Raw genomic sequence first — 288,358 nt, forward strand, 5'->3', positions numbered from 1 at the left:
AGAACCGCCACAAGAGTCGATGCTTGGAACTGTGCTATGCCTTGAACGCCAGAGAGGGACTAAGAGTTTTTTTTTTATATAACCCTATTCAACATTTCCCGTGCAGGCCTTGAAAGTATACTCTCTCTGCCTGAACATGTAGGCCGCACTAGAGAACCGTCGAAAACTGTACCTTTGAATACAAAGCGAGCATAACCAAGCAAGTCATTCCTGCTTTATACCTTCATCTTCATCAACCGTATAAGGTAATTCATGGTGTCATGCTTATGTGTACTGCACCTCTCAATTTAAAACAGTCCGACCAAGTTCGAGAGCATAATATATAACTTGTGAAAAACATGCAGTAAAAGAAAGGTGCGCCTACTTTACCCTCATTTTATAAAAGAGCAATAAAATATCTGCGCTTCAATAGCCTTAGCTACGGATATATTAAGGGAATCGCGAAGTAAATAAACTCTGCGGAACTTTCCTTCGGTTTCCGAGGCGAGGATATCCCAATGATAGATGAGCTTTTAACGAAGTACTCAAAGTTAAACCGCTTGTTAGCTCAACGGTAAGCTGTTCTGAACGTTCAGATCAGAAAGCTATCCTGGCGGTACAGGTTGTGAGTCGTCAGACTGAACTTTCGACTTAATAACATGATTGTAAATTTTTTTTATACATTCGATACTAGAAATAAGTCTTGAAAATAAATAAATAAGATCGAGGGAAACAGAGTGCTTGCTGTGCTGGTAGCGCGAAAAACGGATATGTCATGACTGCATGTTTTCCGAAAAAAAAAAGAAACTAAAAACGAAGAGCGAAGTTATTCTAATCCCATTCTCAGACTCCTCAGTAATGAGAAAAATTTCCTGATTCTCTGCTAACGAAAACAAATTAAAGGAGATAGTGCCAAAGGGCAAAAAAGCAGCCGGTGGTAAAATGGATGCTGTTGAGTCATGTGTGCTCGGCAAACACGGTACATTAATTGGTTTCGTATCAGCATGCTGCTCAGCTCGAAACCGCACCTGAACGCCAAAGAAACTGAGAATCATCCGTGCGGTTTTCGTCCTACTACCCGCTTCTGCGTCGTCTATCAAGGGTGTCATTTGTGCCAGAGAGTCTGTGCAGAGAGTTGAAAGCGCCTTCTTCGTGCGCTTATCCGACGTCTTGTTTCGCTCGTGCTTGGTGAGGCGCGCTGTTCCAGTCAGTATTTCGGTGGAATTACGGAGCTTGCTCCAATCTTTGTTTTACTGCCTTGTGGACAACGAAACTTATTTCCTTGCGACCCTACGTAAGTAGATCCACCCGTCTGTATGCTTAAGTGAAAACCTTATCGCCAAAAGAAGCCGCTTGAAACTTCGTCATTGCTTGAGTGCATAGGGTGCCTTGCCAAGGGAATCAACGTACATCCTTAATTTTAGGCGACGTAGCTTCTGGTGTGTTCAAACGCTGCTGTCAAACGGAATAAATACACTAAGAGATTCTTCTGGCCCAGTGGCTAACTATTAGTGGGAAGGCGTTAAGCCGATGGGTAAACCCCAAGCAAAATTTTGCGATGCTTGGTGGTTTGTGCCTAGAGCATAGCAACCGTAGCGTGATAGGAACGCAGCTTTGAGGCAGCTATTGAATATTGTCATCATCATCATCATCAGCCTGACTACGCCCACTGCAGGGTAAAGGCCTCTCCCATGTCTCTCCAATTAACTCTGTCCCTCGCCAGTTGCGGCTACCATACTGCCGCAAACTTCGCAATCTCATCCGCCCACCTAACTTCCTGCCGCCCCCTGCTACGATTGCATTCCCTTGGAATCCACTCCGTTACCCTTAAGGACCAACGGTTATCTTGCCTTCGCATTACATGCCCTGCCCAAGCCCACTTCTTCCCCTTGATTTTGACTAGAATGTCATTAACTCTCGTTTGTTCCCTCACCCGCTCCGCCCGCTTCCGATCTCTTAACGTTACACCCATCATTTTTCTTTCCAAAGCTCGCTGCGTTCTCCTTAACTTAAGCTGAACCCTCTTTGTTAGCCTCCAGGTTTCTGTCCCATAGGTGAGTACCGGTAAGATACAGCTGTTGCGTACTTTTCTCTTGAGGGATATTAGTCAGCTGCCATTCATGATGTGACCGAACCTGCCATATGTGCTCCCCCCCCCCCCCCCCCCCCCCCCCCAATTCTTATTCTTCTAGTTATTTCCCACTCATGATCCGGATCAGCTGTCACTGCCTGCCCATAATAAACATATTCTCTCACTACTTCTAGCACCTCGCCGTCAATTGCGATCTGCTGTTCTTTTGCGAGATTGTTGCATATTAGTTTGGCTTTCTGCATGTTAATTTTTAGCCGCACTGTTCTGCTCTGCCTGTCTAACTCACTGATCATGCTTTGCAGTTCATGTCCTGTGTGACTTAGCAAGGCAATGTCATCAGCGAATCACAGATTACTTAGGCATTCTCCATTAACTTTTATCCCCAACTGTTCCCGTTTCAGGCCCCGGAATACCTCATGGAAACAGGCGGTCAATAGCATAGGCGAGATCGTGTCTCCCTGCCTGACACCTTTCCTTATTAGAATTTTATTGCTGACTTTATGGAGAACTATGGTATCTGTACAATCGTTATAAATACCTTCCAGTATTTTCACGTAACACTCTTCTACACCCTGATTCCGAAATGCCTGCATGACTGCTGAGGTTTCTGCTGAGTCGAATGCTTTCTCGCAATCAATGAACGCTCTATATAGAGGCTGGTTGTATTCTGCACATTGAATATTGTAATGTACTCTTATGTAAATATTAAAGGCAAGTCCATTCTTGCAGTCAAGACTGCCATCGAACCAATGAGGAACGTTTTTCAGGAAAGGAAAAACGGTAACAGCAAGAAAAGCCAAGCCTGTCGAGAGGAGATCTGCAGACGTATTTATTTATTTATTTATTTATTTATTTATTTTGGTGCGATGTTACGATATATGAAAAAATCGCGTTCATAAAAAATCTCCTATTGAAAAATGGACTTTTCCAGAATCTCAGAGTGTGAACACGGCTCGTGTATCGACTCTAATTAATTATTACTTTGGTCATTCTTTTTGCGATAGCGTATCTGCATTTCTACGAAGGATCCTGACAGCAACTAGCATGTTAGTATAGGTATTTCTTACCTCTTGCGTTTAAAAAAAATTCATGCACCACGTACGACTTCAAAGTAATATGTTTACGGCCTCTGAAAACAAGTTCCGATCAGACCTGGTGCAGGATATAGAAGAAAATGATTAGAAATTATAGAGACCAAATATTAGCAAGTTCATCAATCTAGTTCGCCGCTGAGCCTTCAAGCATGGTAAGACCCTGTGTAAAGCAACGGCACTCCAGGTAATGACTAAGCAAGCCTCTTAAAAATTTATTCTGTGGTTGAAGGATCTGGGAAAGGAATTGCCGCTTCGCTGAGCTACATTAAAGGCTACCTTGGTACGCCCGGTTTGAGAGTCAACCTTCTTGCGCATGACCGAGCGGTTGTGAAGGGGTGTTAATTTGGAGAGCAAGCCGTACTCATTAACCTCGGTAAACAATGTGTTGCAAGCGGAGTACCTTTTGAATGGGTCTCGGAAGATTGGAACTTTCTCAAGATCTTTACGTACACCCCGGCTGAAATTATTTCAGGAGAATTATTCGCCGCGTTTGAGTGATTTGGCGACATGAGATTATATACAAAAGAGTGCGTCATTTATGATAGCATCGGTGAGTGGATAAGAAAGATCAGAGCACGTCACTGCATAGAGGCTAAGCAGGAACTTTTTCTAGAGTGGAGAAAAAGACGGAATAAGAAGCCACTAGGCCACCCATCGTATCGCAGCCTCTCTTCCTCTTCTCTCTGTATCACTTTTACTAAAAGTAACCAGAGGAATTCCTCTCTCCACTCATCTTCGTGCCAACCAAGGCAGCTGGCAGATGGAAGTTGGCGCTGGCGATGCCCAAGTTGCAAAATTGACGAATGGGCTACAAAGAGCTAACGCTCTACAGTACAGCGCTATTACCTCAGTTGAAAAGCGGGCATGAGAAGACGGGCGCTGTCATGTCTGTCTGTGTGCTTGTCTGAAATAAGTAGCGCTGAAGTACTCTTCTTTAAACAATATAACCCCACCTAGCCCCTCAATGTGTTTTATTAGGCGTATCTTCCATTTGCTCTATGCTGCCCTGTCTTAAAGACTTGTAGGAATTGCCTCTAGGCCATTATTTGTTTAACGTCAACAACGCTGCCAATGTTCTGGGTAGTGGCTTGCTTGTTCTTGTGGGATAAAATTTTCCCACCGGACACCCACACAAATTCCATGCTCTCATTCATTCTTTGCGGAAGCTGCACCCTATGGTAGCTCGGAGCTACCAAAATGCTTTTAAACTCCAAGAGATCGCCGGAATGAGGTAAATACGAGCAGCCAACTCCTAAGCATTTTACGACTTTAGGAAAAATTCCTGAGCAGATTTGAAGATCAAGAACAGAATGCTCAAAAAGGTGCTGAAATACGCATAAGTTCAGATAGATTGTGATCTCTGTTTTTTTTTCTGGGTGAAAACGTAGAGCACTAAACCGTATGAGAGATTAGCATAGTGAAAGTGATAACGAGTGCGGCTCATAAATTGTGGCGCGCCATGGCGACGATCAAGCGGGAGTCTTGGCAGACCATGGATCTACCATTTGTGCGCTCCTTTGAAGACATTCCTAAATGCGCATGCTGTACTTAGCAGGATAAACACTACCACAACAAAACTGCGAAAAATATTAACTTTCGTGACTTGTTTTCTCACTTCATGAGCATAGTGAGGACCTCGAGCAATTTCATGAGTTCATAAAATAATTCTTCAATATAAAAAAATTAACACAAGGGTAAATTAGTCATTTTTCCGGCAGTCTTGTTCTTACGATGAGGACTGAAGTTTTTTCGCCGGGATGCGTCAGTTCCACGTAACCGGAACTCATGGTTCCGGTTACGTGGGATGCTTTGTACTCGACCTAGTTTCCTGAAAAGACGCGATGAAAAGCCTTTACGTTGGCACAGTAATTTAACAACTGTAGGATAAAAAATAACGCTGTGCTATCTTGGCACCATGAATAAGCGAGGGCCTTCGTGTTTGAAATGCGCAAAGAAAGTAGGGCGAGGTATTCACTTACCATGCCGCACGCTCAGCAGCGGCCAGGAAGTGTGTTCTGGATGCCCAAGGGTCATATTCTACCCGAAACGCAGATACAAACATGGCCAGGATAAAGGAGAAGCTCTTTGTGTTCCTTTCTTACATTACACCAGCCTAAGGCCTGAAAAGCGCAAGCTTTTCGAGTTCCTTCTCTCTTTTTTGGAGTTTTCGCAGTCATTAGAAGATGTTTTATTTTTGCCCGTCAGCAATTTAACACGCCGTCCATTTAAGAATTCAAACCTGAAGGATCCTTTTCGTTATTTCAAGCACAGCTAAAAGGCTGTGTGAGAACGAGCGTTGACGGCTGGCTTCTTTCTTGTTTGCCAGTATGGCCTATAAACGCAGCAGGAACTTTTCAGAGCCATCGTCAAAAAAGAACTAGAACGGAAATTGTTATCTTTACGCGACCCAGGGAAAACTGAAACCGAACCTTGGGTTTGGAGCCCAACCGCAATTTCCATAACAGTGAGCGAAAGTGCGGCTTAAAAATTTCTCGACAAAGAGGACGAGGTACGAGGCTGACAGGGGGCTGCCGGTCGGGTGCGAGTCGTGCATACCACAAAAGTGGCTAGGTTTAATGTAAAGTATGATGTGAAAGAAGCGTACGATGAGATGTACTGAGTTAAGCAAGCTGCTTTTGATTAGGAGCACAAACATCACATTGTAATGCTAATCACAAACACCAGCACTGCGTACTAGGAGGCCAGCTGACGCCACTGCCACGCCTGCGGAAGGACTGCTACCCGCGGAAATATGGAAACAAGGAGTGCGACAGGAGCGTGGCACTGTTTGAGCTAAGGCTTAAATGATTCATGGAACTTTTAAGAAGATATGGCGGCCATACGAGACTTCGCTCAGGGCTCGAGATAGTGCGTTGTAGATCAACAGGACGGTTCGAGCGACACTTAAAGTATACTGCCTTGCCTGAAATATATGATTTTTTGAGAAAAAGGAGAAAATTAATAAGATAATTTTCTTTATCGCAGTACTGCTTTACCTGATGCGCTACCGCAAGGCCATCGCTATATAGCACAAGGAGGATTTGGAGCTGCGATGCATCGAGTACCAATATGGAAGTTTGTGCTTGTTGGTTTGTCATGACGGCAGCGTACAGTGCACTAAAGTACGAGGACACAAGAAAGAAGACACATTGGCCACACGAGTGCTGCAAAAAGGAAGACACATAGCGAGCACGAGCGCTGCAAGGAAGGAAGACATATGTGAGACACACGAGCGTTCGTGTGTCCCATGCGTATTCCTTTCTGGCAGCGCTCACGCTATCCATGTGTCCTCCTTTCATGTGTCCAAGTCCCCTAGTGCACTGTTCGCTTCCGTCATGAGAAGCCAACAAGCCCAAACTGCCACGTTTGTCCTTGATGCGTAGCAGGTCTAAATGCGACACACGAGCATGGCAAGAAAGGAAGACACATTGGACACACGAGCGCTCATGTGTCCCTTGTGTTTTCCTTCTTGTGTCCTTGTCCCTTATGGAGCTATACGCTTTCATCAGAGACCAGTCTAAGAATTAAAAACACTTTTGCTAAGCATTTAAACCCTTAAAAGCCGAGCAACAGACCGGGAGAAAACTTGTACCCACTCACACTCAACAATTCTGGACAAATGCCTTTTTCAACGGTAAAGAATTTATGAAAGCAATTTTTGATGTATTGTAAGATTTCACTATAACGAAAGCTTTATTAAACGAGAAAGAATTTATGAGCGCAATTTTTTTCATATATTTCAAGATTTCTTTATAACATTCAATATAGCCGGGGATCTCCCGCCGGCAGGCTGGCATTTTTTGCTGCTACCGTTTTGCTATCATCAAAAGCGTTCTCCATCAGTTTCGTAGGAGAGCCTCAGCTGCCCGATGCGGCCGATTGAAACACTATAAAAGATTTTGCTACATACTGCAGGAATAAACCGTTACCTTCAATACTTTCATACCAGCACCCTTCAGTTTTTCAATATTCAAAATTTTGGTCCAGAAATGTTGCACATGAACCGATCGGTACCCAGCGACAGTGATAATCGAACCCCCCAGCTCCGTCAAGCGATAAGGCAGCTCAATTCACGAGACTATGACACCATGACGCCCATTGTTTTTGTCTCCTCGGCTGGCTGCTCAGTCCTCAATTTATTTTAGAGCGTTTTTCGCTTACCGCCAAATTTCTGTTGCGTACCCGAGTGCTGCTATGATACAACTATTTTATACGTTTTTCTTGAGGGATATTGGAAAGCTGACAAATGCAGTCCAACCATTTCTTCGATTCTGATGAACGCTAGTTAGCTTTTGCATTGTGCACGTTTCGTTTTGTAATGCCACCGTGTTTGATGAGAGAAAGAATTATAAATTTCACCCTGAAATGCAGCTTCCTCTTTTTTTTTTTCTGCTAGGTTTCTCTTCACCGCCTAATCAACAAAGAAAAACAAAGGAATAATACTTAACTAAGGTGGCCTTTATCTGCATTCAATTTTGTTTATAGACATTTTATTGAAATTGTGCTCTCATTAATCTCTGTGCGATGCAGGATTATACAAGATGACCTCGCGATCATTTCGCCTACGTATCATTTAACTATCGCTTCACTATCGCCTAGTGATGCCGACACTATGTGTTTTTCAAAAGATCCATTGAGTCTGATTGCTGAGGCGTAAACACGTTTCAATATAGACGGTATGACAGCGCTTCTGAGGTAAAAAATAAATAAACTAAAGAATTCGGAAGGTTGGGATAAACGGGGAACAGTTTTGTGCCCACTCCTCAACTAGGTGTTGGTAGCTCCAGCAATCCATTCATTTTTTACGGTAATAATATCATAAACATTAACAGTGTCGATGCTGACACCAGTACAATTTATTTTCCAGGAAAACAAGACGAGAACAATTTCTTGGAAAAACAAAGCACCGCCGCAAAAAGTAACTTGACGCACATAACTTGAGACAAAGTCTAAATATACTCTCAGAATGAACTAGACTGGTTCGTTGGAGCAGCAAGTATTGCATTTATTCTGCTTGGAAATTATGAATCCAGCAAATGGTCTTACACTATGGAAAGTGGTCACGACTAACTGCTCGTTTATTCCGGCAGTATTTTCGGAATATTGAGCTCGCGTATAAATTTTCGCCCCCACGTATTCTTCGTTCCATTTTCTCTCCTTATGGACTTCAAGAAATGCGTAGAATGTAGGATGATAAAGGCAAAATAAGTACCTGGCGTACTTCAACTGCTTTCCAGACTCAGCGCTGGGCCATAAAAAGGTAAGAAAGACAAAAATGAGATGACCCTGGCCACCTCAAAGGAACGAACGAGAAATCCAAATTTATCCGCACGAGAATCGGCGACCACGACCGTGATACCTTTCTGCCACCTAGCGTCCTCAGTGAATAATGAGGCACCGGAAAGGCCACTCAGATTAAGGACCAAAGTCATCGAATCTAACCTGCTACGATTCTTCTCTACGCCGAATGGAGGGTGAGGAACGCGCAAATAAGGAGGCAAATACCGAAAAGAATCAGTGCAGTAAGGCGGCGATAATGCCAAGCTGTGAGGAGACGACTTGCTTGCGTTTGTACAAATTCAGTTATAAACATTCCAAGCTTTGAAAATATTCATAGCGTCTCCATCTGCTAGCGCTAGGAACGATGGTGTTGACCGGAAGGACACAAATTTTCTTTTGTTTGCTTAGTAGTGTCCTTTTGGGCCCGAACTTGCCTGTCAAAGGTATGGCGGCGTCCGGGTTCCCAGAGCAACGACGCAGAGTACCACTTTATTGGAACATCTGATTGCGTCTTCTTACACCCCGATAAGCCCACTGTGCAGCACACACAATAGCGCAGAGACTTTATTATAGCGTAGTGTAGCAGCCGCGCTCGCTCACTATGGGGAACAGTGTGGGTGAAAAATGACGACGGTTCAGAGGCTTGAAGCTCGCTCGCAGCCCGAACGTTTGCCTGGACCTTTGCTGGACGTTCGAAGGCGACCTAGGTCCTACTCAGCCACAACCCCCTCTTACAATAGATATATTGTTAGGCTGGTGAGTTTTTGTGACAGACCAAACAAGAGTGCGCAAAAGACCAACGGAAGGATGAAAAACGGAAGGCATGGACCGCATCTTGGGCAGTATTGGCCAACGCTAGCCATTTCATCACACTGTGATCTTGGAGGTCTGTAATGCGCATTGAGCGCAAAAGCGAAATTTCCCTCATAGCGCAAACCGCTTGCATAAGCAACGGTGTGATATAAGCAAATAGTGCAGGAACGTCGCAGAGAAATCTGATTTCATGGTGTTATTGAGGTGCCAAAAATACAAGTAATGAAGAGCGCAGCGCTGGAAACCGTGTATAAGTAAATGACGACGGTTCAGAGAGAGTTAGTCATTTTTAATGTCAACCATGTTGGTAAGGTCAACGCTGGCCTGTTGATTACGCTGTTAATACGTTCACTGGATCTTGATACTTAGAGACCGGACAGATATCATAATACTTGGCTAAGTTTTAGAGCTGAGGGGAAGGCGATGAGCTGAATCACGATAGGCCTCCTTACTTCTGAGGGATGGTCTCAGCTGCCCCCAGAAAAAGTTGCGCTTGAACAAGTCAGGTGAATATTTTCTAGGTGCGAGGGCCACAGAGCTTCATACTTGCGCGGCAAGTTTGCGAGAAAAAAAAAACAATCTGGATCTGAATACGCCGTTTGTGGGCAGTTGAATGCGTCGGGCTCACCCGAAACAAAAGTGATAATGTTGCACTTCGCCGTTCTACCTGATTAAAATCTGTGCGTCTGTCTTGTCCAGTTCATTGTTTACTTTAAAAAGAGGACTATATCGTCACACGCGGTTGCGGACATGTCCGTTTACACTACGCGTCTGTGGTCATAAGGTTAAAAGATGAACTTTTTTCTTAGAGTGCAAGGCATTAATCTTCGGCCTTTTCAATGCCTCCATGATTGTCATTTTATGAGGGTATGATGCTCATAGCCCTGCGTTGCATCTTGAAAAGCTCCGAGTAAAGGCGAGTGCGTAGCCATCCAAGCCTTTAGAGAGCCTGCGTACATTTTCATTCGTTGGCATATAATCACATCCTGTGAGCCGCCGGACTGTCGAGCTCCTTAATACACATAACGCGTTGGTGCACTTCTGAAGAAAGGAGGCTTCGTGACCCGCGGAAATAAAGACAGTGGAGGTCCCAAAATGCCTAGTCGAGAAGAGCCTCCTACCGCGTGAAGGCAATCCTATTTCCTGGAGGCACAGGAAGTGAGTCTTCGGCGAAGCCTTCGCGTGCTGTCTGGCACCATTGGTCACCGGCGGTCACTCTCGGCACCTCTATGTGTGCTGCGAAGGAAGCCGAAGTGTAGAGACTTCCGGGATAGTTTCGACCAGTCACTGTTTTTCGTCAAGCGTTCACATCTCACAACCCATGGGCGGCTTCGCATTTCGCAGCGAAAGAAAAAAAAATATGCGGCCGCCGAGGCCGAGATTCGATGTTGCGATATTGGGCTCAGCAGCCGGATTAAAAAATATTGAGCCAAAGAGTTGAGAAAGAACACCTAGGACTCCTCTGAAGCCCACACAGTAGAGATATTATCATTCTGCATTAAGGCGCTTAAAGTTAGCGTGGGAACTTAAGAAACATATTGCCTGAAGTGCGAAGGTATTCCAATTCTATTTTGAGTCTTTTGCAATTCTATTACATTTCAATTCTGATTGTAATGAATTCCTTTCCATTTCGCGGAATGTTAAGTGATAGCAGTGACTATTCTGGTTCAAATTTTCTATTTTCAGCCCTTTTATGACGTCTAATCTTTTCAACTAAGCCCTAATTTAGGGACGTCGCCACTTTTTGGGCAAGCCGGATTTTTATGCCGAAGAACCTTGTACTACTTCGCATTAATAAAGCATATCAGCTTCATGCGAACACAACCTCATCATTATGTTTTAAGACCTGTAGAGAAAGTAAACGTAAATGCGCTTTCCGTCAAATCAAACGCGAACCGAATTGAAACTCAAACAAGTAAAACACGAAATGATTTTAGCTGAGGGAGAGCCAGTACCACAGAAGGGATTTCCCTTCCATAGCTCGAAGGTGGTTTCGTGGAAGTGTTAATGGGCTCTGCGTGTATTTCTTCTTCAGGAGCTAATATTTTTGTGTAACGTTTTTAGTTTACAGTTAGCCTGTTCGCACCTCATTTGTTGCTTATAGTACACCATCCGTTTTATCAGAGGCTGCTAAGTACCATTTCTCGCTCTCGTCACTGCTATGGTGGTGGCTTGCAAGCCACCTAAAGAGGTTAATCGAACACCGCTTCGTTCCTGCGCTCTACGTCGACGCTTTCATTGCTATCCTACCGTCCCAGAGCCCGTAGTTTCCGGGTGGACGTCGCGGGTGATCGACGGGAGCCGTTTTGTGCTGACACGTGTGCGGCTGGGCACGGCCAAGGGCAATTTACCCGCGGGTAGGCCGTCAGCGCTGGTCGAGGTTAAGGCGAGACGGCAGGAGGGAGCGACACTGCATTCGTCAACGCTGCTTCGCCGCCGACGACAAATTACGCGCCTTGGCGAACGACATCTCATCCCTCGCGCGTTGACGACGCGCGCGAGTCATGACAGCGAGGGGGGTGGGACGGGGGGCAATGCGTCTGGCATGCTCCCTGTCCAGTCTCTGTCCATTGCCCCATACCGCCTTTGTCACCGCTTCTTCTGTTGGCAAGAAGACAGCTCCGTGAAGGATCATCATACTAGGATTAGATAACTAACGTGCGCTTTTTTGTCTTTCATAAAGGAACTACAGTCAAACATCCAAGATAAAAGAAGAGGACAGCGAAGGTTGTTTAAGGACGTAATTCCAGTGGAAACAGAAACCCTTCCTAGCTGCGGTCTCTTCGGGCCAACTAACCTTGATGTCCATAAGCATAAGCCAGGAGAACATGGTAACTAAAAGTTCCGGTTGCCTCAGAATTTCTGTCTTAAAACAGGTGGGGGCGTCACCATTGCCGGCCTGACATGCATGCATCCAGGATGCTGTTTACTGCTGTGCGTCCTAATGAGAAGCGGACTTATCGAAATGAACAAAAACGTAAGCAATGCAACCAAATCGAGCACTGTTAATGCTAGTGCGAGATATTAATTTCTAGGTTCTCAAATGGGACTTAGAAACTGCTATGAGAGCCACCTTGCACAGGCAAACGGCAAGAAATCGAAGTTTGATGAAGATGAACCGAGAAAATTGATGAAAATGCAGAACGGCGTCATTTCGGCGAATTGAAAAGCATTGTGGGGCCTCTTCTGCAATTGCAACCACTACCACCGCGTACTCGTAGGCTTCAAGGTACTTAAAACATCGACACTGGTTCCAAAAGGGACGCATGCACCTCGTTTTTTGAAGTACGGCAGAGAAAAACACTCGGCATAAATTTATGACCGATGTGTTCTAAGCAAAATAAAGACACATTAAATATTTAGAATAATAGCTGCGTTTCGCTTTTGGCTTTTAATAGCTAGGCATTGTAAGCCAGGGGTGCCGAACATGTAGGGGGTCATTAAATAACCTCCAACACGCTGCGGTTGCACACAGTTTTTACCTCTGAAAAAGAAAGCAAGTCAGAAAAGTCCGCCCTTTGACTCATATCCTCTCCACACAGCAATGCGTTGAAAATCAGATGAAGTATTTTAGCATGCTTTTTTTCTGTGTCGACAGGAAATAAAAAATTATACAGCGATTAAAAAGTTGAATGAGAAATTTACGAAATGTCAGAATAGGTATTTCCTGAGAACCTATATAGAGGCCGTAAGTATAAAACCTCATAATGATAAACGAAAGGTGGAACCACATCTCGACGGGGTTCTACTTATTAATCTACGCCGCACTGAAAATCATCACTTTGGCTTTGAATTCAGAAGAGAAGCTCAAAACGCATAGAAAAATTTTACGTTGGAAGCATGACTCTCCCACCCCTTGCATTTTTATTTCCCCAAGAACATTGGTCACTACTCACGACACGTGGCATGAATAGATATTTGCTAAGGTTTGATCAGATATATAGCATGCAGTTTTAAAACGAAAAGGCACGAAAAGACAGCAAAGAGATGCTCAACAAAACTGTTAAAAGCAGTCAAGGATTAAATGGGAAAATGAAAAGAAATTGTTTAAATCAATAACAACGCAAAGTACACAGAAAATTAGCACGGCATAAAAGAATTACAAAAGTTTTGATTCCATTACAAATCAAAAATGGAAAAAACTTATCTGGTACTATAAAACCGTAATGTAAATTTTTATTCAGGAATACGTTTAGTAGCTATCTTTTTTATCCATCCACTTAACTAGATCTGTTTAAAACTCGCCAAAACAAACGGCACTGGTAAGAAGTGTAGGCTAAAGTGGAACTATATCGTACACCTAATCATGGTGACAAATGTATTAGCTCATCATCTGTGTTACTTCTGATTTGAATACGCCTTCACAGACAGATACGTATGACTTGAGCATCGTGTCTTCCTTGTTTTACCCATGGCACCGTATTTTGATTTATATTTTTCGGTGGTACGACACGACTTCCGTCTCGTTCAGATGTTATTTTCGTGACTCTGCTTTGCTACAACACCTTCTTCCTTGACGAAATAGCTTGAAGGGCAAATGCACCACTTCCTGAAAATTCCGCGTTATTCAAGGATTCAGATCTATATAGTCTCTAGGTAAAGCGTGGCGAATGCTTTAGCACCAGCATCTAATGTATTAACGTAACCGACGATTGAATTTAGGGCTTCTCCCAAAGCACCAAAGGAGTGCGGAAAAGTTCAGTGTGACGTCATGGCAGGTATGATTTCACATTACCGCTGCTGACCCCCGCACCCTGCCGTATCTCGTTGGATGCTGCTGAACAACGTTCGGCGGGCCTTGCCTTTGGTGGCGTTGGTTCTTTTTCCTTCAAAGCACGCGTTTGTTGGTTGGAAATGTGCAGGTATCTTCGATGACTTCATCATGCGCCCCCTACTTCGTGCTGTGCGCTGCGGAGAAGCTTGAAGGTCATTGTGTTTTTTATTCGGCGATTGCGTCGCCACTTCAAAAACTAGCCCAAAAGGCCTTCGCATGCTTTACGTGAACTTTTCAAACCTCCGACCGTATTAAGCTCGCCGGTTTCTAAAACCTAGGCACTTCACCTTTAAAGGATTCATAAAATAACCAGTGAAAAGTTTTTACGCTTTACTTACTTGAAGCTGCTTTTACTACGGTTAGATTTTAATTCCTCTTATTAACACCGCTTTTATAGTTGCTCCTTGCTTACACCACTTAACTACGAAATTATGTAAAACACTCTTCAAAGTTCCGCTTTTCGCTGAAAATAGCAGGTGATCCATTTTCTTGCCTTCACACCAACTTTGGCAGTGGTGTTGTCGGTTTGAATCTGAAGTGCGCAAATTCGCAGTGCTTTGGTTTCTTAAATTCGTACTTTACTGATGAATTTTACATTCCCTTTTGGCAAATAGTGAACGTTCCCGCTTGTATTATTCATGACTGCTCTCTGAGAAATCAGAGTGCGGAAGTTGCGCACTGTACGTACATGAGCTATATGCTAGTCGTTTGTCTGCCTCTTTTTTTTCCAAAGCAAGTGCATACTTTGAATGAAAACCAGTTGGTTGGTCAAGTACTGGAAGCGCTGATTTAGGTTGCCTCCCTTACTGCATGCACTAGCCACAGTTTAGCGTATTCAAGTGGGCTTTGTGGGAGCTTTGTAAGTTGTTCCTTGGAGCGCCAGTGACTTTAGTCAAGGCGTTTTCTTCCGGGCATCACGGTATCTTTAATACAGAAGAGCATTTAAAAGCTACTCGTTCGCCTCATGTTGGGCATAATTTCTTGCCCCAACGCCTTTCGGTCCTAACAGGAACGTCTGTCTGTCCGTCGAAGAAGCACGCCACGCATTTCTGCCGGCTGCTCGACTATACAGTAACGCCTTCATCGCAGAAAAGCAGCGTTCAGAAACTATAAACGCAGCAAAGACACAAACGTAGTGAGCGAAAAGAACTGATGATATACAGCAGCGTTTGCAGCATGAAGGTGAAGCAAAGGCTTGAAGGCCTTGAACATTGGGTGGGGAAGGACTCTTTACCGGTGCACGATTTATTGCTTGAAGGCGACTATAGATTACTTGTTCGGTGGCGTGGGAGACGACACGAAATACGAGCACAACAAAGAGGGCAATGAATTCTTGTTTGCTTACAACGCTGGGCGTCTCAGCATGGCAGCAAAGCACGGCGCTGTACGCACGCATTCTTCCAGTGAAGTTGTCTGGGTGTGGCAGAGACTAGACCAAAAGATTTTTATGTATATCTGCTCATCTCATCAATTGGATAATAGTTCTTTTCACAGGTGTGATTCAGGTGATCGCTCGCTACAGGCTGTACTAGAACCAGACCATTGCTGATTTTTTATAGCCCCTACCCAAACCCGAACAAAGCGTTCGAGGTGCGTCTCCATCCGTTTGACGGTGTCCTTCAACCCCGCATCCCGCTTGATGACAATCACTGTGATGAAGGTCTCAAATTCCGTACTCTTTTTTTCGAGATTATATCAGTTTTTTTTTCAGCTCGCTATTAGGAGTTTCTTCAGTTTGTGATGTTCTCGCGGGATTCACAATCTTATCTGCATCTTTTGCTCCGTGTCCTTCATTCAGTACGTTTCTATATTTACTTTTGTGTTACTTTCGAGTTTTCGATAGTCATTTTTTTCTTCCCGATAGACAGCCACTCCTACCAAGCCTAGCGCGACCCCGTGCAAAAGCTCCAAGTGCAAGATGACTTGGGTAATGCTTTCTTAAATTCATTACAGAGCGGCATTAGTAGGACGAAAAGTACAGAAAGGGAAAGCACAGTTTGTTGACGTTACCTTTAAACCTTCCTACCATACAAAGTCGAGCCAGACTACTGCGCCTCAAGTTTCTTTTCCTTCTTTTTAATGGCTGCATGAAAATCGATACAAGTAAGTACTTACTGGAATCAAATACACGTAGCACCAGAACAAAAATGCTAAACATTTAACTGAACACAGATTCCACAACGAAATATTCCGATACTCATTTTTCCCACAATCGATCCGTGAGTGGAACAGCTTGGCTAGCGATGCTGTCAATTGCGCATCACTCGAAACTTTCATCGCTTACATATCAAGCAATGCTGTATAGTAGACGCATGCGCGTTATGTTGCTTCTTGATTTCGTTGTCTGTTTGTTTGATATTTGTCAAAAGGTGACTTCTTGAATATGTACCCACTTTTTAGCTTTTTGTTTCTGTTTTCGTGTGCTAAATATTCTAACCTATCATTTACTCCTCTTATTGCAATTTTTAGCGTTTGTATAAACCAAGATAGAATGCATATCTCAAATTGCTTATCACCGTGCCTACTTCAAGTTTGTTGCTTTCAGTGTGTAATGTGTCCCTTTCCTGCAACGGCCTCAAATGTGAGGCTAGCAGTATGTTCAAATAAATAAATAAATAAATAAATAAATAAATAAATAAATAAATAAATAAATAAATAAATAAATAAATAAATAAATAAATAAATAAATAAATAAATAAATAAATAAATAAATAAATAAATAAATAAATAAATAAATAAATAAATAAATAAATAAATAAATAAATAAATAAATAAATAAATAAATAAATAAATAAATAAATAAATAAATAAAACAGACTCACTGCGGCCATTGAAAAAAAAAGAAGGCTTTCTTATGCGCTTCATTTGTGATTTTTTTTAATCAACGATGCAGCATACTTGAAACTAACCGAGTCGGACACTGTACTGAAACATCTCAACCTGGCGCTCATTGTTAAAGAGATAGTCCAAAAGAAAAGGCTAACAGATAAAAAATGTATTTTCGCTACAAAGGCATAAAACGTGAGGGTAATAGAGTTTGCGGTATAACGCACTTGATATTTTCTGTGAAATTCAGCTCAGAAGCTTTGTTATCTCGCCGAACACCATGACGCTCAGTTTTTGCAATGCATTGAAGTATGTGAAGGCATACGGAAAATAATGAGAAATGAACAACGAAGCGACCGATAAAACATTAAAGAGACTTTGTAGTCAACCGAATCCAGTTATTGTTTTCACTAAAAATTTATTCTTCAGCTCTTTTCGGCTATGTTAACGCTTGCCCTGCAGCAAAAGACGCATTTCTTGCGGAGAGAATGAGGTCAAAAAATCTTCCCGCCAGGCTATTCGAACCGGTGGCTGCCTAAGAGAAAAGGACCAGCAGACACTGTATTGGATTGAATGGCGCTGTATCTTAGCCTCCGAAATTAACCTCGCATGTGGCAGGTGCGGTTTTCGATCCTTAGCGCAGCCGATCATCCACCTGCTTTCCAATGCCTACAAGACCTCCCCCGGCCTGGCACTCTCCTCCTCTGCGGCGAAGTACTTAAAAAAAAAGGCTTTGGGATACGCCCGCCGTTCACACGTCGAAGTGCCAAATCTGCAGGAACAGTGTGTTCCTGAAAAGGTATTTTCCTATTTAGCCAACCCTATTTGTAAAAATTTTAGTGCTCGCCAGAAGAACTGGTACTTTGCATTGTTATTGCATACAGAGCGCTAAGGCTACAGACGAATTGCCACTTTACCATTCTTCTTGGTCTTCTTGTCGTTCTTTTTCTTTACATGGTTTTATACTTGTGCAGAAGTAAGAAACATGTATGCTAGCAGTAACTGATGGTCACGTAGTGCGATGTTTCCTTTAAAGCCCATGTGGGCGATGAGAACAAAAAGTAGACCTCAAATTCCAATCACACACACAGAATCTATATTTCAATCTCCACAATCCAAATGTTGCTTTGCCTACGATGCTTCAGGACAGACAGGTTTATGAGCGGTGTAATGACGAATTTTCATGTATAAGTGGTGAAATGAGGAAAGGAACGATCAGAGCAAATGTATTATGTGGTGCACCATGAAACGTGATTTCCAGACATTGATGAGGCTGATGATGATGGCTATGAATTTCTTGCGCAAGGACAGCCTTTGACCAAAAAGGAGGAAAATTTCTGAGCACAATGTGCGGTAGAAGACATATTTCGCCATATTCGAAATGAATTCAGGGTAAATGAGAAAAGGCTGCATCCGCTACAACATATGGTGGTGACCGGCGACATCGGGGTTCGAACGTCGCATGTCCAGAATGATTTCTGGCTTCTATTATGAGCGTATTTTATTTAGCGGCAGACTCCTGAGGCGCAAGAATTGTAGCAAACTCGTTACAAGCTGAAAGCAAACTGGTAGTTGGAATTTAAAAAAAAAAATTCTAACTTATCTACTCATCTTCTGGTAACCTACATGTAGAAAGCTGCCGTTTCATTGCCTTCGTTTCAACGAAGGCTTCTCGATAAATACTCATTCATAAATAATTACGTCTAATCATAAAAAATTGTGTACTGAACAAAAAAGCTAAGCTAAAAAAGTTGCACACCACCATTTATATACTGCACAAAACCCTACTGCGCGCGGCGTTTACACGAGGCTGGCGTTCTTGTGTGTGCACTCTCACTTGTAAGACTGCTTTAAAGCCTGCCAAGAAGTTCGCTTCAAACAGCAAAAGCAGGAATAAAATGAAAAAAGCAAAAGGAATAAAATGAGGCATCTTCTTTTTTGCTGTGATCGAAATGCCTAGACACGCTGACGTTCTTAAACGTGGATCACGTGCAAGTCAGCCTTGCTGTGAATACTTATAGAATCATTCACAGTATTGCAAAAGCCATATCCCAGAGGTTTAGAGGTAATCAGCGCATATCATTTGTTACCTTCGTTTGCCTTTCAACTAGTTGTTCTTTCATCAAAGTGCCACGTTGCATAGTTTTCACTGTGTGCTTGCCGACTACTAGGCTGTGAGTTCATCCATTAGCGACGCTGTTTAATTAGATGCACACAATGCTGAACTAACACCATGGTCGGTTAAAAAAAAAGAAAAAACATGACACCTAATGGCGGCATTAGCTTAATGAAGCACCCAGTGGGTCAGGCTTTGCATTCAAATCACCTTCAAGCCGTTTAAGCAATTAGGAAGTGCACTTTGTTAGCTTCTCTACCTTACTGTAGCGACTAGTAGTTTTTCGTTCGAGAAGGTTGCGAGTAGCAAGGCTTCCTTCTAATCTGGTATGCATTCTTGCCTGCGGTGCCTGTGTGTCTTACCCGGAACAGCTAAGAGCCAGATTTTGTTAGCTCAACTTTCAGGTAAACTCAAAACGATTTAGGATGAGAATGACGACACTGTGTCATGCTACATTAAATAAGAAAACTTGGGACCTTCTTAAACACATTCTTAAAGAAACTTCGGTAGCATATATGCAAGTTCACCTACACATATTATTGGAAAGATCGCCCCCCCCCCTCCCCTACCCCTCAAATTTTGGAAGCAGGTGCATCCAAGAAAATAAATTAAGGCGGATTTGCCGGTGGATTAAGGTGAGTGGGTGGGGATTAGTGGGTTAATTATTGTGGTTCAGCCCATGTTAGTGCGTGGATTAAGGTGGAAGAGAGCGTCAGGCTAGCATAATCTCATATGATAATCCAGTGGAAGGCACTCTACGATTTTAGTCCTCAGATTGTCAAATTGATGATGCTGAAGACGTCACCACCCTCTCGGCCAATCACAGAATTTCGTTACGGAGAACTGAGGTGGTTTGTGCAAGACATGAACCTAAATGCTATCCCATTAAAAAATACAATATGGACTCATTATATGAATTAGGAAATCGTGAAAAGTATAATAAAACGGGGGGTAAACAAACTGCCGCTTTCTTAGGCCTCACAGCCACTCTCGTTCTAACGAGCAGCATACACTTATCAACTACAAAAACAATAAAAAACCCGATAAAGCTAACACTTTCGAATTCACCACCATGAAAGCTGAACAACCCAGAATGAACCTGCACTCAGTGTGCTCTGTTTCCTTTCATTCTAGAATGACACGCAGACTGCGGCGTACGGCTGCCGAAATCCAACTCCTCGAGCACTTAGCGTGTAAAATGTATAGCCGAGACTTCACGGAACTTTATCCTCACGAGACATGTAGGAAGGATTTCTGGCAATTTCAGTACGAAATATGAGCTGCGGACCCTTTATCTCTCTTATCATTATACCAAGAATCGGCTGCCTTTCTGGCGGAAAGTTGCAGGAACGATAGCGAAGAAAGGCCGCGTTCTCGTCTCTGCGCATCGTTCCTTCGAGGCGGAGAAGAACTCAACAGCAAGTAAGAGACGGATGCGGGGAATTGGAGCACAAGAACGTCGGCCAAAATATGCCTTTGGCCTGAGGACAAAAGCAACCAGAATACCCGAGCATATCTCAACAGATTCTCAGCTCCTGCTGTACGTTCACGGTTCTCTTCGTGTCGCTGGGAAACCATGCGACAACAACAGAAAAAGAAACGGTGGGCAAGAACAGGATGATCAGGAACGGTCAAAAGGAAATCAGTGAAGCAATAGCGCGTCAGCTCAAGGTGCGGGAGTTCACGGTCAGTGATAAGACGTTGCATCATATTTCTCGAAAGTGCATGCGCACTCACAAGACGGTTCACTCGAGCGACCTTTCGGTTGCCGATGAGAAGTATAGATTTGTGCTCTGCCTTCCATGCACATCAAAAAATGTATAAGCACCTAGAACAAGTATTTATTTTTTTTGCTGCCGAACAAGTGATATGGGTGAACGAAGCGTCACTGCAACATTTGTTTTGTTTTGCATGTCCAGTCCGATTTTGTTCCCGTTCTAAAAAAAGGTAGGCAAACGATTTGAGCACTTACTAGGCCTACAGAACAGAGTAGAAGCACGTGCATCACGATGTTTCATTAGGGCGTGTCCGCTGCGGTGGCTCAGTGGTCATGGTGCTCATCTGCTGTCCGGAAGCGGTGGTTCGATTTCGGCCCAGGAGTTCGCATTTTGATGTAGGCGAAATGCTAGAGACCCGTGTACTGCGCGATTGTCAGTGCACAATGAAAAACCCCAGAGGTTGAAAAAACCCGGTGCCCTCGACTACGGCATCCTTCATAGCCTGAGCAACTTCGGGACGTTAAACCTCATGAGCTCAACAAAACAAAACCTGAGAAGGGCGGAGGCACAATTTTGCGCATTCTTATCTCAAGGCGGAAGTCTTTTCTTTGCTTCATCAGAAGGCAGCAGCTTTTTTCGCCCATTATTACTTCTCAGACAGATTGTAAATAAAGGCAGCAGCTTCTACCTACACCCAAACTACCCTTATGTAACAAGCACCATATCCTTCCAGCCGGCATGCCGACTGCCTGCTTTCGCGAACAGCTCCTCAGAGCGCCTTGGTTTGAGTATCGTGCGTCAGCTGTTGAAATAACCATTCCGCTCTCTCGCGGGTTGCTGCATCGCATTAAGGAGTAAGCTGTTCCAGCTGTATACAGATAACCTTCAACGCCTGTTGTGGCCTTTGCTGCCTCGCTTTGGCTCTAGGAAAATTGTTCCTTCTCTACTTCATTCGCTTGAAAATATCTGCAGAGGCTTCCCAGTGGCAACGCAAACAACTGAGAAGAAATAAAAGCCGACACATTATTGTCTTGCGGGCTCCCACAGAGAAACAGAACCGCCGACCATATACTGCGGAAGCAAAAGGCCAAGAGTGCACCCGTGCTGAAAGAAGCTAAAACATTAAGCTGTCTGCCGACTACAGATAAGAGCGATGCCCTTCTGTGCACGGCCGCGCACGCATCGACACAAACACTCGGAAGTAAGCACACAAAGAAAATCTAGTTATTAGGATAAATCGTTCCTGGAAGCGGTGATAAAGGTTCTCCTGATAAAGATGTGCATCCCGCAAAGTAAACAGCGCCTGCCCTTAAACAGCCAGTGCAAGGATTCCACGTGACCGAGCGCAGAGGTAAAGAAGAAACACATGTTGACTAAGGTCAGACTTGAAGTTACTGGATAACTTATTCAGTTACTGTCATCAGGCTATAATGACGTCAGACGTGTGTCTATTTCGGCGGGTCGCTGTCATTGGCCACCAGCCTGGCTATCATCTTGGCCAAATCAGGCGCGGATGCTGGGCAGCTATCAATGTTCGTGCAGAGATGTGATCAACATGAGGTGAATTAGCTCCAATGTCGCGCAAATATTCTAAGGGTGTGGAGGATTTGTCCTGGAATAGGTACGAATACGTGTTGACGTGAAAACCGAAAATTTTGCGCATTGCAGTGCCCTACCGGTTCTCCATGTTATTTTCGGCGCCCTTAGTCTTGACGATACGGAGAAACTAAAAGAAAATATACGCTTGTCACATCGTACACACGCAAACAAGAAAGGGGCCAGGTATGCCCAAATACATACCCAACAATTCGTGACAAAAGTATTCTTGAGGGGGAAACCGTTTATAAACGCAATTTTTTCATATAATGTCAGATTTCACTATAACAATCAGTATATCCGCAGATCACTCGACGGCAGTCTTGCAATTTTTTCTATTCACGGTTTTTGCTATCGTCAAAAGTGTTCCCCATTGGTTTTCTATGGCAGTCTTAACAATCCGATGCGATCAATAAACACTTTAAAAGAAATATTTTGCTACAGATCAAAAGAATGGACCATTACCTTCAATATTTTCATCACAGTATCTTACAATTCTCCAATTTTCGAAATTTTTGCCAGAGAAAGGTTGACATGATTGGGCACATGTTTCAGAATATATAAGCACTTTTCAGCTTATGTATATCATAGAATGCGTACAGTAGTGCCTGCTTGAATTCCTATTCTTTTTTCTTTAAAGCTACAGCTGCTAAGCGGCTTTTGCTTGGTTTCCTGTCCGTGCAGTAGCAGAAATACTCGTGTAACCGTTGGGTGCATTGCCATAGAAACCACTCGGAGGGTAGTTGCCGTAGAAGGAGGAGGGCATTACGAGAGCACAGAAATGAGCTACCGTAGGTGGGCCTAATGTGACCGACTGAAGAGAAACGCTAGTCGAAGTACGAGTATGTGCGAAAACTAAAAATAGCGCTCTACTACCATGCTGTGAAAATTGCGTTACACAGTGGTAACCATGCTGTGAGTTTTATTTCAACACAATACACCTATTTCACCTATTTCCTTAAGGTTGCGGACTGGAAGCCACAAAATCGGCTTGGCAGGATGCACGACCCCTAATAATTCACCCAGGCTGACAATACAACAATCTTAGAGTTCTTGAATTCACCCACCCTGCGTATACTTTTGCGGTACGGAGAAAACCTCAAAAAAGAAAAATTATCCGCATAGACATAATACTTACGCGAGAAAATGGTCTTATAGCGCCCGGCGACGCTATAAAGCGCCGGCGCTAAGATCGGCGTTACAGCGCGCGCTAGAGGAAAATAAAGACGGACAGCGCGTGCTCGTGGCGCACGCCCGGCACGGGCAGTTCGGAACTAGAAGCCTGCCACGCTGGTCGTCTCTCTCTGGTGCTCCGCTGCGACCCCGCTAATACCTCAACAGTGGTGACTCCGGCCTAAGACATGACCGACCCCAGCAACCTACCGCCCTCAGGCGGCCTTCCGCCTGACGCTACCTTGCGCCCACGGGACGTCGCAGCTCTCCAGCTCAGCCTACCAACATTCTGGCCCAAGTGTCCGCAGACCTGGTTCGCCCAAGTGGAAGCCGTCTTCCATCTGCACCACGTCACCTCGGAGGCATCTCGGTATCGTCATTTACTTTCCAACCTGCCTTCTGAGGTGGCTCAACAGGTAGCGGACATCATCGCTGCACCCTTGGGCGATACCCCGTACCAGCGACTAAAGCAGGGCATCCTGGACCGCACCACGGCGTCAGAGAGTGCGCGCCTCCAGCAGCTGCTCACCTACGAAGAGCTTGGAGACCGCCGCCCCTCCCAGTTACTCAATAGTATGCGGCAGCTCCTGGGAGCAACCAATGCAGACCCGAATGGCGCACTGTTGCGGCAGCTCTTCCTACAACGCTTGCCGCAGTCGACCCGCATCGTCTTGGCTGCTGCGGGCGACTTGACCCTTGACCGCCTCGCCCAGCTCGCTGATCGAGTCCACGACGCGACTTCTCCTTCCGTCGCCGCCCTCTCTTCTCCACCGGAGACCGCCGTCATTTCACGGTTAGAGACCCGGATCGATCAGCTGGTCGCTTCTATCGATGCCCTTCGGACGTCCTCTCATGCCCCGCACGGTTTATCCTCAACACCTCGCCGCCGTTCGTCTTCCCCGAGTGGTCCGCACTCGTCCAGTCCTCGCCGTCCGCGTCTCTGCTGGTATCACCGAACTTTCCAGCACAACGCTCGCCGCTGCACTCCACCATGCAACTGGTCGGGAAACGCGCAGCGAGATCACTGACGGCGGCGTGTGACCTCGCTCTTCAACCTGGCCGCCTTTTCGTCGTCATGGATCGCATTTCTGGCCTGCGCTTCCTCATCGACACTGGTGCCGAAGTCAGCGTACTGCCGGCCTCCAAAGCAGACCGTGCTTCCAAGTCACATGGATCTACTCTTCGTGCGGCCAACTCAACCTCCATCGCAACGTATGGTCTCCGATCCCTCACTCTGGACATTGGCCTACGGCGCACGTTTCGATGGGTCTTCATCGTCGCCGACGTACATCAACCCATCCTCGGTTCCGACTTCCTGACGCATTTTGATCTGGACGTCAGCATGCGTCACCATCGTCTCATCGACAGCAAGACGCGCCTTTCCATCACTGGCGTTATATCAGCTGTCGCTTCCACTGGAATCCGAACTCTGCTTCCGTCATGCCCGTATGCTCAAGTCCTCGCAGACTTTCCCGAGGTCACGAAGCCTTGTAATTTACATCAGCCACCCAAGCACGGTATCACCCACCACATTGTCACGCGTGGTCCACCTGTCGCAGCTCGCCCGCGCCGCCTCTTCGGTGAGCGTCTGGCTATTGCAAAACGGGAATTCGACCACATGCTCCAGTTGGGTATTATTCGCCCTTCATCCAGTAGTTGGGCCTCACCACTCCATCTGGTGCCCAAGAAAGAACCGGGTGACTGGCGTCCGTGTGGCGACTACCGGGCTCTCAACGCTCACACGGTCCACGACAGCTATCCCCTTCCCCACATCCAAGACTTCACTGGACATCTGGATGGCTGCAAGATCTTTAGTAAAGTGGACCTTGTCAAGGCGTACCACCAAATCCCTGTTGAGCCGGCCGATATTCCGAAGACGGCCATCACTACACCCTTCGGACTGTTTGAGTACGTGCGCATGCCTTTTGGGCTACGCAACGCAGCTCAAACTTTCCAAAGATTCATCGCTGAAGTGACGCGTGGTCTCCCGGCGGTATTCGCCTACATCGATGACATCCTCGTCGCGAGTCGTACTCCACAGGACCACGAGCGTCACCTCCGGGAACTCTTTCAACGCCTCCAAGAGTTTGGCTTGGTCGTCAATGCCCAGAAATGTGTCTTCGGCTCTTCTGAGCTCGAGTTCTTGGGCCACCACATCTCGGCGCTGGGAATTCGTCCATTGCCTTCTCACGTCCAGGCCGTTAAGGACTTCCCAGCACCAACTACCCTACGCAAGCTCCGTGAGTTCCTGGGCCTCGTGAATTTTTCACGGCGCTTTATCCCACACTGCGCCGAGCTTCTTCACCCCTTGACTGACCTTCTCCGCACCACGAAGTCCTCATCCTCTGCGATTTCCTGGTCTCCCGAAGCTCAGGCCGCTTTCACGGCTGCCAAACAAGCCCTCGCCGATTCAGTCGTCCTCATCCACCCTAGGACTTCCGCGCCCACTCGCATCATGGTGGATGCTTCCAGCGTGGCCATTGGCGCGGTGCTCCAGCAGAAGATTGACTCCGAGTGGCACCCACTGGGTTTCTTCTCTCGGAAGCTCCAGCCTGCTGAGACTCGCTACAGCGTATTTGGCCGTGAGCTGCTTGCTATCTACTCCACCATCCAGCACTATCGCCACTTCTTGGAGGGCCAGCCTTTTTACGTTCTCACGGACCATAAGCCTCTGGTGTATGTGTTCCGTACGAACTCTTCGAAGTACGTCTCCCGTGAACTTCGTCAGCTGGCCTACATATCGGAGTTCACAACCGATATTCGACATATCAAAGGCACCGACAACGAGGCAGCTGATGCACTTTCACGCATTTCCACCATCGGCGTGTCTCCACCTGCTGTGGACTGGCCCTCCCTGGCGCGGGCACAGCTTGAAGACCCTGAGCTGCACGCCCTGCGTGACCACCCTCGCGCACTCCGTCTGCAGCTCGTGCCTCATCCGTTTGTGCCCGGATCACTCTGGTGCGACATATCATCGCCTCTACCGCGACCGTTCATCCCGGAGGCCTTTCGTCGTGCCATTTTCCATTCCCTTCACGACATCTGCCATCCTAGCATTCGGGCCACGCAGCGCCTCGTTACCCAGCGGTACGTCTGGCCGAACATTAACACCGACGTTCGCCAGTGGGCCCGCTCGTGCCTTGCTTGCCAGTCCACCAAAGTGACACGCCATACCAAGACTCCCCCTCAGTCTTTCCTGCCGCCTGGATCACGCTTTGACCATATTCATATCGACCTGGTTGGACCGCTTCCCCCTTCTCAGGGCTACAAGTACATTCTGACGATGGTCGACCGCTTCACCCGTTGGCCCGAAGCCGTGCCCATTCCGGACATTACTGCGGAAACAGTTGCCAGAACCTTCGTTTCGACGTGGGTTTCCCGCTTCGGCTGCCCCGGCATTGTTACCACGGATCGCGGCCGCCAGTTCGAATGCGCCCTCTTCACTTCGCTCACCCGGCTACTCGGCACTAAACACTGCCGCACCACATCGTACCATCCCTGTGCCAACGGCATGGTCGAGCGGTTCCATCGCCAGCTCAAGGCTGCCCTTACTGCGCGCCGGGATCGCGAGCACTGGGTCGATCACCTCCCTATGGTGCTCCTAGGCCTTCGCGCCGTCCTTCGTCGTGACCTTGGCTGTTCGGCGGCCGAACTCGTCTTCGGTACCTCCCTGCGGCTTCCCGGAGACTTGTTCGTACCTTCGGCTCCCTCGTCCCAACCCCTTCAATACCTTCAACGCCTACAGGACTGTCTCCAGCACCTGCGCCCAGTGCCGCCTCGCTCAACTGCCCATCAAGTCTTTGTGCACCCGGACCTTGCTTCCTCGACGCACGTTTTTCTCAGGCGAGACGCTGTAAAGGCGCCTCTTACCCCTTCCTACGATGGCCCGTACCGCGTCCTCACCCGGACGACAAAGTCAGCGACAATCCTGCTTGATGGTCGTCAAGAGGTCGTCTCCCTCGACCGACTCAAACCAGCGTACCTCGAGACACCTCCCCAGGAGCTCCCCTCAGATGTTGCCGGCCCACCTGCAGACCTGCTTGCCGCTGTGGCTACTCCATCTCTGCCCCGTCGGCGCGTACATTTCGCCGTTCCGTCTAGGCGGGGGGCCCTATAGCGCCCGGCGACGCTATAAAGCGCCGGCGCTAAGATCGGCGTTACAGCGCGCGCTAGAGGAAAATAAAGACGGACAGCGCGTGCTCGTGGCGCACGCCCGGCACGGGCAGTTCGGAACTAGAAGCCTGCCACGCTGGTCGTCTCTCTCTGGTGCTCCGCTGCGACCCCGCTAATACCTCAACAGTCTCACGCAGCAATACCGACATAAAACGGTGGAATTCAGAATTCGGCGCACATACCTTTCCTGTCCACAAGATTGAATGTGCATTTGTGTGCACGCTGCGATGAAGACGAGAACCCTGAATGTAGGATTAGCATGCCCCCAAGGCGCGTGCTGAGTGAACAGCAGGAATGTCTGCCTAAGTGAAGACTCGATGCGTTGTAGTGTGCGCCGCAGGTTGCACGCACGGTCAAGGGAAAAAGTTGACGGGATTCGGAATCTCTCCCAAAACTTAGCTCTGTTCATTCTGTTTATTTCTGCCCTACCGTATAGAAAAGAAGGGCGACGTAGGTGCGCAGATATCTGCTGGAATGAATACTAGCTCACAGGCTAGCGAGGGAACGCAGAAAAATAGTTTTTTTGTAGTGTGTTACCGTTAGGTGCCTCACTGGGAAGAAAGCCGAGCCTAACAGATTGCTGGCTGAGCGGATTGCTGAGTGCTCGCAGAAGGCTGCGTGAACGGCCAAATAATGTGAGAATAAGCAATCGCAAAATGGCTATGCTGCTCGCCTACGCCTGGTCGCTAGCAATGCAGTGTACAAGGCCGGTGGTGAAGCGCTGCCCGTGAGACGGGCCGCGCCGTTGGAAGAAGTTTGGCAGCGAGTATTGCAAACTGCACGAGAAGTGCGGAGCGCCAGTGGCACATTGCCCCATCCCCCCCCCCCCCCCCCCTTCCAAAGCGTCGGGGTTGACTGCACCGTCTGTCTACACAGCCAATGCCAATAGTGCAGACAGGATGGTGGTTGGGAGTACAGGCAGGGCTCGAGGATCCATGCGTAGAAAAAAATGTTCGGTCATTGCGGTTGGCTGGCTAGGATGAGAGATGGTGACGACTACTATAACAATTTTTAGAGATTTTGCCTATAAAACACCGCTTTTAGTAAGAGTAATACTGTTGGTACTCGATTGCAGTAATCAATCCATCGATACTGGATAACATTAACTTGTCCCCAGTTGCGCATTATAGGCAAGCCCGGCTGTTAATTATCCTCGCAATAATCTATTCCACCGCGAAGTATGACTTAAGCATGCCTCCTTAGTCTCGCTACCCGGAACAGGGACTCTTCTTCAGTTTGCTCTCTATGTCACTAGGTAAGCTATTCCAGGAAGCTGTTTCGGAAATAACAGCTGCATGCCTATGATATTTCATTCCACCTGCATTGTTAATTCTGAGAAGGCTTTGTTTCTTAACTCCAAATATGAAGTTGTTAGTTTTATTGATATTACTACTATTATTAGAAGTAGCAGTATAGTAGAAGTGGTGCTGATTAGCAGAAGTAGTAGTAATTGTAGTAGTAGTAGTAGTAGTAGTAGTAGTAGTAGTAGTAGTAGTAGTAGTAGTAGTAGTAGTAGTAGTAGTAGTAGTAGTAGTAGTAGTAGTAGTAGTAGTAGTAGTAGTAGTAGTAGTAGTAGTAGTAATAGTAGTAGTAATTCTTAGCATGAATGTAATTCCGGCATACTGAGCGTGCCATTTAAGCTTTGGCCAGTAAAGCAAGTTCCGCGTCCTCTGCAGGAAGCAGGGGGCTTTTGCGGCCACATTTAATCTGGCGGAATGGTATGAGACTTGTGCCGGTCGTTTGTTTACCCTTATGTCACCCATTCGCTGCCGTATATATAAACCGAAGAGCCGTTTGTACACCCTGGAAGCACCATAAACGCGATCTTCCGCAAGCCACTGTGCGCGGGCTTGCCCAGCTGAGCTAGCAGATATTCGCTCCCTTTTCCCTGGTTCTTTATTGCCCTTCTATTCTGCTCGACGCTCCCCTGTTCACCGTTCCTGCTCCCCTCCCCTTTACGGTCATTAAACGTGGACGGATAACAATAATGCTTGTGTAAGCCCTGTATCACTATTGCTCCTGTGGGCCCTGGGAAAGAGCGGTTTGTTTCCTAATCGCACGGGAACCATCCGGTTGGACGACCAACAGCAACAGCATGGCTGGTAGTACAGATAGCTTGCACTTAACGCATTGCGCTCTCTTGGTCTGGTTGACCGAAGGGCGCGTTAAATGGCGTCGTAAGGGAGGACGCTGCACGGCACGAGTGGGAAATCTCAGCGTGAACGCCCGAAACTGATCAGCTCTGAGAAAAGAAAAGAGTGAGGAAGCTAGGCTTCGAAGGTTGTCTGCATTGGCGAGAGGTTGGAAGGACCGCTAATTAAAGGTCATTACTTTTCTTACTAGTCTCGAACAGAAATTAATCCATGAGTTCCTATATTTAGTTTTTAAAAGGTGGCCGCACGGCTACACTCGGAAGTTATTTGCTGGATTTCAATCTGCAGCGAAGAATATTAACGTGTTCCTTGTACACTGAATAAGTTCCGCGGCCTGGCTTTTAGACGGCACAAGTTATTTTCAGTTCATCAAAGTTGTAAAGTACTGTGCAAGAGCAGAAAGATGCTGAGTAAAGGCGCTGCTTTAGAGAAGTTTATATTCCGATTTAATTTAACCTCGCGTTTTGAGAAGCATTGACAATTCCTGGAAAAATTTGACAAACGGCATTTATACCCCGAAAACCTTCATACGTTACAATTTGTTGCAGGCTCTATTTCCATGCAATTGCAAGCCGCACGTATTCTTATTTTTCTGTTGCGTGGGATTGAGAGCAGTGACCTTTTCCAAGTGCCCGCGCGCAACTCCTCAAGGCCCTCTTGGGACTTCTGGCTGTCCCTCCCTTTCCCGATTAACAGCTTCTGTTGGTTATCCATGTGCGGAAAAATTGCGCAGCACTAAGTGGCCCTTCCACGACAGCATCAACTCTTTTTTTTTCCTCTTCATAAAGTTTCCTCTCTCCATCTTCCTGAAACCTTTTTGGCTGAAACTTCATTCTTCTTTCAATCTGTATCACTCGGATGCACCCGCTGCTTTTTGTTTCTGTGAAGATGTAGCTTTTGCTGTTCACTTTTTTTCCGACAGAAATTTTTTCTGGTTTTCGCTCCTTGAAATTCTGCAACCAAGCAGCAGTGATTTTTATCGCAGACCTCTTGCCGTATCACCTCTGTTTTTTCGTCGTCGTCGTTTCGCGCTGCTTAAAGAGGAGTAGGATGAAGTTTCAGGATGAGTGACAACGCAAATATATTAATCAGTATCCAAAGCTAGAACAATCTTGCTCGCATAGTGTATATAGTAAAGTCTTGTTTTCATGCATTAAAGTTGCCGATGCTGGCTTACGAAGTAGTTGTGAAAATAATGGTATAGGCGCTTGTGGAACTTTTACGAATCATGATATTCTTTAAAATACACTCCTGCGTGATTTGCTTATTTAGGAACAGCCTGGATCTTGTGCGTTCGACTCCTAGAAGGCATTCATGGGAAAGCAAATGTCGCGTGGGCATGTTCCTTATGCTGACCACAGCCTGTAGAAATTGCCGAATATAGGGTCAAAAAAGGGTTGAAGGGCACTGTGACAGGCTCACTTCTTTTTTGCAACAAAAGCAGCAAAGCCGCCGGTGTATCTGAGTTACCAATGACAGAGGAGCGGACGGTGGCGAAATGGCAATTTCAAAATTGTCACTTTATAGAACACCGTTCCTTGAAACGAAGTTGGTTGGTTCGCGCAGGCGGTTGGTCAAATGCCGCTCGGGGATGAAGTATTTTTCTCTTTCTCCGTCGCTCCTAAGAGCAACGAACTATCACATGTAATCGGCGGAACAACTTTACAACACCTTCTCGCTGGAAAATATTTCAAAATCTACGTGACCAGTGATGAGAAACGCAACACGAGAAGAAAGAAAGGTACGATATAACCATAAGCACAACACAAATATCGTTCTTCCTATGCAGCGGTTATTAGTCTGAATGTGGTAAAAACAGAGCTTCTTGTTTTACAAGCTTTATCGCTTGCAATCCGTTTCGTTTGAATGCAGTCGAAAAGGCTCTTCGAATTTAAAATTCCTCTACTGCTGAGTGCAACACAAGAATGGCCCGTGTTTTGGCGTCAGGTGCAACCTACTCCTCCTTCATTCTGCCTCTACCACTCTCTTTAATTAAGCAACCTTAAGCCACATAATACTGAATAACTTCTGCCGTGACCAAGCTAACGTTCACTAATTCCTAATGCTGGATTTCACATTCATTAAGCGGGCTTCAATACATGATTACTGACGGTAACAGGTAATTTGTAACAAAGTGAAGAGCTGGGCGAGATACTCTAATTCGATGGTGGAGGCTGTGCGTCGCGTCTTTTCTAAGTTCGTTCTACGTGTGCCATTTTGTTTTTTCCCAGTAACTACAAGTCGCAATGTGCTTATGTGGGCTTATACAGGTGGAGGCGAACTTGCTTGTAATGTTTAGTGCGCGCGTCTACTCCACACTAAGCCTATCGAATAAGAAGAGCGGGAAGAGAAAAGTTAATTAGCTAATAAAAAGTGAGACCTAATCTGGCAATGTTTCCTTCCTTAGCTAGGCATTCCTATGAGGAAACCATACAGCTGGCATCAATCGACGTCACTGCGAACGAACGGTCTGCCGCGGAAGAGCAGGCGGCTTAGAAAAGCAAGCGAAGTAACGCACTGGAAAAGAAAGCCGGTGAGATTAGGTTAGCGAATAATTCTTATTGATGAAAAACACCACATTAGCCGCCCTGCAGGCTCAGTGGCTATTGCGTGCGGCTGGTGAGCTTAAGGTCGACGGATCGATCCCGGCAGCAGCACTGTGTATTTCGGTTGAGGCACAATGCAAACAGATCAGATCAGTGTGTCAAGGGTGTGGAGAGTATTATGACATAAGAGTTTCAATATATCCTAGAGTTCTACAGCACAAAATCGATAAGTAAAAAGTGGCCCCATTGTTGTCTCTTGAAAGAGGCTGCAGGCGTGTCCCCTTTTCTTTCTACGACACGCTACGGAAAGAAGCAGCATTCTTACGCAAATTGAAGAAAGAAAGAAAAAAAACACTGAATCAAGCGTTTCGAGTGCTTCAGGTGTTTTCCAATGTTCACAAGGCCAAAACAGAATTGTTTTGCTCCGTATGCAATAGCCGAACTAAACTGCAACATTCCAAAAACAGACCTTGAAAAGGAAGCCATTGCTTTTTCATTGCTTTTCAAGGTTTTCGTTGAACATCAAAGGCTTATTTACACTTTTATGTCATTTATCATACTGTATGCAGCGAAGACAACTGAGGTGTGCATTTTTTCAGGCTGTGTATCACGCGATGATATTTTACTTCAACTTTTAAAACAGAACACCCTTAGTTGTAATAACGGCAATTACTCATTGGCATCCATCCAAGCGCTGCCATACAGCCACAAAGGAAAGCTATACAGCTCTCTCAGAACTTTCGCAGTTAGAGAAAAATTATTCCTATTCCGGGGACAAATTTTTCTTTAACTGCGAAGTTTCTGAGAGACACACACTTCTTAAAAGCATATCTTCGAGTTTTGTATTAAGGTCTGCATGAGTAATTATGAGCATGTTAATTACTGGTGTCGCAATAAATCGAGTACCATATTTTCTCCGTTTCCGACAAATTTCCCCCGTGCTTGTCGTGCAGTCGTAGCATCATCATGAGGCCCCACCGAAAACCACCTCGCATTGCACGGCGCTGGCTCAGCAGATGACGCAGGTGGCGGACCGCGCACAGCTTTCACATTTCCGCACCTAAGGAGACATTTTAGTGCACCGGATAATTTTTTATTTAAATACTGAACGGTATTTCCTCAGGAAGACCGTGGCTCATGGTCCTGATAAATTAAAAAGCATGTCCTTGATAATTCAATTTGTTTTAAAAGAAAACACTTGACTCTTTTCGGCTTCCTAAGAAGAGGCCATATTTTTGCTGAGCCTCCTATGAAAATTCTATTAATTGTGCTTGCAAATATAAAGACATTGTAAACACAGTATGAAGCTTATATTTTACTGCAATAAATCTCCAGAGGAAATACTTGCCAGTTTTGCCGTTTAGCTAGATATTTCTCCGGGAGGCCCGTGCTTAACACTTAGCTTTTAATCCATGCACCGTTGAACAGATTACATGTGGACCATAGCGTGAAGTCACATAATTGCCTCCGCGTTACTCCCTGCTCCCATTGTGTCCCAGTTCTTAGTCACTGGCGCGGCAGCATAACGAGAGCTTCTCGGGCATTCCTCTATACCCCGCAAGGCATCCTGGTTTGCAGCTCATTTGCATTGCATTGCAAGCTGTCGGTGCGTACAAAGCGTCTTAGAAAGAATTGCGCAGTGACATTTGAAGGGGGCGGCTTCCTACTGAGTCGCAGCAGCGCTGTGATCACCTTACGAAGTCATCTAACACTGATCATTGAGAAGTATATCAAGTTATCTCATAGCGTCGTAACAAATTTTATCACCGTGAAAACACTCTCACAACACTCTCACACTCTCACAAAACACTCTCACAAGAGGCGAATACTTCGACAACTGTGCTGTTTTCATGTGCTCGCGAACAACCTGAGAAGTCTATTACGGAAACCATCATCTCGAGCTCGCTGCTTTAACTAATAAATCCTGCAGTGAAAGTTCTGTTATTGTTAAAAGCAAACGGCCAATAAAAGTGCTACAACTGCATTCAATATAGTTCCGTCTCTAGTAACGTCTCTTCCTGTAAGCAAAATAGATAATGCATGACGTTATTTCTGTTTCATGAAAACACAGCCCTTCTATTATTCAATAAAGGGGGACTCATTTTGCCTTTTCATACGCGTACAAAAGCTACTCTCACACAAATATTTTTCCATAAATGCCTTTTCATCAACCTAAAACTTCCTTGAGCTGTGTTTCCCCTTCCATACATTTGTGTGAAGTGGTTTAAGTCCCAAAGCCCACAAATGCCAAGCTCTCTATTGACAGTGTGGTACAGAACAGACCATTGGTAGCGGATGGTGCTCAGAGAGCTGCATAAAGATGTGGAACGCTCTTTTAGTTGGACAGCATACCTCGATTATTCTATTTTTCTGATAGTTTTTTTCAAGAAGAACTCCACCGAAGTATACCAATGACACGGACATAGGCAGAAGAAAGACGGTAGAAAGACCTTGATAAAAGTGCACGGGGGCAATGAGCCTCTGGCTACTAAACTAATTAAAGAAAAATATGTCTCTTCGATGTAAAGCTACTGACTTCTCGGTAATAGAACATCTCCCCTTTTCTTGTTATATTGTGCGCCGGCGCGTACTCAAGGTTTTGTTGACAAACAGAGGATCACACCTATTAGCCTACTTTGTTCACGAGGGTTTAACATCCCAAAGCGACTCAGGCTATGAGGGACGCCGTAGTGAATGTCTCCGGAAATTTCGACCACCCGGGGTTCTTTGGCGTGCACTGACACCCCCAGTACACGGACCTCTAGAATTTCGCCTCCATCGAAATTCTACTGCCGTGGCCTATTAGCCTACTGTCGAACCTGTACGTGCAAGGCTCGTCTATCTGAAGCAAAATTTTTGCTTAAGTAGCATGAAGAATCGCATGCGAATTTGACGGGTTTTTTTTGTATCAAGAAGAGGAAATAATGTAATAGACACGTTGATAAAATTATGCGGCACTGAGTTTTTTTTTATTTCATCGTTAAAAGCTAGCGACTGCCCTTCCTTCTGCCTACGTTTCTGTCTGGTTTTGCCTGCTTCCCATTTGTCTTTTCCATAAAGCAGGAACCAACAAAGCAAGCACCTTGTACTACATGTCTTTCTTGAACGAGACTTAGACCAGGTAGCGCAATGTCCTGTTTGTTGCGTGACTATAGTCACTAACATTTTAGGGATCAATACAGCGCCCTTAACGATATCTAATACTTTCTATAGCAGCGTGTGCTTGACGGCTTCTCTTTCGCAGTTTGCCAACCGTTGCCCTCTCAGACAAATTTACTTAGGAACGTTTGAAGGAGAGGCTTTTGCAAGCTTTAGCCGAGACTGAGAAATGGGTTTGTTTTTACACATGAGTGACAGATGCATTTTGCGCGCATTACGCTGTGGTTCTGTCTCACAAAACAAAGAGATCGTTAGGGTTTCGCACAAGGCGCAGTCTACGGTCGTGGATAAGAAAACCTAGGTATAGTTAGATGGCCCTTTTGGAGACATCAAAAAGAAAAGGAAAAACGCAGTCATTTTACACGCAGGCATGAAACTAAAGGTGAGTAATCTCCACAGCCATCGTTTTTTCTTTTCGAATTTCACTGGATCTGGCGGAAGAGATGATTTCGCCTCTAAGCATATTGCACACGATCAGGCGCTGCAGTCAATACTAGCTGTCGACGAGTTCGCTTTCCCTGTCTCAATCGTCACTAGGCGCTATAAGCAGTGAAAGAAGAGGCTGTATTGCAGGGGCGTGTGAATGCAGTAAAACATGACGCTGCTAAAACATTCGCAGTAAAAGAAGGAGATAAATGCAACAGCGTGGTTTCCAGAGGCGAAAAGGGGCTTGAAATGAGGTTTAAAACGAGAGGTTTTTCGCGTAAAACGTTCGTATATTAAACGATGCATACGAAGGAGCTAAAGCAGTTAATCTAGACAACGCAATTCCGAACTTGATCTTATTCAGCCGCCACAACCGACACTTGCTTGTCGGAAGGAACAACGGAAATGAAACGCGCTCAGACGGGGATATGAAAATGCTTGTAATCTTACCAAACTGCCAAATTATAAGTCATCTTTTTAGAGCAGTTGTACAGAGACTGCAGGCTAGGCTTCACCACCAAGCCATAAAAAATGATTTATGGATAGGAAATCGAAGTGTAAAAGCAGTTTGTATCGTCGCCTGAGAATGAAGAGTGCACTTCTTGTTGCATGCGATTATCTCTGACATATTTTTTTTTTCGTGCAAAATCTGAGTGCGTCGTTATGTGCGATTGCCAGGAGAGTTCTCCGACTGAGTAATGAATGGCGGAATTTATTGGTACACTGTCTTCTTTTTTGTGTTAAATGCAGCTGAAACCAATTTCACGGCTGGCACATCGCACGAGAACGGTGCTAAAGATAGAGATAGAGAAAGGAAGAAATCTATTTGAAAAATAACGCAACAAGGCATGAGTGGTAGAGAAGGGAGTTTGGCATCAATATCCAGAACTACTGGTGCAACTCTACAGCAAGAGAACAACGCTGAAAGTACAACGCAAAGAAGAAAACCACGCAGGTGCATAGAAGCGTTCTTTCGCAAAAAAAAAAGGCATACTTAATACACCGATCTTAGGCACGTGCCACATCGTATGATCGTTTATGAACGCAGCCAACTACACGAAATACTTCAAACAATAATGACTCTATAGTCGCAAAACCCTTCTTATCCTTAGCCCATAAAGCACTGCTATTGTTGTACTAAAAAATTACACTATTTTTCTTAGCGGAAACAGTGTCGAGCATTCGTCGCAAAAGCAGCGTCACACATTCGAAATAAAGCAGTCAGAATACAAAAAACAAGTTCAAATTGAAATTCAAATAACAACCTTGTAGCAGTAAAATCCTTTTTTTCCAGCCCCGCTATTCTACTAACAACAGCAAACAAAGGTTTCCCAAGGAGATTATGTCATGAGAGAAAATTTCAAGAAAGGTAATTTCCCTCTTTCGAAAAGCTACAGAAGTGTTCCTAAGGCATGTGCTGCCATTATTTTTTATCAAAATGGCCAGAAGTATTTCGCCGGCATCCTGATCGAGAGTCTTGCTTTGAGTACTAATAGAACAACATATAACCGGCTCACACCTGCATGCTATGCAAGGAGGTGGAAAATTGCTCGGACCCCCTTGGTCTAGCGACTTATCGTGCTCCCGTGCCCTCTAAGTAATCCAACATCCTTTCTGGCCCGCGCAAACACCTCTAGACAGGACTGGGATAACGTACACCGCATTGACCGCGTAGGGGAAAAAAGGCGTGTCATGCCTCGTATTGGGCTAGGGTTTCTACTATGCCCAATCCAAGAGCATAGATTTGCTTCACCATGAACCAACTCGCCCAATAACCTGTTATTTTTAATCATCTATGCAGCGTTAAAGCAAAGAAGAAAGCGAAAATCATAGCACGTGTATCTCTCGGAAGGTGCATAATTTGCCTAACATAGCTTGATTATTATTTCAAGTACCTTAGCCTTTGTTTTTCTGGGTGTTGCAATTATATTTACGGCACCGATGAGACACATTGTTTGCCGTGGAACGTTTTTTTTTCATCATATGCAATTAGCATGCAGAAGTTGCACATCTTACCAAAAACCGAACAAATCAAAGGAGCTTTTTACGGACTACCTTCAAAGAGTCTTATTTGGAGGCGCTTGTAGCGAGAATTGCTAGGGCTTCCATGGATACTACAAGTGCTCAACTGCATGGCGTTGAAGTAAGGCCCGTGGGCTCTCAACTTTCGATAAAGGATGTATATATAGTACATATACATTCAGTCAAGCTGATCGGTTCTGGTGAGATCGAATGCGGTATCGCGCATCGGAGGTTTTTACCATTTTATGTTTATCACACTAGCACTTAAAGTCGAAAGCACTGGTACGTATACAGAAAACTTTTGCAACTTCCAGAACTCTAGTGGGGAATATGCTCTTCTGGATGCACAGCAGCACTCCTGCCCGCATTCTGTAGCCCCTGCAAGCTTACAAACACAACGTAAGCTTATAGAACACAGCGAAATATCTGTCTACTAATGATTCCTGAAGTATAAATAGAGAACACGCAAATAAAACAAAAAAATCTCCCATTGAGAAGAAACACTTTTATTTTCACTGAGAGGACTATCGTGACGGAGTGAACCGCGCCATCACATAGCACGGCATAAAACCGTAATTCTAATTTTTCATCATTTTTTGTCCACTGGTTCTGCGTCAAACCAAAAAAAAAACAAACAAATCGAGCTTATAGTAGGGGAAACGTCGGGAATGGCACATTTGAGTCGTACATGTCGCGGTAAGGGATTTTAGTGTTACCCATTGATCCTCTGTGACCGGAACAAAAACAGAATCAAAGCCGCCAACTGAAAAAATGAAATACGCTTAGGAGCGTGTATATCGGCCTGATCATACCAGCAAAGCGCCGTACATCTCCATCGTGATTGTCCGTGCGCGTGTTCGTGAAGTTTCTTGGTGCCGGATGAAACAGAAAGCAAGAACAGGCGAGTAGACAAAACCATGAATAATTCACTCCAAAGCCAATGTGCATGATCATGCCAGTCTACAGCTGCAGCACGCCGGGCAGGGAAGGAAAAAAAATGAAGTGATGACTGATCAAATTGAAAAGACTATTCAATGGGCTTAACCGAAAAAAAAAGTAAAGAGATGGACATCTGGATGAAAAACAGGGTCTGGACATTCTGTCGGAACTTGGTTTTCCTTCGTTGCTCACCTCTAGCTGCATCATTTCTTCTCTTGCGCACGCTTCCCATTTCTGCTTAGTTATCGACAGCAGTTTCTGTGTAGTTGCTGGATATGGTAAGAAGGGGCCCCGAATCCCAGGCCTTAGAAATACTCTTTTCTTTAGTTCGGTATTATTGCTGTGACCACATTCCGGTCGCTAGGTAATTCTTGTTGCATATGGCCAGCGCCGGGAGCCAGCGTCAATTATTGAACTGCTATTTTTAGCCGAAGTGACAATAACCGTTCCTGCAGTAGCTTTCGTAGGGACATTTTTCTCACCCGACACTTTTCATCTGTGATAATGATTCAGGTACATCTTGGTCACCACCTCCTGCTTGCGCACATGAAGAAACAGTTGTCAGTGGTTAAATTACATGCGAGATACACTTTAAGCATGCTTACTATTGTGTATTTTACGGCGTAGAAGATCTATATCTGATATGGAAAACATAAACAGACAGCACGCTCGAACAGGACGAAGCGCAGTGACTGTGATCATTTCCTCTTGTTACAGTTTATCGAATACTAAAGAAAGCTCAAGTAGTGGCTTGGTAAGCAGCGCACCTGCGAATCATGTGCGGAATTTTTGAGCACGGAAAATATGAGAGAACTTGGGATTGGGAAGGGGGGAGAGGTGCACATTTTGGAAAAATTGGTCAGTCAGTCGGCCGCATCCCATCGCCCGATTTCGCGCAAGCACTTGTTCGCGTGCAACAAATTACATACACAGAACACCTAAGGTTGCGAATTGAAATTTTTAGACGTAATGCAATCGCTGAGAAGGAAAAAAAAAAGTAAAGAAAAGTCCCGCTGCTGTATAAAGAAAACGGCTGCTTGCAGTGTCTTAAATATAGGGTGCATCAATGTAAAAAAAAAATGAAAAGCTTGCTACTGGCTTCTCAACGTACTTAAAGGGTTCCGAAACATAAATGCCAAGTAATTATTTGAGTTTTCACCTCACTTTTGTTCATATCCTTACAAAGAAGGCTCAGTTGAAAATATGTCGTAATGCTCTCGTAATATGTTATACGACGAATTACGCCAAGATATTAACGCGATATCATTATGCGCTCGCGTCGCAGAAAAGCCGACGTTGTCGTCGTTTGCCGTGAGCAAAAAACCAATGACAAAAATTCTAGACGAGAGACTTAGAGGCCGGTGGGCCCCCTAGGTCACGTGACCTTGTGCCGTTCTCCTAACCTGCCCACCAAATGGTGAGCAACAGGCGGCAGACAAATTAATGATTGGTTGCGAGAGGCTCTTCGGAAGAGCAGCCAGGGTTTCCAAAGCCCCACCGGTGGCAGCTGCTTCCATCACAGGGCAGTGGCGCATGACTTGAACGCTGCACCACAGCGCCAAGAGTGGTGTGAGGAATCGCTGGGATCTTTTATTGTAAAGTATATAATCACGAAGTCTGCGCATATGGGCCTTGATCCAAAACATGTATCGCGTCATGCCTTTAAAGCGGAGCTTATGTGTACCTTTAACTTTTTTTTTTTTTGCACAGCCCAGAGCAGGACTTTGGTTAGGATAACGGGTATAATGTTTTTGTGTATTTCCTCAGAAACTTACTCATAAAGTAGGGGGGAAACATTTCAATCATAAAGAATCCTGAGATTTTAAGCGTATAAATCTAAGAATACCAAATTATATCTTGATAAAGTGGAAGCTTGAGCAAGTTGGTTGGATTATCGACGGAGCGGGAAACACGAAGACAAGATAAGCACTCGGAAACAGCGCTGTGTCCGCGGGCTCGCATTGTCCTTGTGTTTCGTGCTGCGTCGATAAAGTTCATCTCGATGTTTTTTTTTCAGGCCTGGAAGGAATATGTGGCTTTGTGAATCAGTTCAATAACTTTCAATAAAACATCATGTTTTAGTTTGAAAAAGGAAGGTAAGAGTGAGGTTTTCTGAAGAAGAAACTTCGAATTTTGAACTCACTTTTTGGTAACTATAAGGAATTGCTAGGATATTAATATTTAACATTTTACTACCTACAAAAAATTATTAAGGTAACACAAGCACATCACAAGCGTAGCCCCTAGACCTTTTACCTTTTTACTGGAGACAAAAGTAAGTTATATACAGCCCAGCTTTCTGTTTAAACAATCGAAGATGTCAGTGCTGTCATTGTATAGCATTGCAAAAAATTCAGAGGGGCACTTTGTTGACCTAATGTACAATGAGGCGAAAGCCTCAAGTGCGGTGTTGCTGCTTGTGTCAGTGATGTGTGGTTAAGATGTTAAACTTCGCCTCTAAGAGTGGAACGCGACAGCGTCTTGCAACGCTGCCGGGGAGTCCACAGAACGCTATCGGCTGTTCGGTTCCACACCTTGCTTGTCGTTAAATTTATTTTTGAGGAAAGGAAATGTATGTGTCTCGCATATCTCGATGGACACCTGAGCCCCGCCGTAACGGGAAGGGAGGAAGATGGGAGTGAACGAAGACACCGTAATCACTAGATGCGCCTTTGTTCATTCCAAACCAATGAGCTGGCATTGCGAAAAAAAAAAAGAAGCTGGCATTGCGGAGTGGTTAGCGTGCTCGTCTCGCTCTCCGGAGACCCTAGTTCGATTCCACAACTCGACCAATTTCCTACTCGGTTTTATTTATTTATCGCGTCTGACTAGAAAGGCTAATTAGGCTAATTGGTTAAATAATTAATTAACTAAAATCAGTCCCACTTATATGGAGCATCACTACCCGATCCCTTTAATTGGTTGCAGGATTACTAGCCAAAGTACAATTGGCCCGGTTTGAAGTTTGCGCACTGTGACGTCACGACCATTTCGACCAATTGAAACAAGGTAAGCGGAGCTACGGTGGCCCCCTGAGGTCTCCCTTTGGCTGTCGGAGTGTTGCTTTTGAAACAAAATATATGCCGACTACTCGCCACTGTAGTTGGTCCTCGTCTTGGAGCTTTTAACAGAAACGAAGAAAATTGCTGTTATGAGAAGTTTTCATTTACTATATTTGATTGATATTTAGAAAACCAACAAACTATCACTTTAGAAATAGGCGACTGCACGGATTTTTTTGCGTAAGAAAGCGTTAACCATCAAACTAGCACGGACACATGCGTTCCCTGAGGTTCGCCCAGAAGTTTGTGCACGCAGAGGCCACGAAATTGCTTAGAACAAAAGGAAACAGAAAGAAATAAACATAGCGCTAAATTTTCCATAACTCGCGCTCATCCTAGCCGCCTGCTTCCTCATGGCAAGCAGGAATCACAGAAGCTGCAAACAGGATGCTATGATGGAGAACATTCGGTCAGGCTCAGCAGTTTGTACTAACTTTAAATAAATTATTGACAGCGTGCATAGACCACCATCGCGATGTTGCAGTTCCCGGATGCCGAACAGCCACCGCGCTCAATTCTTTCATTTCAAAAGGCATTGTCGGAGTGGAAAATAGCACTGCCAGATGACTTAGCAACGGTATTGATGAATTTAAAAATGATATCAATACATTATCGTTTATCATCAGCTTTGTTTAATTGGATCGGGGTCGGTGGATTTTCTCTCCCCGCAAAAACCGATTGTGTCGTATTTATTACCTTCTGAAATGTACCTAGTTTTCTGCATTCAATGCGTGTACTAATGATGATATACGTTTTCGTTTCTGCCTTTGAAGGTAGTAATTTTAATGTTGCATTATTTTTTATTTCTCTGTGCGAATTTTCATTTTCTTCTCACTGTTCCCTATTATTCCCATCCGTTCTTTTTTTTCCGGTTTGGGCTGGTATATTTCCTTCAGTTGAAATTTTCCTTTGTCTGTTTACGACACTCTCGGATAGTAATTACTCTCCTGTATGCGCTCCCCTCCTTCAACCAGTCCGTTCTTGTATTTTATGTGCAGCTGCCCTCAGTAATTGCCTGCGCGCCATGAGGGTATCAGAAACAAATAAACAAATAGAGAGATGTTCTGATCCAAATCCTGAAAACAGGAACAAGATAAGGGGAGAAAATAGCCGAGCATACTCTCAAGTGTTCGCCTCCTTTTGTCCGGTCCCATCAACACCCACTCCTCTTGTTGTTAGTTGTTGATTAAAAGAAAGGAATTTTTATTGCTTCATCAAGTTGGGCTGTGTAAGGACAACTTTTATGACGTGACTCTCCGTGACGCGATGCGATAACCTACCCTTCGGGCTACGATGGGCTTCTGTATAGCTCAGTGTAGTCGGAATAGGTTCTGGAGCTAGAACTTTTTACTGCTACCCTGAACCAATAAAACGCTCCATGGTTGTCCTGTGACTGCCTCATACTGCTTCAAAGCACTCCCTTGAGAGCTGTCGTGTTTGGACGCCAATCCCCAAGTGGGTTCGGTTGCCTGCAGCATTTTAATTTTTGAAAACTTGATCTTCGCGAATGATACAATATTTTAATGTTCTCATCTTTTTGTAAAAGCGAATAATATAGTTATGTAGATAAAAAAACACCATTCGAAAAGCAATATTCTCGTCGAAACACTGAGAAAAGCTTTGAGTGTCTGGGCAGTCTAAACATTTCACTGCGCTGTCGGCAGAGCTTGAAGTCTCTGTCCCAGATTCCATCGACGATGGTGACTATTAATAGGTAAATTTCTCCAAAGAATTGAATTACTAGTAATGAACATTCCTGGGGACATGTAAATCTTGGTTGTGTTGCATGTTCTGTGAACTTTGTGCAGAAAAGTGCGTGTTACAAATTGTTTTGTTAAATAATCGTGTTACAAAATGCTTATCCGTCCTCTTTTTCCCTAACATCTAACTACAGAGTCATGAGCGGTTGACTGAACTGAACTTCAGAAGAACGCAGTGCAGAAAAAAAGACGGCGCTTTAATTGATAAAGATGTAGCAGTGCAGCGGAAATATTTTTCTTGTTTTCATTATTTTTCCTGGGAAATTATATTGCATACAGAATCCACCATTCCGGTTTTACTTTTTGCTCCAGGAGCAACCCTTTTCTTCCTAATTCATGCGATATAGCTTTCACCATCACCAACTTAGCAATCTCACGTTTGCCTCATTGTGGACAGAGCTGAAAAATAGAAACGAAGGACCTTAATTTAGGTCGAGAAATGACATATTACAGCAAAATAAGGAATAACCGCAACAGTTCATACGCGGAGATGTGTCATGCCTTGATAATAAGCGTCGTTAATATCGCCCGATGAATATAGGCTTCTTTATATATCCGGCAGATAGCTTCACACTTTGACAAAGAAAGCAGCAGTAGCACCATGGTCCTCGGCAGCATTACACTTTTCAATGTAGCGTGAGCTAAAATAAACTATACATGTAATATCTGTTTCATGAAATAATTCACATCAACAGTGCATCGTAGTTAAAGTATATTCTTCATTTGTACCGGACTGCAAACTACAAAACAAACCTCCTCTAGCCGAGGAAGTGAAGGGCAGCGTTGAGGAAACACTGTCGCCAGTCGTACTTGCTTTACTCGAAGCTGTAATTTTTAAACTTTTATTGTAATCTTAAGAATCTTAGGGATCAAATATTTGGCCCCCGTAAGCCATAACTATAAATACTACAAATAAGCGATGGAGACCAACCGGCCATTTTCTCAGGGGGAGTCAATGCAATCAACGCCACATTGAAGAAAGCGTCGGGAGAAGCTATCACCGAGATACTGCGGCGCCATCAGCGGAACCATGCCGACGTAAGAATATAATCAGGTTCTCGGCAGCAATATAGTTCGGTGCGCTTTGCGGCACTGGCCAGCGGCATTTGATCATCGTTTTCGTTATTTTTTTTCGGCCAAGTGTGACGGCGAATAATCGGCGTCTTCAATGTAAGATGATGTAAGGCTTACTTTTCTGACAAGTTCATATTTTATTTTGAGCATGCTGTTTGATTATTACAACGCTATTAGGTTTTTGATACGGTATCCGGCACCACTCATCCTAATCCTAGCCTCACTGAGAGTAATAAAATGATAATCATTCTAATAATAAACTACTTAATAGTTTCTGAAGGATCAAGAACACAATACGAAAACTAATGAAAAATGTAAAGAAACTCGATGAGTCCACGGGTAGTGCGAAATTGAGAACTGGAACAATCGAAAACAAGCAGGGTATTCTCAAAAAACATTCTGAAAAAAACAGAGCCGTTCTGATTCTGGAAGTCAACCTCATGGAAATAATTTTTGTGGTCGGCACCCACAAGTGCAAAGCACCATGCCCAATCTTCATCCAAAACTTGAATTTCGTAGAGAAAACGAAAACTCTGGCATGCTGTACCTGCTAACAGGCTATAAATTTTGGATATTTGAAGTCCGTTTGAGGAGGGCTCTGAATTAGCGCATTAATTTGGGTCGTTCTTCCGAAAACAAGACGGTGAATGGGGCAAAGCGGTCGCTTACCTTTGACACGTGAGGAAACAAAGGAAAGAGAAAGACGAAACAAAGCACACAAAGTTTGAGATAGCCAAAACAGTCAAAATCTACCAGGCACACCCTATGCTTGCAAATGCAGGGTAAGCTCGAACAGCAACTGTGACAGATGAACCATAAGCAAGATGTTCATATTTTGTCGCTCCTTACAAGAAGAATAGATACAAATTAGGTGCTCTAGGATATCTCAATTAGGCATAACATTCTAATAATAACGGACGCATAATTGCCAAAGAACGCTGCACAAGGAAACGGGACAAAATAACAAACGCACACGAGTGCTCTATGCAAGGGTGCTGGATCCTGAATGTTTTCTCACGCCGAGTAAACTATTTCGCAAGGATATAGAATTGCAAGAGGGCTGTGTATCTAGAGCTATCAAAATCAACATGAAATGTCAAACTTTGCGAGTAGTTCAAGAAAGTCAAAATGCGCAGTGTTAAACAGCCTAGTCCTCTATATACTCGGTGACGTGTATCGACTTCCGAATGATCCTCCTCATTGTCTTGAAACATTGCATGACTATTTCCAGTATGCTAATTAGAGACGAAATTTCATTGTATCCGGAGACTCAAAATAGACGACTGATGAATTGGACGGACTTTTAACATGTCATACGACAGACTATCCGAAGTCGTTTCTAATCACTACGTTCGGTTTCTCATTACATGAGCTCATCGCTGATGATGCCCCGGTTCTATCCTCTTCCCCTTCGCTTATTGATACATTTTTAAGCAACACACTGGCAGAAAGTACAGTGCGCATAGAAGACGGCATGTCCTATCATAAACTGCTGGCGCCCATTATTTTAAAACATTACGCACATGGAGATTAGTCCGCAGCTTTAAATAAGCTTGACTGTAATTTTACTGCGTCCAGTTTTTTGGATTCAGTGCATTAACTGTGGACGCAGAATTATAAAATAGGCTTCTAAATAGACCGTCGTTCTATTCGCTTTCAAGTATTTAGAACATCGGTGCCACTTGGACGCACGATCCCTTGAAGCCGGTCGGCTTAAGGCGCCTTCTTTGGGCGCGAATCTGGCGTATAGTTTGGCTTGAGCTTTACAGGACGCGCCATTCGGGTGGAGATTTCGGTGCAATTATGGCACTTCTTTCTCTTGTTGTTGCATTCTACTGAGGACAATGTGAGGTGTTTTTGTCCCTTATGAGGGTTCTTTCCCGCGCTATGAACACTCTACCTGTCAAAGAAGAAACTTTTTCATTGCTCTCACCTTAGGATACATTCAAGTGAAATCGCTTCAGAGCATTGTTGTTAGATCATGGTGCATGTCGCTCGTTTTGAGGCTGCTTTCAAAAGTTAGCAAACAAAAAGACGTGATTCCTACGCAGCATCCAGACCTCTTTATCCTTCTGAAGTTGGTTCCATGGTATACCTTTCTTGCCCGTTCGAATGTGAACAGGTAGGCTTCAGAGGACCTTAGGAAATTTTCCTTCTGGAGTGAGCGTCTAATCCACTTCAAATAGTACCGGTAAAGAACCATTCTACGTATACGTCTTACGCCGTTCCTTTCTTGAAAAAGTTTTTTTTAAGGAAAAGAAATGGCGCAGTAAATGTCCAAAGTCTTGGTGGACATCCAAACAGCGCCATGAGGGAAGGTGGGAATGAAATAAAAAAAATAAACAGGTACCGTAATGGAGGAGTAAGGAATATTGTCGACCACCTGGGTATCTTTAACGAGCACTGAGATCGCACAGCACACGGGCTGCTTTAATTCAGTTTCGCCTCCACAGAAACGTGGCCTCCGTTGTCGGGTTCGAACCCGGGTACTCCACCTCAGTAGCCGAGCGCTTTACCCACTGAGGCATTGCGGCGGGTCGTTGTAATTCAGTGTGTTTGATTTTATAAATTATGCGTAACTCGACAAAAACCGCGTACATTGATTCGTTCGCTTTGAGGCCGGAGAAGGAATGTTCACTGTGGAGAGATAAACACAAGCCAACGAAGAACAAGTGCGAAAAATACAAATATAAAAAGTGGGAGGCTTTACAAAAATCTGCTTAATTAGGGCAAATATTTTTTTCTTTTAAATTTTAGAGGTGTGCTCTTAACGTCGTTATTAATCAGCTCGAGTTTGGAATATTTGCATTGGCTTTTTTTCCCCTCGTCTGGTATTCCTCTAGAGCACGTATATATGTGTCAAATACACTTACAAAGCAAAGCGTTGGTCTTCAGAGATGTCGAGTAGCAGATGCTAAAACGATATACGGTTCCGGCCGGACGTCCTTAAGTAGTCTGGAATGTCAAAAATGTTTTGCACATGGGACTAAAGGAGATGCCAAGCGACAGTTTGTGCTAGGATTATATACATATATATACATAGCTTGTCTGGTAGGAAGGTGTTATAGGGCACATAGAATAAATTGGACATGCCAGCAGCTTGAAGACAGTCAGCCCAAGGGGTGGAAAAAGGCAGAAAAACAACAATAGCAGCCCAACTGTTATGGCAGGTTTGTATTTACAGCGTAGGCAAATTTACAGATAATCTTATACCTGCGCCATAGCTGTTAAATTTAACCTTGTAGCATTAAAACCACAAATGAAATACTATAACGATAGTTTAAAAGATCTGAAAAGCATGCTTTACAACATGTGCAGCGTCACAGAACACATTATTTCTTCTTGCGTGAAATCTGATCTGCTTGACAAGAAGAAAGCATATTAGCTTATTTCATTGACCAGTCTATAAACACCATGGTGTTATTTATATCGTTAACTCATTTTGATGCCTTGGATTTACGTCACATATTCGTTTAGAAATTCTGCTAATCCCGACTGCCAACGTCGCAGGAATGGTACAATATTTTCGAACGGCAAAAGTGCATATTATACCGCTTTGTAGATAATTCAGTCAATAACACTGATAATATCCGGTTAAGAATAACACGGGGCTAATAGGAAAAAAAATTAATAAAGCCCAGCATGATGAACCTCAAAGCAAACTTTTTATAAGTTAAGTTAGAGCAGTGGAAGAGTCGAACTGGCGGTCAAAATTTACAATGTGGATCCGATTGGTGCGGTTTATATAATTAAACAATTTTCTAAATATGAGTTAGGCACCTATGATGGTAAGTTGTTCAATTCTCTAGCTGCTGATGGAAAAAACTGAATCCGAAAACAGTCTGTGTTTTATTGATATGCTTCCAGTGGTTGTGAATGTTTTTGTTTGTAGATATTGGTTCTGATTTTGAAATATACCTTAAATTATCTATGTACGCGTTTTGAATTTGTTGATAAAGCAGTTTCTGTCGTGAAAGCCTGGCGCGCATGTGTAACAAAGCAACACGCAGGTAATTCACACAGCGGTGTTTATCATTCAGGCAGGTTGTCTGTATTTTTGTAGATTAATATTACAGCTTTTCGCAAGGCTGCCTTAGTTTCTTTATTAGGTTATCTGTAAACGAAAACCCGAATATATTTGCATTATCAACTGCGGGTCTAACAGGACTATTGTAGGAAAGTAATTTAATTTTAGATGGCGCATTTTCGGAGCGTCTAATTGGAACGAAAAGCTGTTTTAGCGCTGATGACGTAATGAAGTTCACGTAGGAGTGCCATTGAAGATCAGATCATGTAATAAAATCAAGTTTTTATTTTGTTTAACTGGGGCAAGCGGAATATTCTTTAGTGTGTATGACAAGTGGCACATACGGTTTCTTGGTACTTTTTAAGAGGGTTGATTTTTTTTTCATATTAAGAATCTATTGATATTTAGCTCATCATTAAGATACCGAGCTTTATGCATTGTTAAATGTTGCATGATTATCTGGTAGGTGCTTTCACGATAGAGTGTTGCGTAGTAAGACGCAGTGTTTTGATAGCTTCCAGTGTGTACTTTTCCGTATCTCTCACCTGTAACATTTAAAAGCATCGGCACCAGGTTCAATATAAACCACTAAATATCTGGTACCTTGAACAGAAAGTCCAGGCAAACTGACTACTGCACACCACTTCCGCGCTGCACATTCTGGAAAAGCTACACGCAAAAGAACGCGAAACCCATCGATCCAGTTTCCCACAGACCCTGCCAGCACTGTAAGACCTGTTGTGAAGCGACGGCACTCCTACTAACGACCAAGTACACCCCTTAAAGATTCATTATACGGGTCAGGGATCTCCGAAAGCAATTGCCGCCTCGCTGCGCCAGATTAACTGCGACCTCGGTACATCCAGCTCGAGAGCCCACCTTTGTGCGCTTGTCCGAGCTATTATGAATGCGCGTATACCTTGGAGAGCCAGACGTGTTGGTTTTAACCTTGGTAAAAATGAAGCTCGTACCGCCATAGATCTTGAATGGGGCTCGAGAGATGGGAACTTTCGGGGATCTTATACGTGTCACAATCTGTACGTGTTCCGGAAGAATGGTCAAGTTTTTTCGGCAGCTCTCCCCCGGGGCAGCTTTCTTGATGCGATAATTTCGGGAGCGGGTGTATGAGAATACCTTATTTTTAAAAGCTCACTAGGAATGTTTATTTTTACAGAACAGAGAAAGAGTTAGAGAATTACTTTTCACCATCGGAAGAGGCAAGCGTGATGAAAAAGAAGAATCAGGGGAAGGAATTCTCTTTTAGGAGTGATTAAGTTTGTTTAAGTGTTTTCTCTTTTTTTTTCTTTAGTCGCCACGGCACTGTGTTTTCTTAATTTCCACGCGCTGTCCTCTTGATTGTGCTCCTTGCGCATGCTCATCGACCGATAGTGGTGATTGGCTCCTGTATATTCGACGTGGTAGCTAATTCTAAAATGAAGTTTGTAAGTCAGCACCTGATCGTCTACATATTGTCGTCTGTGTATTTTTTGCACTATGTTTACAGAAAACTGTTACCAACTAGCCCAAACCAAGCCGCTGTTGCAATGTTCATGAGATAAGCAGTAACTTCAAGCTCGTTACAAAAGCTTTAAATATGCGGAAGTAACAAAATGGCGAACAGTAATTATCTGTCTTTTAGGTGGTCGCCTTTGTCTTTTTAGCACAGTAATATTTTTCCCGTCATGAGCCATCATGAGCGTTTCCATCTTGGTGGTTTCCTGCGCTAGTATGAACAACAATAGTATTATACCAAGCACCTGCGTTATACTATGATGGCTCACGAGTATTGGTACTTTTCTCCCGTCGCACTGGAGTTACTACCCTCCATACAATCATAATTTTATTTACTTCCCACTGAGTTTAATTTTTCAGTGCCAATAGGCGGTCTTTATTAATATTTGCAAAACACCCCTGGTCAAAAAAGAGCGAAATTTTTTCTCTTGACAACAAATTTTTTGTAGCATTTTCGCCATGACTGTGTAGTAAGAACCGAATTTTTTTAAGTAGTAGGCTGTGACTTCAACGAACACTGACTTTTCATTGTGACTTCAATTTTCTGCTACTGTCTTTTCTCTTTCATTTTTTTTATCCCCTCGCCCCCTTCCTCCCGCGTAGGGTACCAAACCGATTATTCTTTCGGTTAACCTCCCTGTCTTTCCTCTTCTACCTCCTCCTCCTCCTTTTGAAGTAGGGGGCTGCCCCTTGTCGTAGCGACAGATTGCAAAAAAAAAACTACAGAAAAATACTACTGTACGACAGAGAAATGCTAGATACTAATTAAATATATTACGTCTGCAAAAAACAACAAGATGTTTTAAGCTATTTTTGGGCATAGCTCTTTCGTTTATTTCGACAGCGAAAGTTCTTCTAGAAAGCGGAATTTCAGAGACGGAAGCCAATATGCACACTATAAATTTGTTAAAACATGTTATCTGACACTTGAGCAGAAACATCAAACAAAAGCACTCCCAATATTCTGCTTATTCCTGATACATACAAGTATTTTGTTTAATGAAACTGTATGTGCCCAAGCTCAAGAATAACAATACATTCAGAATCAAGACCTCTTTGGTCGCAACCCCACATGCTCTTAGAACGTATATTTGCTGTGACCACAGGTACACATGTACTTCACGAGTAAGGACGAGCTGTGAGCTGGAGATTGGTCGCACGAAAGTAAACGTGTGATCGTATAATGCATGCAATGCATTAATAAATAGAATTCCTGCTATGCTGGGAGGAGCCAGCCCTTTCTACTGTGATCAAAATGCTTCTGTTAAGTGCGAGGTTTGGAGTACGTGTGACTATGAAGTATTGAAGGACCCTGCTGAGCTAATGTACGATCTATATTGGCATGGTATCTTTATTCAAGAAGACATCGGTTTGAATGAACTTTGCTCTAACATAACAGCCCGTAGTAACAATTCAGTTGCCTTTCCTTAGTATGCCATATTATTTGTTATGTTGGGTATATTGGTTTGTTCCAGGGCGCATATAACTAGGTATCAGACTAAACAGAGCTCTCAAATGACACCAGTTTATTTTTTTATTGATATTGTGGAGTCACTAATTTGGTAGCAGAGGTGAGCAAAACATAACAAACAAAAAAGACAGAGTGAACAAACGCATCTAAAACCCTGTAAAGTGACATACACATAATAAACAAAATTTGAAAATCTAACCCTCTAGTATATCAAAGTTGGAACAAATATTTCCGTACTGGGGCTGTGCACTACACATTTCGGCAATTTATTCTAGTGGCTAATTGATTTCACAAAAAATCATCAGTTAAATCTATTACTGTGTGCTGAATATTATTGAATCATTTTTACATTATTATAACATAAACTTGCGGGTAAAACAGAAGTATTGTAATTATATCAATTTATTTTGAATTTATTATTATATAGTATAAGCAAACATTTCTGCATGACTGCTTTGCATCTCTGCTGAAGCGATTTAAAACCAAGAAAGTTGATTATTTTTATTGCTCTACCGGTTCTTTTAGGCCCATTGCAAATAAGTCAGGCGGAGTTAGTATCTGCTGTTTCAAGTTTTGCGATGTTTTTTGCTGTGAATGGATCCCGTAAACAAGATGTATAATCGAGACAGGGCAGCTCAACCTGCATCGGAGCCTTTGGAAATGTACGCCCGAAACACCGGGAAACACTCGTAAACATAGTTTCAAAATTCATATCCCAGTTCAAGTTATCAGGGATTTGAAGTTCAAGGTATTTTGCAGTTGATGATTCTCTGAGCTTCACTCCAGGTATAAAGTATGGATGACGCAGAAGTTTCCTTTTTTACAAACTCTAAATAGTAAACATTTCTACACGTCAAGAAACATGCCGTATTCGTATATTAGTTCGAGACTTTATATAAGTTGTTCTTTAATTTAATTTTATCCACTAACTTCTGTATAGAGTAAAGTTCTGTAGAGAAGGCAGTCAAATAGCGTAATTTTTACTTCTAAATGAACCACACTCACTCTGTCATTGACATAGATGAAAATTAGAATTGGCCCCAGAACTGTTCACTGTAGCACCCCAGTTTAGACATGAAGGACCTCTGAACACAAGTTCCATATAGATATCCCGTAATAAGATCGATAAGTTTAGAAGTGACTCCAACAGCGTAAAGCTTTTCCATGAGTTTAGTGTGGGGATCCTTATCGAACGCTTTGGCAAAGTTCAAAAATGCTGCAATAATCTTTTGTTGATTATTAACTGCAAAAAAAAATCTCGACAAAAGGTCTCCAGCTGTAGGACAGTCAGTAGACCACGCCCAAAATCATGTTGTGCATCACGCAAGGAATGGTTCGCTTCTAAAAACTTGGTCAAGGATAGGCAGATGACATGCTCCAAGATTTCGTAGCTGGCCGAGATCAAAAATACTGGGCGACAGTTGGACACGGCAGAACAATCATTGTACAACATGGGCGGTTTTCCATTCAGATGGGACGGAGCACTATAATAAGCATGGGATAAAATTACACTAAAGTGGTACGATTTCCTTTCTGTTTACCGGCACAGTAAAGCTACAGGATTGTTATCATGAACATTATTTTTTAGCGGGAAGCAGAAGGAGCAAATTTAAAATACCTTCGCCGCAAGCAACATCTGGCGTAGAAGTAGCGTACCCTTCTGGCTTAGACGAAAAACTCACACTTTTTTATCTGCGTACATTGATTGTTAACACTCATCTAATATATCCCCCATGTCTTTCGGGGCTGATTCATTATTTATAACAATACATGACCTTGTTTATTACCAATCATGCAACAACAAAACATTTCCTGTAGTTCGCTGAGGAAGTTTCTTAAAAGGAAGGGTAAAAAAAGAGTCCTTAGTATGCTCACGTTTAACTGCGTGGACTTGAACGCCGCATGCGCTTTAGCTTCCGTTTCGAGTGGGCTATGTTCCGCGTGATTCATGCGTTGTGTTCCTTTTCTTTATGGCATTCGGAAACAACAATGTCAAACATTCAAGGAATATCTTTTTAAATGTGTACCACAAAACGTTTACATTCTTTAGAGTGCTGAAACCATCAAGGCGACTTTAGAAAATGCAAAACCTCTGCCTCATCAGCTCTATTAAATTATTTCGTAACAATGGAACTCTATTTGACGTGAGCAAGCGTTGGGAGGGTGAAGAATAAAAGAAAAACGATGTGATGGTCCAACATAACCTTCATGACATCAAAATACACTCCACCTCACAGCAGAGGTAGTGAACAATAAATAAAAAAATGTGAGAGACTGGATGGATGGAAACAACTTTATTACACCAAAAAAATAAATCTTCCAGGGTGGTCCTCTATTGGTCCAGGACTCCACGGGCTTGCGCTTCACGTAAAGCCCGATCCACCAGCCATTTCTGGCCGGCGGGCTGAGCGGTCCGTAAAGCAGCCTCCCAGGAAGAATGAGTGGGATTGGGGATGGGGGGTACTGCCTTTGGGGAAGGACATTCCAAAAGGTAGTGGAAAAGTGTGGATCTGGGCACCCCACAGGTGGTACAATCAGGAGGAAAGGTGGGGTGAAAGCATGAGAGACGGTGGGGGGAAATAAAACAGCCTGTCTTTAATTGTCGCCATGTGGCGCTGGATGAGGGCGACAAGGTACTGTGGGGTGGTGGCAGTGTCATGCGGCTGAGTTTGTAGAATGATGTAATTTGATGATATGTATACAGGACCGATGTAGCCTCTTTCGCAGGGTTGGGTGCCTGATCATCCGGGGTCCGGGAGGAGAGTTCTCGGGCCAGCGCATGAACGCGCTCATTACCGGGGATCGAGGCATGCCCAGGGACCCACGACAGAGTAACCGTTCGGTCGAGAGAGGTGACTGTGGCAAGAATACGATGTGTTGCCGGCGCCGCCACGCCCTTTAGGTAGTGGCGGTACGCGGCCTGGGAATCTGTGCAACTTTCCGTTACGTTTTTGTCAATGGTGGAGTGGGCCAGAGCAAGTGCGATGGCGGCTCCTTCCGCTTCTGCAGGCGAATTAGTCCGGATAGTGGCGGCGGCCCCCACTGTGCCGTCTTCATAGGCTGCGACTGCCGTGAAATATCCTGGTTTCGAATTTTCTGCCGCGTCGACATAAAGGACATAGGAGCGGTTGCTGTATGTTTTCGTGTAATAGCTCGCTCGTGCCTGCCGCCTACCCTGATGGAGACTAGCGCTCATATTGCGCGGTAGGGGCTTCTGATATATGTGATCCTGAGTGCGCAGAGAGATCATGTAAGGTGTAGGACTTGTTGGGGTGGGAATGGGTGGATTGAGACGTAGCTGTCGCAGTAGGCGTTGTCCTGTTTCTGTGCGACTCAGGCGGACTAATTGGTTGGTGCGTTGAGCCTCTATTAATTCGGTCACTGTATTGTGGGTACCAGTGGCCAGGAGACGTTTCGTGCTAACCGTCCGTGGAAGACGTAGGGCGGAGGTGACAGCCGTGCGTATTAGGATGTCTGCCTGTTGTGTTTGCCGCTGAGTGAGTATGTGGTATGGGAGGTGATATATAATGCGGCTAATGATTAGTGCATTTGTCATATTGAGGGTCTCCCGTTCAGACAGCCCATGATTGCGTGCTGCCACCCGCCTGATAAGTGCAGCGACCTGTTTGGTCTGTCTCTGCAAGAACTGAAGGGTGGCGGTTGCATCGAGTGCGTTGTTAATGAGAAGGCCGAGAATCTTCACCTGAGGCACAATGGGCACTGGATTCCCGTACATGTGCAGTTCAATCGGGGGGTCACTGGGGAGGGGTTTCATCTGCAGGAGTTCCGATTTATTTGGAGAGCAACGGAGGCCTGTGTTTGCTAAATGAGTGGTGGTGATGTCTATGGCAGATTGCAGGATATCTTGGGCTGTTCCAAGGGATCCTCCCGTTGTCCAGAGGGTTATATCATCTGCGTATATGGCTGTGTGCAGCCCTGGGATAGCAGCAAGGGCCTTTACCAGTGGCGCTAGGGCAATGTTAAAAAGTAAAGGTGACAGGTGAAGAACCGCCCCTTGTGGGGTACCCCGGTTAGGCAGGGGGAAAGACTGGGAGGCAATATCCCCAAGGTAGAGTTCTGCCGTGCGTCCCTGAAGGAAGGCCCGAATATATTGCCATATGCGGGTGCCGCATCCCGTGGTGGTTAATGTCGTGAGGATATGGTCATGGCTTATTGTGTCGAAAGCCTTATGAATATCCAGGGCCAGCATGGCTCACGTACTGGCTGTACGGCGCCTGGTGCAAAAGAGGGACTCTTTAAGGGCAAGAAGTACGTCTTGCGCCGAGATGTTTGGGCGGAATACGAATTGAACGTTGGATAGAAAGCCTGTTGTTTCTAGGAACGGTTGCAGGCGATTGAGAATGGCATGCTCGAAGAGCTTGCCGACACAGCTCGTTAAGGAGATGGGGCGCAAGTTTTGAAGAATGAGGGGTTTGCCCGGTTTGGGTATAAATCGCATGCTGGCATGGGTCCAGGCTGATGGGAGCGTCCCAGCTTGCCAGTGGTTATTAAAGGGCTCCGTGAGTTCCTGGAGGGAGACTTCGTCCAGATTGAGTAGTGCCTTGTACGTTATGCCATCCGAGCCCGGCGCCGTAGAGCGGCGAATACTGAAGAGTGCTCGGCGGACTTCGTTTAAGGTGATGTCGGCATCAAATTCTGGGTTAGGTGGAGGTAGATTGGGTGGATCTGCCGACTGAAGAGATGTGGGTATATAAGTGTCCCGTAGTTGGCCAATTACGTCGGTGCCCTTTTGGAGCTCTTGTTGTATTAGACGTTGTGTGTTTACTTGTGTCTGAGATTTAGTGGTTGTTGGATCCAAGAGAGCACGTAGGAAGGACCACGTGCATTTAGTGCTTAATGTACCCTTGAGGTCGTTACAAAATGTTGCCCAGTTTGCGCGGGCTAGCGTGTTCGCATATTCTTCTGCCTCGCGAGTGAGAGCGGCTATGCGGAGTCTCAATTTACGATTGTGTCGCTGGTGACGCCAGCGCTTGAGAAGTCCCTGTCGGGCCTCCCATAGATGAGCAAGATGCGGATCAATCTGCGGTGCCTTAGCGGTATTTTTAATGCTTTTGCTGTTCGCCTGGATGGCCTTCACCAGACGAGTTACAGGCTCTAGTCAGAGCATAACTAATCTGGGTAAGATTGTGTGTTAAAGTAGTGTCCAGAGGAAGCTCGCAATACTTAGAATGATCTCCCACACTATTCGTGCGCAGCAATTCGATATTTAAAAGGTCAGAGTCGACCCCTAGAATGCCCTTCACTCGATCATCGTGGCTGTGGTCGATAGACCACAAATAATACGATAGTGCTGGCGCAGATAATAATCTTACAAGAGACTTTCATGGTTAACAATTACCGGCAGCATTAAAACGCTAATACTTCCTAAAGCACAATAGCAGCACCGCCTCCACGGCACCGCTTATCAAGTTGCAGTATTTTTTAGGTGTGCAGTACAGTTTGCTCATCATGAACATAGTAGTGCGACCATGCCTCTGTCAAAAGCATTGTGCGGGTCAAGATTGTAAAGGAGCGTTTGTAATTAAATAGTTTTATTTCTGATGGCTTGGACATGGAAAAAAACGAGCCGCAATGGCGGACTAGTATCTTCTTAACACTGATAAGTTTTTTCTTGTTTTATTTGGGTGTCTGTGCCTGTTGATGTAGAAGAAACACAGTCGCTGACTGTACCTAGCGTCCGCTACTAACCTTATCTTGATCGAACATATTAAGCTTCCTTCTTTCATCCCTCTCCTAATCCGAAACGTATGTCCCTTTTTGAAGCGGAGATTGTCAACTCCACTTCCAAAAGTACATGTCTTCAGCTCCCAGCTCCTAGTTGGCCGCAGTATATAAGTTGCGCAGCCTACAATGTCCTGTGCTTCCCCGTGAAACATGTCCTTCTCCAGCAGTTTTGCTGTCTCTTTCACAAGTAGCATGCAGTGCCACTATTAGGCTGAAAACTCTTCGTGCATTGACATTTAGGCTTATGGCTATAGCCTACTATGGTTTAACGCCGCACTGCGACTCAGGCTATGAGGGACGCCTTAATGAAGGGCTCCAGAAATTTCGGCCACCTGGCGTTCTTTAAGCATTGAAATTTAGGAAGACAGAAAATAAGTAATTTGGAAGAACTTTTCATTTCAAGAATCGACATAGTTTGAAAAAGAACGGCATTTTATGTGGCTGCCGTTGTGTGGCCATGTCTACAACCTGGAAAGCAAGCTTCCAGTTACAGAGGAAGGGGGATAAAGCTTATGATGTAAAAAATAGCGCACAGGGAACACACGGGACGTAAAGTAAACGACGCAGACAAGCGCTATCTGCGTCGTTTACTTTACGTCCCGTGTGTTCCCTGTGCGCTATTTTTTACATCATGAACGTTATCCAACTTGCCCAACTTTCCGCTTTGATAAAGCTTATGTTTGAAGCTGCTGAGCATCACTGAAAAACAAAGGCAAGTGCCTCAGAAATGTTCAGTTCCCTGGAGATGTGGGCATAACAACCATAATAATTTGGTACGCTCTGGTACGAATATTTTCCTACTCAGTAACCACACAAGACTTACATCGTTACAACTCCAAGAGTAAAATTTTGTCTGCAGCCGTCTCTTTCAGAGCGCTAACAAACTAAGGCACAGTCACTATTTTCGTTATACAAATCACAGCTATGACAGCCCAAAACGTTTCATTCTTTTAAGGCCGTTTGATTTTTAGGGACGCGAACAGTGATGAAATGTGCCACTCAAAAACAATCATCATGTGCCCTAAGGTGTTTGTAGCAAGGCCATACATTGCTTTGCTTTGCTGATTTTCGAGTTGTGTTATCCCCGCAAAAAAAAAAAATAAATAAAAAATAAGCGGTGCACGCTAATCAAATTGATCGTGACACTCTAATGCTGAAAAAAGCGGCATGGGTGGCCAGAAGCGACAGACGCTTGCGCTCTTTTGCGTCTTAACAAAAAACTTGAGACAATGTTTCTCAGCTCTTAGATGTAACCTATGGTAACTAGCTTCGTGCACTCAATTTTTTATTGTTTTCAAAGCCATAACTTTATTGTGTGACCCCGAGAAGTTTACCATCCCCTACAGGGTTGCTGGAAGAAGAATTGCAGCCAAAGAGAAACCATTTTTGTTTAGAAATACTGACCGTCCCTGAGGAGCTTTGTATTCCATCACCTGGAAGAAGATTGAAACCATAAAATCTTTTCTTACTCATAATCACGCTAGCCAGACCGAAACTCAAGTTAACGAAATATTTTTCTTCTCTCTGTATATAACAGTGACATCAGTGAAGGCTTTGTCAATATTTTTACGCTTTTGGAGGAGTGCTTTCAAGTAAAATAATCGTGCTTACTTGAAAAAATTGAGACGTGAAGGCATAGATAATCGCTTTAAAGAAACAAGTGCCACTGGAACGCCCCATTCACGGACAATATTTACCTTGAATTGGTTAAAGAGGTACCGAATAGTACTTTCAAATGCACTACTATGCCAAAATAGCGGACAGATCTAGACGAAAGAATAGTTGGGATACATATAAGGCCATTTGGAATCTTTTAACCCGGATAGTTTCTCGTCCCTTTTCCCGGTTCAAGAGCATCGTGTGCCATATGGCGATTTCAAAGGCTTGAGTAACGTGCTGTGTTGAACTTGAACGTTCCGTCCCCAACCCGCTCCAACTGACAATTTTCTTACGATATCTATCACTCGCTCGATTCGATTCTGATGTAGAGGAGCTTTGCCTCTGCCCGGAAGTTCACATGGTTATTGAAGAGAAGCAGAAATAAAGCTCGGAATGCTGGTGAACTACAGCGAGAAGAAAGCACCCTTTCAATTTCTGAAAACGTTACTCAACTGAGTAGCGAACGGAGATTTCACTCTGGCGATCTAGAAAAATTACTCTACATCGCGGCGAGACATTGTCCCACCCTAAACGCAATACGCCTAGTGGCATTACAAGTAACTATTAACAGAACAAGTAGGTGCGAATGAATACGCCTATTTTTATTGCATTTCTCGTCTGCGTACCTTACTTAACACGGTTCTTAAGCTCTCCCGACTTGTCCTAAACATCACTACTGTCTCGCACTTAGTTCAGCGTCGAACTGAATTCATGCTGCTCACGTAACGAGACCCAGCGGTTAATGTAATTAAGTTGCGCACGGAACTTCTGGCCATAGATAACCGATATTTATGGTGATAGCTGGGAGCTACCGAAGTATTTTTTAAGCATATAATAATCTTGAACAAGAGGGAAGCAGCGCAACAAACACAAACGACACAAGGAGACCACTGATGCGCCCAAATGGGCCAACTTTTCACTCTACGTCAATAATCCACATACCTATATTCAGATAAGTACAATCTGTACATCGCAAGGTCTATGTTAGATAAGATACGATTCTAATAGAAGTTTTAAGAACCAGAATGAGAGACACAAAACCTGTCCCTTCTTTCTACATGCGCTGCCACTGAGGTTACGTTTAACCCACTAGCCCAACAAGCATCAATATTTTTTTCAGCCCCCAAAAAACAGAGCGTGAAATCGTGTGGGAGGAGAAGACAGGGACAGTCATAGTGAGTGTAGCCAGTAAATTTGTAATGCGATATGTCAGCGACCTCTGAAAAAGTTCTGTCAGGACCGCTACTTTCCTAATACGTGCTTCACTAAGACATTCATAATTCCACGTGCTGTAAAATGGTGCATGAACACTACCATAACACATCTGAAGCTGTGGAACTTACTTAATATGCAATTTCTTTCCGATTTCATTGGTTGCTAATAAATTGAAGTGTCTTTATTACACCATTTGAAAAGTGTAGAAACTATTTTGGAATACGCAATAAAATTACTCCAAAGCGAAAATAAGCCTCCTTCCTGAATACGTCTTTCTAGCCTACACGTAGAAGTTCTTTCGCCGACATGCGTCGCTTGGTTCCGATTACGTGGCACGCTCGCTGCATAACTTATTTTCCAGAAAAGATCGGATAGAAAGCCCTTTTACTGACATATTGTGCAGACAAGGCAAGGGAATTGAGGAGCTGGTTTTGACATACATATGATGGGTGCCAACAGCCATTGAAACTAACGAGCTTAGGGGACAGTGTAGAACAGAAATGACGTCTTACTATCATGGTCACTATAAATAAGATACATGGTAGTTCGCGTATGAAAAGCGGTAGCTAAGAAAGTAGTGCGAGATGTCCGCTTCTTCTACGCTCGCTGAGGAGCTGCCAGAAAGCGTACTCTGGTTGCTCCACATACGCATACGAAATGACACACAACTGCAAACACGCGCCGGATAAAACCTACGCGCTGCAGTGTCCTCTCTTAAATTACCCCCGCGTAAGTCCTGAGGAACGCAAGCTTTGCAACTTTTTTTATTTTGTTCAAGATTTTATACCCGTTCTGCGATCTTTTGTTGATTCTCGGCAGGAACCTAACACGGCGTTTATTTAGGGGCTGAAATGCATGCATTAACGCTCGAGAATACAACCCTCGGCGCAGGCAGAAGTAAGGATCATCTGCGTCGGACTTTTTACTCGCATCTACAGAGATTCGTAGAAAAAGCGCTGCGATTGCCTTCCTTCCGTCTTGCTTATCATTATGCCCTGGATGGAAAGAAGGCAAATTTGTGAGTCACTGCGCAAAAGAAGGCTGAGGAGAGTAGTTATCATCTTTATGTGACTGAAGCGAAACTGAGACCGTGTACCTCGCTCTTGAAGCACACCCGCAATTTAGTGTGAGCGGTGGATATTGCGAAAATCTGCGTTTGAAAACTTTTCCGGAAAAGAAGACTAGTCGATAGGCTTTCAGGGAGTTGCCGGCCGTGCGCGAGTCACCCTTAGGAAATAAGGAGGTTGCAGGATGCAATAAACCTAGACGTGGCAGGGAATTCGAGAGTTAGACGGGCTCGTGAAAGTTAAAACGCCATTCGATAAAAAAAAAGAAGAAATGTGTTTCTCAACTTCAGCGCTCCACGCATCTCTTTACGAACTATTTGCGCGAGAAGAAGCTTTAAAACTTCCTGAAACTTGCCAACGTTTTTTTTTTCGCCTTTTATGAGAACCCTCGTTTTCCGCCGCGGAATTTACCTGTCACTTACATCGAAATTACAGTAAAACTCGTTCACTAACCTCATATGTTGCATAGCGACACAACAGGCCATGTTCTTGAGTGCGTCGCCATGAAGTGAACGAAAAAGTGGCGTTGTATTGGAGTATAACCTGCGGATCTTCGGTAGTAGTTCACGCGCAATGCAGGGCACGTCCTTGTAGCATGCCTTAAGCTCTCTGAGTAAACTTTTTTTTGCGTAGTACTTTGCGCCGTTTTTTCCACTTCATATAAAAGAGCATAGACGGCCCTGTTGGCTACTGTGGGCATGGCTTCACACCAGCAAATGGGGCGCAAAAAAAAAAGTGGTCATGAAATTGGAATTCAGTTGTTAAATGCCCAAGCTCAAATGGATATCTCCTGCTTCACAACTGCTGGCTGAAATTAGAAAGCTACAGCTCGTGGCACTGAACCATGAGAGGAGATATTAGAGTGATTTTTGCATGTTGGAGATGCGCTAGCGCGGACTTATTACGGAGGCCCATTACGCATGCAGCTGCTGGTGCATGTCTGTACTTTACCCCTGGGCACGTGGGTCTCTATCACCGTCCTGCCTTGACATTGAATTAAAGGTGTAGACCCTCCTCAAATGGAAGATGTCATCGCGATTCTCTCGCGTATGTCCTTTGGACAACAGTGGCACTCACGTGTGAGCTAGTAAAAGTTCCCTGCTGTCAAGCGCGTTCTATTAGACGTATGACTTCGGGAACTCAGTCGCTGACTGCCTAGTGCCAACTTGAACTTTAACTGAGTTCTCTGCGTTTTTCGATTTATAGTACAGAATTCTTTCGCAGACACCCTGCTGTGCTTTGCACCACAACGAAACTTCTGCGGAATGCAGGTATAACAAAGAAATTTCATCTCGCTATATCATGGCATTCCGTCGAAGCTACGAGTGCGAGACGGCGGCATCCATAAGTCTCTGGTTAAATCGTGAACGCACGAGAACTGGACGGGGCCATTGTTGCCTGCTGCTGGCTTCTATGGAAAGGCAAATCGGTGACCCGCACCGTTGACGACGCTTCAAGAGACATTTCAAGCGAGCATTTACCGCTGGTGTAAAGACGTCTTCATTCCTTTTATTACTCCGCTGCTCCCAAAATTATCAAAGCCACTTCACCAACTCTCCCATATGTCAAAGTGGTACCCGTTTTGAATTCACTTCACCGGAACATGAAAAATCTGGAAGGTGCTCAACCAGTGAAAACAACGCCATCAAATCATGGAAGAAACTGCAGTATCTTTACCTTACAGGATCTGTTATCCTGCTGAAACGTAATACCGGAACGAACATTGTTGTTTGACGGTGACTCCTATTGCCTCACTTTCTTGCAATTGGTAATGCTTTAAATGTTCCCATTTTTTTCACCCGTTGCTACCTACCACTACTTTTCAGCGCTTTCTAGCGATGAATAAAGCGCTGTTCCTTTGAGTTCAAAATTGCGAGCTGTATTAATGGCTTCTAAAATGAATGCCTGATTATGCGAACGATTCTTCAAGTCAAATCCTTTAAAGCAGTGAACTTAGCCAGTATAGGACCTACGCTGTCAATCAACGGTCTTTAAAACGGGTTAAAAAATGATCACATTTGCTTTGAACAAGTATTGAGATTTCATTACTAAAGACGCTCGATGTCTGTTTGACATTTCAATGTCTTTTACTGTCGCTTCTATAACCAACTGACACCGCTATGCCCGAGGCTCATAGTTAACGCCGAACGAAAGCATCATTGGTACGTGCAGAGGGATTGAATTCTACCTCGGCAGTGTTCGGCGTGTGACGCGAGTGCTTCCACAGAGAACGGCCGCACCTGCTTCTAGTTCTCGAGTGCACGCCTCCCGATTTGTGCGCACTTCCGGGGTTGCGTGCACGAAAAAGCGGGCAGGGCTTCTAGCATGCAAAATGAAGATGTAGAAAAGGTACGAGGAAGGATTTCGCTAACGGCAGGCAGCAGCAATATTGGCAACTCCCGCTGGATCAGCAGAAACAGAACCGTAGAGATTCATATGCTCCCGCTGAATCGCTAAGGTTCTTTTTCTGCTGATACAACTCGTCTGGCATAACAAGATATGTGATCTTTTTTCTGGCAGTATTTCTGGCGTAGAAATTTAAAAATGTAGAACTTAGGCATTCTATCAGCGTAACACTATCACCAGTAGTCATGACCCCTTTTTACTGCTAGAAAAAGAATGAAGCAGCATGATAGGGCGATGACTGGTTTAATGATTTTACTCCTCCAAGGTACACAGTGAGCTAAAAAATACATAACAGTCTAAGGTTCTGGTGCAAGTTCGGCCACCTGAGGTTCTATCACGTGCACCGCATTCTGAATCCCCGGCTGTTTTTTGCTGTTCACCCCCATGGAAATGTGGCGGCGTTGGACGGGATCGAGTGAGCGAACCCATGCGCACTAGCCGAGTGCCATAACCAATGATTAACCGTGGTGGATGCTAATGACACCAATTTCTGATTAGTATAGAATGGTGGGCAATGACAGTGAATTCATTGCGTAAGCTGTTTTAACAGCGAATTAGATTCATTACCGCTATTACCTTGCGGGCAGATGATGCTTGATCAAAGAAGTCAAAATCTCAGTAGTGCGATGTCCTGTGTTGCTGTACTTCGCGAGGGGCCTTATTTCACGTCCACATTTTGTCTCTGATGATTACCGCTTCGGCATATTGCGGTATGTAATAGCTTGGTGCTGTTACAACTGTCAATGAGTTCTACTGTTTTAATAAAAAAAAAACTGCTAAATTCTGGTACATAATGGCTATGTGCAAAAAGCTGTTTTTACAGGCCCAGTACAGAATTGTGATGATGATGGGGATAGTGAATTTCGTCTTTCCTCTCGTCTATATTTAGTCTGTTCGCTTCAGCGCAGCTTGAAGTGCAACAGCAAATCGTCCAGCCCGAGGAGTCCTAATGAGGCAACGCAGCACCAGCAGAGGAAAGAAGAAACGTTTTTCTAGTGCTTACGGCTCTACCTATTATACTCCTTTTGCGTTCTTAGATGAGTTTATGGCCTGGTTGAAAACACTCGTCGTAGTTAATTTAGCTTTGGTCTGGACCAGCCAAGAACACCTTTTCGCTGTACCCGTCACTGGTACGAAACAACACTGAAAACGTTGCTTGATATGGGCTGCTTTCATGGGCCGAGAATTTCCGAACCTAGTTAAGGTTGGTCAGTAAAAAAACACCTTAATGGCGCATTCAAAATCTTATGTTTGAAAACCTCTCAGAGGAGCTATTTAAATGCACTGCAAATGAAAACGCATCACACTTCTTAACTTTTTCCTGGAACACCATTTTCTGTTCTTTTGTATCTGTGTTACGGGACGGCTATTCAAACCCTTGAAGGTAATAAACATCTCCTTTCAAGTGAAGTACAAAGTTGCAGGCGTAAATGCCGTGCCTAATCTAGATAATCAGGACCACTCAATTTTATATCTGGCCGGGTTTGTTTACCCATTTAAAAAGGATCGCCTGGGAGCCTCTAAATATTAGAACCTTCTTATCTGTTCCGTAAAAGTTAAACTTAATTTATCATTGTGATAAGTTGTTGAGTCGCGGAAACTTGGTCACCTTCGACTGAAATGAGCACAGAAGGAACCCAGCCTTCATTTGTAATAATATTGTTATGAAATGTGTAGTCTAACTTTACTAGTTCTCTTTAAATGATTTGTTTCACGGTGCGTGAATGTCTTCTAGGATTTGCTTTCCTTCCTAGCGAATCCTACACTTTTATACTCATCTTCTGACGTGCACGGTTCAATCGACTACCTGACGCTAACTTTCTGCCTTTTTAAGAATAGTACAAGCTCTTTCAACATTGTTTTAAGTCGATGCCCTGATCCCTACAAAGGCAAGATATTTTATATATACTGCTACGTGACGGCCAGCCGAAGAACGAGACGAGATGAATGATGTCTATGAGTTGATTTGGACGGCCGCTGGCCTAGAGTGAACGCTCTGTCCCGCGCCACTGGCAGCTTCGTTTTTTTAGTCAAACTACCCGGGGCCATCGAGCGATCTTCCTGATTGTTGAAAAAGAGACCCGTAAAATGGCGATGGGCTTGAGAGGATGGTAGAATAGTAATGACGAAGTGGTGAAGCGCTGGCCGCTACGATGAAAGAGACGGGTCAATAATTCCTGGTCAGTGAAGATTCCAGGTCACAGGACGCCAGGAGCCGGCGGTTGACGCCCTTGGAAGCAGCGAACGGCACTAAAAGGGGGGCATTGTCGTAAAATGTAGGCAGCGTCTCGGTTCGGTGGGTCGGAAGGTCGGTCCATGCTTCGGCGCGCAGTTTATCGTCTCAGGTGGTTTGTCGGGTCAGCTGACCGTTATTAGGCACAAAAATGTTTATTGCCATTTTATCGCGATTCGTAAGTTTCAAACTCAGTCATAGCATGCTGTTATTATACTTTATATGTGTTCTATTGTCCAAAATGGGAACCAAAATTATATTTATAGGCTAGGACGCGACCAGTCATATGCAGTGGTGCTGAGTCACGTGGGGTGAGAAGAATCTCAAAACGCCACTAGGTTACATTCTACGCGCTGCTCACGCGTACTGGGTCTATGTATCCACTCTGGAGCCAGTAAACAACCGTCAGCAATTCCAAAGGGCCAGACTGATTGCTTTTAGACCCATTGCCTCCTTCCTCGTGCTATATTTCGCCCCTTCATTGATTGCCTCTTCCGGGCCGCTTCGTGCTCTGCAACGGGGCAGATTTGTGGCGTATCTCTAAGATAGCGTCAAAAGCAAAAGCGACAGAACGGAGACAAACCTAAGAAAAAATTCTTACAAGTGATAGCAGGTAGTGAACTAGGAGAAACTTCCTACCACGATGCTGCTATGCTCTCGCAATCAAACCTTCCTGGCGTTCATGGCCACGAGCCGCGGGATGGCGTCCAATACGGTTTTGCTCCGTACTTCCGCTCCGTAGCCACGCATAACAAAATAATTAAGGACGGGAAATTGTGGCACGGTTTTGCGACCTAGAAATTGTTTATCACTATGCGTATACGCACCCAAAAAGTCACCTGCAGCCGAAATAATTGCCTAAAAAGCAATTCGGTGCACTGAAGGTAATATAGCACAAGTACAAAGTTTTACTACTAACTGTCGAGCTCCCGCACGGGTTAACGATGTGTTGCAGAGAACCGTACGACCCCTTGACCTCTTGAGAGACAGAAGCAGGACTCGCGTCTCTACTTTGTGACCCGGACAGCTAAATAGATAAGGTTGTATATCACCGCACATACCGTATTGGGAGCACAGCGTATAATACATCAACTCTGCCATAAATAGCCAAGCTCGAGTCGCAGCAGAACCCCTGCAAATTTGGAGTGGTGCCCCTAACTGGGCAAAGTAACAATATATGACGCAATGCCTGGTTGCATATTACAGACAATTTTGAAATATCAGGCAATATTGAAGGTCATGACTTAAAAAAAAATTACCGCGTCCAAACGTGATGACAAGGTGAGGGACAAAAAACAGCGCTGACGTCAGATAAATTCATTGCATAAAATGCAGAAAATTATAGGCTCTATGCGTAAAATATGCAGCTATAGTTCCATCTGAGCACGAAGGGCTTTTACCTGACATAGAAAAACTAGAGACAAAGCTATGGCTCTTATGTCTTGACTGAGGTGCTGCAGAAACATATTTTGGAAGACTGGACAGTCGTGAATGCCTCCTGCAATGATGATGTTTCTCCACTGGTACCGTGAGGCATATAAGTAAAAAATTCGTTGTTGCACTGGTTAAATCAGCCAGTATTTCATGTTTCTGCTATATTTCTTATAGTCTGCGTGCACATCCAGCTAATTATTCAGATGAAAGCAAACTGCATGTGGTATTGTTTTTTTCAAAACATAAGACTCACGTTTCGGTTCCAGAGGCAGCTTACAGTTGCACTTTCTCTGAGGTAAACATCATCAAAGATATATATTGTAAAGAAAAACTCATATTCTTGTTCAGGCCAGTCAGAAGTTGAATCAGCAAGTCAAGAGAGCGGAATACTCAGGAACAATCCCTGAGCTGTGAGTTCAGTAAGGCCCATACCTAATTCACCTGAATATGGTTTAAATACAGACACACGCGTCTACTATCACACGCACGACATCCACTTGCAGAAGTCAGTAGGTCTACTCCAGGCCGTGAGGTCGCAAGTCATATGTTACAAGCTAAATAGCAAGTTCAATTTAGAGCAAACCGAATGTATACGAATGCATTATGCGCTAATATTTCTGCTTGTACATGTCCGCCAATTTTTTTTCCGCCCTGTTCACCCCACAACAAAACTCCGGAGATAGGCTTAAAAAAGACGGGACACTTAATCTCCGTCTTAACGGCATGATGGGATAGTGCATTGCGGTAATTCTAAGATATGCAGAAGGTCATTTTCTATTTTATACATTCATATATCCCTGGGACTCCTCGTATTCTTTCTAGCGCAGTGGTGCAGCGGTTAAGCGATGCGCCACTCACCCGCAATGGCAGGCGCTTATAGCGATGCGCTTTGTGTGGTCCACGTTGCTGTTCCCGAGAGACCAATTTTTTTTTAAATTTAGTGGTCACCTACCACAGTGCGCAGTTTGCTCACTATCCGATGGGCAGGTTGCGATGACATTGCTAGGTCACGTGACCTAGGCGGCCCACCTGCCTCCTAGGTTGCTCTCTTGGCGGCACCTGCCAGTCATGCTCGTGAGTGGGATTCGCCTGACGTTAAGAAAAAATATGATTTATCACTCTCTCTGTCTTTTGCGCCGTGGCAGGTAATTTCATTGTTTTCCTGTTGAAGACCATAGCTCCTGGATTGTACAAGTTGGGAAACTCCGCACCAAACGAGACTTTTTTTCGTGGCCGCCTCGCACGGCTGGGGTTTAGGAGATGGTGTCGCCGCCTATGACCAGGGCAGCCACCTAATAACTGCATTCTCTGTATGCCTGCAGCCTTAATTTCTAAACTGTGGCCGTACTTAGAACAGTAGTGAGCATTTGGAATGAACACTAAGTGGCGTGACGGGGTGCCAACATCCAAATTTTGCCCTGAACACAGCACCAGTGTTTATACGCGGGTTCTACAGGAAGCCTCGCAAACAGAAAACTGAAGAGCTCGGCTGCAGCTGCGGCACACGTGATCCGGGGTGATCCGGGTAAGTCTCGCTGAGGCGCTCTTATGCCTCAGGATAGAAGCATAAGGGCTGTGCAACCGTTGTCATTTCTCCGTTTCAAATATCGTTCCTGGCAGAATGTTGTGCCGTATGTCTATTTTTAGCTGCACAAGTATGCAAAGTAGAATTTCGATTTCTATCAGAACCCAGCACTTCAAGCCTTCTCCGATAGGCATGTTTTTCTTGATTTTCACTTTCTACCTGATGTCATATCAATTTGGTAGTTGCGTTTTTGTTTTTGCTTTTCTCATCAAGAAGAAGCTTCACAGATTGGCATGCCCCCACAGAACGAGTGTTGTGACCATCTTTCCCGTAAAATTTGCCGTTAACGACGCTCTTAATTTTTGTGATAAAGAGCTGCTTCGTAGCGTGAAGGAACTGCTTTTTTGCACATTATTGTTTTCGTGCTCAGAGGCTTCATTCAGTTCAATAAAGCAAAAACAGCATAATAGACGATGTCACATTACGCATGATTAGCCCTTTCGTACCACAGCAGTTGCATCACTGCCTGAGCGTGACCTTTGTTCGCCGAAAACTAAGAGCACCAAGTGCAAGGAGAACGTGCACAGGTTCCTAATGCGAGTCCCGTACCTTGTTTCACCTCATACCTCTCAGAGTGGACGGTGGTGTTCTGGCCCTAAAAGGGCAGACCACCCTACTGCGGTGGAACAAGGCATGACGGGTCCTCTTGCGGAAAAGCCGCTCCAAGGAAAAGATAATTACGGGGATTCCCCATAGGCTCGAATGAGAGCAGCACAGGGGAAGCTCGTTAGAAGCCATGTACACGGGATGCGAATTAGCGTCTCGACGAGAAACACTTTTCCCGGGGCCTGGGGTTTCCGACCACCGGCTGTGGCAGCCCCATTGCCGCCTGTCACACTTTGTTGTTTTGCCTCAGGAAGGGTACAAACGCGCTTTGCGGATCATTCTTATAGCGACCCGCAGAATGCGCAACTTGTTTATCCTCCTACTCCAATGTTTTTCTTGGCGCTCTCACGTTCCTGAAGCCGTGTCCTTGTTTCTCTGATGTTTGATATCCCTGTCTACTGAGTGTTTATGAGGTATGTCAGGTCCGACAATACATATCTACAAGTGGAGGAGTGCTATATTGAAGGAGGAGTGCTATATTGGTGAAGTCGGTTTTAAGTCAAACGTTTTGTGCTTTTCTATGGCGCACTGACGTTCAAAGCAAAGGCGGGTTGTTCAATTTTTCCTGCATTTAAAATGCAGTCAGAGCGACTGGAATTCTTCCCTGTTCTAGAAGCATCACTTAACGTCATTTTTTTTCACTGTATTGAAAAATACATAGTTCGTTAACTATAATGGATGGGCATGATAGAAAACAAAAACAGGGATTGTCAGAATTTTAGACCCCTCCATAGGAAAGTGACCAGACGTTACTTGTGATGCAATAGGTAGCTGATAACACATTCCGAGTTCTAAACGTCTTGCTGCGTCATTTACATAATTACTGTCAAAGTTAAGCAAGTTATGCCCGTGGGCATAACACCAAAGCGTTTTTACTCGCGTTAATGCTGATTTATTATCCCCTCTATGCAGCTTATATTTGGCTGGGATTGCTTAAGTAAGAAAGATTTCCTAACTACCAAGCTTTAAAATAACGTTTCAAATCTCTACAGATATCTACTGACCTGTTTGCCTGTGATCATGAATTTCCACTGCAGCGAGGACACTCACCCCGGATGCAGCCTTAAGAAAGTAGCACGCGTTCCACGTATGAAACTTGATCCAACAGCTTGCTGTCAGTAAAGAAAGACACCTAATGTGCTACGCTTTTTTAGGCTTGTCTCGGGATTTCTGATATTCAGTTTCTAGGATTCGCCAGCCCAACGAATGCCTTGAGGTTTGCACAGATGTTGATTTTGAAGCTTGAAAACTCAAGCTGGTGTCGTTTCTAAACAACAAAGCTGACTCAGAGATGCATATCACTTGTGGCAGTGCCATATCAAACTTTTTTTGGCACTGTGGTGCTATTCACTCACTGCATGTTTCTACACAATCTCATTGATAGGCTTGTTTGTTAGCTTCTTTTCTAACCGTGCGGCTGTCATATTCGGCCGCATACAATCGGATCTCACTAATTAATTACATTGATTCTTGAAGCGACTGCAACGAGAAGAAATATTTGATAGGCAGGCTTGTTAAAACTAGATTACCTAAGGTGCAATGAGCCAGCAAACAGCAGTCTTTGGAAGGCAAGGTATCAGCGAATATTGAATATATGAAGAATTATTTCTAAAATAATATTTGTTGTCAAATTCTGGGCTTAGCGAGCAATAAGCGTACTTTCTTACGCATACTTCTTTTCGACTATTTTGCAATGTCGTCAATATTTTGCGCCTTCTTTCTTTCATCCTTTTTGAACAACGTTCAAAAACGTTTTTTGATAGCGGGAGAGTTTGTCTCCCCTTCATTCGCTCTAACCAAGCTGTGCGGTTGCAGTTCGCTTTATCTGAGACAGAGTGCAATTTTGAAATAAAAATTTCGAGTCAAGCACTGGCTTCGCAATTAGCCGATCTTTCCTTAGAAGTGCAGCAGTTAAAATAGGACTGGAATGTATATTCTAACAATGATTTCGATTGCTTCTTCTAAGATGAGATTACTTTTTATTCGATCTTCGGTAACTGATGCAGAATTTACTTCAGATTAGGTGTTCGTCGTGCCTAATAAAAATTGCTCTTATGATCAGACGTGCTGGTCAAGAGGACTGATGCAGGACTTATGCCCACTTCGTCTGCTACTGTAAATGCTAAGGGAGACGAGATTTTAGTGCCTCGTCTGCATAGTTCCCGCCTCCTGCGAAAGTTACCGGGCCTTTCATCTCAGTGTAGGCTTTTTATTCTTGCAACGCTAGACAAGATGCAGTTCTATTTACCGTGCTCTGCCCAGGTTTCTTTCTCCTGGTATCCTCGGCGAATACGAGATTGTTTTCTGTTCTCCGTTACGAGCGAATGTTTCCCTTTATACTGATGTTCTAGACTACTGGCGGCGAACTCCGAGACTGGGTCAAAGTTAGTACTGCCTCTGCGGGCTTACAATTTGTTCAGAACAAACTGCAGTGTGCAAGTGCGGAGCAGGAGTCCACTGAAAAATATTTTTTCTATTGCGCTTGAAGCCCCACAAAGTCACAGAGCAAGATAGATTCCTGCGAAGCTCTTCTTATCAGTCACTTAGCTAAACTGTAGTGTTTGCCTTGCAGACCAGCGAGACCATGGAACCATACACGCTGGCTATGCACGCTTGTTTACTTCATAGTACGCGCTATGCACTTCGCGTACGGTGCAGCATAGCATCAAAACACGCTTTTCACACTCAAAATAATATCGGGTACTACACGAACAACTTCTTGTCGAAGAAAGCCAAATGAAGACTTCAAGTGTTTATTTTTTTATTTCATTTTATTGAAACACACTGTCGCAATAATCACAAGAGACAAAATTTAACACGTGCAGTTAGTGCGGACAAAACCTGGTAACTACGATCCCTCATCTCTTTGCAGCTGAAGTACTATTATTTCGTTTTGTATACTTTTTTAGCCTTCTAGAACTTCAAGGAAGTCAGCAAATATGATTCGCTGAACGTCCGTAGTGCCCTAAGGCGATGTAGAACTTTCGCTGCGGAGAACTCTTGACTTCCATGGTTTGTCTCGAAGAAATGCATAAGATCTTTTCTCACAAACACAGAGACGTGACCTAATCTACTTCCGAGTTTTGAGCTGGGAGGACCCCACGCTCACCACTAGAGGTTCGCTAGCAGTGGGGTCGTTTTGAACGCTATTGTTCTTCGAGTATCTGCACCTTGCGCTCCTCTGACTTACTGCTTCTCGCGCCATTATTTCCTGTTTTTGAAGGAAAGTGACTACAAACACCTGAACCCACTGTTTCCGCTTCCCGGGATCCTGGTAGTACAATCTTTTGTCAGAATGAATATAGAATAAATAATTTTTGTTCAACTTTTGCATTCTTTTGTTTAAGGTGTTACGCAAAATGAAAACATTTTACCGTAAAATAATCTTCCCCACCCTGAAGCTAAGCTAGTATTTACTCTGCTAAGTGCGAAAGCACATTATACTAGGAGTTAACTTGACGACTTAGTCGTATCCAAGGCTGCTTCCCCAGTTTTCCTGTGCAAAGAAAGAACTGATTTCACGCTTTCATGGTTTTTTCACTTGTATGCAGCAACTTGGCAGCCGAATTTTAGCAGCTTTTTTGGCGTGTCAAAGCTGAATGCTGCACAAGAAGCGTCCAGAATAAAAGTATCCATACTATCTGCAACCTATACCCACGGTAGAAGCTGAACGCGAGGGAAACGTTTGCCCACAAAAAACGCGCTCCTCCGCGTCTAGTTCAATACTTACATGCCAGGCTCTTGGACTTTTTCACGAAAAAAAAAACCCTGTTCTGCACTGGTTTGAACTTTTCATTTCTTTTTCAACTTGAAAAATCAAACCAAGAGTTTTAGAAGGAAGATATCACCGGCTACAGACCAATTTTTGTTGATAAGCTCGCTACTTCATCACTTTTCTCAGTTTGACCTACTTGGAGCGCCAAGTCTACTACCCGCCCTTCGGAACAGTGTAAAAAGAATATTCCCAGGCTGACCTCTTGTAAATTGCTTGAATATTGTATCGCTCTCCACCGTCTCGTCTCATCCTCCTGCTCTAAGCTTCTTTCCCGTAAGCCTCCACACACATCCGCCTGAGTTCGCTCGCGCGCGTGTGTATGCAAATTGTTTTCCTAACGTAGCGTCGCCTTTTTGCTGCCGTGTTGCATATTTAGCTTGCCTTCCCTTCCAAGGCATCAAATTGCCCGTAGCCTTTGGCACCCCTGTCAGCTCATTAGAGCTGTATCTATGCTTCTTATTCTGGGATCCCGGCACCAAGAAAGGCGAGCTGAGGCGACGCTGTGAGCTTGGAAAAGCTGAAATTCTGCAGTGGCTGAGCTGAAAACAAACAACAGAACAAAGATTTGTTGTGAAGCCGCTTCAGCTACTCAGCGCAAACGAATCATGTGCACTGTGCGCAGTGCCGCGACGGTTGTAAAACGAATAAAAATGATATATGCTGCCTAATTCGCTGATGCGGGTATGCAGTTTTGACCGCACCCCAATAAGGATGTCATTTTCGTCGGCAACCTTTTTATTTCACTCGTTTTTGATGGCTAAATCCCACTATGTCGTTCGTGCGCGAGACTACTTCAGGTCAATAGTAGAACACACATTAGAGCACATTTCATAACACTAAACATCATTAATCAAGATGGCAATATATGCTAGTCAATGATAAAAGAAAAAATAAAAGAAATACATTTTGTTGCATCAGAAAGCAATAACACCGGCTCTTAAAAAAACAGTTTTCTTTGGCGATTTGAAATTAGGACGGATAGTGTGATAACGTGATAACATCCTGATATGACCATTCTGTGTAGCGTGTTGCTGCCACGTGCCCATAAGATCACCGGGTGTGTTATCGTGTGTGATCATGTGACGTTCGACGCCATTTCCCATTCGACTATATATGTGCTATGTTCTTGTACGTTTTTTTCAGTAAACGTTTGCCTCGGCTGTGACTTCAAAGAGTGAAGGTGGCGTGCCAGTTTGATGAAATGGACACGTGGTGGAGACCGTGGCGCTTGTAGATAGTGCTAGCATGTTATAACTTAAAAAGCTTGGTTATCCCTAAATACGGCGAAAAACCGGAGATATATGCCAGCATAATGTCTGAAATCTTGAACTCAGTGCTTGAGCACCCAATTCGGTTCTGGAAAGCGAAAAAAAAAAAAGCATCCTACTTTTTGTAACATGCTGAGTAGGACCTTGGCGCGACAAGTATTTACTCAATGGAACCTGAAGCGTAGTATTCACATTGCGCTGCCATTTCAAGTGACCCATTTCTGCCGAAAGCAATTGTTATGCAAATCTCTAAACACGCGCGGAAGATTAAAATATATTCGTACCCAAAGTGGGCCAACCGAGATGTGGAGAAAGCTCAACTTTCTTGGATGTCCGCGCTCAGGCGCTCAACCGTCTAAAACTTGCGGGAGCACAGCCTTCTCCTTGTGTGGAAGACAGGGTAAAGAAGGCACGCATTGATCCGGATTGCCTGCGCGACGGACGCAGCTGGACCCTGTCGCCTCGCGTTGTCATATGTAGTTGATTTTTCTCACCGAACACGACCTGCCTGACAGGCTCGTTCAGACGTGAGGACGCGACCAAGCAGAGCGCGAGGGCATGGCTTTGCATCGATTCTGCTGGGCGTCGACGGCGGGGTTCACTTCTTTCGTACTTCGCTCGTTTCTTTGTGAGGTTTGTGTTCGCTAAGTTGAGATTTAGGCACGAGTATGCGAAGGAGCAATAACCGAGGGTCACACAGCCTAAAGACGACCGTCCACTTTTAGAGACCCGAAAATCTCCGCCGGAAAATGGAAACAAAACTGACAAGAGAGGAAAAAAAAATTACCGACGATTACGTTACTTCCTAATGCGAAATTTGAGCGCAGCAAATAAGCTGTTTCACCTTTTCGATAGATTGAGGCAAAGAAATCGAGCAACACATGTATGCGCTATCACAGAATTTTTTTTTTATTTTTCACACGTATTCGCAATTTCGGCTCGGGCGGTGCACATATACAGATCCGCCGCCACCGATCTGGCTCTCTGATTGCCACCGCACAGGGGTTGCATTGGAGGAGGAGCGAAGAAAGGAATTAAGTTCGAGCCGGCGCTTTGACAACCGGAGACTCGCAGGAAGAGGGGGGGGGGGGGGGGCGGCGTGTACACCCAACGGCAAACGATGGGGGCAGAAGCGCGCGCAGCAAGCGGACAACACGATAAGGGGAGGAGAGAAGAGATAGCAGCGACTGACTGATGCCGCTGACGCCGATAGCGCTGGGGGGATGAAAGGGGGGCGGAGCTGGTTACGAGGCCGACGCCGACGACGACGCGAAACCCAGGAACGGACGCCAAAGAGCTGCGCTCTAAAACACATCAGATCGCTCATTTCATTTTGAGTATCGAGACGTGTTACCAAGAAACCGGTAGAGGTTAAACGCCGGCGGTTTTTTATTGTTACCCCCACTGCAAAGACTTACATTGTTGAGACGCTATCTGATAAGACACTAAATGGAGCATTGAGGTCAGCGCAGCATTTTACAAGAAACCAAGGCACAGAAATAAATCTTATGCTGACAAATAGATGGCTGTTTGAGTTAATCTATACTTCTCGAGAAAGACACCATTCTAGATTCCTTAGATCTAAGCTCAGTATCTTGTGAACACAGCGTCATTCATAAATTTTCAGCTCATATATCAGACTCATCTACACCTATGTGGTAACACAACCAGAGATTTTCACTCCTCAGTTGAATAAAGCATGTAATGTTCATGAATAGGTTGTACTTCGTGAGCATAGTATGACGTTTGTGTGATAATAATGGCGGAATAATAATATAAAGTTGAATACACCTCATCAACAATCACTGAAATCACACAATGATTTCAGTTATTGCTTTATGTCCGCATGACTATCCTGAAAGATAGAGAGGATAGATATTTCGAAAGGCAAGCACGCTGAAATGTTTAGGAAGAACAGGTGCTGTTCCTCAGATTTCAATGCTTTTACGTCACTGGCTGTCCGAAGCATGTGACACCCCTCAACAAGGATGTGAAGAGCCGTTACTTCGCGGTAAAGCGCAGCTCCCGACCTTCCGCTGCACGTAGCAGAAGTCCCGTCACCGAGCCAGCACAGACTGCGAAGAAGAATCGAGGGATGCAGGGAACTCGATATCGAGCTGGCCGAGAAACACTCACCGGCGTCAAGTAATGTGTCCTTGAGAACGGACCAGCTGCTGCCACGTAGGGTGACACGGCTGTATTTCAGAACCAGAATAAGAAAGGGAAGGTTACGCAATGCCGTCCACGTTTTGCTTCAGAGAGATTATTTCGCAGGGCATACAGGACATTAAACTCAAAACCCGAGCGGTAGTCGGAAACCTGGAGTGTCACGTGGACCGTGAGCCTAGAATGAACTCACTCGCAACAGTGAGTGTAGCTGTCCGCTGAAGGGTCTTGAAATTATCAGCAAATGGCATTAGAAGAGCAGTGAACTTAATGAAACTCTTTTGGGGACATGTAAGAAGGGGTTCAAAATCATTTTGAGAATTGGTTACAACTAAATGCACGATAACCCTCTTACCATCGGTGGACATCCGTACCGCGCCGTGGAGGAAGGGATAAAAGAAGGGGAGAAAGAAAGAAGAGAGAAAAAGCGCTCTACAGAAGGGTTATTGAAACTTTTCACTATCTACGGTTCTTTAATGTTCACTGGTACAGTGCGGTATACAGCCGCTTCCGCAAAGTGTGGGATACAAAAATGACGCATTTCTCATTGTATATTCAGCTCCCTGTGACTTCCTGGATAGAGCAGTTTGCATCCTCGAACGTGAAGTAGAAAAATCATTGTCCGAGCTATTAAACACTTTTCTGGACTATGGAGAAAGAGGAATGAAAATTAGAATTGTATAAAAACTGACAATACCTTTGTTTCCACCGCTATGCTTCTCCTATGGGTAGTTACTACTGTTTCTACAACTAACTACCACTACTGCTGCTAGAACATTCATTGTTGCTACTATTCTTGCTACAATTATACCTACTGCTACTGCTAGGACAACAACGATGTCGACGTGACCGCTTTGGAAACATCACCCATATAGCGGTTTGTATCAGAAACGCGCATTGATATCTACATTTTCGAACATTAGGAGTTACAGGAAAAGATAATACTTAGCACGGATTTCTTTCAGCACCGAAGATAAGTTATGATGTTCGCCACATATTGGACATATTCCCGCTAACTGTTCTAAATCTGCAATTGGTACGGGGTTTGATGGGTTTGCCGCTTTTTTTTGTCGGTTTCGGGCAAGTGTTCGTCAGGAGGGAAGTGGAATCATACGGACGAGTAATGACTATAAATTGGCACTTGTAACACCCGCACCCTAAACAATGGCTTTAATAGTGCCTAAAACTTGTAAAAACCTATTGCCCTTTCTATTGTGCGTGCAGGGTGGTTATTAGATTTCCGGGGCGACACGCACTTTCTGCTGAAGAAACTAGCACGTCTGTGCCAAAATCTGAGAAGACAGGTAACTATTGGAATTTCTTTTGTGACTCTGGCACTGGTTTACAATCGCTCTCTATGTTCACTGTGCTATGTGCTTTGTTATCTTTGAACTCTTTCATAATTGCTAAGCCGAATTCATGACAATATTACATGGTTGACTGAAGAGAAAACAAAGTGTTATTTAAGAAACTTTTGCCGTAGCTTGTGTATGTTAAGCATCGTAACATATCAACCTGGTACTCGGGACAATACAAACTGGTCCTAATAAGTCGCTACATCCGTATTGCAGACATTATCCACATTTTATTACTGGCTAGAGAAGTATTTGAATGGCGCCATGAAGAAGCTATCTTACGAATTACTAAGAGGTTCCTGTGTTAAGGGTTTGTTATTTCTGGCTTCAAGACACCACTCAGACAAGCCAGGCAAGAAGCCAGGAGTGGCTCCAGAAAGGCAGTACTGGTGGTTGGAAGGATTCGGTCATCTTGTTTCTGTTCCTGATGGCACTGTAGTTGCGGAAGCGAAGCCATACACAGAGGAGCTATCGTCCAATACCAAAAATATAGCTCCACAGATATAACCTATTGAAGTGCTCAAAGCTCTTTCGAGCCAGGCGCTTTCTAAGCATACGCATCGCAACTTAGTTGTAAACACATAAGGTGTCGCTCTCGGCTCCATTTTGTCCGCGTCATCATTCATTAATCTCAGCCGACGGCACAGCTCTGAGTCGCCGACATCACAGCCTGGCCTACGACCTCGCCCATGCCATGCGACGCGACGGAGCGCACTCCCTACGCGCTGACCAGGCATGTCACCAGCGGCGCGGGGTCGGGCGTCATGTGATTACACCCCTGAGCGCTCAATAAGAAAGATTGGCCCCTCTACAACACTAATCGAGGTTTCAGTGACGCCGTCTATTGCTGCTGCTGCTCGGTGAACTTGCTTATTCTCTCCCCGTTCGCTCCAGCTCCTTCACATACTGTTTTCTCGGCCACTTCTGAGTTCAGCGTTTTGTTCGCCATACCCGAGTCGTGCAACGTAACGTGAAATATGGAGCAAAGAAAGTAAGTGATACGTAAGAAGATTTCCTTTTTAGGTGAATAATGGAGAAATTACACCAGGACCACTGCCGATGCAATGCATGCAGGCGGTATTCAGCTTTGGTTTATCGGAAAATGGTGCCGAACGAGATACGCGTCTGGCAGCTACGCGAAACACGAAGAAACTATGTCCGGCTAAGACACGGAGTAATATGCACACCCATTGAGAGCTTATAGCTCTGCGCGTGCCCCTTTTTGCATAACGGTGTGCGAAGCTCAGAGTGCAAAGGCGTCGCAGGCAGAAATGCGGGGTCTCACGTCTCACGTACACCTCAAGGTCTCACGTACACCTCAAACGCATGCAGTGCTGTCAGTCTCATTAAAAGCGGCGTCTGGGATGAAGCTGTCCCGATCTAATTAGTAACATTTAGAGCAGGTGAATTGGACATGCCCAGGGAATAACATACTCCTCACCTTAGCGCTGTTGCGCTCTGCGAAACTAAATCACAAAGTTCAAACAGTTTTGCAGCTCATAAGAATAGTGGCAGTGAGCCTTTCAATTTCTTTTTAAACAACTAAAAGTAGTGCGGGAATAACTTCTTATGAAAGGTTGTTCTTCCTTTGAAATTCGAAGTCAGCCATCTTTTATTGCTGTCGTGTGTTTGTAGAGGGTTTTAATTTTTCAAAACGTGCACGTGGATTCTATACATCAAAGAGGAAATCAGGCTCTAATATGACGTAATTCAGCACTAGAGAACAGAAGTCGGCTTCAAGCACAGGTTTTAACCGATCACGAGCGGCGGTCCGCTGGCGGTCTGGAAGATACATACACAATGCAGTGTTCGCGACCAATTCGAGGCGCATACCGTCTCAAATACGTGCGTTTCCAGGGTCAGAGCCTTTCTCAAGATCATTTTACAACTGCCAATTATCCCCTTAAACTAGCATATTCATATGATCAGAATATGAATTGCGTGCAAGGCCTGGATATACCACATTTGCATCAAGTCGCCATTGATTTCGCTGAACGCTTCCTGAAACGAAAATGTCATTCGGCGCCTGTTATGAGCCGAAGCAGGTGTTGAGTACAAATACGTGGTGAAACAAAAAAGTGAAATTGAATTATGCATAGCTAGCCCATTCCTAACAATATTAGCATCTCTTCCTGACCGTGCCCTTGGTCTGGCGGACACCTGGTGCACGAAGTACAAGAAGAACAAGCTGGAATCCTAATGTGCGTCCTGTACTTTGTCTAGTCTGGCACCTCTGAGAGAGAATGGCGTTGTTCTCGCCGCAACAGGGTAATCTGCCCAATCTCGGCGTAAGACGGCCAGATGGGACTTCTCCTGCTAAGGACCCCGTGAGAAAAAGGTAATTACGGAGAGTCCCTCGAGGCTTCCCTGGTAGCAGTGTGGGGCAAGCCTGATGCGGCCCGCGTGCGCGATGTGCGAATTAGCATCTGGGCGACGCGAAACATTTCCCTCGGAATGAGGGGGTGAGGTCTTTCGATCACCGGCTCCGCTGACCGCCCTGCTGGCATACCGAGGTTTTCGCTGTCAGGCGTCGAAAAGACTCAAAGGCACTTTGCCGATTTTTCTTCTTACCCGCGGCATTCGTTAGAAGTTTTTTCTTCTGCTGAAATGTACCCTTCATGCGGTCCCGTTCCTGAAGTCGTGTCCTCCTAATACATTGTTTTATACCCCTGTCGTCTGAGTGTTTGTAAGGCATGTGAGGTTCGACGCCTCGATGCTACACGCGGAGATGCCGTAGTGCAGGGCTTGGGATTAAATTAAACCCCCTCTAGCTCTCTTGTGAGCTTGCATCCACTCCACATTGGCGCTTGTGCATGTTGCCGCCGCTGAAGTGAGGACTATGTGACAAGGTTTCGATTCCGGCACCTTGATGTCAGGAGTTGAAAGCCAAATCGAGTGAGCCGCCATGTGGATGCGTGTTTGCTAGTTTTAATGCTCAGGTACCTACTGATTTTCTTCTGGTAGTTGTGTTTTGGTCCTAGTGTCACTATGTTTATTCTCAGCGAAAATGTCATGTTCTATGCACTATTGTCAGTGCATTTATGTGTAGTATTATCGTGTAGGGACCCTTAAACAATTCTTGTCGGGGCCAGTCAGACATCCTCTGCAATTTAAATTATGTAAACTAGAAACACGAAGGGCCAAGAAAATAATCTTTGCCGAACTCTTGGCACTACCGAAACGTTATGCTTGCGAGCCATTGAATAAAGCGCGTTGCATCCGGTCATGGAAATAACTTTCGATCCAAACAAACTGCAGTTCGGTGAAGACCAAAGAAAGACAATATACAGGTATGTAACAGCAGAATATCGGGAACCGAACTAAACCCTTTTTATTATCTAGCAAATTGCAGTCTACCTGTACCACAGGAATAAATGAGGGAAAAGATAATTGCTTAATTCCAAGGCTTTTGTCGATCAAGGAAGTCCAGGCCAAAATCGTAATGAGATTGACAAGAAAAAATTTTCTATAGATGCTTTAAAGGGACTGTGCAACGAAATAAAAGTCGCTTGTAAATATTTTCAATGCTTAGAAATGATGCTAAGAAATATTCACACCAAATAAGAGTCTTCGGAGCTGCGCCGGCAATTTATGATGAATTTTTAAAACCGCGTTTTTTTTAAATTCGCGGGCCGATTGATGAGCTTGCAGCGACCGATTTTGAAACTAAAATCGTGACAATAGACGTCCCGTGATGTAGGCAGGCCACCACACGCTGTCATTCGCTGGAGACACGGCAGCCACGACGTCACGGGCACACTTCAGGTAGCCATGAAAATCGTCTGCTCGTGCCGCCACGTGACCGCCTCGAGCGAGCGCGAGCCAGCTAGGTATATCCTTCGCGCATATGGTTCCAATTTACCTCTGCCGCGTATTTCTTGTCGGGAGTTCCGGAGCCATGCGCGATAATCCTGGAAGGTGAAGGGAGACCGGAGCAACGCTGCCGATGCTGCTGCTGAGGTGCTGGGTGCGAGAACTGAAAGTCGCATACCGAAAGTCAGCGAAAGAGGTATTAATAGGTTTGGCCCAGTCCCAGAGCTGTTTTCTTGATTTTTTTTTCTGGTGCCCCCCGTGTACTAGTTCAGTGGGGAGAGGACAAGCGTAATTTTTAGTCGTCTATATCTTTGTTGTTATTGATGCTAGCTCAAAAATTCTGGAGCCGGGGTGACGAGTGATGGAATGCCTATCTCTCGGCTGCTTTACGTAATCTCAATTCATCTATTGCATACTCTTTAATACTGCATGAAATTATTTTTCCGCTAAACTAACTTGTAATGCAAACTGGCCTGTAATTTGGGCAATATTCTCGGTCGCAGTTTTGTGCATCGTGACTACGTTCCCAGTTTGCCATTTTGAGGTGAACATGCAGATTTTTTTCAACAGGGACACAATATAGTGAGTAATCTTGACTGAACATGCTGTACAAGAAAGGATGAAATGACGCAAGATCCAAGTACTATGGTATTTGTACACTACTAAGTGTTTTATCAGTATCGCTGTGTGCCACAGTCACTTCTGGGATGGACTCGAATACAATGTCATGGATAATTATTCACGAAAATTTGCACTGGTGAAAGCACACTGGAAGTAAACATTAAAATAAGGAGCTGCCATATGTCCCTCTTTACAACAATGACACGAAATGTCAGCCATGCTTGGTGATGATGGGGAAGGACGTAGCAGGAGAGGCCAGCTTAACGAATGCCGTGTCGGACAGCTTTCCCGCTGTTTTGTTCACTTTTTACGGATTAACTCAGACATACTCGAGATTGCTGCTGGTGGCGGCATTGCCGCGGTATTTGTACTACATCGTGGAAAGAACTACGAAGCCAGCTCCCTTGTCAGGTTCACCCAGCCTTGAGTTCAGCGCCCTATAGGCAGGACGGATTGCGATCGATCTCCTTGGAGCGGCCTTTGTTTCTTTGCAAAAAGCTGATACGCTCAGTGGTGCGTCTGTCTGCCTCATCACATTTTTAATTTGAGGCAGAGCTTCACAGCATCGACGCCATCACTATCTTGTCAAGATTGGCCTTCACAAAAAAAAACGGTGGCCCTAACCTCAGGGCGACATTTACTTCGCTCGGCCAGTTAGTCGTCCCAGTAAAATATGAGGGGTTACACACAAGAACAAGTTGCTCGAAATGCGTCTGCGGTAGGTTAAGGTGCTTCCCCAAAAGGTAGTCGGTTGCCTCAGAAGCCAGTCTCAGTTCTTGGGAAGAGCGGTTGAGCAACCTGCCAAGGCAGGCTTCAGGGATACATTCCATAAGAAGGTAGTCATTCAGTTAGCGAACCTGCCTCCAGTATTCCAAGCGTAGAATGAGGTATACTCGCTAACGTTTGCCTAAAAATGGAGGAGCAGGTCCCACCAGACAGACGACATTGGATGGTAGGTACGAATATTCTATTGAGAAGGTGTATCTGACGAACAGCTCGAGAGACGGTGGCTACAATGAGAATAACGCAGAAAAAAAAAGAGGTAGAATCCACCAGAGCATTTGGAGGGGTAGTTAGATGGTAACCGAGAGAAGCAGCCTTAAAAATAAAGACAAAAAAGTCTACATATACGCAGGTTATCAACTGGAGTTTATTCATGGAAACAAAGGAAATTATAGGTCACACAAGCTATCAAAGTGCTATAGCAGTATTTGTTGTAAATTGCACCAATCATATTTTTTAAGCTGCAGAAAACGTACAAGAGAACTTTCTAACCTACCTGAGTTAAGATAAATAAGAATTAACTCGCGCGTCAAGCCGCACAATAGCAGCAAGCAGTGGCAATGAAAGTGGATGAGATCAAAATAGATGAAAGTGGTCATCAAGGTACTGAAGTTCATTATGGTTCAGTGGGAGCGTATGTACAGCGTTCTGTCACGTTCTTGCTTTTAGATTTGTTTCCTTGACTTAAAAGTGTTCACTTCAAGGAAACGTAGCCAACACGGTGGCTCAGTGGCTAAGGTTCTTGGCCCCCGAACCCGAGGACGAAGTTTCGATGCTGGCCATGGCGACCATGTTCTAAAGAAGACGATCAAGCGGCCGTGTACTGTGCGATGTCCGGGCCCGTTACAAATCCCCAGGTGGTCAAAGTTTATCAGGGTCCCCGCACTGCGGCACCTCTGTATGTCTTCCTTTTTTTCACTTTCTCCTTCCTTACATCCCTCGGACGAGGCGTAGAGCGATGTTTCAGCCCCTTATAGCGCCTTTCCATCGTAATGTCATCTGTCTTAGCCGTCTAGTCCACGCCACATTTCTCGCATACTGGAGCCGCAGATGCAATCAAGAAATGCCCTTGAAGCTGCAGTCTCCGCGTAGTTCACTGGATAGGGACCAAGCACTGAGCTCTTTCGTGATTGATGCAGCTCCGGTGACAGCAGCGTCTAATCTTGTTAACAACTACGCCTCTCTCTGTGTGACGCCCTTTTTTGCAACGTTGCTTCTGATCTCACATATTCCCATTGTTTTTTCGTTTCCCCTTATAGATCTCAGCAAGGCAAGGAATTATTACTTCATCCTCAGCTTGCTACAAGAAAGGTACCCCCCTCATTTTTTCTGCGTCTATCTCTCTCATCCTCCCCGCTGTTTCAGATTCATTTCTCTCAGTGCTGACATCGGACTACGTTGGCCTCGGAACCGCGTATTTACTGTCCTCCTCTACACTGCTTCTAGGACCTGCTTGAACAAGTATTTCTGAGCCATTATGCAAAGAGCAATCAAATGTCTTTGCACATTCAGGATTAGGGCAACACTGTGGCTTGAAATTTTAAAGGTGCAAACGTTTGGAGTCTGTTCTTAATTTTCTCAGGGCGTTCAATGATGAGCGCTGACTCGCACTACAAAGAACTGCAACCTTTCATACCACACATTAACGTGATCATTCTCAACAGAAGTAGAATGCATGCAATAAAAACGCGAAATAAAAAGATAGGCACAACCACTTCTCATGATAGATGTGTTAATTTCCACAAAGCGCAAGGAAAGCCAAGACAAAACGCAATAGCGATTTAAAATGCATAAGATCACAGAGAAAAGATTTAACGAATCAGGATGCCATTTCAGATAGTGTTTCCAGACCTGACCTTGCAATGGTAGATGGTTGCAAACATATGCGATAATGTTGGCAAGATCATTTCAAATATCGATGGCACGTCGAGGCGTTTCGCGTATGTACTTGATCCGACACTGATCTTACAAATAGAAAGAAATGCGTGAAAGGGCTTTGAAAGGCAAGAGATGCGGCCTCATACTGTAACGACCGTTATGAAATAAGCGAAAGAGCGAAGGAATTCTTATTTTTTAAGGACTCGGGAGAATATTCAAATTTCATCTTTCGTATTTGATTTTGGGGTGTAGTTATGAGTAATTAAATGAGAGGATCTCTTTTTTACGGATTCTAGCCCGCTGATTAGGTAGTCTTGTTGTGGGGACCATGCTGATGATGCGACTGTGCACATTTTTTCTATTAGGTAGTGTGCTCAATTTTCGATTGGAATTCCGCATATTCCTACGTACCGTGGCGAACTGTAAACGCTGGCGAAAATGGGGGTAATATGCGTAGCTCATGAGAGATTGCGCGTGACGAAAATTCTTTAATATTTATTTAATGATTCGCGAAGCACTAAAGTGCTATCCATGTGCTATGAAAAGCTGGAATAGGAAGCTCTGCTGCTGAAAGAGATAACCTTATGCTTTATAACTGGAAGTGTGGTTCAATTTACCGCCGACCACAACTGTTGCTACGCCGCCGCCAAGTCATTCAGTTCTTTGCGGGCGCAAGGCAGCTAGAATGAAAAGTTTTGTTTGGAAGCCATTCTCGCTGTTTTCCTGCTCGCCGGATTTCAGTCACGATTACATGACAGTATGCAGCAATATTTCACAAGCATTCCGCCAGCGCAACAAAAACAGCTCGACAATCTCTTCCTGCTGCTCTATTTCGCGTCTCTGAGATTTCATTCAACGTCCTTGAAAATCTCTACTGCCTGCACATCAGATTACGTTCATCATCAGCTTAAAGAGCGAAAGCGTAAAGCAAGGTCTTTTCTCTAGTAAAGTATATAAATCAGTTAGTGCAAAGAAAAACGGGATCACTCGCTAACCGCTCGTCTTTATTAATCATAAACTGATTTTTGTCCGTTAGTTTACCGTTTATCGTTTTTGATAAGTAAACTACGTCTTGGTTGATTGGGAGCCATCCAGTAGTGGTCATTTTTAATCATCAGCGTTCCAAATACCTCAAAAGAGAAACGCCCTCACTTCTTCAACCTCTTGAATTCCATGAGCAGCTGGAGAAACACCAGCACACGGTATACATGTGATCAAAGCTGTACCTTGCCTTCAATAGGGCTGCTTTCGAATGCTGCTTCGAGGTCGGCTGCAGAAGCGTGAGGAATCAGTGCAACCAGGCGGCTAGTTGGGAAGGGCCACTTGTCTACCGCACCACACCATTCTTTGCTTCAGCTCGGTCACCCTGTTTACGTGGTTTCCCAACTCTTCGTAGAAAATCCTTTTCTCCTTTCTTAACTCTATATTATGCTGCGTTCAGCCCGTTCTTGTGGCCTCTCTCTCCTCACAGACGCCCACACACTACAATAAGAGGGTATTTGTTTTCCTTAGTGGTGTTATTGTCACAGCCTTGCTTCCTGTGGCCTCCGGATATTGGTTCGAGGTCTCAGGAGCGCCGACTTCATTCCGGATCTCAGTTTGTTCTCGTTTGGTCGAAAACCCGAACCTCCATTCAATGTTCCAACGCAGCGAATTTTGCCATGCTTGCTCCGGCTGCTGTCCGGCTTGCGCACGCCAGCAGCACATAACGCACTGCAAGTACTGGACGCGCTACAGCCAGTTCTTGCAGCTCTTCATTAGAAGGCACCATGGCTCCCCCGGAACAATCTTTTACGAAGAAAGTCAAGCAGGCTTTTATTTTTCAGTGGAATGCTCGCGGGCTCCAGCCCCGGATTTCAGATATTCGAAATTATGTTTATGAAAACCGCTTCCCCATTCTTGTTATCTGTGAACCGAATCTACCCAACATTTTGCGATTATCCGGTTATGAAGCTGTTACTTCCCCCACGCGCAACAGAACCAGCAAAGTCATCGTCTACATTCGACGTGAACTTACATATGTGCATCATTCGGTTCCCCCACACAGTGACAACCAGTATGTTTGCCTCACAGTGAAGAGCCGTGACCTCACGTTTACGCTTTTGGCTGTGTACATGGCGCCGTCAAGCCGCTTTGACGAAAAAAGGTTGAGTGATTTGATGCAAGCCACCTCCGGTCCATGGGTGATTATAGGTGACTTCAATGCTCACCACACCATGTGGGGAGGCGTTAGGATGAACCTTAGTGGAAGGAAACTCGTCTCCTTCGCCTCTGACCACGGCCTCCAGTGCCTAAATGACGGAACCCCGACGTATATTCGAGGGGTGACCTATAGCAGCTGACTAGATTTGACTTTCGTTTCGCGACGCCTAACCAACAACGTCCAATGGTTTTCGGATGTAGAAACCCATGGCAGTGACCACATCCCAACCTACCTGATTTTTACCGGCCATTGCACATCCCGATCTGCCACACGTATGCAGCGCATTGACTGGACAGTTTTTAAAGCGCGTATGGAGGATGCATGCATGGAAGGATTCTCGACAGGTCTTGAACAAAAAATTAAGGAGGTCATGGAGAGCGCAACGTGTTGCTACAACCCCGTCGCAAAGTACACGGACTTTGATATTGAATTACAACGACTGCGGGCACTACGGCGCAGGGCAGAGCGCAGATACCGACGCACAAAGTCGCGCTTAGACCTCAGAGATGCAAGACGCCTGTAGAAGAAAATCTAGCGCAGAATTCAAGCCCTGCAGACACAACGTTGGAGAACATTTTGCGAGACACTTGACCCACGAAAGCCTTTGTCACGCGTTTGGAATGTGATCCGTGGCCTTCGTACGTCCCCTCAACAGCGCCACCCGTTTAAATCCCTCGCGCTCCACCAAAAACGAAGCGAGGTCGCGGTAGCCGAAGAATTTTGCGCAAGGATAACAGGCCAACCGAACCCATCCACAACGCTGCACTGCAGTGATGTTCCACCCTCGCGGGATTCACGAATGGATAACTTGTTCTCCATGGAGGAACTTGACGCTGCGCTGGCTTCTTGCAGAAGGTCGTCATCGCCGGGGCCCGATGGTGTGACATACTCCGCGCTCGCCAACCTTGGCCAAGAGGCTCGACGGGTTCTTCTGGACACATACAACAAGTCATGGTGCGAGGGCATAGTTCCTAATGCATGGAAGACCAGTCGTCTCGTACCATTCCTTAAACCGGGAAAATCACCACTCGACATTTCAGCATACCGACCAATTGCACTCTCCAGCAGTGTCGGGAAAGTCATGGAAAGAATGTTGTTAACACGCGTGGAATGGTACCTGGAGCGATACCAAATTTACCCTGCATTTATGTCTGGGTTTCGACGTGGCTGCTCTTCCATTGACAATGTGGTTGACCTTGTATCGTCCGTCCAGCACCAAAAACACTTGAAAAGATTGACTGCGGCACTATTCTTGGACATCAAGGGCGCCTACGACAACGTAACGCATCAGGCCATTTTGGACGCATTAGAAGCTGCTCAGATTGGAGGCCGCATGTTCAGCTGGATACGCAGCTATTTGTCAGGGAGGTCGTATTTTGTCCAGACTGAAGACGGACCAACCTCTTCGCATCTAAATTCGCGCGGAGTCCCGCAGGGTGGAGTGCTGAGCCCAACTCTTTTCAACATAGCTCTCGTCGGCCTGGTTGACTCATTGCCACAATCAGTCCAGATCTCAATATACGCCGATGATATCTGTATTTGGGCATCAAGCGTGACCCGTCCCCAAGTTTGTGCGAGACTACAAAAGGCGGCAACGATACTGAAGTTATACCTTCGTCAGCAGGGCCTAAATATTTCAACCGAGAAATGTTCCCTCGTGGCGTTCACGCGAAAAAAATGACAAGTTACCCCATATATATTAATGGCAACGCCATTCCCTATGAGAAAAACCATCGCTTCCTTGGCGTTGTTATTGATAGGAACCTCTCGTGGAGTCCCCATCTTTACGACATGCGAAAGAAACTGACAGCGATTGTTCATGTTCTCTCCTTCCTCGGGGGAAAGTCCTGGGGTGCATCTGTACGCTCGATGCTTGAACTGTACCGTTCGCTGTTCCTGGGATACATGCGGTATAGCTTTCCCATTTTAAACAATATCAGAAAGACAAACCTTCAGACACTTCAAAGTGTTCAAGCGCAAGCTCTACGAATCTGCCTTGGGCTACCTAAACGTGCCTCAACGGCAGCCACTATTCTTGTCGCTGGGGAGCATCCTGTTACTTCATACATTGCTGTTGAAACCATGAGAACACACATTCGGCACCTCACGCGAGTTCCGAGTCATCATCTTGCAGCTCTTCCCGTACTCAGACCACATACAGCATTTGCAAATGTAATTCAAGCTCACCGTGCCTATCTTCATTCGCAGTTCGCCCACTCATCAAGATCATGCTCACCCATATGGAGTCTCCATGAACCCCGGGTGCACCTATCTATTCCTGGAATTAATAAGAAATCTGATTTATCATTGCCTGCTCTCAAGCAACTGACACTGCATCATTTGCATTTTAACCATACACACCACATACATGTCTACACAGACGGCTCAGTGACTTCAACAAGCTCTGCTGGGTCTGTGGTGATACCGGCCAGGTCTATTTTAATGAAGGTGAGGACTACCTATCACACCTCTTCAACTGGTGCAGAACTAGCTGCCCTACGGGCTGCAGTTCAGTTCATTATTCAGGAATCTGCACATGACTGGACAGTTTTCACCGACTCTAAAGCAGCCCTTCAAGGCCTGCAAACTGCACTACGCCGTGGGTCACACGAACAACTCGTTGCCGAAATCCGCAAGCTCTACCACGACGCCACATTGAAAGGACATAACATTATTTTCCAGTGGCTGCCGGGCCACTGGGGCATTCATGGCAATCACCAGGCTGACGAAGCTGCCCGTTCTGCCCACAATGACGGAATCCCCGTTAATATCCCCGTAACGAGAGCTGACGCATCGTGTGGGCTTCGTTCCTTGAGGCTGGAGCTCACACTTTCAGCGTGGAACTCTGGTGAGTTGTGCAACCGTCGCCTCAGGACTTTGGACCCTGGACTGCGCCTCCGTCTTCCGTGTAATGTAGCGCGTCGTGAAGCAACACTACTGTGTCGTCTATGGCTCGGTGTTGCCTTCACGAATAAGTATGCTTTCCGGATCGCGATGGCCGACAGCCCTTCTTGTGTGAACTGCGTCTGTGATGAGACAATCACCCATATCTTGTGCGAGTGCCCTGCCTTTGTAGCCGAAAGACATAAGCTGCGATGTGCTCTGGACCGCCTGGACCCTCGCCCTTTCACAGAGGCCAAGATCCTCGGTCCGTGGCCACAACAGTCAACTGCCATCAAGGCTTACAAGGCACTCTTTCGCTTTTTGAGAGCGACTGCCTTGATTGACAGACTGTGATTATTTCCCTTTACTTCTCTCTTTCCTCTTTAATTCCCCTCATTCCCTTCCTCCGTGCAGGGTAGCCAACCGGAATCCTTTCTGGTTAACATCCCTGCCTTTCCCTCTCTCTCTCTCTCTCTCTCTTTGCTCACAAAGGCGAACATTATTTAATTTCTACTGAGGCTTGAGGAAATCACTCGGATTAAAATTTGACATATTTTCAGCATCATCATCATCAGCCTAAGCTCGTCTACTGTAGGGCAAAGCCGTCTCCCATATGTCTCCAATTAAATCGATCTGGTGCCAGCTGAGGCCAACTTGTCCCGCTTAATTCTTTAATTTCGTACACCCAGCTGACTCTCTGGCTCCCCTGCTATGCGTTCCACTATTTTATAATCCACTCCATTACCTTTTACTTACTTTTCCTTCACATTACATGGTTTTCCAATGTCCGCTTCTTCTTGATTTGGACTCGATATGATTAAATCCTGCTTTTTCTCTGATCCATCCTCTCTCTTCCTGTCTTTCATAGTTACACTAATTATTTTTTTAAAGCATGCTGCTTTGTCCTCAATGTAACTTCAACAATTTTTTTAGCGTTTCTCTCTCATAGGCTAGTATAGATAAGACACGTCTGTTACACACTTTTCTCGTGACGGATACTTGCAGACTACAATTCATTACTTGACAGTACCTTCCAAGTGCAGTCTAATTCATTGTTATTCTCATAGTTATTTCACTCTCGTAGTCCACATCTTCTGTCACTCATTCAGTGTCTTCCAAATGCACACTACATTATTATTCTGAAAGTTATTTCATTCGCGAGGTCCATATCTTCTGTCACTGCCTGCGTTATATAGATGCATTTCCCCACCATTTCCAAAGCTCTGCTGTCTATCTTGAAGTGTTCTTCCGTTCTCAGACATTCGAACATGAACTCAGACCTTTTTTGCTATTTTTGGGCCCACCGTTCAGCTTTGCGTGCCTAGTTTTTCGATCCCGCTTTGCGGTTCAACCGCTGAGTTACTTAGTGAGGCAATGTTATCAGGGAATTGGACATTGCTCTTCTAATTATGGTTATATGAATACTTCAGGAATTTTTTGTTTGCATGTGCCAAATTCACCTTGACGGAAACAGCAAAAAACCTGGAATTTTTGTCCTCAGCATTGCTTAGGAATCTCAACACGTTATATGCTTTAAATAGAGTGTTGTATGCCGACTTAATTTCGACAGTTTTTCAAATAAAATATTTTTTATCTAATTTGCAAATAGAGCTAAACTCCACTTAAAATCGGCGTCTGAATTCATCTCATTCCTAAAATGACTAAGTTCGTGCCTACACGGGGTGAACAGCACTGGAGAGATCATGTCTTCCTTCCTGACGCCCTTCCTGATTGACACCTTTCCTGACACTCTTCCTGGCTATCTCTGTGGAGTACACTGATCGCTGTGCAAACCATACACATATTTTTCAGTATCTTTACACATCACTTTTCTATACTGCTATGAAGGAAGCCAACAGTCCCTGAATTCAAGGATAGAATAGGCGAATGTTTGTCTTCTAATTTTTTAAATTTTGGTGCCCACCAACGAAAAATTAATATTGTAATTCTCTTTTATGGGCGAAAGAAGATTGATTAGAAAACAGAAGAAAAACTGCCACATGTCGCCAGTGGGGCCCGAACAAACCCTAGTTATGCAATAATCTGCATGTCTGCTGAGGTTCCAACGACGTTAAACCCTTTCTCGTAATGCACGAGGGCTATATATAGTAATAACAAAGTTGTCTGCTGGGCTAGTTGGTAGACAATGCTAAGTTTTGAAAGCGTTCGAAGAGACAAGGACAAGAAAGGAATGGACGCGACAAACGCTACTCGCAACTGTGTTTATTCAGAACCTTTTAGCCGCCGCGGTGGCTCAGTGGCTATGGTGCTCGGCTGCTGACCCGAAAGACGCGGGTTCGATCCCGGCCGCGGCGGCTGGAATTTCTTTGGAGGAGAAATTCTAGAGGCCCGTGTACTGTGCGATGTCAGTGCACGTTAAAGAACCCCAGGTGGTCGAAATTTCCGGAGCCCTTCACTACGGCGTCTCTCATAGCCTCAGTCGCTTTGGGACGTTAAACCCCATAAACCAAACCAATCAGAACCTTTTATCCGTTGACCAGGCTACCTGCGCAGTCTCCTACGGCAACGAATGGCGCAACGTATTCGCCAAAAAGGAAAATATAAACAATAAGAATAATAATAAAGTTCTTGACAAACCAGATCTAGTCAAAGGATTGATGCCGCGTCTACATACCACTACATAAACATTTGACCAACACTGTTCCCACTTCGAGTTATTGATTAATTCGCCCTCGCCCAACCATAAGCTTGCCGTCGCGGTTAGCTCAATTGGTAGAGCGACTGCTCCGGTGAAGCGGAGGTCCCGGGTTCGAACCCCGGACCAGGACAAATTTTTCTTTAACTACGAAGTTCCTGAGAAAGCTGTATAGCTTTACTTTGTAGCCGTATGGCTGCGCTCGGGTGGATGTCAATGAGCAATTACTCCCTTATTATTAGATACGACACACAGGAGCGTGGCTGAACCATTAACCTTATAAACAGCAACTCTTTCTCCAGCAATGTCATTGAAGTGTCACTGACCCACTTTTCACCCAAGCCGCGAATGAGCGAGGCTTCCGATATCTCTCACTCGAATTTTTTTTTTTTTTTTGCCGCGTCATACGATAGTAGTATTTCGCAATGCAGGGAAGCAGCCTTTGCATGTTTTACAATGGAGTGCCAGGTTCGAACCACTGCCTGTACCCAAGAAGCGAGCGTGCACCCTGAGGCGTTCATTTATCCATCGGCCGGTCTGACCGATGTAGACTGCGACAGCTGAGTGGTATCTGGTAACCGACACCTGTGCGGCAGCTAATGTGCTCATATTCGTGCTTCTTTTGGCAATCAACACGGTGACGTGTCTTTTATTCTACAAGCCTTCATATTTGTGGCAGCTGGCACGGGGCAGAAAGCGCCAGCCACCATGCTTTGAGGCAATTCTGTTCAGATTATGCGAGGCTTTGTGCGGGTAGGGCATCACCTCACACTTTTTGTTCTAGAAGCGCTTTGCCTTTCGGAGTTTCCATAGTAAAACGCAATTGCTCCGAGCAATTGCTAAATGACTTCAAAATCTTGCTTGCTGATTAGCTCAAACGTATCCGATAAATGAAAAGCCGAGCAATTGCTAAATGACTTCAAAATCTTGCTTGCTGATTAGCTCAAACGTATCCGATAAATGAAAAGCTACTAGAAAGTCGTCAGCATAACGGTAGACGTTTTTACATATGGTTTTTTTTATATGTCAGTTCTGCTCCCTACATCCGTTTGTTACCTAATTGATGGCGCGAATATGTTTTTTATTGAGCAGCCTTTAGGAAAGCCAGCCTGGCGCTTTGGTCGACTGAAGTATAAGATTGTTCCAATATTATGAGTTTAGTCACTTCCTTCAATACACTTATAATCTGAGGGAATCATGACCGACGTTTCAAAACAACCATGATTTAGCGAACGCAATCGCCAAAAATACTCGTGGACAAATATGACATATGCATCAGCATGGCATTAGCATATTGCCACACTCTACCAGCGCCCCCGTGCGGTTTGTCTTCGACCTTTGTCGCGCGCCGGACTTCGTCCTCTTCTGCTCGGTGCTAGGGTCGGCCGGCTGTGCTCCACCCAGTGTGCTCGCCAGGGACAGAACGTTCTACCGGCGCCCGTGACATTTTGGTGGAGGTGCGGGGTACGATCCATGTACGAAGAGGTCCCAGGAACCTCCAGCGCTCCGCCACACCCCCTGGACACGACACCTGTCCACAAGTCAAGCCGCCGCTTGAAAGGCTTAGCTCCCGAGTACAAACCCCTCACCGCGCCATCCCGCACGATGACCTCTACGGTGGCCAGCCAGACCTTCCAGCCATCTGTGAGTTCGCCACCGCTACTTCTTCATACGCCTCGCACGCCTGCGTCGTTTCATGGTGACAAGTTTGAGGATGTGGAGGACTGGTTGGACGGGTATGACAGGGTTGCTGAATTTAATCTGTGGGACGAAGACCGCAAGCTTCGGAACGTTTACTTTGCCCTCCAGGACGCCGCCAAGACGTGGTTCGAAAACCACGAGTCCGCCATCCACACCTGGCAAGACTTCCGGCGGCAGTTGCTGCATACCTTCAGCAGCAACGAACGGCGGGAGCGTGCTGAATTGGCCTTGCAATCGAGGGCGCAGCAGCCAAACGAGAGCGTGGCGATGTTCGTGGAGGACATGACCCGGCTCTTCAACCGCGCTGATCCTTCGATGTCTGAAGCCAAGAAGGTGCGCCATTTGATGCGGGGAGTGAAGGAGCAATTGTTCGTTGGGCTCGTGCGCGATCCTCCGGCTACAGTCGCCGATTTTGCGAAGGAAGCGGCAGGCATGGAGCGCGCCCTGCAACAGCGGTTTGCGCACTACGGCCGTCCATCAAACATAACTGCTGTGGAGTGCCACATTCCGAAGCCCGGGGATGAGAACACCTCCCTCCGAGAGCTCATCAGGAGCATCGTGCGCGAAGAGCTGCAGAAGCTTCGCTCTGTGGAGCAGCCTCCTAGTGTGACCGCCATCATGCTGTCCGTGACGAGATACGCCGCACGGTGCAGCCCATTCCGCCTCCCCAACCGCCAGCGCCCTACGTGATGACATACAGCGAGGCATTGCGAAGTACTGCGCCACCACCGCCGGCGTTCTACTCTCCTGCCCCTACCGCGCCGTCCCGCCGATTCCCGTATACGGCAGCGCTGCCAGACGACCGCCCACCCGTCACGAAGGCAAACATGTGGCGCACGCCGAACAACAGGCCCTTGTGCTTCCACTGCGGCGAAGCAGGCCACATCCGTCGTCACTGCCCGTACCGCCGGATTGGCCTGCGCGGCTTTTCGCCAGACGCACCCCTGCCACGCTATGGTGAACGACCCCGCGAGATCGATCAGTACCTAGCGGCCAACGTCCCACCTGCACCCACTGCCCAACGTCAGTCCAGGTCACCGTCACCTCGACGGTTGTCTTCACCAGCCCGCCAGTCCTACGTCCGGCAGTCCTCCAGCCCGCGCCGGGAAAACTAAGTACGGCGACCCCCGGAGGTAGGGCCGCCGTCACTGGACATAATGACGAACATCCTCCGCTCACCGACGTTAGCATGCCACCCGACCTCCGACCTCACGCCGCTACGACCTTTCGACGCCCAGAGACGTCTCCGCTTGACGCACCAACTCGACCGCGAGAACGATCCCCAAGTCCGACCACCCCCACAGAGCGTTTTTCCGAAGGTGACCAAGCTTCGGCTGAAATCCCGATCATCGTTGATGGCCGCCGCGTGACTGCTCTCGTAGATACCGGCGCCGACTTCTCCGTCATGAGTCGTGGTCTGGCGACTGTCCTGAGGAAAGTCCTGACACCTTGGCCTGGAACGCACATCCGGACAGCTGGAGGCCATCTGGTGACACCGCTAGGTGTCTGCACCGCTAGAATGGAGATTCGCGGTGTAACCTTCATTGCCTGCTTCGCTGTGTTGGCTCATTGCTCGAAGGACCTCATCCTCGGATTTGATTTTCTTCGAGAACACGGTGCGATAATCAACCTCCGCGAACTTGTCGTGACGTTCTCACCTCAGTGTGCCACAGCCGGCAGAAGCGAGCCCGACAGGCCTGTTTTTCGCGTGTGTGATGACAATGTCACGCTACCACCACGCTCCAGTTTGTTTGTTACGGTGGAATGCTCCAACCCACGCACGCCTCACGGGATTGCGGAAGGTAACCTGTCGTTACTGTTGAGTCAACAAGTCTGCGTTGCGCGTGGTGTTGCTTCCCTCCGCGGAATGCAAACGCAGCTTTTTGTTACCAACTTTAGCGCCGAATACCGCCACTTGCCGCAAGCAACAGCCATAGCCTATTTCGATGAAATTAGTGACTCAGTCTCCCACTGCGCCTTGACCCTCAACGATACCCATGAATCGACGTCTGACGCCCCCGTTCTGACTGACGTGAACCCCGACCTAACCGCCGATCAGAAACACCGCCTCCACATGATCCTCGACTCTTTTCGCGACTGCTTTGCGACCACTTCTAAAGTTCGGCAAACATCGGTCGCTAAACACCGCATTGTAGTTGATGAAGGCGAGAGGCCTATACAACACCACCCCTATCGAGTGTCTGCGAAAGAAAGGGAGGTGATTCGGAGGCAGGTTGAGGAAATGCTCCGCGACGAGGTTATCCAGCCGTCAACAAGCCCGTGGGCTTCGCCCGTTGTCCTGGTCACCAAGAAGGATGGCACTCTCCGATTCTGTGTCGACTATCGTCGCCTCAACAAGATTACTAAAAAGGACGTTTATCCGTTGCCCCGAATTGATGACTCATTCGATCGCCTGCGTCATGCCCGCTACTTTTCCTCTCTTGATCTACGCAGTGGGTACTGGCAGATCGAAGTCGATGAACGTGACCGTGAAAAGACCGCTTTCATAACCCCCGACGGTTTGTACGAGTTCAAGGTGCTCCCCTTTGGCCTGTGTACCGCTCCTGCCACCTTTCAAAGAATGATGGACACTGTCCTGGTTGGCCTCAAATGGCAGTCGTGTCTCGTCTATCTTGATGATGTGGTTATTTTCGCTGCGACCTACGATGAACATCTCAAACGCTTGAGTGCAGTATTGACGGCAATCCGATCAGCCGGTCTGTCTCTAAAACCCGAAAAATGCCACTTCGCGTACCAACGGCTGAAGTTTTTGGGCCATGTTGTGACACCTGAGGGCGTCAGCCCCGACCCTGACAAGACGGCCGCTGTAGCTGCGTTCCCGACTCCCACTGATAAGCGAGCTGTGCGCCGGTTTCTTGGCCTCTGCGCATATTACAGACGCTTCGTGCAAGACTTCTCCAGGCTGGCTGAGCCTCTCACACGGCTGACAAAAGACGATCAGCCTTTCGTCTGGGCACAGGAACAGCAGGACGCCTTCGAAAAGCTCCGCGAACGCCTACAAACAACGCCCATTCTTGCCCATTTTGACGAGGAGGCGGACACGGAACTTCACACCGATGCCAGCAACATTGGCCTCGGTGCAGTCCTCGTCCAGTGGCAAGATGGTGTTGAACGCGTGATTGCGTACGGCAGCCGCACGTTGTCACGGTCCGAGGCAAATTACTCAACCACTGAAAAGGAGTGCCTAGCTGTTGTGTGGGCGATAACGAAGTTCCGGCCCTACTTGTATGGTCGCCCGTTTCGGGTCGTGAGTGACCACCACTCACTGTGTTGGCTCGCGAATCTTAAAGACCCCTCGGGCCGGCTAGCTCGTTGGAGCCTTCGCTTGCAAGAATTTGACGTTACAGTTGTCTACAAGTCGGGCAACAAACACAGCGATGCAGACTGCTTGTCCCGTGCTCCTATCTCGTCCAGCTCTGATGACCTCGAAGATGACCCTCTATTTATTGGTGCTCTGACCACGTCCGCCCTCGCTCAACAACAGAGAGACGACACGGAATTGCGCCCACTCATCGATTATCTCGAGGGAACCGCCTCGTTACCACCTCGTCTATTCGCGCGTGGCTTGTCGTCGTTTTGCTTGCGAGATGGCGTCCTCTACAAACGAAATTACGGCCCGACGGACTCTGGTTACCTGCTCGTGGTTCCAACGGCGCTCCGCACTGACGTTTTGCAGGCGTGCCACGACGAGCTTCCTTCCGGCCACCTCGGATTTTCTCGAACGATGGCACGAGTTCGTCACCGTTATTACTGGCCCAGGCTTTCTGCGGCTGTGAAGCGTTATGTGCGCACTTGCCGCGAGTGTCAACGTCGGAAGAAACCACCTTTCAAGCCGGCTGGCTTGCTCCAACCCATTGCTCCGCCGAGAATTCCTTTCCACCAAGTCGGCATGGACTTACTGGGCCCATTTCCCACGTCATCATTGGGTAACCGGTATATTGTGGTTGCCACCGACTACCTCACCCGGTATTGTGAGACGAAAGCCCTTCCCCGCGGTACTGCTGCTGAAATTGCTGACTTTTTCATCATCAGCATAGTCCTCCGCCATGGCGCCCCTTCTTTTGTTTTAACTGACCGAGGCACAGCGTTCACGTCCACGCTTACTCAGGAAGTTATGCGGCTCAGTGGCACAAGTCATCGTAAGACCACAGCTTACCATCCTCAAACCAACGGCCTAACCGAGCGCCTCAATAAGACTATCGCTGATATGATTTCTATGTACGTCGACGATGACCACAAGAACTGGGACGCAATACTTCCGTACGTCACGTTTGCCTACAACACTGCCCTTCAAGAGACGACGGGGTTCACGCCATTTCGTTTGGTACACGGTCGTGAAGTCGTGACTATGTTGGACACGATGTTGTTGCCCGATATTGCGCACCCATCCGTTGCCGACGCTGATGCATTCGTTCGCCATGCAGAAGCTGCCCGCCGGCTGGCTCGGCAACGAACCCGCGTGCGGCAGGAAGTCGATGCTCACCGCTATAACCTTCGTCATCGCGAAGTCATTTTCCAGCCTGGAGATCAAGTGTGGGTTTGGAGTCCCATCCGTCACCGCGGTCGCTCCGAGAAGCTTTTGCGCCGTTATTTCGGTCCCTACGAGGTACTCCGCAAACTCAGCGACGTTACGTATGAAGTGCTCCCGCAAGGGAGTGTTCGTTCTTCAAGACGCCCGCCGACATCCGAAATTGTGCACGTCGCAAGACTCAAGCCATACCATGCCCGCTAGAACAACTCTCACCACGTTCCGCGCCCGGGACTCGGTTCACGCACACACGTGGCTCCCCCTCAATCCCAGCCATCGAGTCGATGCCTTTCCAGAGGGGAGGGGCAATGCCACACTCTACCAGCGCCCCCGTGCGGTTTGTCTTCGACCTTTGTCGCGCGCCGGACTTCGTCCTCTTCTGCTCGGTGCTAGGGTCGGCCGGCTGTGCTCCACCCAGTGTGCTCGCCAGGGACAGAACGTTCTACCGGCGCCCGTGACAATATTGTATGGAAAACCATCACCATTCTCAAGCTAAAAACCTAACCATGGGGATCAAAAGGGAAGAGAAACGGTAAAGTTAGCTGTATAACGTCCGAAAAAAAAACGTCATCCTAAAAATCTACAAATGCATCTTCAAGTCTCCTGCTTTCTACGCAAACGCAAATTGACACTTCATGACACCTCATGATACTAATTGCTTTTTCCCCATCTATGTTTGTAAAGGCTACGACTGGCCGAGTAGCATCAGCCATCGCCAGGCGTGTTTCTCCACACCTCTTAAACTGCCAGCCTTTCGCGCTGTGCTTCGAAAATGATAGCCTTCGTCAATGCAAGAGCACGCGGCCACTTGAACATCTCTGCCCAAGTTCCGACGCATTTCCGGTTTGCAGCCGGCGCTTGATGTCACATCACTCCTCAATGGATGTATTGGTCAATCTTCTAAACGATTTCAAAGAATTGAAAAACTTTACAGCCAGCCCTCCTTACCGCATGTTTAACTGTCGATGTCGCGCAAAGTGGCAGCAGTTGGCGCAGCTGCACACAAGGGATGTCATAAATTTCTGGCACACGCGCTAGTAACGTGGCTGCACAAAGAAAGCACCACGAGTCAGTGTGCTCACGAAAATGGAGCCCGCTTGCGAACACATTCCTATCTCAGCCAATCGCATTGTTCAACGGGGAATAGTGTCGGAAGGTCGCGCACTAGCGCCAGGCGCACAGCTGTACGCATCCGACTTCCAAGCTCAGACCACTTGGTCTCCGGCGAAATGAACAAAAAATGGGCTCTTACGAGTATTTGCTGTGGTTCCACACTGACATGGCACACAGTGCGACTCCTTATAAATACCTTAAGCACAGTTTAAGGGATGTCGACGACCTTATCATTTTTTTCCGGACACAGAAGGCGAGTGCAATGGCTTATAAATAAAAACATTTCAAAGGTAGGTCATTCTGCAGCGATGCTTCCTTATAGCCGGATGGTCCATAAATGAGCTTCGACGTTAGGTGTTTTGTTCGGTGTTTTGTCCTTAAGTCATGATCTTTTAGCCGGTGATTTAAAGAATGACCTTTCAGGATAATATCTCTTTCCGCATGACAGACGAATGGATTAAACTACCGCATCAGGACACCGAACAAAAAGCTGCTGGTGCTGGGTGGTACATTTATTGAATTTTTGTATTGGCTCATTGACACGTTTGCATAGCTGAGAAAGTCGTTTGGGAGCACTGAATAGAACTTCAACAGCAACCCTTTCTTTTAGTTTCGTTCGTTCCTACAATGCAAAATTCTTTGCAAGTAGGGAACTACTTTTTCTGGAGTTGCCGCGTTGTTCTTTTGATTTTTTAAGCGTAGCTTCCTCGACTGAAGCTAAAAGTTTATGGACGGTAACTTGCTTTTCTGATATTACTGTTTGGGGTAAAAATATTTGATTCTGCTTTGCAAACACAGGATTTTGTGTGTGGGCTCCTGAAGATTGCTTGAACTTCATTTCTTTTTTCCAACTTCTACTGAGCCATATCGAACCTGTAGTCGCCCCTTGGGTACTAAGGCTAGCAGATGTGATCCAGTTTGAAATAGAGTCCCTGTTTCAAAAACTCAGAAAAATCTACTATTCGGCAAGTCACGGATAAACTTAAAAGTAATAGGCGCTCTGAGGAAAACTGTAGAACTGCAGATTGGGCTAGTTAGTGTAGATTCATAGCGATGGTGCAACAGCGCAAACACACACAGACCGAAAAGGAGACAAGACACACACAGCGCTGAACTTTTAAGTAAAGTCACCGCCTTCTGCTTGCACTGGGCAGGATTCCTATTAACACTTTCCAATTAACACGCTGGGTTGGATAGGTCCAAATTGTGACACATAAAAGACGTCCATGTACAAGAAATAAACTGTAGAAGAACTGCAGATTGGGCTAGTTGGTGTAGATTCATAGTGATGGTTCAACAGCGCATTTGGACCTGTCCAACCCAGCGGTTCTTTCTCCGCTCATAGCTGTGTGTATCTGCCGAGCTCGCACTGGTTCGTGGCACTTTCGGCAAGACATTTGCCCTCAGGATGTACAGGCGCTTTATGGTTGGCTAAGGCCATCTACGGGGCACACGAAGAGAGTTTGCAAGATTCTTCGAAGCGAATGGATGCGCCAGGCAAGATTCTTCAAAGATGTGTTGTGGACAAGATGTGCCAGCGGAACGCCTCGCCATAACCAGCCTGTTATTCGTGATTGGTGTAGGACCACAGACAAGCTTACGGAATTCATGTTGAATATGGTCGCCCTTCTCTTCCAAAAGCCAAGAGGGATTTGTCTGCGGGTGGGAAGCTTTTGGTACTTGGAGACGTCGCCGTGGATCCCAAGCATGCAGAAACTCTACGCCTTGGACCTAGGTTTTGCCTAGAATCTGGCATGAGAACTGTCGAAAGGTTGGCGCTTGCACGAGATGTGTCTTCCAAAGCCCCAGCTGAAGACAGATCTAAGTGTGAGTCTGAGTGCATTGATGCCGTTTCTAGATGAGCTAGCTCGAAAGGGAAGTTTAAGCAGTTTCGCTCATTAGTCAACTATCTCTGCGACAATCGCTTGCGCACTGTCCAGTCGGATAAAGAGGGCTTTTTCGTACTAATGTCAGAGGAAGGTGTGTTGCTGGGCGAGTTGGTTGGGGTACATCTTGAGAAAAATAGCGCTTCCAGACAAAGGACCAGAACAAGAAGGACACACAACTGCGCAGTTGTATGTCCTTCTTGTTCTGGTCCTTTGTCTGGAAGCGCTATTTTTCTCAAGATGTCAGAGGATGAGTTTTCTAAGAAGGCCCGTGAAGCGGTTATGAAGAACTTCAAAAGTGTTAATAGGAATCCTGCCCAGTGCAAGCAGAAGGCGGTGACTTTACTTAAGAAGTTAAAGTTCAGCGCTGTGTGTGCCTTGTCTCCTTCTTGGTCTGTGTGTGTTTGCGCTGTTGAACCATCACTATCCTCTGAGAAAGCTGCTAAGGTATTTGAGATCTGGGCTTGAAAAATGCCATTACACTCTAGAAGCACAAGAAAATCTCCATTCACCAGAAAAATCTCGGGCTTTCGTGCGTTCAAAGCGACTGTCCACTGCCTTGTCTTGTGAAGCTAAATACAGATTCATATGTCGGGTCAATCAGAGAACAAATACAAACACCCTCCTTTTTGAGCAAAGGGTATCAATCCATGTCGCAATAGTTAATGTTAGGTAGGTCGATAAAAGCTCCAGAAAACCCGAAATGAAACCAGCCAAATTTCGTCAATGCACTCGTTGATGCATTTATATAAGCTAGAAGTGGCTCGTTCTGCCGGTGTTCCTACAAAATCAAACATTTCATCAGCATTCTTTACCAAGAAGGTATGTTCCTGAAATAATGTTCTTAGCTGATGCTGCAGAAACGTGCCAACACATTTTGCCAAGTTCCGGTTTCTGACAATTTCCTGAAGAGGACAGCCTGGCTTGTGTGTCTTGAGCATAAAAAACTTATTTAGGGTCAGTTTCTTTTTTCATTTTTAATGTCACAAGCTAGCTTTGGCAAATACAAGTTTTTACGCAACTTCTTCCCTTGTTTTTTGTTCAGGAAACAGAAGCTACCCAACGCTTATCAGAAGAAGACTCAATCGCCCCAGATGCTTTAGACCGGCAAACATGTGTGTGCATACCGTAGAAGCCCCCTTCTTTGTCGGCAGTGAGCAGATTCAGCTTCTTTCGTTTCAAAAAAGGCTTCAATTCTGTGTAAAGGAAGCTTTGCGCTTTTACCTTTACACCGTGTCAGCATTTCAAGTCCTTGAGATATGCACAGATTAAACTCAGCTTGAGGTGCAAAACATGAAACATTCCTGACCGGAGCTAGTGATTCCGGTGCTGAAAGTCTTGCAAAAGTATCTGCAAACAGAGTGCAAGTGGTACTGTGTAAGTGGGTGAGAGCGAGCACCGTGCTTATGCTCTAATGTGTGAATGACAACACTGACACTCTGAACACAGGAAGCAACTCCTTTCGTTTGCGCTGGGTCCAACTGTAATTTAGCGAGACTAGATAGTGGCATGTGACTTTTATAGAGCAGGCAAAGAGGAAAGTGCACATTAATAGAGGCCCAGGATGCTCTTGTATTGACAGTCGAAAGGACACCCCACCGTTCCTGTTCTCCTGCTCCGTAAACTAAGCATCGTCTTTGAGAAAGTTAAAGAATCGTAGACAGAAAAAAAATACGCTAAAGGCTTGTCTGGAGTTGTAAATAGCACATGTTGGCAACTGGAGATTCTGCAGACTATGCTTCGGCGCGGCAGCTCAGAAAATGTTAGTTTAGGTAAGCTTCTTTTTACTACCAACAAGAGCTGTCCTAAAATGAGTGCGACACCCTCCGCCATCATTTCTGCCATCTCAAGTAACAAAACCGAGGGAACTATGCCGATCGATTACCCTTTCGGCAAAGGAGGTGAACTGCATACACCGGAGGAAATACGGACATGTACCGTAGCGACGAAAATTCGAAAGAAATAAAATCAGAAAAATAATAATTTGCCTAAATGTAGGCGATAAGTAGCGGTGCAAGTAAAGGGTCCAGCACACGTTATCATGACGTCAAGAAGCCTCGATATCTTACAACGTCAAGAAAGCATGAGCCCGGATCAACATGACGTCCAAAAAGCCAGTGGGCGCAGACAACCACACAAGGCACGCTCTACTTCTGGCCTGGGCACCAGGCTCAGCTATCAAGCGGGTAGCCTTAAGGAGAAAAATCATGCATAAATAGTCTAACGTCTGTGCCTTGAACCCGTTTCGACTGTAAACGGTCGAAAAAAGCAGCGCGGTGAGCATTGTCTTGGACATCAACGAAGCAAAAAGAAAGTATGTGAGCCAGAGAGGAAAAAAGGAAATGCAGCGCAAAGTCAGAGAGAAAACTCCCGGCCACTTCCTCGTTGTTCTCATCCGGTTTCTTACGACTTTTCGGGCTTGCCTGTTATGAACAAGGCATGCTGGCCCCATTTCTACTCAGCCGCTAAAATAAGACAACATGAAAGTGTAATACAAAGTGAAAAAGTAAAGAGCAGTGGTCAGTGTACACCGTCTTATATAAGAGAAAGTGCAGAGTGATATAATCACCCCATTTTCCTTTCTTATGGACCAAGCGCACTCGACTATGCACTTTCTCCGAAGAGAAGAAGGCTGCCATTTTTCATCCATTGTTCTCAATACTGTGATTCGTTTTTTCTCTTCTAATCACCTGCTTCCATGTGCTTCTCTCGCAACGAGACGACAGCATATAGAGCTGCGCGTCTATGCCGCGGCGTAGCTTGGAGCAGCAACGCAATCGTGGACATTTTCTGAGGCTGTACTCAGATCAAACTCGTGGCAGCAAAGGTCGTCGCCGTTACACACCGATTGTTTTTCTGAAAGCTTTAAGGTTCTGACCCCTACACGGTTGCATGGCATTCGGTTTAGTCCTCTACAACTGAGGACGAAAACGCGTACAGATTTTGTGCGTTCGTATCGCAGGCGCAGAACGTAGAAACAAAGCCTGAAACGAAAACGACAGGCGGAAATTTAGCCTTTGCACTGCTGGTCAGTTGTAGGGATTGCTGTTCCTGAAAGCCACTGCGTCAGGTGCCTTACTGGCCTCATCAGGTACCCAATTGCTGTTCATTTTTTTCGATATCTCTTCTAGGCTACAAAAAATCACAATTAAAATAACAGTTTTGTGAAAAGTGATTTTTAACGAAATAGTCGAGGCATAAACCACTATGGGGAGATATGGGGGCGTACTTACGTAGCTCCATAAGTGCCTAACGTCAACGCGCACGAGTTTTAAAAGCGTTTCCAAAGCTTCTCACATCGCCGTTACAGAACAGAAAAAAGTAAACTCATTTCCACATATATTAAGTAGCTGGAGACACTCGTAACCACCTCTGTTATAGGCTTTACCGGGTGCGAATTCCCGGTTTCATTGGCGGCAGTTTCCGACAGTTTAAAAAACTTTTAGCAGTTTGACTACAAGCTCATCTCAAAACACGTGAAGCCTGAGCTCTAACGAATCAGACCTCTTTGCAGTACAGTTTTATAAAGAGACTAAACACTATGGAGTTCATTTCCAAGAAAAACTAAGTTCTTACTTCCATATTTAACTCCTCCAAGCGCAGTTACCGCAATAAAAGTACAATTTAATGAACCCATTGCAGCAGTTCACCGCAGTAATTTAGGCACCAGATACAAGATACAGTGCGCATGTTTCGCTCCGTAAATTACGAATAAAACGCATGCGTATGTAATGCTTACGTGAATCTCCACTCCAACAAATGTCTTCAAGTCCGCTGAAGTAAGTGTCTCGAATCGCAGTGACTGCAGGAAGAAATGGCTACAGGCAGGACTTTCATAGGCAGCACTGATACTACAAAGCATCAACGAAGCGCAGAAGCGTGATACGTACGTTCACACGTCTAGAATTTTAATGTACGTCGCTGTTTATGCCCTTAGTTACCACTACATTGCAAGACAAGGCGGCGGTGGGAGAAAAAAAAGAGTGTTCCTAGATTTTTCTTCTTCAGCCACATCGAGGGAACTAACGGGACAGCTGTGTTGTACCCTCACCGTCATCTCCTTCCCAGAATCCGTCTACTCTCTCTTCCGCCGGTATCGTATAGGTTCAAAGTGTATTCATGCAATGCGCTATAATAGTTGTGGTGAATAGTTCTACGCAGGAAAGAATTGGGACATTCAGGATGCGTCAAGTACGGACAAAGTAGGTTCTCGGGCTAATTGCTTCTTAAGGGAAAGTTAAATAGTGCTCACACACTTCCCGCACAGGTCGAACACATCCAACGCATGTTCACGTTTCCTCCGTTGTTCCTCTTGGATGCATTACATTATTCTTGCAACCTGAAGTATAATGGCGCATTGAAGGCCGACGGTTGGTTCGTGTCTCTCCTATGAGTCAGTTGTGGCACTGACGGACTATCCAACGCAATGCCTTCGGGGCAGTGGTCTAGTTGACTACTTCTTCCACTAAGTGGCACATCACAAGGAGCTAAGGATGTTCTTTTTTTTTCGGTCAAAAAAAAATAATATGTAGTTGGAAAAGTTCGACCTGAGGAAATCTTTATTTGTGCAGTGTCGCGTTAGACCTCTCGGATGAGGTGCGCTTTATACTTGCTTTCAGAGGAACCAGCGAAAAAAAAAGGACAACGGACAAGGAAGAAGGACGACACGGACAGAAGCGCTGAACTTTCAACTTTGTTTCGGAAAAACTCTTGCAACTTATTTATACAGATTTCTGCCTGCGACAATGACGCACAAGAAGAGCAAGACCAATTTTTTGAAAGGTCAATGACTGATGTTCTAAAAGTGTGGCAACAAGCAAGCAAAAAACCTACCCAGCCCTTTTATATAACATATCAAGGAAAGAGATAAAGAAATCTGATGAACAGCCAACAAGGAACGCGCTATAAACCAAGAAAGATAAAAACATGATCTTAAACGCTAAAAACGATAAAAGGTATAACATTAATGTAAAAAGGATAAACAGTTGAAAGGCCAAAAACTAACACGGCAAAAATTTAAAAGATAAAAGGAGTAATGAAGATTGAGGCGAAGTTGTGCCTACAGATCAAAAAAGGGAGTGCGCAAAAGTGATGAAAGTGCTAAAACACAGTAGACATGGTGGAAGGGTTGCACAGCTAATTCATCGAATTTCTTGTCAGATAGGCAAGTTCTTTTTCTGACAGTAAAATTGAAGGCTTGCTTATGCAACTGTCCTTTAACGATAGTATGTTGAGTGCTTCAATGATCTCAACGAGCATCTTGTTTCTGTTCCTCGCTAATAATAATGTTTCTTCAAATTGGGGCAAGCAGCCTGTTTCCACAGCTTCACAATCCCAACAATGGATACTAATATGGCGGCCTTTTTGAACACCTACGTTTTAGTCATTGCTCTTTTAGTGTTTCATTTAAACAACGCCTGTCTGACCAATGTATTCCATACCACAAGAAAGGGGAATAGAATAGACAACTGAATCTATGCACTGCACAAAACGTTGTTGGTGCTTAACGTTGCATTTACTAGTATTTTGCCGTGGTTCATTGACCAGTTTGCAAAGCTAGGAAAGTCTCCAGGAGCACTGAAGACGACCGCAACGCCAACGCCTTTTGCAATTTCCTTCAAATTGTGTGAAATGCGATGCAAGTAAGGAATAACGGTTACCATCTTTTTGGTGGAATTATCTGTCGTATGTGCGGGATCAGGCTATTTTGATTTTTTTAGCATTCAACTTAGGTTAAAAGCTTTGTAGGGTAACCTGCTTTTTCCAATCTGATTGTTTGCGCGAAAAAACTGGTTTCAATTTCGGAATCATAGGATTTCATTACGGCGTTACGAGGCGGCTAAAAACGAGGCAGCTCAAAGGAGCGACAGTAAATTAAAAAAGGAAAACGGAAGTGTTCTCTGCTCAATGAGCGTGAAATTGTATTCGAAAAATATATTGAGTTCTCGCCCTCAATGTCAACGCATTTTTTTATCTTACAGTTAATTAAGTGGACGAAACGTGACCTTATCTGCTGAACCTGTAATTAGAGAGCACGCAGTGAAAAAAAACGATATAAAATGCACCGAAGCGACGGTTTAACAAGTTCCTAAAGCTTCCTTACATTTCTGAACCCTGTAATCGAAGTTATTGGTCAGGATTGTCTTAATAAAGAAATCCCACGGTTGAAAATTAACATGTAAGCAGGAGATACAGTGATGGGCAAAATTCAAAAATGTGTAAGCTTAATTTTCTCTCAGCTCAAGCTCATTTAGGCTGTTTTCTTTTCTTTATAAAGCTTGACCCATCGAGAACTCATAACAGAAAGCCAGTGCGCTAACTAAGACAGCGAATCAATAGAAATGTCACAGGCGCTGAACGTACTGCCTGCGAAGACGCTCTTTATTATCGTGAGGCTGCGACAAGTGGGGAACAGTCAAGCATGCGGAAACGGTATGCCGTGCAAAAACTGCTATCAAAACTCTATTAGTGAGTGTAGCTAGCGTTCGAAATCCTAAAAAAGCAGCGACGAGTGTCTATGTCAAGGCGTGGTGCCTTGATAGCTAAATACTTTATTCTTCATTCTACATGGCAGGTGAGAAGAACTTTATTGAGTGTTACTCATTCACTGAACCAATAACTGCTTACAAGAAAATGCACTGTCATTTCCCGATATCAATAGTTCATTGCGGGAGATTTGGGAGGCCTCTTTTGTATTCTTTTTGCCAACACAGACACGTTTTCTTGCTCCAGAAAAGCGCTACACACAGACACACTCTTGTTCACCCAGTGTAGACCTTGCAAATGGGGCCAAGCTAAAAGTTGCACCATGAGACAGACATTCAGAGGCTTTCGCGAGAGGTTACAGCCACACGTAGCATTGACGCGTGAATGCTGTGGCAAAAACACACGACCGCCGGCAGATCTCTCTGGATGGCAGCACAGTTCTCGTCGAGAAAACCGGGGCGATAACTACCCACGTGCCGTTAGCGCTAGCCCTCCAGCGTGCAGCGTGTGCTAGCGTCTTCACAGACAATAAGCGAAAATAAGAAGTGCGTGGAACTTACATTCAGGGTTTTGGAACATGCGTAAATTGGACATGTACTCTGTCGAAATAGTGAGGCAAACTGGCTGACTGGCAACCACAAAGAAGGAATACAAGGTTCTGCTTGCGTTACGCGCCGTTGCGACCCGAGAGCTCTATTCTTAATCACTGTAACACGCGTCGACAGCTGGCCGGAGACAAATGACTTTCCCAGTGGGTAAAAACGAGCCAAGTTAAATAACACCATGCGCGCCCATCCATGAATCTTTAGCGCCCGGCATCAATCGCTGTACTCTAAGGGAGAATGCGTCGCCGCCGCGGGAGGCGCACTGAGTGATGAATGCGCGATGAATAACGTATCGCTTCTTCAGATCCTGTTTTGTTTATGCGGAAATATTCACCGGCACTGCTCCGGCACCAACGCTCACTCCTTTCTCAACCCCGCCGCCCCCTGCACCCTCCTTCGACACCTTTTCTTCACACTTGTCCCATACATGGCCAACTGGTATTCGATATTGAAATCAAAGTCGCGAAACAGAGCAACTTCGCTATAAAAACAACAGATTACTCAATGGAGGCACAACGGTAAGCCATCGACCAGTATGCGGCTACGGCCAATGGCCTCGGGTTACTATGTTGCCAGACAGAACATACAGGAGGCTGACGGGAAGAATAAAAGCATATATACAGGAGCGGAAGGCATTGCCGAGTGGCTGTCCAGCCTATAATATTTCACAAATGCAGCTGTTCAGGGCGTCGAAGACATCACCCTAAAACATTTGTCACTGGCCCTTGCGACATTAAGTTATCCCTTCAGGGCTGCTATAGCTGTTCCCCATTTTTATTTGGTTACATTCTAGGAGCGGTGAACTGTTATGCGACGCAAAAAACGGTCCCTTACCTCTCACCCGCTTTGGCCAGCCGTCCGTATCTTGCTCTTCGTTGTGTATAAAATATGGTGCGCTTAAAAATTTTCTACCTTGACTGATGCCGCTTTTTTGTTCCTTTTTTCATTTGAGAGAGAAATTGCCTTTTTATGGTGGCGTTAGTTCTAAAAAAATAAATGGAATGTCTGAATATGAAAGGCATGAAATGCACTATATCATTCTGAAGAAAACTGCTTCTAGATGAGTTGATTGTCGCAGACTAACTCGTTACACGGAACATCATGATGATGCCCACCCTTAAAAAAGAATCACATCATAATGCCTACACCTACTTCTCCCAGAGGGTCAGCAAAAGCTGGAAAACGAAGCGTGATGCCCTACTGCCTGAACGATTTTTACTTTCCTTGTTGATCAGCGTCCCGGTTGCCAACCGACTCTGCAGCTCAGAGGTGTCTTAGTGGTTTGAGGAACCGTCTCGTATGCGGGTGGTGCGGGCCGTATTGCCCAAGTTGCCAGATGCCCATCAGTCTTTTACTGAGTAGAAGCTTTCTCTCAGCTACATCTTTGATTTCACTAAGGTGAAATGTTCCTCACCCTCATCCACCCTCACCCTCAGTCCACCCTCACCCTAAGCATATCCAGCATGTAAGCCAAAGCATTCATCGGACAAGTTGCCCGAACGCAAAACAAAATTGCATCATCATTACTATCATTATCCAATCCGGTCAGGTACGGTGCTCATTAGATGGAGTCCTCCCAGGCGGTACTAAAAATCACAATGAAGGAAATGAACCAATCGAAAAAAGAATCACAAAATTTTGCACACTCCTTTCTCCTTTCAAAATTGAACATGCAACACGTATGCAAAAAAGTTCTTGTTGGCATGTAAGACAATTCTGGGAGAAGTGGCTTGATTCGTAGCAACCGAATTCGGCTCGATCATAGAGTGAATATCTGGAATTACAAAGGTAGCCCTGGGAAGCTGAATGAGTCACAGAGGCTAGATTGAACAGGGACGCACCTCAACAGGACGATGATGCGAGTTCATCTGCAGTGGGGCTAAAAACGACGTCTAGCAATCGCAGTACTTGTCATATATCCAAACATGTGCTCAGAGGTACAGCCAGTAGTGTGTTCGACAGGAAGGTTAACATCCTGTGTTGAAGTTAAAGTATGGAAGGTGACGGTATCGTTATTGGCAAAGACATGTGCTTTCCGTTCAAAGTGTTAACTATGGCAAAAGCGCGTGCGGGCAGGTGTTACAAGTTTGCATTGTTACTGCTGCCCAGCATTCATTTTCCGGTGTCATATCATCAGCGTGAGTATTCCGGGGCCATGTGTATTTATAGGCTCATTATGTGCGCCACAGACGGCACAAACTGTGTAAGGAAGCAGTGCTCGCAGTTTCTTGATGGCAAGAATAAAAGCATTATGAATTGTGTACATTTGTCCCAAAAGCCACTAGTACACATTACCGTTTTATCCTTTTACACCCCCCTGATTTCTCTCCCCCAGTGCAGGGTAGCCAACCGAAAAATTTTTCTGATTAACCTCTCTGCCTAACCTCTACCACTTTTCTCTCTCTTTTGGGCCTTGTGTTGCTCGAACTGAAGTCATTTAGCGCATTCCTATGTCAGGCTGCTAGAATCACAACTGCATATGGCTGGTGTTTACAGACACGCCCGAGGATAAAATAGGGCTGCAGTTCTGTTGCGCTGTGTCGACATTGCGGGCGCTGAGCCAGTAGACCCTGGCTGTTTCAGTGCTTCCCATTGAAAGCATAGTCAACCATATGTGCCGCGAAGAATATGTGGCGAACTCCATCCTTACGCCATTTATAATCCCACTTCAGCATGTTGACAACTTTGAAGTCATCTAAGCAGCCGAATATAATACGTTGGATTTCCTTCATGTTTTGAGCATATGTTTGTCTTGGGTCTGCCATGTCACTTTTCCGCTCCGAAGAAAGCAAAACAAATATTAGAACTCATTGGTAAATATGTACTTTAATCGGCACTAAGAAGCTCAGGGCAGTATAAACAGAGGCAAGGTAATTTAAAATGGCTTATTTCAAAGGTAGAATGGGAAGTTGAGAGGTAAATTGGAGGCGAAGCTTCGAACCAGTAACGTTGAAAGATGAAGTGAAGATTTGATGAGATGTAAATGGAGCGAAGATCATAGCACTCACTTATAGTTACTGCTGGCAAATTAAAAGTAAAATGGTGTTAAATAGTGCGAATATTGCTTGTCAGCCAGAAAGAATGTGGTGGTTTACTTCACGAAGTCTTTGCCGCAGGACTTGAGCGTCACTCAAAAATTAAAACATCGATCTTTTTTTAATTTTGCACAGCAGGAAGTTAACTCAACTTATTTTTTGCAATATAAACAGAAGTATAGCTGTCCTGCTGCAGTGCCTAGTGAACTAACCTATTTCTTACGCAAAGTAATTCTTCCCAAAAATTTAAGGGCAGTCTTGAAAGAAGGAAATAAAGTCGTGCTCGAAATGGGTCGACAGGCGTGCGAGGAAAAGTTGGTTGTCTTGGGCCTCAGTGCTCGGGCGCTCATCCGTCTAAAACTTAGGAGCGCTCATCCCTTTCTTTATGCGAAGTAAGGAGCAAATACGGCATGCATTGATCCGGATAGACGGAACGCCAGTCACAGCTGGACCGTGTCCGTGTTGCGTCTCAGGTCTTCTTGATTTTTCTCACAATACTTTGCCCGTCAGGCTCACTGAGACGTGAACAGACGACAAAGCAGAGAGCGAGGGCATGGCATTGCATTTTTTTTTCAGTGTCGACATGAGCGCTCGGTTCTTCCGCCTTTCTTTCAGTGACAGCCGTGCATTTTTGCCTCTAAAGCAGAAATTTAGGCGCGAGTGTGCGAAGGCTGAGTACTAGGGCGCACAGACTAGGAAGACTACTGCGCCTTTGATCTGTGCCTCCTCAAAGGCACAGATCTCGTTTTCAAATTACAAAGAGCAAACGAGATCAGGGAAAGTCTGCTTTGCTGATTTCATTTTGAGCATCCGCACCTGTTGCCCATCGAGCAAAACAGATTATTTACGTCCTTATAATTAGCGTAATTCACATATTATGGCGTTGTTGGAAACGTAATGACGTAATGGCCAAAATTTGAATTCGCTGAAGTCCCGCAATAATGTCAGCGATTTCTTTTTGGCCTCTTTAATGTGCGAAAATGTGCCGGGTGTAGCTAAATTTTCGGGACGTTGAGGGCATTTCAGTGGTTTAGAGGAATGTTACAGGCAGTGTATGTTGACTAAAAATGAGCCCAGTTAAATTCAACATCTCGCACTTATGCCAAAGGTCAATATAAGCTGGAAATGTATATAAACACTACAGAAAATGAAAACCACGCTAACAGAACAAGCTCATGTCGACCAAAAAACAAGTGTGTTGAGAACTCCTTCCAAATACAAATAAACATTTGCTGCCATGTTGCCAGAACGTTATTCGAATTTCGTTGCCAAATATAAATAATATACGGTTTAAAAAGAAAACCTTCTCAAACCAAAAACAATGCATTCTCTTGCAGTAAGTATGCGCAAGATTTCTGAAGTTTAAAAACGACAAGACGTGCGTCCAAGGCAACAAAATACCTCGAGAAAAACTGTGAACTTTATTCACTGTACAATTTATTTTCCATTGATTTGTGCGAGTAAGGCTAGACAAAATTCAGCCATGTGCGCTTGCTTTCACAAGTTCAATACCAACAAAGTGCAAGAAACATGGTTTTACTGCTGACGGCTGAATATCAGCGAAAACTGACTCGTAAACAATCTGCAAACTCATTTCGCAGGCACTATCGAAATAATTTGACTCTTCAGTTTTCGACTGAGCTAATGGTGATGCTATACATCAGACTGCAAGGTGACCATAGGCAAGGCAAGAAAAACGAAGGTGTTCAAAGCGACCTTCATTTTTTCCGGTAGCTTTCTCCTTGTTCTTACCGGCAATATATTCGAGCGTGCCAAGCGCTATTTCTCATTACATCTGTGTCGAATTAGCTGAGGTTCAGTCTCACTGAGATGAAAGGATGTTACTTGGTCTCTGATGTTGATAAATCATGACAGGTAATTCATCAATTTCCGAGTGGCTTCTCACGATGTCCCTATCTCCACACGAAACTGGCTAGGAGCTTGGCATATATGGATTTTTTTTTACGAGTCTGCAGTCAGTACACTGAAGATAATTTACCGACGTCCATGAGCTTGTAAATACCTAATGTTAGACTAAATATTAAATCTAGAAGCAGCGCCTGTCATGAATGTTTGCGACGCATATCCTGAAGCTGGAGGGCACTACACACTGCGCCAGTTGAGACAGGTGCATCGGTGTCAAGTAATAGTTCTTTGGGAACGGACCAGCTGCTGCCGTGTAGGATGTCATGGTCGCGTTTCAACTCGAGAAGAAAAAAAAATGAAGATAGTATCTATACCCTACACTTCTAGGATAAGAAAGGTACTTTGATTGCAAGAACATCCAAGAGTATTGAATTGGTAACATGAGCCGTAGACGCAGACATTCATTATCACACGCAATAGGAGCCGAGAATGTATTCAAGCGAAGCTCTGGCCCGTAATGGGCGTAGTTCACGATGAGGGCTGCTGCAGATCCGCACAAAAAGAAAGAAACAGAGTGCTAAAAGAAGAGTAAGGGTAATAATACTGTTTTCGTTGCACAGAAAATGGGGCTGGTGCATAGAAACAGCTTATAAGAAAATGTGCAGCAATTGTCCTAATCTCGCTGGCTGAACACCAATACCAGAAAGGTTTGGTTTGGTTTGGTTTGTGGGGTTTAACGTCCCAAAGCGACTAAGGCTATGAGAGACGCCGTAGTGAAGGGCTCCGGAAATTTCGACCACCTGGGGTTCTTTAACGTGCACTGACATCGCACAGTACACGGACCTCTAGAAGTTCTCCTCCAAAGAAATTCCAGACGCCGCGGCCTGGACCGAACCCGCGTCTTTCGGGTCAGCAGCCGAGCACCATAACCGCTCAGCCACCGCGGCGGCAATACCAGAAATGCGCATTGACGAACAGGTTGAAAGAGGTAGTGAATGAAGGAAGAGAGAGAGAAAGAAGTGCTGTAATGGAGGGCTCCCTGTTGATTCATACGAATTGCCACTGTTTAACTTCACCCACATAAAGTATTACCTTTATTCTTCGCAAATTCTGCGACACTTTCCGGACATATTTCTCAATAAACAATCGGCAGCTTGGCACTTTCTTGACAGCTGTCTTTGTTTTGTTGGTCGCGAAGTGGCAAAATGATAGGAGAAAAAATGGAAGTCACGGATGCAGACAGTCTTGTGAATAGGAAGAGGGTAGTGCGCGTGCGATGAGTAACTTCTAGCATCCGAACAGCTGTGCGATAAGGTGAGTGTAACCTCGTGCGCAAAGTGGGCACGCGTACAATGGAAGGAGGAGTAAAAAGCTTTATTATCCAAGGCCATCGCTCAGGCCCAATAAAAAAGAGTGCTAGCTACTCTAAAGCCCATTGATCATCTAGAGAACCTCAGTGAACCCAAGCACTCTAGAAAGAAGGAAAATAAGGAGAGATAATGGCAGTTTTATGCCAATAAAGTATGTGTTCTTCGGGAAAACGGGTGCTAGAGATTTACAACAACGCCCCCACGCTCTTCGGTTTCCCCGACTACAAAGAAATGAAGGCGATACGCCTATTTTCATTCCTGTTCGGAAAAAGTTTACTTCAAGTTTCTGAAGAGAAAACCGCATCGTAGTGAAGGCTTAGGGAGCATGGATTTAGAGAGCATGGAAACAACGTTAAGAATGCGGCCCGCCACATAGGTATTCACTGTCGGGATTGTTCCTGTTTTCCGAAATTCAAAAACAGCCATGTAGTTACCAAACACAAAGATAAACTTACTAGAGAGATAATCGAGGCATCTGAAATCATGAAGCTGGGTGAGAATTGTATCAGCACACCTTCCGTAGCCATTTCGTTGAAAGAGCACAACTATCTGATGTCATATGACCGATGTACACGCGATACAGCTGCATGCGCATAGTGACTGGGATGATACCTTCCGCTCCTATCTCTTTCTTTTGTTGTTTTTTCAAAGGTGCTGATGTATAGATATGCTGATTGCATCCGGAATAAACATTTGTTGTCAGTTCAGCGCTGTGTTTGTCCTCTTCTTCCGTTGGCCTTGTGCCGTTGCGCTGCTTCACTAGAAAGTAGTGAAGGCAGTACGGCAGTGTTCAATTTTGATCTCAGAAGGTGACGATGTTTTATCCTATTGCTGATATGGCTAAGATAAACTATCGCCACTAATTTTATTTGCCTCTGAGTGACTGCGACAACTTGTAATACCCACTACCACTGTTGCTGCTACAGAATTTATTCCTTCTGCTGCAATTGCTACAAATATTCATATTAGCGCTGCTGCAATGCCTACAACGACGACACGAGCCTTTGAAAATTTGCCTCATAGAGCTCTGTTTGCCAAAATAATAGGCAGTAGCATTCATATTTACATATTTGGGAATAAGTATTTGCAGCAACCCATAATGTTGAGCTATACTTAAGTTCATTCTGTTTTACTCGAATAAAATGTTCGTTTCTCAATATCGTTGCACGTTGTACACCGATCTGTATGTTGTACTTTTTCCTTAGCCCCCTCCTGCCGTAGCGGAGATTTTGCTATAGTGTATAGAAATGAATTGCAAAATTTAATAATATAATTCATGATAATGAGCACACACCTGATATATTTGCGAAATTCACTTGGAACGTTAAAACTGGTTCACGTGAAGGCCTCACTGGTTTCTTTCCCGGTTTCTCTGAAGTCAACTTTGGGAGAAAAACGGCATCATCCTGACTTATAATATCGATCAATCTCGACGTGTAGCATCGACCACGATAGTAACATTAACAATGGTAAGCCTTTTAGGCACCTAGTATCATTTCTTGCGTCCGCGTGTGTGCTTAATAGATCTCTGGGCCGCGCGGGCTTTGTATTAAATAATCAGAACATCTTCCAACACCTGAAAAAAAGCCACCCGCGGAACTTTTTTCGTCGTTGAAACAGGCGCTTTCAACTTCTCTGTCGTCGCTTTGCATTGGGCTTGGCAAGCCCGGAACATCAAGTCTCTCCTGGAACCCTTTCAAGACTACTACGTCGGTTTCACGTCATTAGTTCTTGAGGGTGTAATAATGCCAATTGAAGTGACTATTAAAGCAACGGGAAACACGCAGAAGTTATCTGATGAACTACAAGAAAGGTTCTTTGTAAACTGTCCTTTATCTCGGCCTACTGGTCACTACTCTACCAAGCCAGACAAAAGGCCAGGAGGGGTTCTAAAAACGCCTAATGCCTCCATGAATAAAGCCTCTACCTAGCCTCAGCCTTATTCACCTTAAGCACTTAGCTTGACACCTTATTCCTAAGAGTCAAACCAGCGGCGCAGGAGTTCTCACGCGAAAACAAAAATGCGGTAGAACCGCTATCTTCTCTAGCAGTTTGCAAAGCTCGCTCGAGGGAAGCGTTTCTTAAGCAAGCGAGTCTGAGCTTGGTTTGGGGCGAAGGAGTTGGAACTCATCGGGTCGTTTTCTTTCCTGTCATTATCCTCCCCTCTTAGTCGACGGCTCAGCGCTAGGTTCACAGCCTCAAAGCCTGGGCTACGACCTCGCCGATGCCATGCGACGAAGCGTAGCGCACTCTGAACATTGGCCCAGCACTTCGCTTGCCGCATGGTCTCTAGCCTCGTATGATCGACTGTGCGTGCGCTCAAGAAGAAAGCTCGGCCCCCTGAGAGACTAATCGATGTTTCACTGACACCGCATCCCGCTGTCACTGCACGCCGAACGTCCATCAAAGTTCGCCGCCCCTTCACCCGCTGCTTTCGAGGTCATGCTTCTTTTCAGCCGTGGGTTAGGCATAGGCGAGTTGTGCAAGACGCGTAACAGGGAGGATTTAAGAAAGAAAGTGGTACGTTAGGAAACTAGATTCTTATGCGAATAGAAAAAAAATAACCCCACGACCACTGCTGATGCAATGCATGCAGGTGATATCTAGCGTCGGTCGCTCAGCAGATAGTTCAAATACCGCATGCGTCAGGCAAGTACGCGAAATACGGGGAAACCACACCCGGCTTAGACGACGAATAGTATGCATCATTCTTTCGAGCTTATAACTCTGCAGATGACATGCTTTACATAAAAGTGCTATGAGCCCGCAGCAGAAATCTACAGCAAGAAGAAATGCGGGGAAGTAATTTCTTAGCAGTGTCCCGATCAGCTGCTACCATCGGCTTTTCTCAGGGAGGCTGCGGTTTCACGCCATTTCTTTTTAACGCAGAGGTGGCCCAGTGGCCTGAGTTAGCTTGAACACTTTCTCCGCCTTCGAGAAGTTCGGTGTTGCATCCTGAGTGTATTCAGGTATACACTAATTTTTTGTGATTCCTCAAGGGCAAAATTCCTGTCAAAATGGCTCATTCATTCACCTCGTTGAGACCCAAAGATACATAGGCCATGGCTCTTTTTGTTCAAGCTGAACTGACGGCATGAAAATGAAAGGGTCATCTTGAATTCTGTCTTCTTATTCACTACTGCGGAGAAAAGAATATTACCTGACCTATGACATACACAGCGCAGTGTAGGTCACTTCAGCGGTGATCGTCTTTAAAACTTGAGCACACTTTCTCCACGGCCGTTCGATGCAAGCTGCATCAAGCGGCCATGCTTACATCAAAAGCAAACAATTGCCTACGGAGATGGTACCAAAGGAACTAAAGATACTTCTACTTTCTCCAGGCTCCTAGTCAAGGAGACTTGCTGCCGTGGCTTTATCTTTTTCAGATGCCGCGTTTGGTCAATCAATTTCTGCAGCAGTATATCGAATGTTGTAAACGTTTTTTATTGCAGTGTGTGGTATTTAACTTCCCGAAGCAATCCATGGGCTATTAAGGAAGCCGTAGTTCAGAGCTCCGGGTTAATCCCAGACCACCTGACGTTCTTCAACGTGCGTGTACATCGCACGGCACGTGTTGTTCCATTTCATATGCAAAGAAATTTGCCCACCGCAGCTAGGTTGAAGCCGGCATCCTCAGTGTCAGAAGCCGAATGCCGCATTCCCTCAGGCGCCGCTCCTGAGGCTGTAGCTGTGTATAGAACTGTTTCTGGTGTTAACGACACGAGGCGTTCTCTTCTTGTTATAATCAAGTGAAACTGCAAATTCTTGATTTCGTCTGCCTAAAGTGAAACTTCCGTCGAGGCCAACCAAGCGGTGCGTGCTTGGTTGACACCCGAAATTTATGGAAAAGCGATTTTGTTCAACTAGTAGTTTATAATAACACAAATTTCACTGCATATCATGAAATTACACTCCGACAATCAATATATTGGCAGATCATTTCTCGGGACACTTGTAGTTTGTTATTTATTGCCTAAAACTGACCGCATTAGTTTTTGTGGCAGTAATAAGTACTTCGCGCGAGGGCAGGACTAACTTTAAAAGCAAGGTTTTGCTTTTAAACTTAACAATTTTTATCTATGTGTGCAAAACAGTATCTTACAATTTTTTACAGCCACCTCACAAGTATTCTTAAAAGTGCTTGCCGTTGGTTACCAAACATGCTTAACAATTCAGTGCAAGAGCAGGATTAACTTTAAAGGCCAAATTCTGCTCTGTGTCAGACTGTTTGGTGATTTCTACCAATATGTTCGTTAAAGAATCTTACAAGATACCACACTTGACTTTGAATTAAAATTGATGTCCAAGAACACGAGCATTTAAGCGACTTCTGTCGCATCATCCTCTGCACACATGCTCAATGATCGCTGCTTCATGACCTCGATTAATCTTCTTTTCATTCGCTATGGAAATATAAAGTTGTTAGGAGAACACGCGAAGAAACTTAAAATCTTCTAATGTGTTCACATCCGAAAAGCAACGATTATGCCTACGTCCACTATGAAACGATTTTTGTGCATTTATACACGAGCCTGGCTTCAGATTTCGTCGCGGGACGTCTCGCAATATGTTCCAAATACGAGGTCTCTTAGAAAAGTATCCGACCTTTGGCCGAAGAAAAAAAACTGGCATAATTGGAGGGTTGGAAACCTAATAACCTTCAAAGTAGTCTCCTTGGCACTCCACACACTTGTCCCAGCGGTGCTGCGATTGATGGAAGTATTCCGAAAACGCCCCTTTCGGAATGTAGTTTAGCTCAGCTGTCATTGCAGCCATAATGTCCTCTCTTGTCTGAAATCGCGCTCCTTTCAATGGCTTCTTCACTTTGGGACACAGCCCGAAGTCGCAGGGGGCCATATCAGGAGAGTAAGGAGTCTGTTGAACTACATGAATCTGGTTTCTCGCCAAAAAAGCCTGAATCAAGTGCGAGGAGAGCGCAGGGGCATTGTCGTGATGGATGCGTCAATTTGCTGTTGACCTCAGCTCCGGTCTCTTGCGCCGCACAGCATCACGTAGGCGACAGAGGACATCCCTGTAGTACTCTTTGGTCATTGTTTGACCCTGTGGGGAGCGTACTCGTGGTGTGCCATAAAGCGGGAGTCAAAGAAAGTAGTCAGCATCACTTTGACGTTGCTGCCCACTTGGCAGGACTTCTTTGGTCTTGGTGACGTGGAATGCTTCCACTGTGACGACTGGGACTTGGTTTCCGGGTCGTACCCGTACACCGAAGACTCCGTCACCAGTGATTATGGTGTTGATGAAGTCAGGGTGACTGTTTGTAGAATCCAGCATGTCGTGTGAGGCTTCAACACGAAGCTGGCTTTGCTCGATCGTGAGCAACTTCGGCACGAATTTCGCCACAACTCTCTCTATGGCCAAATCTTCGGTGATAATGGAATGTGCAGAAAAATTACTTATGTCCACCTCTTCCGTAGTTTCTCGGATAGTGACACGACGGTACCGCATCACCTCAACGTTCACTTCGGCAATGACCTGGTCATTTTGGCATGTTGTTGGCCGACCGGAGTGTGGCTCGCTCTCCATCGATGTGCGGCCGTCTTTAAACCAGTTGTACCACTGCTTAATCTGTGTACTGCTCATAGCATCGTCACCGAAAGCCGTCTGAATATTCCGAATGGATTCCACTTTGTTGTCGCCAAGTTTATGGCAAAATTTGATGCAGTAGCGCTGCTCCTGTCGCTCCGCCATTTTCCTTGCAATAAAAAACCGGCGAGAGCACTGCGCACTGCCTCACTCAAACGCTGCGTGCCAGTGACTGACGCTATCGGCGGGCGAGAAAAAATTTGTGCATGCGCACGAAGGTTCAAGGTCAGCTTATGCAAGCGCGCTTGTTTCATGTCCATCAGGTGTTCGCAAAAAAAAAAATAAAGTCGGATACTTTTCTAACAGACCATTTATAAGCTGGAGCCACTCGCAGTGAGTCACGCACCACAACTATTCGTAACCAAGAGGCAACCAGTTTCGTGTACATTTCAGCACAACGTGAAGAAGCCATGTCTACTTGCAATATACATCATACAGCATACATGATCATACACTTACAGCATACATCACTGCCTCTTTAGTTATCACAGAACAATTCCTTCCTGATCTGCATTTTCTAATTTATATATAGTTCGACACGCTGCTTCTTTTCAGTCGAAATAATCCTGTTTTTACCTTCTACGTTTTTTGCCTGTCGCCTAAAGCTTTCTGCTTCGACGTCCATGTTTCCTGCGTACTTACTGGTTAGTTCCCTAATTCTTTACCGACACTTTCGGTCAATGCTTTTTCTGTATAAGTATTTAACTACTGTAGCTGCCCACCCCTTATCATCCAATTCCCTCAGGCGTTCGCCATATAGTATTTTACTCAGAGTTTCCCATGCTTTAAGCGATGCCCAGCCCACGTCTGCCTTTACTGCCATATTTGTCCTTTTGTCGTGGGGAACCCTGTGCTTATCTTCCAACAGCTCTCTGATTTGTTGCTAGCCCCGAAAGAACTTCGTCCTTTAGGCACATAATCATATTGCATAAAGTTAGCCCTGGCAGTTATTCTTTTCAAATACCTCTCAGTACTTCATACTTGTCGTACGCCCTTAATATCCAATGTGCATTTATCGCGGCCTCTCTTCGCCTTTTCGCCCTAGCAGGCTCTTCATACATTTCATGTATATTGTCTTTCATTTACACAAACACAGAGAAATTTGTATTTTGCAAGCGTGCACACTTCATCGCATTGTACTGTAAGCACATGATTAGTGGAATCATTCAAAATCATCAGACCTGACAGCGCCACTTACCAGACGTGCCGTAAAACTAAAGCTACATTGTCTCAGCTGTTGCATAGCATGAGCCATTCAGCAAAAATGTGTCCACATGGCGACATTCGTGTTGCAGTTAAGCAATATGATAAGGCCGTTCATCTGTCAGCACGCGTTTAGCAGCAGACGACTCCATGTATGGTGCGCGAAGAGCGATAGGGCACCGGTTGCAGGTGCTTAGTTTTCCAAAATGTAATCTGCGTTGATCTGGTGACGATGTTTGGTATGACCGCAAAGACGCGAAGCTTGGGCGCCTATATGCTCACGTATGGCTAGCTTTTGCTGCTGCCAACTTTTCTTCCGAAACGGCCGGGCGCACTTAATCTCGGCTGCTAACTCCCACTGGTCTAAGCGTAACGGGTATGCTATGCGAACGAGCTACACAGCCTTTGCGACCTGCGCTCTGAGCCGCAATGAAGACGATGGAACCATTAGCGTGTGAGGAGAGCTCGTGCTCTGATGCTCCCCAGGGACCAAGTGATCATCCGAAGACGCTACCCTCCCCCACTGCCACCGCCACCACGAGGACATCATCAGCGCTGAGCGTCATATAACGGCTATTCACAGTAATATAATTAAATTCGCACATCAATAAGAAGCTGTGATGATTATCAACGGAATGGACTTCCGATCAAGGTCGGGCTGAATGGAAAGTTGGGTAACTTTTAAGGCAGAAAGGCCGCACGTTTCAGCGGATTATGCCAAGCAGCTGTCGTAACAACTGCTTACGGTCGGGCATCGAAAGTTTCAGCTTCAGAACAGTGGCATCACCTAGGACAAAGTGCGCATGCGGGCATAGCTTAACATTCCGCTGTTTATTCTTCTCCATACCCACCAGAGAAAGTAAAACAAAATCGCAAGAAGGTTACGAGTGTGTAACTCGAATCTCTGACGGCTAGCTCTAGCTTCTCAACAAAGAATTCTTCAGACACGTGCTCTGATTTTTTCCTCCCATAGTCAGACAGCCGGGTGCGAATGTGGACTTGTCCAAGATTGCAATGATACTCTGTAGGGGATTTCTTGTGAAAGATCGCTTACAGCAGTGACAGTTGCCTAGTACTCGTACATTCGTCCATATACCTGTCTAGAGCGCTTAAACAGCGCATCGTGGAGTGCAGGTGTGTTATTTCCGAGAAGTCCACACCTATCAACCTGACTGTGTGGTGCGTGCGCATTCCCATGCATCGTGCTTAACTCTTCATGTCTTCAAAAGCCGTTTAAGTCCCACCAGGCACCGGCGGCTGCAGTAAATGCACAAGAGAGCTCGCCATTCGAGCGGTCCAAATAAGTGTGTGAACGACTGTACGTCTGTTAAGACATACTTGCAAGAGCGTGCGCCCTCGAATGCCACTAGGAACAAGACAACTCCAACGACCTTTGCATGCTGAGGCATTCTAAACTGGGTTTTTTCCCCAGATGGGCGCAGCGGGGTTTGGCTGAGCCGCTTCCAAGCGCGGAGCGTTAGGAAATAGGGGCACCGGGCTGGAGAATGCTTGTATCCATCCTTGTCCGGCGGTGGGTTTCTAAGCAACCACCTCCAGAAGACGAGGCGGACGCCCAAGCCACTACGCCACCAGTTGCCTTCCACCCACTGTCCCTCTTCCCCCTCGCACGACTCTCGATGTGCAGTGAGGGATGGGTTTCCGCTCTTTTCACTTTTCCACCTTTAAGCAGAGGCAGGTGAAAATTGAGAAAAGAACCGAAAGAGGCATTATTAGAGGCTGAAGCCAGAAAGAAAAAAATTAATCGATCGGGATAAAAACTGATGCAATTCGCAAGGGTGCAATGGAAGAGACCCATGAATCTTGAATGATATCAGTAAGCTGCCGCTTAACCCCTCGACGTCAGGGTACCAGAGTGCCTCGCCTGCCCTTCTTGAACACAGCATATGAAGATAGTTGCAACTCACAGGATGAATAGACGTGGGTTCCTTTGCAGAGCCTTGATGCGAATCTCTCTGAGAGTTTCAGTTGCGAAACGATGCGCGCAGTGAATAATTCATGACCGGACCTCACAACGACGGCTTTCATACATTCTCATAGACACTCTCACACACTTTCAGACGCTTTCATAGACACTGTTCTCAATGCTGAAGACGGCAGCTATATCCACAACAATGCTGCGAAAACCTGATATGGTATTTCACGCACTCTGCGCATTAAATCCCTGTGTCAGCATAGCAAGGGAAAGAGGGAGGGGGGGGGGGGGGGGGGCGGGTCGAAGGCCACAAATGCCAGACGTCAATGTGGGAAAAAAAAACCCTTCTTTATCCGCCCGCAGGCGAGCAAGGGAGGATAAATTCCTGCCGTCGGCCGAAAAGGGGGAGTCAACGCATTAGTAGTGACTGCAGAAGCAGCAGAAGAAACGGCAGTTGCAACGTCTGAGTCCCGAAGGAAATTACGCTGTACGCTCGCACGAATGGTTGTTCAATACGGAAATGGTTTGTGCAAAGGCCAATATTGGTGGGCCCTTCGATCGCGTCCCGCTACCGAGCAAAGTACAAAGCTATGCAGCTAGAACAATTTTGAACGTGCCTCGCGTCTCTTTGGTCGGCACTTATGCATGGCGTCAGAACAGCGAACAACTCGATCCAATGTGGTCCTCTCAAGAGAGAGACTTCGCCTTAGCGACTGTGGTTGAGAACGCTGAGAAGAGTTGTATAGTTTAGGGTTTATAGTGGATTATCGTCCCAAAGCGACTGGCGCTCTGAGGGTCGCCGTACGAAGGCCTCCGGAAATTTCGACCACCTAGGATTCTATAACGTGCACTGACATCGGACAGTACACGGGCCTCTAGAATTCGGTCTCCTTCGAAATCAGACCGCCGCAGCCGGGATCCAACCCGCATCTTTTGAGTCAGCAGCCAAGCGCCATAACCACTGATCGAGCGCGGCAGTCTTGAGAATAGTGGGGATAAACTTTAATGCTTTGTTCAGAGCAGATAGTCGTGAAGAAGTGAGTTCTTGCTCGAAATATTATCCTCCGATCTGTTGGCCATCAAGCCACTACAGACCTTCTTCGTTGTCAGCTGCGCACCTATGGATCCAGATATATTACACAGCCGGAAGTTAATGGGACGCCTATACAAACTTCAATCATTCTCGGACATGGCGTCGTGCGATGAGCCCCACAATTCTCCTTACGAGGCAATTCATCCACGCGACGATTTTTCGCTCGTGCCATCGGCTTATTGGTCGCGCCGACGTGCCCATAACCGGGGAGAAAAGGATAAAGGGAAAGATCTGCACAGCATTTCTGAGACTCATGAGAAGGAGGGAAGCGCACGAAATCAGAGCTACAGGAAGACAAGCCGAACATTCACGCGAGGTTCCCGGCGACAGTCCGATCAGGGAGCAACCCAAACGCGAGTACGACCATGGTCCACTTTTCTCCCCTTATTCAAATATGACTGCCGTGGTTGAGATTCCAGTTTTTTACATCGTGCTGAGCAGTAGATCGCCTCAGTCACTGCGCCATAGAAGTGGGTACCAGCGTAAACTTTGGTAACTTGCACAAGCCCTCTTAATCAATTCTCAGTGTACCGTTTGAATGCGTTAACAGCCAAACCTTCGTTATATCGATTATCAACAAACGGTACTGCACAAATAGAAACAACGTTGACAAGAGTACACAACAAGTGAAGACTAGCGACTGATCTTTATTCGAAAGAAAACACTTCTATAACTTGAAACTGTCATATCAATAACCTTCCGCAGCCCAAAAACCTGTCTTCTGTTTGTTAGAACTTGATTTATGGACATACTCGTACAATAATTTTCTTTATTTCTTAAGAAAAACGCCTCGACAAGCCCACAAACAACCTGGTCATGGCTTCTGCTCAAAACTTTTTGTTTTTGCCAGCAAAGCAAGCCTAGGCTTATTCGTGTTGCTTCCAGGCATGCGCCGCAGCGCAAGGGTAAATTTCACCCACTTCTTTACTTCATTGAAAGCTGCGGTTCTCTTAATTGGTCAAGTATACATCGGCCCATCTGACCAATGTAAACCTTTCAACAGGTTAGTGGGATTGCATACACAACACTCGTCAGATACTTGACGAATCGAGTGGCATGAAGCTTAATGGAGTCCGCCATACTCTTCTCTTCGGGCATGAACAGAGGGCCCAATGAGGCCAGCTTCCACGGGGCGGAAAATACAGTCGGCTCACCACAGCGATTCACAACATCACACAAATTTTTTGAAACCCCGTGAACATAGCGTAGCATTGCTGGCCTGATTTCTGTAGAACCCCCACTATGCCGCCACGTCCTAGCTTTGAGTTCCTGTATTAGCTTCTTTGTCACAGTCAGGGTGCCCGAAATAGGAAATCCAGCTTTCGTCTTTCTATTGACCTTATTATAGAGGCTCTTATGTAGTAGGTGTTATATCCAGGTTGAGGCAATGAAGTTAGTTATAACTGAGGTCAAAGCTCAAAGTTTCTTGTATCCGAGGTCCTGGCATAAAAGTGCATCATATCCGAGGTGGCATACTTAGGTTCTTTTAATCTGCGGTAGCACCCGAAAGTTCCTTATATCCGAGGATTACACATAAACGTTTTTTACGTCCGAGGTAACTCAGTTAAGTGCGATGTATCCAAGGTTAACGCACTAAAGTTCGTTGTCGCCCATCTGGCATACTAAGGCTCGTTACACCTAAAGTAGTATATGCTATTTTCATAGCCGGGTGGGTCAACTGGCGTTGGATACTGACATTCTGCGGTCCCTCTTGCCTCTTGTACTGACCGCTCTAATGCGAACGCATTAATGCTTCTCACGTGCATCTAGCTTAAACAAGCTACGTACCTCTGCTACAAAGAAAATTTGTCTTGCACCAATTTATTTCTTAAAGAATGGGGTCGTGGCTGAAGAGATCGTTTATTTACCCAAGCACGAACAGTACGATCCTGACTGGCTGACACACTGGCTGTAGTCTTAAAAGCTATTGTGGTTCACCACCCACAATAACTATAGAGTGAAACCTCGATCATACAAAGACCTGCCATCAGGCTTGTGGTTCTAGACATATACCGAAGATCGGGACATTTTCCCAGCAAAAATTGATTGTAAGAAACTTTAAATCCTTCTGTTGCGCAGTAGGATGTTTTAAAACATGTCTCCTGTAATTCGTTCGCAATGCAATGAACTCGTGAGGTGCGGCGCTGATCCTTAATAAGAGCGTGTTTGGTTTATTCTTCCTCAACGAAAATCATTACTTCGTTATTTACACCTAACTAGCCATGCTACAGATAACCCTCAGGATAATTTCTCCTTTGTGCCAGCAAACAATAAGTTACATGAAATGCCAAGGGCACTTGCCCGCACTGAAAGAACCATCTAATTTTAAACGGATGAGGAACAAACGCGAACGCACTAAACTGCAAAATGAAGCACACGAGATACTTACAAGGTTCTTGTGCACATAATGCTAAAGCCCACTGCTCCAATATTTACTCAGTGCACCGTGGCTGTAGGATGTGAGCTGCAGCAGTTCCAACTCTCGCTACCAACCTTGGCAATCGCCTTCCCTTTGGACGGGCCCGGAGCAGCGATTTTGCAGGCAAAAGCTACGGGATCCTACCTAGAAAAGCTTACAGCCACTTCTGGAAGAGATTTTGAAGGTAGCCGATAATGCTGAAGCTAATAGGAAATTATTTATCCCTGTACTGATTAAATTGGGGCCTGAAGTGCACCGCGCCAATGCTTTGAGAAAAGCGAGGTACGTAGCTCTTTAAGAGCGGAGTCGGTTGAGAAACTAAGCACTCCTAGAAAAGTATAAGAAGAGATGACGGAGCCTTCTTGGTAAAAATAACTGTTGAGGCCTCGTAGACTCGGTCGAAAAGTTCACTATGGTATTTGTGGAAAAAGCAAAGACTTTATGTTTGATCTCAGGATAACAGAGCAATCAGGAGAAGTGGAGGAAAAGGAAAATCGTTTTAACCTCCAATAGCGCAATATATTCGGAATCCGGGGTGTGCAACTCTGTACGATGCGATCAGAGGGATATTGAAGGGCCCCTACAACTAAAGAGATGAAAGGGCACCTACAAGATATAACCACACACAAACGCATATATCAGGTATAAATATGGGAGAAATGAGTATACGTACAGCCCGTTGGACATAAGAGAAGTGTTAATAACTGTTGAATGCATATCTTCTGCACGTGCGTAAAGAAATCTAGGGGGTAGTGGTAGAGTAAATACGTTTGTGCGCATATAATAATCGCGCATGTATGAAATTTTGTATCGTTAAAGGTAACACTTTAAAAAATGCATTTAGCGACTGACTATATATTTAGCTTATGAGATTTCACATGTACTGCCAATATTAGAGGCCGCATGGTAATACAGTGTGGTTTCCTGCCAAGTCGAAAGCATTGGTTCTGAAGAATTTCAACAAGAATGCCATGAAGAGTGCAACTTTTAACACAACACTTTCATATGCTGCACATAACGTTGCATTGTTCTGGTGAGGAATACCATGCCAGGGTGTGGTACTTTTGAGGTGTAGCTAAATAACTAACCATATAGAAAAAGGCACACTATTTATATGATTGACTATGAAAATAATTAGCTGAGGAACTGTATCCTAATTTCTCAAAGGAATCTACAGAAATGATGCCTAAGGGCGCATTGTTTGCAGCTGACTGCAGATGCCGCGTTCAAATAAAGCGTTCAAACTACTCCATCGTCTGCTAACCCGACTTCTCCTGTGCCAATCATGGGACTCATACAGGCATTTTCATATGCCTATTTTAGTTAATCCCGCTTATTTCTGTATTACTGGACGCCGCATACTCCGAGGTTTCTTCCTTTTATTTTCCGCCTTTATTTTAATTTGTCAAGCGGGTATTTCTCCCGTAATAATCGCATGAAGCCTAGTATAGCGATAGCATGCCAGTTTATTGACGAACATTCTGGCGGCATTAGCTTACCATGGCGATTTACACCTGCAATTTTCCTGTGGATATTTCCTATCATTCAAGAAATAAAATTAGACAAATTTGTTTCTAGCCTGCCCCGTTGGCCTCGTCTGCACCTCTCAGTGCATATTATTTATTATAACACCTATTAAACAAATCTATCCTGATAGAATTATTAGTACATGCACCGAACCGAATGCCGGCATCATTTGTATGCCGGCATCATTTGCAGCCGGCTTTTCTTAGCACTTCTATTTTCCCTTTTGCGGCTTTTTACTTTCTGTAATACACTGTCACACTCTGCGGTGATCAGATGGGAAGGGTAACCAACGGAGCATGCGCTTTCACTCATGAATATGGACCATGCTTTCACTCAGGATTATAGCATGCGTTTTTGCTTCCTTTGGGATTATAGCCTGCGCTTCCATTCATGAATAAACAGTATAAAGGCTTCACTCATGGTGCCATTTTAGCTTCCGTATCTCCGGTGCTGTCTGGATCGTGCATGCCTACCTTTTGTCAGCCTAAGCTTAGAAGAGCTCTCGCAGAAGGGACACTACGATCACAGCAAAGACTGCTCACATAATGGCTGAGGTAGCGCTGTTTCTTGAGCCATGATGCAGAGTACGGTTAATGAGAAAGACAGCGAAACTGGGATATCTCATAGGCATGAAGGAAAAGAAAAAAAGTGGCGTACTTCCCCAAGTTTGCTGCTGTTAGTCAGGGGCGAAAACATGACGTTGTATTCTTTGTGATAACAGCGGCGCTATGTTTTATATGAGGGCCAGCCAACAAAGTTCCCAGTCCTTAGGAAGGCAGGCCTGTTGCCAGCGGTAACAGGAGAAGGAAACACCGTTTCTGGAATGCATGCGATACGGTTTCCTCGATGTATTACATTTAAAGAAAGACTGGGTTAGGCCGTACGCTTTCCTATATCAGAGCAAAGGGAATGCGCCGTTGATAAACGAGCAGCTGCCAAAGGCACCGAAAAAGCTACCGTGTTATCACCAGACTAGAATCTATCGGGAGACGGGGTAAAAACTGAGTAGTTATTTTCTTTAACCGCTCTACTGCGTCCGCGGGTTGGTCATGTCTTAAAGATTATGACCGTAGCCCTTCTTCCATTTCACCTTCTTTCAACGCATTAAAGGTCCAGTGCGCACTATGGCTCTCATCACAAACGGTCGTAAGCATTGGAGTTGGCTAGATCCCCAAGGGCCAAAAATGTATACCCTTTGTGCGTTTGCAGCACCCTTAATAGCGGAACAAGCAGAGCAATAAAGCTGCGACAAAGTGGCCCCTATGGGCACGCTCTGTCAGTACTGACATTTCTTTGAAACTGCGCGAATGAACAGCGTTTACGGCGTATGATTTTACCACAAAGCAGCATTTTAATTCTTTCGACTGAAGCCTCACTCACACTACGCTGTCTTTCTTTTTCTCGACATTTTTGTCCCTGCAGCTCCCGCATACAACTCAGGAAGAGTAGGCCGACATGTCGCTACTTTTTCTCGCACATTTTTTTTTAAGATCTTCCTGAAAGCACTAATCGATGCAAATGAGAAAGCCTCCCTCGAAAACAAAAAGAAGAAAAAGCATTAAAGGTCGGTGAAAGCAAAGGAAAAAGCCTGAAACAACATGAAAACTTTTCACGCTGCAAGAAAACCCGAATTCATCTGGTCTCTCCAAAAGCCTTTTCGAAGCCCATTATGCGCGATGAATGGGAAGAAATGAACATCAGAAGCGGATTGCGCGCGCTTCCTCCAGAAAAAAAAAGAATTAAGGGGAAAGTCACGGAGAAAAAGATCGGTTTCAATGCCCGCCGAAGTAGCCTCGATTTAGGCCACCACATCCTATCTGCGAAGGCAACGCATGAACTGTCAGACAAGACAATTGAATTGGGAACCTAAAAGCGAGAACAGTTAAAATGAGGGAGGCTGTGAATTAGCGCACTTGATTTTTATTTCGAGGTCACGAAGGCGGGGATGTGCTAATTCAACGTATTTGTTTGTCTTAAGCAGGTCATTCCATTGTATTTTTTTTTTGCATCAAAGTTATAATGTTCACATTTCATTCGACTCTAATGCTACATGAATCAATGCGCACGCATGACATGTACATCGCAATGAGTATGCTTGGCTCTGGAATCCGCGTTAGCGATCGTCTTTGTATATTGAAGACGTATTGTTGAGGCCGAAGAACTTTTTTTCCGCGCATGCATTACGCGTTTTATTCTGTATTCTACTGCAATATTTCTTCACGGCACCCTGCAACTTACTTTGAACTGTCCTGGAATACAAAGAAGTCTCCATTACATTAAAAATAATATGTGCTTCAAACGCCTAACTTCCATCACGTAAGTTCTCTGTGTGCATTTGCGTGAGGAGCTGATTTACAGAAAGGCTGCTGCAGTGGGCCTACTCAGGCCCACTGCAGCAGCCTTTTCCAAGACTGATAAATACTCGCCTGAAATTATTATGTAGCACGGCGATGAGGGCAGGTCTCCAGCCGAAACTTCAGTAAACACTTGTTATGTTTTTGAGCGTGTAAAAGTCTTTTTATATAACATCGGGTTCACCAATGGCGAAACCGGTTGCCCTGGTGATGGCAAGCTTGCGACACTCACTTGCAGGCACCGGCGAAATCGCTGAGGGTAGGCCAGTGCAGCTTTTGCTACAAAACTGAACACGCCTTCAAGGCGACAGCTTTAAAGAGCTCGTGTCGCAGAGAGTCCGGCGTCGCCAGCGTCGGCATCATGGACCGTGTGGGAAAAATCCACGATACATCCCCACAGAAGCAACCTAACAGGCACGTGGGCCAGCTTGGTCGCGTAACCTTGGCGCGTCAGCACTACCTGCGCATCGCATTTTGAGCGATCTGAGCACCGTGGCCAGTGGCAGTCAAATTAATAATGATTGGTCGCTAGCGATTGCTCGGCAAGAACAACCTGAGACGCACAAGCCCCACCGGTGGCAGTGCCTGCCATCGCAGGACAGTAGTGCATCGCTTAACAGCTGCACCATTGTGCAGCAGTGCACTGTGCCAGGAGTGATAGGAGGACTCTGAGGGATATATGAATATTAAGCAAAAGAATGGCCAGTTCTGCTTAGATCGGTATTACCACATTAATCTATCTCGTCGTACTCTTACGGCGGAGCTTAAGTGTCCCAACCTATTTTTTTTTTTGCTCGTTATAGGCTTCGTGCTGGCGTAAAAAAATCTCACGTTGTACGTTGCCATTTTCCGTCAAAACACACGCATGTGCATCTGGGATTGTTATTTTTCTTGTTACTTTAAAATACGTTTGTTAAGGCAGCAAGCAGGTTGGTTAGTCACTAGACCTTAATGAAGATCATAAGCCTACTACATGCGCATAAGCCTTAAAAACGTTCATTTCTTTTTTTTTACTTCGAATGCGTTGATACTCTGAACATCGGTGTACATTCTTAGTATATGATTAGCGAGGCGAGGCGTCAGTAATGGTCCTAGCGTGGACTTGCTGCTTGTGAAGTTCTGAGCGAAGAAGGGTGCACATGCGCCAAGAGTTTCTCTGAACCAACGGAAATTACGTTCGTGATCACTTAATCAAACAGTGATAACCACAGAGCACTCAAGGTTCAATATCACATCAGTACGCTCTCAAAAGAAGTACACCTCATGGACCGCGCAAAGGAAAGCAATAGCGGTGCCTGCGTTATTAAAATCGGTGCCCGAGAGATGATAGATATCCCGTAACGGCAATTTAATTTCCGGGAGGCACTGGGAGCAAGACGATACAGGAGCCTCTCAGTAAAAACAAACACAAACGCTCCTTTTCGGACGCTGCTGACGTGGCCCCGGGGACAGCAGATAGCTTATATAGCCAGCGGCGTGAACCGAGCTCACTCCACCGCATAAAGAACTCAGAAAAACCGAAGATCGTCGTGGTCAGTCAAGCTGCTGCCTAATCATCCACATCCGCCTACTTGAGAAGGGGGAAAAGACGTTTTTGATCCTCACACGGGAGTCTCAGCTGAACGATCGCAGGGGTTCCTGAATAAAAATACATGGAAACCATTACTAAAGAACGACAAAATATCGAAACGTTTTTGAGTGCCGACTAAGCTTGCAAATGCGAAATATGATCGGCTTCTTCGGCGGCCTTTCGGTACTTTGACAGGGGGTGACCTCTTACAGGGGATCACGTTTATGCGCTGGATTTCTAGAGACTAAATATGCTGTTGACGACATTTGAGGATTTTTTTATTCCTTTGACTGAAGCAGTGGGTTTTTTAGGGATGATATGTTTTTCCATACAAGCTAATTAATTCTTGGCGTGCATTCGGTAAACCTTCCACAGCCATGGCAATGCGTCTAACCTGTATGAACAAGGTAGAATAGCGCAATATGGCACATAAGGAAATATTATGTTTTGCATCACATGCGACCACCGTCGATAGATGTTCATTATCAATAGTGCGACGTATTTTGCGCAGCCTTTTAGCAATTTCAATGCAACAGCTCTATCAAGGGCCAATAGCACTAACAAGCGGAGCAAAGCCATACTTCCAATTTTGCTGTGTAAAGACTATGAGATCCATCAAGCGAAACTACCTGCGTGAATCTCTGCATGGCCTCAGGCATATACAGCAAACCGAGCGCGAGCAACTTCCCCCGACAAGAGGACAAAGTCATTTGAATGGGCAGAAGATAGAATGTTTCCAGTCCTCAGCCGACGAGAGGACAGAGGGACAATCTGGAGCGACTGAGGTGCAGCGGCGTAGTGTGCTTGTGTATATACTCCCGCAGGAAGCAGAGGCATTTAGCGTAGCGACTACTACCAGGCTACCTTGTATCGCTCGTCACCTGTGGCAGCACCAGTGCCAGAGCGCACGGACAGATGGCGCTAGGTATCTCAACATGGTGTCTGATGGAAGTCTAAGCAGTGCGAAGAAGCAGCTCTGCACTTGTGAAGTCGACTGTGGTGCCGCGTGGTGCCGCAAGCGAGAGCACGTCATCGGCTGATGCAACCCTGGACGTCAAGAACGGCGAAAGGTATACCTGTACAATTCACTTAATGTAAAATCATAATGAAATCATCAGTAATCTTTGAAAGATGGCCAAAGTACAGCAAAATTAATAATCTCTGTTTCCAGGCAGTCAGATGCGGCATAAGAGAAAAGCAACAAAAAGAACAAAATGATTCTAAACGTGCAATCTTTATTGCATCAGGCCACCTAAGTGACTGTGGTTTCTTTATATTTACTATTCTAACGGGTGGTGTCCTACTTCACAAATAGAGACTTTCTTTGTACCGCTATGCAAACACTTCTACAATCTAATACGAAGAACAGTTTTAATTTCGAGGATTTTTTATGTTTGCCTTCTGCCGTTGCCGCAGTCGTTAATCCGCATCTGGGATGCAGTCTAGGAAGTTGGTATGGTGATTTCTTTTAAAGTTTGCAGATTTGTATTTAAAAAAATTATTAGAGATTTCTCTGTGCGCTCTGTGCACGTGGGTTGTCGATGGAGGTGGGCAGCACGTACTTGATGAAAATTAATAATTAGACAATTCATGAAACAAAATTCAACAAAATATATTTTGAGGGGCACTATTATATGCGAAATTGGAGACTGTCAACATTAAAGGTGAGCGCTTTTAAAATTTTCTTAATAGGAAACGTGATTCGAAATATCGAATGTGAAATATACACTTTTACACGCTGATTGTGTTGGCTTTGCAGCATTGGGCATTTATAAAATGCGTCGATATCATTTCTCATGAATCAATTACAGACGCCACTTTCGTATTTAAATGTGTAGAAGTCAACATGATTTTGGCGACTACACCACTTGAAACGATGTCATTTGATAGATATGCAATACGCGAAAGGCCCTCGAACAATTTTTCAAATGCACATTTTGGCGTTAGAACTACACTGCCAAATCAGAGAATTTAAAAAGAAGTTTCATCTTTGATGTCATCGGCTTTTACTTCGTAATATAATAGTAGAGCGTAAAACCAATTATCAAAAATTTGATTACTTATTTGTAGGTAATTAACTGAGTATCATAATGCTTCATAACTCACGTGATGTCCGCATGGTTGTACAATCCACCTGCAAGGACCATACCAGCGTATATCTCGGAGGTTTTAAAATAAAAATCTTTAAATGTTAAAAAAGGTACCTGGAAAAGCTCTAGCACAAATCTCTGGTCTGCATTGCAAACCTACTTGTCTCTATTTCGTACTTCCCCGAAATTCATTCTATGGAAACGAGTATTGTCAACCCAAATCCAACAGATACATTAACGTGCCTACGATAACTATGGCGCAGTTTTCTTTCAGACTTAAAGGTGGCGCTTTAACCCATCTGATTTTGTTACTTTATTGAATTATATAAAATTGAATCAGAGATGAAATGATAGCGGTTAAAACTGAGACCGCATGCCATAGCAGCTTAGCTAGCCGCCAGCATGGTTACGCGACCAAAGCAAGCAGAATGTGGCTGCGTCAGGAAAGAGTCTGGGAGAGTAATGAATCCCCGACTTCTTCAGCCACTTTTTATAGCAAGCAGTGATATTCAATGGCGTACTGGCAGCTGAGTGCCGCAGCGCCACGCAGCCATCACCAGGCTCTTAAATTGAACCCCAATATAGTTAACTAGTTAGTTAATTTCTAATAGTGAGCTTGATAACCACTCCTGAAAGCCTTCTGGTTTCAGTTAGAGATTTGTATCTGGCCGTTGTTAATAGATACACCACTTTTAAAACCCCGAAGGCATGATTACCATCAGCTTTGTATGTTCAGAAATTTAGGCTATCCGTGCGCATTTTGAGAGCCCTGCGTCTATGTATCGAGCACACAAATGCCAACGAGTACACAGGATATATCCTTGCATATCCAGGACATGCATACGCAGGATATATCCTTCTCTTGTACGATGGTTTTTCACTATTTTTGTTATAAGTGTCCTTCAATGTATTGTATACTGAACAAAACCTCTTTATAATATTCTTGCATATTATTGTACGTATCACACTGTGTTAATGTTGTGATTATATTGGCATAATTTATCCACATTTGTTTTATGTGACTGACATTCTTGTTATGCGCAAATTGTATTGCACTTCCGTCGACTGCAGAGGGACAGAGGCCTCGTCAGGCGCCACAGCCTTTAGCCTCTGCCGCTGCAGCAGATGCTATAACTGCTCTGCTCAAATAAATCTTTTCAATTCTTTTCAAAAAAAAATTTCGGTGAACCTTTGGAGAAATATTCTCTGCCAAGCAGAAATTATATATAGGAAGGTGATGAAAACCTAACAAAGTTATCTAAGTGCTCAACCACTTTTCTGTGAACCTTTCTCTGGGGTGCACGAAGCTAAAATTCAGTCACACATAGTTCAATTTTGGAACACTTCACAGAGACGCTCGATTCGGCACTCAGCGCAGCACGGTACAGCACCGCTTAAGCTTTGATTTTTACTTCTACTTTTTTATAGTGCAATCCCATTTCCTCTATTATAGCAGAGTAAGGGAAGAAATAGGAGGAGGAGGTAGAAGAGGAAAGGTAGGGAGGTTAACCGGAAGTTGTAAAGGGTGAGGAAAAAAATCGAACAGTGCAAAATAGAAGCACAAACGCAATAATGCTTAAAAATGCACTATATAAACAACACAAATTTTAAAAGTATGTATCTACATAAGAAAGCTGGTTTGTGACTTGATCACTGGATCACTAGCAGCACTTCCAGGGCTTCTGGCGTCACCTAGCTCCTTTTGCAGTCAATTTATGAGGTCCAAGGGGCTTCCGTCAGTTCAGTGCAAAGAATACATTCGCTTTACAATTTAATAACCCGACAGTGTGAGAGTGGACGTTCAAAGGAAAAGCCCGTCGCGTTCTTCCGCTAATTCAGCATTGGTCGAGAGGGCTGGGACGTCACACGTTGAGCTTGAATGAAAGCGAATAAAACTCGAGGTAAATTGCGACTTTGAGGTCGTAAAGAAGCTGAAGTTTCACTATAAAATTTCAGGATGTAAAGTAAATTATTTATGCTGAAAAGAAAATTGAGACATTTAGTTCGGAATCGAAGCCATGACCCTTGGCTTGCGTGTCAGACATGATACCCTTGGACACTCAGGCAAGTTCAGTCGACTGATTAAAGAGAGACCTTCTGTGTCTTAGGATCTATAATGTGTCTAGTACGCCTACTCCCGTGTGCTAATAATTAAAAAGAGGTAATCAATGGGAAAGAGAGTAGCAAATAGTTATTAATGCTGTCACGCCATACTCTTAAGGCGGAGCTTTAGTGGCTTCCTAATTTTTCCAGGTTTTGTGATGTATGACTCCTTCCACCCAGTCCTGCATTGACCATCTCACTAGGATGGGCTCTTTTTATTCCCAATGCGCAGCCGCTCCTCGTATGCAAATGAAGCCCCGGGAAAAAGCTTTAGAGGTTAGTTGAAAGTAGCTGAGAGATGATGTAATTTGGACTTCGTTGCATAGCGTTAACCATCGAAACACATAAAAGATGGAAAAGAAGGAAAGCAAATTAATCTTGCCAGTTTTCTACACCAAGGTCACCCATTAAAAAAATGAAAGCGTTTGAGGTAGGTTACGTAGTTTTTTTTTCTTGTACTTAAGGATGAGAGCAGACTCCAGATAAAGTGACGGCGGCATTATTAGGTCCATCTTGAAATAAAAGACAGTGAAAAAGGGCTAAATGCATACAGTTGACAGTTCAACATAAAAGGCGGAGAGTGTCAGATTAACAGGATTTTCAATGCTATGCACTCAAAATCACTTTCTGTAAAGTGAAGTGCAGCAGGTTCTCATTTCGATAACCGCTACAGCACGCAGTTCTGACTCGGATTGGAAATGCGCCAGTTATGTGTTTAACTTTAAATAAAAAATGAATGGGCAAATAAAGTTTGATTTATTGGGATTTAATGTCCCAAAGCGACTCAGGCTATGAGGGACGCCGTAGTGAAGGGCTCCGGAAATTTCGACCACCCGGGTTCTTTAACGTGCACTGACATCGCAGAGTACATGGGCCCCTAGAATTGTATCTCTATATAAATTCAGCCCCCGCGGTCGAGATCGAACCCGCGTCTTTTGGGCCAGCAGCCGAGTGCCGTAACCACTGAGCCACCGCGGCGGGTTGGCAAATAAAGTACCGACACAAAAACAGCCGGCCTTTTCCTATTGTTCACTAATTGTGGGCCCCGTAACTGCGATTCACAAGAATGCATAATAGGCCTAGCAATATTGATCCTGATTGCCTTGTTTCTATTAAGAGACTACAAGCACACATTACAAGCATATATTACATACGGATAGCTCAGTATCCGGTTAAGCTTGCCCTTTTCTTTGCAATAGTGACTTTGAAAGAACGTTTATCGCATTGTCAAAAAGCGGCGTTCTCTGTCTACTATCCCGTAAAGTACGGCGCACGAGAAAGAGGATAAACATTCCCACAGCACCTTTGTGAGTATTCTGTGCCTAAGCGCTCTGTTGTTAGGCTTGTTAGGCTAAGTGCCTAACAACTCTCCTCGGCAAGATGGAAACGGCTCGCACAGGACGGAGCTTAACACTGTCCAATTACTAGAGCTAAACGTCGTCCGTAAGCTTTCTAGTAATAGGCTGGGGAAGCAGTGACCCTAACTGCTAATCCGAAACAAGCTAAAAACGAAAAAAAAAGTGGAGACAATTCAGTCTCGTTCCTACAGTCCCGTAAAATTAGCCCAACACAACTTGCTAAGTGCAGAGCCAGCTGCTGCTATCTTCAGCTTTAGGCTAAGAACCGCCCCTAAGCTTGGATATCTGCCATCATTCTGAGGCCGTCGACAACAAGGAGATTAACACGGTTCAGTGACCTTATCCTCGATGTTGGCGGGTGCTTAGTTGTTGCCTTGGAGACCAGTATTTTTATAGCAATCAGATGAGATTGTGCGGTGACACTTAAGGATAGGCTCACATAGATCGTGCTCAGTGTCAGGGAATTCTGGAGTCCTGCCAGGTAAACAAAGAAGTATAGTCTAGTAGGCCAAAGGAAATAAAATGAGAGGTTAAAATTAATTTCTTCGTAGTTTTCTCAACGGACAACTAACGTTCACATGTGCGACAATGTATGTGCTTCAGCAAATGCGTACTAGATTATGTGCATGCACATCTACAGACCACTGAGCCTTTTGTTGCAGGAATTGAATACGCAGACCAGAAGCATCATTTCACCACCCATCACACGAAAGCCAATGCTTATGTCTATTTTATGCTGGTAGGCTGATCCGTTCACTAACAGGGGAAAAGTCGACTCCTGTCGGCATCACGCATCTAATACCTTTCACACCCTCCTCTCTCCCCTTCCACCGTTCGCGATGTAATGTGCTTATGTCAAGTATCAAGAAATCGAAATTAGGGCGATATGTGAGCATCAAACATTTACATTCTTAAATGTAAATTCTGCAGCTGTTCGTTCAAGAAAAGGTGCTGAAGAAAAAAGTATACTTTAGTGACTAAAGCATTAAATTAGCGTTACCACTTTTAAATGGTGAACAGGCTCGAGTGTTTTTTTTTTGTAATTATCTCCGAACTCGTTGTTGTATTTTTCCTTATATTATACCATAAAAATGAAGAATGTGGTGCGGTTGGCCTGTGAACTGGAGTGCACTAAACTAGTTTTCTGTATATGGAATATAATAACAAAATTTATACGCAGGAAAAGCCTGCAAATTGATTGCTCCTTCTTTCTGTCCTTCCTATGTTTATTATTATGTCATATTTTATACAGGTGCATGTGTAAGCTTTACCACTGTTAGCTGTAATTTAGTGTATATGCGCCACGGTATGAAAGCTAACTGAAATCTTGAACTCGGAACTACGCTTAAATGTGAGTGTAGCAAAATGTTGCAGGTTCCGCAAGGCTTCAAGAGAAACACATAAATGCAAGCGACGCAGCCTTAATTCTTTATAAATCTAAGCAACAGGAAATTGGAAAAAAAAGGAGCGATTAGTGAAAATATATTCTAGGTTTAAGCATGAAGCACGATTTGAGATATCTATTATGAACCTTCTGTATATACGGCAGAATTGCATACCGTCAAAAAATACCGAGATATTACAATGTGAAGCCAAACTGCCAGCGCTAATTTAAAGAATTTCTCTCTTCTGCTAGCCTGTCCGTCTTCACTGCCATAAAAATAGATATATGCAGTGAACAATCCTTTCAGCGGAAGGCTTTCACTTTAGCCATCATTTATGAATAGTGGTGACTAATCTATAAATGACAAAGACAGAGGAAAAAAAAACCCTAAACCTAAAAACTGCACACGCCCGTTTAAAAGCACCACAAAAACAAACCGTGTATAGTGTTCAGATGAGTATATGCTTCAAAAAGGGGTACTTTACTTTTTCTTCCTGGTGAGAATCGGCTAAAGACCCTGAGGCTATTGACCACTCAATGCGCTCAAGTAAGGCCTGGCTAGGGTACTTTGAACATCAGTCGCAGTTTTGAAAAAGACAAGCCTGTCATACGAGCGGCAGTAAGTGTGTATTATCGCTTACGTTTTTTTTTTCAGTCTTGAGATTATTTGACGCTAGATCAATCTTTGCTCTAAACAAAGTTTCAGTTACCTTTTTCAGACCTCTGATGAATATCGGCTCCACTGGTTGGTACAATTTTGCTTAATGAGTAGTGCCCCGTTTTCATCACAAATCTTTGCCAATTAACAAAAAAAGAAAATATGAATACACCAGCCAGTGGCATTAGCAAAATCAAATACTATGCGTTACATCTTTCCCGTTCAGTATCACATTTGTGGAGAGAAACTAATTAAGCAAGTATTCTTCGTTAGCCGTTCTAACTAAACCTAGCCACTGCCAGCGGTTTTTTATTTAACCACGGTGCGGGTAGCGCTGCAGTTAAACTTCGATAGCCGCAGCCGGACTCTCACCCACGGTGCTCGACTCAGAAGATCGACTCAATCAATCAATCAATCAATCAATCAATCAATCAATCAATCAATCAATCAATCAATCAATCAATCAATCAATCAATCAATCAATCAATCAATCAATCAATCAATCAATCAACATTATTTTCTTAAAGACCCCTTTTTAAGCGCATTATATAATGGGTGCGTGCAATGTTTGGTGCGACAGAAATTAATCATGCGTTATGATGCTGACAATTAGCTGTAGGCTTTGCACGCGAAGTTCACGGGGCAGGTTATTGTTGCATTGTGTAATATGGACCCTGTCTAATGTTATATTGAGGGCCGCGTACTCGGGGTCATTCAGGAGCAAGGCTCAGAGGTTGCGTTGCAAAGAGACGGTGCGTTTACGAGTGCGACCACAGCCTTTTTAAAGAGATAGCGTTAAAGGCCCCGTTACGAATAAAATTCCGCGCCGGCGTTGTGAGTGATAAATAGGCTTCCTAAAGCAGCCATCCCCGGAGTAGCAACTTAGGTCACGTGATCTTGTGGGGTCATCACAACCTACACAACGGATTTTGAGCAAACTAACCACCCTGGCAGGGGGCACTTAAATTAATGGTTGATCGTGAGAAGTTACTTCGGAAGAGCAAGAGCAACTAGGGCCGCACGAACCCCACCAGTGGCAGCAGATGCCATCGTGGGGCATCGGCGCATTCCTTAGCTGCTGCATCAGAATGACCTATTCTGCATGTATGGGCATTAACTCACTAACGATATCGCGTTAATGTTATCATTAACGCTATCCTTGAGGCGTCATGTCCGGGAAAGGAGAGAGCCAGATTGTCTCATTTCAACTATCTGGTAAGCAGAGAACCATTGCCAACGTTAGAGACAGCACGGCATTCATATTTCACTGTATATAAACAACAAAATCGGTGCATTATGCTAGCCGTAAAAGCAAAGGAAAGCTAATTGCGTGCCTTAGAAAGAGAAAAAAAAAAGAATTACGACTGAGTACCACTCTTTCAGTACAACTGTGCGCCCAACACTCTATCTCCTTGTAACCTATCGATTTATTTCGGACCAAACAAAAAAGTATCACTCCATATGCTCTAAGTGCTTTCGCATACATTGTTGTGAAACTTGGAGAATGCAAGATGAACTAGCGCTGAATGTGCTCTTTTCTCTTCTGGTCTAGGATGGCACGAAGCTTGTGGCTCCCTTGCGCCCGGAATCCAGCTCCTCGAGCACTTAATATCAAAGATGCACAGCTGAGAAGCCGCGGTACTCGACCCTCACGAGACCCGTAGGAAGGACTTCCGGCCACTCCTTCCGTTAAAAATTTATATTTTTCCTTTCATCGTTGTTTCTCTTTATTACTAGAGTCGGCAGAGTGAACGGCCAAAAATCGTAAGAAGTGAAAACGAAAGAAGGAAGTATTTTGTCCTATCTGTTTCACTCTTTCAGGACGTCTCTATATGAAAAAACGAAGTGAAGAAAAACCGAAAAGGGGAAACAACGCAGAAGGGACAGTAGAGCATAAACAGCTCGGCGTAAAGGTGTCGTTCCCGTGAGGGCAAAAGCGGGCCGAATCCGTAAAGAAATCCCAAGAGGCTCGCTGTTCTCGTACGCATTTCCGACCGTCTTCGCGTTCACGGAACAGCAGAAGACGACGACAACACAATGCGAAAGTTTGGGCAAGAACAGGCTGGTGAAGAAAGGTCGACATAGAAGTAACGAAGCACCAGTGTATCAGCTCAAGCTGTATGGGCTGGGGGCCTAGTGCTAAGGGTCATCTGGTTCGCGGAAGTCCAAATGGACGAGCGTAAGCCGGCTAGCCCGAGTAATTATTAGATTACCTCCTGAAATAATGTATTTGTTTTCTACCTGACATACGCGTGAAAAGGAACATGAAAGAGCACAGTTCAACAGCATGAATAATGCCACTTTTACGATGTCATTTCTGCGGCTAGTACGGTTCTGTTTCGGTGCGTAGCGAGGACAATTCAATGAGTTGAGGAGTGGCTAGGCTTGTATATCAGTGCTGTTACAAAATTTTTAACATGTATCATTACGGTGGGCGACTATGCCGGAAGTGCAGTGTCCTGAAGAATGTAGCGTATTCTTATTCATGCAAAGAAAAGTAGAGCAAGAAGGACAAGGTCTGAGCAAGATGGACACAAGTAACGCTCTGCGTGCCCGTTTTTTTTTCAGTCCTTGTCTTTTTTTTGCTCTACGTTTTTTCTCTGAATCACGATCCAAAAATACCAAACATTCTTATCCTCAATCTTGTAAAAAGTTTTAGCGCACAGAGACGCAGATCACAAAACGACACACACACATACGAGGGCTTATGCATGCGTGTGTGTCGTTTTTCTCGTGGTTAGTGTCCCTTTGCGCTAAATCTTCTTACAAGATAAATATGCACAAACTCGCCCGAAAAGAAGTTTTAATCCATTCTTATCCTAATGGCCTCGGCCATCAATTTCGCGCAAAAGGACCTCCCCAGAGTACTTCCATCTGTTGACCATGCTCAGAAGGATTGTAAATAGAGGCAGTATTTTCTAAGAAGGCTAAATCTGCCCTAATCGGACGAGCAGCACCTTCTCAATCGGCATGCCCACTGGTTGCAGCTAGGAAAGATTTCTGGGAGTGGCTTAAACTGGCCATCGGGTCGAAGGCTACTGAAACATCTACTCCACTCTATCGCTGCTTGTACTCGCACTGAGGAGCTAGCGGGTCACTCTGCATATAAAGTACCATGTACACTTATTTTTGCTTTGCTACCTGGCTTCAGAAAATTAAGGGTTGTCCTTGACCGCTCCGTTCGAAAGAAAATTTCAGCGAGCTGGTCGAGGGTGCAACATAAACAAGCCAAGTAAAGAAATTAAACACAGAGAAACAGCTGCTCACCACAGCTTAAAAAAGAAAAAGTCAACAGTTCCACCAAAGACGAGAGAAGTTAACATAGTAGTCGACAGCCTCTAGCTGACAACAACGCCTTTTTGTTCACGGCCAGGCACGCGCTCATATCCACACAAAGAAGTGCAGGCAGTCACACCAATAAATGCGAGCGATTTGGATCAATGAGGCTACGGCGATAACGACTCCACTGATACGGTCGTGTTGCCCGCTCGGCTCTCGCCAGCCGAAAGTCGGCTCCCGAAGCAAAGTCAGAGGAGGGATGCAACGTGATCGAGCACAGAGGTAAAGAGGGGACACATTTTCACTCAGATTAGGCTAACGCCACGTCTGCCGGACGACTCGGCGGCAGCTCACCGACATCGGGCATTAGCGCAGACATGGTACTGTGCTGATATCAACACTTGGGCGGAGACTTGCATGAGAAATGTCCCGCAGATTCCCGAGAATTTGTCCTCTAGTGCCTACGATTCGAGTTGACACGAAAGCAAGTAGTGTGTCCTGCAGGGCAGTAAGCGAGCAGTTTCGATTTTTATTTAAGGTTTTTTTCGTACTGAGAATTTCAATCACACAAAATCAAAAGAAGCAAAACGCCTCAAAAGTAGTGGACAGTTGAGCGCGGAAATCTCGTTGCATAACACAGTCATGTACTTGGGACCATGATTTTTCAACCAGTTTTTCAAAACTCCGGCCACTGAGCTGTTGTGCCTGCATGCTTAGTGTTGCATACTTGTGTGGGCACTCTGCTGATGTCAAAGAACAAATAAGGGCTTCTGTAGAATACTGTGATTAAATAACACATGCAAGCCATCAAGGCCCACGCTGTGTGAGAAGCATGAACGTGTCTCTGAGTGGAGAATCACCGGAGGCCGACGTGTGTGGTGGCTACCCAAATGCCGAAGACTGCTATGCCGGCTGAGTCCTCGGCATCGGTGACAGGCTGTGCAAACATAGAAAGAACTTGAAGCATACCAAGTGCTAAACGACGCTGCAGAACGACTCGATCCGTATTAGGTAGGAATGCAGCGCTCAAGGCCAATCATGAAACGAAGCATAAACAACTGGCCGCGCATATTGCGATAACAAGAATGACGAGCCTCTGGAGAAGCTGAATGCTAGACGGTCTTGTGAGAGCTATCAAGGGAAGAGTCCCTTACATTAAATAATACAGGGCTAGCAGTTCTCGTAGTTAAAATCCACCGCGGCCGTAAATTTTCAATCAAGAATTTCTGACCTGAGATCCTTATCAAGCATTCTCTGCCTCGGTTTGGCATGCTATTTGAGTTAGTATCTGCCCTGTGCACCCACCGTGGTGGCTCAGTGGTTATGGCGCTCGGCTGCTGACCCAAAAGACGCGGGTTCGATCTCGGCCACGACGGCTGAATTTCGATGGAGGCTAAATTCTAGAGGCCCGTGTACTGTGGGATATTGGTGCACGTTAAAGAACCCCAGGTGGTCGAAATTTCTGGAGCCCTTCACTACGGCGTTCCTGATAGCCTGAGTCGCTTTGGGACTTTAAACCCCAATAAATCAAACGGAATTCTCTGTGTGCACTAATATTTCTTTCAGCTCCTGGGTTTCATCTAACGAAGCTTCGTGACTTCCCTCTAAGGAAATTTATTATTATTATCTTTTGTCGATCTACAAGCACCTTTTTTTTTAAGCATCGTTGGTGACGCCTTGCAAAGGGATCCACTTCTATTCCTTTGCCTCCCTGAGCGCCAGGGCCCCACAGGCCGACGTCGTTTCTTTTTTTTTTTTTTTGAACCTTGATTTGGCTTCATTCGGACCTTTTGGTAGAGATCTGCCTACGGGCGCTGCCGAAAGCAACCAGTAAAAGTACCATTTTGGGTGCGTCCACATAATGATTTTGTGACGAATGTTACGCGGCTGGCCGCCGCGTAACATTTGGTGTGAGGTGCTGGGGTCCCTTCATCGCCATCCTGGTCACGGAGCTTCAGCATCCTGGGCCTGCCGTGGACGTCGGCCGTGAGTACCTGGTCAGCGCCGCACGGCCGTGCCCCAGCCCGCCCGACCTGAACCGACCTCGACGCTCACCCCAGCCCCGTCCCCCGCCCAGACCACACGACACGACGACCCAAGACCCGACGGACCCAAGACCCCACTGACCCAAGACCCCACTGACCCAAGACCCCACCGACCCAAGACCCCACCGACCCAAGACCCCACCGACCCAAGACCCAAACATGAAGACACCGCCCCCCTGCCCCTGCCGTTCGGTGCGTCCAGAGACCTCGGCCGTCAGCTCCTGGCACCCTACGGCGCGGATGCTCCGTGGCCCGGGACTCATTCTCTCATCTTTCTCATCGTGGCGGCCAGCACTGCACCATCTTCTACATATTGTTCGATCCTTCACTCAAGACCATCGCCATTTCGCCGTCTGTTCATCACCGATCGGGACGATCGCTCGGAGGCCCCGGGTAGTGTGACGAAGACGAAGCTGGCAGTGGCGCGGGACGGAGCGCCCGCGCTAGGCTAGCAGCCATTAAAATCATCTCATAGCCATGGTTCACCACGTCTCATTCTTCGGCTGGCCGCCGCGTAACAATATAGAGACTGCCTCTCTTAAGGCTGCAATACACGTATGATGTGTACTTACAATACCTTGATCTATTTCACTGCTCGCTGTATTCCTTCGAATGTCGTTGCTAACCTCGTACAATGGCACATGCCCGCAAAGGGTGATCGGCCAAGAATTGGGGTGCACAGTTTCTCAGGGGAATTTTTTCATACCCAAAAAAGGAAATGATTGCTGGGGAAGAGAGAAGTAAACAGAAAGAAGAAACACCGAAATAAAAGGGAAATACTTAGCGCACGCAGGAGGGGCACACTGGGGAATTTCATTCAAATTTATTTGAAAAAGAAATATTAACAATAACAAGAATTCTTATAAAATAAAAAGACGCTGAGATTAATTAAAAATATTAGCAAGGTAATCGATTAGATTCCACTAAAAAAAATAATTGGCGGTAAAAACAGACCTGTGGCTGTACCCAAGTATGCTGGCGCCAAACGGCAATATGATCGAGATGCTCAAACTGAGGCCAAGCTGTTGCAGTGGTTTCTCTAAAACCGTCGTCTTATCATAGAGAAGCGTCGACAAAACAACAAGAAATGGTCTATTGATTCCTGTTCCCCACAGAATGCGCAGACGGGAGAAAGCGCCAAACCAGACCTGCGCAAACAAAAACATAAGGGTGGGATACGGCTGCGCAGCCTAGATACAGAGACCTCAAACTGCCGTGAATGACATGATTTCTTGCTCCACGAATAACTGAGATGCAGGAAATTATCAGATCCTAAAGAGATCAGTTGTAATGGTTAGAAAATTACTTCTTCGAAACCTCTCAGCTGTGATGTACGCTGTAGCCGGTAGGATACGTAGCACGGGCCATTGAGGGACGCCTTTGCCAGGCTATCAGCGACTTCGCTTACTGTCACACAGCTATTACCTGGTACCCTCATCATATACACAAGGCTCAAAATGTGGAGGGAGTAATTATTGGAAGATATTTAGGAATGGAGAATCCATAGCCGAAGCAACGGACGAGCACAAAGAAAAAGAGTCTGTAAGGACAGCCATTGCAGAGAACGGTGGGTGTAGTTTGCGAAGAGCAAGCATCACAGCTAGAAACTTCGCTTGTAAAACTGGGGTGAAATCGGGAAGGCACACAGAAAACGACCAAACTAGAAGCGGGCAATATATTCCCGCCTCTGCCTTTACATCACATTGGGAGTCGTCAGTAGCAATTCGGTAGGTTTTGTCAATGGTTTTCTAATAATCTCTTTAAAATGCAGACAAGGGGGGGAGGGGGTTAAATGCTGAGGATTTTGGTGAAAATGAATGTCATCATGGACAATTTTCACCGAAGAACTACCGTTTGTGCCGGAAGTATGTTAGGCAGCAGTACATTTAAAGGTACCTCGTACAATGGCACATGCCCACAGAGGGCATGACACTCAAGTTCACAAAAGCACTTCTTGTCTTCTTCATTCATTGCGAAGCTTCCGTACCTATATATTTGCTTCGGATATGTCGTCTCTCCTAACCTATATAGTTTTAGTTCCGCCATTGCTGCTTGTCTCTGTTTTTCGCCACTGTAGAAACTGTTCTGATCTATCCTTGCATATACTGTTTCAGATTTTCTTTGCCGCTCTTTCCTTGCCCTTTTTCTATTCCCACGTTTTCTGCTTCTTTATTTATTTATCCTAATACTGTGATGTGTAATTTAATGTTTCTAGTTGTCTGATATATTTTTGTATTCTATTTCTGCTCTTCATTTTTTTTTTGCAGTCTAATATATCGGCATGTATCGTGTTTCTGCAGCAATCCTCACACATACTTATTTTTGCCTTTTTTTTCTCTAGAAATTTGCCAACCCGAAGACTTTCGCTGTTCCTTTACACTTTAAACATTTGTTTTATTTTCTGTCGATTTATTGATTCATCGACTGATTGATTGATTGATTGATTGATTGATTGATTGATTGATTGATTGATTGATTGATTGATTGATTGATTGATTGATTGATTGATTGATTGATTGATTGATTGATTGATTGATTGATTGATCGATCGATCGATCGACTGATTGATTGATTCATCGATTGATTGGAATTTCAGCTTTGCAAGGCAAGCCAAGCAAATGCCATGCCCGCCACAGGAGTCACAGTGCTTTTGCGCCACATTTGAGCTTCATGAACTGTGAAAAGCCGCTGCCGGTCGTTTGTTTACTCTTGTGTCACGCATTCGCTGCAACTTATACGAGGTCTGTTAGAAAAGTATCCGACCTTTTGCCGAAGAAAAAAAACTGGCATAACTGGAGCGTTGGAAACCTAATCGCCTTCAAAGTAGTCTCCTTGGGACTCCACATACTTCTCCCAGTGGTGATGCCACTGTTGGAAGTATTCCGAAAAGGCCCCTTTCGGAATGGAGTTTAGCTCAGCTGTCGTTGCAGCCATAATGTCCTCTCTTTTCTGAAATCGCGCTCCTTTCAATGGCCTCTTGATTTTGGGAAACAGCCAGAAGTCACAGGAGGCCATATCAGGAGAGTAAGGAGTCTGTCGAACTACAACAGTCTGGTTTTTCGCGAAAAAAGTGCGAATTTAGTGCGAGGAATGTGCAAGAGCATTGTCATGATGGATGCGCCAATTTCCGTTGACCTCAACTTCGGCCTCTTGCGCCGCACAGCACCACGCAGGCGACGAAGGACATCCCTGTCGTATTCTTTTGGTCAATGTTTACTTTGTAGGGTGCGTACGCGTATTGTTCCACACAGAGGGAGTCAAAGAAAGCAGTCAGCATCACTCTGACATTGCTGCGCACTTGGCGGTATTTCTTTGGTCTTGGTGACGTGGAATGCTGCCATTGCGACGACTGGGATTTGGTTTCCGGGTCGTACCTGTACACCCCGGACTCGTCACCAGCGATTATGGTGTTGATGAAGTCGGGGTCACTGTTTGTGGAATCCAGCATGTCCTGTGAGACTTCAACACGAAGCTGCTTTTGCTCCACCGTGAGCAGCTTCGGCGCGAATTTCGCCGCAACTCTCTCCATGGCCAAATTTTCGGTGATAATGGAATGTGCGGAAAAATTGGTGATGTCCACCTCTTCCACAATTTCTCGGATAGTCACATGATGGTCCCGCGTCACCACAGCGTTCACTTCGGCAATGACCTGGTCATTTCGGCATGTTGATGGCCGACCGGAGCGTGGCTCGCTCTGCACCGATGTGCGACCGTCTTTAAACCAATTATACCACTGCTTAATCTGTGTGCTGCTCATAGCATTGTCACCGAAAGCCGTCTGAATATTCCGAATGGTTTCCACCTGGCTGTCGCCCAGTTTCTGGAAAAATTTGATGCAGTAGCGCTGCTCCTGTCGCTCCGCCATTTTCCTTGCAATAAAAAACCGACGAGAGCACTGCGCACTGCCTCACTCAAACGCTGCGTGCCAGTGACTGACGCTGTCGGTAGGCGAGAAAAAATTTGTGCATGCGCACGAAGGTTCAAGGTAGGCTTGTGCAAGCGTGCTTGTTCCAAATCCATCAGGTGTTCGTAAAAAAAAATAAAGTCGTATACTTTTCTAACAGACCTCGTACATACCGAGGGGCAGTCTATACTGTGTGCAGCCACTATAAACGCGTTCTTCCACAAGCGACTGTGCGGGCATGTACACGGCTGAGCCAAGCTCACCGTTATTCTCTTCCCTTTCTCTCATTCTTTATTGCACTTCGATTCAGCTCCTTCCCCTCATTCCAACTCATTCCCCTTCTTCCTTCACCGCGACCAAGCGGTCATTAAATGTGGAAGACTGCGGACCAACAACGGGGCTTTCTGCTGCTCTTGTTCGCTTTTGCCTTTATGGGCGCCGAGAAAAGGTGTTACCTTCCTAATCGCACGGTAACCATCTTTTTGGAACACCATCTTTTTGCGCACTTTTGGTCTGGTCGGAAAAACGGCGCATTGAAAGGTGTCGTAAGGATTAGCCGTGAAATGCGCACGTGAGAAACCACAATGAAAACGACCGCGACCAGTTCATCCCCGAAATGCATGAAGTACGAAAGCCATGGTATGAAATTCACCCTCGTGCCAAGACGTTCGAATAAGAGCTAATTGCAGGTTTCTATATTTCATGATTGGTCACAATGCCATTTATAGTAATAAACTTGTGCACGGTGAAGTGTCGATGAACAATTTCTACGTTTACTTTCGAAAGGTCTCTCTACATCTTCAATTGGTGGCTGCTTGCTGGGGTTGGATTTTAATTTATCAAGAGCAGTCTGCTCACTGAGCAATAAATTAGTTTATCCGGCTTTAAGCCAATACAAGACAATTTCAGTTCTTTAAAGCGGTTAGTGCCCTATATAACCGTCGTGAATGAATACCTTTCTTTAGAGAAGCTTGCATTTCGACACACTCGCATCACGCTCTTAGAGGAACATTGAGGCCAACGTGGAAGCCGTGGTTTATTATTGGAGAAAAGTGAGTGTTATTTATACATTAAATAAGCTGCATGCGTGACACTTGAAAGGTTCTATCCTCGTACGGGTGCAAGAACCATTTCTTCTCTGCTCACATGCTCCTGAAAAAGAGTGGCCAAGTTGAAACCACGACACTGACCCTTTCTGAAGATTTTTGTCAAGGCTTCTTTCTCTTTTCTGTTTTTGTATCACTCTCAATTCATTCCATGCTTTCTCTTCGTTTGCTAAGGTGTACTTTATCTTATTCCTCAAATTTATTCAGTTCCATTTCCTTCTTTTCGCTTCTGAAAAATTCCTGAGGTATGCAGCAATCACACTTTAAACAAATGTCGCTACCGTTATTTTTATTTATTACACTTTGGTTTTATCTGCTACAGATACTGCTTCAGTCTTACGAAAGTGTGTTTGTATACAGCATAATTTAAGCACCTGCAGAACGACGAGCACTCGCGAAGTTTTGTAAAGCAACCTCTTCCTGATTCGTTTGTTCAAGAGCAGCCTGGATCTTCCCACGGCAGCCCCTAGAAAATATATCCATGTAAAAGAATAACGCCGCACTGACACCTTCTGGTTCCTCGACATCGCCGCTACAAAGTACCGCATCCAGGGACAAAGAAGGCTCTAGGGGCTTTGCGACACGCTATCTTGCTTTTGTAACCAAAGCAGAGAAGAATACAAGCAAAACTGCAATGTTTCCTCTGGTGCGCTGTTATCGATCGACGGGATATCCCAAAGAACCAAAGGAGCATTGTGACCTTTCTTGGTTCTCCTGTAGGAACAAAACACCAACGTGAAAGTAATAACGAACTACCTCAGGCCTTCTACAGTACGAAAAAGAGCGGAGAACAGTATTCGGCCTTTTGTGTTCTATTTTTCGCTTTGCTGACTCTTTCATGGCCCATGCGTTTTTCTTGAACGGAGGCTGAAATAAGTCAAGCAATGGTGGTGATCTATCGCCAAGAGCAAATAAAAGACGTGGATTCTGCAGGTGCATCTTCTACGTGAGACCTGCAATCGAAAAGTGAAAACACACAAGTTCAGCGTTAGACTTACTTTTTGATGCAGACAAGTATGTGGTAAATTGGGTGCGGGGCTGGGAATTTATAGTTTTATTCTTATCTCACTCTGCTTGTGTACCTGCAGTTAGCACCGCTACTTTTCGTGCTCATTATTTCAAGGGAGCAAAAAGCTATGTTCCACTGACTTTGTCATCCAGTTAAGTCAGTCCAAAGTAATACAAAATCTGGTTCATCAACTTAAAATCCTGTGTAGTAACCAGCTTTGCTTTGCCAAGTGCACCTTATCCAAGGGCCCGAAATACGTTTTCTTAAACTTGTAAACATTATCTGCAAGATGTTCTAATTAGTCACGCTCGGTGAAGTATTACAATATAATACACAGTGGGGCGTTGTAGCGGAGATTTTTTTTAAAGACAATTAGGATTAAAATCGGCGACACAAGATCATCATCAGAACAGTTGACTATGGCCTCCTCATAAAGAGCTTTTTTGCCAACAAGACAAAACCTCATGTAATAAAAGCGACGCAAAGCACGAGTTTTCTATTGCGCCTTACCCCTGAGTTAAAACCCAAAAATGTTGTCATTTTGGGTTACTTGTGTTACTTGCGTCAGACAACGCGCTGAAAATCTTTTAAATTATAGTCGTTGCCTCTCCATCTTATTTCTTGGCTAACGCAGAAAAATGAAAACAAAATAAGGTAATCTTCATAAGACGGCCGTCGATAGCAGACATCGGAACGCTTTTCTAGACTCCTGGCATGTTTTTCTTTTTCTTTGAAATGAAAAAAGCAATGGGGGCTTTCAACACCTTGGCAGCAGTTGTAGCAGCTGCAGCACCAAAATGAAGAAGCAGCTATAGGAGTGATCGAAGCTCTGCGAACAACTCCTTATACGCGTCGAGCAATGTGACGCCTATGATGAGCGTTGTTTTCAGTTCAAGCTGACGGAAAGAGTTAGCTTTCGTCGTGAGAGAGGTTTTCGTTTTAAACATTTTTATGTTTCAAGGGAGATGTCCCCAATCTGTCCCACGCCTGCAGTGCGCAATTTTGACGCCATATATTCGTCTTTTAGTTGTTTAAATCTGCCAAGAGCACCTGTGCACCACCAGGGCTTTTCATATCTGTTCGTCCAGTAAGAGATTTCACTGAAGTTTCACAACGCGGCTCAGGCTTGTGGCAGAGCCTTTGACGGCGGGTGTGCTTTTGATCCTTTTCCGGCAATAACGGCCGGTCTTCTGCCGGCAATACCCTTTCAGTCAATTGCCTGCAACAGTCTTCAGAAAACGAGCTTTTCATGGATCGTTGCTTGAGAGTGGTGACGCCACGGACATAAGAAGAAAATAGAGAAAAGACGATGGTAATAAGGATGACAAGTATTTGGCAGTACGTAAAAAGCCATAATGACCTTTTTATGGTACTGCTCTGATTATCGCGTAAACTACTTTAGTTAAACTAGAAATCTGAAGAATCTGTACGAGAGTTGAATGAAAAGTAAATTTAAAATAGACGTTGAAAGCCACCGCATAAAAAGCTGTATAAAGGACGTGAAGTGGGCAAACAGTGTTTCCTGAATTAATTCTAATCGCCCAGGACGCCAGTACACATTCCGGGCGACGAGGTTGTTTTCATCTCGATATTTCTGTGATAAGCAGTTTCGTTCACCATTGCAGAAATTGCTATCTAAAGAACCTTGGCCGTCCCTCACAGGCTCGTCAGTTTATACCAATCTCTTCTACCGCGACCATGCGCATCCTAGATACTTCAAAACGAATCGTTCTCTAATTTACGATTAGATGTCACGGCGCTTGTTATCTGTACAGTGGCGAGTGAGAAAGGTAGGCAGAAGTGACCGAGGATTCCTTGTGGTAGTACTGTTGTCGAGCAGTTAAAGAAGGTGTCCAAAATGTAGTAAAAATAGCGAAAAACAGCCAATGCTTCCATTACTATGCCAAACATGTAGTCAGAGCTAAATTTTAGTAAAAAGCCCAATCACTATGATTGGCGCCAGTTTATTAGGCACCTACAATATATTGTGCCATCGAGCAAATAATTCAAGTTCATTTTGCGGAGATCACATGGAATCTAAAACGTTGATATCTGAAATCAGGTAGTTCATCCGTGCAGCCTTATTCTAAACTTAAGCCTCAATATTGGAACAAGTAACTCCAACTTTATCTTCACTCCTGTGCTCGGTTTTCAAAAGGGCAATCTGCCGGAAAAAGCGCTGCGCCTTGCGTTTGAAATGAGAGATTAGAGGATATTGAAGAGGCCTTTAGTCACGCAGGGAAAAGGGCATGCACGCGAAGCCTACTTCAAAGCAGCTGGATCACGACAAGAGCTCTAATAGGTTGTGTGCTTCAAGGGGGTTTTCAAACATTTGCAATTACCAGACTTCGGACTACTCCAGCGCGGCTGAAGAACTTCGCAAAAATTACCTGAAAATTATTGTAATTCTGCTGTGTTCTTAGTGATTCCTGTAGTTTTGGACTTAAAGTAGTCAACCATTGACAACTGAAATCCCCTTTTCTTCAGGACCAGAAAACGCCGTCTCGATGATAGCCTAGGTCTTAAGGCTAAAGTCTCATTACGCTCACTCTGAACGTTTATTCGTGGTCTGCTCTCTCGGGGCTGAGAAAAATAGACCATGTTTAATAGTTCTCTTAATAGAAGGCTTGAAGTTATGTCATGCACCAAAACTGAAGGCTCCAACATTCTGCTCAAGATTTGCTAACATCATATTTGGGGTTCACGGAAAAGAACTAGTGCGTCAGCCACTCTATGCAAAAAAACCTTCCTTTCCTACATACGCGTTTTTCGATGGCGAATGCCACAATCATAGTAGGGAGCGAGGAATCTCAGTGCTTTCAGAAGCAGATCTTGACGTTGGTTTCTAATTGATGTTATATGGAGTCTTACTACCTGGGGCTACGTGTGCTCTATTTTCGTCGTGCCGTGCTTAATCTTCACCGCCAGTACTGTGCGGTCTTATTGATCTTGACATATTCAATACGCAGTTATTTTATTAAGTCGAACAAAACAAGCTTTGTCGCATATTGCGCCCTAGTCCAAGTGCAGTTCGCAGTCGGATATATGTAATCACGGAATGCAGTTTGCAATGTCAGTGCATTTGAAAATTTACCGCTAATTCTGTCTGTTGCAAATATCGAAGTAACTGGCCACATTTACAACGGTCGAGAACGTTGTTTTGTGATCTTATGTTGATCACGTAGGACAATATTGATGTTAAACATTTATGCAAGATCAATTTTCAGCGTGGAACACGGGAGAGTTCTGCAACCGTAGCCTCAGGGCATTGGACCCTGGACTGCGCCTCCGTCTTCCGTGCGATGTAGCGCGTCGTGAAGCAACATTACTGTGTCGTCTATGGCTCGGCGTTGCCTTCACGAATCAGTATGCTTTCCGGATCCAGATGGCCGACAGCCCCTCATGTGTAAACTGCGCCTGTGGAGACACAAGCAATCATCTCTTGTGTGAGTGCCCTGTCTTCGTTAACGAAGACCGTAAGCTGCGTTGTGCTCTGCGCCGCATTGATCCTCGCCCTTTCACACAGGGCAAGATCCTCAGTCCGTGGCCACAGCAGTCGACGACCATGAAGGCTTACAAGGCACTGTTTTGTTTTTTGTGAGAGACTGCCTTGACTGACAGACTGTGACTGTGTTTCCCGTTCCTTCTCTATTCCCTATTTAGTCCCCTCATTCCCTTCCCCAGTGCAGGGTAGCCAACCAGAAACCTTTCTGGTTAACATACCTGCCTTTTCCCCTCTCTGTATCTCTCTCTCTCTGTGCAAGATCAAAAGTGGCCAAAAGAATTCGCGACTGAAAGCACCAAATAATAGTTCTAAAGTAGCAAAAAAAAAAACGCCATGGCGCCAACTCAGACCTTTACAAGAAGTCGACGTCACTATCGTGAAATGATCTCAAGGGGAAACTGACTAATGAGGATGTTACGCAGAGGGACTGAGGTGGGAGCACCCTCTGAAATTCCCTCTGTCTGGTCACAGAGGACATCTGTAACGAGCACTGTACCCTAAATACGAACGTCACGCTATAATTTCTTGCGGAGGGTTATTGTCGTGGTTCCTGCTTTTTCTCAAATCTCCCATTTAATCGATTGCTGTACGTCTCTTCTCTCAAGAATAAAAACCTTCCTTCCAAAGGCTCCTCGCTTGTTTCGCAAAAAAAAAAGAAAAAAAAGGGCAGTACTTAAGTAAATGTGAATAAAAATCTGTTTAAGAGCCTACGTTGTCCAAGCGGTGTCCATTACGAACTTATGCGTTTAAGCGTTTTATGCTAACCTCAATTATTGGCGGCAAGATTACCATAAAAATTACTTTTATTTAACTCATGGTACCACTGCAGATTAACCGATATTCTAATAATTCGGCAACCTGCTTTACTTTATGCACAGTCTATCAAATAGGTTTAATTTACATTTAAAGAATGTATTTTTCCACAGCATCAATTGTCATCTTTTACTCGGCCCTATCATCTTTGGACACGCGTCGTGCTAACATACATACAAGAAGTACTAACTCATGGAACATACCAAATTTTCGCACCGATTATAAATTACAAATGTTGTCTCATAATCTTCCCCATGTTTTAAACACATATCAACACACAACAGGATATAAAAAAGCTGAGCTGCGAAAATAATTTGTTCATATGCCATTCCATGCCTCCACTTTTTGATTTTTGAACGTTTGATTGAGTGTTAATCTACTTTTCCCCTCACCATATGTATGACCATTTTCAGTGTTCTCATCTTTTTTTTCTTCTTTTCTATTTTTATTATTCGAGTCAATGTATATATGTGTCGAGTGTTTTCTGTATTTAATCTACTACTTTATGTGTGACTGGTTTTTGTGAATTTCTTGTGCCGCTCGTGTGCTACTGCTTATAGGGGTTTCCTGGACCCAGTCAAGCTGCCCAGGCAGCTTTTAGCCAGGAAACCCTCCAGTTGAAACTGGAAAATAAACTTATTGACTATTGACTATTGATTGGTGCAGGGCACATAATATATAGGAAAACCGGCTTAAGTTGCCACCTTGAAAGTTATTTGACGCAAATTCCTCGTCTCTGTTCACTGTCATCTATAGAAAATATTCTTACATAAAATTACAGGCGAGGAAGCAGCGCATGCTTTAGCATAGAGGATGCCGACAACAACAAAAGGAGTTGGTTGCCTTTCGCTCGCGTGCTCGGACCACTTTGGCACCACCGCAGTTTTTCTGTTCTGTTTCGGTGATTATTTTTTCTGTTGCAGGTTAAACCTTGGTGGAGTAGTGCTGGGTACGCTTCCCGACCTGCGCATTCCTTCCAGCTTCTATACGGAACTCACACCGGTTCACCAGCACCCAGCCGCCGTCTCCCCGCAGAGTCTCCTGAATTCGGGCCGCTTCCCACGCCCACCCCACAACGACGACACAGCCTAGACCACCGAGATCAACTGACATGGACACTGCTATCAGGCCCCTGGCGTCGATCCTCTGTCACCCACCGCGGACACCGCCAGGCAGGAGACAACCCGACTGGCCCGCTTTCAGCTTGTTTTCGGCCAGCAGGTGACCACTCAGTTGGATGCTATGCTCGCCGTTGACCCCTACTGCGACTCTGACCTCGGCGTAGACACCTTCGTTCAGCGTACTGAGGTAGCGCGGCAACTGGCACGCATGTGAGTTTACCGTGAAGAGGAGACTGCTACCGCTAGGTACAACCTCAGGACTGCGCTTCGTCAGTTACGCGCCCGGCGACTTTCGGCTGCGACGTCTGCTCTCGGTCGCGGACTTGTGAAAAATTGCTCCGCAGATACTTCGACGCTTACGAAGTAGTAGGCCACATAAGTGTTGTGATGTATGCAGTGGCTCCGACCCCGCGGCTCCCTCATCGTGACAGTCACACCGTATTGAATTCTTGCACAATGTTCGCATGATGCCTTATCATGACAGGCCACCTGACCGAACAACGGTTAACTAAAGCTGTGTCCTGCCCTTTCGCTGACTTTCCCTTCCTAGCCACATCGTGTCGATGCTGCAGAAGAGAAAGGCAGCGATACGTGCAATTGTAGATGATGATGGTGATGATGTCCTCTGGCTTAATGGCACATTCAATTGTAGACGAAGAAGTAGCGTATGCATTAGTAGAGGAAGATGTTGGTTGCCTTTCCTTCACACGCTCTAACCACCTTCTGCGGCCTAATTATTGCTGTCCTGCCAACCTGGGCATAAACAGCTGCAGTGAGGTTTCAATAGTATACAATATTTCAGGAATTCGCTGCCTCGGCTCTTACATCATCTCCCGAATATCAGTACGTTCTGCATCCTTGGCGTAGCAAAGACGCGCCCACGCAGACTGGAGGTCTCTCACACATTCGCATTGCCGGGTTCCTCTGCTAAATTTCTGCCTTCGCACATCTTATCTGGCGGTTTCCTCACTTTGCTCGTTTTGTGCCGAACCTGAGACAATAGTTCACTACCTGCTGTTCTGCCGCCCCTTCTCTTCTTTGAAGCGGCCCCTATTACAAATTCCGTTTCACCAGTTGCGTCTGCTTGTGTCCACTATGGTTGTTCTTTCCATTGGTGCTTCTTTGCTTGGACGAGGCAACAGGAGTGTGCGCTCTGCTGTGCAAAATTTCATTGTAGAAACGCAGCGACTTCCATTCTTATTTTTTTTTCACTTTCAGTCAGACCGAAATTGAAACATTACATGCGCTGCATTGAAATTTGCTCATAGAGCCTTTGTCCCGCTTTCGATCTCCCAGTTAACAGGTCCCCTGTTGTTACGTTGTCCAACCTGTCAGCCTATACCCCATTACTATCCAATTTCCCCCTCTAAATGGACCTGTTTCCAGGAATTCACCACCTGTGTTTTCGCCATCCCCCGTGGTATGTATTCGCCATCTTTATTCAATTGAGGCCGACCAACCAACCACTGCAATTTTTCGGTTCTGCCTCGATGGTTTTTCTTTGTGTTCTACTTTGCAATATTGACATTTTGGTGATTGTGCATTTGAATAGTTGCCTTGACAAAGAAGAAAAATTTGAAGTGATCAGTTCAGGCAAGTAACTACCTATAGTTCCCCAGATACTAGCATATACTGAACGGCAGGAAAGCATGGGAGAAGTCCTGGATCAAAACTAAAATTTTCCGTAACCGTCATTGCGTTTTATCGCAAAAATCCGAATCCATCTACAATGCATGTGCAAAAGTAACTCAGCACACCAAGCTTTCTTTGCGCTAGAGAAAGGAAGAGACAGGGATCACCGATAGCCAATGCGACATCTCCTTTTCAGAGAAATCCTTAGCGACCAAGATCCACGTCCAAGACAACGGGATTCCTTGGAAGCGGTTCGTGGCTTTTTGTTGCTCCCACACAGGGTTCCTGGAAAGGTATTTCGCAACACATGTGTGCCCTAACACACTACATGCCATCTGCGGTTACTGCCTTAAGAGCTGTCTTGGAGCGCACCCGATGCCATCTGAAGAAACAGCACAGTGCTCTTAGAATCATGTACGTCAGTAATGCGTTCTTTTTTCACTTAGATTTCTTGTGACCCTCAACACAGTACAGATGGCCTCGTCTATGACTGATCGTGGCCCTTTCTCTGGAAGTGTCCACACACTGTTATGGTAGTTGAAGTTAGGTCATGCGCGGCAAGGCTAACAAGAAGCTGTTTTTATTCTTTCCGTGTGTGACGTCATATAGCTTTTAGTGAAGCAGCAGACAGACCACAAATGCAGTTGAAGGGGAGAAGAATGTAAAGAGGGAACACATGCATGTCTAAAAACATCTGAAAGAGTCACCCACCGACAAATCACGCTACTCTGCATACTGCGTGAAGTACAAGCGAAAAATGGAGGCGAATGTGAAAGCGTGGTTTCGTTCTTTTCTGAAATTTATCTTCGCACGGGCAATGTACCGCCCCTTTCCGTGCCCGCGTAGTTTACGTTCTTGCCTTTCTTACGTGGGTACACGCAATTTCACTTCGCGGTTTTTCTTCATTTTCGCTGGAAGCGCTTCATCAAGGCACTTCGTACTTTGCCTGATGTTTGCATGCGAGTAACATAGGCTCTGCAGGAACCCTTCATCAAAAAAACTGCACTTTAATTTTTCAACATAGGTTTTTCTGTTAAAATATGATTTTTGCGGCATAGTAATACCATTGTTGGCGGGTATCGGAAAGCAGATGAATTGTCTTAAGCATTAAGCTGGTTAACTAATTTCTCATAATTAACCTTTTAACTATCACTGCTCGGCAACTGGTCGGAACTTTGTGAATTGTCTGAATTAAATATTAAGCTGGTTAACTAATTTTTCATAATTAACTTTATAACTATCACTGGTCGGCAACTGGTTGCAATCAGAGATTTGAAGCTGGTCGTTAGCAATAGCCATACAAGATTTTAAAATGCCAAAAAACCCGAATATCGTCGGCGCTGTGGCTCGACAAAAATTGGCCACATCAAAAGCCTCCAGGCGAAGCAACCTTTCCAGCGCACGTAACTAGTCAAAGAAGCCACATTTTGTCCACCCAAAGCGCCAATGGGAATCGTGTTTTCGAAATTCTAAAAACTGATATTCCTATTACTAAGGACTGGCTACAAATCTTTAATTGCAACTGGACACCAAACTGTAACCGTTAAATGTTAATTGTTAAAAATTAGTTAAACATTTACGACTTAGGATGACTCACCAGTTTTTGGTTCCCTGCAATACTGGTAATACTATGCAGAAAAAGCCATATTTCTGCCTTCAAAACAAATTTTTGAGAATTACCCAATATTTCCTCTGAAACACCTTTATACGAGCAGGGCTTTGCTGTACGTCACAGGTAACATGCATGGATGCATTCCTTGTATTTTTTTTTATGTCAGCGTATCTTCTGTGGCTATATGTTTATATTTACCAAATTACTGTGACTATAGATACTGTGCCTACGTATTTGTCACAATAATCAATTGTAATAACTAAACACTGGCATTAGTCTTGAACGCATCTTTACTGAACTCCAAAGTGTTCAAAAGTCGGCAAAGCAGAGTTTCTCGCTTTTACGACTGCTTTATCATTCGCCAAGGCTAACTTTGCTATGTTTTTCTCTGTGTGAAATAAATCTATCCGCCAAACTTAAACTAAATTTTAGTCGACATACGGCGCCTTAAAGCAGAGAAATATCAAGTTCCTATGATTGCTTCTGTGAAAATAGGAGACGCGAAGTAACAAAATGTCGTGTTTCGCCCCACTCTCCCGTAAGTAAATCTTTTGCTATGTAAGCGAGCAACATACTTGTAGTTATATTGTGAGTTAACAATATTAGTAGAACTGGCGACCATTAACTTGGTATGTATTTTCATTCTAAAGTACTGATTTACCCTAGTCTAGAAGAAACATAGTTTTTGACTTCCCTATTATGTTTTCAATCTTGATCGAATTCGAGGATTCAGAAATTGCGATTCCTTCCAAGTTTGGGTGTTTAACACAGAATCACACAAGACGCTTTTCTTTCATAACAACGTATGTGTCTCTGTTTGTAATGCGTGGGTCTATGTCATTAGGTAATGTTAAACTGCACATTACATCGCCATCTCTTGTAATTTTCGCAGTTTGAAATTGCGCTCTTGCTCTGGCATTTATTTTCTATCGTCCACACTTTTCATGGACTATCATGAAAATTGTCTAACTTCTCTTATATTCGCAACTTGCTGCTTCAATGTTAGACTGAGGGAAACTCCGTGGAAATATTTATCTCACTAAAAATTGATTCTTGTGTGCTTATTCTGATTATTCTGACCATTTCCAGCCCCAAAAAAACGCGTTCGCTGGTCACATAAGACTTCAAAAAAAATGTTTTGATATGTGATGTATGCTCATTTCTCCTGATTAAAAACTCTTTCAGCAAATCACGCTCACATCTTTATTTCCCGATAATACTAGTGAGGTGAAACCGAGGGAAACAGCGGCGGCAGTCCTTCGCGTGCAAGGCTAAGTTGCTTCTCAACTTATGAACTAACTAGCCCAGCAATTTAAACTCCATGTGCACTGTCATATTTCATCGATATGAAAAACCGCCGCCGTGTCGAAGTTCTAGTTATTTACTTATGCACATGAATTCGAACCAACGTTATAATTACACTTATCTCAAGGTAGTCGTTCGTTTTTTCGGCCATTATAAAAACGCAATTCTGTATATGCCGCACGAACTACGCTCTCTATCGTGTGCAGTTTTTCTGGGTTGCAACTTGCAACTGGGTGCAAATTGTCATTGGTGTATATGTAATCATAGCAAGATCACATCCTTACAGCCATACGGAAACCGCGAAGGGAGCCCTTGGTATAGCTATCCCAGCAACAATGTTTGTCATTTTCTACATCGTTTCGGGCAGGTGATAAAGTTATGATGCACGTGATGGTATGTTTAAGGATTTTTTCTCCTTGTTTATTTTCCTCGCTGTCCGGGCACATCAAAAGCATGTCTGTCCTTTGCAGCTCTTTTAGCACCAAAAGAAATAATGCAATCTTTTTGCAGGGGGAGGGGGAATTGTGCTTAACCAGAGATTCATAGTCATGTTTCGTAGTTCCAGACTAAATTCGGCAAGTTATAATTTTACCGCGCAGCTGCAGGTAGGAACTTCTTTTCTGTGTTATATCCTTTCGCAACCTTCAGTGCAACACACTTAAGAGTTGCTGCCTTCTGAATGGGGCTCATGCAAATTTTAATAAGTCCACAGCCGTGTTATTTCTTGTTTTCTTGTCAAGCATTTTAAAATATAGTTTTTTTTCTGTGTTTCAGTTTTCTAGCGCGAACCAGGTGAAATTCACGCAGTTGTCAATCTTGAAGCACTCTTTTATCATGCACAGTGAAAGGTTTTCGATACAGCTCCATGCTCTTCTCTCACAGTAGAAAACTGCAATGGTTCATGGTTACAAGACGGGTTGCAACGGGCGTATAAGGAGTATTCGCATGACGACGCATCAGCCATTTTTTTTGTTTTTTGCTAAGCGCGTAGCTTCGGCAGTGCAAGATGGAGCAAAAGACGATAATCCATATAGACACGCTGGCCTTCTCGCAGTGCCACAGAGACTACAAAATGGCGGCCGCTGTAACAACAGTGGATACTCCTTGTATTAGACGTCTAAAATAGTAATCCAGAGTTATCTACTTTCGTATTGTTAAGTTTCCGTTGCAGCTAATTTATAGCAGAGAATTATGCCAAATCTAGAATACTAATCGTCGATCGCCTTTTCACCCGTATGTCAGACGGCGTGTAGTGCTTCATAATGACCATTTCTATTTCCAATCAGCTTCAAACTGGGATCTTGCTGACAATTAGAAACTTTTCTTAGGTTCGAATAGTCATTTTAAAGACATGCTCTATTTTTCTGCCGCCTGGGAATAAGCCATGTGATTCTGCACTTTGGATTTTTTTTTTTTCACTCCGAAAGAGCCTAGCGCCCCGTCCAAGGTGTGGCCACCAACAAAGGTCTTCTCGATATGGTCAGGCAAAAACTCACTAGGCTGCAATAACAACTTGGAGAAAACAAAAGAAGGAAAATGAATAATGCTATATAAACAGGCCATGGTAAGGCTGCTAGGTCGCCAGAGAGGGCCCCCTAAGGCGAGTAATACGCGGCGAGGCAACAAAAGCTTGGCTCCTACCACAATGAGAAGGCGGAAAGGTCAATTATTGAACACAAAAAGGAGCGGGTAGAAAAATTGTGATTGATGAACACGAAGTGGAGGTTGTGCCGCCTTTATTGTTTTCTATAAAAAGGCAAGCTCTCTCTAAAGCTGCCCTCTTTCACTGTTCTTTAGAAAGACATTGAAAAGGCGTTGACAAACGGTCGTCGAACTACCACCGTGATAGCAGAATCTAGATTGCACCTTTCGTTTATAAGTAATCGTTACTTTGTTTCTTCTTCAACTATTCTTTTCGGATGGGTCATTGTTGCGGTTTCTTTCTGAATCGCCTCCGGCGGTCGTTGTGGAGAACCGAGACGAGAGAACAGACCCGACGTTGACACCATTGTGGGGCTTTTCATATGGGAAGCGAAAATGGGACGCGGGAAGTGGCTCGCCTCCTTCATTAGCCCCACACTTCCTTCACTGCTTCCTTCTAGAAAGGCTGTTTCTGCTCCGTTATCCCGTGTCTCGTATGCTTTCGGTTTGGTCGGTTCAAGCACCTTTCTTGTGTGACTAATAGAGCTCGTTTTCTTCTTACCTGCCACGGTGTTTCTCGGACTATGAGAGACGCACTGTAATAGGCGGCAGTTTCGAACACGACAACTAATAGCGTGATAGAAAGACAACAGGCGGAAAGAAACGTAGGGGCGTTGGCTGACGACACCACCTTATCGCAGCAAAATGCATTGAAACTGGTGGCGGTGAAGAAAAAAAGCAAGCAATAAAAAAAGCGCACGAAGGTCAATGCGCATCATCTCGCAGCATTGCTGACCGCAGGCAGATCGTATCAAATGAAACAGTGAATTAGTGAGTGCCTAATGGCATTTCTTGCCTTTTCAAGGCAAACGTGCAACGCGGAATAGCTGAGCAAATAAGGGGTGAAGCTTAGTGGGGAGTCTCCTGCCTCGTTTTGTTTTGTCGCGTTGCCTATCGAAGCATCGCATATCTACCGATGGTGAGTCTGTTTTGAACCCTCATAACAACACAAGCACATCGGTGTAGACCCTGAATATGAAATCTTTGTTGCAGCCAAGTGTTCAACGAATGTTATTGAAACATATGTCATTGCAGTAAATAAATACAACTGATGTTTAATGAAACAGAGCACTAACCACTATACCACTTGGGTGCTTGCATTTCTATTGAGGTTTTATAGGTAGACTGTGCTTGCGTCAAGCAGCCATACTTCGCGTTGTGATAAAAGAAACGAGGTTACTTAGCAAAGACGACTGTGCAACATGTTAAATCACCTCACGCTTACTTTTTATTCCGTACGTATGACTTAATCGGTTTGAAAACGCATTAAACGAGCGTAATAAGATTAAAGTAAAGACGGATTTCGCTCGGATGGGAACAGAATAGAAGTCACATAGACTGCCGTAGTTTTCTCCAGTGGTTGCACCAGCGCTGTCCGCTACCACCACTGCCCTATTTTTCCTCAGCTGTCTACTTAACCCGCTTCGCTTGACCTCTTTTGGAGTTTACAGTCATTTTTTCTAGGTTGCTTGCTGGCTCTATCCTCCTCATTAAACATGACAAAATCTTGCTACTCTGGATCGTTCTTAATCCGCAGAACACCATCTGGTGAAAAATTTAGCATGCTATACTTTGCTTTCAGTAACTTTTACTTCGCTAAATACGTACTGACTCTCTGTATTCCTAATGGCACCTTCTTGCAAAACTGTGCTTTCTTCTTTGAGGTCTCTACATCTTTGCACTCGGTTTCATAATAAAAAAGCTTACCACTAGCTGTCGCCGGGAAAAGCAATTTTTTCCATAGCATCAGGAACAGATGAAGCCGGAAATACCGAGTGCGCGTGACGAGCCAATGGCGCACTCCCATGAAAGGGCAGTATCAAAAAGGAAAGGATTAAATGATAAAACATTTTTCAATCAAATAATGACCCCTTGTAAGCCTTCAGCTGCTAAACAATGCCTCACTAGCCAATAGCAAAGAGAACCCAGCCAGGAAATAAGAGAACAATGCTAAAACTTGCAAATTCTTGTCTCAAGTTGTTCCACCCCACTATCAGTAAAAAACTAATCTTGTGAGACATAGGTTGCTCTTCACGGGCAACCTCCCGCGTCCAGTCATTAACTTAACTGCCACCTTACACGGTGGTAATGTGACGTAGGCTGACGTGACAAGGTAACGTCACTAGCCCATTTTTCGACCTTGGGGGTTTTAGGATCATGTGCCCCAGCTTGACCATAGGGGGGCCGCCCTGGGTGGATTGGGTAGCCACCTGACCCACCCTAGAGTCACTGCGCCCTACCCCACCTGATTTTTCAGTGACAACGCTCGCGACGGCGACGACGACGGTTTTTGGGCTGAGCAGAAGCCTTAGCGCCATCGCATTGAAAAGTAATGAAAATCACGCAGCGGAAAAGAAGAAGGTCTAACTATTGAAGGAAGGAAGTGCCAAAAGTAGTGATTTTCTATCAAGTGAAGGGCGCTTTTGGGCACGATTTGATCATCACTGGTTTGCTGCGGAATTTTTTCGCCGGCGCGAGAAGGGAATGCGACCCACGGGGAGTTTTTCCAACACTTTCGTGCGGCTTGTTCGACCCTATTGCATTTGGGCCGAACACTTTCCCCGTGCCAGGGAGTTCTGTGACTCCATCGAAGCGTGGGCACGTTCGTGCTGTGGACCCACTTCACTTGCAAAAATGGCAAGGTAAGCGCTGAGCGAACCTCTGCTACCCCCCCCCCCCCCCCCCTGCTTGTTTTACCCGAGAAAGTTACTGGTATGGATGTTCTGTTTTTTTCCCCCTTAAGCGACATGTTTGATTGACCCGGAGTGTACTTTAGCAAAGAACGATTTACATAAAAAGCTCGAGGGCGAGCAGCTCTGGGTTCTCAGGGACCGTCGCAGTTTCCAGCACCCCGATGCCTGTGGGAACGCGTCCACTCTACATGCGAGCACTGAAGCGCTCTGAGCCATTATAATGCCATTGCATATTTGTACATGTACCGTTATTCTCCCACCACTGGCAGCGCGAGCTGGTCGGTGCACGCGGTAGCAGGGCGCTGGCGGTCCTTTTTTTTTCATTGTTTTTTTTCCTTATTATGTTATGTATTTTGCCCGCAACTTGCGCCTAGTGTGCAACAGACGCGCTATGCAAGATTTGCAACTTCTGCGTCAGAACATCCATGTTTATGCAGAGTACGTAATCGTTTGTGCTTAAGGGGGTCAGTAAGTACAGGCATCCACTGTCACCGCTGAGCCAGTTCACTGACTCCATATAAGCAGGCGCCTTCCTATAACATTGAAGAATGCGTTTCAAATTTCGGGAATAATTCTTCGTTAGAAAGTATTATTTGATTCAAAATATGCAGGTGATAAAATGAGAGCGTAAAGGACTTCAGGGCCTACCTAGAACAGCCCTAACGCTTTAGAAGATTGATTTCTCCTCCCGGTTTGTTTTTTTCAATTGTGCTTGAAATCCCCGATCCAAATTTTCGATGACCTCGAAGCAACGCGGCAAGAGGACGAGCAGGAAAGCGCGCAGTGTGGCCGTGAGATACACTACGAACTGTTCACCGCAAAGCCACTGTAGCAGTCAGTGCTGTTCTAGACGATATCAACAAAAACTGCAGCCCTCATAGGTTGCTATTGCAGGAAGTCTGCTAAGGGCTACTATGTTTCCAGGAAGTAGAGGCTCCTTCATCTTAGAGGAAAGGGGTGTACACGGAACTCAAGAGGGGAGCTTAGGGCGAGTGTTGCTTCTGCTCGAATATCCCGCTGTTAAACGCATGTTGACCCAATGAGGCATGAGTCGCTTCCAAAAAAAATGGGCAAACATCAGAGGACAAAGGCGAAAATGCGAGCGCGCTAAGGTATAGGTCACGGAGGCGAAAAAATGCACTAGGAAGGCACTCGCGTCCACGCTCGTTAAGCCGGCAACGCGACTACACAGAAACTACATAAAGTGTTCCTTCGGCGCTCTGCGAACACTTCGCGGTAAGCATAAAGTTATCATTGAACAAGCGCCATGCGCTTTACAGCCCTTCTCTCTTCATCTCTCACTTTCCCTCACAACCTTTAAGCAGGCCATAGCGTTGGTATAGCGCAAACAGTGTAGCAAGCGAGATGCCCGCGGATAATACCTTTGTTCTGGCCTCTGGCTTCCGAAATGTGCTGATCGAAGTTATCTACAGATTAAGATAAGCGAAGGATACAAGCCATAAAACAAGATTTATGTTGGTTATTACGATGTTGTTATTTTTGGATGGACCTTCGTAGAACATAACAGCCGCTTGATCGTTGTCCTTGACTGCACAGAGAGAGCGGGTCTTGCCTTGGTGACACCAAATTACTCTGGTTGGTCACCTGGTTCTGCAAGGATGGTGTCAAGCCCGAGCCGCAGAAGATTGAAGCTGTCAGCAGTGCGAAAGAACCAAAATCGTAGAAAGAGCTCAGGAGTTTTGTGCGACATTGCTCATACTTTCGGCGCTTCATTCCAAAGTTTTCTGATTTAGCCTATTCGCTTGCACATGCCTTGCAGAAAGACACTCCTCTCCAATGGATTCCCGAATGCGACTCCACGTTTCGCCAGCTTGAGTTTCTCCTTACCTCGGAGCCAATATTGTGTCATTTCTGCCCGACAACGCCCACCGAGCTCCACAGTGACGACAGCGGAATCGGCGTGGGTGCTGTGCTCATCCAGCACCATGACGGCTATCGGTTCATTCTCGCTTATGCAAGTCGCACCCTCAGCGTTTGAACGCAGCTATACTCTGACAGAGCAAAAGATTCTCGTCGTTGTTTTTGGCGTAGAAAGATTTCTTTCCTGCCTTTTTGACGTGTTTTTACAGTCGTCCCAGGCCATCATTCTCTTTGCTGGCTTCTGAATCTGCGCTAGCCCTGTGGCCGGTTGGCCCGCTGGGCATTTCGCCTTCAAGAGTGCTTCCCACTGTCCTACAAAAGTGGCCGCCAACACGCCGACGCGAACAGCCTCTCGCGGCTACTACTTCCGATAATGAAAACACTGACGACTATCTGGCCGCCGTTTCCCAGGAGTTTCCGGATCTTGGCACTTTAAAAGCAGAACAGAGGAAGGTTGAGCACATGGGGGCGCTTTTTGCAGAAGCCCACGACCCGATATCTGCAAGCCATTTCTGCCTTCGCGACGGTTTTCTAAGTAGAACGAATAACTCGCCTGGAAGTGAGCGATTTCTTCTCGTCGTTCCGGCGACCCTCTATTCTTCTGTTCTACATAAAATGAATGATGACGTCATGGCTGGCCACTTGAGGTTTTTTAGTACCCTTAATCGCGCTAAAGAACGTTCTTGCTGGCCAAAAATGCGTCGCAAGATTCAGTGTTATGTGACCACCTGCGTGCAGTGCCAGCGGTTCAAGCTTTGAACAACTTGTCCGCCGGGACTCCTGCATCCTGTGCACCTCCAACACATCATATGAGCAAGTTTTTCTAGACCTGCTGGGACCGTTTCCCCGCTCATCCATAGGTAACCAATGGATTATCGTGTGTGCTATCACCTCCCCCTTACTGGGAAGCCGCTGCCTTACCTTCTGCCACCATTGCTGACGTCTTTATATTTCATGCTCTCATCACCCGGAATGTACCTCCTCGCGTCGTTATCAATGGCTGCGACTGCCAGTTTACGGCAGACGTTGTGGAAGAGCTTCTCCGCTTTTGCTTTTGTCATTTCCGCCACTCGACGTCGTACCAACCCCAGACGAATGGCCTCGATGGGTGTTCCAATCGGACAGTTATGAACATGTGTACGCCACGTACAGCCTTTGTCAGAAGTTTAGAGCCCAGGGGGTCTGCTTCTGGGCCACAGTGCTTTGCTTGTAATGCGCGCTCAGCGTCCCGAATCTCCTGAAGGTAAGAAGATTTTTCGTCCTCTTCCCTCCGATGCGTAGGACTTCCATGAGTGCTACAGGAGCGCCACAATAATGCTTTGAAGCAAACCCCCGGGGCCCTAAACTTTTTACAAAGGCTGTACGTTGATTCACGCTATAAGAACCGGGATGACGCGCTTTCCTTCATTACATACGCCTATAACGTGTCGAGGCATGAAAGCCCTGCTTATAGCCCGTTCTTCCTTCTTTATGCCTCTCCGATTTGAAGCTCCCTCGACAGCACCTCGACTTTCTCTCTCGATACGGAGCGTTCTATTGCAAGCACCCTCTTCCGTGCTGAAGAAACTCGTAGGCTTGCCCCGATACGCACATTGGCATAGCAGGATCGCACTAAGCAGCAGTCAGACAGCTGGCGCAAGAATGTGTGCTACCTGCCCAGTGGTTGTGCACGCCTTTTCGCGAGCGTGGTTTATCTCAAAAGCTGCGTTCTCAATACATAGGGCAGTCCTTCGTGCTAGCTCGCCTCTATGACCTTAACTACGTGGTCTCTTCCCAATTCAACACAAAGATGCCGTTCTAGCTAAAAGCAGCTAAAAGATGTTGACTTGTCATTCTCGCAAAACGGAAAAAAACTTTATGCTTCACCTATGTTCCTCCTGTACAGAAGAGTTCGAATTGCTGCACTACGTTCACTGAGTTCCGTGTGCTCTTACAGGCTTTTATTTTCCACGAAAAATGAACCTTCAAGCAATCCTGTCGTATTTAAGCCGCTCTCGAAGCTCTCGATGTCATCAGTAAGGTGATTTAAAAATGATGGTGAGAAAGTTTTGAGAGATTTGATTTTGATAGTGAGCCATTCCTTCAAATTGGCGGTGTTTTGTGAACTAAGCACAATAATAGGCGCACATATTAAACGAACGCGTGGAAGTGAGCTTGATAAAGACCGAATGCGAACAACTTGTAAGTCACGAGTAGAGATGTGAAGGCCTGAAATAAACACTGCAATTTAAAAAAAAAAACGTTTTTTTTTTCGTTTTTTTTTTCAGACGAGACAAAATGGAAAGAAACATCGAAAAGTTCACAGCGTAATTTCAAAGTTTTATGATTGCTTGCTTTTAGTTTAGGTTTTTGTTTTTGCTTTGAAAACCATTACAGCATGCATCGTTGAATGATTGCAGAGCAGTCGTTATCGCCGGTGCCAGGTAGTGCTTTTGAAACGTTCGTGCTGCGAGTACGCGGGTTGAAGGCCAGGTCACATATAAAATCCAGGCTTGACTTAAAAACACACTAATACTTGAACTCACGGATCAAGTAGAACAAAATTTATGCAAAGTCTACAGCGCTACACACATGGCATAAATAACATAGGCAGCAGTGCACATAAGCGGTTTTAGTTAAATACAAGCCTAGCTTCTTGATTTCCAACGTAGCAGAGTACAGGACAGCCGCAGGAATTTGGTCCAGGACAGGGGTCTTCAGCGATGGAAGTGGCCCCATCTGGTTTCAAGACCTTTGCACCAACCAGCCGCTAACTCGTCTGGCTTGCCGACTGCTGCAGATACCTCCATTATCCGCCAGCTACGAACGAAACTGGTCCCATTTCGGAAACGTCCTTACAAAGATTCGCAACAGACTCTCAGGGGAACGCGTTCGAAACCTTGTGTATGTGCAGTCGAACCTAGCTGTGGACACAGATTCAATCCATGCTGCTGTGCGTAGTGCTGCATCCAGCCACAGTGACTGTGAGTCCGATATGGAGTTACTTATAGATCAGTTTTCATGTTCCCTTTCTCGGTGCAATAGAACAAGGAGTTCGTTCCACCAATTTGATACTTATATTTCTATATTCGCCTGAAGTGCAAATCATTATTTATCTTCTCGGTGCAATAGAACAAGAAGTTCATTTCCAATATGACATCTATATCTCGATATCCGACTGAACTTCGGAGCATTATTATTGATCGTTGTGCTGTTGCAAATAAATCTCTTTTTGTCGCGTTTTGCAAAATTTTCAATTTTTCATGAAAAAAAACCCTGAAAAGAACGTTTTTTTTTCATGCCATTCAAATTTCTTGAAATTTTACATCTCTAGTCACGAGTAACTAGCAGGACCACCGTCAATGAACACTTTGAATAGTAATGTATCTGATAAACAAATTAAAGCGTTAGAACCCTTTGAATAATCTAATATTATCTTGCTGTTCTTATATTACACAAAAGCTATAACCAAAGAATTGTTTTCAAGTTGTATTATTATGCATGTTAGAAGGACCTCGGTTTGTTTCCATAACTGAATAATAAAGGTTCAATGCTACTCGGTTGAGTACTACACATGCTTTAATGTGAAATTTCTGCATAAGAGTTGCGATGCGTATCACGGGAGGCTAACTAGCTCGGCATCTGTAGGGGAAAACTCTATCTTGACTCAAACAACTGTTTTGACTTAGAGTAAATATCGATGCTTGGAACCGCACGCAGCTGTTGATGTGTACAACTAGAGTCGTCATTCACTCACTGTCACGTTCCCTTAAAAGTAAAGAACTAAACCAAAGAAAAACTTCACTATAGCCGTTGTGAGCTTTATAATATGATCTGCAAGATTTCAAGCAGGAAAACCCTTTGTGTGTACAGCCACTGTTGGTGTTCACTTTCAGTTCGTCCATCACAGCTCTTACGCTATCGCGAACCAGCATTCCATGGCTTTAAACTTTCTTCCCGCTGCTCCAGCAAATTTCAGTGAAAGACGCAAAAAGCAAAGTCCTGAAGAACGCGTACTTGCTTCTCGCCGTTCAATGCTTCGTTTTGCTTCTGCGTTTAGATACTGGAAGAATTGGCGTTTTTGCTGTGCTCACTTCAACTATGTAAAGAAAACAGCATTTCGGGTCACCAACCCCACTTTATTCAAATGGGGTCTTTCACGCCATCTACGCGATGCAGCCTTTAACGCTTTATATCGGTCCGCTTTGCCAATGCTTGTTTACATATGCGTATAGCGGAGGGTGCGTATGCGCACGTTGTGCAGCTGGCTTGGAGCCCACTTTCTTACAGGCTTACTGCTTACCTATTCCTTTTTCCTTTGACGTAACGACATCCTACTGACTGATATAGAATGTGGCAGGAGGGCAAAGCCGAATCGGAAATGTGCCTTGGTATATCTGTAAATGTCGATTCCTTAACGCAGAGTTTTGGCTTTGAACAAGGGAGTAATGAACTTTGCAATTTACGCCGATTAGAGGAGTCCCTAGAGCATATTCCTAAAGCTTGCTTTTAAGTTCGAGCTGCCGACTGATTCGTTATTGTCAGGCCGAGTGCGAATGGTTTTAGACTTTTTAGTCTTCATGGGTGCTGGCAGTGCTTTACAATAAGGCTCAAAAGGTCACCATGTGGTTTCAAGAGTTTTTCCGGGGTTGTACAAGGCTGTTCAGCTGCTTGAGGGTTTTTGTTTTTCAAAAGAATTATACGCGGTGCATATCAATGAAATTGCGCCTCTCAAGGCAGTCGCCACTTATAGTACGAAAAAGCATGTCGAGAGTGGCCAAGAGTACTTAATGTTTAGTGGCTCTTTTGTTCGAACTAAGGGCTTCAGACTGTCTCTATCAAGCCTGAAGGATAACCTCAGATAATTGGCTTCTTAGTGATTCTACATTGAGGTCACGACTGTTTCAACAACTAAAAGCCTAGCTTTTAGAAAGCCTCAAATTCATGAGTCGACGGATGGTGGCTAAAGAATTAAATTAAGCAAAGTGCAAACCATATCTATAGAGAAATACGGACCGGCGCAGAAGGACTCTGCATTTCGTGTTCTAGAAAAAGATGGGCACCACAAACACATTTTTTCTTCGAAGCAATGCTGTCTGCTTAAGCGCTATTAGTCGGAACGAATATACGGTGAATGAATACTTTTCTTCTTAATTACTCTAGTTCACCGTAACAGCAGCAAATGTGAGTGTTACTATCTTTATGGCCTTGTAAGACCACTTTCAAAAGGGTTGTATTGGCTTAAAAAAATGACCATGATAAGAAACAATCACAGCAAACACGCACAAGAAAAGGAGTACTACCCCACTATTCGAAGGCAGCGCCACCTACACTTTCCTTGCCAGATACAGAGGGGTATCGAATAGTGCTTTGAAATGCTCTTTTATGCTGAGGAGCCGGTACGAGATTAGCGAAAGAAAGCAACAAACATTGAGTCTTTTGGTGCCCTGAAAATCTCTGGACTCATTTTCCGAGGTGAGAACAACCGGTGCCATTTTATTGCCTCATCGATTTGGGTAGTGGGATGTCTTCATAGCCTGCTTTCCTTTGCCCTTCCTCTTCAACAGACCATTCTTGTCTGAGAGCTGTAGCTTGCTCAATTCGACTCTGATATGTAAGGAGCTTTCGTTCTACCCTGGCGTTTGCAATGGGGGGAACAAAACTAGTATGATGGAGGCTGTTCCGCTACCTCGAGAAGACTGTGCCCTCTCAAGTACTCCTCAAAAGGTGAATCAGCCGGCGAATGGGCGTTTCACTTATGTGAACGACAGAAATTATTCTACATTGGAGCAAAAATATTGCTGCATTCAAATCTCAACATATAAACCAGCATGAAAGGTAAACAAAATGAGCACGCACCGAACCGCTGGATTCTTTTATTGTTTTGCGTCCGCATACCTCGCTGCACATAAGTTTTGGAAGCTTGCCGGAATAATCGTATGCATTACTACTTACTCGAGCTGCATTGAAGATGGCCACATAACTTGAGCCAATGGTTTAAAGAAAGGTTGTACAAAAATTTTCAGATGACAGGTAGCTCATATTGATAGTGATTCCAGGATCTATTTATATGCGATGTAATATTCATAAAGAGTTGAGGACAATTAGCCAACTGCCAAGCAACGTGGGACGCTAGGCAAAATTCCACTATGGACTTGAAGAACACAAAAAGTGTTCTTCAAAGTTTTCTTCTTTTGGACATACATTGCGTATGTCCATAAAGAAGACATACACAATGATTAAAACGTATAGACAGGGATTTATCGTTGGCTATTTTGCTCCAGGATCTAAAGGTAGAGCGTGAAACCATACCGGAGAGTAAAATTATAGCAGGAGTTAAAAACCTGGCTCATAAAATTGCGCTGAGGCATGTCCTGTCGGGCTTGAGAACTTTTACACACCAATTCGCTTAGAAACGTTCCAAATTGCGTGAGCTTTCAGGGATTATGAGTTACTAATAAAGCCATCGTATACGTCACGCATTTTCAGGAATTCCGGAAATAGTTCCGGACAAAGAACTAAATGAACATAAAACAAAAATCAGGCCTCTTACGTGTACGTCACCTGTGTTACTAATCTTCGCTTTGAATTTCTGTGGTCGGCATGCGCCACTTCTGCTGCAATATTTGCTTTCGGTTACGTGGGACACTCTGCAGGCGACCTAGTTTCCAGAACACAAAACACGAGAAACCATTAAATAGCCATAGTACTTTAACAACTACAGAACAAAATGGGCGTGCTCCTATCTTTGCCGGCATATGTGAAATAGCTATAAGGAAGTTTGCTTTCAAATGATGCAACAAAAAGTAGGTTGAAGTATTCATTTATTGTATAGAACACTGTGGAGCACCGGGGAGCGTATTGCAGTTGCCCGTATTCTCTTCGAGAGGACAGGCAAATAAAAACGTGGCCTAGATAGAACAGACAGGGTGTAATATAATGACTTATAATACTCCAGCGTAATTCCTGATAAATGTAAGCTTTTCGAATTTTTCTTTTTGTTTTCAGGTTCTCATCGCCGTTATGCGATTTATTGCTATTGGCCGTCAGAAATTTGATACATCGTCTATTGGGTGCCTCAAAAACGTATGCATTAAGCCTGGAGAATCCAACTTTCAAGGCACTCCTGAGCACGGTGTAAGAATATATTGCTCATGAGCAAGTATGTTCTGCGTCGCTCGTTTCACGTTCAGCCGGAGGACACTGTGACAATACTTCCTTCCTTACGGTATTATTTCGCGAGAAAGAGGAGGATTTTCCTAGCCGCCACAAGAAAGGAAGAGAGAGGAAAGTATCTCCTTTCCGCCACTCGAGCAGAACTGAAAGCGAGCTAAATAACTTCGAGCTTCGTAGCGCACCCGCAGTTTTGGTATCAGTGAGAGCTACTGGGAAAGCACGCGTTTTAGAAATTGCCCTGCTAGTGCACGAGACGCGAGGCGTATAGAGAGTTGCCAGTCGTGCAACCCAAATAAAGTAGCGAGATTTAATAACTCGTCGCGTGGATGACGTCCCACTGCATCCCATCGGCGTCATGTGGTTGTTTTTTTCTTCTGTTTTTATTATCTCCCATTTAAGAAAAGCTACCAATTAAAAAAAAAAGACATCCCCTATGGTCCTTGGCTTCCGCCAGATGGGGCTCTAACTTTGGTCCTTCACGAATTCCTGAAAAACTCCCAGAAACCAATGCGAAGTCACGGAATATATGTGTTTGTTTCGAAAAAGCGAGATTAAGCAAGGCATCAGCTGTTCTTTTTTTGCACGAAATAATGCAGCAGTTTTTGTTTCAACTTAAAGTGCCAGGTACTTATGAAACAGCCTGGGGAATAGTCTTCGGGAGTCAATACGCTGGTTACGTTGTTGAACATTAAATAATGCGTTCGTTTCATTTGCATACAAAACAATGTCAAGAGTTCAGGTGGGTTTACAAGTTAGTTCATATACACTGAAATCAAAACTGAAATTCGACTCAGCGGTAGACTGTACATATTAATCGCCATAGTTTACTTAGCGGTTTTTCAAGCAAGAAATTGAAAACAATTTAAAAGGCCTTCTTCCACTCCGAGCTTTCATCGGACTGCATGAACATGTCCAGCATTCTTAGATAAAAATTTTGGATATTGCAAACTTGTAAGGTACTCCTACGTAATTATTGAAGGTAATTGTCCATTCTTTCAATGTTTAGCAAAATCTTTCTTTTAAAATTTTCCCACCGCACGCACCGAGCTGGTGAGTCTGCCATAAAAAACCAATGAGGGAAGTTTTCGATGAACTAAAAAACATTAATACCAAAATATTCAAGCCTGGCGACGAGAGATCAGCGGATATATTAATTTTTTGTCGAAATCTTACATGCTACGACAAAATTGCGTTCGTAAATTCTTTTGCACTGAAAACTGATTTTGTCCAGAATGGCTGGGTATGACTGAGTGATCAATAAACGCGACTCAACGGGTAACGGGGGAAACATTGATGTCACTCTCTTTCTTCTAACATTGAATAAGTTTCACACGAAATTTCACGCGAACGTTTTACGCTGCTGGAAAGACTTCTTCCAATCCTCCAGAAATCTAATGTCTGGTACAGCGAGATCAACGGGCGGCAGTGGCCAGCGGAGCCCTGGACAGAGGGCAACCGACCACTGATTAGAGGCGGACGACTTCGAGAGAGAAGGCTCCTGGGGGTAGAACCAAGACGTCTATGAAGATGCCCCCAAACCGCAGGAAAAACCATTAGTGTAAATAAAGTTTTCCCTTCCTTCCCTTCCTTCTAACATTGAATAAGTTTCACACGAAATTTCACGCGAACGTTTTACGCTGCTGGAAAGACTTCTTCCAATCCTCCAGAAATCTTATGTTCACTAGCCACGCGCAGGCACTCCACCCAGTCTAAGCATACCCTTTTTTTTTTCAGTGCACTGAAACAAAAAAACTTACGACGGTACTCAAGCAGTGAAAACGGGGCTTAAAACGGCTGAGAAAAGTGACCGAATTTTAACCTTTCAGCTTCTTTTAGCTTGGCAGGTACACGAGACTGGATCGAATATCATTTGCACACACTCTCTTCAGTTCCTTTATGATGCCGAAGCTGTTACCACTGCAGTTGTCCCCAATCTTTTTTTTTTTCACTTATCACCAGAGGCTTCTGTACTTTTTTACTGTTAATAAAGCACTATGGTTCTGTATACTAGATTTGGACAGCTGCATTTATAGCAGCGCGAATAGATCGCTGATTATGCGAACGCATCTAGTCAAGTTTCGACCATGAAAGAGTAAATTCAGCTGTAAAAGTACTTGTGAATGTCAAAAGAAACGTCTTTCAAAGCTCGTTGCAGAAGTCAGCATATTTCCTTCCAACAGGCAGCGCTATACTCCTATAGAAATGGTTGCTTTCTATTTGCCGCTTCAAAAATATTTTATTCTCTCATTCAAAGCAGCTCAACGAATTGGTCCGTGATGGTCGCCGTTCACGCGGAAAAAAGCACTAGTGCTACATGTACAGCGCGATGTGGTTAGTTTTCGGTAGTGGAGGGCACGGAAAGTGCATGTTTCCGAGAGAACAGCCACACCCGCTACGAGTTCTACGAGCACGCCGAAGACATGGGGGCAAGGAGTTCTCTCACGGAAGACAACAGCAGTATCGGCAACTGTCAATGAATCTCTCGAGATCTGCTTCTTCCGATGCCATAGTAGTGTGTTTCCAGTATTACTATCCGATACTACCGACAGTATCTTTCTAACTACGAATATTTCTGATTATCTGTATAAAATCTGGAACCCTACCGGACACCGCTGGCAAGCTGTGTGTCCAGCTACTTCTACTTGGTCAGCGAAGCCTATCCAGATTTTCATGGCATTTTATTTCTGAATGCACACAGGCCATTTTACAATTTTCTTTTAAAGTCCTGGTGTTTTGTGCTCGTATTCTGGAGACAAAAGCGCCGCTGCTCGTAATTTCAAATAAAACCTTGCAATATTTACGCGAGTGAGCCAGCGCCCTTCAGAGAACTCGTTTATTCAAATCCAGAAAATCAGCGCTTCAAAAAAACATGTCGCCCTGTTCAACTATAAGGGGGGTACTGCGCACAAAAAGACAAGGACAAGAAGATAACACAACAAGCGCAGTACCCCCTGCGCTTGTTGTGTTATCTTCTTGTCCTTGTCTTTTTGTGCGCAGTACCCCCCTTGTATTCACCATGATTGACCGACTAGCCCAACAACGTACGCTCTTAATCTGTTCAACTATGTACATGCATTAGCGCCTGACTGCTACTTTGAGCCAAAATATTTTAGAAGTTTATCCGCTTCAATAAACTTCTTAAATACGCAACTTCCGTCATGTCCTACTCTTACCATTGCTTTTTTTTTACTTTCTACAATTCAACCTGACGACTCAAGTTATATTTATGGACTGGAAGGCGACCAGTGAACTGCGCTGCCTACAGATCAGCGTTGCTGAGTCCCAAGAGAACACCGGAATCCGCAGAGGCCACTAAGTATACAGCCTACGTGCTCCTCCCTCTGATGGAATCCGTGTATCCACTCTGGAACCCGTAAACAACCGTCAGCGATTGCCGAGAGGCAGAATGCTGGCTTTCAGCCCCATCGCCTGATTCGCCGTGCCATCTTTCGCCCATTCCATGTATGCTTCTTCTTGAATGCTTCGTCCTCGGAAACGTGGGAGATTTATTGACCTGCATCTCTGACCTTGCGCCATCAGAAAAAGCGACAGAATGAAATCAGGAAGCAAAGAAAAAGAGACCGGCATTCTATGAGAGCAGCACCGCTAGATTTACACGGTCACAAATTAAGGAACATTGATATATACGGTTAAGCGCATTTCATCGTTCATGTCCATGTTCCTTAATACGTATCTTTGAATATCCCAGCAGCGCAGCTCTCGTAGAATGCAGTTCCAGCTAGTCCAATTCCAAGAACTTCTCAACAAAACTTTGAGTAATATGAGCGACGAGCGAGATCTTCTGCCCCGCTCCTACTGCGTCTTCGCCGTCAAAAGCTTACTCTTGTTCACTGTCAGCAGGCGTGAGGTCGCACTGATTGAGTTGCTAGCAGCCATTCTCGACCGTCTTCAATTAAATTTTGTTCTGAGCATGGACGGACTAACTTAATTTCAAGGTAAAACCAACTAGACTAACAGTTCTTCACTCTTCCTGAGTAGTTGTCGACGCAAGGGATGCCATGCTGCTTTAAGCGTAGACCTAGAGTAGAGCGCAGTGTTTGCGACACGGGGCGTCGGTGGCATATAGGCCAATCAACATGACTTCTCTACTGGAAGCAAATTTGAAAGCCACAACGCAAAAAACTAGCGTTGTTGTTTTTATGCCAAAATATAGAGAGGTGTTTCCTTCAAGAAGTTCGAAAATACTCAATGCTAATTTGATATGAGTTGCCCAATTTTGCTTAGTATTTTTTTAAAACAAAATCAGAAAAGAATCTTCATGCGACGACAAGCCTTTTCCAAGTTCACGGCCGAACGATGTCTCTTGGACCGATGCGACCAGTGTCATTTTTGTTGCCTATCATATAACTAAAATTTTAGGGCGACGCCCAAGTTAAGACGTATATGTATAAGCCAAATGCAGAGAAGAAGAAGGGGAGGCATGAAATTGCGACAACTGACGCCCCGAAAGTAAGGAATGAGTGCTACATACTTACTCTAATGTTAAATACGTTACTCGGAAACTGGGAGCTAATTTCATATCTTCGGAGTTTCCCAAAGGCTCCTCAAGGCATGGCACTCCCACACCTATCTTGCCTTTCACATAACTTAACATACATAAAGTAGAAAGTGTAGCCCATTTTCGCTGTCACAATCTATCACGCTGCCTCCAAATAGGAAGCAAAAACTTATCTACGTCGGCATGCGCACAATCCCCGCAGTAGTCATCAACCTCTGCTGTAACCATCTGCAGTACACGGCATCGTAGCAAGGAAATTTTAGAATGCGGAAAGCCTCCTTTCTATGCGAACCTCTTGGCGTTCCTTTCGTCTTGAGGGAAGCTTGTAGGATGCATATCCCCGCGTTAAAACTTTGCAGCATATAAGATCTCGTGCTTCGAATGATCTTGTGCTCATGTGCATCGAATAGTCTAATGTGTCTGCGTCTTATGCATCGACACTGGCGTACGAGCAGCCCCAGTGCGAACGCGGTCGAGTTGTCTTTAGTCGCTTGGTCACACATGGCTTGTTGGGTGGACATCGCAGGTTACTAAAATCGCTGAATACCGTTTCTTTGTACGACCTCTGGACATCTTGAGGGACTTTTCTTGACCGGTTCGTAGACAGCGCTTCATGGGCTAGGTTGTCCGCCACCTCGTTGTCCAAGGAGCCTACGAGCAAAGGCACCCATTGGAAAGGAATAGAGTCGCCTTTGTTGTGCAGATTATGCATCAAGCGCAGAGAGCCATGAGGATATCTTTCGGAGGGGAACCCACAATCTAACCTCGGATTTAGATTTAGGTATCGGTCAGGATGTCAACAGGCTGAAAAGTACACCTTAGTCGCCTTAAGGCTGCCTCAATGGCCACACTTTCAGCCGCCGCTGTAAAGAACGCAGGTTGTGTAAGGCGTACAGACCTGGAAATATTAAATATTGAATATGGCATGCTACTGCGCTACTCCGCAGACCTCGTCCGCAGAAGAATCTGTAAGAATTAGGAGAAGGCGAGCATAAACAGTTGCAAAATTCTCGAGTAAGAGTTAACGCGTTTCCGCCAAAGGAGTATTCCGCTTCGCAAGAACGTGGGGAGTAGTCATAGCACAGTCAAGGCTCTCAAATGACCAAAGCGGGTGTATTTACTTCACCTCTTCCCATTATAGAGTAATTAACTCTGTAAGATATCTTTTTCAACTCCAAGAGCAAACATAGGGCCATTTTATCATTAACATTTAGTGAAGCTTATTGGGGCAGTTGATTGTTCATATCAGACAAACTGCGCGAACCCCCCACAGGAAAAGAAAGTATACACAGCTTCATGAGAGCTCCGACGAGTGGTTTCGCGCCGTTTGTGTAGTGTGATATTTCATGTAGTATCAAACACAAGGGCACCTAACTCGCGGCGCACTAACTTTGTTTCGTAGGCAAGAACTCGAGTGAGCAGTAAAATGAGAGTTGTTTTTTTGTAGCTCTTTCTCTTGAAAACATGGCCATCTAGACGTCATAATCGCTGTTTGAAAACACTTGCCATCCGAATATGCAACATGCATGCTTCGCTTCGCGGTGCGACTGTAATGTTGTTCTGTCTCATGTATCCTCAGTCTGCCTGTCTAATCATTCTTGATTATTTGTGAGCACCGATTGGAGCCACCAAGCTCTCCCATATCTACTGTGGTGCGGTTTTGGGCAGTTCAATGCAGAGCGGTGCGGTGGCTTACGTGATGTGGTGCGTTTCGCGCACCACTGTCGTCAAGTTTTCGCCCATATACTTGGACTTAAATGTATAATTCTCAAATCATCTCAATTTTTCACACATTTCACACTTCTATTAAGCCTGCACATCTCTGACTGCCACGCTCCTACTTCTTCGTCGGCGGCCATTGCCTTTCGGACGAACCGTTTTCCGAGACTTCCAGCGGTGGTTAGTGCAGCCTCAACTGCTAGCATCAAAGGGTGCGGACTAAGGATGGGACGGTTCGCAAGGGCTAGGCGTTTTCGGTAGATATCGCCAGACACCTATTTCGGTCACAAGGGTCCTGGTTACTGCCAGAAAAAAAACCGCCATCGCCGAAGCAATATACGGCCGTCGACTAAGATGGATGGTGACATCAGATGGTGCGCTTGCGAACAAAAAAAAATGCGCATAAAAGCCAGAGCTGTGCAAACCCCAGGCAGGTTGCCAACACCTCCGGATCGTAAAGGTATCAAGCTCACGCCAATCAGGCGGATGGCACACCGGCTGGCTGGGAAGAAGGCACTGGCCATGCGGAGACTCACGCTGATAGCAACCTCCTTTGCCGTTTCTCAAGCGCCAAACAGGAGTTGAGACCCAGATGGCGCCTTCATTTCTAGGAAGCTTCAGTGGCTTTCTCTGGCTTTCCCTAGCTTCGTGTAGGGTTCGTGTTATTGACTTAGTAAAAGGACCAATATGAGAACAAACATAGAAGTCTGAGTGCTCGTTCACAGCAAATCAGCTTTCGGTTGGTACGCAATCAAAGGCTGTTTTCATTTTCCGTAATGGACACCGTAATGAACAGAAACTTTATAAAATTTTGTTGTTTACTGAACAAGCAGCAAAATAAGGAGGCAGCACAGCCACCCAAACCGCTTTTATGGGCTAAAAACTTACTATTCAAGTGATGACCAAGAAATATTCAATAGCTTAAACGGGGTGATCTCGCATGCGGAAACCGGGATAATAAAACTACTTTTCGTGAACATCAATTTTAGTTAACGGAAACAGCGCACAAGACCGGCAGCATGACTGGGAATTTTTATATCTCTAGCGGTTGAGAAAATTGTTTCCAGCCAAGGCGTAGTAATGCCTGCAGCGTTCATCGTCTTAAAAGCGTCCGAGGCTCGGACCGGTAAATACCACGAACTCCTGCAGGAAAGGGGTTCAGACTCCGATGAGGGGAACGCTACAGAGAATTACACGGCCGCTAGCGTGGTTATGGTGCATCTCCGATTGGACAGAAAGCAATAACTTCGCCGTAGCGAACCCAATGTCTGCACCGGCAACAGCTGTTAACATCGGCCATCCGAGACAATGTGATCGCACTAAGCACATAGCTCTTGCCTAACTTTATTGTTATCAAGGGATGTACGTAGCCGTAACAAGAAGGCGCAAAACACCCGGTACCGCTGCTCAAGACATCCTGGAACGACGTCGTGGTGTGGCATCTTGCTTGCTTGAGCAGTATAACAGCCGCAGCACGGCAGCAGTTACACTAAATCCGGGAATGACGAACGACGTTGGTTGTAATTTGGGTTGCTTTAGGGCAATGTGCGAGACGCATAGGTGGGGCATACTGTAAATGTACTGGACGTCACTGATAAGAAAAAGTAGCACTCACACAGCTCCAAACCGGGGCTGTGGTCGCAGTGTCTGCTATCAGCCTAGCTATGAAACTTAGCCAGCAGCAGCAGAAACACATCGCGTTGCTATAGCGGCCGGATGGTACAGAGCGACGCTTATTTCTTGGCGTTTCGCCATTCCGGACAGCCACTGGTCAGCATAACCACACTGTAAACGTGCGGCACGCGTTTCTTTTTTTGTTTTTTCATCGCGGGTCCTAGTCTAGGCGAACAATGCCGGTCGCAAGGAGCGGTGACGAACAGACGAGTTGACGATCGAGTTAACAAATTTGCTCCATGTTTTGAGGTTATCAGGTTCCAACCTGAATCAGCTGAAAGGTGCTCTAGTCCATATGGAGTCACTTTATTCAACACACAAAAAAGACTACCACTTATTATACTGTTACGACAGGGCTAGCATTGGTGAATTTTAAACGTACCTTTCCTGAAACCGGACGCAAAGAAAAGTTTGTAAATTCTATGTGGCATTAGCATATTTGGGAGCCAGGAATGAAGATCGGGTATTTCTGGTAAAAGTCTAATACCTGATATGTACATGGAAAGGTCGCTTACCACGTTTCGTTTTCCTCATGGTGAGATACTTACAGTTTTAGAACTCTTCTTCTTATGGGACGTGTACCAGTATGTATGCAGTCGTCCACCAACCTGACTAAACCACTCCATCAGCGTATCAACGAGTACAGTTGCTTCAAGTACGAATAGCATAGTGCTCGAAACAAAGCGCCTCCCCAAGCATAGACGTGGTTAGGGATCGCATTAAAGTCCTGGGCTTAAATGCTATGTCGGACCCACCATGCAGCTGCGACTATCATAAATTTACAACTTAGTGCGGCGTTCGAGTGCTATAGAGAGGTCTGTGGATGACTGTAACCATTGTAAATGTTTTGTGACTTCTACAAACAATTCTTGAACCCTTCTAGACACGCATATAACACCGCGGCTTTAAACAGCCCGTTTTCCCTACGTAGGTCACGAAATCTCATACAGGACATGTGTACACCGCGCCTCAACCAAACGTACTTGCCTTAAATTGTGAAAGTGTTGAAATGTGTTGAAATAAAACTAATATAAACTTAAAGTATTATTAAAACAAATATTATATTTATATAAAATTTGGTTTTATAGGGCTTAGCAGGTCAAAGCAACTCACTCCGTAAGGGATGCCGTAGTAGAGAGCTTCAAATAATTTATACCACCTGGAGTTCTGTAACGCGCAGTGCCATCGCACAGTACGCAATGCGCAACACACAGTGAGCAGCGTCCTTGGCCCCTGTAACTATTTGATTCCAATACTCCAGATCTATTGGAAATAGTTATAAAAATACCGGAGAAAGAAAACAATGGCCGAATTGCGTAGTTAGGTCAAATAAAAATTACGTGCACCAGCACTTCGGTTTTCAGTTTCGTTGTCCTTATTCGTTATCACAGATGGAAGATGTTCGAATCGCGATAATGGATGTCTTGACATAAAAGGGATTGTTATTGTTAATGAATGCAGTAAGAGTTTTTACCGTAAGTTACAGCAGTAAGAGTTGTTACAGGTTCTTAGTGTGATGTTGGCGCGAAAGTTGCTGCAGCTTAGCATAAATTCCCCCTTTTGTTTTTGCTTTTCTCCTCTGCTAAAAGCTTGAGTCATTAAAGTGCGCGCATAGGACTTGTGCTGCAGCTTTCAGTGATAAAATATGAGGCAGAAATAGGCGCTTTTACATTTCGCGATAAGGAAAACGATGCTTTATCAGAGTACCATAAGTTACAGACTATTTTAAGTACACAAAGGCTTCTCTCATTTGAATAAAACACCGAACAGTTCAACTTCACTAACAGATACAGAAAACAAAAAGGCGAGCACACATCAGCCATGATTAGCCCTTCGTAACCAATGCCTGCATCGCTGTTTCAGCAAGCCCTTGGTTTGGCAGGCAGAAAGAAAATAAAGTGCAAAGTTGAACGTGCACGGGATACTAATTTGAGTCCTCCACTTAGTCTAGTCTCTCACCTCTGAAAGTGGAGGAAGGTGCTGTGACCGAAGCAGGGTGAGCTGCCTTACTGCGTCGTAACAAGATGAGACGACTCGTCCCGCGCAAAAGCCAGAGCAGGAAGAAGGTAATTACGGCGAGACACCCCAAGTTTTATAGGGAAGAGTGTGGTGAAAGTTCGCTAAAGCCTCTGTACACGGGACTCGAATTAGCGTCTCGACGGCGAGAAACACACCTCTGAGGGTATGTTGTTTCCCAACTCCAGCCCCGATAGCCACGTTGCTTCCCTCTCCCAGGTTTTCTCTTCCAGTGGACACAATTTTTCTTCTTATTCATTATTTTGGAGGTTTCTTCATCTGAATGAAAGCCACTGCACAGAATTATTAAGATTCCTGGGACCACAGGTATTATACTTCTGGCCCAACGAATCATATTGGGGTAGCCCCGAGGCAAGTTCTACAAATAACAGTCGAAACACATGAGTGAGGACATAGCCTGTGGAAGAAGAACTTTTCAGCGGGAAAATTAACGAAATCAAAAAAGTAGGTCACAAAATACCAAGCTCACCTATATAGTTCGACGAGCTTCCTGCGTCGAAACCTCCACTGTCAGTAAACTCTAACCTACATCTCACCTGGAAATGCGAAGGACCAGGCAATGCATCGTCATAAACAGGCCTTGCTCGCCCCGAATTCTGTACACAAATTAACATAAAAATAGACAAAGGAAACACTAAGGATTTCGAGGGAAACAAGATTGGCTAGAGTGGGGGTTCTGGAGGCGCGGCATGTTTCCGACAGGCGTAATGAGATTTTTCTACCTGGTGTAGATTACCTCTGCTACAACTGACAAAGCTTAGCAGCCGAGTGCGGTTTCAGCGGTCAGGCTTTGTCAAGTTGCAACGCCAGCGGTCAGGATAGGATCTGTCGGGGCCAGTCTTAAGGTTAGGCGAATCTCCGGGCGAGTTGTCAGCGTGCTCACCGCGGAATTGTGCGAGTTCTGTGGCACTTTGCCCGTTGCCAGATCCGATACCAGTTCCGGGAGGGTGGCAAAAATTACAAATCCAGAACTGGCAAGACGCTCAACCACCCCTCGGTACGGCGAGCATGCCACCCAGCCGCTACGCGTCGTTTCCGATTCCGAAGAGCTCGTGTCCTGGCGGGGGACCGCGACAGTGGCGAACCAAGCTCCGGTTTGGTGGAAGCGGCGCTTCAGTCTAAAAAGGAAAACGGATGAAAAAGTAACTAGTGGGCGTGGCCAGTAAACTCCCGAAACTCTGAAAAGACCGGTTGCTATATCAAGAACAGGTTAGTAGCTACGACGAAAACACAGAGATGTCTCACGGGCTTGGCGTCCATAGTTAGGGTTACTGCATCTGTGTAGGTGGGGAGCAAGGGGGTATGCGGACATATTAACCACGCCATCAGACGTTGCAGCCCTCAGAGGCTTGGTTGGTAACGGTTCGCACATATTTGGTCGCAGACGAAAATCGTGAAAAAGGTCTCCCGTCGTGAGGTGCGCCCGTAGTTAATCGTAAGGTACTCCGTGTTCAAATATCATGGAGTAGAAGCGGAAAACCACTCATACGGCGAAATCAATTCCTCCATTATCCAGTACCATCGGGGTGGTGGAACCAGGTTTGTAGGAAAGGGATCCCTGGTAGTGCCTCTGTTAAGGACCCTGTCGAAGAAGGATAGAAACACCAGCAAGCGCCTAGTGGTGTATGGAGCCCGCTTGAAGGCTGAGGTCTGCAATTTCGGCGATGAGCGATTGTCCGACCTCTAATGAGGTCTGGAAAGGAGCTCCACATATTCAGGGTCATTCAAGAAAAACTGATGATTTCGCCATTTATATCCCACTTCCCACAACCCCTTCCCATCAACCGTCGACCCATACCCTATTCCCCTCCCTTTTTGCCACCCCGGTGGGGATTATGTCGCGTCGCCCCCCCCCCCCCCCCCCCCCCCCAACCTCGACCCTTGGCTGTGGTCTTGCCGGAGTAGCAACCCCCTTCGGCGAATTTGGAAGTACCGTCGTAAGAAGGGGAAAGCACATTGGAATCAATTCGGGCACATATGAAAACACTGGATGACTAGCGCGATGCAACACCCACGTTTGATGCAGCATGGGAGCGGGAGGCCCGAGAGCATTGTCCGGAGGCTGAAGCGACCGGGTCCGGAAAAATTCCGAACGACGTGTGCACTCAAATGCGAATCCCCCTCCCTACTTGGACGAATATGCGCGGCTGCGGCACTGAGAAAAGTCGCCAAAGCACGCACACTGGAATGCACCGCGCCGCCTAGGAGGAGGACAAAGATCGACGTCCCGAATTTTCTTTTCGAAAACTTGAAAACATATTAACAGCCGTTGTATGAGGGGTTTTAGTGCACGGTATTCGAGCAATAACTTCGTACGATGTACCATCAGTGTCAAAAGGGTTCAAATGAAACCCGAACAGGGGGCAATTCAAGCGCGGGCACGAAAAATCCAAACTTTTGTCTCCTGGAGAGGAAATCCAGGTGGAGTCTATGATACCTAAAAACCAAATTGCTTGCTGAAGAACCTATCGCATCGGAGTGAATTCGCATGTGTTCATTAAGCTTTACCTTTCATTGTTTAGCAACTCGGGCGTTTGTCTTTCAGCCGCCGCTGGGACTCATGGTTATGGCTATGGCGCTCGCCTGCTGACCTGAAAGACGCCGGCTCGATTCTGGCCACGGTGGTGTCATTTAGATGGAGGCGAAATGTTAGAGGCTAGTGTATTGTGCGATCTCAGTGCAGATGGTTAAATAACCCCATTAGGTCGAAATTTCCAGAGCCCTTCACTATGTCGTCCCTTATAGCCTGAGTCGCTTTGGGACGTTAAATCCCCATGAACCAGACAGGGCCATTTGTTGTTCTTTTTCAATTCGGCCGTTCCTATCAACCTTGACGAACGAGGCGGGTTGTTTTGTTGCCATGGCAACGCGAATATAAACCTATGGCTTATCTAGACAAGAACGTCGTTACACCTTGTTGACCGTAAAAAATTTTCAGGACATTCCTATAGTACGTGGCACGAAAGAAAAAGGAAGTTTTGTTTCGAGTAATGATAGCGATTTTAAACTCGCCACCAGCTTCTCTCTTAGTAAAAATGCCGATTTCTGGATGAGTTGATCGCGAACGCACGGAAAGAGTAGTGCCTTTTTTTTTGTGCTTGCAGTGGGGACCTTAATTTTCGACCCACGATATATTTACTTTCACTTTGCGATTTTTTTTCGAAAGTATGAAAGTTTGTTTATTTAGCATATAAAGTATAGTATACGAACGTACAGTTTCAGGGACCCAAGAAAAACTGTATAAGGATCATCACTTTGCGATTTTTTTTCGAAAGTATGAAAGTTTGTTTATTTAGCATATAAAGTATAGTATACGAACGTACAGTTTCAGGGACCCAAGAAAAACTGTATAAGGATAAGCATCACATAACAAGTAGCGATTTCATTAGCTTTTTTTTCACAAAAATCTAAATACAACACATGCGCAAGACAAAGTAGTGCTGTTTCCTGCGGCAGAGGTAACCGCGCGAATGACGACTCGATGAGTGGAGTAAAATTTTGCAGCACTAATTTATTATAACGTATATTAGATGAAAATCGAACTTAAAGCTTCGCGCTCCGTTCATGAACTGATAAGTTGCGGGTATTGAAGGGTAGTTCCATGAGTGATAGGTGAGGAACTTCGAGGAGAAAGCTGGTTGGGAAAGATAAACGTTGAAAGTGTGCCAGTATCAAGTCCTAAATTGATTATTCATTGCCGAAAGCGGAGTCGACTTCAGCACACAGACTACAGCGACAGACCTCATGAAGTTAAGTTTGAATGTAAGCAAACTAGCGTACTTCAAGAATGCTATTGCATTAGTATGCAATTGCGATGCATTGCAATGCATTAGCATTGAATGCTATTCCGCTGCAGGAAACGCTATTTATCGCAGAATATTACGTTTTTCTGGAACAACGCAAATAGTACGGCTAGATGCGAGAAACAACTTGCGAGGGATTGTGCGCCGAAAAGAAACCCCGAAGGGCGCGCCAGGCGCAGGCATCCTCTATGCCTATGCCACGAGGGTCAGAACTCTCAGCGGCGTCTCGCTGATACCCCGTTTGGCTCGATGTTAGGAAATGTGGTTCCGATCCAACGTTAATGTGTGTACTACAGAGTCGCTGGCACTTTACTGAAAACGTTCGCGGGCGAAAACACAGCTGCGTGCGCGTGGGAATGTGTGCGCGTGTGGTATACGTGGTAGAAAAGTCTCTTATTCACACAGGGCATCATATATATGTACGCAATGCTGCGCCCTCACAAATTTCTTCTTTTTTTATCTGCGAAATTAGAACTTCTGTAACATTTTCAATACATACAGCTTGCCAAACATGCTGGAAATTTTTTTATATAGTAGGGGAGCTGCCAGTGGCTTTACTTTGAGGAGGCTGCCGGCTTGGAGACTTATTCTTTTCCTTTTTATCTTTTTCCTTTTTTGATCTTGGGTGAGCACTATATTATAGCTATGGACATATGCTTATGCAGTAGCCGATGTGTGCATGTTTTGCTTGAGTGGAAATGCTTTTTAAATCGAACTGCGAAAGTTAGTGCGTTGTACGGCAACCTAACACTTCCGAATACTCCTCGCCCGGCTGTATGCTCGCTGAACGGAGATGGGTGCTGTTTGTCGTTTTCGTGGGCAAGGGCTTTTTAATTACTACTAGGACAAAATATTCTTTTTCTCAGCAGGAATGTAAAGGTTAAACAGCCTTCAGCTCTCCGATATTGGACACGCACACATCGGTCGGTTATCTCCGCAGTATCAGCATCGGGCACGAAGTTAGCTGCACTGCATTTCCAGCTCGCGTTTCACGCTAACGAGGAGTTGCACTAAAGATGCTAAATTTAAATCGTTCGCCGGCAAGCTCAGCGTTTCATCATGTGTTGAGCTGTGTGTGCTTTGGGCACGTTTTCAAGCATGCTGATAAACCTGCCAGAGCGGCGGCGCTGCTAATGTTGCAACTGTATTCCATACCGGGCTTGTCGCAAGAGTTGTGATTCAGAATTCATAAGTACTCGAAGCAGCAGGCGGACATGCAAGGATTGTCTAAATTTGGTGGCTGTGAGAGCGGACACTTTAGAGAACCTGGTACCTGGACTTTCCAGGATCATCTGAATTGCGTTTCAGTGTGCTACTAAGCTAGTAGAACATGTGAGAGAGTAGAACCAGCAGCTGCATTGATAAATTGGGCGTACAAACTCGGAAGTAATTTTTATTCTTAATTTCTCTTCACTAAAAAAAGTGAATCTGCAAACAGAGGAACGGCACGGCAGAAAAAGACGAGGACAAGATAGTAATGCAAACGCAACCACTTGTATGTGTATTACCATCTTTTCCTCGTCTTTTTCTGAAGCCCCATTCATCGCTTAACATGTGTCACCAACTTGCTCAGACCTTTACTCTTCTAAATGAATCTATCAGGTTTGTTTGATTTATTTATACTAGCAGAAGATTAACGAGTGAAATAAATTAGGCTGGGTGTTATGCTCGCCTTTGTAGAGTACTCTGAATAAAATTTCTTATGGGCAGTGCGTAATGAAGGCCGTTTATCTTTTCACCCCGAAGTCAGCACAACAAACGAGATAAAAGGAAGCCACCTCAGCAGCCCATGGTTAGCGTGTGGGAGGAGCAGCACTCTGGCTCCTTTCATAGAGCTGGATTATTTTTGATGTTTGCACATCTTCGAGCTATGCACACGTTAACTACTCCAGTAAGCTCTATAAGCCAAACAAAGCAAATCGAGCTGTCGAAGACGTTAAGCTTCCCTGCCGCTTACTACGGCGCCCAGGTTTCTAGCGAAAGAAAGTAACTATTCTTTCTCCAGTAATCCTTGTAATCCTGTTCTTGAGACACTGTGCGCACGAACCAGCTGCCGTGAGTATATAGGCTTAGGCTTCGATCTATATCTTGTGTGCAGCTTGTGTAGTTTAGAACCTGATTTCGGAGGGCATCTATACATTGGTTTGGTTTATTGGTTTATTGGGGTTTAACGCCCCAAAGCAACTCAGGCTATGAGGGACCCCATAGTGAAGGGCTCCGGAAATTTCTACCACCTGGGGTTCTTTAACGTGCACTGAAATTAGCATGTACCGTTCTTTCCAGCTGTGTATTTATATGATATTAACAGTTCATTTTGTTTAATAGCGAGAGCGGTTTCTAGGACATTTCAGCACTGAAGCAGCGCCGTCCCATCCGGCTTACTGACGTGGCATGTGGTGCCACACAGGACGTCTTGTTTCCGAAAACAGCCAAATTACAACAAAAGAAAAATCGGCGAGGCTTTTTTGGATGTTTTTGGTTTCGTCCCAAAGCATTGAACTGAAATTATAGCTTCCACTTGTATGCTCTAATCTTGCCTCTGGTATGCTTTCTCGCATGTAAAGTTTCGTTCGCAGGTATCTTTTTGTGCTCGTGAAAGCGCTCCCCGTATGAAACGCGCGTAGCCGTGTCGCCGAGCTTGCTCTATGATGGGTGGCAGATTCTTGTGCCCCTGACAGAAAGGTTGAAGGTGTGGCTGCGTCCGTGTCGCATCCGGCGCGTTTTCGCGTGCGAGAAAAACTCCATGTGGGCCAGCATTTAAGCGACAGCTTTTGCCACATGCGCTTATTGCCATTTTTTTTGCTTTATTGCCGTGCTTGCTGTGGCCTTGTCTTTTTTCATTCTCCACTGAAATTATGAGCCACAGCTGCCGAGGTGTGTGGGTGTAAGGGTGTTACGCCTAGGAAAACAAACATCTGTTGAGGTAAAGTCTCTAGCAAGCCGACAGTGTTTGTTAGATGAAAGATCGTCGGCAACATGGGAAAGCTTCTGGAAACCAAAAGAGCACGGCACCTATATATTTTTGAACCCGCATGAGAGTCGTCGCAAGCTATGAAGATGAGTGCTGCTACAGTTTCAAAAACCGGCGAAACATTTCTTTCTTGGACTGCAGCTGCTCCATACATGCGTGATGTATGGCTACAGCAATGGGCTAGTGTCAGGAAAAAAAATTACGTACGGTGCTTGAGAATGGCTTATGATTTGCGGATTTTAACGTTCTAAAGTGACTGAGGCTGTGAGGAACACCTTCATGGAGGGCGCCGGATAATTTCGACCACCTGTGGTTCTTTAACGTACACTGACATCGCACAGCACACCGGCCTCTAGAATTTCGCCTCCATCAAAATTCGACCGCCGCGGCCGGGGTCCAACTCCCGTCTTTCAGGTCAGCAGCCGAGTGCTATAACCACTATATCCACGTGTGCTATAACCACGTGCTTTGGATGCGAAAGGTTCATCTTTATTCGCTAAGAAGTTTATTTAGGCGAACATTATTTCAGTGTAATGAATACAGCGTTTACTCGCCTCGCAGCCTGACAGTCCTTCGTCCAAAACGCCACAACTAACTTCGGAAGAACTTTTATCTTTCCGTCTTTGATGTGGTGGTCACTATCTTATGGAGTACTATGGAGCATGGTAACGTCACAAGAATTTACTGTCAACTATAATGATCGACGGGAAGCGGCATCTTTTGTGCTAATCGGACATGTAAGGCTTTCGCCTTAACAACAGCAATGGCGCAGTGGTCTGATGCACCGGACAGCGCAACGAATCTGTCCTCGCCGGCGAGGCCTCCAATGGTGCTTCAGGCCGTAATATCTTGTTTTAATTTATTCGGTGTGACACCATGGAAGCAACGCCGAACGGCCCAATGACGTCCGTATGCTATCACATAAGAGGAAGCAATCCAGAGCGTAATTATTGCCAGAACAAGCGAAGGAGGCAGTTTGATAGGTCCCCGCAATGCGTGCGACCGTCTGAAATATTAGCTAATGGCAGGGTTCACATACAGGAAATTCACCCTCTTAATTATATGAAAGCCAACACCTTAGGCGCCGCCCTGGAAGACCAGAATTCGCGGCCAAAGCAATGGCAGCGAGAAAATAATATGCTTGTCGGCGCTCTACAGATAGGCGAGATATGACTGCGAAGTTGTTGGTCGGACGCATGGAAGGTTGTCATAAATATTTACTGGGGGATGCAAAAAGGCAGGCTGTGGGTCGACAAGATCATAAACTGCAAGAAACATCCGCACAAAGCAACGTTCAAAAGGCGACTTCTATACACAGCAAGAAAACTGTTAAGAGAAGCAAACAGGATACACCGAAAGCACGAGGTCACATCGCAACGACTATTACAGAAGCAGAATTTATTTCACACGATTTAATTATGTACCAATTAACTGCTCTTGGATTCGGAAAAAATCAGCAAAAGCAGGTCGGAACTTTGTTATCTATCAGCCTTTTCCTCCACGCAATCCAATTTCAGGTACAAACAATATTATCGCTTTGTGCGTTCTAAACTTACTATAGAACTACGCTAAACAAATCATGCCCATCCTATACAGGGTCTCTACGTCTGACGCGCATAAACACAGACGAGAAATTAGTTTTGTGAGATAAAATCATTTAATCACGAAGTGTTTGAAAAATGACTTCTGACGGAAGACCACTTAGAAAGCGCACCCAGCGTACATACACTATCTCCCGGAAAACGCTAATCTAATGCATGGTTTGTGATACCGCAGCGAACATCAATCAAATGGCCAACGTATATGATCATCGAATCAATAAATGACTGCCAGAAACCTCGTTTCTTGCACAGAGTGCGAAGCGGACGCGACGGGTAACGGCAGCTGCTCAGCGCAGTGCGCCAATAAGCGGGCCACGCGATGATACGGCATCCGAACGAGATTAATCAAGCAGCGAAGCGAACCAGCGTGCGGATTCTGTGCCTTTATACACACTGGAGCAAGAATATGCTCTTTGCAGCGATAAAGAGCACGCGCACACAAAGCAGTAGAATTGATTTTAGCGACCCGCACAGCGCTTATCCGATAAGATGCTTGGTGGTCACTCTCTATTCTGAAGCTTGCTTACTGAGCTTTTTTCTCTTATGTCCTTTCCAAATAAGTGACGATGAAAACGATCGATGCCGAATAGCGATGGAGATTCGCAATATTTTCATAGAAAGCAAAGCGCATCAAAGCGAGCAACAAAAACGGAACGTTAGTGACAGGCTGCAATCCACCTGTCAACAAGAGGTTTGGCTTCGTTCGGTTTATGGTATTTAACGCCTCAAACTGACTCAGGCTATGACGGTCACAGTAGTGGAGGGCTCCGGATAATTTCGACAACCTGGGCTTCTGTCTAGCATTTCGCCTCCATCAAAATGCGGCTTCCTTAGCAGGGATCGAATCCGTTTGTTTGAGGTCAGCAACCGAACGCCATAACCACTGAGCCACAGCTGCGGCTTCCTTCACCAAGAGGTTAGAGTAAGTCTTATCGGCGGAAACTGTCATTCAAACTGTGAGAAGTAGAGCGTACTTACAAGGAAGTCTAATGGAAGGTTAAGCTAACAATGAACAAGGCGCATGGTAGCTCTTGTAAGCCACACCTTAAAAAAGGCTGTCCATGTTAATTTATATCCGGTTTCTCTCTTTCTTTCATGGCTTAATTTCTTTGACGAAAACCTACATATACTTCTCTATATCATCATCATGGCTTTTCCTACTGCCACTTAAGCCGATAAAAAGTTCACCTCACGTCTATGCTTCGACTTCACGTTGCTGTTGGATCTTTTTCAGACCTTTCATCTTTTGAGACCGTCATTCTTTCGACACACTGGTGGAATGGGGGATGTATCTGATGAGTGAGGTGAAACGCCGGTGTTCTCTGGCAAAATTCGGCGTTTATTTTCGTCCAATGACCCTTATCGCGTCGTACCCCCCCCCCGCACGCACACACGCCCACACACACACTCCCTCCTCATATTGTAAAGGCGCGGCAACATTCTCAACGCAGTAAGTATGACTGCATCCCAAACCAGCGTACTAAAACTGTGTCTCCCCGTCTTTGGCTTGGAGACTCTCTTCAACTGTATAAGGCGATGACCGTCGATTGCAGTTAATAGCCAGCTCACTTTGGTGCTCTCAATGTTTTGCCGTTCCGGGCTCACTGTGTCGGTTCTTTTTCAGATGAACAGTATTGAGGCATTTTATGTTGAGGTGCTGGTAAATGCACACCGTTACTACGGTTACGCCTCCGACATTCATGTTCTGTGTTTAAAAATAACGAACTGTGGCGCGTAATGGCCAGCGACCTCTCCTGTGCGCTGGAACTCTGGAAGCCAAAGTTTGTCTCACTGCGACAGTGCTCTCTGAAAGCGTGCTAAAATTCATGCCTATGCCTTCATCAGCTTTTACTCTCCTTCTTTTTCCATGCATCTTCCTCAATAGTCTGTGGGTTCAGCACGTCGACAAGCCTTGTAAAACTGCTCAGCAGTAACCATTTTTCTTCTCCATTGCTTTCAAAGAAACATGAGCTGGTGGTACTGCGATAAAATCCGTGATGGGTAGCGTATTCCGCAAAGTCGGCTGCGATAAATCATGAATGTTGCCAGTAATTTGAGCTTCTGGCCCTGCGAGACACCGAATTACTCTTCATCCTTTGAACTACTACATTTTAACAGGTTCACCCTGAGAGAACATCCACTTCCGGATGTCAAAAGAAGCACTCCTCCATGGAGAGCTAACATTTACCTATGAACTCCGAAAAGCCAGCACGCACTTTTTACCAACGACGCTTAGGGTCGTCCATGTACAAGATTGTTCCTCTAGGCCGAACACTGCGCACGGCACACTGATGGCACCTGGCGACAAGTCCAGCAATATCTGTGTTAGCACCTCGCCACCAAACTGGAGCTTCTCCGGAGCACCATAGAATCCTAAGGTGACCTTCATGCATTCTGGCTTAAAGATCCTGTAGCTTAGCCGACCGGCATTAAAATGGCGGTTACTACAAATTGTTATGATGCCTGTTTTCGTACAGATGAGCTGCAGGTTGTAAGAGATCGGTGCTGCTCTGTCTACTCTGTTTGGCACAATACCATGAGTAGAATGCCTTCTGCGTCTACTTTATCAGCATTTCGAAGCACATATACTGCCTACGTCTTGCTGTTCTTGTGTGCTTATTTCCTTTTGATAATCCAGCTGCTAGGGTCATTTGCAATAAATCAACGGGCCTGGTGCAAGCAGAAAGCTTGTGCATTTTCCTCTTTTTCAGTTTAATTTTCAACGAGCTAATTGTGCGGGCGATATACTCAAATTTTCCTAAGATAATTTAGTTTCCTAAGGCTTCCATGGGACATTCCCTTCGGTCTTCAGTTTCTGTGTGCGGTTAAAATGTTCTCTCACAGCGAATTAACCTTAACTGGACCATGTACATCAAAGTGGTTTACAGAACGCAAGCGTTACCCCAGTTGGCAAACAGGGAGAATATTACGAGTGTCTGCACTAGGAAGATTGAAATGCGTTTTTCGTGATTGATCAGAATAAAGTGAAGCGCCTGCTCAAACAAAAGTAACCATGTACAAAAATGTGCCTCTAAACTCAAGGCTGTTCAAAAGAAAAGCAGGCAAATAGAAAAGAATGACAGAGCCGTTCGATGCTCACTGAGCGCAAAATTGTGTTCGAAAATTAGATTCAGCCCTTGCTTTGAACGTGGACTAAATAATTTACTCACTTAGAAGTGCACAGAAAGCAAATTCTCAACACCTTGCGTCAGGGGATTGGAAGTTCATTAAGTTGAGCAAACGAAATCTGTCCTTCTCTAGTTGATGTGTAGTAATAGGTTGGGCAGTGAAGAAAGCAGAGGTCAGAAAGCTACCCAAAAGAAATATTCATAAAAAATATTTCTAAAGCTTATTCATGTCAACATTGACGTTAGTAAGGACGCTTTCTTAATTAAAAAGTTCCACGGTTGAACAGTGAACGGCAGGCGGTATGCATCCCGATCTGCCATTAAGGGTCCAAAAAAGTAAAAACTGCTTTTTTTTTGGCCGAAACTGATTTAGGCCACTTCTTTTTCTTTAGAAATCTTGCAACCTCGAGAACTCATCAGTGAAAGTGAGTGCTTAACGACAGTAGGGAAGAAGGGGAGCTGTTACAGGTGTTCGGTGTATTGCATGAGAAGCTCTTTAATATTGCGTGGAGCATGACGAGCTGGTAACTGTCATGCATTCAGAAATGGAATGCCGTCCAATAACTGTCTTGCGAAAGTTATCAATGAGTGTACCTCGCCCACACACTTCTTAACAAGAACGTCGTGCCTAATGCTCGGAAGCATAGTTGTCCTGAAATCGAAGATATTGGAAACCCAAAATCATTACCTTTTACTTCATCTTCGCGCAACCAGTGAATGGCTACTCACACGTTTCTTCAGTCACTACCTTATCGGTTTGCCAAGTGGGTAGAGCATGTTTGTCAGAGACTGCATGTGAAGCATCCCAAAATCGGAAGACGCCAGCTGAGAGAACACAGAGCGTGGTATGGACACTACAATGTAGAGGCTATTACTGTCGCGCTAAGCATGTTCATTTTATTGAATGCCTGTCGCTGCATGGACTGGTTGGACTGCTGCTGCATTTACTTTTGGGCCCTGGACAAGAGAGGTACTCCGTATGACTTGCTCCTGCTATTTAATTTCTCTCGTCTTATGAGAATAACCCTGTCTCCTGCGATTGCAGGAATGCTGCCATAGAAGGAAGAGCTTTGCCCCTTAAACATTTAGCCCTGAATAGCTTTTCACCTGTATAGGGGGAATACCGCAATCGCAGGAAGAATTCATGAGATAATCCTTTGGCCAGGCACCATAATACTAACTTTACACAATGCTCTGGCCTTGCAAACTTAAACCTGAAAATTGGTGTAAGGATTGGTTGTGGGTGTGCAAACTCGAAGGACATGTTTCAGACTGCTGCTGCTGCTCTAGTGCAACCGGCTCGTATGTGGGTTCACATGCACTGATTATGTGCAACTCAAAATGGTATCACCACAAACCCAGAAATTCTGGAGAAGCACGTTTTTTAACGGGAAATTTTTAATCAACACTATTTTTCGTATGTCATAAGATTCCACTATAATAATCATTATGTTCGCTGATCTCTCCTCGGCAGTTTTGCCTTTATTTGCTATTAAGGTTTCTGCTGTCTTCAAAAACGTTCAAATATTCTGCAGTTTCCCCACAATTAGAACTCGTGTTCAAGAAACCTAGACTTCTTCCTTGCACTCGTCTCTGCTTTTCCTGCCGTTCTTATAGCTTCTTTTCTACTGAGAAACGAAGAGCTGGGCAGAAAAGATTAGGAGAGGTGGTGTGTTTGTTGGTTTTCTCTTATGTTTTTCTGAGAGAGTGGCAATGCTCCTTAAACTCTGCACACCTCAAGCGCGGGATTTCTCACTCCCATTTGGATAATATGATCTCGGGCAGGCCGAACGCAGTGAATGTGCATCAGGCTCCGTAGTTGGAACCCAGCGTCCCTTACTCCAAATTTACGTGGCAGGCTAGGCCGGTCGCGGATGGTCCCATCTTTGTCGACACCCGTAAATACACCTTGCCAATAGCTTGCATAAAGTTCTTAGTCCCCACCGTCGTCAGTATCCAGCTTCCTCCTATTCCAAGCCAGCGCACCACGACACCGACAGGCTCCACTAGCCAGTAGGAGCTACTTTGCCGACCCTCGCAGAGAATGCTTTGGCGTGTCTCCCGTGTTCCCACTGCCACTCATAACCACGGCTCATGATAACCTTTTTACGCTCACGAAACACTGAAAAATGCATCGCGTTGGCTTAACATCCACAACTGCAGCATAATTTGAAGTAAAATTGGCTCATTGGCCCCCAAACAGGAGAGATAGCGGTGCAACCCCCCCCCCCCCTCCCTCAGGAACACTTGCTGTGGTGACCCGAGCACTCTCTCGTTAATCACGGGAACATGTGCCGACAGCTTGCCGCAGACAAATGATGTTCCGGCTACGTATAAAGAACCCAAGTTAAATGATACACATAGAGGGCAACGCCTAATCTCTGGCATCCAGCACCATTCCCTAGAATCAAAGATGGAACACGTCACCGCCCTGGGTGGCGCAGTGACTAACGAACTCACGCTGGGTGACGTATCGCTTCTTGAGCCCATGTCTTCTTTCTTCTGTTGTCATTGTTTTGGCCTCAACGCCCCCTGCGAGGCCTCCACAGCAACTTCTCCTAACCTCACGCCCCATCCCGTATTTGAAACACTGGTGTTCGATATAAAAGAAAGATGCGCGAAGGACAGCAGTCTCTAAATGAGAGAACAACATTAATTTACAACAAAGCACCCACAAAAGTAACCCACTCACCAGCTCACAAACACGAGCAACGGCATCGAGCTATTGTGTCAGAACAGCAACAGCCACAAGCCAAGGAAAGAGAAATGAACACAGACATACAAAGTGGATGGCATCTAAGAGAACAGCCCCAGCGTGTCGCATTTCATAAAAGCAGCCATTAAGGGCCTCAAAGGCACCGCCTCAAAACATTCGTTATTTGTCAGCACGACAATAGGTTGTCAGCACTGTTATGGTTTTTTTTTTTTTCATTTTTGCTAGGGCACGAGCTGGACGCGCGGAAGAGTTATGAGCCGTAAAAAGCTGTCCTTCCACATCCCAGTACCCATGACCAGCCGTGTCTTCCTTTAGGGTCTCTTTAAAATTTAGTGTGCTCTAGAAAGTGTATGTTGTTGCACTTGCAGGTGATATCACTTCGTTGTTTTTGTTTGGCGTTTAGAGAGGAGTTGAACTTTTGTGTGTTTGTTATTATAGAATAAACTAAATTTCTAAACAGTGGAAAAAAATTTTACGAGAAGCAAAGGTGCGACGAAAGAATAATGCGGAAAGCAACATTGATGTGCATGAACTCTCGTATCTTGATTTCACTCTTCCCTGCACCGCTTCAAGTTCAGCTTGTCACATTTTTTTCCTTGGTGTTAGCGTCGATTACATAATAGAATGTTTTTGAATACTTGTTACGTACACGCTATACACGAGGAATTTGATCACACCGGAACTGTGAGGTGTTTCGGTTGCTGGTAATAATTGCACTCTAATGTCTGTTTTAAGTGCTCAGTGCATATGCATCATTTTAATCCGTGGCGCTAATGCCTACTTGTTCGGATTAGTCTTCAACACACACTGGGTTTTTTGTCCTGCTTGTTGGGATACCGTCATCATCATCCTATTCAGCCTAACTGCGTACGCTGCGAGACCAAGGCCTCTACCTTACTCTCCAAATAACTCTCCTCTGTGCCGGCATCCCCCGCAAGCTTCATAATCTCATCCACCAGCCTGACTCTCACGACCCCGGCTGCGCTCGCGTTCTCCTGAAATCCTCTCGCTTACCCTTAACTACCATCGGTTGTCTTGCCTTCGCATTACATATACTATGCACATGCCCATTTCTTATAGATTTTGACTAGGATGCCATTAATTCGCATTCGTTACCGGACAAACTCTGCCTTCCTCCTGGCTCTCAACGCTACACCTATCATTTTCCTTTCCAAAGTTCGCTGCGTTGTCCTCAATTGAGGTTGAGCCCTTCTCGTCAACCTCCACGTTGTGATACAGTTGGTAAGAGACAGATGTTACATACTTTAACTTGACTGGTACTGCTAAACTGGCAATTATTACTTTGAGCACCTGCTAAATACACTGAAATCCACTCTTATTATCCCAAATATTTCACTGCTTTGGTCCGCATCTGCGATCGCTAACTGCTTTAGGTAGATCTGTTACCATGCTACTTCTGTCGCTTCGCAAGCTATCGTACACTGCGGTTTCCTTAAGGAACTGTAGCACGTTGCTTTATTCTTCTGCATGTTATTGGTGGACCCGCTGTTCTGTTTTTCCTGTCTAGGTCATTCATCATGCTCTGCGATTCGTCCTCAAAGTTACCTAGGAAATCGATGTCGTCAGTAAGTCACAGAGTGGAAGCTAATCACCCTTCATTGTTATCCCCAGCTCTTCCCAATCCAGGTGTCAGAATTCTTCTTGTGAACACACTGTGAATAGTACTTGAGAGATCATGCCTCCACGCCTGGCATCTGCCCTTGTTGGGATTTCGCTGCTTTTTCTTTGAAGGATTATGGTGGCTTAACGGCCGCTATGAATGTTTCCCAGCAGTTTCGCACATACTTCTCCTTCATCTTGGTACATTCATGCCTGCATCACTGCGGAGGTTTCAACTGAATCAAATCTCTTCTCGTAATCATGAAGGCTATATATAGGCGGCGGTTATATTGTAACCAAAGAATTATAAATGATTCTCTGTGGTTAAAAATCTAAACTTCCATTAATGCCTTGGCGTCAATGGCACTGCTTTACCTACGAAACTGTATGCTGCTATGTGTTTTTAAAATCTGATAAAAATTATTTCTACAAAACGCTGTGTTGAGGCAATGAGGTGTTTTTGAAGTTCTGTTACATGATTTCTAAGTTTAAATGCACTTTTTCTTCTGCTGCTGGTCTAAAACACACCTCTGCTTTTCGCTCTGATACTGTTTTTGTTTTGTCAGATAATACATACATTCACCCTACAAAATCATTCTGCTGCGGCTACGCTCACAACATAACTTTTATTCGTAGAAATGCTAATGTGGTAGATACCTGAGGAAAACACATTTTATAGCGCGCAAGCTTTGTGTTGTAACGCTGCAGCGACCACACTGCTACTGATTCATCCTGTTTACATAGAAGTGACAAGGAACCTGCGTTGAGTTATTTTGTCCCTTCTCTCTAGTCTGCTTTGCAATGTAACAATGGCAAGTTAACCCTCGTTGGATTAAGTGTATTTTGGCGGCAGTAGCTAGAAAGGGAGAACTGATGTAATGGCTGTAATGAGCCAGTTCTAAATTAGAAGTTTATAAAATGCGTTTAGTCATTCTCCTTCCTTTGCCGAGGTAACCAATATTTACCATGTGCTGCTTTATTCAGCTGAGAAAGCTGATGAAATAACAAAGTAGAGGCTTAGTGAACGCACCTGGTACTTAAGTACGTTTTGATAATTTAACTGATAACTCCTTTACTGCGCTTGTCAGTGTTTTTGCCGATTTCGCTCAGAGCTGAAGAAATTGGTGTTTCACCCACTGCTAATGAGTGCTGTGTTGACGTTTGAAAATTGCGACTTGGGGTTCTACTTTTTCGTGCAATCTTTCTTGTAATGGCTGCTTCTCTCAACTTGCTCACTGTACCTCGGTCAGGGTGAGGAGGTCATGCGTGACACCATGCGTTCTCTGCGTGTAACTGGAAGGCTGTGGGTGCGTTTTTCTGTACGTCTTTCCGTTCTTAGTATTTTCTACGCTATGTTTCAAAGCTGCACTGTTTATTCCAACAATTTGTGCCCAACTGTCCTCTCATTCTAGTAAGTAACGGAGATACACATCATCATTGTATCTGCTACCCTTTGGAAAGAGGTCATACGGCTCAGCTAGTGGCAGTCTTTATTACTACGCACTGTTTTTTTTTATTTGTTTTTCCTTCACCTTGTTTTAACTTGCCCTGAAAATGGAAGGAACTTATCTGAATTTCTGGAATTGTACTCCCACTGAAATGAGCCATTAAATTCTTATAAGTTCTTCCTCTCACTTGTCTCAGCCCGTTGCTCGTCTTGCAGTACGTGCCCGGGCAATTTTATATTCATTTCTTTTTACCTGCCTATTCTAATATTTCTAAATTTTCTTGCATTAAACAAAGTTCTTACAGGCCAACCAATGTTTCGACTTTTATGGATTCAGCCCTGGACCATGTCGGCAATTTATTCTGCATTTTGCTTGTGTGCAACCGTGATTCAAATTTACATACCCATTTCAATTCTGTGCTGTTTAGTAGGAACGTTTCTAGTATTTTTATGCCTGATTCTTCTGTGCAGTTAGAATTAATTTCTTTTCTTTCGATAACTGTGCGTGCTTCATGTCACAGCAGTTACTTATATTGTTTTCAGACGTGCATTGCTTTGTTACTACTTTTTCATGCAGGTGCTCACGCTTAACGGATGCTGCAACTCCTAAACAACGTATGTACCAGAGTGGTACCAATGTATCCGCGTTAGTTCCCTTGATAAGCTTCTATGATGCCACAAAAAATTTTAAAACGCATTGGAAACTTCATTGAAACTGAAGGCGATAGCGTGCGAGGATTCTTCTTCGTGAAACTTTTTGCGTGAGAACCTTAGCAGCTACTCTTTGCCCGCTATTTTTATTTTTGACTCTTGAGCACTGGAAGCCGGAAAAACCCTCAGAAACGAATGGTTGCTAAGCATTTCACGCATAGGGCTTCACGAAGAAGGATCCCTTCATGCTATTTCGTTCAGTACCTGCTTACTAGTCAGTTTCTTACGGTACAAGTAGTGACAGCCGAAATGCGTAACCTAGCCCTTTCTTTCCTTAGGATATGAACGTGGTCATTCACACACGCCAGTCTACAATGATGATGTTGGCAAAATGCCTACTTATTTTTGTCCTATTTTTACTTACGTTCAGTTAGTGCCTGGATGCTTAAAAGATAGGGAGCCAGGTAACTTTATGGAGTACAGAATTCACAACACATGTTGCTTTGCACATTCTGTTCGCCTGTGCAACCAGTATCTGTGATCACTAGACGCCTAGTTTTATCAATATTTCTTCCACAGTTGATGTATAAAGTAAACGACAGCCTGGAAGCTTGTATCATTCTTTTTTAAATCTAGACTATTTCTTAAGAAAGTGAGCATCACACTCTTTTGATACACTCGTGACAAGTTTTTTATACTTTTTCAGTGTTAGGTAAATCCAAAGGTACAAAGGTAAATGGTTAGGTATACCCGAAATGGACCTTTGAATCTGCCACCTGTGAGCGTGTCATCCTGTATTTATGTGATATAAATGGAGTGAAGGCGGCAGTAAATTCTGCTGGCGTATTAACAGTTAAGTAAAGTGGTTATTAAAAACGCAAACTACAGTTCGGAGAGAATGTGACAGCTGATTTTTTTAGATTTTCCCGCAGAGCTCGAGCGTCACGCGTAAAACAAGCCATCGCTACTTTCCTTAAAGTTTTCCAAAATTGAAGTTCGGTCTACGTGTCTTTCTGCCATTTAAACAGAATGATGGCATCCACGGTGCACTGCCAAACAAATGGCTTGTTTTGCGGAAGGAAACAGTTCAGGAAAAGTTTGGCAAGACGCTTGAAATACGAAAATATATTCGTGGTCGAAACAGGCTTGCAGGCATCAGAGAAAAGTTCGGCTGTCTTGGCCGTTCGTGCGCGGGTGCTCATCCGTATAAAACTTTGGATGGCACATCCTTCTCCTTTAGCGAAGGACAAAGTAAAGAAGGCATGCATTGAACCGGATTGCCCAGATGGCGGACACAGCTGGACCCTGTCGCTGCTGCTTCTAAGGTTTTATTTATTTTTCTCACAATATTCCTCCCGTCGTGCTCACTGAGACGCGAGCGGGTGACCAAGCAGTGCGAGAGGGAATGACTTCGCATTTATTTCCCTCAGAGAGGATTCTAAGCCTCTAATCTTCCGCACTTCTTTTGGTGCCTGCCCAGCGTTTTCGCTCAAAAAGTTTGCGATTTAGGCATGAGTGCGTGAAGGCATAGTACCAAGATTCACACACTAAGAGGGCTACTATCAACCCTTAAGCAGCCACAGGTATCGGCCGCAGAGTGGAAACCCAGAGGAGAATAGAGCATGTGCGCTCTGTATCGTTGATTTCTTCTTCAGCATCGACACGTGTTGCCGCCGAAAAAAAAAAAAAAAACTCCGTCGCTCTTGTTACTGTGGCCGTCAGCAAACAGACGAAGACTGCAGCAAAGTGAGCTGATAAAGTGGAAAGAATGCCATTCAGGGGAGCACAGTACTTGACAGCGAAACGCCGGACTAAAAAGAATGCTTATCTGCGGTCACATTGATGTTAGATATTATGTTTTGGCCCTCAGTGCTAAGAGAATATTAAGCAGAGAAGGGAAGAGAAAAGAGGACCTTGTTACGACACTATTGATGGAAGCCAACGACCACTGAAACCAAGGAGAATAGAGGATTTTTTGTGCGATTTGTGGTGGTAATTAATTGGAGATTAATAGTGTAATTATTCAGCGCTTAAAGATAGCTGATTAGTAAACAGAAAAAACAGTCACGGGCCGCTAGTGGGATCCGAATAAATTCGGAGGTCGCATCAACGCAGCGACCAGTCGTGAAATAACTAATTTCTAAGACTGACTTAAACCTATCTGCAAACACCACCGGCTCTTTTGAGTGGAGTAAAAATATTGCGATCGTGAATATATTTAACATCGCCCCAATAGTTGTGATGGCAAACATATTAACCTGATGATGCAAAATTTTCAGTTTACTTCATAAAGCAGCCACTAAAATCTCAGAGTGGTTTAATTTTTCAATGCTTATTATTGCGCGAAATTGCGCGAATCTCTAGCACTAATATATTTTGGGGAGTGTGAGCTAACTGAAAAATTCATAGAAATGTTAAAGGCAACATTCATCCGGAAGCAGCCTCTAACATACTGCGTTCTTTTCATTTATTAATAGCATAATCCACTGCTTATATGGACCGGCGAAATACCAGCATTGCAATTAAATGGTTGCCTCCTTGCGTTTCATGAAAAATTTCCCTTTTTTGCATGATTATGATCTGTGCAGCAACTAAGCCATATTTTGCAGATTTTGAAATTTGTCTTGATGTTGTGGGCGATTCCTCTGCGCGGGGACGCACAGGCACTCACTCGAGGCAGGACTTTGTACAAACGGTTTATTCTCACATCAGGGGGGCCGGTCGTCGTCGTGGCAGCTGGGTCAGGTGGTCCTTTGGCAGGGCTGGTCCAAGAGCGAGAGAGCGCGGGCCTTTCCGGTCACGCCTTATAAAGGCTTTCTCCTAGCCTCGCTCCCCCCGCCCCACCACTCGGGAAGAAGGGGTCCGCGGCTACCCGCGGTGAGCGGCGCGAGATTTGACCTGCCCGCGAGCAGGCCCTACATCTCCCCCCCCCCCCCCCCCCCTCAAACGTCCGTCCCGGGGTCCGCCAGTAGGCGTTCGATGACCTCCGGGTCCGGGTCCATAGAGTCGTCGCAGGGGGGAGGGGTGCTCGCCGGGGGGCCGCTCACCGCTAGCTGGATGGGCTCCTCACGAGCCGCCTGGGGGAGCGAGGCGCCTGGCTCCACTGGGGGCCCTGCCGGCAGCGCCCTCCAAAGCTCCTCGGCCGCCGGGGACAGCAGGTCTGGGCGGCTGTACTGGAGGATGCGGAGGGCCGCCTCCTCCGGGCTGACCCTCTGCAGTGGCACAGCGGGGAAAGGTGCTGCAGTCGCCGTTATGCCAGGTATGCAACGCACCGGCCTCATGGCGGAGCCGGTGCACGACAAGTGTGCCGCAAAGCGAGCGCAGGCCGGCCCGCTCCTCGTCGTTTTACAAGCGGCCGATGGCTCCTGGACCGCCTGGGTTGCGGCTGCTCGGCGGCCGAAGCGCCGGCTGGGTGCTGAGGGGTGCCCTGCGCTTGATGATCCCTGGCGCCCTTGCGTTGGCCTGCACCACTGGGAGGTGCTCTCCAGTGGTTAGGCACGTGGTTTGGCTGGCGGTGGGGGCCACCGCGGCCGTGGAACCTGCGCCACTCGCGCGGCTCCTGCCGCCAGCCGGGTGGCGCGCCTTGATGGCGGCCACCGTTCGACGGTGGTCTGCCTTGCCTTCTGGAGTCCGAGCCACGGGCGTCGGTCCGCTGGAGCTTCCTAGAAGACATACTGAGAGGGCGAGAGCACTGCGAGTGATTATTAATCGAGAGACACGGGTGCTACCTGGTCCTCAGGTTGTAGTGTCGGTTGCGAACCGCACCGCTACCTGCTCGTCCTCCCGGGGGTGAGATCGCCGCATCGCGCTGATTTTCCACCGCTTCGCAGCCATCGTCCTTGCGAAGGTGGAAAGCCTTCAAATCAGCGACATGCACCGGACCGACGGTTTCGCCGTTTGTCAACAACCGCAGCTGGTAGGTGAGCGGCGTAGTCCGTGCCGTAACTTCGTACGGCCCAGCCCACTTGTGCGCTAGCGACGCGGCGAAACCGCGCGCTGCGTTACTAAGTGGGTGCGTTCTCTTGAGTACTAAGTCGCCCGTGTTGAAAACGACGTGACGGCGACCTTTGTTGTACTGATCCGCCTGCTCCATGCGCGCGACATCGAGGTTTTCGCGTGCTGCTCGCTGCGCTGCCTCCAGGCGCTCCCGGAGCCTTGCCGCGTACTGCGAAAGCGGAGGGGGCGCAGGCCCCGCCGCGTCGAGTAGGGCATTCTCTAGTGGAAAAGCGATCTCTCTCCCAAATTTCAAGTAAGCGGGTGTAATACCCACTGACCTGTTCACGGTTGTCCTTGTAGCGAACGCCAGTTCGGAAAGCCGCGCGTCCCAATCTCTGTGCTGCTCGGTCGTCGCGACCAGCATGCTCTTCAGATTTCGATTCACCCGCTCGGTTATGTTGCTCTGAGCGTGGTAGGGACTCGTTCTCCTGTGGCGGATTTGAAGCGCCCGACAAGAGTCTACAAAGACTTTGCTTGTGAAATACGAAGCATTGTCTGTAATCAGGTCGGAAGGGAAACCGAAACGAGTGAAAGTCTCCAACAGTTTTTCCCAAATTCGTTCCGACACAAGCTTCCTAAGGGGGAAAACCTCAACCCACTTGGAATAGTGGTCCGTTATTACCAGGATGAATTGGTTTCCGCGCGCGGACCGAGGGAGGGGTCCCATGATATCGCACGCGACCACTTGCCACGGGTAGTTGCTAACTACCGCCTTCATCATGCCAGCGGGATTGCCCGCCCGAGGCTTGGCTACCTGGCATACCGGGCAGGTACGGGCGTATCCCAGCACATCCTTTCTCATGCCTGGCCAGGTCGCGACACGGCATAACTTGTCGTAAGTCTTACTGCCGCTGCCATGGCCTGCCAGCGCTGAGTCATGGAAGTACTGCAGGAACCGTTTCCGCAACCTTCTCGGGACCACGACTCGGAAAGGGGATGCTATCGCCTCTTCCTCGTCAAGTTGGGGAATATAGCGGAGCAGCAAGCCATCATCGCCCAGCAGATACGCGTCGTACTTGCCCTCAGCGTTCCCGGTGCAAGCTGCGCTGCTCGCAAGCTCCTTCAGCACCCGCTGGCAAAGATCGTCTGCTTTCTGGGCCTCGATCAGCTCTTCTCTACTGACCGCTACTCCCCAAGACAGATTTCTTTCTGCCTCGCTCCTAGGCAGGCGAGCGGTCGCCGCCACGAGCTGCTGTGTTTCCCTTCCGTCACAGCGCCGTGCGGGACCTTTGTCCGTCTCCTCTTTCTCCAAACCGGGCGCGACACTCCCGTCCGCCCTCTCCTCCTCTCCAACAGCGGTGACGCCGCTTTTTACAAAGCTGGGCTGCGCCTCTGAAGTGCTTCCGCCAGCATTCCATCGTGCTGGGCGATGCAAGGTTCAACTACGCCATGGCGTACCTCGACGACGTTGTGATATTCTCACAGTCGTTCGAGGAGCACCTCATTCACCTGAATTCCGTTCTCGATAGAATGAGACGTGCCGGTCTAACCATCAATACAAAGAAAGTGCAGTTGGCATCGAAGAGAGTGAACCTCTTGGGCTTTGTCGTGGATGATGGCACACTGAGACCGAATGATGACAAACTGCAGGCAATTCTGAACTACTCCTGCCCCATGGATGTGAAAAGCTTGCAGAGGTTTTTGGGGATGGTTGCGTTCTACAGGCAATTCATCCCGCGCTGTTCGGAGCTTGCAAGGCCGCTGAACCTGCTGTTGCGTAAAGGCTCGAAGTGGGTCTGGGGCAAGGAACAGACTGACGCATTAGTTGCCTTGGCTCGCGCGATAGCGAATACCGCTAGTCTGCGCGTCCCCGACCTGAACAAGCAGTTTGTCTTGCAGACAGACGCTAGTGACTACGGTGTTGGAGCTGTTTTGTTGCAGGAACACGAGGGCAAACTGCGCCCTGTCGCGTTCGCTAGTCGCACGCTCAAATCGGCGGAGCGGAATTACTCCGTGACCGAAAAGGAATGCCTGGCGATCATGTTCGCATTGTCGAAGTTCGACATGTACCTAGACGGAGCGGTCTTCACCGTGCAGACAGATCATCAGGCATTGTCTTGGTTAAAGAGGCTCAAGAACCCCGCAGGCAGACTCGCGAGATGGGCGCTGACGTTGCAACGTTACGCGTACGCCATCGAGTACCGCCGGGGCAGCTTGATCAAGGTGGCCGATGCTTTATCGCGCGCACCATGGAATGCTGGCGGAAGCACTTCAGAGGCGCAGCCCAGCTTTGTAAAAAGCGGCGTCACCGCTGTTGGAGAGGAGGAGAGGGCGGACGGGAGTGTCGCGCCCGGTTTGGAGAAAGAGGAGACGGACAAAGGTCCCGCATGGCGCTGTGACGGAAGGGAAACACAGCAGCTCGTGGCGGCGACCGCTCGCCTGCCTAGGAGCGAGGCAGAAAGAAATCTGTCTTGGGGAGTAGCGGTCAGTAGAGAAGAGCAGATCGAGGCCCAGAAAGCAGACGGTCTTTGCCAGCGGGTGCTGAAGGAGCTTGCGAGCAGCGCAGCTTGCACCGGGAACGCTGAGGGCAAGTACGACGCGTATCTTGCTGGGCGATGATGGCTTGCTGCTCCGCTATATTCCCCAACTTGACGAAGAAGAGGCGATAGCATCCCCTTTCCGAGTCGTGGTCCCGAGAAGGTTGCGGAAACGGTTCCTGCAGTACTTCCATGACTCAGCGCTGGCAGGCCATGGCAGCGGCAGTAAGACTTACGACAAGTTATGCCGTGTCGCGACCTGGCCAGGCATGAGAAAGGATGTGCTGGGATACGCCCGTACCTGCCCGGTATGCCAGGTAGCCAAGCCTCGGGCGGGCAATCCTGCTGGCATGATGAAGGCGGTAGTTAGCAACTACCCGTGGCAAGTGGTCGCGTGCGATATCATGGGACCCCCCTGCGACGACTCTATGGACCCGGACCCGGAGGTCATCGAACGCCTACTGGCGGACCCCGGGACGGACGTTTTAGGGGGGGAGAGATGTAGGGTCTGCTCGCGAGTCTGGCTGCACGTCCCAAAATCGGCAGAGAAATCGTCCACAAGGTGTTAATTAAAGCCGCACGCTGGGCGCCATTATTTGTGGGCGATTCCTCTGCGCGGGGACGCACAGGCAGTCACTCGAGGCAGGACTTTGTACAAACGGTTTATTCTCACATCAGGGGGGCCGGTCGTCGTTGTGGCAGCTGGGTCAGGTGGTCCTTTGGCAGTGCTGGTCCAAGAGCGAGAGAGCGCGGGCCTTCCCGGTCACGCCTTATAAAGGCTTTCTCCTAGCCTCGCTCCCCCCGCCCCACCACTCGGGAAGAAGGGGTCCGCGGCTACCCGCGGTGAGCGGCGCGAGATTTGACCTGCCCGCGAGCAGACCCTACAATGTACACCACATCAATGCAGTAAATACACCGTAATCTAATCACAAACTTAAAATAGGCGCTTCCACATTACACCTCACTGGAAATGACAAAAAAAAATCCGCACATTGAGTTTTCTAATGATCAATATAATTCCGGCGCACTAAACAAAGCGTTACTTTTGCAGCATAAAACGCATTAATACATCATCTCATTAAAAACAATTACGAGAATCACCAAAAAAATTCTGACGCGCTAAACTAAGCTTTGTTTTTGCAGCACAAGATGCATTATTACATCATCTTATTAAAAAAATTACGGAAGGATTAGGCATCTGACGCGACAATTCTTCAAAAGCAGTAAGATTTACCCTTGATGATTACATTCATGCTTTCTTTCTAAGAATCTGGAAACCAAGCTTCTCACACACACGGCAAAATGTTTCTTGGGGCAGCAGTGGATGGGTGGACAGCTATTTAGCTTAGGACGTGGGTTGGTTTATTGGTTTATTAGGTTTTAACGTCCCATAGCGACTCAGGCTATGAGGAGCGCCGTAGTGAAGGGCTCCGGACATCGCACAGTACACGGGCCTCTGGAATTTCGCCTTCATCGAAATTCACCCGCCGCGGCCGGGATCGAACCCGCGTCTGTTGGATCAGCAGCAGAGCGCCATAACCATTGAGCCACCGCGGCGGGGATAAGGGCGTGGGTTGGGAGGTGTGTGGTGGGCGGTGCTTGTGAAGAAGAGCTGGCTTTCCCACTACGTCTTTGAATTTGATTTCGTCGTCACTTTCCTGCTCTGCTACTGCGTCGGCTTCTAGTGGGCTGTATTCTCATGGAGGATGAAGTAGATGTGTCTGTTTTGGCGGAGTATGCCGGTTCTAGAGGACAGAGTTATGTAACAAGTCGCCTGAAGCTGGGCGGGGGGGGGGGAGCAGTGGCGGGGGGGGGGGGGGAGCTGTGGAGCGGTGCTGGTGGTACATACTGGCAGCCCCCAGCTAGGGATTGTAAGGAGGCGGTTGGTGGGTCATGTTTCTGGAGTGTAAACGCTCCGCTCTTCGACGCTACAGCCCGACGGCGACATTTTCTAATTGCCACGTTACTACTGCTTTCGCAGTAAAACCAAACTTGAACATCTCAAAGCAAGCGTCACAATTTGTATGATTATAAATGTCTATGGTGACTCAGAGAGCTAGCAAAATGCTTTCTAGCCCGAAGTCAAAATATACACTGGCAAGAAACTCACTACGCTGACGCTGGTATCAAGGCTCCGACTTTGCTGGCTGTGTGAATGGCGCGACACTCGTTGTCAAAGATGCATGCATTGGGAGGAGCTCCCACGACGCATTAGCACGCAGCTCCAGCGCCCTTACACTTTGCGGGGAAGCAGACCCGCAGTGTTACCAGCAAAATCTGTGAAGAAAAACTGGAGCCTAGAGGGCATTCGACACCACGCTGGTCGCGATGGACTCATCGCTGTCACGTAATGGGCCCTTGGGAACGAGCCAGCTGCTGCCGTGTAGGATGCCACGGGTGGGTTTCAAGACAAGATGAGAAAGGAAGATTTTATCAAAACCCTCCCCTTTTCTCTTGAGGGAGATGCCCTCGTTGCACAAGATTTCAGGGGCCGCAGGCCGTTTACTTTGAAAGAAGCAACGTGTCTTTGTTCCGGTCCCAAAATACGGGGAAAGTTGGGGAACCTATTTTGAGGTTTGGACAAAAGATTCCAATTGCTCTGTTCTCCCTTAGTTAAATAGTTCTTCCGCGTTTACGTGCTAATGACTTCTTTCATAATCACAATACCAGCTTCACGTGAATGTCGCAGATATGTGGACGCTAGCAAAAAGGTTTCAACTCAAATTAAAGAAAACGCAGCGATCGAACGGAAGGGAAGTGACAGGTGTAACATTAAGAGACAGGAAAAGGGCACAGTGGGTCAGGGGACAAGCGCGGGTTAATGACATCCTAGACAAAATAAAGATGGAGAAATGGGCTTGGACAGGCCAGGTGATGTGATGCAAGGTAACTGATGGTCCTTAAGTGTGACGGACTGGGTTGCAAGGGAAGGCAGGCGTAGCCGGGGGTGGCAGAGAGTTAGGTTGGCGGATGAGATTAAGAAGTTTGCCAAGAGAAGGTGCCGCAGCTGGCATATGACAGGGTTGTCTGGAGTACTATGGGTGAGGTCTTTGCCCTCTGGAGGGCGTAGTCAGGTTGATAATGATGAAAATTAAGATGATGATAAAGCTGTCCGCTGTATTTCGTGCGTTTTATGAAGCAGGATATGTCAACGCGGTTTCTGTGACTTAACAATATGGGCAGTTCGTGTAGTAGCATCTGTGTTGAGCGCTTTTGTCTTTTTTTGCGGATGCCCTTGAAAGGAGTAGTAAGGCAAAAAGAAATAAGAAAAAATCAAGAATAACAAAAAGGGTCGGTTGTTAACTGCTCTGTAAATTGCATACAAGGGCACCTTTCAAGCAAGCCATCCAGGCCGCCAGGAATGGCTCTAAAAACGCCTTAATGACTTCAGGAGTGAAGTGACCATCTAGGCTGAGTTTCTGATGGCAGTCTTGGCATAAGAGCGACGCCAATGAATAAGAGTTTCAGCACATAAACGGAAGGTATAATAGAACTGCCATCCCGTATAGCAATGTTCCCCTCCTATCGAGCCAGGCGCTTAAAGAGCACACAAATCCGAGTTCGCTTGGGGGCGACCGAGTAGTGACTCTTCGGCTCCTTCCCCTGCGCGTCGTCGTTCATCCATCTTAGTCAGCAGCTCAGCCCTACTGCATTCTCAACATCCGAGCTTGGGCTACGACCTCGGTGAAGCTATGGGACGCGACGGAGCGCCCTCTTCCTACGTCGACGCGACACGTCGTTCGCGGCCGTGCTCGGGCGTCGTGTGATCGACCGCGCGAGCAACCAGGGAGAAATATCGGCCCCTCTGCGGCACTAATCGAGGTTTCAGAGACGCCGCCTGCTTCTGCCGCTGTTCACCGAGCCTTTTCATCCGCCCCACTATCCCTTCCCTTAACCCGCTGCTTTCGCAGCCATCTCTTTGTTCAGCCGAGGGCTTGGCACAACCCACACGTGCAAGACGCATAACGCAAGAGTTGGAAGTAAGTAACAAAGAAAATTGAACTTAAGAAGAGTTTTGCACATATGCGAAAAATAAAATAATCCGAGCACCAATGCTGATGCATTGCATGATGGCGGTATCCAGCGTAGGTAGGCGAGCGTGCGCCTGGCTGCTATGTGAAATACACTGAAACAGTGGCCGATTCGGGTGCGAAAAAATCTTCATCGCGCCATTGAGCTTAGCGCTGAGCAGCGCTCACAGTATGAATGCACTACTCGGATAACAGTGTGGAAACAGCTTCGTGCTGGTGAGAAAATCAGCAAAGAAGAGATGCGTAGACTATGACGATAGGTGACACTAGCAGTGTTCCATAAAGAACGTCCTCAGGCAAACATTTTGTTTTGTCTTGCCGCAGTGTTGCCGTACTGGAAAGCGTTGGCGAGCAGCCGCCGCTTTATCCATCCTTACTGCCTCCGGGTATATATTGGTTTTGGTCGGCTCCTCTGGGAGGAAATTCTAGCCACTATTGATCTTTAACCCCACGTCGTAGAAAACCGGAAATACAATAGCTAAGGGCTCTTTGGATCCGCTATTCTTCCGTCATTACGAATAAATCTTCTTCAATATGTTCATTTTCGTTTTCTCTGTCCTGCAGAAAGAAATGATTTCTTGGCCTAAGGCATCCGAAGTTCAGTGTAGATCACTTCGGCTGTTAGTTTCCTGTCAACTGGGCACACACATTTATGCTAACGACAATCTGTTCATGGTTACGATGGTAGTATATAATTTTTTAAAACTCTTTCCTTCCATCAAACTCTCAGTCAGCGACATGGGGATGGTGGCTTAAGTTTACAAAGTTTAGACCAGATACCTTGTTATAGCTCCTTCGATCCCTACAACGTTGTATCTATTCTTTTAAACCTGTTTATTTTCGCATTTGGGTTTAACTTCCCGAAACGACACATGAGTTATGAGGGACGCCGTAAGAGAAGGCTCCGAATTACTTAAGCATTCTGGGGTTCTTTAACTTGCTCTGGCATCAGAGGTTTTTTGGGGAATTTCAATTCGCCCTCATTATGCGTCCTTGGGATCACCGAATGCCACAGCCACTGATCGACCGCCACGAATAACAAACGCCTTTTTATTTTAGTATCTCTTATACCTTCTTCCGCAAAAGGGAGAACCAAAAGTGGACATAAAGAACCAGAACGCCGAGTCTGACAACAAATTTGACTTTATATTGTTCGCATATCCTAGCATAGTGCAGTATGTGGATGTTCACAGCAATGCGAGATGCATTGACCGTAAGTTCGTGACCTCTCGATTTAGCCTACACTTAGTGGGCGAGAACACTGGTAAGGAATAGGTACACCAACCAGTTAGCAGTAAGAGGGAATGTACAGGAATTCAAGATACCCCTGGTTAACAGTTATTAAGCTTTAACACGGAACGATGACCTTAGTGTTCAGAAGTTTATTGATAATCTCACCGATAAATTTCAGACTACTCCGTAGAAGTAATAATAGAGATTTATTCATCAAAACGATGAAAAGGGCCGAGGAAAAAAGCCAGCAAGGCTTGACGAGCGCTCGGCCCCTTCACACGGGGTATAATGCCTAGACAGGGTGCTGACAAGCTCTCTCAGGAGTAAAAAAACCTGATCAGGAAGCACCTGGGTATAAAAGCCTTTAACCCGGTAGATCGGTTAGAGCAGACGTAGCTTCCAAAACAGGATTTACGACAACAGCTTCTACGCAGTGTCATCGGTTTTGTTGTAACGCAGTACGGACGGCGGATAGAATCCATTATACGCAAAGTTATGAAGTGCATAGACAAAAAACAAACTGCGATGTTCCTCAGCTCTACGGAGTTCCAATCGAGTCCATGCCAGAGACTCCAAAAAGCGCCACATTGGATGGGTAATTTTTCAGTCATAAAGGGAACCGCATAATAAAGTTGGCTATACCAGGCAGCTGTTCAATGCCTAATTTAAGGCTGAGTTTCGAAAATCTTCAGCTTCATGACCAGTGGCGTCGCCAAATAAAGGGTTTATCCGTCCTCAACAGACCATTTAGCTTTTTAATTCTGCGAAAAACCACAAGAAAGAAGTAAAAAAAAATCAGGACAGAATGCCTGGTACCTACATTGTGGAGAAGGTATTGCGCCTACCGCGACCACTTTGTTTAAAAAAACATTTTCCGAAGCAGTTCTTGCAGGTGATTTCTTATCTGAGCTTACTGGCTTTAAGACAGCCATTTCCTCTGCGGCAGCTGCGCAGGGATGAGTTTAAATTGCAAAATTTAAAGCGCTTGACGCAACTGCGTTGATGGAGTTCACGATCATCAAAGGACGCGCGACGGTTGCAACAGTGGCGTGGCCGAAAATTTTAAAGCAGTAGAGAGAGCGACTGACACTTTTCCTCCTTTCAGAACCTTATCGTTTTCTATCCGTATCCAAAATGTGAGAAGGTTCCTGGAATCAGCCTTGGCGGACGTGGCTGCCGCTTTCCTCCCCATGCTAAAGGCAAGCTGAGGGCATTAGGAGAGATAGCTACTGTGGCAATGACAAACTTTCTCACTGAATGATTCTTATCTTTGAGGAGTTGTTTTTATAAGTAATAAAAGCTCTCTTAAAAAAGAAAAAAATTCCTACAGAGTTCAGTAGCGTGGCTTTTCGGGCTTGTTGGTACATAGTTCCAATACACTGTAGCGCAGCAAAAGACGAGGACACAAGAGACGAGAGACGAACACCGCGAGCGCTAACTTCCAACAAGTTTTATTTTCCTGAAGCATCACATTTATACGCAATTTATAGATTTATAGTGCTTTGGAACTATGTACCAACAAGCCCAAGAAGCCACGCTACTGAACTAAAACCAGATACTGTTGGCACATGTGATTCCTGTTTTCTGGCGTATAAATGTGATGCTTCAGGAGACTAAAAGTTGTTAGAAGTTAGCGCTCGGGGTGTTTGTCTCTTGTGTCCTCGTCTTTTGCTGCGCTACAGTGTATTGGAACTACAGAGTACTTTAAAGAAGAATGCAGACTGACTACTATGAAACTAATCAGGGAGACAGCCGTAGGGCTTTGTTTAACAAATGGAATATGGACTGGTTGACCGTTACGAGAATTTCGTTCGTGTGGTAACTCGTAAAGAGTGCCATGCGGTTTAGAAATACTCGTATTGCGGCGTGGCACTGTTTGATAGTGATTTCGAAATAGCCCACTCATGACGGATGCTAATAGCGCCACTGTCTTAAATGGAATTATTTCAAGGGATGACTTGAATGCATGGCGTAGCGATGTACGAAAGAAAAGCTTTCATGTGCGGCGTGGACGAATGAATAACTTAAGCAACTATTACCGAAGTTTACCACTAAAACAGCTTTAAACGGTGGAGTCGTCGAAAAAACACAGGCTGTTTATCGATAGTAGTAATGGGGGTATGTCCTCACCAAATGCGCTGTCTTTCCTTCAAGCTACCACCTGCTCGCAGTGCAAGCGAAATCCACAGCGTATTTTAGCTGTCAATTTATTTTCACTCTTTTTGTAGGACAAGACACGCCCTTTCTCAAAAGGCATGTAGAGTCGTAGAAACTCAACCACCATTTAATTCATGGTTTCTCTACTGCCCGGAAAAAAACACCATTAAAAGGTGGAAAGGACCGAAATAATTTACGAGAAGTCCAACACATAGTGATTATAAGGAATCGTGAAGAATTAAAGGAGGAAGGATTTGGCAGTTACTCAATAGGGAAGACCAGTGCATCGTGGATGGCTCTGGCCCGCTGCATCTTTACCCCTTCCCTGCTGAAAAAAAGTTCTATGATGCAATAACCTGATAGATCATTCATCATAGAATATCATACAATCTGTATGACATATCATACAATCTGTATGATATATCATACAGACTGTATGATATTCTATGATGAATGATCTATGAGGTTATTGCATCATAGAACTTTTTTTCAGCCCGATTAACAGCGTCGGCGCTTGTATACTCTACGTAAGCACATGAGAAGAGGCCTGTAACTGAGAAGAATTAACCCACAGCATTGATGTGGACCTCTGCGAGGATTACGATTGCGCAAGTACGTCCGAAGTAAAGATTAATGAGCTCATTTTATAATAACGGCAATATCTCGCACTTTTACGGGCAGAGCTCTCAACGCAACAGACTTGAGCTACATAGGGAAAATGCCAGAAAACGCCCGCTGTTGCATTCTTCATTCGTTGAATAGTGAAGCGCCGTGCTGAATTGGCGGGGGAATGAGATGCAAAGAGGCAAACAGCCATTGATGGAGAGGAACAGCGGAGCCCTTTCTTCATGCGCGCGGAGAATAGGAAAGGAAGATAAAATTTCCCGCATTCCGCATTCCTCTGAGATAGATAGCCGGGAAGGCAGGAGAGAAAGGCTCAAGTAGAGACATTAGAAGCAGCAGAAACTGCAATTGCAACTTCAAAGCCCCGAAGGAAATTAGGCTGAACGCACGCGGGAATGATTGCGCTACAGCTGATCAATACTGAAATGCTCTGCGCAACAACCAGTCTTGGTGGACGCTTCGATCGTGTCCCGCCACCACAGGGCAGAGTGCCACGCGAGGCAGCTAAAACAATTTTAAAGGCACCTCGCGTTTCATTGGTCTACGCGCATTCAAGGCTTCGCAAGAAGGGCACACCAGTCGATCCAAGACTGCTGTCTGTGGAGTGATTTTGCAATCACAGTTAGGCTTTCAATGTTCATTGCTATAACGGCAACCTTTCTTTTCTATTTTTTCACTGTAGTTAGTCCAAAACACGCAGAGTAAAACCCTTGGCTTCAAAATTTCTTCTCAGATTAGTTTTCTTTAAGTTAGCCCGAATTCATAAAGCAGCCGGAAGCCAATGCGGCGACTTCACTTACTCCAATCACCCTCTAACTCGGCATCACGCAACGGCCCCAGTACTAGGCAGTGTCTCCCCGTATCGCCTTATTTGGTGATACCCACTTGCTGTGTAACTGGAGTAAAAAGAGAGAAAAGACTAGATGACCACCTGCGCTACTGATACTCGAAAGCAGGAATGAAGAGCACAGAGTTGTGGGACGCAGGTATGAAAAATTCAAGCGTGGCAGCGCTTCAGGGTTCCCGACGAGGGGACATCAGGACGCGACGCAATTTCCCGCGAGACCACGGTCGCCAATGAGAGAGGCCAAAGACTAGATGTCCCCAAGAGATGGCCTCATCAACGGGCAGCCACAAAGCCTCGATCCCATGAAGAACACCCGCTACCAAAGTTCGAGCCAATGTGAGGCCTTCTGCAGTTTTAAAACAACAACCTTAACAGTCTTCAATAAACCAGATATCCATTCTTGACTTTCGAGCCTTCCTGCCATCATTAAGACTTGTGGAGCCGGGTGTGAGGGGTGGGGGCGAAATGTGGAAGCATATGAGCGATGCGTTGCAGCCGGTTCGAAAAGAGCTTTGGCTGAGTTTCACACACATGTCGAACCAAATTTCACTGCAGGAATCCTTGATATTGGATTGTGGTAAAGTGTCTTAAAGCCTGCTCCTACAGTTTTAATTAGCAAAAGTTGGTGTACCTGTTAACACGTTTCTTTATGTCACAAGCAATAACTCCCTGCGTCGTGGCATCTCGAGCCTGACGGCTGTAAGATGCATATTAGTCACGAGAAATGCTTTAGGTAAGAGCTCGCCTTGAATTTCGACCACCTCGGAGCTATTTATTCAGAAACATGACACTACACACGTGTTTTATTAGATTCTGCCCCATCAAAATTCGGCTGTTATGGCAGGGATTGAAATTTGCGTCTTTGGGACCAGCACCAGAACACATTATCTTCAGTAAACGAAAGCTTCGCTGCCGCTTATTTCCTTGAGAATCAAAGGACAACTTTGAAAAAAATCGCTGTAAACTGTCACACGTAAGGTTATAGCAACATAGGCTGGCATTTCGTGCCTACTCTTGCAGGGTATTTAAAGTATATTTTATTTATGTATAAGAAACACTAAGATGAAGCATACGAAAAAGCTATTTTCGACTTTTTATTCTATGTGATTGGCTACCCCGAATACCCTAACACAAAGACCCTGACCCATATTCAAACACGTATGGTCAGGCGTGTGGAATCTCGGCAGAAAACAGCAATATTTTTGCGGCAAAATAATGACTTTCACAAATGTTAATTCCCTTTAGTCCGCGGCCTGATATACGAGCACATGGTTTCTGTAACTGGTTCACAATTACCATAAATGATAGAGTACGCCACTCTTCTTTTATAAGAGCTAACTAGGCTAATTCTCCTTTTTCAACGTCACTGCTGTATACATTAATTAACACATAATGCACCCTTATAAACGCATTCTTCCGGACAATGTTACCTTCGGGCTGGTAAGAACAAAATTATATTAAACTGGAATAATACTGACACCCAAGCTAAAGGGGGCTAATCTGAAACGCGCGACGACTAAACGCTTGCGCAGTAAACTGCAAGAATAAAGCTCGCAGTCCCGTTGCTTTCCGTGTTTCAGTATTCATCGGAAAGTTCCCTCAAGCAAGTATCACGTCCGCACAAGGCGCACTGCGCTGTTAAAATATTTACCCAGTGCACCCTGGCTTTAGGAGATGAGCTGCAGCTTTATCAAGCCTCGTTAACAGCGTTGTACCTCACGTTGGCTCTCAAAAGGCAAGATGCAGTCGTTTCCCAATCAAAATACGCAGCCGCCTGCCTAGAAGAGCCTAGAGAAGCTTCTCGAAGGGATTCTGAATATACTTGATTAGGTTTAAGGTTGTGGAAAACTAAACTATGAATGTCCCCCATGATTGAGTTGAAGGCCAAAGTGCACCGCTGGAGAGCTTTGGGAAAAGCGATATCGGCTCTTTCCTGTCGAACAGAATTTGTTGCGAAGCCAGAGAATACTTAAAAGGGAGATCAGCAAGAGACAACGGAACCCTAATTAAGAAAACGAATCGGTGTTTCGCTAGTCTAGTCCGGAAATAATACGAGCAGGCTAGCGTAAAGGAAACTAAAAAGGCCAATATGCAAATATGCACGATCTGAACATAAAGTGCCGAAGAGAAGTGAGGTAAAGTACAGCTATGAAAAGCTTCCGAAAGTGCAACATTTCAAAAAAAAATTAGCCCACAACGGCATGCAAATTACTTAGATTCTTTGCACAAATATCGAAGGCCTCCTACAGATAAGGAGTCTGAAGTGGCGCCTGCAAGCCCTAGAGGGAAAGTAAAATATTTATTCTTTATAAAGAACTGAAAATAACCACATTATACACAAGTTAAAGTGAGGACAGCTCTGCTGAATAAATGCTGAACGCACATTTTCTCCTCCTGAATGAAAGAAAACAGGAGGTCTTGCGTAAGTTAACACATTTGTCCGAATGTAATGTTTGTGTGTGCATGAAAGTTACAATCGGAAAATAAGCGCTAAAGAAGAAATTCATAAGATGGATGCGGGTTCACTTTATTCGGGTTTACAGGACAAGCAACATTGCAGAGGACGAGGCACGCTGACAGCGGTCAGCATATCTTTTGTGCTCAAGTTGAGATTGATATTTCCAGAGAATCTCAAGATCAATGCAAAATATACAGCCCTCGACGTGCAGGAATATTTCCACGTTCTCACTCAAAATATAGTGCCGCTTCATGGGGCGTTTGAGGTGTACTATAGCAAGGCTAACTATATACGCGACTGACGATATAACTAACGACTTGGTTAACAAACTAAGTAAAATAATGCCTACATACACGTAGTAAGGAGTGACTGTAAGTGGTGCATTTTAGGAAAAGCATACAAACTCTTCATCTCATGTTGGTGAAAATGAACTTCACCAGCGCCAGCTACATCATTGCTGTAGTTCGAACACTGTTTCAGATTGAAGTGATTAATGAAGTAACCACGCGTCTCGGGTGAAACCGAACGTTCTTACTAGGCAGTGTTTTAGAGCGCAGCTCTTTGGCGTCCGTTCCTGGGTTTCGCGTCGTCGTCGGCGTTGTCGTCGGCCTCGTAACCAGCTCCGCCCCCCTTTCATCCCCCCAGCGCTAGCAGCGACCGACTGATACCGCTGGATGACGCTGACGCCGCTAGAGAGTCAAGATAACGTGACTGCATAGAACACCGTCGCCGCCATGCAGAAAGAGGAGGAAAGGGTCCCCCCCCCCCCCCCCTGTTCTTGTGTGGCGGATAGGGTGCTCTTCAGTTGCCGACGCGCCGGTTATTTCACGTAGGCCCCGGCACGTCGACGAATACGTGACCACCTTCCCACGGCTAGACCTGGTTCTTAGCGCTGCGGAAGCGAGGGTGTCATATTGTTTGTGTCGGCATCGGCGGCGTTGTCCCTGAAACCAACTCCGCAGCTGGGGTTGACTCACTATCGAAAAGGTGAAACAGCTTATTTCCTGCGCTCAAATTTCGCATTAGGAAGTAACGTAATCGTCGGTAATTTTTTTATTTGTCGGTTTCATTTGATCCTGCTTATTTCTGTATTTTTGTTTCGCGCCGCTCCACAAGATTATTCAGTCTGTTTCTTAGCTTTATTTTGATTAGACACGAGAGATTTTTCTAGCGTGTACTTACTACCTTAAAAGCTAGCATTGCGATAGGACGTTAGCACATCGAGGAAAATCCTGGCACCGTTTGCATACCATATTAATACGAAACTAATTTTTCTCTGCATATTTTTTGTTATTCTTGAAATACATACGATGAATAATTTTCTTGTGCTGTCTGAAAGCGATGTCTGCGCCTCTGGGTGTATACGAGATAATACAACACATAGTAAAAGTTTAACACGATTGTACTCTTATTGCATGTGCTGAATAAAACAAAAACCACCTGGCAGGAAATAGATGCCAAACGAGGAGTTCTAATATCATGACAATTATCGGCCTGTCTACGCCCACTGGAGGGCAAAGGCCTCTCCCATGACTCTTTGGTTAACCCTGACCACACTACCTGACACTACCTTGAAGCAATGCTGACTGGACAGAACAGAAAAAAGCCACCGGACCGCTCAGATAGGCGACTCTCAATTTCTCCTCTGAAAAAACCCTTTTGAGTTGAGTGGTAGAAGGTGCGATAGCTCTGCAAGCGTATCTAGGCTGTACAAACATTAGGCTCTTGAGAAACCCTAGCACGAAGCAACTGCGACACCAAATTAAAGGGGCTGCATCAAAATGTTATCAAGGTTATTAATTTCCTTTAACGAAAGCGACTTCCCAAGATTGCAACACGCGCCAGAGCATTTGAAACTACCTCAAAAAAATGTCTGCGCCTCCCGGAACCGAGAGTAGAGAAAGCATGAAATGCAGGATGATGCAGAAGCGCACGCGGACACGACGAGACGCAGGCTTGACAAGAATGTATGTGCAGCGCGTTCGAAACTGTCTAAAGTGCGCAGAGGCGAAAGCGTTTTCCGCACCACTTTGCCACTGAAGCTCCACATCTATCTATCCCCAACCCCCTACTCCCTAACTCTTCCTTTTGTTACAATAAATGTGTTTACTACTACTACTACTTGCCTATGTGACACTGGTGACGTCACCGATGGATTACGTCACACATAATTGATGACGAAGTAATGAGAAATTACTAATTATTGACTTATTACTGATTATTGACTAAATCTAATTGATAATTAATGACGCTTAAGCTTCGCCTTTAGGAGTGGAACGCGACAGCGTGTTGTAGCGCTGCCAGGCAGTCCATGGAACGCCCCCACCCGTTCGGTGCGATGCCTTGCCTTTTGAAGGCGACGCTTTTTGAGGAAAGGAAATTACGCAGTAATTCTCTGTCATCTCGGTGGACACCCGAACCGCACCGTACAGGAAGGGAGGAACGCCACCACCCGTTCGGCGCGATGCCTTGCCTTTTGAACGCGACGCTTTTTTGAGGAAAGTAAATGGCGCAGTAATTCTCTGCCATCTCGGTGGACACCATAACCACACCGTACAGGAAGGGAGGAACGCCACCACCCGTTCAGCGCGATGCTACGGGCGCTTGTATGCCAGCCCTGTAGGAGGGCTTAGTTTGGTTTGGTTTTATGGTGTTTAACGTCCCAAAGCGACTAAGGCTATGAAAGACGCCATAGTAGAGGGCTCGGTAAATTTCGACCACCTGGGGTTTTTTAACGTGCACTGACATCGTACAGTACACGGGCCTCTAGAATTTCTCCTCCAAAGAAATTCAACCGCCGCGGTCGGAATCGAACCCGCATCTTTCGGGTCAGGAGACGAGCACCATAACCACTGAGCCACCGCGGCGGCAGAGGGCTTAGAGTGTCTCGTTAAATCTCGTACGTTGCCCGGATGCTCTCGTTTCAGTGCCCGGATGAGTGGAATTCAGTGCCCGGATGTTGGCTCTCGGTCTCAGCGTGACGTCACCACACTGCCGACAACGGGAGCTAAAAGCATTTCATGCTTAATAAAGGCTGCGTGTTGTACATTAGCAACAAGTGCGGCAGAAAGAGCTTTATTCGAAATAAGGCTTCCAGTGCGAGATGGGAGGCCGTAATTCATTTGTGTGGAAAACGAAAGCCAGTAACCTTCTTAATAAATAATTATTCATTATTATATATATTATTCATTACCCAGTAACGGGTAATAAATGTTGGAATGAAGCTTATCATCTACTGCCTTGGTGCAAGCATTAAAAGGGCAAGGTGCGAATAAAAACGCTGGTAAAAGTGCACCGAGTGAGTCAAGCCGGTGCACCGTTTAAAGCCCACCGTTATCTAATTACACGAAACCAAGCACAAAGTCAGTTCCTGGGAAGAAACTACATAAGAAATTGAACATAAACCCCAAGTACGCATTAGCAGTCTGAGAACCCGCCGCTGTGGCTCATTGGTTAGACACTCGGCTACTGGCGCGGAGTACCGGACTCGAATCCGGCCCTGTTTCCATTCAGACGAAACGCGAAAAGTCGCCAGAGTACTACACGATTTCACCGCACGCTGAAAATCATCAGGTGATCGAAATTGTTCCGGGGCCATCCACTAAAGCAGCTCTTTATTCCTTTAGTCTTGAACTCCCTCTCTTTCTCTTCACTGACGGCGTGGTTGACGTGTACATAGAAAGTGAAATAGATACTGCGGCTTTCATTTCCTGAAAAATAAAACAAAATTGTAGATAAATTTTCGCGAGGGGCCATTACGTTCATCGCATAGACAGCCCATATTTCCCCTGAGGGGACCTTATTTTTCTGCGTGTGACGCAGAAGACAATGAATGAGAAAGGCCGCGAAGCTGCAACGTTGTCAAGGCTGGAAGGAAAGAAAACATGGCGTGTATAATTAAGCACGCTGCTGTTCGTCAAGAAAACAAACATCACAATGCAGGGCTAATAACTGCAGCGCTATGTTTTAGAAGAAGACCAGAAGCGCGGTTGGCCGTCCTTAGGAACGCCTGTCACTAGCGAAGAAACGAAAAGTAGTAACACCTCATTTTCCATCGCAGTGTGCAGCGCTACTTCCTTCGTGCACTTTACTCTAAAAAACAGATATAGCGATGCCACTAAATTTAGTGGATTACTGCAGGAAGTATGCAGTATATTAAGAGAGACCTACGTGCAGCCCTCGAAGTGCTACCGCTCTGTGTCCAAAACAAGGGCAAAACTGAGAAGTGGTTTCATTTCTTCAGCTACCAGGCGTAATGATCGGCTAAAGCTCCGATTTTTATGATCACAGCCCCTCTTCTACTTCCGTCTTTAGAAGCCGTTAAAAGCCAGACGTGCGGTTTCTCGCTCATCAGAAACGGGAGTAATCGTCCAGGGCAACAGAAATTCGCAAAGCGCCAAATTTATGTAATGGACTGAATATTTAAGAATACCTTGAGCTTTTAGTACAGTGTACTCTATAACGGAACAAACAAGGTAATCTATAACAAGGCGGCCCGTTTCGCCCCGTTTCTCTGAATGACATTTCTTTCAAACTCGACTAAGAGATTCGCGTGTACTGTGCAAGATTTTCCAGAAAAGCGCCATTTCAGTCCATTCGCGTAAAGCCTTATCGACACTTTTTTTTTCCTCGGCGTTGTGGACATTATGGATTAAACTCTACAGCTAGGCAGTCTCAAGGCCGAGCTCTCGACGCGTTTCATTGCTGATATTTTCCCACAACTTACTGAAAGCGCCCATTGGTGAAAGTGAGAAGGCCACCTACATGAATGAAGGAAAAAGAAAGAAGGATTAAAGGCTGGCGATCGGAGAGGTATCAAGACTGCATTGCACGAACAGCGGGAGAGCTTTTCGCGGCGCAGCAAAACATGTAATTCATCCCGCCTGTCCGAGAGTTATTTCGAAACGCATTATCCGCTGTCAATGGGAGGGCTTGTCGGGATAGAAAGAAACATTAGAGGCGATTGCGAGCGCTTCCGGGATGTGCAAAAGAAGAATAAAGCGGATAAACTGAGATCAATTTCGATTCCCAGTTCTCCACGGCGTATGCTAGCTCCAGCAACCGCTTCATTTCTAGACGGTAACAGCACTTCGAGTAGTAATGGCATAAATTCTGAGAGTGTTACAATTTATTCTGCACCTCTTCCGCCAGAACAACGACGCAAAGTACGTCTGGTTAGATTAGCTTACTCGCCTGCAAGCCTTTTGTTCCGGACGCAATGTGAGAAACTGGGTTTTATCTTCTGGTTCTTTTAGTCTGACGCCCTTTGGAGATATAAGTGAAGAGTGCGAGAAGCACTCTGTATTTTGTGTGGTGATGTGTCATGGAAAGGACTTCAAAGCTCATTAAGAGGGAATGTGGAACTTTCATCGTAGCACAAACCAGGCATATGAGCCGTATGGGATGCTGCCAGCTAGTACACATATAAGTTATGGTCAAAGTTCCTTTCGGACTCTTATTAGCATGCCGGATATGACAGTGATTAACGGCACAATTCTGGAAACGGTCTCATTTTAGAACAAGCCCTTCTGAATTCAACACCTTCGAAAGCCGATATTCCTGAGCTCACTAGTGGCTTGCGCGCTGGTCTGAAAACGCATGCACTTGCAATGGACCTCGGTATAGCGAGTATGATCAATGTGCTAAGTTTTCAAGCGGAAGAAATTGCAGTGCGCTCAGTCACAGCGCAACCAGAAAGACCAGCTATCCACAGATTTGGCTGGTCACCGAGCGAAGTCACCGAGCTGCTGGAATAGTCAAAACAAAATAGAGAAACGAATTGTAACTTCAACACGCTTTTGCTGTTTGTTATATGCCTCTTGCATATAACAAACAGAAAAGGTTGCCATCTTGCATAGTGTCGTTGCGCGTCACTAGAACTTACGAACATGATGTGCTGACAACATGCGCCTCAGCGTTAGAAAAGTTGATTTAATTTTTTCGCATGTACTTTGTCCCTCAATGATGACTGGTTTATGCGGCGAGGCTTCTGCATGGCCTCCAGTGTAGACAAACGGTTAGCGATGTTCTAAGTGAGCACGAGTCCGTACTCCCGGGCGAAAATCCTGTTCGCCGTCGTCAAAACCGTTTTACCAAGCACGCTCCACTCCTGTCCGGTTGATAATCGGCCGAAACGTGTATGAACTGGTTCGGTATAGCGCTCATACTAGAGATACCGGGCTTCCTGTGAGCTAAACAGGGACATTAAAAATATGCTCTAGGATTACCGAAACGCAGCGGTGACCATGAAATTACATTAGTAGCTTCATAGCTAGTGACGTAGAGCACTAAGTAGCTGCGGCGACCGCACTATCTTTCTCGGTTGACCTAGTTTGAGCGGCAGCGCAAGAAAAATAGAACATGGACCAAAAATGACTAACAAGGGATAGACCAGGCGGTGCAGATGAATAAAAAAAATAAAAACAGATTTTTCACAACGGATCTTTTAATACAAGTGCATCGAAGGGAAAGCATGTAAATTACCACCCGTAAGCCTCTAACCAATCAATCCCAGCCGAAGACCAGCGCATGGCCATTCTATAACGTACCAGCGCATCCCGGAAAGTGCAGGGGGAAAGAAAGGCATTGGCGGTAGCTGCCTTCCCGAAGTGGGTGGCCAAGAGTAGCCTGAGGTCGCATGACGGCAATCCAATTTCCGGGAGACACAGGAAGCGAGGCCATAGCCAAACCTCAGTAAAAGCAAAACAAACGCCCTTTTTCTGTCGCGCATGTCGGGAGCGTGCCGACAGCAAATAGCTAATATAGCCGACGGTATGGAACCGAGCTCATTCCACTGCGGAAAGAAAAAAGAAAACCAGACACGCCCATGGCTGATCAACCCGCTTCCTAATCATCCACATCCGGTTGCTTAGGGGGAGGAGCGGTGACGCTTTGACCACCGGACGTCAATGTGTACTGAACGCCCGGGTGTGGTGGCGGTTAAGCGAACTAATGATAAAGGATGATGAAATACGGAAGAGTTCATGAGTGGCGGCTAATCTGGCAGAGGCGAAATAGGACCGCCTTCTTTGATGGCCCTTCAGTGGTTGCGCTTAAGAAGAGTAATATCTTTTACCCGGACCCAACGGCATCAAATTTAAGCTTAGCCTCTTTTAACGCGAGAACTTTAAGGCTTCCGTTCTGCAAAAATTCAGCGATGGCGGCGTCATCGGCATTGTGAGCGGTAAAGCCTCAGGGAAAGCAACGTAAGTGGGCCACCTTGGTCACGTGACCTTGTGGCGTCATCACAACCTGCCGACCGGATTTCAGCACACTGATCATCGTGTCAAAGTAAAGTTAAACAAATGATTGGCCACGAGAGGCTGCTCGAGAAGAGCGACCTGAGTCACACAAGCCCCACCGGTGGGCACACCAGCCATCGCTGGACTGTGGCGCATCGCTTAACCCTACACTACGCACTGCGCCAGGAGGGGGTTGAGGACTCCCAGAGATCTAACAATTTAAAGTCGCGAATGACCATATATGGTCTTTCCTCCAGCCATAGTATTTGTTAGGGATACATTATGCAGAAATAAACAAAGAAACGCTATCGCATCATAACATTCAGGCAGAGTTTGTGTCCCTCCATTTTCCATCGCACAACTTCGCTAGTAGGTTTCTTGAAGCCGTGAGTTTCACGCAGAAATGTATTTGTGTTTTGCTGCTCACTAATTCCAGTAGTCGATATGGCTACCCTTCCAGCGAAATTGCAATGAGCTAATCTTAACGGGCAAGGTACAACAGCGCAATGTCGCATTCAGTAAAGATTGTGCACACCACGACAGTTCATCACCGATAAAAGCGGCTCGCTTGTACAGTGCGACATATTTTACTTATACCGATCGGCAATTTCAACGGCGCCATTCACTCATGTACAAATAACACTAACAAGCGTTCTCATCCTAAATCACTGAGATGAAGATGTTAATAAGAATGCGGTCTAGCTGACTTCCGCACAAGTAATGCTTTGAAAACACTCTATATGAATTCGTTTTTTCTTAGCTCCATGTTCACACTTACTGATAACCATTTTATTTGCGCCATCCTCACTCATCTTCCTATTCCCCGTTTACTTACCTAAACTGATTCTAGCTTTATTTTGTGATATTTGGCGTAGTTAACGTCGCAAAGCTTCATGTTGGGTCATCAGGGAGCGGTAGTGGATGCTCCTGCTTAATTTCTGTACAGTGGAATTTATTCGCGTCCAAATAAATCTCAAAGCACGCGGACGTTTTTCACTTTTGAATGCACTGATATGCGTCCGTGAGACCGAAACACTGTCTCATGATTTTGGGCTCGGCGCCGCCAAGGGGGAAGGAGCCACCGGCACCCCACCATCCCGTTTCAAACGGAAACGCTTCATCTACCTATCCACCAATTCATTCACTCACCAGTCCACTCACCTATCCGCCGCCGCGGTGGCTCAGTAGCTATGGTGCTCGGCTGCTGACCCAAAAGACGCGGGTTAGATCCCGGCCGCGGCGGCTAGAATTTCTTTGGAGGAGAAATTCTAGAGGCCCGTGTACTGTGCGATGTCAGTGCACGTTAAAGAACCCCAGGTGGTCGAAATTTCCGGAGCCCTCCACTACGGCGTCTCTCATAGCCTTAGTCGCTTTGGGACGTTAAACCCCACAAAACCAAAACCAAACCAAACTCACCTATCCATCGATCCATCTATCAGTCCGTCCGTCCGTCCGTCCGTCCGTCCGTCCGTCCGTCCGTCCGTCCGTCCGTCCGTCCGCCCGCCCGCCCGCCCGCCCGCCCGCCCGCCCGCTCGCGCCCTGAGCTGTGGTGTGAATCAAGTGTGTTATCCTGGCCTGCAGCATTACGCAGCATCGCTTTTGCGTATACATGGCAGTGCACCAGGAGATGTGCGTGCGCGCGAGCCTTTACGGCGCAACATACAACGCTTCGAACTACGAATCAGAAGACCACCTGAGCAGTCTGTCAGGCTCGTTTTTCTTAAACGGCTTTAACATGATATTTATTCGACGATAGTGTCAAAGACAGCCCTCACTGGCAAAACGCTTCTGCGAAGACCAGGAAGTAGTGATATCATCAACAACGTCATGATCACACCACCTTGATTCCACGACTGATGCCAAGTGTTGAGTAACGCAGGCCAGGTTCATGCGAATGTAAGGTGAACGTTGCGTTTCAAGATATATTTAGAACAGAAGTAAACATGGAGTTTATGCCGTAATCTTAGCTTAACAATGCTCTTGGACCTGGCAGTCTTGATATCACAGGTGCCGTAGCATGGTTATGACAGAGCTTCCGCCCTCATTGTTCGATCACGCCCCACGCGACACTCGTAGTGATTTGGGACGTATTACTTCCGCCACTGTGGACGAGGTTAGCACTGTTTTACACTCTCATGGCTGGATTACATGCAGTAGAGCAATCACTGCATGACAAGATCAAATAGTGCTGAGGGAAACGTTCAAGAAGGTCACCAGTTGTGAAAACCCTCTAAGTACAAGACTCCACATCCGCCACCGTGGCTTACTTGGCAGAGTAGGGTAAGCGCAATTCGGCGGTCAGATTCTACATGGGGTATGAAGATGTTCTTCTTATAAATTCTAATCAGTTATTCAATCTAATCAGCAGTTCTAATAAGCAGGCATAAAATAACTACACGATTACTTTTCTCCGTTGATTAACACCAGAAGTTAAGAAAAACACATATAAACAGTTCCCTGTACTTTGCTTGGTTTCCGCCAGTGATGGCTTCCTTCATGTTTCATATTAATCAGTGAGGGACCGCTTTTTGGCAAAAACATTTTTGTCTCCGCCGTTTTCCCCGTGGTAGCTCGCAGACCAGGCGATAAGATTAATTGAGGACCCCTTCGTCAGGGAGCGCTGCGGACCCGCTGCCAAAACCACCGTACTGTCCTGGCGCCTGCAGTGCCAGAGCGGGCATCACTGTTGATCGACCGGATCCGTTTTCGCCCTAGATGTTTGCAGCCAAGCACTGCAATGAGTAATTTTCCCGTGCGCAGGCCGTCAGCGCCAGATCAGGTTATAGCGAGCCGGGGACGGCAGGCAGTGACACTGCTCTCGTCAGCGCCGCTTCGCCGCCGACGACAAATTACGCGCCTTCGGGAACGACTTCTCATCCCTCGCGTGGAGTCGGCGTGCGCGAGACCTGACATCGAACGCCCTGGGGAGAAGTTCGCTTGGCATGCTCCGCGTCCAGTCTCTGCGCGAGCTTCGTATAGCTTTTGCCACCACTTCCTCTTGCTTAACAAGACCTGTTTATTAAAAATTGCGACGCCGCGAAACGCTGAAACGGGCGCCAAAGAGCTGTGCTCTAAAAAAACGAACAAGGACGTCAATTATTCTTACCTATTTTAAACACTTTATTGTTCTCCTTTTTCATTTTGAAGTGCAAGTCTCCATTTTGCTCTGTGCAGATGTTTGTTCACAAATTGCCTGCTGCTCTTTATATCCGCTATATCGTGCGCAGTAGGCGCAGGTTTTCTGCCATTTATTGTAGCGAAAGCTACATCGGCCACGAACTTGTGATTTCGCTGTGGCGGTGCTCCGAGGAGGCAGAGACCGACCTTTAGCCGTTGCCTAGCAACCCCCGCAGCTGGCGGACGGCGCGCCATCTGGCATGACATCACACCGCGCGCTTCGTCGTTGCTCTCGCTTTCGGAACGTATATTCTGGCATAGTTGAGCTAAGCCACTGCCAATTTTTTCAATTTCTGTATCCGCAACTGAAACCCACTCACTCAGGCTGAAGCGAATGGACATTCAATATGCATTTTCGACGTTCGCGCTGGCGCAAGGAAAGCTAGGAGACAATGTGCCAAGCAGAAAGGACGAGCTTATTCAGGAAAACAATACGCCCTCACAGTGGAGGCAAGATATTGCAAGAACTCTGCTGCGATACCAAAACATCAGTTCGCATTATCGTCTTATATAATGATACAAAAAAATGAACAATGCAGCGCGAATGTTTACGTGTTAAAATCCTGCAATTCTGGCTACTGATTTTCAGTGCATATCAAAACTACTCGACAATGTTTAGCAGTGTTGTGTTTTTTACTTTAGCATCTGTTCTCGGAAACAGAGTGGGAGTCCTTTAGAAACGTGCCTGTTCAAACAACTCTTTGGCGCTTTGAGTCCCTTCGCCTTCTTGTCGATGAAGCTTAATTGCGCATGCACCGACCTCTTATTGAAAAAGTTCCACTACGAGACAAGTTCTGTTCAGATCAGTTGATCAGAGATCTTTTTTTTTTCAGGTTGAAGAGCTCTAGTCACGTGGCACAAAGATTACCTAAATAAGTCGGAGTTGGCCTCTCGCTAGCCACGTGTTATATTTTAGCCCTGTTCTTTTGTCCTTTTCACCAAGCCTTCTCTCGGGTTGTGAAGCACCGCATGATCGAGACGAGACGAATACAAAACTAAAAAAAAAACTAGTATTTTCCATCCAGAGTGCCTAAAAAGTAAATTTCTGCGGAAAATCCAAATTCAAAAGAAATGAATCCAGGCGAGGATTCTCAAATGTATTTTCAGATTAATTTCCTAGCCCGGAACTGAGTTAGTTCAGAGCTCTGGTTGTAAGCTGGCCTCTAACATGTTTCTCCATGTGCTATGCGCTAAAATTTGGGAACATTAGCTTCCTGTGACTACAAAAAGACTCCATTTCCTGCCTTCACATTGCCCCTGTTCCATCTAGAATTAAAAGCTCAGCTACAGCTCCGGGAGCCAGGGGTCATTCCAACAAACCAATGCACATAGATGTCCGTTGGGGTTAATGTCATGAGCAAGCTGAAATTATGTATTGAATGTAAGAGACTCGGTAACACGGAAGAGCTTGTGTACCGTCAACACAGATAGCGCAGCATTCATAAATTATGGGAGCCTACATTGAAGGGGATGAAGCGTAATGCTGATACATTTTAAAACGCGGGCGTAACTTTTTTAATGTGCAGCTGCTTCGGATAGGGCAAATTGTACACAACGGAACACCCAAATTCTCCCTACACCTGATCGATGCCATTACTGTGCAGTACCTACCTCTGAGTCAAAAGTGCGCCGCTAACAGACATGCCCTGAAACTTCAGCAGTGCGCACCTGGTTTCTCCGTGAAGCTGGCCTGTGCTCGAATAATCAGAATCACTCCATCTGTGGACGGCCGACAACGCCTACTCGTGCAGTTTGCCTGACTATTTGCTCATTTCTGCGCCAAATGTTTTGAAACTAATCCCTTCAACTACGACAGCCTTTACTGGGACTGCAGGCAGAGCGTTTGTGTAACCGAAACTCGTTGTAGCTGTAGAAGTCCGCAAGCCTGAAAGTGTCTGAAATTACGAACATAAACATAGCGAAGTTGAATAATGCGAAAAAATTACGACTAACCTCGTTATAATATTGTCACGTGCTTCCACAGAACCTCGACGGAAGAAGCAGAAGATGGACTGACCAGCAGGGAAAAAGGAAGAGAAAGAGCTGAAGGACGCTGGTAGGCTTCCTGCTTCCATCCTGCTCCGACCGATCCCCTCTGTGAATAAACCCCCCTGCGTGCTAAGCACGTAACAGTTTGGTGGAGGTGCTGGGTATCGACCACGGAGCATTCCATCTACCGAAGGAGCCGTAGACTCGCAGGCTTCCCACCACTGCCATCGGACATGCCTGGAGACGACAATGCCGAGCAACCCGGGATATCCACAGCGAACAACTGGCCACATTATCGAGAGCCCCGCACATTTTTTGGAAAATCTGAAGAGGACGTTGACGAGTGGCTGAAACACTACGAGCGGGTGAGCAAATACAATCGCTGGAACGCTGCTACTAAACTGGCTAACGTAGTGTTTTTCCTTGCCGCCACTGCCCTTGACTGGTTCGACAATCATGAGGATACACTGAGTTCATGGGCTATCTTTACGACCGAAATCAAGAAAAATTTTGGGGATGAATCGGCAAAGAAGAAGCGTGCGGAACAGACATTGCTTCACCGCGCGCAAGTACCCGGAGAAACTTGCACGGCATACATCGAAGCCATCTTAAAGTTATGCAAGCTAGTTAACTCCAGTATGCTTGAAGAAGACAAAGTCGGCCACCTTCTAAAAGGAATTGCGGAAGATGTTTACAATTTCCTGATTAGTAAAGAGAGCCTGAGCACCACCGCTGACGTTATAAAACATTGCAGAACATTTGAAGCTCTCAAGCTGCGTCGAATCACCCCTAAATTCGGAAGATTGGCCAATGTTACCTCTATAGCCAGTGTTGAAGCCTGTCCTCCAAATTATATGGCTGATATGATTCGAGAGATTGTGCGCGAGGAATTGTCCAGATCCCGGGACACCTTCTGCCGCACAGAATATCCGCGGCACAGTTCTGCACCGGAGGAAGATGTTGCCGCCCTGTCGACTCCGTGGGCTCAACCTAACAGCACTTTGCCCATGGACGATCGGAACATTGCCCAACGTTATGGCCACCAGCCGACGGAAAGGAGGCCCACCTACCCAGAAGACGTGGTTCGTCAGCAGCGAGATCCTGGCTCCAGCCAACGTCGCGACTTTGTTCGCCAGGACTTTTATGGCGGTCGCTGGCGCTCTCAACCTTTGTGCTACCGGTGTGGCATTGCCGGGCATATCGCTAGATATTGCCGCCGTCGTTTCCCGACTTCTCAAGACTGCCAACCCCCAGCGCCTACTTACGGACAACTGCACACCGCGCAGCAGCGACCCCCAACGTCCGCTTGGGACCCGTACCGTCCGAGCACTTTGCGGAGTTCATCACCTCCATCAGACCGCAGTGTGACGCCGCCACCTCAGCGCCAACGGCGGTCACCTTCTCCTCGACGTCGTGCATCCCCTCCGCCTCCGGGAAACTAGGAGGCGCGGCCGATGGAGGTGAGGCCGCCGGCGAGTCGATGACGTCCAATATACCTCTGCCCGTGTTTATGTTGAAGAACAAACTGGAAGTGTTTATTGATGGTGTGAAAACAATGGCTCTCGTGGACACTGGTGCTACCGTATCCGTTATGAGTTTGAGGTTTAAGAACCGTTTAGGTAGGAAAGTGATGTTTAGTGGTGAGCGTGCAGCGTTATTCCGTGGTGTCGGTGGTGAACCTTTGGTTCCACTTGGTGTGTGTGCTTCGGATGTTGTTATTGGTGGTCTAACGTTTAGAACAGAATTCGCAGTGCTACCACGGTCAACGCATGATGTGATTCTTGGGATTGATTTTCTGCAAGAGTGTGGTGCAACTTTAGACTGTCGTACGGGAGAAATTTCTTTGAATTCTTCACTACTTTCAGCTCTTGTGGATAACTCGACACCGGATTTTGGAGCATTTGCGGTGGAAGAAGACACTATTGTACCAGCTTTCTCCGCAGCATTCGTGCGGGTTTCCTCTATTCACAATCAGTACGAATCTTTTGAAGCTGTGGCAGAGCCTACGACACTCGCCTGCTCTAAGAAGAGTATCGTCGTGCCTCGTTGCGTCGTTCCCGTGGTGAGAGGCCGTACCGAGCTGTGGACAGTGAACCACTCTGAAGAGCCAGCTCTGTTGCCCCGGGGCCTCAAACTCGCCCGTTTCGAGGAAGGTGTGTCAGGTTCCGTCGCGACGTTAACGAACTCTGTCAGTGAGCAGCACGTGAAAAGAGATATGGAGACCCAAGTTAAGGCTATGATTAATCAGGCTCTTCCCACAACCGAGCGTCGCACTCTAGTGGAACTCCTTCTGAAGCACGTGTTCGTGTTCGACTTTGCCAAAGACGATTCTACACCACCGCCTACCAGTCGTATTCATCACACGATCAACACCGGCTCCGCACCTCCTATACGCCAGAAGCCCTATCGAGTCTCAGCCACTGAACGTAAGTTAATAGATGACCAAGTTCAAGAGATGCTAAAGCGAGGCATAATTCGAGAGTCTTCCAGTCCTTGGGCAGCTCCAGTTATCCTTGTTAAGAAAAAAGATGGCACATGGAGGTTCTGTGTTGACTACCGTCGCTTAAATACGGCCACGAAGAAGGACGTCTACCCGCTTCCACGTATAGATGACGCAATTGATTGTCTGCACTCCGCTTCGTACTTTTCTTCTATTGATTTGAGATCCGGCTACTGGCAAATCCCCATGCACGCTGCAGATAGGGAAAAAACGGCATTCATAACACCAGACGGACTTTACGAGTTTAACGTTATGCCTTTCGGATTATGTAATGCACCTGCAACATTCGAGCGGTTCATGGATACAATCCTGCGTGGCCTTAAGTGGCAAATTTGTTTATGTTATTTGGACGACGTTGTAATTTTTGGCAAAACGTTTAGTGAGCACAACAGCCGCCTGGATATTGTGCTTGATTGCATGGAACGAGCTGGCCTTATCCTCAATTCCAAGAAATGTCATTTTGGGAACCGTGAAACAATTGTTCTTGGTCATTTAGTTGATAAAGAAGGTGTTCGACCAGATCCAAAGAAAATTGAAGCTGTCAAAAGTTTTACGGTGCCTCAATCAGTGAAAGAGCTGCAGAGTTTTTTAGGGCTCTGCTCGTACTTTCGACGCTTTATAGCTAGGTTTGCGGACATCGCTTACCCACTCACGTGTTTGCTACATAAAGATGCACCGTTCAATTGGACCAGCGAATGTGACGCAGCTTTCCGACATCTGAAATTTCTTTTGACCTCGGGCCCCATCCTACGCCACTTCTGCCCATCTGCACCAATTGAAGTGCACACTGATGCAAGTGGTATCGGTATCGGTGCTGTACTTATACAACGCCATGGTCACGATCAGCACGTGGTAGCATATGCCAGCCGTTCATTGAGTAAGAGCGAAAGAAATTACACGGTTACTGAGCAAGAATGTCTCGCCGTTGTATTCGCTGTACAGCGCTTCCGCTCCTATCTGTACGGGAATCCTTTCACCGTCGTGACCGACCACCACTCGCTTTGCTGGCTAGTGAGTCTTCGTGACCCCTGTGGCCGGCTTGCTCGATGGGCTTTGCGCCTACAAGAATTTAATTTCACTGTGGTGCATAAAAGCGGCCGTAAACACTCAGATGCCGATTGTCTTTCCCGTTTGCCGCTTCAAACGACTGATGACGACGTAGACAACTTTGATGAATACTTGGCGTCACTTTCACAAGCCTTCCCCGATCTTGAAGTTTTCCGAACTGAGCAGCGCAAAGACCAAACATTAACCTCTTTGTTTGATGCCGCTCAAGATTCCGTAAAGAATACTTTTTGCATTCGCGACGGCTTGCTTTATAAGAAGAATTTCGCTTCTGGAGGAGCACGCATGCTTCTTGTCGTACCCGAAAACCTACGCATCACAGTTCTTGAAATGATGCACGACGACGCCACGTCTGGGCACTTGGGAGTGACACGCACACTCTACCGCACACAACAACGATTTTACTGGCCTAACATGCGTTCAACCATCCAGCACTATGTAGCCAGCTGTGTGCAATGCCAGCGCTTTAAGCTGCCGACTTCAAGTCCACCGGGCAAACTGCGGCCAATCACACCTCCAACAGCCCCGTTTGAGCAAGTTGGCATTGACCTCCTTGGACCTTTCCCACGGTCCTCGAAAGGAAATCGATGGATTCTTGTGTGCGTAGACCACTTAACCCGTTATTGTGAGACAGCCGCGATACCAGCTGCTACTGCCTCTGAAGTATCTAACTTCTTACTTCGATTCGTCATTCTTCGGCACGGCCCTCCTGCAGTGCTCATTAGCGACCGTGGACGCCAATTTACAGCGGACGTTGTTGAAGAACTTCTCCGCCTCAGCAGCTGCAGTTTTCGCCACTCCACGCCATATCATCCCCAAACGAACGGTGTGGTAGAACGCACTAATCGGACGCTCACCACCATGCTCGCTATGTACGTCGCTGCAGATCATAAGGACTGGGATGGCGTCCTCCCGTTCATTACTCATGCATACAACACAGCGCAACATGAGACAACTGGCTACAGCCCCTTTTACCTGCTCTATGCTCGCTCACCTCGCTGCGGCCTTGACACCATTCTACCATTTTTCATCCACGACGAACCTTCTCTTGCGACCACACTCTGCAGAGCTGAAGAAGCTCGCCAGCTTGCCCGCGTTCGAATTTTATCTTCGCAAGAGCGTTCCAAGAACCGCTACGACGTCCAACACCAAGAAGTTTCTTATGTTCCTGGTGACATTGTGTGGTTGTGGACCCCTCTACGCAAGCGTGGTCTGTGTCAGAAACTGCTATCCCACTACACTGGACCGTTTGTTGTGTTGGAGTGCATAAGCGATGTTAATTACGTTATATCACGACTAACTGCTAGTGGTCGACGGTCACGCCAGTCTCAGGTGGTGCATGTAGCCCGCCTCAAGCGATTCCATCCCAAACGGTCGACTTAACTCGCCCGACGGGCTCCGTCTGCGAGGAGGGAAATGTCACGTGCTTCCACAGAACCTCGACGGAAGAAGCAGAAGATGGACTGACCAGCAGGGAAAAAGGAAGAGAAAGAGCTGAAGGACGCTGGTAGGCTTCCTGCTTCCATCCTGCTCCGACCGATCCCCTCTGTGAATAAACCCCCCTGCGTGCTAAGCACGTAACAATATTAAATTTTCGTGATGTGCCAGAATAAAGAAAAGTTGCGCTCTACAAAAAAAGGAAACAGTTGCGTACAAAGACAGCGCATATAAAAAACAATGCGGCTGCAAACAAAACCAGTGAAATAAGAAAGGGCGAAGGAGCTATGCGCTGCTCAGTGAGTGCCAAATAGTGTTTATAAAATTAATTTAGAAGTCATCCTGAACGTGGACTCTTTTTGTTCGCTGGTGATGGCACGAAAATCAAGTTCTGTAGACTTTACGCGTAATGAGACTTCCAGCTAACGAAGTTAAGACGGTCGAAATCTGGCCGTCTACTTTATTTGCTGGATCTCTAATTAGACAGAAGGCAGTGAAGAAATACCACGTGAAAACCGTGCCCAAGGGACTGAATAAATATTCGTAAAAATATTCCTGAAGCTTTTCCACGCTCACATTGATGCTTTTAGTACGGATTTTCTTAATAGCTGCAATGATTCAAAAGCGAAAAGCAAACGGAAGATGCCGGGATGAACCGACAAAAAAGTCAAATCTAGCTGTTTCCCGAGCTGAAGGTGATTTAGGCCACTTTTTTTTTCTTTAGAAAGCTTCAAACATCGGGGACTCAAAACTGAAAGTGAGTGCGCTAATGAGGGCAGCGAAGCAGTAGAAATGTCACAGGCGCTCCGTGGATTGCATGCAAATATACTCCTCCTTAATGGGAGGAGGATGGCGAACAGGGGAATGTAAAGCATGCAGAGACAATATGCATTCTTCTAACTGTCTTCCCAACACTATTGGTGAGTGATATCTGCCCACGCATGCGAAAATTAGAATGACATGTATATTAGGGCAGTATGCTCGGGGGCAAAGTCGTCCTGAAATTGAAGATGATGGAATGACCAAAACAATTATTCTTCCTCAGCTTGCTCTACCAATGGATGGATACTCGCACTTTTCTTTAGCCAGGGCCTTACACGTCAATCAATGGTTAAAGCACCTTCGACAAATACTAAACAGGAGGCAATACCCAGTCGCCAGATACTAGTTGAGAGACCCGCGCGGAGCTGCAGAGTATAGTCTACATCTACCTGGCTGAAAATTTCAGTTTTCAATGCTGCTGGTTGCGATGACAGGCCGTTCTACGGCCGCATTTACATTCGGCCACTTGGACGGAATGGCACGCCGTTTTACTTTTTCACGTACTTAATGCGACTAACCCTGTCATAAAAACTGTGACCAATACTCTTGGATGAAAATTTCGAATGTAACAATATTATAAGGTATTGTTAAGGGAATATCGAAGGAAAAGGCCCATTCTTCCGGTGTGAAGCAAAATCTTTCTTTTAGAGTTTTTTTCATTGCACGCACAGAGCAGTTAAGGCTGCCATATAAAACCAATGATGAAAGCTTTTGACGACAGAAGAAACGTTAATAAAAAAAATGTGAGATAAAAGATCTGGGGATATAAAGGTTTTTATATTTAAATATCACAATACATGAAAAAAAAACTGTGTTCATAAGCTGGTTCCCGTTAGAAGATTGTGTTGTCGAGAATTGTTGGGTACGTACACTGTAATCATCAGGCAGGGCACTAGAAGCGCCAACTATACAAAATAATCTGTGCACTTGAACTTGCACGCTGATGAGCGTTTAGTGCTTTAAGCTAAAGCGAACGGCCTACATTTCAGAAATGTTACCCCCGGCTTACATTTGGCACTACCAGGCAGTAGTACACAGCGGGCCAGTCACGTGTAGCGAGCACAGTCACCGAAAATTACGGATGGCACGCGAAGTGCTTCTCCGCTCCCTGACGCTAACTGGCACACCTCATCTCGGCTTCTTAGTGCGCAAGGAGAGTGGCTCTCCCTCGTTCTAATGCCAACTTTCGGCCACGGAACGTAATTATCTCACTGAGACCAGAGCGACTTTCCCGTGAAGCCGCGCCCAACTGCGTTTATTTTGCTCTGCAATGGAGCGGCTACCTAACTATGCTGTGGCTGGGAACCCATTTACCGCCGTCACGTCAAGAAACTCTAAGTGGCGTTCACTTTCAGGCATGCTTTTGCCACACAGCCGCTGTTTCTACTCCTTGGATGACTTACTGGACGCTGCAAAAGCCAGAGGCGTGAACGCAGAGCGCGCAGGTGCTCTCGAGAAGGATCTACCTCCACAAAACTTTAGGCTAGACACGTTTCTCATGTCCTATTCCGAGTTAAAACTTTTACACTACACCCTATCGAGGGCAAATGGCTCTACCTTAGCATGCCATAACCATAGTTTCTATTATCCACTTCAGCAATAATGCCCAATCAATGATCAGTCTTACAACAATTGATAATTGATAGTTGATTTTTTGTCGAGTAGCAGCTGACTGGAACGGCCTTCCCCACGATATCGCTGCCATCGCCTGTCCTGGAACATTCGTGACTGCTGTGAACGCCTGTATTTCATAAAAAACCACCCCTTATGTAACACACCGCAAAGGGTCTTTAAGGAAATTAAAGTGATGGGATGTGATAATTTCATGTAATCAACACGTCGCATGTGCAATTAATGTCCTTTGTTGACGCTTTCTCAAAGGTGTTGGAATGTGCGGGCGCCTTTCCTCTCTTCATTACCACCTCTTCCTCGAAACGCTAACAGGAACTGAGAGCTTGGATGTTGGAGTGGAACATCGCCTTTGTTTTCCTCACAAACTAACTGAATGCAGACTCTGACTCTCTTCTTTCCTTACAGTGCCCATTGACATTGAGAATAAGTCACCGGTGATGTATAGATAACATGCGCTATTTCAAATCTACCAATACGCTTTCCGGCTTCTTATGCCATTAGTTATAAAACGCAAGAGATCGAATTTTAGTTTTAATGTAATTAATGACTTGGCCACGAAGTAGCCAATTTCTATGCGAGAGAAGACCACGGTGCGCAGCTACTCTTAGTGAGAACAGCACACTTCCTGACAGCCGTACCTTCTTGCCACCTACCTTAGTGTTGCGCTTTTTTGGTCTTTTGAGATAAATTTTTCGATCCTATTAGCGGAAATTCGCCTAAGGAGGATGTCAGATAATCTGGATAAGGTTTATAGACCAGATTCTTTTACCCTCACACGCAGGCTGCTGGCGCGCCCTTACTCTCGACACCAGTCGCCATCTATCGACGCGCGCGGCCCGATGGACTGCGGGACGCGCCGGCGCCGCGCGTAGAATGCATGTTTACGTGTTCGCTTCTGTTGTTGTAGTGCTTCATCATAACGTATGAGGGTGTGTGCTGTGCGTCACTACTTGCATTTTCCCTCTACCAGACAGTACTGCGGTTATCTCGCGCGCAGTTAGTCGTTAACGTGACATCTCCGAGTTTTTTTCCGTTCATTTGAATGTGAGTAAGTGCGGCGAGGCAGTGCGCGTCTGTCTCGTTGTTTGTGCCCACCATGATGATATTGATATTGATGATTAGCGCTCGTGTCCTGTCTTCACCTTTTCTGTGTCTCGTTTTTCGCGCTACGTTTTTCAGTGATGATATTCTGCTGGCTCAGGATTCTAAACGCTGGCACCGCAGCGGCGATGCTGTTCAACCGAGCCGCTGGTGCGGCGGCGCTGCTCAGGGAAATTCTGGAATAGTATTGCAAACAGCAAGGATTTTTCCCGCGGAGTAGTCGGCTAGTTAGCGTACGGACTGGAAACCGGCACTTCTAAGCAGATTTCTGCGCTGGCGTGTCGTTTGTTGCCGTCTTTTACGTGCGCTATCACCTATGATAATTTTAGGCACAGGAATGTGGATTTATTGATTTGATTCAATGGTGTAGTAACTGGATAGGCGAGCTGCAGACTGAAGATTGTCCCGACGAAGCGCGTGTTTTCGATTACCTCCTTGCGCTGAGCTTGCTCTAGTTCCCATTAAACACATTTCATACACAGGATTGTAAGCACGACCGCTACCGATTTCAGTTGCTCTTTCCACACACATGTCATAGGGATCAATTGGGGGGGGGGGGGGTTTACCGTAGTGTCTTTCTGCTTTTGCTATCTACATTAATCATAGGAAAATATGCGCGATTTTAATACATTCATTCACACTTAGCCAAACGTCTACGCAATGCTGTCACACGCGGCGAGAGCTACCGAATAAAATGAACGCGACTTCGGACCTCAGAATTCGTGAAAGCTGGATTCGCTGCTAATATCTATTCAAGCTTTGATAATTTGAGCAAAAGTACGTTTTTATGCACCAGGTTGCAGAAACCATGACAAATTTTGTTTTTTGTTGGCGTTGCGACTCAGTTAAGCTCACAGCGGTAATTTGTTGATAAACTGGCGCACCACACATGCGACAAGAAAGCCCTGTTTGTGGGTGGTACTTTATGGCCGAAGGATTAAGAGTGCATGGGAATTGGAACTGCATGCTAGCCGCACACCTAATAGTTGATATTGAACAAAAAGTTTTTTTTTTGCAGTGGAGCACCAAGACAGTAGCGATATAAGCACGAGCGCGTTCTAAGCGTCAGCACAATTCACGTGAATGCCAAACTAAATCTCTGATCTAAGAAACACATTGCAGGGTCTGGAAAAGGACCGAGATGCCCTGCTCGCAAAACTAAAGGATCAAGAAGTAAGGCTGATGCAAAATGAACAGCATGCCAGGTGTTTCAACATAGAAATCAAAGGTGTACCAACGGAGCCAGCAGAAAACACCCTGGATATAACCAGAAAACTTGCAGATGCACTTGATGTACCTTTCGAGGATTCTGATGTTGAAATTTGCCACCGGGTTAAGACAAGTGGAAACACTGATAGTCCTAATATTGTGGTACAGTTCACACACAGAGCCAAGCGCGACTGTTTCCTAGAGAAAGCAAGAAAAAAACGGCTGACAACAGAAGATATACAGTTAGAGTTGCAGCCCAGTACTCCGATTTACATCAATGAACACTTATCTCCTCCCATGAAACGCTTGTTTGGAGCGGTCAACAGCAAAAAGAAAGAACTCGGCTGGAAGTATGCCTGGTATCGAAACGGCAAGATTTTCGCCCGGAAATCAGAAGGCAGTCTCATTGTCCCCATTTGCCATCTTGATGATTTGCAGAAAATGACTTAGGAACAGCAAATGTGTTTATCTTTTCTGGTGGCTCCTTATTTAAAATATGGGTTATCTGCCGTCCGAGGTAAAAGATTTTATATCAGATAAAAAACCAGCAATGACATTTTTTCATCAAAATGTTCGATCGCTTGCGCATAAGACAGATGAACTGACCATGTTAATACATAGCTTTGGGATACCGATTACAGTCATAATGTTAACCGAAACTTGGTTAACGCCTACATCACAATTGTTCCGGCTTTCTGGTTATCAGTCGTTCTTCTGTAGTCGACAAGATAAGTGAGGGGGCGGTGTAGCGCTTTTGCTCAAAGATGATATTGCTGCTGAACCAGTCGACGATTTCACTGCTATAACTTCTGATTATGAGGTATTAACACTACAAAACCGTACAAACTTGTTCTCTGTTGTGTACAGACCACCATCAGGTGATGCCACCCGTTTTCTTGCTTTCGTTGAAAAGCTTTTTAGTTATGCAACAGAAGAAAAAATGAATCTAGTTTTAGGAGGTGACGTCAATATAAACATGCTGTCATCTTCTCCGCTGCAAAAGGATTTCCAGACTCTAATTACAACTTGCGGTTTTTCGAATACAATTTCTACAGCAACACGCGTGACTGTTGACAGTGCCTCCTTATTGGATGTATTCATATCAAATATAAATATTCATTCGTTAAAGGCCGACGTTCTGTACACTGATATCAGTGACCATCTAGGCATCATTCTACTAGTAAGTAAGATCAATCATTTGATTCAGAAAACTAAGGAACCAGTTTATGTTCAGTCAATCACGCCATCAAATCTGGAGGCTTTTCGCCACGCCATTGCTCAGCAAACTTGGGATAGCCTTTATTGCGCACAAGACAGTGACTCTGCATATTCCGCTTTTATTAATATTTTTAAACCATTATATGATACACACGTTCCACGCAAAAAAATTACAAGGCCATCGAAAGCGCGGAAACCTTGGCTGACCCCTGAGCTTCTTGACATGATCAAACAAAAACATTTTTTATATGCCAAATTTGTAAAATCTAGGGATGAAGCCTTACTTAAGAAGTTTAAGAAATACAGAAACAGTTTAACAAAAAAACTTAGAGCTGCCAAAGATGCTTATTTTTTAGCAATATTTAGTGACCCTGCTAACCAGCGAAGTGATGTACTTTGGCGCAAATTGAATGCTTTGTTACAGCCTAGCTCCTACTCAGCTATTCCTGAGATATTGAAACATGATGGGCAGCAAATTTCTGGATATGCAGTACCAGACGCATTTAATGAAGTTTTTACTCAAGCACCGCAACAGGACATAGAACACAGCCTCACTAGCTACGCTCAGTTTCTTCCAGTAAACAGGAATGGAGCATCGTTTTTCCTTGCTTCCACTACCTCTCTTGAAGTTTTTTCATGTATCAGAGCTACAAGCAATAGCAAGTCACTAGGTGCCGATGGTATCCAGATTCGCCCTGTAAAGTTTGTGCTCGATATTATAAGCCCTATTCTTGCCCATGTTTATAACATAATATTATCAACAGGTACCTTTCCTAAGAGGATGCAAATCACCCGCGTTGTTCCCGTCTTCAAGCGCGGTGATAAAACTGCACTGAATAATTATCGGCCTATATCAATAGTTCCAGTATTTTCTAAGGGCATTGAGAAGATAATGCATGAGCGATTACTCTCATTCTTCAACCGCCACCATTTGATTGCAGACTTTCAACATGGTTTTAGAAAGCATCGCTCTACGGAAACAGCCCTTTTGAGCCAAAAAGAAATAATTTTAGACGCGTTCAGGTGTAAGCATATGGCATTAGGCATATATATAGACTTCTCTAAGGCTTTTGATTTAATTAATCATTCCGTCCTTCTTAATAAATTAGAAATGTATGGTGTGCGTGGAATTGCCCACTCGCTTTTGTCATCTTATCTGTCGCACAGGTCACAGTTTGTAGATGCCAATAACGCAATATCTTCACGGAAGGCAGTTACCACTGGTGTGCCGCAAGGAAGCATTTTGGGCCCACTTTTATTCTTAATTTACATAAATGACATTGCAAGCTGCACAGATAATACTACATTCGTTTCGTATGCCGATGACACAACCATTTTTATTACAGGCAACGTGGAAACAGATTTAGAAATAAAGGCTAATAAGACACTGTCTGACTTAGAACGCTGGTCCGCGATAAACTGCTTAAAAATCAACCCGATGAAAACAAAAGTAATCTTGTACACGCCTAGAGGTAAGATGTTGACAACTAATATGAATTTGTGTCTGGGCAGTGAGCAGTTAGAGATAGTGGACTCCGTTAACATCCTTGGGGTGCATTTTTCAAAGCACCTTACCTGGAATGAGCATGTTGATCACCTACAATCAAAATTGTCATCTGCCATTGGTGCCATTGCTCGTCTGCGTCGCATTCTCCCGACCAAGGTAAAATTAATGTTGTACAATGCACTGGTGGTATCTGTCATGCAGTATTGTATCATGGTGTGGGGCACAACTGGCGTGACAAACTTGCAGAAACTACATTTGCTACAAAAAAGAGCTGTACGTTACATAGCTGATGAACATTATACATACTCCACAAAACCACTTTTTCCAAAATATGAAATTCTTCCTGTGTTTTTTCTTTATAATTACAGGTTGATGTTGTGCTATAAAGGTTTTGTAAAGTTTGGCATTGATTACATAATTCATCTGGCAAAACTCCAAAAAAACACAAATATTCGTCAGACCCGACATAAAGAAATGTGGTTTGTACACACCCCGAGAACCTCATATGATGAACAATCTCTGTCTTATACATTACCTTCGCTGTTAAACTTACTAGACCGACAAAATTTTGATCCCTCCAGAAACCGAAACTGTCGCATTAAACGTTTTTGTCAACTTATTCATTTGCAAGACTAAACCATGTCTTCCTATTCGCCTTATTTTGTTCACCACTCTTGCTTATATGTGTTGATTTATCTGTATTACCTTTTGTTGCTTCTCCGATTGATTGCCGTCTTGTTTCATTCTGTATTACCCGTTGCTTTGTGATATTTTTTTTTTTTTGTGTGTAAGACTGGCCGTCATCCTGCTGTCATGCCAACTAAAAAGGGGTCGGGACCTCGTCAAGCTGTTCGAGCTTTTAGTCCCGTACTCCTCCTTTCTTTAAGGAAATAAAATGAATGATTGAAAATGAATGATTGAAATGTCATTAAAACGCATCAGTGTGCTCCCTGTGATAACGTGAATACTTCCTGCAACACAGCCACGCTGCGGAAGTATGCTCGACAATGTTTTTTTAACGCCCGAAGCGCGGCCGCGGAGCTGCCGCAGCCCCGCAGTCCCCAAAAAAACGCCCGCACCGCGGCGCACCAGTCGGCGGAAAATGGCCGCGCCCAGGAGCGGCTCTGGATTCTGGTCTATACGATTAGACATAAGAAGCCTGCCTAGAACATTACTTTCTGCGCACTGGGAAGCACTTTTCCTGATGTCAATTTAGTGATTTTCTGAGAGCAGGGCATGAACTCTAGCCAGTCAAGAAAATGCACGGTTTCGCCTGATGTTGCGGTCCCGGGCCGTTCTCGAGAACGTGCATAAAGGTCCTGTCCCGGAATTTGATACATTAATGCACAGGGAAGTAAACTTGCTCCTTCTACAGCGACATGGATCCCATGGGGTAGGCTGAGAAATAAGATCCCTCAACACTCACTTACTTATTTCTTGGTGTACGGCATAGCTGCATTTTCTCACGCGAGAAACATTACAAGCAATACTGTTTACCTTCATCGCTCTCCTTCCTGGGACGTCTCGCCAATGAAAAAATTCCGGAGGTAAAGTGTCTCCAACGAGCTCCTTCGTCAGGTAGAATGAGTGGAAGCTTAGCTGCGTGTTTGGTAGACCGCGCATATTCAGCGCCACACAAAATACAAGATCCATTAAATTTCGGACACGTACGACTGGCCACGTTAAACGATACAAGAGAACAAATTAAATGGGCGTTTCAATTATTCAAGAGCACCCGCAAAAAATCACGCTTCCGTGTTCTAAAGCGCCAAATCCAGCAGGGGCAGCTCTACTGCGGAGTTTTTAGTGGATCGCTCACACACCTCACACACGGTTAATTAGCAGGAGTGTGTCCTCCTATGTATAGAGCACCTCTGGCTTAGGCTGTTTCGGCTATTAGCGAGGACACCTACTGCTGCTATGAAAACACACCCCTGATTTGCTTCAATTTGCGTAACCCTTAGTCACTGTGCATTTCCAAGACAAACGAAATATTGGCTAAAATCCTAATTCAACTTTTCGTCAGACAGCCGTTTTTCGCAGAAACGTATTTCTTTACCTCACAAAAAACAAATCTCTATGCAGTGAGAAACGCCGTTTGAGAATAGCACTTTGGCTTATAGGCCATTTCGAATATTTTTTAACGCTTGCCAAGCAATGAACACGTGATTTTTTTTTTTTTGCTTTACGTCTCCGTTCAAATTCGGTCAGTGGGGCCATGAATTCAATCCGCGAAATCGTCCATAAAAAAGAAGTATTTCGAAGTTATTTTAATATTTCGACGTGGCTAGCCTCATAAATGCTCTGAATAAAAATCGAGGCCTAACGTAAAATATTTAATTGCGCATGCATGCAACACTTTCCATTTGCCTTTCGGTACTTCTAAGCTACTCACAGACGAGATCACTGTTCAAAAAGCCGAGCGCGCTAACCCGCCTCCTGTTCTCTTCTTTTTGCGTTTATAAAACAAATTTCTTAAAGCGCTCTTGTGAACTTAGCGCCTTTTCTGGTCATTCCTTTAGTTGTACAGAAGGAAACCACTCGCCCGCAGTGAGCAATTTAAATCTTATGGTACTGCAGCAACGTTTTCGGCTTGCGCCTAGACAGCCTCTCCCACCGACCTTGGCGGCCTGTGCCTGCTAAGTAGAGTGATAATTTAACTGTACCGGCGCAGCCCGGACTTGAAGCAACGAATATGGGCCGAGTTATGGCTTTTCATCGCATATCTGAGCCAATATCTTGCTTTGACCCTTGGGCTCAGGCATCCGAATGGGCTCCGAGCAATGCTGCATTGATATGTAACACGGATAATCGCTGTACTACGGGCGCTGTTTGGAGTCTGTCTACATCACGCGGCCAACATCTCGACCTACCAGCTTTACTGAGACAGCTGTGCTGCGCAAGAAAAAAAAGAATCTACCCGTCTCCCTGTCTTCCTCCTTCACAGTTTAGAGATATTTTAGGACGATCCTGTGGGTCGTCATCTTCCAATCACGCACCAGGCGCCGGCTTTAATTACCCACGTGGAGTTTGCACAAACTCGCCGTCAAGCAGGTCGTGCTGGAATTTTTACAATCCCTGAAGACAAAAAAAAAGCGTGCCAACCTTAGACTCAAAGTTTCAGATCGTCAGTGTGTACACCCTGTCCAAGTTGCGAGCCATACTGATCAACTAGCAACCGAAGGAGAGAGACAGCGGCGAATTCCACGACGCTAGCCGTGACGACCCGAGCTTTTCTTGTTCACCATGGGAACTCGTGCGCCGGTAGCTGGCAGGCGACAAATGATATTCCGGCTCGTTAGGAAGGTGCCAAGTTAAATAACGCCAAACGTAGGCACCTATGTCTCTTTGACGCCAGGCATCATTCGGTGGATTTTATGGCAGAACCCGTTGCCACCTCGGATGGTTGCAGTGAGTAATGAACTCGCTCTAAGTTACGTATAGCGTGAGCTCCTGTTTTCTTTCTACCGACACCTCTGCTGGCATCGTCTCGACTCAGCCGCAAGGCGGGTAGAGACAACAGCAAAGAAGGCACCAAGATGAGCGAGCGACCGTTTCACGGGCAACGGCCTCGACTTATGCTCTGTGGTATGGTCTATGGTCACAGTATAGTAAAGCGTAGACAGGAGGCTTTGGAGGAAATAACTGCAATGTAAGGAAGTGGTGGGCATCCCCGAAGGCAGCGTATCTTGGCATACTTCACATAAACGGCTGTTTAAGTCGTCAAAGACAACGCCGTAGAACATTCGTCAGTTGTCAGCACAAGTGTAGGTTTTCGAGTCGGCGCTGTTATATTTTTTCCGCTTTTTTTACTCGCGCGTACTCAGCAAGCAGTGGAGAGTAATGTGCCGTAAAAAGCGGACCATCATAACCAACGAGCCCCGGCGTTCTCCCTTGTTAGGCTGCTTAAAGTATGATAGAGTCGAAAAATTCTTCTGTTGCTAGCAACTCTAGGCGATCTCACTTTCTTGTTATTGGTTTGGCAGAAGAATTCGACTTTTTATTGTTGCGTTCCTTTTTAAGTGTCTGAACACCCACAAAAAAATTCAGCGCATGCCCAGCTACGAAGAAGAAAATTTTGCAATAATTGGCATAGTTTCAACCAATATCACATGCACGCTGTACCCAAGGAATTCTGTCATGCCGTAACAATGAATTGTTCTAAATTTTGGCAATGCTTTCACAAATGCTTGTTCGTCGAAAGTTATATGGTTTATGGGAGTTTAACGGCCCAGAGCGACCCAGGCTATGAGGGACGGCGTAGTGAAGGGCTCCGGAAATTTCAACCAACTGTCGTTTTTTAAAGTGCACTGACATCGCGCAGTACGCGGGCCTCTAGAATCGACCGCCGCGGCTGGGATCGAACCCGCGTCTTTCGGGTCAGCAGCCGAGTGCCATAACAACTGAGCCACCACGGTGGCAGGAAATTCAATGCTTTTTGCGCCATTTTAAACCATGGTGCGGTTTCTCCATCTCTGAACGTCGCTTCTACCACGCACTGCGTTCCTCTTTTTAGCATTACCTACTACGTGATCACCGTGACGAAAATAATTCACGGAAAGTTTCGTAAACGATATAGTCTCGACTGCGCTTGAACTTCATCAGCGAATAATAACAAGGCAACGACAAGCACTGAGCGAGACTTCTCATCATGTGCTTAACTAAAGCGCCGTTCGTAAAGTTCATAAACGGTAATTCTACAGGGTCTTAGAGGTGTCTTTCCCGTTTACGGCTCTTTAGAGGTTCCTTCATATATTTAAACAAATGCCTTTTAGGAGAGAAACTTATCATTTTAAACATCTGAGCCAATCAGTGAAGCCTATAGAGCCGGTAATTTTCTCTAGTTTGGTACGTTCACAACTGTTCCACATAATTTCAGCCTAAAAAATGACGAGCACAAAGGAAGAAACTGTTCAGGGGAGCCAATGTTAAGGCGAAAGCGTCTGTAGGCTCGAAGAGGTATTCCACATTTATTGATGGTTAAAGATCCCATCGTCTCAAATACGTCACGCATTCAGAAAGTATACTGGGGCAGAAAAAGAAGGCATAGGCACTCGTGTTTTAAACGGTAAACGGTAAACTTTGTAAACGGTATAGGAGAGTATCGTGCGCCATAAGCCAGCGTAAGTTACTCTACTAAGTAATATGTCTGAAGACACCAAGCAAGTTATAGATACGTTTATAGTCCAAGAGAAGAGTATGCAACACCGGTACTCACCGGTATCTTACCGCTACTCACCTATGGGGCAGAAACGTGGAGTCTAACGAAAAGTGTTTTAAGTTATGGACAACACAGTGAGCTATGGAAAGAAAAATGATAGGTGTAGCGTTAAGAGACCAGAAGCGGGTAGAGTGGGTGAGGGAACAAATGCGGATTAATGACATTCTAGTCGAAATCAAGAGGAAGAAATGGGCTTGAGCAGGGCGTGGGATTCGAAGGCAGGATAACCACTGGTCCTTAAGGGTAACGGAGTGGATTCCAAGAGAAGGGAAGCGTTGCAGGGGGCGGCAGAAAGTTAGGTGGGCGGATGAGATTAATATGTTTGCGGGGACACGGTGGACGCAGCTCGCAAAGGACAGGATTAATTGAAGAGTCATTGGAGAGGCCTTTGCCCTGCAGTAAGCGTAGTCAGGATGATGATGATGATGTTGATTATGACACTACCAGGCAACCGGGGAACACGACATGCGGAGCTGCCTACAGCAACTTCCACACAAAGCATTAGCAAAACTATGGTGCCCGATTGTGTGAACTTTCTTTTCCCTCCTTCTCGGTCGGCGTCGCCGTTGACAGCATACCCGGCGCCGCAGTGGTACCCTAATTGCGTGGTCGCCCGCTTCGTATGTAGTAGGTGCGGAGTTCGATTCCCACAGTCGCTGGATAGTACCGGTCTTTTGGTAGATCTAAACATTCCCCTGGATTTGTGCATAGCTCCTCTTTGCTGAACTACTGCAGCTAGCTCTTTGCTGAACTACTGCAGCTGAACTACCGCATACCTCAGGAAAGTTACCCTCGCGCAACTGAAATCGATAGATCATCTTCATCGATTCCGAATCCGGTGACATACTGCGCTGACTGACTGCCAGCCTTGACATCGCAGGCAGAAGCGAAATTGAGATTGAAGCATATCAGCCCATTTAAAAAGAATCGCCACGAAATATTACCTCGAATGTCTTCTCGTCTACGCGAGGGTGTCGCTCTTTCGAAGGAACGTACATGTAACGTGTTTCTCGGAGGCTGGTTCAGTTTCAAGCTCACTGACTTGCTTCGATCGGCGCAGAAAAGTAATAATGAAAACAAGACTGTCCTGGCAGACTGGATCAGGCACAAATTCTAGGTGGAACAGAGACACAACGCAACAGGAGGGGAAGTCAGTTGATTAGTTGTGGGTTAAAACATGAAGTAGCAATCGCAGAACCTGTCACATGTCTCATGCGCGAGTCGAATGGTAGGGCCTGTAGGTTGGTCCGCAGAGTGCTCAGGATACTGTGCTAGAATTACTGAGTGTAAAGCACACTGTAGTATTACTTCAGTCTGTCCCGTTTTAGCAAGACACACTGCAAAAAAAAAAAATCAGTGACCAGAGGTCTGCTTTCAAGAGTGCCTTATTACAACTGGCAGAGGGGCCATTTTGTGCTTTATTTTCGCTCCGTCTGATTGTCCACGTGAATATTAAGATGCCATGTACTACTTCTCGCCTTCTTGTGTGCACGATGATCTGAATAACCGTTGTGATAGCAACTATACCACTGGAAAGGTTGAAGACGTTATGAATCGCGAACACAACTACCATGAACGTCGATAGCATATAAATATTACTTAGGCGCAGTGTTGTACAAGATGACACCTTTTTAACGCATACCTATATGAGGCTACCAGAATCCCAACTGAACACGGCTAGTCCGCTATATCGCGCCGACGATCGAGAAGGGCAGCGGTTTCTTTCATGGTGCCGACATAGCAGATACTCAGTCGGTAGAGCATTTCTGTTTCAGCTCCACCCATTCGAAGCAAAGTTAGCTTCATGCGTCTCCGAGCATATTTGAACAACTGCAGCTTGATATTAATTTTAATCTCTCTTTGGCACACTGATAACTATGAACTTAGGTAAGCAGCCAAATAAAATGCGTGGTGTTTTCGCGATGTTTGGAAGTCGTTTTCTGTTGATCTTCCATGTCAATTTTTGGTTGCGAATAACAGAATTCAAATAGGACAAAACATTGGCTATAATGCGGATCAACTGGTGTTCGGAACGTGAGCACAGTACAAGCACAGGCAAGGAAATTCAGCAGTGTTACTTCAGAAGGTAGGACTTTAAGCTGAAAGAAAATTCCGACATGAAGCTTCGAATCGGGATCGTCTCAAAGGGACATGCCGGTTTTATGAGATGGAACCACAGTGGAGGCCGCAGCCCGTGTAGATTCTGTTGGCATATTTTCATTTAAAAACTGTGGTTATTACCAAATACAGTAATGAATAGCCAATGATGGCGACACCTTATGCCCCGAAATCTTTCTTTACCGCAGGACTCGACTGTGACAAGAAAAACAAGACATCGCTCTATTTTCTGGAATAAGAACTTACGTCGACCAATCTTCCTGTAACCTAGCGAGCAGGATAGCGTTCACGCTCCAAAGCAAAGTAAGAAGCCCATTTTTCGCTCAAAGGAACTGCTTGGAAATAGTTTAAGGGGGCGTTAGCGTGGCGTTCAGGCTAACTCGAACCCGGGCTTCATTTCGCAGCGTGCCTGAGTCTCCGGGTTGAGGAACGGCTGAATCTTTGAAGTTAGGGATAAGAATGCGAGTATGATTAATATCACTTTTATGAGAACTTCATAGGTTTGAAGACAAAAGGGTCTGGAGTTACATGTTCATAGCGAAAAGCGACTGCACAATTCTTTTTGCCACGGTCCAGAGCGCTTGCTCACTCCAAGTCGTTCTTTAATCCCTTAAAGTCCGACGATCCCTCAAGCTGTGGTTAGTCAAAAGCAGGGCACATCGTTCCCAAGGCGACAGCCGATCAAAACAGCACAGCACTGCAGCGTAAGAAGCAGAGCACAATATTGCACAGCAGTGTTAAAGCAAGCGGAGACGATCGTTGTCTGAGTGTAAGCGGGAGAGGAGGTAGCAATTCGACTGCTAACTTCTGTAGCGCAGCAACTCTGATGTTGATGGCTTTCTCTGCTCGAACACACATATCGCTCGTGCGACGCCAAGGCCTTCAACTAATACCAACGGGGGCTGTCCACTGTTGAATCGGCTCCTTATGGATACGGGTAATGGCTTAGTGGTCCCGCTCCGTTGTTCCCCGAACGGCCACCTTTTCTTCCGTTGCTCACCCTAGGCGTCCTTCTCCTGTAAGTCATCCTCAACCAGCGAAGCGTGGGAAGAACCCGCGGACTGTTTCTGCACGGCACCGTTCTTTCGGATATTCGGCTGGTCCCACGGAGCGTCGCCAGCTACTCTCATAAGAGCGCTGGAAGGCGGAAATATAATAGTGCTGCAAAGGAGCCAACAAGTATGCGAGAAAACTTCTTCTGTTGTGTGTCCTGGCACTCGGGAACTCATCCGTCCAAAACTTCGGATAGCACATCCTACTCCTTATGCGAAGGAGAAAGCAGATAATGCACGTATTGATCCGGTATGCCCAGGCAACGCCCGCAGCCGGACCCTGTCGCCGTTTCCGCGAGGTTTTGCTGATTTTTTTCGCGACACTCGGCCTGTCAGGCTCGCTAAGACGTGAGCAGGCGACCAAGAGGATGGCGACGGCATGGCTTCGCATTAATTCTCCTCGGCGTGGACCCTTGGGCTTGGCTCTTCCGCCTTTCTTTTTCAGTGGCTGTGTGACGTTTGCGCGGCAGGAAAGAAGAATAAAGGGGATCACATACTAGGACGATGATTGTAGAGTTTTAAGGAGCCACAAATACTGGCCGAAAATGGGAACAAAATTGAAAAGATTGCTAAAACGCTTCATAACGTGCAATTACTTTTGATATTCGAGCCAAGTTGTCAAGAAAACGGTATTCTAATTATATTATATCTAATTAATTATATCAATACCAGCAGGCATAAACAGAGTGTCCGGAATTTAAGTGAGGAGGCACCAAAAAGAGCACTTATAAAGCGCAGAATGTAGATGATAGGAGAAAAACAGCTGTAAACATTCTGCTTGAGTTAGATTGGTTTTTTGATACACGCTTCACTGGGATCATCTTTCCTTAGCACCCAAGAAAGTAGTGTTAAAATTTGTGAGGTTTTACTTCTGTATCTTCTCAGGAGAGTGGTCGCTCACTGTTTACTGATACGTCAAGCTGACTAAATCATATATGGAAACACCATCGGCTTTTTGGCTTCCCGATCAGATAAAACCAAGTATGTCCGTCAGTATACATCCCACCGTCCCTGTAGTACGATGCTAATGCAAACAATTAAGTAGTGACAAAAAATTTGAATTAATCTCTTCAAGCAAGCACTGAAATTATAACGGATTTCACTGCTTTGTTTATAACCTCGTGACAGAGAAAAAAATATAGTAGCATACATTTCACGAAAAGCGAGTGGACTGCAATATTTTTGAAGGAAGGCAGGCAGTAATATTTGTTTGGTAAGAGTAAGCGTAGTCTAAATATACCCTTCTCACTCATATCACTGTGAAATTAAGACTAACTATATATACATAGTAAAGAAAACAAAACTCCCGCACACAGTAAAAGGATGTGTTGACCAGAAACTTTTCTAGAGCACCAAAGGCTTCAGAGCTTGCACCAACATATAAAAATCTTTCCAGCCATTTTCTCAGAACGATACCAGAAAATCAGACCTAAAAACAACAAATATACGCGTAAGAAATACCCACTTTCCAAAGAAAAGATATATAAGCGCGGGGAATAAGTTCCCCCCAGAAACGTAATAGTCGGTTAATAGTAGTACCGGGTACCAGGAAACAACATATAGGAAAAAAACTGCGAGACAGGTTTGCCGGGTACTGGATTTGATTTTCAAACTATTTCCCCGATTAGTAGTAGAAGAAAATCACACCTATGCGTTTGTTTTCAAACATTTCGGTTGCAGGATAATCTCAAAAACATGGTTTCGTTGCTGACGCTTGAACACTACTAGGGAATTGACTAAACAGCATTTTGCAAATCTGTGTCACAAGTTACATGCAAATCAGCTGGCTCATCTGTTCTGTGCTGAACTGCTCGCGAGAGTGTGTACAGGACTTCAAGGGGACCATGCCCCAGGCGAGAAACACTACGTTCTTAAAGACGACTCCCTTCACGTTGAGGTGACTTATTCCTTGATCTTATTGGTAATGTATTCGAGTGTATTTATGTCACCTGTGCCGCATTTCCTGCGGTTCAGCGTTCATTCAGGCTCGCTGAAGAAAGGACGTTGTACTTTAAAACCTAGTACAACCTAGTACAAATAGAATAAGCGCCCGTCATGCAAAGTTCATTTCATCTGATTCAGAACATAACTGTGCTGCTTATACGTACGAGTACACAGGGAACATTCAGATAAAATAAGTACTGGCTTACACTCTATAACTGACTTGTCCTCTTTTTCAGGTTTGTAACCTGCATGGAAATTTTTCCACACATGAGATGTTTTCAAAATATTTCTGGAAATACTTCCCCGCCACGTAGACCAGGCTTTCTTAGCTCCATGACCATACAGAATTCAAGGTGAAAAGCTGATGGAGAAATGCTCCCACATATTCAATTTTTGTATGTTGAAAAAACTGGGACACGCTACAACAAAACGTTCCTACGGCACAAAAAAAAATAAAAGATCAGCCCTATAAATAACAAACACACAGTGATTGTTCGAACTTAGGTGAGATAGGACTGTTTAAGCTTATAAAGGGAGTTTTCATAATGCTTTCCAGTGTGAAGTCGAAAAATACGCCTAAGAAATACACCGGCAGTGCCCCTGAGTTTTACAGATTTGATGTCGCCGGCTCTGTGAAGCACGCACGACTTTTGTCGAGAAGAATGCACGTGTTGGGATGAGCCCTCAAGTTGCGCTAAATCGCACCTGCCGATATTCCACTTTGTGCAGCAGGGAACCCAGCATCGAATCAGCACTGCGTGTCACTGAAAACCGCAGCCTGAAGGTTACACAACACCGCAGCGGTAGCGAGAGACTCACCGGTGTTACATAATCGGTCCTTGGAAACGGACAGCGTATGCTCTGCGTTTGTGTTTCAACACAAGAATAAAAAAAAGAAGCTTGTGTAACTTATTTCCCCTGTTCTCTTCAAACATGTACCTTGGTTGCACGGACATTCAAGCACACTGACCTTAATACAGAAGCAATAGTCATTGGCCTTGAGTGGCACGCGAAACTGGTGCCGGAATTTTACTCATTCGTAGCAGCCCGGAATGGGTGCTTGAAAAAAATCTGAAGAAAATCGGACCAAAAATTTCTAACAGCAGTGAATTTAGTGATAAGTTCTTGTTCACACATGGAACATTTCGTGCACGTTAAAGAACCCCAGGTGGTCGAAATTTCCGGAGCCCTTCACTACGGCGTCTCTCATAGCCCGAGTCGCTTTGGGTCGTTAAACCGCTATAGAGCATAGAACATAATGTTGATAACAATACTTGCTTAGAAGGAAATGCGCATTAAATTTCTGACCTCAATGAATTGGTAAATCGGCCCATGAGGGAAGGCATGAAGGAGGGGGAGAAAGAAGGAAGAGAAAGAGGCGCCGTAGGTGAGGGCACCAGTTTTATTTCGACCAGTAGTAGTTCTTTACCATGTATTGCGATCAGATATATACGTGCTTTTGCAGACCGTTCGATACTTTCGTCAAACATTTCTCATTCCACATTCGTGCCCCGTGGACTTCCTGGATAAAAGTCTTTCTTGAACGTAATGTGTCAAAATCATAGCCAGGAGCTAGGCAGCACTCTTCAGGATCACTAAAAAAAGGCATTAAAAAGGTAAAGTGGCGGGTAAGGGCCACTGCGAAGGACAGAGAGAGATTAAGACGTTTTTATAGAAACAGTCTCAGGTGGTCGAACCCGCTGCTCCGGGAGTCATTTGGGCCCATTTAACGAATCTCTTATAAAGAATCAATGGCTACCACGCATTACATTTAGGGCTGCAGGGCTGACCTTATTTCTTTATTCAGACTCCAGGACATGAGAATTACTACACACAGGTTGTTTCATACCGCAACATCCCAACTAATGGAAATACACAATAAAGTAAATTGATCTGAACTTTTGCATTACACGATTCACATTAGCAGGACTAATAGTTTATGTGGGTGTAGAGCGCTTTATAATGGTTATAGTAAATTACAGCTTGACCGAAGGAATATTTTTTTTCCTGCATGCCAATCTCTGAGAAGAAACTCAATGTGCAGAAGAAAACCAAAACTCACAGTCGGCACGTTTGTGCTCCACATTCCACTAAGAATTAGAAAGAATTCTTAAACAATTAGAATTAGACAGAATTAGAAAGACTACGCAAAGTAAATAGACGTACGCCGTAGTCGAATGGGTCACCTCTAAGGAATCGCCAATGGACTCGTTTCACAGTCTGCCGGTATATACGGCCTGGAAGTGTGATTAGGCCTAATGTAGTAGTTGTTGAGGTGTTTCTCTCCGAAAATCAGTGCCACAGTACGTGCAAACAGGCACGAGGCGCTCTTTCGTCGAACACAGCCTCTCCTTTACGCTATCGACAAGCAGACATCATTATTGAAACCCCTGAATAGAGGTTTTAAAATCAAACTGCCTGAAATAATTGGCTCCTAGATGTCTTATGCCCATTGGCAATGTGCCCGCGACTAAAAAAAGAAAGCTTCTATTCACAGCGCTCACCTCTTTTTCTGCTCTCTAGCAGTGACCCAGTTTACCTGGAATGCTTTAAAAAGAAAGAGATGGATATTCCAATAATATCAACCCGTTACCCATAAGTTCCACCTAACAAGGCGAGAGGAACTATGCTGATGTTTCTTCCCCATAAAAAAAGCTGAAATGAGCGGTGTTCCCGATAAAATATCTGGAAGAAAGGTTTTAGCTTGAACTAATGCGGCACCAAAGAAGTCTGAAACCGAGATTGAGAGCGTGTCTTTGTCGCCCTCCGTTGCGGCGACACTCACTTCCACAGCCGATCTCACACATGCCTTCCCCGCTATCGGGTGCCCACACTTCGAACGCTGGCCAGGCGTCATTCATCACACAATCTTTGTTGTCATCGGTAGTAAGACGCCGCCAAATGCTTCGAAACGCCTCTCAGATGCACATGTATGAAGGGGTTATCGGCAGTAATACAGAAAGTCATAGCTGCCTTGGATACTGTGGACAGCTTTACCACACCCTGAACGAAGGACATAAGAACGGTGAAAATTCCAGAGATTTAAAATGAAAGTTATTGTTTTAGCTTGCTCTGGCTGAGGTTGGCGACTTACACAGCATAACATGAGCGTAGATAATTTTTAAATGATGTTGTTCTGAGAAATCGTGTCGCTTTAAGAACCTGCTGACATTTATTGAGCGCGGCTGACGCGAGTAATAGATTTCTGCGACCGCGCGCGCTTTCCACTGAAGAAAGCAGCGTGTCTTTGTCCTCTTCTGAAAGGACTGCTGGCCTGCGCAACCTTTATCTTCATTGGGACACGGCCTTTCAGTGCCTCTCCCTATGCTTTGTTTAATTCCAGGTCAAACCAGGACCTCTGTTCACTCGTGGTTCACTTTCATAATTTCTAAGTGTGGTTAGAGTCAATGATGCTGCCCGAAAACAGCTGAAGAGGAAATTTTCACCTCAATATATATAGCTCTACGGCTGTAGTCATTGCGTTTTATGAAGCAGGGTATGTCAACGTGTTTCAAGTGAATACACAACAAAAATGTTTCAAGTACAGAGCAATTGCAGAGAGTTTTATTCTCTTTTTATCTATGCTTAATGAAGCCATTATTAAGGCTAGGTGCAACGCGAAGATGTCAACTTGGGAATTATGGTTCATTGTCTATGGGGATTTAACGTCCCAAAGCGACTCAGGCTATGAAGGACGCCGTAGTGAAGGGCTCTGGAAATTTTGACCACCTGTGGTTCTTCAACGTGCATTGACATCGCACAGTACAAGGTCCTCTAGAATATTGGCACACGTGAAATTATACCGGCACATTATAGAAAGGGTGTTCTTGATTTATGCGGTTTAACGTCACAAAGTGGCACATACTATCAGGCATGCCGTAGTTAAGAGCTCCGGATAATTTTGGCCACTTGCAGTTCTTTAACATCCGCTGATATCGCACAGCACATGAGCCACTAGCATTTCGCCTCCTTTGATATGCGACCGCTGGGGCCAGGATCGAACCAGCGTATTTTGGGTCAGTGACATAGCATCGCAGCCACACCCTTTTAAATGGTCGTTAAATGTGTCTACAAGTACACCACTCAAGCAAGATATCCAGGTATTCAGGGATGGTGCCCGAACGACTTAATGGCCGCAGAAGGGACGCTACCATCTAGGCTGAGTTCCTGATGGCATTCTCTTCATAAGAGCGAAGCCTCTCAAATAACAGCTCGCACATGAAATGAAAAAATTGCTATGAAAATTTAACCTCTACAACAGCTTTCGAGCTCTCTCGAGCCATGAGCTTGGCTAGGTGCGAACGAGGAGAGGTTTTCCAGCACCTTTTCGTGCGTCTCGTCATTCATCCATCTTAGTCGACTCCAGGGTGCTACTGGGTCCTTGACGTCAGACCCGGGGCTGCGATCACAGCGATCCCATGCGACGCGATGGAGCGCACCCTTTCTACGTTGACCCGGCACGTCGCTTGCGGCGCGGTCTTGAGCGTCGTGTGATCGACCGTGCGAGCGCTCAAGAAGAAAGGTCACTCAACCCCCCTCCCCCCCCCCCCCCTGCCCCTCGTTCCCCTGCGGAACTAATCGAGGTTTCACTGACGCCGCCTACTGCTCCCACTGCTCGCCGATCGTCCTTACCCGCGTCACCCTTTCCCTTCCCTTCACCCGCTGCTTATAAGCCGTCCTTTGTTCAGCTGTGGGCTCGGGGTAGCTGGGTTGTGCAAGACGTTTACCATGGAGGATAGAAATACAAAACAAACACAGTAGTACGAGTAGGAGAGCGCTCCATATGCAAATAATGGAGAAATAATCCCGGGAGTGCCCCTTATGCAATGTACGTAGACCATATCGAGCGTCGGTCGATCTGCGGATGGCTCAGGCATGGCGTGCGTCTGGCAGCCTCGCGAAATAGACTGAGACCGCAGTCAGCTTATTCACGAAATAAGCATCAGTCTTTCGAGTTGAGAACATTTACATACCGGTATACGAAGATCGATGCAGAAAGCCATAGCCAGGAGAAATTCGGAGAAGCAATTTTATGCCGAGAAGAATGACAGCGAAAACAAGAAGGGGTGGGGAATGAAGATGCGTTGCACTACCAGCATTTCGTACAGAGCGAGAAGCGGCACACTTTACTTTCTTCCTTTTTTCTTTTAATGCAGCGATGCATAATCGTGCGTGTAGACTTGAAGCTCCTGTTCTTCCTCCGGAGGTGTGGTGTTCTATCCTGACTGCCACTGGGTGCACACATTCACTTTAACTTTATTTCGCGTTTCTCCCAGTACACAAAAAAGCGACGACAAGGACTAAAAGCTGCTATGTAAGCAGCTTGACCGAGGCCATTGCCCCGCTTAGACGGCAACGTAGAGCTGTTACAAATCATGAAGTAAAACGTAAAGTCAAGCAGTGTTATTGCATAATGTCAATACTCGTTAAATTGAATTAGCTCCTATTTGCAGATCATAAATATTCACATTGTTTTCTGCTGAAAATGTCCCACTACAGTAAAAAAATGTAGGCAAATCATACTTCATATGCTTACGCACTAAAGCATTGTACCCAGTCAGTACGCACATACTTATAAAAAATGTATACACTAAACACAGAAAGTCTATGCAGCATGCACATAAATCGCAAATAAAACCAGAAACAAACATATACATTTCTATATTTTTTATTGAATTCTGGAATGTTTACTCCTAATCTATTGCTTCACATAGTTTAGTTTCTAAGATCTTTAGCGAGTGCGGGTCTTGATGCTGTTTTTATGTCTGTGTCCATGGCGTTAACTGTGTTTAATAATTCTGGCAAGCGATGTTCGAATCTATTAAAACCGTTATTGGTACGCGAAAAGGCGACTAGCCAAGTATTTTTATGTGCCTTGTTGTAGGGAACTTCAAAGATTGTCTGAGATTGCACAGCGAGAGAAAGCACGTATTGGATTTTGTCAGCGAGTTTTTCATACTTCATACTTCGGTTGAGCTCGTATTTATGTAGTTCAGGGAGTACATTAAATATTAAAACAGGTCTGTTGTGTGACCGTCACACGGTAAGCCTGCAATGTGACGGATTGCTTTTATTTGCATATATATAGACGCTGTATGTTCGCCTTTTAAGTCGTCCCACACCCCACTTAGCTCCGCTCTTCAGTGACAAGAATGCTGCGAGCGCTGTGTTACTGTGCACAGGGATGATTTTTTCAAGCCTAAAATGTGTATTCGTAGTTAAAGCACTATGGTTTTCTTGAAACTTTTTGGTACCACCTTTTATTGATACCCTTAACTTCCTTCCTGCGCAATGTTAGCATACAAAGGATAAATCTAACAACATGTATTTGAAATAGCCTAAAAATACCACCTGGCACGACGAATGAAATATGCATAAAATGCGGCCCATATGTGTTGTTCAAAAGCACGGCTTGTCCTTCATGAAGTATTAACACTGATATATAAGGAACAGACGTTTTCGCATTTTTCGCTTAATAATCAAAATTTTCTGCGTTTAATGAAAGCACAAATTCCAGACACGTCTACCGGCATTATTCACACCTACTTCAGTAGTTAACGAGGTATCAAGCGCAAGTAAGCATTTGCCCACGATCGCCTCGACGGCGCAGCAAGCGCACGTGTCATCGCGGCGATTTAAGTTTTCTGACAGGAATAAAGATAAATGACCAGCATACAAATCGCGACGGTTTAGCTCGCCGCTCATTGCCCCTGGTCTGTCGTCCAATAAACTGTGTGCGATTCAGGTTTGACAGACACGAAGTTGCAGTCCTGTGAAGTGCCAGGTGCTCGACGAACCACGGACCAGGAGGAATTTCCTTTCCTTTCCTTTGTAGCCGTATACCCTGCGTTTGGGTGGATGCCAATGAGTAACTACCCCCTTATTACAAATCTGCTCCACCTTGGGGGTTTACCCTAAAACATTTGACCAACACTGTTCCCACTTCGAGTTATTGATCAATTCGCTCTCGACCTACCCCAAGCTTGCCGTCCCGGTTAACTCAGTTGGTAGACCGACTGCTGCGATGAAGCGGTGGTGCCAGGTTAAAACTTCGGATCAGTAGCAATTTTTCAATAACTGCGAAATTTCTGAAGAAGCAATATAGCTTTCCTTTGTATCTGTATGGTTGCGCTTGTGTGGTTGCCAATCAGTAATAACTCCCTTATTACAAACCTACTCCACCTTGGGGAATTCAGTTAAACATTTGACCGACTTTATCTTTTCAGCACGAGTTTGAACTGCGTTACTAACTCAGTTGTAACCGGAGCTGTTTACGCCTCCACAGGGCGGTCAAAATTTCTAGAGCCCTTCATTACTGCGTCTCTCATAGCCTGAGTCGCTTTCAGATGTTAAACCGCATAAATCAACCAACAAAAGGAGTTCCATACCTTAGCATGAGATGCGTACCGACGAAAGGCACGAACAAAGCCATTGTCGGTGCCACGTACTCCCAATAAGGTGATCGAGCACCGAATCCTCCGGCCGCTATCTTGACAGCGTGATTAAATTTATGGAAAGATGTGTCCCTGTCCTTCAATTTCGCTGACACGCCCTGTGGAATGCCACTGAATTTCTGTGATGTTTGATTTTTTTAATTTTTTTTTGCGACTGCGTGAGCGGTGTGCTAACGAGTTGCGGTTAGGCTGATGAGAAGCGTCTTCTAAGCAGGACACTCTTAGGCTGTCTCTCTCTTTCGCCGCCAGGTGTTCCACAAAATACTGGAGTTGCCAATTGTGGATGTATCAAGAGCTCAAGTAAAGATTGACCCCGTTCCTATAGGGAATTGGCCATTTACGCAATTTCGTCATAACCTAAAGGCGGAGCTTGTGTCCCCTCCAATTTTTCCTCTTCCAGCCACCACATTTCCGCCATGTAAGCAAAAACCACAACGCAGTATAGCTGTGATTTTATTTCGCCTTTTACTCCACAACAGATATCCGTTGCCTAAAGAGTTGCTGAGTAGTGACCACTTTAAACACCACTCATTTCACGGCTTGTCTAACTCCACAAGGAATTCATAAGATTTTAGAAAGGACCTGATGGAGGTTACAAGAGCCTAATGCCAGAAACCACTAACTGAATCGTCAAGAACAAACGCAGAAGGCAGTGGCAAGAAATGCAGTGGAAAAGACCCCGTGCACTCTGAATAATGCCAGAAAGCTGCCTCTTAACCCCGTAACGAGGTGGTGCCGATGCGCCTTATAGTTAGACAGCTGTAAGTCAGACACATCGCGTTCTTTGTACAGGATTGATCTGGACCTCTCCAAAAGTTTCCGTTGCGAAACAACGCGCGCAGTGAAAGATTGATGACCTGACCTCAGAACGGCGGCAATCTTTTGCTCTTTTACGGACGAATCTCTAAGTGTGTTATGGAGAACAATGCCACCAAGCCTGGCGTAGTATTCAGCGTTCTGTGCATATTGAAGCCCAATGCCGACTGGAGAGCGCGATAAGTACGCAAAGACGCAAACATTGTGCGATAGAAACAGAGCTGGCCTTTCTTCAGCCGCGCGGGGACGAGAGAGGAAGGAGAAATTCTGCGCTTGGAGCCGAAAATGAAACCATATGAGTGGAACGGACAGGCTTGAGCAGACACGGTACAAGGAGTCGAAAGAGCAGCTTCAAATTCTGGACCCCGAAGAAAATTACGCTGAACGCTTCTGGAGATTTTTCCGCTGCAGCTAATCAATACGACAATGTTTTGCGCCACAACCGCTCTTTGAGGGCTCTTCGATCGTCTCCCGCCACCAAGCAGAGCTCCAAGTCACCAAGTGAGGCAGCTAAAACAATTTTAAAAACGCCTCGCGTCTGTTTCGTCTACGCACACTATAGATTACGCAAGTAGGGTGAACCATTCGATCCTAGACTGCTATAATGCGCCCCTCCTTGTGGCTGTTCTGCTCCGTTTCTTTCTTTGCGAATTTCCCTTGCTTAAGTAACTAGGCCGCTCTCTCTGGAAGAATTTCGAAATCGCAACGTGGCTGGAAAGGCTTACTACAATGGAGATAATTTTTTTTTATTGTTGACTGCAGTTAGTCGAGGATAACAAGAGGTAAGTTCTTCCTTTAAGAAATGATTTCTCAGATTAGTTTGTCTCATATGAGTGGAGACTCTTCGCTGACAACTGGGCATCTATTCATCCACATTGATAAAGCAGGCGGAAGTCAATGAGGCGGCTTCACTGCTTTCAGTCACCCTCTTACTGGGCGTCTCGCGACGGTCCCCGGCACTCTGCTTTCAAGGCAGTAGCTCCATGCATCGCATTATTTCGTTATGCTGGCGGGATGCACAACCACACAGAAATTTAGAAAAGACCAGATGACTGCGAGCGCTGCTGAGCCTCGAGAGATGACGAGAAGAGTAAGCAATGATACGAGAGTCGAAGCTGTAAAAAAGCCTCCAGAGCAGCGATGCGTAATTCGCGACGAGAGACCATCGGGACGCCATGCAATGGCCAACGAGTCAATGCGCGCCAATAAAAGAGGCCACGGGCTCTGTGCCCCAGGGCAGAACCAGGTCATCGGGCAGCCCACGTACGCATGATCCAGCGGCGAACGCCTCCTCCCGAAGGTCAAGCCTAAGTGTGATACTCTGCATATCCCTTGAACGACCTTGGGAGGGTTCCTTAAACGGATTCTCAATTCCTAATTTCCGACTTATGCTGTCACCTTTAAGACGGCGGAGGAACACAGTGAACATATCTATGATGCGTCCCTCCTGGCTCAGCTAGTGCTTTGGTTTAGTTTTATAGTAGGGTAGAACTGCACCCCAATTCAGGAAGGCAGAGCATCGAACTATGGTAAAACCTGGTACAGTAAGCTTTGTAAATTTGGCTCTGTTTAAGTTGGAGATATTCTTAACGCTTTCCTGAATTACAAAAGCATTAACAATAGGCGGCATGACATCTGGTATGCGGATGTTGTTCGGAAGATGCATGTGAGGTGCGAGTAACACTGCAGTGGAGTGCTCCCGACAATCAGGGCTCTAAGATCCACCGACTTCACTTTGCATACGTCTATTTTCGGGTTTCGCGCCAACCGAAACGCAGCCGCCGTGGCTATGAAGTCCACGTCTTCGGCACCAGCAGCATGGCCTCTGCGCCACAGTGGCGGGCATCAGAGTGAATTCCCATAACTTTTGTGATGACATTTGCTTTTTGCCTAAAAAAAAGAAATTTTACGCTATGCAGGTCTCCTGCAATGAATAACGAAAACACTGCTGCAGACTACAGGACAAAGTCAGGTATTTTGGAGCCAAAGGTATCACTTTTAGGAATATTATTGCTCTTTATTTCTCCGGCCTGATATGCGAACATGTACCCTCTGTAATCCTGCCTCCATTACAAAAGATGATGGTTTGCGGCACTCTTCATTTTTAACAGTTCATTAGGATAATTCTCCCTCATCGACTTCACTGCTCTATACGTTAAGACATAATAAATACCTATGCTGGCATCCTGCGGGTCAAGTTTTCCGTTAGGCGATTGAGCACGAAATAATATTAAGAGCGAATTAAACTTGCCGCCACAAAGAAAGACGACCCCGATCTGAAACCCATGACGAGCAAACGTGTGGGCACTAAGCTGCAAGAATGAAGCGCACTCCAATTTGTTTCCGACTTGACAAATCCCGTGGAAAATTCTCTCTAACGCCACCCAAGTCCGCACAAGGCGAGCTCCGCTCCTCAAATATTTACCCAGCGCACCGCGGCTTTAAGAGATCAGCTGCTGCAGAACTGAGTCTCATTAGCGCCGCTGGTGCTTACCTTGGTTTCGGAAAGGCAATATGCAGTGATTTTGCAGGCAAAATATACAGCCCTTTACCTAGAAGACCAAACCGCAGCTTCTGGAAGTGATTCCGAAGGTACTCGATGGTGTTGAAAAATCTGGTAAAGTTATCTATGCCCTCGATGACTGCGTTGACGGCTCAAGTGCACCACACGAAGACTGGAAACAGTGAGGTTGGCTCGCTGTTAAGAAGGAAGTCTGGTTAAGAAATTAGCTACTCTTCAAAAAGTAGATCAAGGGGAAAAGGGTGCGGCTTGTTTCGGAAAACGAATCTTGAGGTCTGGTCGTCTAGTCGCAAAAAGCACTAGGAGGGTAGCGTAAAAGAAACTAAAAAATGTCCAATATCTATGATCTGAAAATTAGTGCAAAGTAAAATGCAGCTATGATGCATACTTACAATAGTGCGACGTTTCAGAATAAATTGAGGAACATGCAGCTTGCAAATAAGTTCAATGTCGTTTGGCAATATTGAAGGGACCCTACAAATAAGGCAGCTGAAGTGGTGCTTAGAAGCCATAAAAGCTATAAAACGCGTATGTCAGGTATAAAGAACTGAACATAAAATAGCGCTCGATGCATGTGTGTGTACCTCGGAATTTTTATGTACTGGTAGAGTGCTAGCAGAATGCTGGTGTGACTACGTGCGATGGGTTCACGGGAGGCTGCCTGCTTAAGTAAGGCTAGAAGCCTGTCAGTGTTGTGGTACTTCAAAGCATTAAAGAAAGAAAAAATCCTTCGGGACCTATGGGTATCGCGCCCGTATCGCAATATGAATGTCCTGGGTTTGACTCCCTCTCCCTAAGCCCGAATTAACCCAGCTTTCTTTTCAGCTCAATAGTGGTAATAAATTGCTTCCCTGGGATTTTTGCTCATGGCCAACGATGTCGCCACCTACGACGACGCCACCAGATTTTCAGCGACACAGGACCCTTAACGCTAACGCGTAAATATCTTTAGCTGGTTCATGCTTTAATCTGATAAGCCTAGCTCTAAAAATCTTAATGCAGGAGCATTTGGAGTGCCATGAAGGCGAAAATTGCATTGCGTTGGGACCTGTGTGACGCTTCCACCTGCCAACAGTGGCAGGTGGCAGATAGTGTTTAGAGGGATTTTCCCCTCTACACCGTCCAACCGTCTCCCATCTCGTCTGTTTCGGGCGTCTCCCTCAAGGGAAACGCAGGAATAAGAATGACTGAGAAAAAAATTAAATGAAAAGGAATCATTCAACAAAAGTCAACAAAAGAAACGATAGCGAATAGAAATAGATGGAGGAAGAAAAGAATCAGTATGAAATCAAAATCTGAATAGAATCCGAATTTTAGTATAATACTCATTGAAATAGATTGGTCAGCGAAAGAGAATGGAATCAGGATTCAAATAGAATGAGCATTGGAATAGAAATAGAATTCGAATAGACTGGCGATTTAATGAAAAATTCCATCGCATTCCCACAGTGTCCATAAACTTCACGACCCTAATTTTTTCGTTTACCATGCATCGTACGGGAAATGTATCATGAATATCAATTTGTGAGGCGAGACGTCGGTTTCGCTCACAGCGTAGAGTTTCAGCTTGCGATGTTCTGGGTGAACCTGGGCGGCTATGCATCGTGGCCTTCAGAGAGCGCGTGTACATTGACATTGGGAAGCATCTCACCAAGCACTGCGAACCAGCTTGCGATGTTCTGGGTGAACTTGAGCTGATATGCTTCGTGGCCTTCAGATAGCCGTGTACACTGTCATGCGGAAGCATTCAAGCAAGCGCTGCGAAGTGGGGACCAGTGGATGTCCATCATATAACGTATCTGCACACTCCTCAACGAGCAGGGGTTCAGGATTCGCGGAAATGACGGCATTAGTGGTGCCTACGTTCCAGAAATGACGAGGCCGAGAGCGGCTTGAGATCGCGTGACGGGAATTCAATTTCCTGGAGGCACAGGAAGCGAGGCCACAGCGAGGCCTCCGCGAAAGCTAAACAAACGGCGCTCTCTGTCGCTGCTGACAGGGCTGTGTGGACAGCAGATAGCTAACACAGCCAGTGGCGTGGAACCGATCTCACTCCACAGCTCAACGAAAGGACAAAAAGTGAAGATGGTGGTGGCCAATGAAGTTTCTGCCTAATCATCCACATCCGGCTACTTAGGAGGGAAGGGGAGTGAAGTGTCTTTTTGTTGTTGTTGTTGTTGTTATCGGACGCCAGTCTCTGCTTAACGGCCGCGCTTGTTTCAGGGTCAAAAAAAAGGCAAACAAAGTAGCAGCTAATCTTGCAGAGGCGAAACATGACTGGCTTATTTGGCGACATATCTGTGCTCTTCCAGCCAGGCGCGTGGCATGAATTGATGCCATTTAGCCGGACTGCAGAGTACCAATTATCCTTTCAGCCCCTTTTCTTGGCAAAACATTTTTTCTTCGTTTACTTGAAGCAGTGAGTTTTGTACAGTCTATATAATTTTGCTTCACCATTCCCTATTTGCTGTCACGGCTTCGGTTACCCTTGCAGATCCATTGCAATCCAGCTAATCACAATGAATAAGATAGAATAGCGCTATATATATATGCCACGTTCATCAACGATTATCTATGTCAGGTTATCTCACCATCGGCAACATCAGAAAAACCACTACGAGTATTGACTTTCGAGGGAGATAAACTGTTAGCGTCAAAGATATTTCATCTCTACTACAGAGTGAAACAGCAAGAACCACAGCCGCAGTAAAAGCGCAAGCTGCTCACAACGCGGCAACATTTTTTAGATAATTCTGATACGCTCCCACCCCAACCAGAGACACGATGCCTTTCAGGTTTGTCCATGCAAATTAATGTAGTGAAATTGCGCTTGGGAATATATAATGTAGTTATCCCCGCTAACATAGTTAGAACCCTCACCGGGTCAGTTTTTTCTCTACCTTTTAATAAGTTATGTTCCCCTCGAGATGCACAACCCTGAACCAGTGTCGTGAATGTGGGCACATTATACCAGCAGTTGCGACATCCCACATGTTTTGACGCAGTAGCTCTATGCTAAATGAAAGCACTGTCTTAAGATCTCTTCCGAAATTCAGATTTAGCAATCGGAAAACCACGAGGTACCATTGCTTTCCTTAAGGTTTTGAAATTTTTTCCTACAAATCCTTACTTTGTTTACCCTTTACGTTCAGTTTTCGAATGACATTTTTTTATATAGAAAAAAAATTCACATTAATTGGCTAAGTCTATAATGATATTTTTTGTGCACAGACCGAAAGAGAAACAGATGACAAAGGGTTTGCGGCGCACGCAGGAGAATGCTGCCAACGAGGACAACTGCTGTCAACAGCGTTCACTGTCATGTCTCGCAGACGTCATCCACATGCCAAAGGTGAGAAGTCGTTCGAGAAGGTGCGTAAGTCGTCATTGACGGCGAAACATGACTGACAATATCAGCGTCACTTCCTCCCTTCCTCTCGCCATAGTCTCACATGGCGCGGACGGCCTGAGCAAGGAGAAATTGCCCTATGCTGGGCTTGGCCCTTTGCTGTGCTTGGCCGTCGATCAGTGACGATGCCCGCCCCGGGACAGCAGGCTCCGGAACGTTAAGATGTCTTTGGCAGCGGGGGCGTAGCACCCAGTGACAACGGGTCCTCGATTAATCTCGTCGCTCGGCATGCCAGCCACCACCACTCGAACAACGAAAAGCAAAAAATGGTGCTTGGTAGCTGTCTCCAGATCACGCTTTCCCTCGTGACAAGGGAGCGATGGAGTGGTGGGCAGGAAACGTCTACGCTCTCTGCAGTATCTGATGACAGCCTGGTAGTCCTGAAGTCCGCCATCGCTCGTCAGGTTGAAAGCGGATTCGGTCGGCACCCGAAGATTTCTAGGTGTGTGCATAAAGGCTATCATTACCGGGGATACCTTCTTAACTAGCTTCCCACGAGATGGCTGCGAGATGTTCGGTGTGGACGCGGTGGCGACTACGCGAGCGGCCGTTTTCAGGACTGACCCTCGCAGGCGGTGTCTACAGTATGTCGTCTGGGAATCCGTGCATATGGTTGCTATAATGTGTCGGTGGTGGCGGCGGTGGCATGAGCGATTCTCAGTGCTACACTCTAAAGACGAAAGAATAAGAATGACAATAAAAATAAAATAAAATAAAGAATAAAAATGAGCCCGGGGGTAGATTCTATATCTAATAATGCAAAATGCTTACGACTGGCAACGAAAACAAAATCACTCTTCAAAACATGCGTAGTCCCAGCAGTTACGTAGATTTCAACCGAAGTTCAAACCTCCTCTATTTGCCTCCTCTCTCAACCACTTGTGCCGCGTTTAAAAAGACTCATTTCATTGCTAACTGCCTCAGTTTCTGGTGATGATATACCTGGAGTATTCTGTATATTTAGGGATCGAAATTTACTCCGGAAATTGGCATCACTCCCTGCACCGAAAAAGGATTGCGGCAGGTAGCGCACAACTTACTCCCCTTTTATTCCCATATAGACTTATTCATGTTTGGAGCGTAAGGAAATGCAGTCGGCAAGTCCCCGATCATTGATCCGGATGGTGGCTGCCGTCTTCCAGGTTAGGCCTATTGTGGCCGCTACAGCGGTAGCGATGCCGTCGTGGAGTGTCGCGTCAGTGTACAGGACCACTTCTCTATTTCCGTATCGGCGGCTATTTCCGGTGCGTAGGTGTGAAGTTAGTCCGGGAAGTCCGAGCTACATGTTTCGAGGCAGAGGTTGAGGGCGGAGGCTGCCGCGCATTCAGGGTGGTACAGGGCGGATGAGTGCGTCTGATGCCTCCTACGACAAGTGGCACCCCGAACTGCTAAGTAGATATCCGCCATCAGCAGTGGTGCGCAAGCGTTTGTGTTGTCCAGATCGTTGGAACTCGATTATGTCCTGTACCGGGTTATGCATGCCTAGCTTCAGGAGTTTGCTCTTACTAGCGTACGGCGGTATGCGCAAGGCGGTTTCGATGGCCCGTCTGAGGATCGCGGTTTCCTGTTGTGGAAAGGCATTGGTTCCCCAGTGTGGAAGGGCAGGTGGGACACCAGTCAGCTGACGACAAGGGCGTCGGCCATGTAGTAGCTCGCTCCGTTCGCCTAGGCCGCAGTTTTGGTTCGCCACGCGTCTATTCAGGTTTGCTATCTGCGTTATCTGCTTGTCAAGCACGTGGATGGTATACTTGACGTTCGAGTCCATCCACACATGCAGGCCGATTATGCGAAGACGCTGGAGGGACGGGTGAGCCTGGCCGTGCATGGTCACGTTCACGGGCGGGTCGTATGAGTGCGCACGGGTAACGAGGAATTCTGGCTTGTACGGCAATCAGGCCGGACCCATCTCGCTCGTGAGAAGTTCTACAGTTTCCGCTATATTTTGGAGGGTTTCTTGTGCTGCGTCCATGGACCCTAGGGTGGTATAGACTGTGATATCGTCGGCGTACAGCCCATAGCGCAGACCGGTATGTCAACTAGTGCCCTAGCAAGTGACGCCATGGCCACGTCAACCAAGAGGGGCGAAAGCACCGCGTCCTGGAGAGTGCGTCTGTTAAGAAGCGGCAAGACGGGAGTGGTTACCGAGTCTACATCGATGCCGTGATGTAATTCAATATGCACGTGCCGCTTTGGGTGGTAGCGAGAGTGCGAAGAATATGTTCGTGGTTGACGTTGCCGAAAGCCATGTGGACGCCCAGCGGGAGTATGGCCCTGGTGTTTGCCGCGAGATTGCGCGCGTGGGCTACCGCCTCCATGGTGAAAATGGAAAAAAAAAAGTTCTAGAAACTAATAACAACAGATGGAATGAAAATAACTGGCAAATCGTGAAGAAATAAAATATAAACTATCAGGAAAAATTATATAGCACCAAGGACATGGTCGATCGGAAAATATGGAATTAAAAAATATGGTAGCATGAAAGGCCTTAGCATTGCGGTTTTGTGGCATTATCCAAATGCACCGTCGATTTTTTTTCTTTGTTTTCCGTTGGTACTGACCTATCGGACCGGTTTCTTGCGCAGTTTATCATTACATCTCTTACACGGAGCCGATCTCTTTTTGTCCATCGTTGCGGACGACTGGCGAGAAAGAGACGTCATTGGTCAGGTACCGCAGGCGCTATAAGAAGTTTCCGCCCTTACTCGGTGCGCTGAAAACAGCCCAGCTTACTCGTCTCAGTTTAAAGCTGAGCTTTGTCAGTTTTTCCTCGGAGCTCTAATTAGGTTTCGGCAAGACTTGTTAAACCAAGAGTCGTTAAAAGAACATGTGAACCTATACTTATTTTGCCGCAGCGGAATTTTTAAAAAGCACATCGCATTAACATAAAAGAAAGTCATCCGGCTAATATTTTTCAGATTAGCCGCAAAGTACAGCGAACAGTATCCCTACCGGGAAAATGTGCCCACAGCACCTCTGTAAGTATTCTGCGACGAGGGGCTTAAAAGCTTGTTCAGCTCCTAGGTTAAGCATCGGGCCCCCGCAGCCTGCATGGATGTCGTTACGCAACTTAGACGCTTAGGAACCAAACAGCTCAGCGAGGTGGAAACGGCCTACCCAGAGCGCAATTAAAATTCTGTAATTAGAAGTGCAAAGCTTGTCTTTCGTAAGATTCTTGGTAAAACATTACTGAATCTATGATCGTCATTATTAGTGTGAAACTATAAAAAGAAAGGAATACGGAAGTTAATAACAGACTTTTCAGTCTTGCCCCTAAGCTTCCGTAAAATTAGCTGAACAGAACTTGCCAAGTACGCAGCCACCTGTTGCAACTTCCAGCTTTTGCTAAGAAACGTCTCTCAAGCGTGGATAAGTCCTTCCATTGAGAGGGTCCGTCGACAAACAAGGCGATTAACTCAGTTCACCGCCCTCTCCGTGGGATTTAGGCGGCCACGGAGCTTACCTGTTGCCACGCGAACCGATGAGGATAAGTTGGGCGGCGACATTTAAAGATGGGCCTGGCACTCGTATACGGGCTCAGGAATGCTCAGGAGCGCAGCTGTGGGATAAACTCTAGGGTCCTGATCCTCAAACAAGAAAATAAAGTGCATTTCAGTGCACAACTTAAGATGACAGGTTACAATACAGTCGGTGGTTTTCGCACGGACAACTAATATTGATGAATACGGATATCCTTGTGTGCGCTTTGAATCGGGACCGCAGATGCACTTCAGTCAGTGCGCACTGGAGTACCTGCATGCGCGCGTAGAAGAGGCCCGAAATATTTGTCACAGATATTAGAGGAGTGGCGAGGAGAGTTATCTCAAACTTTAACTCGAGTCCGCATTTGCTGTTTGATTGGTTGCCGCAGAAAGCGCAGAAAAGAAACGAAAGCCTGCTAGCCGCACTAAAATGGTAAAACCATTGAGCTGAAAACAACCATTGTTTTGCTGCCTATAAAGCTGCTCATTAAGACGCATGTTCATGCACCCATGTTTTGAAACCGACTCGTAGATACCGAGCGACTCTTAGATTTTACGTTGCTGCATGGCGCAACTTGCCACCCCCCCCCCATACCTTCGCCCGTGCACGAAACCATAGGCTTGTGTCAGGTACCAGGAAGCGGTCAAAATTAAGGTGCTGTTCTATGAAAAAAAAAAGCGAAAGAAAACCAATCCGCTTCATGGGGCAGACTATGCGTTAGTATTAGTTTTTTCCCCGGACTGTGGCGTGCGGCATGACCCAGTTCATCAATCACTGTGTGACACTCTGTAGCCCGTTTCCCCACATCCGATCCAATACAGTAATCACAGGTGCCACGCTTTACCCCCTCGCCACTCTCCCCACACCTCGACTTTGACTGGCGACCGCAGTCTGTCCCTCTCACCGCCCGTCACCTCTTACCGACTCGCTCTCTCTGTCCATCTCTTCACTTCTTCCTGCCCTCTCCCTCTTTCTATTTTTGTCCCCCTTTCCTTCACTTTGAGGTTTCACACACAGGACGACAGCACCAGAGACTATTTTCTACTGACGAGGATTTTAGTGATAACGCATCAAAAAAGAATTGTGGTTGCTATAACTCTAGCTCCTTAGCTATTTGTGGTCCCTAAAGGTTGCCAAGGAATAAAAGTAATTTCAGTCTCTAAAGCATTCGGTTACTTTATCCATTGTAAATAAAGAATAGCTTTAATTTCTGTAGTCCTGGCGGAAATCTCATGGCGCTTCCTAATTACTGTCTTCAGAGCTAATATTATTACATAATTTTGAGGGAGCATCTTCTGGGGTTTGTCTTTCTGGTGCAGTTTACTTGACTAAGATTCATTGCATGAAGTAGAACAAAACTGTGTCTACAAACAAATGCTGCTGGTGAATTACGGCTTCCTTGTTCTTCATCCTCTTTCCTCCTATTGTTGTTCTTATTATAATTGATTTTATACTTGTGCACAAGCCATCTGTATTGGTGTTAACGTAACCATAAAGCACTAAGTGTAATTTCGACCTTAAAGCCTATATAGGCTATGAGATTAACGCAAAACTGCAATCCCATTGTCTGAATTCACAGATCAGTGCTTGGTCTGCGTACAAAAAAAGAGACGTTATGCTCTGCTCCTGACATTTCAGAACAACTCCGATGCCTTGATTCTGCACTGAAAAAAGAAACAGGCTCTGTGGAAGGAAAAAGCGATTAGCGAAAATATATTATCGGGTTAATAATGAAGAGCCATTCGCAATATCTGATATGACCGAATTGTATCATGCGACAGGACTTCAAAGGGCCAAAATAATAACAAGGTGCCACAAGCTGAAAGCAAACTGCTGGCCTCAATTTAAGGATGTTGTTTCCCGCTCGCCTCTCATCTTCCGCTGCAGTAAAAATGCAGAAACAGGCGGCACTCACAATTAGCCGAAGGGTTGCACTTAAGCCATAGCTTTTAAATTCTTCCGCCTAATCCATAGATCAAGCATGTACTGCAAAAAAGAGCTGTAGACTAAACTGAGCAACAAAACGTACTGCAAGTGGTGTTTGTAGAAGACAAGCTTTCTTGGGTGTACACTGTGAGCTGCTCGACAGCATCGCAGCGTACAAAGAAAGGCTAGGTTGGAGAAAGAGTTACAGGCTAGGTTGGAGAAGAATCGGTAAAGTCATATTTATAAAAATAAGACTTTTGTCTTTTTTTACGGAAGGATTCTCTTCAAACACTGAGGCTATTACAGTAAAAAACGAGCAAGTCAACTCCAGTTGATGCACTTTGAACACTCGGCATTGGAAAAAGAGAAGCCGGCCATGCTGAACGGCGAGATACTGGTCCCAGCCAGACGCTTGACACACTCGTCTTAAAGGACTAGATCCGGCAGTGAAGTTTTTGGTTCCGCGTGGAATTCCACGGTCTCACGCATGTTTGTAGCATAGACTACGTATAGGCGTCACATTCACGCGAAAGTACTTACATTTAATTAGACTGCCAGACACCCCGGACTGTTCCACTTGTGGCATAACCGAGATTGGAGCATATCCTATTTGTGTGAGCACTATATGCGCGCGATAGACTATAGCTGTCCGCTTCCTTGGAGCGTTTAGACAGCAGGCCAGTCTGGGAAGAGTTACTGCTAGACGCTTGGCCACAAAGTTGAAAAGCAGTCCAGGAAACACGGATATTTTTGCTTTTTTTGTGTGTCACTGGCCTCGACTCGCGGTTATAGTGCCATTAAATGTGTGTGCAGATATTCTCATCTCTCCTCACCAAATCGTCACCTGTCACGACCATGTTTCTTCTCTAATTGTCCTTCTCCAGTGCAAAGTTCCAGGACAGATATCCATTCTTCCGGCTTACCTCTTTACTCTTCCTGTAATTAAACTTGGCTATATTCCGTGTTTCAATTATTTCACATATCATCAAGCTTGGCTGCGAATAAACCATAGACGCTTGTTTCAAGATTTTTTTAATAATATATTAGATCCCTCTATTTATCAAAGCCCCGCTCAATTAAAATAAAATAGCATGTATACACTGGCCAGCGCCATAGCGAAATGAAATAGCATACTTTCGAACTTTTCCCGTTCAGAATCACATCCATGGAGGTCAACTAAATAAGCAAGCATGCTTTCCCATACCAGAAATCTCGTATGGCCAGCTATAGGTAATCGGCGCACATAGCTATAAACCTTTCCTATGGCCGTCTATAGCTGTAGATTCAGGCGGATATACTTTTCTTCAGAAAGCTAAAAACATTTGTATGCTTCTGAAGCTAAAGCTGTAGTGACATAGATTTTTGAATACCTGGCAATATGTACTGTTTTGAGCGTGTACAGACGATCATAAGAGGCCATAGACAGACCTAGCTTTTTTCTATAGACCTCCTCCATGTTTGCAAACAAGCGAGGTGGCGCTGCAGTCGCTAGCAGGCTCGCGGTAGGCAAGAGGCCAGGGAGTGGCGTCGAGTTGAGGTGGCGCGGCGCCGGTTTTCAAGGCTTGTAGGAGCGTTTTGAGTTTCTAAAAATCATAGCAATGGTTGATGCTTTCAACTTAGTATTCCTCGAAGTACACAGACTCGCATTGGCCATGTACGGCGTATTTCGCCACAGTGTATTGTATCTAGGCATTGAATAAAATGATAAGTTTTTGACACTCTGCACTAGCCAGAATGATTTTATCTCAGGACAGTAGTGAGGTAAGCACTGGCGTTTTTTCGGCAGAGCCGACGTGCGCTCACCATCTTTTGACACACGTGTCGCGCAGTACGAAAAGTGGGGAAAGCGTCGATCGTGTCCCGATCTGATATGTCTCGCGTAACCGCTGTTTTTAGCCGTCAGATCAGGCACCAGCCAGGCCGACTTCTCCCCTTCTTGACTGGTCGATTTAGTGAAAAGTTTGAATTCCTGAAATTATGTTCTTTCCTAGCCCTGGGTCTTTGGTTTTGTGACGAAAAAATATAGCAAAATATTCAGTAGAAATTCATAAATTACGGTTTTTAGATCTCTGGTCGTCAAAAATTGTGAGGTAATGCGGTTTCTGATGGTCCTTGCACGTCGCGAATTCTGCGGGCTTCCGACGACGGAGTACCACAATGGTAGCATCACTACGAAGAGGGTCAGAGGTTTCGTTGATTTCAGTGCCGCATTTCTTTGACCAAAGCGAAAGCGAAGAGGCCATGACAAGGGAGTGAACTTTAAAGGGTTGTTTTTTGATCTACCACATTTTCAGAGATTGGCATCCCTCCCCCCTTCGTAAATTTGTAAATAATGGAAATAGAATGATTTTATTTGTCGCGAACGGTTCCAGATACGTAGAGAAGTGCAATAAATGTCCCGATTTTTTTCCTACAGGAGCAGTAGTATGTTAGTTATTTTTATAACAAAAGTTTTCATGTGACTATGCAAGCATAAGTACTGATAATCTAATAAAAAAAGAAGTAATACCGCCATCATAGAGAGCAGGGCTTTGGGGACATGCTGGCATAAAAACTTTCCGCACTTTATACTTAATTATTCAAGACCCGGGATGACTTGACGAGGGTGTTAATTGTAATTACCGAAGAACTGCACCAGGTATAGCTGAAAATAAAACGCATTACTAAAATTACCAGAGCAATTTCATATTTGCACCAAATTTGGTTACATATATCATGCATCAATAAAGAAAAAACTTTTCATTGCCTCATCCCCTGTAAATCCCGCTACGTGCTCTTTTGGTAGCCCGCCTGCGGTTGCTTCTTTCCAAACAGGCTTCGCGATCATGTACTACTTCATAAAGCAACTTATGACACATGCATGATGCAATGAAAAGGATGTGGTTTTTAGCACACTTAAAGTACGCTGTTCGAAGCATGCCAACGTGACCGCGCAAGATTGTCACAACTTACCAGACTGCTTTCTACTAGAATCAAATGATCATGTCGGTCATGTTAAGAAATAGTTTGAAGAATATATTAAATGCACTAAAACGCGCCATTATATTTTCGTATAACTTCTACACACGTTAAAACATGATGTGCTATCAACGAAATAACGCACCCGTTGATGGTGAATGACCTTGCCGGCGCCCGTGCACACCAGCGCAGGATGATAAGTACTTGCGCAGCTACATGCTTTTTTTTTTCTTGCGCAGTTTTAAGCGTACCATGCTGTTGTTCATTTGAATGAGCGCAAAGATTTCCCTGCTATGAAGTACGTTGACTGGCAGCGCCTGTCGACACCCAGACTTCGCGCTTTTGCTACCGCGGCCCATTTCCTAATGCGGTATTTATATGCGAGAAACCTATTAAGGCTAATCTAATTTTCCGTTTTATGATACTACATGCATAAACAACGACACAGCTGGTCAGCACATGCTACTTCTGCAGTGCGTAGCCACGATGCAGCCGCCGGTAGCTGCAGCAACTGCGGTAGGCACGGGCAGGCGGAACCTGTTTTGCCTACCACGCGAAAGTCGCTACTGACATCAGCGCCACCCCATCTCTGTGACGTCGCGGGGTGAAGGAGGTCTACAGACACCCACAGGCCGTTTTTTATGGTTGTTAGCTGTTCTAACTAATCCTAGCGACTAAAAGTGGTTGTTGATCAAACCAGGATGCTCGTAGCGCTGTTTTTATTATTTTCTACGCGGTCGTGGCTTTCGCGCCTCTAAGTCTTCTCCGGGAAAGGCAAGGGCCAGATTCTCTAAATTCAACTTTAAGGTAGAGAGGAAAGCATTTACAGATTGAGTGGCGGCAGTGCATTCATATAGCGTAATATATAGATGAGGGACGAAAGTTGGAATTGTTGATATAAATTTATGATTCCCAACAGCGCAGCAAACACGGACAAAAGGAAGACTAGACAAAACAAGAGATGAATTCAACTGAAATTTATTACGGAAAGGGAAGAATATACACATCCCGAATCCTACAATTTCAGTTGAAGTGAGCACTTATTTTGTCTAGTTTGCCTTTTTTCTGTGTTTGCTGCGCTGTTGAGAATCATGCGTAATATTGTCACGTCGGTGTAAGACGCGCTAACGCTCAAGGCGGTTTAGAAGGCTCCCAAGAACGTCCGGTGCCGAGTCCGATGGTGGCGAACTTCGTCCTTTTCGCTTAACGTCCTCACGTCGTCGTCTTCAGTAGCGCTAGCGTCATTAGCCCCCCCGTTCGAAAAGCATCGTCCCGATGCTAAAGGAAACCAGCGTCAGAGGGAGTGTCACGGTGTCCGTGCGTGATACGGTTTCAGGCGAACGACGTGGACCATATATAAGCGACATAATCGACTCAATATATTTTAGCCGAACAAGCAAGCAAAGCGAACTGCTTGACGTAGAAATGGAAAAAAAAAATGGCCACCGAGTGCCGCTCTTTCATCGCAAGAGTACGTCTCCCTGCTTCTCTCGTTCTTACGCGCGACATAGATTTATTCATGGAAAAAAACAATATCACACCAGATACTGCGAATGCACTCGCATTCAGCACCGTGAAGCCTGAGCAACGCAGAATAAACCAGCGCTGATTGTGCTTGGTTTTATTTTATTCGTGAACAGCACACAGCTTGCGGGCTACCTTGCGTCCGAAATCCAACTCCTCGAGCACTTAGTATCAAAGATGCATAGCCGAGACGTCAGGAAACTCGACTCTCGCGAGACCCGTCGGAAGGACTTCCGGCAACTCCTTTCTTAAAAAGTTAAATCTTTTCCATTCATTTTTTCTTATCAGAAGCAAGTCGCGACAAGTGAAGGCGAAGAATTGGAGCATTCTAGTCTATATGCGTGATTCTTACAGGTCACCTTTATGCAGAAAGCAAATCGAAGAAGAAGTGAACAGGGGAAAAGCGATGGAAACGGAGCAATGGGGCATAAAAACCTCAGCGTCAAGGTGTTGTTCCGGAGAATGGAAAGGGGCCTGAATCCACGGCGCAAATCCCGAGAGACACGCCCCTCGTGCGCACACTACCAGCCATATTTGCATTGGCCATAAACCAGACGAAGGCTATAAGAGAATGTGAAACTCTAGGCGTAAACAGGTTGGTGAGAAAAAGTCGACAGGGAAGAAACGAGGCAACTCAGTATCAGTTCAACCTTCATGTCCTCGAGTATGACTGGTAAGGGCATTGTTTTTTTCGAAACAGTTCAGTGCAACTTGTCACACACCTCATTCGAGCGGCCTTTCGATTCTCCCTGAAAAGCACGCATTTTTCATCCACAAGGACTGCGCACGAAGGAGGGCTTCAGCTTTTGATCATTTGTTTTTCTGGTTACCTAAAAAAGTATAGTCAGGGATCAGGCCAAATGTCATTCCGATTATTTCTTTTATAAGCCTTGTATGGTTCTGTTTCGGTGGTAAAAGGGGCTGCTTTCCTGCAATACTTCAAGGTTTGCGCGTGCCCGTTATGCGCTCATTGATGGGACGTATTCAGATTTCATTGTCTTGCCAGTGTAGCACCCATCCTGTCCCGCCTTTTTTTTGTGCGCCGCCTCAACGCTGTGTTCTTCGTTCAAACGGTATCTATAACCAACTGGCCGCTCAGTATGCATGTTTATAAAAGGATAATTTAACGATTTGTAAATCGGCTAGGCCTATGTATCAGCGCTGCTGCAAAAGTTTCAACATGAGCCATTCCGGTGTGTCATTCTGCCTGATTTTCATCGTCGCGAAGTGTGGAACGCGTTCTTGTACTAAGGTTCGCGCAAATCAAAGCGCAGAATAGCGGGTCCCTTTGGAGTACTTGAAGCTATTGACCGAACTCAGAAGGAATGTAAATAATGGTAGCAGTCTCTACCAAATCTAAAACTACCCAATCCTGAAAACACCACCCTATCAGTGAGCATGCCGACTGCCTGCTGTTCACAAATAGTCCTCACAGCGCACTGATTTGGGCGTCGTGCAACGGCTGCTGTAATATTGACTCCAACCTCTCGCTGCTTGTAGCTTCTCGTTAAGGAGCCAGCTGTTCGCCCTGTATATAAAAAACCCTGGACGCCCTTTTTTGTCTTTGCTGCCTCGCTTTCCCCAAAGCAAGACTGTTCCTCTACCGCTCCATTCGTAAAGAAAAGAGCAGCCAACGGTCTTCAGTCACATCGCAAGGAAGTTAACGAGAGGAAGCCTACAGCTCTTAGTTTGCTGGCACCCACAGAGAAAACAGGATCGTTGACCATAGATTACGAAAGCAAAAGGTCAACAGTGCCACCACCAATTAGAGAAGGTAAACAAAGCAGTCGACAGCCTTGAGCTGACAAGGAAGCCTTTTTTTTTGTATGGCCGCACACGCATTTGCACTAACGCACAGAGGCAGTCATACAAAAGAAAAGCGAGTCATTTTGATTAATCGGTCCCGGCTGCAGCGGTAACGGCTCCCCTGACACAGACGTGCTGCCAGCTCGGCTTTCGCCAGCCAGCCCAATGCCGGCTGTCCGTGGCAGAGCCAGGGGGAATAATACAACGTGATCGAGCGCAGACATAGAGACACATGTTGACTGAGATCAGGCTCTGGCGACGCCCTGCTTGAGACCATTTCGGCGGCTCACGGTCGTCGGGCATTAGCCTGGCTGTCATTCTGGCCCACGCAAGCACGGGTTCTGTACAGATACCAACACTTGTGCAGAGACGTGTCGGGATTAGTTGAAGAGGCGCAGTGTCCCGCAAATGTAGAACATTGGAGCACCAGAGTGCTAAAATTGAAGTTGGCCTGATAACAAAAGTTTCATGCAGTCCAGTCCCTTAGAGATTCCGCCCGTTATTTCAGGTTTATTTTGTGCCCACAACTCACAGAAAACAGGACCGACAACAATAACACGTCAATAGACACAGGCGAGCACGCAAATAGGTATTCATAGCACAACAATGTACTTGGGCGCGTTCTTTTTTATTATGTTGACCAGAACTTTGAGCGCTTAGCTGCCGTGCTTGCAAGCTTGACTGTGTATTTTTGTGTGCACCTTGCGATGAGTACAAGAACAAGGAAGAGATGGGTAGAGTGCACTCATTGAAAGAATGCACAGCAGGAACCCAAGGCGCGCCCTCATATGCATGAACGTCTGCGAAAAAAGATAATCGCCGAGGCCCAACACGTGCGGAGGGATGCTTGTATACTGAAGACCCCGCAGGCCGACCGAACTTCTCAGCGTTTGTGGGGTGCTGCGCAAATGGAGAAACAACGTCAGGAGTATCAAGCGTTGAATGATTGTGCAGTATACGTCTGCGTCGGGCCGTCTTGGCATAGCAGCTCGCGAGGACAGCCGTGAAGACCAGCATAGGAAACGGGCCATGCATTTGGAAGAGAAGAGGCAGCAAGATTGGCAATATGCTGGGGAAGTGGAGTGCTAACGTTTCCATTGAAAGCCATCACGGGGAGCCATCACTGAAAACTGAAGTATATGCATTTGCTGCCAGCTCTTGGTTGCAATTCGCAGTGTGCCCAAGTATTTAAGCCCGCTTCTCCTACGTGGACGCTTAACAAGTTTTTTTCTCCTTTTCCTTTTGTTCTCACTTGGCACGCTATTTGAAGAAGTTTTCTAAGAGTATCCGCCGGTTGTACTATCGGTGACAGTCTAATTGACCCCCGCCGCCTCCAAGTTCCCAACCACGCCGCCCTGCATAGGGGCACCACCTGACAGTGCACACCTGGTGTTGGGACCGACACAGTGCAGTGCGGCACGGTTCGGAACTTGGAGTGGGGCGAGAAGGGTTCGGGTGACATTTACTTGTATACCTGATAGTAAATTGTTTCTGCCAGCTCCCGTGTATCTTCTCACTAGGCTTCGTCTATTCTCTCTAAGTAAGTATATCGTTTTTCATTTTTGTTTATCTACCCCGCCGGGGTGGCTCAGTGGTTATGACGTTCGGCTGCTGTCCCGAAAGACGCGGGTTCGATCCCGGCCGCGGCGGCTGAATTTCGATGGAGGCGAAATCCTAGAGGCCCGTGTACTGTGCGATGTCAGTGCACGTGGAAGAACCCCAGGTGGTCAAAATTTCAGGAGTCCTTCACTACGGCGTCCCTGATGGTCTGAGTCGCTTTGGGACGTTAAACCCTAATAAACCAAACCATTTTCTTTTATATGTCAAAACAATTTCTCCTCCAGCATTGATGGCCAACTAGAAAGGGCCGACCAGGTGTCTTTTGTATCCTTTCAACTTGTGTGCGGCTCTATATTTTCTCCGGAACTCCCTGTGAAATCTTCCTGCGAACTCAGTCGAAAGCCAGCAGCAAATGTTTCGTTTTTCACACCTTCACATTATGCAACTGACTCACATGACGCTGATCGATTTCAGCTCTCGCTATATTTTTGGGGCCGGACGTTGAGAGAGCCCTTTTTAAGCATTCCCTTCATTCATTCCACAGTCTCTGTGCCTCGCCATTTGCTTCTGATACATCGTTACTCTTGAACTGTACACTTCTTATTGCTTCTTTGATGTTTGAATTTGTTGATGACCGCTGTTGGCACTATTTTTGTCGCCCTTGTCTACCATACTGCTCTGCCTCATATCCTTTGGCGCTCCTCTTTTTTATCTTACTTTTTTGTATGCCTGCAGTCTTTTTATCCTTACTTCTTTACCCCAATATAGCGTTCTGCGATTCAATGCTTCTGGTTTTCCAATGTAAGTTCCATCTTTTATTTATCCAATTCATTTTTTTGTACTCGACTCTATCTGTGCCTACAGTATTGCCGCTTTATAGCTTCCACTTCTTGTTTTTCTGTTTGCTCCAATGTGCGCCAGCACGAAGGTTTTCGCTATTCCTGGGCACTGTAAATAAACATTGATTCTTCGGATGATTGAGCGAGCGACGGACCGACTAACTGACTGTCAAACATCAAGTGATCGGGCCCTGAAGACGCCATGGACACTCTACAAACATTTCAGTTTTACAAGGTAATGTAAGTGCCGTATCCGCCGCAGTAGTCACGGGGCTTTCGCGCCACTTTTGAGCAGCGTGAACGGTGTGAGGCCGCGCCGACCGTTTGTTTACTGTTGCGCCGCGTGTTCACTGCCGTTTATATATACCGAAAGGCCGTTTATACGCCGTGGAGGCACTATAAACTCGGTCTTCCGCAAGCGACTGTGAGGCCATGTGCGCTGCCGGGCCGAGCACGCCGTTATTCCCTCATTTCTCTCATTCTTTATTGCTCTGCGATTGAGCTCCCCGCCCTTCAGTTCACCCTTTCTCCTTCACCGCAGCGCCGACGGCCATTAAACGCGGGAGGTTGAGAACTAACAACGGTGCTTTTTTCTGCCCTGGGTCGCGCTTCTCCTTACGGGCCCCATGAAAAAGCGTTTCCTTCCTAATCGCGCGGGAACCATCTGCTTGGACGACGACCAAGAGCGCGGTCGATGGTTGAGATAGTTTGCACTTATCTGCATGCGCTCTCTTGGTCTGGTTGGCGTAACGGCGCATTGAAAGGTGCCGTAAGAAAGGGACATGCACTTCACATATAGAAAAACGCAACGAAAGTTACCGCAACAGGCTTGGCCGAGAAATGCAGGAAGTAAGGAAGCCAAGCGGGGTATGAAATTCACTTTCTTTGTAAGACGTTCGAATCTTTGCTGATTGCAGACTACCTGAACTACGTGATTAGTCAAAGGCATTTTCACAGCAATTAAAAATGCATGGTAAATTATTCTATAAACTATGTTCATATTTCGTTACAAAAGGTTGCGCCACGGCTACAATAGGTGGTTGCACGCTAGAATTGAATTTTCAACAAAGGAGTATCGTATATTCCGTGTGCAGTTAAATATTTTTGGTTTTAGGCAACGCAAAGACGTAATTTGTTAAAGTGGTTAAGTGTCAGGAAACCGAGACTGAACATAATATATTGGGTTGTTTAGAAAAGCCTATACTTGAACATACTTACAAACATGCACTTATATGAGCTGTGACGCCACCGTACCGATCCTGCAATTAGTGAAGATTCCAACGTCTTACTACGAAAGATGACAAGCGGTATTTATACCTGGAATTTAGCGCCATATATAATCGCATGTGTGCAACTCTGTCTTTGTAAGAGTACCAGAAGCCTTCCTTGTTGACTTGCATGCCAATGAGGAAGAGCTGCCAACCTAGAATCACTGCACTTGAGCGTTTCAGGAACTTTCTTTTGTTAGGCTTCTTCGCTTCCCTGATTTCGTGTAACTCTAGATGCAATCCTTGGTTTCTATTTGTTAGCTAAAGTGTGGTTTAGTTTATTTGCCGCATTTTTTTTTTCATTTAGATTATCTTGGTTTCTCTTCCGAAAATTCATGAGCCCTGCGGCAGCCACACCTTAAGCAAATGTGGTTGACATAAAGCCTTTCTTTGTACTCTTGTTTTCTAAGCATTACAGGTGTCTCTTCAGACTTACGAAAGTGTGTTTTGTGAAGAAAACCATTTAAGAGCCCGTGGAGCTACCAAGAATCGCGAAGTTTTGTAACCGACGCTCTTCCCTAATTTGTTCGTTCAAGAAAAGCCTCGATCTTCTCAAGGCAACCCCTGGAAAAGACGCCCATGGAAAAGCAAACTTCGGGCTGGCATCTTGCTTTTGCCGAGCACCGCTGGTAGAAAGTGCCGCATTTGGGGACAAAGAATGCTCGGAGGCCCGTCTGACACGCTTCCTTGCTTTCGTAACCGAAACAGGGAAATATATCAGCAAAACTACGCTGTTTCCTTTACAACGCTTTTATCGATCAATCAGAATATCGCACCAACAAAGGAGAACTGTGTCATCCTTGTGTCCCTTCTTTCTTCTCCTGGAGGAAGAAAAAAGCAAGCGTGAAAGAAGATCGAAGTCGCTGACGCGTTCAGCCAGACCAAAAAGAGCACGTAATCCTAAGCACCTTTTTCTGTTCTAGCTTACTCGTTGTCAGCTTTTTCACGTCATATACTTTTTCTCCGTACAGGCTGAAATAAATCAAGCAATGAGGAGAGCACATTGCCGTGGGTAGACAGAAGTGCACACTGCAAAAGCATCCTGTACCTGCGACCTGCAATCAAAAAGCGAAAATACGAGAATTTTAAGAGTAAGTTGTTTTTTTTTTTGTGCGGGAACAAGCACGTTGTACAACGGGTGTTTTGCTTTAAAGGCCGCATTAGAATGTCTGCGTTTCTTTGCTATTTATCTCTTTTTATTTCCTACTGCGTCATACATACGACTACCACCGTTGCTCTAAGTTCTCATTCTCTCAAGGGAGAAAACTGCCTGCATAACTTCGTTTATAGCTAAGTTCTCTTGATATGATATAGCCGAGTAATCTGATCTTAAAGTGAACAGAGAAACTTGCGCAGCAAACTCTCTGGTTTTTCCAAGGGCACCGTGGCAATGGACAACGAATACCTTTTATTAAAGCTGTAAACATCATTTCATAGATGATGTCCTTCGTCGCAATCAGTCCTGTGCAATAAAGTATTCTTAGACAGGTGCTGTCAAGGAAGGTGAGATATGCAGCCGCTCCGAGAATTCGGCTTTAAAGCTGCCACACGAGTTCATCACCGGAACAGTCGGTTATGGCTTACTCATAAATAGCTCCTTTGCCAACAAACAGAACAGCCTGTAAAAAAGACGGCGTGGAGCATGAGCTCATTTTCGCAATTTACCCCACAACTAAAATCTAAAACACCGTCATTTTAGGTCACTTGCAATCTAAGTCAGTATCCTCGCCATCACATTTCTAGGAAGCCCCCGAAAAAATAGTACGATTTAAAAAATGCTTTAGTGAAGACCGTCGGTAGTAGATATCGGAACGTTTCCTGCGACTTCTGGTGTGTCTTCTCTTTTCTGTGAAATCAAAAAGAAATGGTGGCATTCAACATCCTTGCAGCAGCGAGTATAAAGCAGCTACAGAAGCGATCGCTGTTGAGTGAAACACTCCTTAAACGCGTCGCAAATGTGTCGCCTGAGATGGGCGTTGTTTTCAGTTCAAGCTGACGGAAAGAGTCCGCTCTCCTTCAAGAGGCACTGCACCACTTCGTCCCGGAAA

The sequence above is a fragment of the Amblyomma mixtum genome, chromosome 1, assembly GCF_055824585.1.
Source record: "Amblyomma mixtum isolate Tamu chromosome 1, ASM5582458v1, whole genome shotgun sequence".
Lineage (NCBI taxonomy): Eukaryota > Metazoa > Arthropoda > Arachnida > Ixodida > Ixodidae > Amblyomma > Amblyomma mixtum.